Source organism: Artemia franciscana, chromosome 3 (genome assembly GCF_032884065.1).
Source record: "Artemia franciscana chromosome 3, ASM3288406v1, whole genome shotgun sequence".
Classification (NCBI taxonomy): Eukaryota; Metazoa; Arthropoda; class Branchiopoda; order Anostraca; family Artemiidae; genus Artemia; species Artemia franciscana.
Window position 1 is genome coordinate 46,052,514 of NC_088865.1, and position 247,828 is coordinate 46,300,341.

At 35.8% G+C, this 247,828-nt stretch overlaps 2 long non-coding RNA genes across 11 annotated transcripts; one reads left to right on the top strand and one right to left on the bottom strand.

The window, feature by feature from the left end:
• Nucleotides 1–117,016: 117,016 nt before the first annotated feature.
• Nucleotides 117,017–218,788, bottom strand: LOC136025326 (uncharacterized). Of its 10 annotated transcripts, none has more exons than XR_010617057.1 (6): nucleotides 218,454–218,564; nucleotides 202,368–202,577; nucleotides 191,686–191,887; nucleotides 179,530–179,687; nucleotides 160,027–160,241; nucleotides 152,855–153,737 (listed from the first exon to the last, which is right to left on the bottom strand). It is a non-coding gene; the product is annotated as an uncharacterized LOC136025326 (long non-coding RNA). The 10 variants fall into 10 exon arrangements; XR_010617065.1 differs by lacking the exons at nucleotides 179,530–179,687; nucleotides 218,454–218,564 and adding exons at nucleotides 208,526–210,521; nucleotides 217,351–217,831; XR_010617059.1 differs by lacking the exons at nucleotides 152,855–153,737; nucleotides 179,530–179,687 and adding an exon at nucleotides 117,017–117,033.
• Nucleotides 218,789–238,777: 19,989 nt separating this feature from the next.
• LOC136024653 (uncharacterized) lies at nucleotides 238,778–243,547 on the top strand. The gene is made up of 2 exons (XR_010616877.1): nucleotides 238,778–239,070; nucleotides 242,721–243,547. It is a non-coding gene; the product is annotated as an uncharacterized LOC136024653 (long non-coding RNA).
• Nucleotides 243,548–247,828: the final 4,281 nt, after the last annotated feature.

Consider the following 247,828-nt stretch of genomic DNA (forward strand, 5'->3'; position numbering starts at 1 on the left):
GTCCCTGTGTCCTGGTCATCATTTATATTCCCTGTGTACCGGTCGTCATTTGTGTCCCGGTATCCCATTCTGTGATTTCTCTTTGAGTGTCCTGGTCGTCATTTATATTCCCTCTGTCCCGGTGTCCCAGTCGTCATTTGTGTCCCGGTGTCCCGGTCTGTAATTTCTCTTTGAGTGTCCCAGTCGTCATTTATATTCCCTGTGTCCCGGTCGTCATTTGTGTCCTGGTCTGTAGTGTCATCTTATAATGACGTCATATACAAAGCCTTATCTATATATATAAAAATAAGTTGTCTGTGTGTGTGTGAGTCTGTCGGGTAACGTCATGTTTATGTGTCGACTGACGTCATGTTTTTGACTGACGAAATTACAGACCGGGACATCGGGACACAAATGACGACTGGGACACCGGCACATAGGGAATATAAATGACGACCGGGACACTCAAAGAGAAAGCGACCGGTACACAAGGAATGTTAGATTAGCAATCACCATCAACAAAGCACCGGGACACAAATGACGACCGGGACACAGGGAGTATAAATGACGACCAGGACATATGTAAAAAAAAACTAAAAAAACTAAAAAATGTAAAAACTACAAAAAAACTAAAAATAAAAAAAAGAAAAACTAATAAAAAAACTGAAAAAGCTAAAAAAATAAAAAAACCTAAAAAGAAAAAAAAGAAAAAAAGGAAAAAAAATGAAAAATAAAGGAGAAAAACAAAACTAAAAAAAAAAATAAAAATGAAAAAAACTAAAAAGAAAAAAGAAAAAAACTAAAAAACTAAAAAGTAAAAACCAAAAAAAACTAAAAAGAAAAAAAGGAGAAAAACACAAAAATTTATTTCATCATATAATATTTCAAAAACGAATGTATATACAGACCGGGACACCGGGATACAAATGACGACCGGGACACAGGGAATATAAATGACGACCGGGACACAGGGACACAACTACAACGGGGACGCCGGGGGGCACAGGGGGATATATAAATGACGACGGGGACACTTGGAATGTTCGATTAGAAATCACCATCAACAAAGCTCAAGGGCAATCATTAGAATCATGAGGTATAACTAAAAAAACTAAAAAAAGGTGAAAAACTAAAACCTAAAAAAAAGACCAATTCAAAAACGAATGTATATACAGACTGGGACACCAGGACACAAATGAAGACCGGGAAACCGGGACACAAGGAATATAAATGACGCCCGGGGCCCTCAAAGAGAAATCACAGACTGGGACACCGGGACACAAATGACGACCGGGAAACATGGAACATAAATGACGACCGGGACACAGGGACACAACTACAACAGGGACGCTGGGGGGCACAGGGGGATATATAAATGACGACGGCGACACATGGAATCGATTAGCAATCACCATCAACAAAGCTCAAGGGCAATCATTAGAATCTTGAGGTATAGATCTGAATACGAATTGTTTTCCCATGGACCATTATATGTTGCATGTTCAAGAGTCGGTAAACCTGGCAATCTTTTTATATGCACAGACAATGGGACAGCAAAGAATCTTGTATATTCGCAAGTTTTACGCTCAAAGGCAATCATTAGAATTATGAGGGATAGAATGAATACGGATTGTTTTCCCACGGACCATTATATGTTGCATGTTCAAGAGTCGGTAAACCTGACAATCTATTTATATGCACAGACAATGGGACAGCAAAGAATGTTGTATATTCGCAAGTTTTACATAGTTAAAAACACACACACACACATATATATATATATATATATATATATATATATATATATATATATATATATATATATATATATATATATATATATATATATATATATATATATATATATATATATATATATATATATATATATATATATATATATATATATATATATACTAGCTGTTTGGGTGGCGCTTCGCGCCACCCCAACACCTAGTTGGTGGGGCGCTTCGCGCCCCCCCCCAAGCCCCCCCGCGCGCGTAAGTCTTTACGCGCCATATTAGTTACGCGCCATATTAGTTACGCGCCATTGTAGTTGTGTCCCTGTGTCCCACCTGTGAATATAGATAGATTTATATATGTGTTTCAAACTACGTAAAAATTGCGAATATACAACATTCTTGGCTTTCCCATTGTCTGTCCATATACAAAGCCGTATGTACTAATAATGACCTCATATGCAAACGCTCTTTTTACAAACAAACAAACATGCATACACACAACTCGTTTTTATATAGATAGATAGATAGATAGATACAATACAAATTAACTACGTAAAACTTGTGAATATACAACAGTCTTCGCTGTCCCATTGTCTGTGCGTATAAATAGATTGTCAGGTTTACCGACCCTCAAAGATGCAACATACAATTGTACATTGGTAAAGCAATCTGTATTAAGATCTATACTGCATTTTTCTAGTGATTGCCCTTGAGCTTTGTTGATGGTGGTTGCAAATGCTAATCGAATTGGGAATTGCAATCTTTTAAATTGAAAAAGCAGATCCGTTGGAATCATGGGAATGCGAGGAATAAGAACAGCCTCACCCTCATAAGGCCCTGTCAAGATTGTGGCATCTATTAGGTTTTCCATTGTTTGTTTTTTTACGGCAAGTCGCGTGCCATTGCAAAGCTTTGGTGGGTTGATATTTCTTAAAAGTATTATTGGTACGCCTATTTTTAGTTGTAGCAGGTGTGGTGGACACCCTGAAGGATCTATGGAATTTAAAAATTGAGATGGATAATTAACCGCTTCATTTGGTTCCGAAATACAAATTAACTGCGTAAAACTTGCGAATATACAACATTCTTCGCTGTCCAATTCTCGCTGCATATAAATAGATTGTCAGGTTTACCGACCCTCGAACTTGCAACGTACAATTGTCCATGGGAAAAACAATCAGTATTAAGATCAATACCACATTTTTCTAATGATTGACCTTGAGCTTTGTTAATGGTGATTATAAATGCTAATCGAATCGGGAATTGCAATCTTTTAAATTGAAAAGGCAGATCTGTTGGAATCATGGGAATGCGATGAATAAGAACAGCCTCACCCTCAAAAGGCCCTGTCAGGATTGTGGCCTCTATTAGGTTTTCCATTGTTTTTTTTACAGCAAGTCGAGTGCCATTGCAAAGCTTCGGTGGGTTTATATTTCTCAAAAGTATTATTGGTACGCCTATTTTTAGTTGTAGCACGTGTGGTGGAAACCCTGAAAGATCTATGGAATTTAAAAATTCAAATGGATAATTAACCGCTTCATTTGGTTCCAAAACTGTGTCGACTGACTTGTAAAGGACTGCCTGGTCTTGAATCTTGGTCAAAACAATATTGTTGATTTCGTGGACGTCTATATTTTTGGGTGCGAGAATAACTCTTTCACTTAGCCATTTATTATTTTTATAATTTTTTAGAATACTCGGAAATACTTTTTCAATCAATTCATTTTTGGACGTCACTAAATTACAGAAATCAGCAGGTAGTTGTATACGTCCTGAAATTGAGTCTACTGGGTGCTTTCCGTTTCCCATTTCCAGCAATTGATCTGAAAATGTTTGACCAGAGTCATCGTTTTGCAATCGGACACGCATATTTGTAGTTAATTTTAATGTTTTTACGTGTGCCCATAAATTAGAATTTTTCAGGCAAGCATTCATTTCGTCTGCAGGAGTTGATCTAGGTATTATAGGTAATGTTTGCCTGAAATCTCCCGCAAGCAATATTAAGGTGCTGCCAAAGGGTTTCGACTTCCCTCGCAAATCTTTCAAGCATTGATCCAGAGCCTCGAGCGATTTTTGTGTGCCATTGTGCACTCATCCCAAATAATAAGTTTGCATTGCTGCAATACTTTACCCATCCCAGATGATTTGGAAATATTGCACGTGGGAGTTTTTGTAGAATGCAAGTTCAGAGGCAATTTCAAAGCGGAATGACCAGTTCTTCCACCAGGCATCAATGTTGCGGCTATTCCGGACGACGCAATTGCCAACGCTATATCATTTTTAGATCGAATTGATGCCAGAATCAGTTTTATCACAAACGTTTTACCAGTACCTCCTGGCGCATCCAAAAAGAAAATTTCTCCAACGTTGTTATCGACACAATGCATTATCGTATCATAAATGTCTTTTTGTTCCGACGTTAACTTGGAAATGTTATTTTGTACATACGACAATAGATCACTCGTACTGTAACTTTGTTCACGATCCAATTCTACACATGTTGAAACAGCAGCGATACGGTTAGGTGAAGGCATTCCCAAATCCTGAAGAGGTTTGTTTGCCATACTTACGCACAAATCTTCTATAGCAACTAAAGTGTAGTTATAAATTTCTGATGTAAAATCAAAAGTCATGTCTGACGTTTCTAACTGTTTTCGATGAAGTATATCTTCGGACATTTTTGAGTTATATTTTTCCCATAACTCTGTAGGAGCTGATGGAGAGCAAGTTGTTAAAATGATGCCAAACAATGCACGAATTTGACTTGGGGTTGACGTTTCGCACGCGTCATTGATGCAGTTATCCCAGTGTTGGTCATTCTCCAATAAATTCAGAGCTTGGCATGCACTACGGTAAGTGTCATGTGTAGTACCAATTACAGTCCTCAAATACTCAAAGGATGTCGGACCGGGTACATTCACCAAAAGCAGGCGTAGAAAGAAGCATTCATGTTGATTGGGGTGAACGGTGTAGAGTCTTCCTATCGTGGTATCTTTGAAGATGGTAGGTTGGCCGTCGACTGATTTACCCTGTTTTCGACATTCAAATACTTTATTTTTAGTATTCCACGTGTAATACGAAGGCACTTCAGTATACGGCAGTTTTTTTGCAAAAGAATCATTTTTGCAAAGCGAAAAAAAAGCTGTTAATGTTGTATCCGGTGGATTCAGGACTCTTTGTTGCACGTTGGTTTCCGTGAAATAAACACGTTGACCATTCTGTAAATGTAGCGCTAAGTGAACAACAGCTGGACTACGTTCATGTATCGGAAATGAAAGAATTCGCCAAACAGCTTCATTACTGCTTATGTATCTTCCAGCCTGATATTCTACGATTTCATCGAAATCTTTGATTTCGGACTGCAAGCCAAAAACTGCCATGTCACTGCCTTTGTTGACGTATTTACATATGTATTTGATTGCCTTTACGGAGTTACAGTATTCAACGTTTATGTGTGCATTAAATGTTTTTGATAATAATGGGGAATATGGAACAACCCACTGGTTATCTACTTCGATGGTGGTACCGTTACGCTTCTTTATTATTGCTGTTTTACCGCCATCTTCAGTAGATCTTCTTCTATATTGTGGGTAACCATCATTGCCAGTAATTGTTTTGGGTACTAAAAGTCGAGGATATTGCTTTGTGCACCTTCCTTTGGCCATGCATGGTGAATTTTCGTTCAGTGCACCGCAAGGTCCATGTATCATATTTTTTACAATAATATCATGTAACCCCTTATCGACATTTTTATCAGGTATTTCAGCGGAAATCACATCATCAATTTCGTTTGAAGTAATTTTTTTATGTAGCCAGATTAGTATATGTGCGTGTGGCAAACCTCGTTTTTGCCATTCCACTGAGTACATCCAGCATCGCACTGACCCAAACACTTCATGTTTTACAAGGTAGTTTATCAGTGATTTCAACTTTTGCCGGAAGACACGTGCCGTAATGTCATGCCTATGAACCGCCGATTGTCCTTGAAGTAAAAGCTGCAGTATCTCGTCCCAAGATTGATTACATGTAAATGTAATAAATAAATCTGGACGACCATAGAGACGAACATACGCAATAGCATCTTGAGCATATTCATGCATATGACGGGGACTGCCAGCATATGACGAAGGTAAAATTGTTAATCTTCCAACGTTTGTGGTATTACCGTCATTTATAACTGCATCTCGCAAATGAATGTATTGTTCAGAGAGGAGCTTGGTCTGATACAGGCGGATATATAGCAAACGTTCTGATTCAATTTTAGCATACATATCCACGACAAATTGGTGAAACAATTCACGGCATTTTAAAATATAATTTTCTTCATCCTGCCGAATCATTAGTCTATAGGAATAATAATGCATTGCACTGCATTTCTTATTCATTTCTTTGTTAGTGGCTGGATTCATCAATTTAATATTAAAGTGATAGCCGTCGGCTCCATCCCAAAAAATGATAGGATATTGTAGGGCATCGTAGCATCGATGAGTTTCAGCAATTCTTAACAACTGAGCGTTTCGCTTATGTAGAATAATATCTCGAGATAAAAACTGATCACCGACCATAACGATTGCCACTTCGTCGATAGTCAGAGCATTGTATCTACGCACATGTTGGCCAGGAGGCGTTTTGTCAGCGGAAATAACAATTTTATGAGTATCAGTAGGCATCAAATCGATGGCTGTTTTTAACAGACGCACTGAATTATTATTTTCGTGGAAAAGATGTTGCAATTGGGAAACGATTGTCCTTTCAACGTTGGGAGAAATTTCGCAACGTGCATTCAATTCAGAATTTCTATCACTGATGAAGTACAATTGTAAAAATTTATGATTCTCGCCTGAGAATGGTAGAAGGGACCCTGCTTTATGATAAATTTGCCCTTTTACTTTGAAAGTAGACATAAATTGATCTGGATTTTCGATTTGGGCTCCAAACGACGTCATTTGGAAACATGAGTTGTATTGTCTGATTTTGACAAAAAACGCTTAGATTCTGACATAGTTCCAGTAAGGAAAGTCTTCAATGGCTCTGGTGGTGCAGCCAATAGAGGAAGTTTAACTTTTCCTGAGGCGCAACACATTCCCATTGTTTCACCATTGAATTTCAAGGCCTTGCAATAGGGACAAATTTTAGACATTGTCCCGATTTGAACACATCTACTCAAGCTAAAATCATCGACTGGGTTGTACCTGAATGCCAGGCGATAACTTTCAGATTGCTCTGATTCCTCGGCACGCTTTCTTTTCTTACTTTCTCTATCAGCAGCAAGCCTGATTTCTTGTTGTTCTTGTAATTCCTCGGCACGCTTTCTTTTCTTACTTTCTCTATCAGCAACAAGCCTGATTTCTTGCTGTTCTTGTGATTCCTCGGCACGCTTTCTTTTCTTACTTTCTCTATCAGCAGCAAGCCTGATTTCTTGCTGTTCTTGTAATTCCTCGGCACGCCTTCTTTTTTCACATTCTCTTTTAGCAGCAAGTCTGCTTCTGCGTTGCTCTGGTAGTTCCTCGGCATGCTTTCTGTTCTTTCTTTCTCTATCAGCCTCAAGCCTGTTTCCCTGCTGGTCTTTTGATTCCTCGGCACGCCTTCTTTTTTCACTTTCTCCTTTAGCAGCAAGTCTGCTTCTGCGTTGCTCTGGTAGTTCCTCGGCATGCTTTCTGTTCTTTCTTTCTCTATCAGCCTCAAGCCTGTTTCCCTGCTGGTCTTTTGATTCCTCGGCACGCCTTCTTTTTTCACTTTCTCTTTTAGCAGCAAGTCTGCTTTCGCGTTGCTCTGGTAGTTCCTCGGCACGCTTTCTTTTCTGACTTTCTCTATCAGCAGCAAGTTTTTTGGCATAGACTCTTTGAGTATCTTCATCAGTCATTGTAAACTTAAACATTAATAGATTTCTACGCGAACATATGTCTTATATAACTTGAATGACGTCACCTTCAAAGCAAAAATGACGGCAACTAATTTCATGACGTCAGCCGAAACATGATGTCACTTGATCCACAGATCCACAGACCCACAGACAGACAGACAACTTATTTTTATATATATAGATATATATATATATATATATATATATATCAATATTCATAGGTGGGACATAGGGTCACAACTACAACGACTCGTAACTAATATGGCGCGTAACGACTTACGCGCGTGGAGGGGCTTGGGGGGGGGGCGAAGCGCCACCCCAACAGCTAGTATACTTATAATGACGTCAAATGCAAATCTACAAACAAACAAATATGCATATATACAACTTTCGAATTACTTTAATCTAATGTCAAAATATATTGAAATATTTGTGGAATTCCAAGTTTTTTCTTTTTTTAGTTTTTTAGTTTTTTATTTTTTTTATATTTTTTACGTTTTTTCTTTTTAGGTTTTTTTTATTTTTTTATTTTTCTTTATTTTTTAGTTTTTTTTAGTTTTTTCTTTTTTGTTTTTTTTTTAGTTTTTTACCATTTTTCTTTTTTCAGTTTTCTTTTTCTTCTTTATTTTTCAGCGTCACTATGAAATACATATCGCCGAACCTTTGTTTTTTTATTTAAAATCTGGTAGGCAATGATGACCTTATCCAAGTCAAAATCCAAAACCCAATCATCATCGCTATCATTTTCAGTTTTGATACGTTTTGACTCTCGCTGTCCAGGTGGATTTTCATCTAACTGCGCGTTTTTGCGTTCTTTAGCCGCAAGCCTTTTGGCATTAACCCTTTGAGCAGATTCCTCGGTTGTTTCTTCTGCCATTGTAGGATTTATACTAAAATTTCTCTTTTAATTAACTATCCGAGTAGCTTCCTCGGCTGTTTCTTCTGTCATTTTAAGATATATACTAAAAATTCCTCTTTATGTGCTAAGCTTGCTAAAGCTAAAGCTCAACAATTTATAATAAACCTCAATATTTTAAGTATCTAATTTAGGGTTTTCCAATTACTTAAATCTATTGTCAAAATATTTTGAAATATTTATGCAATTCCCAGTTTTTACATTTTAGTTTGTTTTCTTTTTCTTCTTTATTTTTCAGACGTCATATGTCTGGCGTAACAGACATAGTGTAACAGACATAACACACAAACAACTTATTTTTATATATATACTAGCTGTTGGGGTGGCGCTTCGCGCCACCCCAACACCTAGTTGGTGGGGCGCTTCGCGCCCCCCCAAGCCCCCCCGCGCGCGTAAGTCGTTACGCGCCATATTAGTTACGCGCCATTGTAGTTGTGTCCCTGTGTCCCACCTGTGAATATAGATAGATTTATATATGTGTTTCAAACTACGTAAAAATTGCGAATATACAACATTCTTGGTTTTCCCACTACTGGGAGCTTTTCGTTTCCAATTGCCAGCAATTGATCTGAAAATGTTTGACCAGAGTCATCGTTACACAGACAGACAATATATAGAAAATATATATATAAAATATAAATATATATATATTTTATTTTTAGTTTTTTTGTAGTTTTTACCTTTTTTAGTTTTTTTCTTCTTTTGTATTAATGCTAAAGCCAAGGTTCAAACCTGGAGCCTCTCGGACCTAGAACCTGAAACATAACGCTTTACCAACTCAGCTACTTCGGCTTGAATACATTCGTTTTGAGCAGCTTCCTCAGGTGTTGCCATTGTAGGTTCTTCAGTCATTTTAAAATTAGAAATTTCTCTTTCAACGGTCTTTTTATAATTAAAAATTTGTGTTTGAACGATATTCTTAAATACCTGTGTCCTGGTCGTCATTTATATTCCCTGTGTCCCGGTCGTCATTTGTGTCCCGGTATCCCAGTCTGTAATTTCTCTTTGAGTGTCCCGGTCTGTAATTTCTCTTTGAGTGTTTTTTCTTTTTAGTATTTTTTAGTTTTTTACATTTTTTCTTTTTTCAGTTTTCTTTTTCTTTTTTATTTTTCAGCGTGTCCTGGTCGTCATTTATATTCCCTGTGTCCCTGTCGTCATGTTTTTTACATTTTTTCTTTTTTCAGTTTTCTTTTTCTTTTTTCTTTTTCAGCTTCACTATGAAATACATATCGCCGAACCTTTGTTTTTTTTTAACTAAAATCTGGTAGGCATTGATGACCTTATCCAAGTCAAGATCCCAAACCCAATCATCATCGCTATCATTTTCAGTTTTGATATGTTTTGACTTTCGCTGTCCAGGTGGATCTTCATCTAACTGCGCGGTTTTTCCTTTTTTTCTTTTTAGTTTTTAATTGGTTTTTACCTTTTTTTTTAGCTTTTTTAATTTTTTTTTCGTTTTTTCTTCTTCCTTTTTTTTTAGTTTTTATCTTTTTTATTTTTTTTATTTTTATTCTTAATTTTATTAGTTTTCTTTTTCTCTTCTATTTTTCAGTTTTTTCCTTTTTTTTAAGTTTTTTTTAGTTTTTAGTTTTTTTAGTTTTTTAGTTTTTTAGTTTTTTTAGTTTTTTAGCATTTTTATTTTTTTTATTAGTTTTTCGTTTTTTTGTAGTTTTTGACGTCATGACGTCAACCTGATCCACAGATCCACAGATCCACAGACAGACAGACAACTTATTTTTATATATATAGATAGATAGAAGATATATTCCCTGTGTCCCGGTCGTCATTTGTGTCCCGGTATCCCAGTCTGTAATTTCTCTTTGAGTGTCCCGGTCTGTAATTTCTCTTTGAGTGTTTTTTCTTTTTAGTATTTTTTAGTTTTTTACATTTTTTCTTTTTTCAGTTTTCTTTTTCTTTTTTTAGTTTTTATCTTTTTTATTATTTTTTATTTTTATTCTTAATTTTATTAGTTTTCTTTTTCTCTTCTATTTTTCAGTTTTTTCCTTTTTTTTAAGTTTTTTTTTTTAGTTTTTTTAGTTTTTTAGTTTTTTAGTTTTTTTAGTTTTTTAGCTTTTTTATTATTTTTTATTTTTTATTTATTTTATTGACGTCAACCTGATCCACATATCCACAGATCCACAGACAACTTATTTTTATATATATATATATATATATATATATATATATATATATATATATATATATATATATATATATATATATATATATATATATATATATATATATATATATATATATATATATATATATATATATATATATATATATATATATATATATATATATATATATATATATATATATATATATATATATATATATATATATATATATATATATATATATATATATATATATATATATATATATATATATATATATATATATATATATATATATATATATATATAAATAAGTTGTATGCGTGTTATGTCTGTCTGTCTGTCTGTCCGCATATGACGTCTGAATTATTTCATCATATACCAATTCAAAAACGAATTTATTCAAGCCCGAAGTAGCTGAGTTGTATCGCGTTATGTTCCAGGTTCTAGGTCCGAGAGGTTGCTGGTTCGAACCTTGGCTAGGTAAAAACTACAAAAAAAACTAAAAAGAAAAAACTAAAAAAAACCTAAGAAAACTAAAAACTAATAAAAAAACTAAAAAAGCTAAAAAACTAGAAAAACTGAAAGGGAAAAAAATAAAAAAGGAAAAAATAAAGGAGAAAAACATAAAAATAAGTTGTTTGTGTGTTATGTCTGTCTGTCCGCATATGACGTCTGAATTATGAATTATTTCATCATATACCAATTCAAAAACGAATGTATTCAAGCTCGAAGTAGCTGAGTTGGTAGCGCAGTATGTGCCAGGTTCTAGATCCGAGAGGTTGCAGGTTCGAACCTTGGCTAGGTAAAAACTACAAAAAAATCTAAAAAGAAAAAACTAAAAACTAAAAAAAAACTATAAAAAATATAAACACTACAAAAAAAACTAAAAGGAAAAAAAAACTAAAAACTAATAAAAAACTAAAAAAGCTAAAAAATTAAAAAAAATAAAAAGAAAAAAAAAGAAAAAAAGGAAAAAACTGAAAAATAAAGGAGAAAAACAAAACTAAAAAAAAAAAAAAATAAAATAAAAAAACTAAAAAGGTAAAAACTACAAAAAAACTAACAAGAAAAAAGAAAAAAAAACTAAAAAAAAACAAAAAAAAGGTAAAAACCAAAACAAAACTAAACAGAAAAAAAGGGGAAAAACACAAAAATTTATTTGATCACTAGCTGTTGTGGTGGCGCTTCGCGCCACCCCAACACCTAGTTGGTGGGGGTGCTTCGCGTAAGTCGTTACGCGCCATATTAGTTACGCGCCATTGTAGTTGTGTCCCTATGTCCCACCTGTGAATATATTGGAAAACAATCCGTATTCAGATCTATACCTCATGATTCTATTGATTGCCCTTGAGCTTTGTTGATGGTGATTGCTAATCGACCATTTCCTTTTTTGCCGTCGTCATTTATATATCCCCCTGTGCCCCCCGGAGCCCCCGATGTAGATGTGTCCCAGTGTCCAGGTCGTCATTTATATTCCCTGTGTCCCCGTCGTCATTTGTGTCCCGGTGTCCCAGTCTGTGATTTCTGTTTGAGTTTCCCGGGCGTCATTTATTTTCGTCAGGATATTGTAGGGCATCGTAGCATCGATGAGTTTAAGCAATTCTTGTCAACTGATTGTTTCGCATATAAAGAATATTATCTCGAGGTAAGAACTGATCATCGACCACAACGATTGCCACTTTGTTGATAGTTGCGTATCAGGAGGCATCAATTCGATTGCTGTTTTTAAGCAGAAGCACTAAATTATTATTTTTGTGGAAAAGATGATATATAGAAATATATATATATATATATTTTCTTTTTAGTTTTTTTTGTAGTTTTTACCTTTTTTAGTTTTTTTCTTCTTTTGTATTAATGCTAAAGCCAAGGTTCAAACCTGGAGCCTCTCGGACCTAGAACCTGAAACATAATGCTTTACCAACTCAGCTACTTCGGTGTGAATACATTCGTTTTGAGCAGCTTCCTCGGGGGTTGCCATTGTAGGTTCATCAGTCATTTTACAATTAGAAATTTCTCTTTCAACGGTCTTCTTACAATTAAAAATTTGTCTTTGAACGATATTCTTAAATACCTGTGTCCTGGTCGTCATTTATATTGCCTGTGTCCCGGTCGTCATTTGTGTCCCGGTATCCCAGTCTGTAATTTCTCCTTGAGTGTCCCGGTCGTTATTTATATTCCCTCTGTCCCGGTCGTCATTTGTGTCCCGGTCTGTAATTTCTCTTTGAGTGTTTTTTCTTTTTAGTATTTTTTAGTTATTTACATTTTTCATTTTTCAGTTTTCTTTTTCTTCTTTATTTTTCAGCTTCACTATGAAATACATATCGCCGAACCTTTGTTTTTTTTAACTAAAATCTGGTAGGCATTGATGACCTTATCCAAGTCAAGATCCCAAACCCAATCATCATCGCTATCATTTTCAGTTTTGATATGTTTTGACTCTCGCTGTCCAGGTGGATCTTCATCTAACTGCGCGGTTTTGCGTTCTTTAGCCTCAAGCCTGTTGCGTTCTTTAGCCTCAAGCCTGTTTTCTTGCTGTTCTTTTGATTCCTCGGCACGCTTTCTTTTCTGACTTTCTCTATCAGAAGCAAGTTTTTTGGCATAGACTCTTTGAGCATCTTCATCGGCTTTTGCCATTGTAAGTTCATCAGTCATTTTAAACTTAAACATTAATAGATTTCTACGTGAACATATATGTCTTAAATATCTTTAATGACGTCACCGTCATATCAAAAATGACGACAACTAACTTCATGACGCCAGTCGACACAGAAACATGACGTCACCTGATCAACAGACAGACAACTTATTTTTATATATATAGATTGATATAATTCTAAAATTGTCAGGTAATTTTCTATTTTGAAATAAAAACTAAAAATTATTGGTCAGACAACATAAATATTTTTGATATTTACATTATAGCTTTAGTGGTTCTGGACTGAAAACTAAATATGCTAATCAAATTGGGAACTGCAATCTTTTAGGTTGAAAAGGCAGATCCATTGGAATCATGAGAATGCGTGGAATAAGAAAAGCCTCACCCTCAAAAGGCCCTGTCAAGATTGTTGCCTCTATTACGTTATAACAGACATAACACGTCATTTGTGTCCCGGTGTCCCGGTCTGTAGTTTCGTTAGTCGACAAAGATGACGTCAGACGACAAACAACTTCATGACGACATACAGCTCAATCCTTATAATGACGTCAGTCGACAAACATGACGTCAGTCGACACACAAACATGACTTCAGTCGACAGACAGACAAACAACTTATTTTTATATATATAGATGTACCAACTCAAAAACGAATGTATATACAGACCGGGGCACCGGGACTCAAATGGCGACCGGGACACAGGGACACAACTACAACGGGGACGCCGGGGGGCACAGGGGGATATATACATGACGACAGGGACACAGGGAATGTTCGATTAGCAATCACCATCAACAAAGCTCAAGGGCAATCATTAGAATCATGAGGTATAGATCTGAATATGAATTGTTTTTACCATGGACAATTATATGTTGCTTGTTCAAGAGTCGGTAAACCTGACAATCTATTTATATGCACAGACAATGGGACAGCGAAGAATGTTGTATATTCGTAAATTTTACGTAGTTAAAAACATATATATATATCTATCCATATTCACAGGTGGGACACAGGGACAAAACTACAATGGCGCGTAACTAATATGGCGCGTAACGACTTACGCGTGCGGGGGGGCTTGGGGGGGGCGAGAAGCGCCCTCACAAACTAGGTGTTGGGGTGGCGCGAAGCGCCACCCCAACAGCTAGTTGTTAATATAAATTAACGCACTAGGGGAACTATAGGAGTCTTGCCAGTGGAGAGCAATTAACATTCTAACCTATATTTTACACTAAATATTTACATGAAAGAATAGAAAAAAAGAGAGAGAAATTATTATTAAAGATTAACAGAAAAATAACAGTAGTTTAAAAAGAATAAAAGCAAAAGAAAAAATAAATTAACATAGAAAACATAGATATAGACACGTTTAAACTTTATCTCTTAATTTATGTATGCGAAAAACTCATCATAAAAATAATTTGATGAGAAGGTGTTCTACGACCCTAATTACCTCGTTTTTTTCATCATTTTCGCTTGGCATGGCCTGTGTACACGGATCTTAACTGACGCGTTAAGTAAGATAAAAAAACCTAAATTGTAAAAAGAGCAAAACTCTGTGATTTTACATGCCTTTTGCGTAAGGGTTCATTTCCGACACGTATTATTTGTTCTATTTTTTATTTAATTAACAATTGTATCAATAATAATTAATTTAAAAAATTTAATTAATAAATTTAATTAATTAATTAATTAATTAAATTAAATTAATTAAATTAATAATTTGATTAATAATCATATAAATAATCAATATATATAAAAATAAGTTGTCTGTGGATATGTGGATCGTGGATCAGGTGACGTCATGTTTCGGCTGACGTCATGAAATTAGTTGCCATCATTTTTGCTTTGAAGGTGACGTCATTCAAGTTATATAAGACATATGTTCGCGTAGAATTCTATTAATGTTTAAGTTTACAATGACTGATGAAGATGCTCAAAGAGTCTATGCCAAAAAACTTGCTGCTGATAGAGAAAGTCAGAAAAGAAAGCGTGCCGAGGAACTACCAGAGCAACGCGAAAGCAGACTTGCTGCTAAAAGAGAAAGTGAAAAAAGAAAGCGTGCCGAGGAAAAAAGAAGGCGTGCCGAGGAATCAAAAGACCAGCAGGGAAACAGGCTTGAGGCTGATAGAGAAAGAAAGAACAGAAAGCATGCCGAGGAACTACCAGAGCAACGCAGAAGCAGACTTGCTGCTAAAAGAGAAAGTGAAAAAAGAAGGCCTGCCGAGGAATCAAAAGACCAGCAGGGAAACAGGCTTGCTGCTGATAGAGAAAGAAAGAACAGAAAGCATGCCGAGGAACTACCAGAGCAACGCAGAAGCAGACTTGCTGCTAAAAGAGAAAGTGAAAAAAGAAGGCGTGCCGAGGAATCAAAAGACCAGCAGGGAAACAGGCTTGCTGCTGATAGAGAAAGTAAGAAAAGAAAGCTTGCCGAGGAATCAGAGCAATCTGAAAGTTATCGCCTGGCATTCAGGTACAACCCAGTCGATGATTATAGCTTGAGTAGATGTGTTCAAATCGGGACAATGTCTAAAATTTGTCCCTATTGAAAGGCTTTGAAATTCAATGGTGAAACAATGGGAATGTGTTGCGCCTCAGGAAAAGTTAAACTTCCTCTATTGTCTGCACCACCAGAGCCATTGAAGACTTTCCTTACTGGAACTACGTCAGAATCTAGGCGTTTTTTGTCAAAAATCAGACAATACAACTCATGTTTCCAAATGACGTCGTTTGGAGCCCAAATCGAAAATCCAGATCAATTTATGTCTACTTTCAAAGTAAAAGGGCAAATTTATCATAAAGCAGGGTCCCTTCTACCATTCTCAGGCGAGAATCATAAATATTTACAATTTCAAGGGCAATCACTAGAAAAATGCGGTATAGATCTTAATACAGATTGCTTTACCAATGTACAATTGTATGTTGCATCTTTGAGGGTCGGTAAACCTGACAATCTATTTATACGCACAGACAATGGGACAGCGAAGACTGTTGTATATTCACAAGTTTTACGTAGTTAATTTGTATTGTATCTATCTATCTATATATCTATATAAAAACGAGTTGTGTGTATGCATGTTTGTTTGTTTGTAAAAAGAGCGTTTGCATATGACGTCATTATTAGTACATACGGCTTTGTATATGGACAGACAATGGGAAAGCCAAGAATGTTGTATATTCGCAATTTTTACGTAGTTTGAAACACATATATAAATCTATCTATATTCACAGGTGGGACACAGGGACACAACTACAATGGCGCGTAACTAATATGGCGCGTAACTAATATGGCGCGTAACGACTTACGCGCGCGGGGGGGCTTGGGGGGGGGGGGGGCGCGAAGCGCCCCACCAACTAGGTGTTGGGGTGGCGGTACAACCCAGTCGATGATTATAGCTTGAGTAGATGTGTTCAAATCGGGACAATGTCTAGAATTTGTCCCTATTGCAAGGCCTTGAAATTCAATGGTGAAACAATGGGAATGTGTTGCGCCTCAGGAAAAGTTAAACTTCCTCTATTGGCTGCACCACCAGAGCCATTGAAGACTTTCCTTACTGGAACTACGTCAGAATCTAAGCGTTTTTTGTCAAAAATCAGACAATACAACTCATGTTTCCAAATGACGTCGTTTGGAGCCCAAATCGAAAATCCAGATCAATTTATGTCTACTTTCAAAGTAAAAGGGCAAATATATCATAAAGCAGGGTCCCTTCTACCATTCTCAGGCGAAAATCATAAATTTTTACAATTTCAAGGGCAATCACTAGAAAAATGCGGTATAGATCTTAATACAGATTGCTTTACCAATGTACAATTGTATGTTGCATCTTTGAGGGTCGGTAAACCTGACAATCTATTTATACGCACAGACAATGGGACAGCGAAGACTGTTGTATATTCACAAGTTTTACGTAGTTAATTTGTATTGTATCTATCTATCTATCTATCTATATAAAAACGAGTTGTGTGTATGCATGTTTGTTTGTTTGTAAAAAGAGCGTTTGCATATGACGTCATTATTAGTACATACGGCTTTGTATATGGACAGACAATGGGAAAGCCAAGAATGTTGTATATTCGCAATTTTTACGTAGTTTGAAACACATATATAAATCTATCTATATTCACAGGTGGGACACAGGGACACAACTACAATGGCGCGTAACTAATATGGCGCGTAACTAATATGGCGCGTAACGACTTACGCGCACGGGGGGGCTTGGGGGGGCGCGAAGCGCCCCACCAACTAGGTGTTGGGGTGGCGCGAAGCGCCACCCCAACAGCTAGTAATTGATAAAAATAAATAATGATTTCCTTTATGCTTCTCCCTCTCTTGCTTCGAAAAATTTTCCTAGTTTATAACCTTGCTGACTTGGCCCTTAGATGTTGTAACCAGGACGCCCACTACTTTTCAGGATTATATTTGTTAGAGCTAAGAGTAGTGGTTTATGCCAGTGTTTAAATGCTGAGTGATTAATGGTAGTGTAAAGTATTTTCCCTTAAATATAGTAACTGAGAAAACAAACGCAATCCAAACCAATTGTTCTAGAAATGGGAGTATTTAGTGATGCGAAAGCTAAAATGATGGTTAGTAACATTAAAAATGGCATTGTACCTCATATAGCAAAAAAATTCTAAAACTAAATTGGATGAAGCTGGAAGGGGATAGTCAAAGGACTGGCTAACGGTAAAGAAACTGCACTTACTTGTTCCGTTGAAGCTATAATTGGGTTAGAAAACACATTCCAGAAAACGGCCTCGTTACAGTTGGGAGTTGTTAAGGATCCGCGGTATCTATAAAACTTTCCAAGGTCCATGGGTAGTAGGTCGTTTAACCGAAAACCCAAATTTGCTCTAGATGTATTTGTTTCAGCAATTCTGACTTCAGAAAGCATGTCAACAATTGGGCCAAGATTGTGATTGTCATCTTCTGACTCCTACAAAATTTGTTTATTTACTCTTAAAGAAATTTTCTTTATCAAGGCTAAAAGTAAAGGAAAAAAGTCAAAGCTACCAGTTATTTTTCCTATTTAGTTCTTAATTTTTTTTCAGAAATACACCTTTACACGTCATGTTTTCGACTGACGAAATTACAGACCGGGACATCGGGACACAAATGACGACCGGGACACCGGCACATAGGGAATATAAATGATGACCAGGACACTCAAAGAGAAAGCCACCGGGACACAAGGAATGTTCGATTAGCAATCACCATCAACAAAGCACCGGGACACAAATGACGACCGGGACACAGGGAGTATAAATGACGACCAGGACATAAGTAAAAAAAAAACTAAAAAAACTAAAAAAAAGGTAAAAACTACAAAAAAACTAAAAAGAAAAAAAAACTAAAACTAATAAAAAACTAAAAAAGCTAAAAAACTAAAAAAAAGAAAACAAAAATAAAAAAGGAAAAAAAAGAAAATTAAAGGAGAAAAACAAAACTAAAAAAAATAAAAATAAAAAAAACTAAAAAGACAAAAGAAAAAAACTAAAAAAACTATAAAAAAAAGTAAAAACCAAAAAAACTAAAAAGAAAAAAAGGGGAAAAATACAAAAATTTATTTCATCACATACCATTTCAAAGACCGGGACACCGGGATACAAATGACGACCGGGACACAGGGAATATAAATGACGACCGGGACACAGGGACACAACTACAACGGGGACGCCGGGAGGCACAGGGGGATATATAAATGACGACAGGGACACAGGGAATGTTCGATTAGCAATCACCATCAACAAAGCTCAAGGGCAATCATTAGAATCATGAGGTATAACGAAAAAAACTAAAAAAAGGTAAAAAACTAAAAAATAAAAAAAGGACCAATTCAAAAACGAATGTATATACAGACCGGGACATCGGGACACAAATGACGACCGGGACACCGGGACACAAGGAATATAAATGACGCCCGGGACACTCAAAGAGAAATCACAGACTGGGACACCGGGACACAGGGAATATAAATGACGATCGGGACACAGGGACACATCTACAACGGGACGCCGGGGGGCACAGGGGGATATATAAATGACGACGGCGACACAGGGAATGGTCGATTAGCAATCACCATCAACAAAGCTTAAGGGCAATCATTAGAATCATGAGGTATAGATCTGAATACGGATTGTTTTCCCATGGACCATTATATGTTGCATGTTCCAGAGTCGGTAAACCTGACAATATATTTATATGCACAGACAATGGGACAGCAAAGAATGTCGTATATTCGCAAGTTTTACGTAGTTAAAAACATATATATATATATATATATATATATATATATATATATATATATATATATATATATATATATATATATATATATATATATATAAGTCATGGGTTTGAGAAAATAACTTAGAGCCTTTTTTATTTCTTAAAAAAAATTGACGCCATATTTGAGCATATTTCAAAAGCTTATGTTACATCATTTTCCCTTAATAAATGATCGCCTTATGCAATCCTAATAAGAGTTTACGTTAGATTTGCCTCTCAGTCAATCGGACTATCTGTCTTGGCTTCTTATACAATTAGCCATGGCTTGATGCCCAAAACTACTTGATTTTAATTAAAAATCAATAGACTTGGTAGAGGTCTTCTATGACTATCTACCTTAGTTCTTCTGCCCTAGGAATGACGCATGAACGGATGTTAGATAGACTCATCTATTAACAAACGAACTGACATCATTTTCATGCAATCCTGATAAGCGCTTATGCCAGATTTGCCTCTCACTTAATCGGACTATCTGTCTTGGCTTTATCTACAATTAGCCGTTGCTTGATGCCAACAACTACTTGATTTTAAATCCAATTAATTCGTGATTTTAATCCAAAGGTGCCGAAAATTGGTACTTTGGAATTTTCTGTCGTAAAAAAACGATCTGGATAAGTCATGGGTTTAAGAAAATTCGCTTAGAGCTTTTTTTAATTTTTTTTTTCCAGAAAGTTTGACGTCATGTTTGAGCATATTTCAAGAGTTTATGTTACATTATTTTCCTTTAAAAAGTGACGGTATCGTTTTTAATACCTAAGACACATGCAAAATTACAAAAGATGACAAACTGCTTTGCGGAAAACTACAATCAAATAAAGGACATGTTGTTTTAGCGTCTGTAAAAGGCAAAACAAAATCTGCTGTTAGAAGACAAAGCAAGGTCATAATGGAATAAAGGAACATAATAGTTTAGTGCATGTGAGTCCGAGTGGGATAAGCAGGAAGATAGGTCTGGTCTCCCGCCAAAATAACTTAATTCAATTGAAATGGCTGATTTATCTCCCTAGAATAAAGAAGTGTTATTTTGCATCTGAAAAGATACACAGGAGGGAAAAATGAATTCACACCTAATTTCTTAACCATATTGGAACGGGATGAAGTAAATTTGGTGAGAGTGGAGGATAAACAGGAAAGAGGAACAGAATTCATGCCAGAAAAGAGCAAAACTAATATATTTTTTCCTCCGGAAAGTTTGCATTGTTGTATATCTGTGACACATGAAAAATAACAAAAGATGATAAGGGACTCCAGATGGTTAAAGAAAAAGGTATGGAATAAGAAACAAAAAAATCCCATTGAAATGCAAATGAAAATGTTGCACAACGAAATCTGTGGTAAGAAGACAAAGCAAAATTACAATGGCATAAAGGAACCTGTTAGTTTACCATGTGTGCATCTGGGAAGGGTGAACAGGAAGGAGAAGTTAATTCTTAGTATATCTGACCCGCACAAAATAACACAAGAAGACCTATGACACTAAACAGCTATAGACAAAATCATGGTACAAGAAAAAGAAAAATCACATTGAATTGCAAACTAAAATGTAACTTAAAAGTAAAAAATAACTAAATAATTATACTATTGCATAATTAAGATATTTCAAAAATTAGAATGGAACAAGGAGCGTGTTGTTGTAGAATCTATAAAGAATTAACATGAAATAGGAATTGGATTGACGTTAGAATTTCAATAGCGTAATTTAGCTATTTTAAATGGCAGAGACATTGGAATATTCTTGGTTTTTATTGACTTATATAACAACGCATTTAAATTGGAAACATAACAACTGGCGACAATCTCAGAAAGATGTTTTATTAGGTACCTAGGACGTCATGCCTAATTATAGGCTATTTCAAGTAAAAACCCAACAGCTAAAGCAAAAGGCATAGACAAATTTCTTTGGTAATGATGCATGAAAATGAAGTGCAATAAGATCTGCGACTAGAAAACAAGTGAAAACAAGCATGAAAACGAATCCCGAATGGAACCAACGGACAAAAAAAAAATTGTTAAGAAGACAAGCGAATCATTTTATTACATAGAATCGTAAAAGAGTTAAGCGGTCAGAGGATCAGGTGAAATAAAAACCTATAATGCTTCAAACTCAAAACGACCAGAAATTACTATTAAAGAAAAAAAAAATATGAAATCCAAAATGAGTAGAAATTAAATAAACAATTATAACAAACAAACATAAAGCAGGTAACTTAAATGAATATACTAATATTAATGAATATCTGAAACTTAAGAAGAGTAAAACTAGGGTGTTGGGTTTTTATTTGCTATTATTGTTGTTTTTATTTCAGTTCGTTTTGGGTTTGATTTATGCTGTAATAGTAGCTTCTGGTCGTTTTGAGTTTGAATTATTATAGGTATTTATTTCTGCTGATCTAAGTTTAGTATGGTCTTTAATTTTGTTTGAAAAACTTCTCTTTTGGAAAGATTTTTAATTAATAAAAATAAAACGTTAGATCCTTATGGCTCTCTACTGTAGACAACGCTACAATGTTGCCTCTGATACACAGAGACTACAGAGTTTTGAACACAGAGACTATTTCTTGTTGCCAAAATTTAAAAGTAATACAGACATAAGACCTTAAGGAGAGGCAAGAGGCACGGAAAATAACTAGAGGGGCTTGGGGGTACATAAATAGGCCTAAATAAGAAGGAAAGATACTAAAAACTTTCTTAGGCCCGATCGGTCTAAGCTAGGCTAGTACAGGCTAGGAGTATTGTGGGGCTAGAATTAGAGGCTGGTGAGATGAACACAGTTTGAAAAAGACTAGATTGGCTTGGATGTATATTAGATAAACTTAAATAAGCATTGAAGACACTAAAAACGTTGTTAAGCGTTGGTGGGTCTTAGATTAGATTAGGAATTTTTCTGAGGGTGATATTAGGGGCCGATGAGATGATCACACTTCGAAAAAGACTTGAGAGATTTGGAGGTACGTTAGATAGGACTAAAGAAGGAGGGAAGATACTAAAACATAAGGAAACATCGATCAGTCTTGGAATAGCTTAGATCCTTCTTTGTGTGCCGAAATAGGGCCGATGGGATGATTGCGGTTGGAAAAAGACTAGAGAGCCTTAAAAATACGTTGAATAGGCTTAAATAAGGATGGAATATACTAAAGCGTCGGAAAATGTCGATGGTCTTCGAATAGTTTCTTTGAGGCCTAAATCAGGTGTTGGTGAGATGAAAATACGAGGAGCTCTATTAGATAGGCCTAAATTAGGAGGGACGAAAGAAGTGAAGTGTTCTAGTTTAACTCGTTCGAACTTACGCATTTAGTGTTGCAATAAACTTAAGCATATAATTGTCCCACACTCTGATATCTAGGCATCACAACCTTTTTGTGTCACACATATACACTTAATTTAAGGATTTGAGACATCCAAGACATCATCCTCCTTCAAAACAACCCTTTAAAATTTAACTCTATTTCAATCCGATGTAAACTTAAAGTTCATTTTGCCAAATTTAAGCATCAAAACCCTTTTTATGTCAAAAAGAAGTCTTTTTTAAGAGCTTGTGACATCTAAGACTTTGAAATATGACTATTTATTTTCTCTTCGTTTAAGGTTTTGTTTTTTTTAATAGTTATATGCGACCACATTAACGTTGAATTAATATCGGAAATTGTTTTTGCTGTTATGACTCATTAGATATTTAAGGAGCGAACTGATGTTTAAACTTTGTTTCTAGCTCGTATGTCTAGAATATTCTGATATTAGCATGGATTGTTCCTCTTTGACCTGAAGCGACCCCATCAAAACTTTTCTTGTATTAACGGTTCTACGATTATTTAAACAGGTTGTATGAGCTATTAGTTCGAGATTTTGAATAGAACCTGCCTGTTAACCAGTTTTAATTTTTTTCACCACAACTTGCATTATGACGGTACGAACTTTCTCACAATGCTTTTCTTTAATTCTCCCAATCCCTCATTTTGCTATTTCCAAACAAGTTTTTCTGTATTCTTCTCTGTAACATGCTTTATTCAAATTTGTAATCACTCCTACACCAAGCCATATTATTTGAGTTCAGGTTCAGATCATTTTTAATCATAAAAAAAAATTACAAAAGGTCCAGAGCCCGGCTGAGAAGACAAATTCGTAATGCACGGGATGAAAAAAACATCTTAAAATAAATACAACATCCGTACTTCACACGCCGATCATACAAGCGTAATTAAACATATTCTCCCGTCATTGCCCGGTCAACAACACCACACCTTGACACCTCGAGCGAAATAATCATAAAAAAAATAAATAATAATAATAATAAAGAAATAAAAGATACCAAGAACCCTGGAGAATTCCCAAGTCCAGTATCATCAAAAACAAAATAAAATAGGAACAAACTTAACATCCCAAAGGCAATCTGCATTAACCAACAGCAACTCACTTATCACAAACAAAATACAATATCTATATATATATGAATAAGTTGTAAGTTTATTTGTTTGTACCCAAATGACGTCATTACAAGTATATAAGGTTTTGTATATGACGTCATTATAAGTATATAAGGGGGCGATTCAAAGAGAAATTTTAGTATAAATCCTAAAATGGCAGAAGAAACAGCCGAGGAAGCTGCTCAAAGAGTTAATGCCAAAAGGCTTGCGGATAATAAAGAAAGTAAGAAAAGAAAGCGTGCCAAGGAATCACAAGAACAGCGTGAAAACAGGCTTCCGTCTCATAGAGAAATTACCAAAAGAAAGCGTGCTGAGGAATCACAAGAACAACGTGAAAACAGGCTTGAGGCTCAAAGAGATAATGCCAAAAGAAAGCGTGCCGAGGAATCACAAGAGCAACCTGAAAATTATTGCCTGGCATTCAGGTACAGCCCAATCGATGATTATAGCTGGAGTAGATGTGTTCAAATCGGGACTATGTCTAAAATTTTTCCCTATTGCAAGGCTTTGATTTTCAATGGTGAAACAATGGGAATGTGTTGCGCCTCAGGAAAAGTTAAACTTCCTCAACTGGCTGCACCACCAGAGCCATTGAAGACTTTATGACGTTACAGACGGGGACACCGGGACACAAATGACGACCGGGACACAGGGAAAATAAATGACGACCGGGACACAGGGACACAACTACCACGGGGACGCCAGGGCGGAGCACAGGGGGAATATATAAATGACGACGGGGACACAGGGAATATTCGATTAGCAATCACCGTCAACAAAGCTCAAGGGCAATCATTAGAAAAATGCGGTATAGACCTGAATAAGGATTGTTTTTCCCATGGACAGTTATATGTTGCATGTTCAAGAGTCGGTAAGCCTGACAATCTATTTATATGCACAGACAATGGGACAGCGAAGAGTGTTGTATATTCGCAAGTTTTACGTAGTTAAAAACATGTATATATCTATCTGTATTCACAGGTGGGACACAGGGGCACAACTACAATGGCGCGTAACTAATATAGCACGTAACAAATTACGCGCGTGGATATGCACAGACAATGGGACAGCGAAGAATGTTGTATTCTCAAGTTTTACGTAGTTAAAAATATGTATATATCTATCTATATTCACAGGTGGGACACAGGGACACAACTACAATGGTGCGTAACTAATATGACGCGTAACGAATTACGCGTGCGGGCTTGGGGGCACGAAGCGTCCCCACCAACTAGGTGTCAACAGCTAGTATCAACATAAAGTTAAGTTTTCGTTTGGCTGTTTGAATTGATTTTGAAATATCCAATTTAGACATATAAATATTCTTCCAAATTACCGAGTTGAAGCAAAAATTTTGATTTTTCATTTATTATTCTTGACTGATACAATTTATAAAAAATTTCTAGTTAGATGTCCGTGCTCAAACTCTTAAGTGGGAAAAGATTCGAGGAATGAAAAAACGAGGGAAGCAAACCACAATCATACTTCAGTTTGAAGAGGATAGATTCAAAAGTCACAAAATGTCTTAAAGGAAGAATATTAAGGAAACAATACAGAGAATCTGTTGACGACTTCACTGGATATAATTTAGGGGAAGGCAAGTAACTCTTAAGGACCCGCAAACCTTTGTTCTGTTGTCTCTGAAGTGGCGCAATATGAGAACTAAATGTGTTAAGGTAAACAAATGATGAAAACTTTAAATGAGAAGGAATAAGAGCCTGATAAAGTGATTTCATTCCTTCAAAGGGAAGGGATGACCTGAGTCTTCGCTTTATCCCTATATTCCTCTTCAATTTCATCAGCACATTAGATATATGAGGCTTCCATGATAGATTAGGGTCAAGGAGGATTCTGAGGTGTCGCATAGATGCTGCTCGTAAAATCTTTATTTTAAAATCACTTGATTCAATTAGTTAAAGCTAAGGAACTGCAGCGTTACATAGCGGGAAGACCACGAATTTTTTTACCAGTGTTAAGAGCTAGGTAATTTGACTCAAGCCACCATAGAATATCGTTGAAAGCTTCTTCCAATGCAATTTTCAAACAGCTCACATCTTTCCCTGCTACAGTACACGCAGTGTCATCCGCTAATTGAAAATTTAAACCAAATATTCTCATTGAATTGTGCAGGTTGTTCACATAAATTAAGAATAGTAGGGGACCAAGTATTGACCCTTGCGGGACACCAGCGGTATTAGATTAACGAATCATTTCAGATGAAACATCGCCTCCATCAACGTACTGAGAATGGTCCTTAATACAAGATGCTATTGGGGATTTTGCTTGCCCTCTTATACCGTAATGATCCAACTTATGCATTAAATTATCATAAAATATTGAATAAAACTCTTTATTAATATCAAGAACTCCTATAACACGATACTACCGAAAAGGCTTCATTTCATTAATTTCCAACGCCACTTTTTCTTCGTTTCACTCCTATACCTACTTCATTCACATTTTTGAAGACTCTAAATGCAAATCATACTATCTTCATACATCCCTATACCAACATACAACCCGAATGCCTAAATTTTATTAATTTCCTACAAGTTTTTCTTTACTTTTGTGCTTAACCTACTTTATCCGTATTTACTTAACTCTATACCAAACCATTCTATTTACGTACAAACTCACACCAAACCAAACTACTCAAAAGCCTTCCTTTTTCTTTATTTTCCCTTCTAATCCCACATTACTCAGATTTGCAAACACCTCCGCAGTAAACCCAACTAGTCAAAAACCTTCCTTTTAACTGATTTTTATTGCATATTTCAATCCTAATCCTGTTTCATTCAGCTGATTTCTTCAGCCTTAGTTCAAATAACGATTATTTACCTTTTACTATTCAAAAGTCTTCATTTTTGTTATTATAAAAATACTTTTTCAGTATTTCACTCATAAATACTCAATACATTAACCAGTAAAAACATTGGCTATCGAAAACACAGAAAAGAGAAAATTAATTAAAAAACTTTCCAGAAAAGATGTTAGTTGAAGAAAAGTAAAGAGCCATATTAAAAATAGGACCAGCAGAAATAAGTTCCTACGACAATACAGTTCAAAGGCTAACTAATAAACTATAATCGTATGTTTTTATATATATATATATATATATATATATATATATATATATATATATATATATATATATATATATATATATAATCAATCAAAATCTCTGGTATTAAAAACGAACTGAAATAACTAAAAAATAAACTTTGAATCAAAAGATTTTTTTCAAAGAAAAGTAAAGAGCCATATTGAACCAAGGACCAGCAGAAACTAATTCCTATTATAGTTAGAACTCAAAACAATAAGAAATTACTATTAAAAAACAAAACCCAAAACGAACAGAAATTAAAGTTAACAATCATCACAAACATAAAGATAACAGCTTCAAAAATAAAAGAATATATGAGTTTTAAATAGTAAAAATATTTTATTATTTTCACCCAAATACACTTCATATAGAAGAGTTGGTCGGATTTAGTTCAAAAGGGACTCATACGATTGGAAACCGGAAGTTCTAGTGCACTTTTTAAGAATCAGAAGGGATCAGAGAGACAGTAGCCTCCACTCCTAAGCCCTCTTTTCCCCAAGAGCATCCGATCAAAATTTTGAGATACCCATTATATTCAAAATAGTCCGAAAGTCGAATAACTATACCTCTGGGTGGACAAAACCCCCCACAGCCCTCAGAGCAAGGGTTGTCAGTAATGCAAGATGTCCTTTCTTAAAATATAAGGTTTTTGGAAGGTATGGTAGTATATGATATGGAGAAGGCTCATCTGATAAGAATCGAAAATTATAGCTCCCTTTTTAAAAGTCAAGTGCAATCGCACGTCTGCCAGCCCCCACGCCCTCTGTTTCCCAAAATGCTTCCGATAAAAATTTTGATAGCGTTTTTTTTTTAAATTTCCAAATGTCACATAACTCTGACTCCAGGTTTGATAACTCTCTTCCCCCTTACCTACAGGCCAAAGTCTATATTTGATACTAGTTGCCCATCTTTATCAAGGTCTGGTCGTGTTAACTTTTGAGGGGGTTCATTCAATTGGAAATTAAAACTCCTATCACTTTTTTTAAGAGCTGAAACTGATCAAAGGGCAAACAGACTCCTCCCCCTTTTCCCCAAAGCCTTCTGGTCAAAATTTTTAGATAACAATTTTGTTCAAAATAGTCCATAGAACAAATAAATATGCTTCCGTGGCTGAATCCTCGTCCCCAGCCCCTGGGACAAGGGCTATGAGTTTTGCAAGTGTGTTAATTTATATTTGGATACACCGATTTATGGAGCGATTTTCACTTATGTGGCAACGGCTGTAAGTTACGGAAGTCGCTTATTGTTACTTTGTTTACCTTCACACTTTGATGCTTTCTTTATTTTGATATTTTTTTTTACATTGATATTGTTAATTTAATGCAAGTTTTGGTACTTTGATGAAACCTTGATATGGAAAAATAAATTTGATTTCGAAATAGGGAATTTTGAAAAACTTGAAGCTTTGACAATCAAAAACAAAAGGAAACTAATTTAAAAAAAAAAATTCCGAAAAAGAAGTTTTTCAAAGAAAAGTAAAGGCAATATCAACCTTAAGAATATAAAATATAAAAACCTATAATTATTCAAACTCAAAGCGAACAGAAATTACTATTAACGGATCAATGAAACCCAAAAAGAGTAGAAATTAAATAAACAATTATAGCAAACAACATTTATGTTACGCAACAGGTAATATAATTGAACATACTAATATGTATGAATAGCTCAAAACGAACAAAAATCCTTCACTATTAAAGAACAAAATGATACCCACAACGAAAAGAAATTAAATAGAGAACCAAGGCAAACAAACATACAACAAGCACAGATTCAAATGATTAAATAGATCTGAAAACGAGTAAAAGTTAATTGAATATGAAAATCATGATCAAAACTAACAAAAATCACTACAAAACAAGAGCTAGGCAGCTGCCCCTTTCCCTAAGTGAGAAGTATTAAAGCCTCATTGACGCTTTACTAAAACCTACATGTGTTTTGAAAAGTCTTGGAAAGAACAAATAGAATTAAACTGAATTTTTGATATATAATGATATTAATTGCTGAAAGCTCATTAGACGAAGATTTAAAAATACAAATACAAAATACAAGTGCAAGACACCCCGTGTGATGGATTACAAATATAAAATCGGCAATATGATCTGTCTGTCCCATAGGAAATTGGTATATCGTAGACAATATTCAGTCTGGGAGATTTTGGAAATAGAACTGAAATGTACAGCAACAGGCGGTGGTCTGTCACTTTTTCCTTTAGAAACCATAACTTTCGCTCTCTTAGGGTTTACCAATTACTAAATACAATAGAAAAGAAATGTTGCAAGTCGTGAGCTGTGTCTCTATTAGGTGTTGCGAGGTACCGAGTATATTCCCTATAAGAAGTTCCAAGCCACCCAATATATCATAGGTACTGCTAAAGCACTGCCTAAGTAAAGACCGATGTGGGCACAATGAATTATTTATTCATTATTAATATTTTTTAGTTTAAACCAGGGCACTTTGTATCGAAAGACTGTCGTAGAAACTTCAAAAAGGGCTCATTTGATTGGAAATTGAAGGGGCTAGTATACGTTTTAATAGTCAAAAGTGATCGGAGGGCAAATAACCCCCCTCCCACGCCCATCATTTCCCCAAACACATCCAGTTAAAACTCTGAAATATATATTTGGTTCAACGTAGTTGAAAGGTCTAAAAATTATGTATTTGAGGATGGCAACCCCCCACAGCCCCCAGGACAAGCATTCTAAGTTGTGCCTTTGGGGTATGTAAAGTATATATAGACAGGGTTACTGCATAAAATTTTGAGAGGATCCATTGGATTGGTAATCAGAAGTTTTGGTGCCCCTTTTCAGATTCAGAGTAATCAGAGGATGGATACCCCCCGGCCACACCTCGTATTTTCCCAAAATATATATGATAGAAATTTTGAGATGGTCATTTTTTGTCTAAGAAACTTCAAAAAGAGCTCATTCAGTTGCTAATTGAAAGGGCTAGTGTCCTTTTCAATAGCCAAAAGTGATTGGAAGACAACTAGCTCCCCTCTCACGCCCACCATTTCCCTAAACACATCCAATCAAAGTTTTTAGATGGCCATTTTGTTCAACGTGATTTAAAGGTCTGGAAAATATGTCTGGGAGTACTTAGTATATAGAAAGGTTAATCAGAGGGTTACAAGATTGCTAATCAGGTTTTAGTGCCATTTTAAGATTCGGATTGGTCTGGAGGGTGGATACCCCCCAAACACACACCTCATATTTTCCCAAAATGCATCTGATCAAATTTTGATATGGCTATTTTTTGTTTTAATGACTTTGAAAAGAGCTCGTTCCATTGGAAATTGAAAGGACTAGTGTCCTTTTAATTGCCAAAATTAATTGGAGGGCAACTAACCCCAGACCACATCCAATATTTCCCCAAACACATCCAATCAAAACTTTGAAATAGCCATTTTGTTTAACGTTGTTGGAAGGTCTGAAAATTATGTATTTGAAGAAAAAACCCCTTCCCCCATAGCCCTCAGGGCATGGGATGTAATTAATATCTAGAGGGCATATAAGGTACTTACAGAAAGGGTGATTGTATATATTTCAAAGAGGGCTCATTTAATTTGTAATCAGAACTTCTAATGCATTCTGTAAGACACAGAGTGAACAGAATGTGATTACAACCCCCCTCCCCCAACATAACGTATTTTCCTGAAACGTATCTGATAGGAATTTTGAGATGACCGTTAGTTGTCTTAGAAACTTCGAAAATAGATCATTTGATTGGAAACTGAAAGAGTCAGTACCATTTATAACAGTCAAAAGTGCTTGGAGGGAATATAACCCCCCTCCCATGTCCACTATTTCCCCAAAAACATCTAATCAAAATTTTGATATAGCTATTTTGTTCAACGTAATTGAAAGGTCCGTAAATTATGTCTTTGAGGATGACAACCCCCCACAGCCCTCAGGCCAAGGGATTGAAGCTATGCCCTGGGGGCACAGAAGGTAGGCTAAATACAGCAAGGGTGATAGTATAAATTTTAGAGGGGCTTATGGGATTGAAAATCAAACATTCCATTCTATATACCGGACAATGTCAAAATCGTCTCGACACTCCTCTACAAGAAACAAAGGAATCAAGCGGGGTGAGATGAGAAGGAGGATTTCTATCAGAACGTCGGAAGCGTAGGCGTTTCTATAGCTCTGGACAACTCCTGAGTCTGGTCTTAGTTTTACGGCTATACTTCTACTACTACTACTACTAACATCTTACTGTATCAGCAAGCTCCCTGATTCCAACACAGCTGCGCACACTTTTCCTTCGCCCCAATCTATTTAAAGTTTCACTCTTTAACTACTCTCAGGAAGCCTTAATTTCCTTTAACTGCTTCCTTATAACCTTTCCCAACACACTCAAGGGTAGTCTTTTTTTCGTTTGGCCCCGAATCGATGGCCAAACATTACAATCGGTGGCAATTTAACATTCTTCGTTCTTAAAAAAAGCGATTTACCTATTTTAGGTTTTTTTTCACTGTAGCCTTAGCATGTAGAATCGAATCGCGTTTGTACATTTTACTTTTATTTATATTCGTTGAGTCAAATGAATTCCTTAGATTATCCTTAGACAATATGTATGCAAAACTATCTGGTGCGCTTTTTCCTGTCAGAATTCAGCGGCCGTTTTTCATCTTGAATTGGATATGGATAAAGTGTTTGCTTCGCAGCTAAACGCATAGCTGTTTGCTATTCGGACTACCATCTCTTATCTTTATAATTTTTTTAATGTTTATTTCATCTGTTACTCTCAAGTCCCCTGCTTCTTTTGTTATTACAGTAAAGAAATAGTTTCAAGACATTTAAGCCATCAAAAATGTTTAAGTATGAATGTTAGCCCAGACAAGAATTACTGCGTACGTGCCCTATAAATTTTACAGTAAAAAAGTAGTTTCAAGACAATAAGCCATCAAAAATTTTTAACTATGAATGTTAGCCCAGACAAGAATTACTACGTACGTGCCCTATAAAATATTATATGATTATTTGTCCTTATTAGCCGACTTTTAGACTTGATTTCGTATTTTCTTACACAAAGACAACTGTATAGACAATTACGATTTTTATTACAATGCGTCCATATGAGCCCATATGACCAAGCGACTTGTGCTTTTCCCTAACTTCAATGGCCTGTCTAGGATTTCGTTTGGGGAGGGGGTACCAGAAAACTTTAAAAACACATCCAAAGTTTGTTTTTATGCTTTTTTTGTTGCGTTTTGATGAGTTGGGCAATTTTTTTTGTTGGAGGGAAGGCTTGAAAAGCCTTAACCGTAACAGGTCTTGTCTAAGCTACAGCAGAAATCTATTTTCCCTTTTAAAAATATATAAGAATGAAGAGACGAAGAGATAGTATATGTTTGAATCATGGTGAAAATTAAGCTTTATGAGTCTATTTCTCCTTAGGGACCTCTTCAAGAACACTCAGAGTTTCCCCAGGTGGTGATATGGGAACGCCTTAAAGACATGTAGGGTACTTCCATAGGAAGCATAGACCAAGGGGGAACCTTGTCCCTTAGGGTCCATAATAGAAACTGGGACACCCTCGTCCGGGCCCATAAATACAGGTGGAGGAGAAAGAAGCCACCTAAAATGTACGCTCAACAGGGCCCACTGGCGTGTCAACACGTCTCATGAGTTATAAATCTTCTCAAAATAATGGTTTAAATTACATGTTGACACAGAACACCATTGTGGGAGGATTCTCCATAGGTGAACAGCTCCAACAGGGTGTAACATCCAGATATATGAACAACCAGCGGCCACTGAAATGGGCTGCCTCAACCCTTTTTGGGTACCTGAAAGACTGGTGACCTTGCAGTCAACTCTATTCCCACTTGCGGAGTGGTGCCACTCCAGCAAACTATAGCCTGGTTAACGACACATCATTCGTACGGGGTTCTTACTAACGGATAATTCTTCTGGTCCTGGTCTGTTTTGACTGGCGTTTTTGGGCTGAAACCCTATCCCTAACTAATGTCTCTGCTATGGGTTTCCTCCCCATAGTAGCCTAATATTTTTATGCTTGAATACATCATGAGTCGGAGGTAATAGGCTTGGGACTGTTTGTACAGGATTTCGACTCTTGTTAATAGAAGAGTATCCCTAAGTGCTGAAAACCATGTTGTGATCACAAACCTTCATTCAAAAAAACTTTCACAAACCTGTGAACAAGACCTTCATTCATGCTGGAGTTCCCAAGGACTTCTTACTATCCAGTTCTAAGCCAGCTTACGCACTTCGGTGTAAACTTGAGGAGATATGTTGATCCCCTTCCTGCAATGGCATTCAGGATCACTGCTTATCATAAGGTCAAAATAATTTCAATGATTTAAAGAACATAAAAATGGGGAACTTGGAATGTTACGACGTTAAAAATGGACTATCCTATCGACATTTTGACTGACAAATTCAGACGGTTTGATCTGGACTTATTAGGAATTTCAGAAACTAATATCCCACGGGTAAGGAAGGCTTAGGGTGGAAAGGTATTGATAATAGAATACTAATTGATCATCTTATGACTAAAAGGTTCAGTGTGTCAGTTATTGTAGTATATATCACTGTTGAACCGACTTACGGAGATACTAGTGACTCAGATTAATTTGACCTACAGTTACAGGAACAAATAGACAGGGTCCCAGGTAGAAATACGGTGTTTTTACAAGTTTGGTGCAGGAAAGGAAAACAGTAATGGCTACAGACTTTTGCAATTTTGTAGGTATAACAATCTAGTTATAACCAATACGATGTTTGTTCATAAAATGGCCCATAAGTTGACATGATGTTCATGTTATGGTAAGACAGCAAACCTTATTGATTATTTTATAACAAACCAAAGACTGGCAGTATCAATACAAGATACTAGGGTATATAGGAGTGCTTTTATTGATGTTAAAAGTAAAGATCACCATCTAATAGTGCCTAGTATTAATTTAAAGCTGAAATTTCGAAATGGTAACTAACTTCCAGGAAGTTATGATGTTGGTAAACGAAAGGATGAGGATTTGAGAGAAACATTCTAGGAACAATTGGATATTAAACTTGAGAGTTTAAAATTTGACTATTTGGAAGATGGTTGGAATTATATCAGAAAAACAATTTGTGAAGTTGCTGATAGTGTCTTAGGGAAGAAAGCCAAGATTTTAGCAAGGGACATTAGTGAAAAAGCTTTATGTTTAATAGAAAGGAGAAGCGGTTTTTATGAGAGGGGCTAGTTGCCCTCGGATCTATTTTGAATCTTAAAAAAAGAAGCCAGAACTTTAAATTTCCAATCAAATGAGTCCTCTCTGAAGTTTATGTGAGCATCCCTTCCACAAGAGCCATATATGCCCCAGATAATAGCTTACAATACCTGCCCCCAGGCCCTGGAGGGGGGGGGGTTGGCCCCGGAGTTTTTGTTATATGATCTTTGTTCTATTAAAAAAATTGGCTATCTCAAGGTTTTTATTGTATGGGTTTGGGGAAAAAATGGCTTGAATGGCGGGGATCTAGCTGCCCCAGGATCTCTTTTGACTCTTAAAAATGAACTAGAACTTTCAATTTCCAATCAAATTATCCATCTCCGAAGTTTATACTTGTATCCCTTTCATAAAAACCCCATATGCCTCCAGGGCATAGTTTACAGCGTTTGCACCCGGGCAAACATTTTTATCGGATGCAATTGGGGAAAAACGACGAGGAGGGGGGGAGCTAATTGCCCTCTGATCACTTTCAACTATTAAAAATTGCACTGGAACTTCCGATTTCCAATCAAATGAGTCCCCTCTGAAGTTTATTAAACGACCCCTTCCATATGAAGTGCCTCTGGAACAAAAATTATAATAAAACCTTGGGACCAAATGGCCTATACTATATATATCTATATATATATATATATATATATATATATATATATATATATATATATATATATATATATATATATATATATATATATATATAAATATGACTTTTTCTAGTAGTAGTTGTGCTTTTAGGAACGTTTACATTAGATAACCAACTTTTTAAGGCAGATCTCGGGGGAAGAACCAAAACAGCTCCACTAAAGCAGTTCTGACAGAAACGTAGACAAAAATTGGTTTCCGGTTGACAAAATTTCTAATAGCCTTATGGCAGAGTGTCTAGCGGAAAACGAGTATCTTGGGAAACCATGCAATTAAGCTACACTGTTTTTATCCAAAAGTCGAATACGAAAAGTACAGATTGTAAATCATTCAGCCATCAGCTATTCCTCAGACGAATCGTCTTCTTCACCCGCTTCTTCATCTTCATCAGTCTCAAGAAGGACCTCTTTCACACCTTTTGAAGTTTTCAAACTTTCGTATTCATAATGGAATGGCTGTAGGATCACCTTCTTCTTGCAAAGGGCCACAGGGTCTTTCTTTTTCACTTCCGAAACAGGGATTTCCTTAACTTAAGCTGCCTTTAGAACTTGCTTCTTACGGCCAAATTCAGCTTGGCTTTCATCTATTTCCGTGAAGCCAGTGTGAAACTTTACAACTGACGACTTTCTTATGAACTTTACCGACCTAAGTTTACTCCACGGAGTTTTACGTTTGTTTTTGTCCCGCATGGCAGATGGGATGATTGTGTCTTGAGCTGTCTTCCAGTCTACAAGGTCTTTGAACGTCAGTACCTCGACAATATAGGGAGCTGAATTTTTCCTTGCAGTTTGGAGCAAAGTCACCCATTGACTTTGTGCATACACTTTGATTCCTCTTAAATTGTTTTCAATCGCAGATTTCATGCTGTCTACAGTCATTAGCGAATGACCCGAAAGAAGGAAATTCAGCTCAATTATCTGTATGCTTTTACACTGCTGAAGAGTTGAAAAGAGCATCGCAATCATTTGGCAGTTTCTGTTTTGACTACCACAGCAGTCACAGGACAAGCTTACTGTCTTAACAGTACCTCTACTATCAACTTTTCTAATTCGCCTCGAAAGACAAGTTGCTATTTTGTTTGCCCTTAGTTTCCGTTCTTCTGCTCCCAGAAGAATCAATATCCATTCTTAGTCACATTCTCGTAAACTTTAAAATTGTAGCAAGCATATTTTCAAGAGAATCCAGTAAATATTCCTTCTCCGTGTGGTGTCCTAAGTGCCTTTTCTAGATCAAAGCACGCGTCAACGTGAGATTGGTCAGCTTAAGCACGCTGGTGGGTGGCTTCCGTATAGTGTCTCGTTGCCTTCTTCTCTATTATTTGGTTCGTGTAAACCAACTTTTCACTTTATATCATATTCTGGGCAGACCGCCCCATTTCATAGAGCACGCTCTTATCCTTCCTCAGTTTTTAGAAGCTGAAGTCAAGCTCGTTGAGGATGTTTATAAAGGTTCTACGCAAAAGGATCTCCTTTTTAATTTTTCTGCAATGTTCGGTGTACAGCCTGAACAGTGACGACTTATTTTTGAAGTTTTGAGGTAGATACTTCTTGGTTGTAGAAGAACTGCAGTAATGAGATTCCACAGCAGGTAAGTCTTTTATCCACTTTCTTGCATGCTTATAGACATCCCTGGGTATCTTATTGGGAGGGTCTGATTTCTTATTCTTTCTTTGAGAAAATCCCAGATCATTGTTCTTAGCTGCATTTCTGACAAACTCCCTAATATCAAGGGTTGCACAAAAGAATTTCAGACAAAATTTCTTCTTGTTTCCATTGTCATGGGGCATAAAGTGCCTAACAGTGTTCTTTCTTCTTGTTTCTGCTTTTAGAGTCTGCTCTGAAACGGGCTCACAATGAGAGTGGGCACACAACCGCTTTTTCTGTCTGATTGTATTGCCAAGCTCCCAATAGGACACAAAGATCTTATATCTTTGTTCATCTGAAAAAGTTTTGCAAAACTTACACCTTAATTTGTCTGGAGGACAAGTATTTGGCCTCTTTTCTCTTGCATTAGTTTTTTCTCTACCTTTTGTCGGCTCTCTTTCATATTCTTTTCCTAAAGCTCTGGAGATTTTCCTTTCCTTGCTTTTATTTGCAAGTTGTTTTTTTTTAAGTGGAAGACCTCCCTCACTTCCTGAAGCAGATTCAGACACTTGGTCTGGAAGAGGAGCTTCTTCCTCGTCTAAGGTTGCCTCTCTTGATTCTTATGGTCCAGTTGTATATACTTCCTTACTTTCTAAGTCAAACGCTTCATTGCTGTTACCTTTACCACTGGAAGGACTAGCTTCAGGCATTTCTAAAACTGGTTGCTGAGATACGTCCTTCGAAATGGACTGAACAGCCTTTGGTCTTGGTTCAGAGTCCTTTGGTACCACTTGAGGCGGCTCAGCTTCGTCTTCAGTACTGGGAATATATTTGGATTCTGAAGAATTGTATCTTAAATCGTCGAAGCTGCCGTGAGTCCCCATCAGAGTCTTCAGCTTCGCCTCGGTCAAACGTTCTTTCTTCTTGACGTCATGGCCACTGAAGAAAAAAGATGACTTACAATCAAATAAAATTAATCCAAACACAAGTGTAACATACTCCGCAACCACTTTTGTCACTAAGGGATTCAAATCTCTTTGAGCACGAGCTCTGTGAGAGACGAAATGCCCCATTTCTAGCAGAAAATATAATACAAGTCTATACTAATTAATTCTAGACCGACTTGTCAAATTTAAAACGGTTATAGTATAACTCTTTTTCCTAATCAACATGCTTGCCTAAAAATGTGTTAATTAACGTTAGCAATTCAGTAGAAACAATAACTATATTGCATGTGATTGTTTTATTGTTCTTTCACTACTAACGACTCTTTTCTTCTTGAGTCAACTTATGCCGTGTAGAGGAAACTGCGAGATACGTGGTTTCCACTTGACAGCCCCCCATGTTAATCCGAGATACGTGGTTTCCAGCTTTGTTGTATCTCCCGAACTATGAGTCGGAGGCAACCGAGATACACAGTGTTCGACGCAGAATCGCAGAATCTTTCGGCGAGTAGAACTGTGTCAAAAAATGGAAATCAAAAATTTGACCAGATACATGGTTTCCGCTTGACACTGACTATATACATATATATATATATATATATATATATATATATATATATATATACTAGCTGTTGGGTCCGACCCACCCCAACACCTAGTTGGTGGGACGCTTCGCGCCCCCCAAGCCCCCCCACGCGCGTAAGTCGTTACGCGCCATATTAGTTACGCGCCATTGTAGTTGTGTCCCTGTGTCCCACCTGTGAATATAGATAGATTTATATATGTGTTTCAAACTACGTAAAAGTTGCGAATATACAACATTCTTGGCTTTCCCACTGTCTGTCCATATACAAAGCCGTATGTACTAATAATGACGTCATATGCAAACGCTCTTTTTACAAACAAACAAACATCCATACACACAACTCGTTTTTATATAGATGGATAGATAGATAGATACAATACAAATTAACTACGTAAAACTTGTGAATATACAACAGTCTTCGCTCTCCCATTGTCTCTGCGTATAAATAGATTGTCAGGTTTACCGACCCTCAAAGATGCGACATACAATTGTACATCGGTAAAGCAATCTGTATTAAGATCTATACCGCATTTTTCTAGTGATTGCCCTTGAGCTTTGTTGATGGTGGTTGCAAATGCTAATCGAATTGGGAATTGCAATCTTTTAAATTGAAAAAGCAGATCCGTTGGAATCATGGGAATGCGAGGAATAAGAACAGCCTCACCCTCATAAGGCCCTGTCAAGATTGTGGCCTCTATTAGGTTTTCCATTGTTTTTTTTTTACGGCAAGTCGCGTGCCATTGCAAAGCTTTGGTGGGTTGATATTTCTTAAAAGTATTATTGGTACGCCTATTTTTAGTTGTAGCACGTGTGGTGGAAACCCTGAAGGATCTATGGAATTTAAAAATTCAGATGGATAATTAACCGCTTCATTTGGTTCCAAAATACAAATTAACTGCGTAAAACTTGCGAATATGCAACATTCTTCGCTGTCCAATTGTCGCTGCATATAAATAGATTGTCAGGTTTACCGACCCTCGAACATGCAACGTACAATTGTCCATGGGAAAAAGAATCAGTATTAAGATCAATACCACATTTTTCTAATGATTGACCTTGAGCTCTGTTAATGGTGATTGCAAATGCTAATCGAATTCGGAATTGCAATCTTTTAAATTGAAAAGGCAGATCCGTTGGAATCATGGGAATGTGAGGAATAAGAACAGCCTCACCCTCAAAAGGCCCTGTCAAGATTGTGGCCTCTATTAGGTTTTCTATTGTTTTTTTTTACGGCAAGTCGAGTGCCATTGCAAAGCTTTGGTGGGTTTATATTTCTTAAAAGTATTATTGGTACGCCTATTTTTAGTTGTAGCATGTGTGTGTCTTTCATTCGTCTTCGTGGTGTGAAGACCATTTTGTCTAAAAAGGATAAAACTAATTGGACTGGTTTAACTGGATTTTATTGTCGCATTGCAAAGTGAAATAACTAACCGGTTTTGGATCACCCGGAGATTTACTGTTTACCTGTGCTTGATTACATGCTGAATTAAATCAATAAGAAAGTGGCTTTATTGCAATCATTATGGCAGTATCACAAAAGAACTTTGATGAAGCAGTGAAGATTTTAACGGAAAAACTTGATGCCGTAATCCGTTCTCAAAGAGACATCAACAAGTCCATTCAGTCCCTTACAGGGGAAATAGCTACGCTAAAAAAGGATGCCTCCGATCGAGATATAAAAATTGGCCAACTGGAAAAGGAGTTGGAGGATCAAAAATTAAGGTGTGATCAACTGGAGAATCAGGTACTGGAAAGTGATGTCAAGGACCGCAAATTAAATTTGTTAATTCATGGCATGCCTACTGAGCGGCCGTCTCAAACAGTTGAAGAAAATGTGAAATTTTTTTTATCTGATACAATGGAGATAAGCGACCCCATTCAGATTACGAAGTGCTACCGTATGCTTGGTGGTTCCGTTAACGTTACTAATCGAAGGCCTCGTCCGGCACCTATATTTATCTCGGTTGTAAACGAACAGAACATTCAGAGGATTCTCAACTCAGTTCGTAAATTGAAGGGGAGCGGCATTCGTGTTTGCACGGATCTTCCCCCCAAGCTAAACGCTATTCGAAATGAACTTCTTGCAAAAGCAAAGGATTTGCGTGAATCAAATTCCGCAAAGTTTACGCGTGTTAAACAGAAGGGCTCGAAGCTTTGGCTTGAATCCAAATCCACGGCCTCGTCACCCTGGGAAAGAGTGATGGACTAGTTATTGCTGTCCCTTTGTGATTATTATTAGTATTGTGATAGACATTTTGATTGATTTTCTTGCCACTTCTGTCACAGTGTTGTGTACATGTTGGGTTCTACAACCTCGTTTTTTGCGTATGATCTTTTTTTTAGTTTTCTAGTGTTAGTAGTTTGTTCTCTGCCACTTTTTTACCCGATTTGCCTGATTAGTGGTGCGGTGCCATTTCCATTTTTCCGTCGTGACTGCCTGGGACATAAGGTAAAGATGAAATTTTTATATAGCACGTGAGTAGTGGGGGGTCTGGGGGAGGATTGGGGAGCCGCCTCGATGATCAGCTTGATCTAAAAAAAATTTATTATGATTTTTCCCCTTTTGCTAAAGGTGTTTATGATGATCATTTAGCTAGCCTTCCTGCTACTGATTTTTTATTTGAAGGGCATTTAGGAACACCTGTATTTGATGGGAACTTAAGATCAGCACTTTTTAACTGCAGAGGTTTAGCTAGTAGCCACGAGTTTGTTTCGCAGTTACTTTGTAACCACAGGGTAAGTATCTTAGGCCTATGTGAAACGTTTTTAAGTAATGAAAATGCAGAATTCATGAACTGTGATGGGTTTAAATTTATATCTAATAATAGGGAAAATAGACAGGGTGGCGGAGTTGGACTTTTTGTTCGGGATGATATTCAATTTGTTGTGAAGAAGCAACTATCTAAGCATGACCAAGAGATGACCTTTGAGAGCATTTGCATTGAGTGTGTGATTGATAATAGGAAAGTTCTTGTTTGTGTTGTTTATCGATCACCATCAGCTTCGTTACAAGAGTTTTTGCGAATTTATGAATGCTTCATTGAAGATGTGACTAATTTGAATTCTGAGCAAGTTCTGGTAATGGGTGATTTTAATATTAATTTATTGTTAGCTCAAACAAATAGACCGGGAATTTCTAATCATTTGCATGAAAAATCGCTCGAGTTTCTGTGCATGAACCTATCAAAATCACTTTTACCATCATGCAGGTCTGCGACCCGGGTTACGGAAGATACGGCTACTCTCATTGATAATATTTTTTCTACTATCCCCGTTACTCTTTCGCATATTATATTTACAGATGTTTCTAATCATTGTGTGGTAGTTGCGGATGTTGGAATTAATCACAGACCAAAATTTTTGGAATTTAAACAAACTCGAAAAATTGATAAAGAAGGAATGGATAAATTGAGGAACCTTTTGTATTTAAATGAATGGACTGCAATTCTAGAATGTGAATGCCCTGAGATTTCTACGGCTCTGTTTTTAAAATATTTCTGTGAGTGCTTGGATGAAGCATGTCCAATGAGACGCATTAAAATAAAAAAATATACACTCCCTAAAAAACCATGGATCTCACGAGGGCTTCTACACTCTATTTCAATAAAAAATAAGCTATTTAAAATATCTATGTCATTCCCATCTACTAAAAATAAAGAAGAGTTTAAAAAGTATAAAAATGTCCTGACACAGTTAATTCGGAGAGCAAAAGCTAGATATTTTGAAAAATCATTTGTAGAAGCTCGTGGGGATCAAAAACATACTTGGAGACTTATTAACTCTCTGTTGGGAAGGTCTCAAAAATCTTCATTTCCGAATGAAATGTTACGTGGTGATGGTACTTTTTCTTCCGATAAGCAGGAAATAGTGAACTTGCTCAATGCTCATTTTGTAAGCATCGGTGAAAAAACAGCTAATGCATCTCATCTTTCTCCAAATAATAATAACAATGATTTATTTAAAGATCACATGCCCCCTCCCTCTGATAAAAGCATGTTCCTTTCCCCGGTTACTGAAATTGAACTAAAACAGATCATATCTAAAATGAAGAGCGGTTCATCTGAAGCCCTTGATGGATCTTCTACTAATTTGGTCAAAGAAATATTCCCAGTTATATCACCGGTTTTTGTAACTGGTGTCTATCCTTCAACATTTAAATCAGCAAGAATTGTGGCCCTACATAAAGGTGATGACCCGAGGCTTCCTGCTAATTATCGTCCTATATTGATACTCTCTGCTTTTTCGAAGGTTGTAGAGCGAGCACTGTATAACAGAATTTATTCTTTTTTTGAGAAATTTGATTACATTTCTAAACTTCAGTTTGGATTTAGAAAAGAGCATTTCAGTGATCATCCTATGGCTATTATTGTCCAACATATTAATGATTGTCTTGACCGTGGAGAATCGCCTGCAACTATATTTTTAGACATACAGAAAGCTTTTGATTCCATTTCTCATGAAATTCTTTTGTATAAGCTTTCGAATGCTGGTATTCGTGGTAAATGCCTTAGGTTACTTGAATCGTATCTTCATGGGAGGCAGCAGATACTTATATATAATCATGTTATATCTGATTCTTTACAGTAGTCAGATAAGGTTGGTGTTCCCCAGGGATCCGTATTAGGACCTCTGCTTTTCCTAGTTTACATTAATGATTTGTGCTCAGCTAATGGAGTTTTTTCTATAGACACTCAGTTTGCTGACAACACTGCAGCAACCGTTTCTGGTAAATCTCGTGAAGAGATGTGATTGTGTTATTGTTCTTTCACTGCTAACGACTCTTTTCTTCTTGAGTCAACTTATGCCGTGTAGAGGAAACTGCGAGATACGTGGTTTCCACTTGACAGCCCCCCATGTTAATCCGAGATACGTGGTTTCCAGCTTTGTTGTATCTCCCGAACTATGAGTCGGAGGCAACCGAGATACACAGTGTTCGACGCAGAATCGCAGAATCTTTCGGCGAGTAGAACTGTGTCAAAAAATGGAAATCAAAAATTTGACCAGATACATGGTTTCCGCTTGACACTGACTATATACATATATATATATATATATATATATATATATATATATATACTAGCTGTTGGGTCCGACCCACCCCAACACCTAGTTGGTGGGGCGCTTCGCGCCCCCCAAGCCCCCCCACGCGCGTAAGTCGTTACGCGCCATATTAGTTACGCGCCATTGTAGTTGTGTCCCTGTGTCCCACCTGTGAATATAGATAGATTTATATATGTGTTTCAAACTACGTAAAAGTTGCGAATATACAACATTCTTGGCTTTCCCACTGTCTGTCCATATACAAAGCCGTATGTACTAATAACGACGTCATATGCAAACGCTCTTTTTACAAACAAACAAACATCCATACACACAACTCGTTTTTATATAGATGGATAGATAGATAGATACAAGGCAGATCCGTTGGAATCATGGGAATGCGAGGAATAAGAACAGCCTCACCCTCATAAGGCCCTGTCAAGATTGTGGCCTCTATTAGGTTTTCCATTGTTTTTTTTTTACGGCAAGTCGCGTGCCATTGCAAAGCTTTGGTGGGTTGATATTTCTTAAAAGTATTATTGGTACGCCTATTTTTAATTGTAGCACGTGTGGTGGAAACCCTGAAGGATCTATGGAATTTAAAAATTCAGATGGATAATTAACCGCTTCATTTGGTTCCAAAACTGTGTCGACTGACTTGTAAAGAACTGCCTGGTCTCGAATCTTGTTCAAAACAATATTGTTGATTTTGTGGACGTCTATATTTTTGGGTGCGAGAATCGCTCTTTCACTTAGCCATTTATTATTTTTATAATTTTTTAGAATATTCGGAAATACTTTTTCAATCAATTCATTTTTGGACGTCACTAAATTACAGAAATCAGCAGGTAGTTGTATACGTCCTGAAATTGAGTCTACTGTTTGACCAGAGTCATCGTTTTGCAATCGGACACGCATATTTGTAGTTAATTTTAATATTTTTACGTGCGCCTATAAATTAAAATTTTTGAGGCAAGCATTCATTTCGTCTGCAGGAGTTAAACTACGTAAAAATTGCGAATATACAACATTCTTGGCTTTCCCATTGTCTCTGCATATACAAAGCCGTATGTACTAATAATGACATCATATGCAAACGCTCTTTTTACAAACAAACAAACATGCATACATACAACTCGTTTTTATATAGATAGATAGATAGATAGATAGATAAAATACAAATTAACTGCTTAAACTTGCGAATATACAACATTCTTCGCTGTCCAATTGTCGCTGCATATAAATAGATTGTCAGGTTTACCGACCCTCGAACATGCAACGTACAATTGTCAATGGGAAAAACAATCAGTATTAAGATCTATACCACATTTTTCTAATGATTGACCTTGAGCTTTGTTAATGGTGATTGCAAATGCTAATCGAATTGGGAATTGCAATCTTTTAAATTGAAAAGGCAGATCCGTTGGAATCTTGGGAATGCGAGGAATAAGAACAGCCTCACCCTCAAAAGGCCCTGTCAAGATTGTGGCCTCTATTAGGTTTTCCATTGTTTTTTTTTACGGCAGGTCGAGTGCCCTATCAAAGCTTTGGTGGGTTTATATTTCTTAAAAGTATTATTGGTAGGCCTATTTTTAGTTGTAACACGTGTGGTGGAAACCCTGAGAATAATATCTCGAGGTAAAAACTGATCACCGACCATAACGATGGCCACTTCGTCGATAGTTGGAGCATTGTATCTACGCACATGTTGGCCAGGAGGCGTTTTATCAGCGGAAATAACAATTTTATGCGTATAAGTAGGCATCAAATCGATGGCTGTTTTGAACAGACGCACTAAATTATTATTTTCGTGGAAAAGATGTTGTAATTGGGAAACGATTGTCCTTTCAATGTTGGGAGAAATTTCGCAACGTGCATTCAATTCAGTATTTCTATCACTGATGAAGTACAATTGTAAAAATTTATGATTCTCGCCTGAGAATGGTAGAAGAGACCCAGCTCTATGATAAATTTGCCCTTTTACTTTGAAAGTAGACATAAATTGATCTGGATTTTCAATTTGGGCTCCAAACGACGTCATTTGGAAACATGAGTTGTATTTTCTGATTCATTTATATTCCTTATGTCCCGGTGTCCCGGTCGTCATTTATATCCCCCTGTTTTATATCCCGCTTATTTTTCAGTTTTTTCCTTTTTTTAGTTTTTTTTTACTTTTTTAGTTCTTTTAGTTTTTACGTTTTTTAGTTTTTTTAGTTTTTTAGATGAATTTTTTTTTTTAGTTTTTTACCTTTTTTTCTTTTTAGTTTTTATTGGTTTTTACCTTTTTTTAGCTTTTTATCTTTTTTATTTATTTTTATTTTTATTTTTAATTTTATTAGTATTCTTTTTCTCTTCTATTTTTCATTTTTCCTTTTTTTTAGTTTTTTTTTAGTTTTTAGTTTTTTAAGTTTTTTCCGTTTTTTAGTTTCTTTAGTTTTTTTAGTTTTTCGGCTTTTTTATTTTTTTATTAGTTTTTAGTTTTTTTGTAGTTTTTGCCTTTTTTTTAGTTTTTTCAGTTTTTTTTTTTAGTTTTTTACCTTTTTTAGCCTAACCAGGATTTGAACCTGGGACCTTCATTCTCCGTTCTGACACCCTCTCTCACCGAGTGACTACTCCAGCATGTTCATTTTGGTGTTTTAAATGGTATATTATTAACCAAATTAATGTGTTTTACAATATACTAAGCATCGTCATAACAAAAATGACGGCAATTAATTTCATGACGTCAGCCGAAACATGACGTCACCTGATCCAAAGATCAACAGACCCACAGACAGACAGACAACTTATTTTTATATATATAGATATATATATATATATATATATATATATATATATATATATATATATATATATATATATATATATATATATATATATATATATATATATATATATATATATATATATATATATATATATATATATATATATATATATATATATATATAAAACTTTTATCAAGAAATCTTTCCTCTTATCTAGTAAAAGGTTCTTAAAAATAGACATTTATAATAAAAAAGCTATATGGACAAATTGCTTTAATACTACAGTTAACTTGAGATGTTACAGCTTGGATATGATTTTTGAGTTGGATTGGAATTTGTTTTATACAATACTTATATAAGATTTGGGGGTGATTTGTACAAGCAAATTGTGGGAATTCCCATGGGGGGGAATGCCAGCCCATTTATAGCTGACTTGTTTTTAAGTCAACTAGAATATAAATATATGATGGATAAGAATAATCCAATTAATTTAAAACATGCTTTGGCAAATAATAAAATATATTTAGATGATATTTTGGTCTTAAATTGTAAGGATTTCATTGATATTTCTAAAAATATATATCCCTTAGAGCTTATTCTTGAGCCTAGTCATGGCGCTGGTCATGAAGATCATTTCTTAGATTTAAATATTAATATTTGTGATAATAATAAATTAAGTTTTAAAATGTATTATAAAACGGATGATTTTGATTTTGATGTGATTAGTTTCCCATTCCCTGAAAGTAATATACACTCAAATATCACATATTCAGCGTTTTTCTCACAGTTACTTCGTTATTCAAGGATTTGTAGTAATTATATTGATTTTAAAAATAGATGTAAAATCTTAAGCCAAAAATTGATATCAAGAGGTTTTTCTGCAAATAAATTAACTTGGCAATTTAAAAAATTTAGTTTTCATTATAACGAACTTTTAAATAAATATCAAAAGAATTATCTAGAAATACTTAAAGAAATTTTCAACTAATTTCGGAGGTTCGAGAAATGTTGTCGCAGCGCCATTTATTTTGAATTGTGTTTCTAATTGAGCGGATTTTCTTAAAAATTAAGCCACATGGTAAAGATGAATTCTATAATTGTTTAGTTCATTCAGGTTTTTTGCAATGTGTTAATATTTGTGATTTGGTAAAATTTATAATATTTAGTTTACCTATTGTTGCTAAAGGGAGGGATATATTAACAGTATAAGCTTGTTTTGGTTTTACTTGGTTGTTTTACATTTGCTGTTTTTTTTCTTTCATAGGCATATATTTTGGGGTGATACCTGACGCGGGGATGCCATGGATATTCTGTAGTAGCCACAACACTGTGCTGGGTAGAGAATTTAGAGTGGCAAAACCCTATATAGGCCAGTGTATTCTCCTGATGAGCCCTTATGTTGGGTGTTGCCTCTGAATTATTTTTCTATATTATTTTTTCTATTGTTTGGTAAATGACGACTTATACTTATTGACGACATGACTGCCTGTTAATGGATTATTCTTTATGGTTGATTGTGTGTGGCTATGCTGTTTGACCTATGTGATTGTATGGATGAGTAGGGTTAAGGCCTCATTCAAGTGCTGGTCTATATTAATCACTAATTTAGGAAAACAGTCTTCCTTTTCTCCTTCTGTCTCTCTTTTTTTCTTTTTTTTTGTGTTTGTGCTGTTGCATTGGTGATTTCTCTTTTCATGATATATATATATATATATATATATATATATATATATATATATATATATATATATATATATATATATATATGTATGTATATACATATATATATATATATATATATATATATATATATATATATATAGCCGAAGCCCTATAGGCAAGTGTATTCTCCTGATGAGCCCCTGCGTTGGGTTGTTGCCTCTGAATTATTTGTCTTTATTGTTTTTATTGTTAGATAAATGACGACTTATACTTATTGACGACATGACTGCCTGTCTATGGATTATTCTTTATGGTTTATTGTGTATGGCTATGCTGTTTGACCTATGTGGTTGTATGGATGAGTAGGGTTAAGGCCTCATTCAACTGCTGGTCCATATTAACCACTAATTTAGGAAAACAGTTTCCCCTTTCTCCTTCTATCTCCTTTTTTTTGGTTCGGTTATATTGATGATTTCTCCTTTTATTATATGTATATATATATATATATATATATATATATATATATATATATATATATATATATAAATAAGTTGTCTGTCTGTGTGTCTGTCTGTGGATCAGTTGACGTCATGTTTCTGTGTTGACTGACGTCATGAAATTAGTTGTCGCCATTTTTGCTTTGACGGTGACGTCATTCAAGATATTTAAGACATATGTTCATGTAGAAATCTATTAATTTTTAAGTTTACAATGACTGATGAACTTACCATGGCAAAAGCCGATGAAGATGCTCAAAGAGTCTATGCCAAAAAACTTGCTGCTGATAGAGAAAGTCAGAAAAGAAAGCGTGCCGAGGAACTACCAGAGCAACGCGAAAGCAGACTTGCTGCTAAAAGAGAAAGTGAAAAAAGAAGGCGTGCCGAGGAATCAAAAGAACAGCAAGGAAACAGGCTTGAGGCTGATAGAGAAAGAAAGAACAGAAAGCGTGCCGAGGAATCAAAAGAACAGCAAGGAAACAGACTTGAGGCTGATAGAGAAAGAAAGAACAGAAAGCGTGCCGAGGAACTACCAGAGCAACGCGGAAGCAGACTCTCTGCTAAAAGAGAATATAAAAAAGAAGGCGTGCCGAGGAATTACAAGAACAGCAAGAAATCAGGCTTGCTGCTGATAGAGAAAGTAAGAAAAGAAAGCGTGCCGAGGAATCACAAGAACAGCAAGAAATCAGGCTTGCTGCTGATAGAGAAAGTAAGAAAAGAAAGCGTGCCGAGGAAACAGAGCAACCTGAAAGTTATCGCCTGGCATTCAGGTACAACCCAGACGATGATTATAGCTTGAGTAGATGTGTTCAAATCGGGACAATGTCTAAAATTTGTCCCTATTGCAATGCCTTGAAATTCAATGGTGAAACAATGGGAATGTGTTGCGCCTCAGGAAAAGTTAAACTTCCTCTATTGGCTGCACCACCAGAGCCATTGAAGACTTTCCTTACTGGAACTACGTCAGAATCTAAGCGTTTTTTGTCAAAAATCAGAAAATACAACTCATGTTTCCAAATGACGTCGTTTGGAGCCCAATTCGAAAATCCTGATCAATTTATGGCTACTTTCAAAGTAAAAGGGCAAATTTATCATAGAGCAGGGTCCCTTCTACCATTCTCAGGCGAGAATAATAAATTTTTACAATTGTACTTCATCAGTGATAGAAATTCTGAATTGAATGCACGTTGCGAAATTTCTCCCAACGTTGAAAGGACAATCGTTTCCCAATTGCAAAATCGTTTCCACGAAAATAATAATTTAGTGCGTCTGTTCAAAACAGCCATCGATTTGATGCCTACTGATACGCATAAAATTGTTATTTCCGCTGACAAAACGCCTCCTGGCCAACATGTGCGTAGATACAATGCTCCAACTATCGACGAAGTGGCAATCGTTATGGTCGGTGATCAGTTTTTACCTCGAGATATTATTCTTCATAAGCGAAACGCTCAGTTGTTAAGAATTGCTGAAACTCATCGATGCTACGATGCCCTACAATATCCTATCATTTTTTGAGATGGAGCCGACGACTATCACTTTAATATTAAATTGATGAATCCAGCCACTAACAAAGAAATGAATAAGAAATGCAGTGCAATGCATTATTATTCCTATAGACTAATGATGCGGCAGGATGAAGAAAATTATATTTTAAAATGCCGTGAATTGTTTCACCAATTCGTCGTTGATATGTATGCTAAAATTGAATCAGAACGTTTGCTATATATCCACCTGAATCAGACCAAGCTCCGCTCTGAACAATACATTCATTTGCGAGATGCAGTTATAAATGACGGTAATACCACAAACGTTGGAAGATTAACAATTTTACCTTCGTCATATGCTGGCAGTCCCCGTCATATGCATGAATATGCTCAAGATGCTATTGCGTATGTTCGTCTCTATGGTCGTCCAGATTTATTTATTACATTTACATGTAATCAATCTTGGGACGTGATACTGCAGCTTTTACTTCAAGGACAATCGGCGGTTCATAGGCATGACATTACGGCCCGTGTCTTCCGGCAAAAGTTGAAATCACTGATAAACTACATTGTAAAACTTGAAGTGTTTGGGTCAGTGCGATGCTGGATGTACTCAGTGGAATGGCAAAAACAAGGTTTGCCACACGCACATATACTAATCTGGCTACATAAAAAAATTACTTCGAACGAAATTGATGATGTGATTTCCGCTGAAATATATGATAAAAATGTCGATAAGGGGTTACATAATATTATTGTAAAAAATATGATACATGGACCTTGCGGTGCACTGAACGAAAATTCACCATGCATGGCCAAAGGAAGGTGCACAAAGCAATATCCTCGACTTTTGGTATCAAACACAATTACTGGCAATGATGGTTACCCACAATATAGAAGAAGATCTACTGAAGATGGCGGTAAAACAGCAATAATAAAGAAGCGTAACGGTACCACCATCGAAGTAGATAACCAGTGGGTTGTTCCATATTCCCCATTATTATCAAAAACATTTAATTCACACATAAACGTTGAATACTGTAACTCCGTAAAGGCAATCAAATACATATGTAAATACGTCAACAAAGGCAGTGACATGGCAGTTTTTGGCTTGCAGCCCGAAATCAAAGATTTCGATGAAATCGTACAATATCAGGCTGGAAGATACATAAGCAGTAATGAAGCTGTTTGGCGAATTCTTTCATTTCCGATACATGAACGTAGTCCAGCTGTTGTTCACTTAGCGGTACATTTAAAGAATGGTCAACGTGTTTATTTCACGGAAACCAACGTGCAACAAAGAGTCCTGAATCCACCGGATACAACATTAACAGCTTTTTTTTTCGCTTTGCAAAAATGATTCTTTTGCAAAAAAACTGCTGTATACTGAAGTGCCTTCGTATTACACGTGGAATACTAAAAATAAAGTATTTGAACGTCGAAAACAGGATAAGTCAGTCGACGGCCAACCTACCATCTTCAAAGATACCACGATAGGAAGACTCTACACCGTTCACCCCAATCAACATGAATGCTTCTTTCTACGCCTGCTTTTGGTGAATGTACCCGGTCCGACATCCTTTGAGTATTTGAGGACTGTAAATGGTACTATACATGACACTTACCGTAGTGCATGCCAAGCTCTGAATTCATTGGAGAATGACCAACACTGGGATAACTGCATCAATGACGCGTGCGAAACGTCAACCCCAAGTCAAATTCGTGCATTGCTTGGCATCATTTTAACAACTTGCTCTCCATCAGCTCCAACAGAGTTAAGGGAAAAATATAAGTCAAAAATGTCCGAAGATATACTCCATCGAAAACAGTTAGAGACGTCAGATATGACTTTCGATTTTACATCAGAAATTTATAACTACACTTTAGTTGTTATAGAAGAATTGTGCGTACGTTTGGCAAACAAACCTCTTCAGGATTTGGGAATGCCTTCACCTAACCGTATCGCTGCTGTTTCGACATGCGTAGAATTGGATCATGAACAAATTTACAGTACGAGTGATCTATTGTCGTATGTACAAAATAACATTTCCAAGTTAACGTCGGAACAAAAAGACATTTATGATACGATAACGCATTGTGTCGATAACAACGTTGGAGAAATTTTCTTTTTGGATGCGCCAGGAGGTACTGGTAAAACGTTTGTGATAAAACTGATTCTGGCATCTATTCGATCAAAAAATGATATAGTGTTGGCAATTGCGTCGTCCGGAATAGCCACAACATTGCTGCCTGGTGGAAGAACTGCTCATTCCGCTTTGAAATTGCCTCAGAACTTGCATTCTACAGAAACTCCCACGTGCAATATTTCCAAATCATCTGGGATGGGTAAAGTATTGCAGCAATGCAAACTTATTATTTGGGATGAGTGCACAATGGCACACAAAAAATCGCTCGAGGCTCTGGATCAATGCTTGAAAGATTTGCGAGGGAAGTCGAAACCCTTTGGCAGCACATTAATATTGCTTGCGGGAGATTTCAGGCAAACATTACCTATAATACCTAGATCAACTCCTGCAGACGAAATGAATGCTTGCCTGAAAAATTCTAATTTATGGGCACACATAAAAACATTAAAATTAACTACAAATATGCGTGTCCGATTGCAAAACGATGACTCTGGTCAAACATTTTTAGATCAATTGCTGGCAATGGGAAACGGAAAGTTCCCAGTAGACTCAATTTCAGGATGTATACAACTACCTGCTGATTTCTGTAATTTAGTGACGTCCAAAAATGAATTGATTGAAAAAGTATTTCCGAATATTCTAAAAAATTATAAAAATAATAAATGGCTAAGTGAAAGAGCGATTCTCGCACCCAAAAATATAGACATCCACGAAATCAACAATATTGTTTTGACCAAGATTCGAGACCAGGCAGTCCTTTACAAGTCAGTCGACACAGTTTTGGAACCAAATGAAGCGGTTAATTATCCATCTGAATTTTTAAATTCCATAGATCTTTTAGGGTTTCCACCACACGTGCTACAACTAAGAATAGGCGTACTAATAATACTTTTAAGAAATATAAACCCACCAAAGCTTTGCAATGGCACTCGACTTGCCGTAAAAAAAACAATGGAAAACCTAATAGAGGCCACAATCTTGACAGGGCCTTTTGAGGGTGAGGCTGTTCTTATTCCTCGCATTCCCATGATTCCAACTGATCTGCCTTTTCATTTTAAAAGATTGCAATTCCCAATTCGATTAGCATTTACAATCACCATTAACAAAGCTCCAGGTCAATCATTAGAAAAATGTTGTATAGATCTTAATACTGATTGTTTTTCCCATGGACAACGAGGGTCGGGTCGAGGGTCGGTAAACCTGACAATCTATTTATATGCAGCGACAATTGGACAGCGAAGAATGTTGTATATTCGCAAGTTTTACGCAGTTAATTTGTATTTTGGAACCAAATGAAGCGGTCAATTATCCATCTGAATTTTTAAATTCCATAGATCCTTCAGGGTTTCCACCACACGTGCTACAACTAAAAATAGGCGTACCAATAATACTTTTAAGAAAAATCAACCCACCAAAGCTTTGCAATGGCACGCGACTTGCCTTAAAAAAAAAACAATGGAAAACCTAATAGAGGCCACAATCTTGACAGGGCCTTATGAGGGTGAGGCTGTTCTTATTCCTCGCATTGCCATGATTCCAACGGATCTGCTTTTTCAATTTAAAAGGTTGCAATTCCCAATTCGATTAGCATTTGCAACCACCATCAACAAAGCTCAAGGGCAATCACAAGAAAAATGCGGTATAGATCTTAATACAGATTGCTTTACCAATGTACAATTGTATGTTGCATCTTTGAGGGTCGGTAAACCTGACAATCTATTTATACGCACAGACAATGGGACAGCGAAGACTGTTGTATATTCACAAGTTTTACGTAGTTAATTTGTATTGTATCTATCTATCTATCTATCTATATAAAAACGAGTTTTGTGTATGCATGCTTGTTTGTTTGTAAAAAGAGCGTTTGCATATGACGTCATTATTAGTACATACAGCTTTGTATATGGACAGACAATGGGAAAGCCAAGAATGTTGTATATTCGCAATTTTTACGTAGTTTGAAACACATATATAAATCTATCTATATTCAAAGGTTGGACACAGGGACACAACTACAATGGCACGTAACTAATATGGCGAGTAACGACTTGCGCGCGCGGGGGGGCTTGGGGGGTCGCGAAGCACCCCACCAACTAGGTGTTGGGTTGGCGCGAAGCGCCACCCCAACAGCTAGTATATATATATAAATAAGTTGTCTGTGGGTTATGTCTGTCGAGTGACGTCATGTCATCATGTCGTCATGTCGTCATGAAATTAGTTGTCGTCTTGTTTGTTATGACAATGACGTCATTAAAGATATTTAAGAAAATCGTTCAAAGACAAATTTTTAATTGTAAGAAGATCGTGGACGGAAAAATGTTTAATTGTAAAATGACTGAAAAACATACAATGGCAACAGCCGAGGAAGCTGCTCAAAGAGTCTATGCCAACAAATGGCATCGTTTGGTGCCCAAATCGAAAATCCAGATCAATATATGCCTACTTTCAAAGTAAAATGGCAAATTTATCATAGAGCAGGGTCCCTTCTACCATTCTCAGGCGAGAATCATAAATTTTTACAATTGTACTTCATCAGTGATAGAAATTCTGAACTGAATGCACGTTGCGAAAATTCTCCCGACGTTGAAAGGACAAACGTTTCCCAATTGCAAAACCTTTTACACGAAAATAATAATTTAGTGTGTCTGTTCAAACAGGCATCGATTTGATGCCTACTGATACGCATAAAATTGTTATTTCCGCTGACAAAACGCGTCCTGGCCAACATGTGCGTAGATACAATGCTCCCACTATCGACGAAGTGGCAATCGTTATGGTCGGTGATCAGTTTTTACCTCGAGATATTATTCTTCATAAGCGAAACGCTCAGTTGGTAAGAATTGCTGAAATTCATCGATGCTACGATGCCCTACAATATCCTATCATTTTTTGTGATGGAGCCGACGGCTATCACTTTAATATTAAATTGATATATCCAGCCACTAACAAAGAAATGAATAAGAAATGCAGTGCAATGCATTATTATTCCTGTAGACTAATGATTCGGCAGGATGAAGATAATTTTATTTTTAAATGCCGTCCATTGTTTCACCAATACGTCTTGATATGCATGCAAAAATTGAATCAGAACGTTTGCTATTTATCCGTCTGAATCCGACAAAGCTCCGCTCTGAACAATACATTCATTTGCGAGATGCAGTTGTAAATAACGGTAATACCACAAACGTTGGAATATTAACGATTTTACCTTCGTCAAATGCTGGCAGTCCCCGTCATATGCATGAATATGCTCAAGATGCTATTGCATATGTTCGTCTCTATGGTCGTCAAGATTTATTTATTACATTTACATGTAATCAATCTTGGGACGAGATACATAAGCTTTTACTTCAAAGACAATCGGCGGTTCATAGACATGAAATTACGGCCCGTGTCTTCCGGCAAAAGTTGAAATCACTGATAAACTACATAGTAAAGCTTGAAGTGTTTGGGTCAGTGCGATGCTGGATGTACTCAGTGGAATGGCAAAAACGAGGATTGCCACACGCACATATACTAATCTGGCTACATTATAAAATTACTTATAACGAAATTGATGATGTGATTCCCGCTGAAATACCTGATGAAAATGTCGATAAGGCGTTATATGATATTGTTTTAAAAAATATGATACATGGACCTTGCGGTGCACTGAACGAAAATTCACCATGCATGGCAAAAGGAAGTTGCACAAAGCAATATCCTTGACTTTTAGTACGCAACACAATTACTGGCAATGATGGTTACACACAATATAGAAGAAGATCTATTGACGATGGCGGTAAAACAGCAATAATAAAGAAGCGTAACGGTACCACCATCGAAGTAGATAACCAGTGGGTTGTTCCATATTCCCCATTATTATCAAAAACATTTAATGCACACATAAACTTTGAATACTGTAACTCCGTAAAGGCAATCAAATACAAATGTAAATACGTCAACAAAGGCAGTGACATGGCAGTTTTTGGCTTGCAGTCCGAAATCAAAGATATCGACGAAATCGTACAATATCAGGCTGGAAGATACATAAGCAGTAATGAAGCTGTTTGGTGAATTCTTTCATTCCCGATACATGAACGTAGTCCAGCTGTTGTTCACTTAGAGGTCCATTTACAGAATGGTCAACGTGTTTATTTTTCGGAATCCAACGTGCAACAAAGAGCCCTCAATCCACCAGATACAAAGCTAACTGCTTTTTTTTGCTATGTAAAAATGATTCTTTTGCAAAAAAACTGCTGTATACTGAAGTGCCTTCGTATTACACTTGGAATACTAAAAATAAAGTATTAGAACGTCGAAAACAGGGTAAGTCAGTCGAAGGCCAACCTACCGTCTTCAAAGATATCATGATAGGAAGACTCTACACCGTTCACCCCAATCAACCTGAATGCTTCTTTCTACGCCTTCTTTTGGTGAATGTACCCGGTCCGAAGTCCTTTGAGTTTTTGAGAACTGTAAACGGTATTATAAATGACACTTACCGTAGTGCATGCCAAGCTCTGAATTTATTGGAGAATGACCAACACTGGGATAACTGCATCAATGACGCGTGCGAAACGTCAACTCCAAGTCAAATTCGTGCATTGTTTGGAATCATACTAACAACTTGCACTCCTTCAGCTCCTACAGAGTTATGGGAAAAATATAAATTGAAAATTTCCGAAGATATACTCCTTCGAAAAAGGTTGGAGACGTCAGATATGATTTTTGATTTTACATCAGTAATTTATAACTACACTTTAGTTATTATAGAAGATTTGTGCGTATGTATGGCAAACAAACCTCTTCAGGATTTGGGAATGCATTCACCTAACCGTACCGCTGCTGTTTCGACATGTGTAGAATTGGATCGTGAACAAAGTTACAGTACGAATGATCTATTGTCGTATGTACAAAATAACATTTCCAAGTTAACGTCGGAACAAAAAGACATTTATGATACGATAATGCATCGTGTCGATAACAATGTTGGAGAAATTTTCTTTTCGGATGCGCCAGGAGGTACTGGTAAAACGTTTGTGATAAAACTGATTCTGGCATGAATTCGATCAAAAAATGATATAGCGCTGCCAATTGCGTCGTCCGGAATAGCTGTAACGTTGCTGCCTGGTGGAAGAACTGCTCATTCCGCTTTGAAATTGCCTCTGAATTTGCATTCTACAGAAACTCCCACGTGCAATATTTCCAAATCATCTGGGATGGGTAAAGTATTGCAGCAATGCAAACTTATTATTTGAGACGAGTGCACAATAGCACAAAAAAAATCACTTGAGGCTCTGGATCAATGTTTGAGAGATTTGTGAGAGAATTCGAAACCCTTTGGCAGCACATTAATATTTCTTGCGGGAGATTTCAGGCAAACATTACCTATAATACATAGATCAACCCCTGCAGACGAAATGAATACTTGCCTGAAAAATTCTAATTTATGGGTACACGTAAAAACACTAAAATTAACTACAAATATGCGTGTCCGATTGCAAAACGATGATTCTGGTTAAACATTTTCAGATAAATTGCTGGCAATTGGAAATGAAAAGCTCCCAGTAGACTCAATTTCAGGACGTATACAACTACCTGCTGAATTCGGTAATTTAGTGACGTCCAAAATGAATTGATTGAAAAAGTATTTCCGACTATTTTAAAAAATTATAAAAATTATAAATGGCTAAGTGAAAGAGCGATTCTTGCACCCAAAAATAAAGACGTCCACGAAATCACCAAGATTCGAGACCAGGCAGTCCTTTACAAGTCCGTCGACACAGTTTTGGAACCAAATGAGGCGGTTAATTATCCATCTGAATTTTGAAATTCAGTGGATCTTTCAGGGTTTCCACCAAACGTACTACAACTAAATATAGGTGTACCAATAATATTGTTACGTGACATAAATCCACCAAAGCTTTGCAATGGCACGCGACTTGCCGTAAAAAAAAAAAACAATGGAAAACGTAATAGAGGCCACAATCTTGACAGGGCCTTATGAAGGTGAGGCTGTTCTTATTCCTCGCATTCCCATAACTCCAACGGATCTGCCTTTTCAATTTAAAAGATTGCCATTCCAATTCGATTAGCATTTGCAATCACCATCAACAAAGCTCAAGGTCAATCATTAGAAAAATGTTGTATAGATCTTAACACTGATTGTTTTCCCCATGGACAAATGTACGTTGCATGTTCGAGAGTCGGTAAACCTGACAATCTATTTATATGCAGTGACAATTGGACAGCGAAGAATGTTGTATATTCGCAAGTTTTACGCAGTTAATTTGTATTGTATCTATCTATCTATCTATCTATATAAAAATGAGTTGTGTGTTTGTATGTTTGTTTGTTTGTAAAAAGAGTGTTTGTATATGACGTCATTATAAGTACATAAGGCTTTGTATATGCACAGACAATGGGAAAGCCAAGAATGTTGTATATTCGCAAGTTTTACGTAGTTCAAAACACACATATAAATCTATCTGTATTCATAGGTGGTATATAGGGACACAACTAAAATGGCGAGTAGCTAATATGGCGCGTAACGACTTACGCGCGCGGGGGGGGGGGGGCTGCTTGGGGGGTTGGTGCGAAGCGCCCCCACCAACTAGGTGCTGGCTCTGCGCGAAGCGCCACCCCAATAGTTAGTATATATATATAACTATATATATATATATATATATATATATATATATATATATATATATATATATAGATATACATATAAAAATAAGTTGTTTGTTCACTGACGTCATGTTTGTCGACTGTCGACTGACGTCATGTTTGTCGAGTCGACTGACGTCATGTTTGTCGACTGATGTCTTTATAAGGATTAAGCATTATACCGTCATGAAGTTGTTTGTCGACTGACGTCATATTTGTCGACTGACGAAATTACAGACCGGGACACCGGGACACAATTGACGACCGGGACACCGGGACACAAGGAATATAAATGACGAACGGGACACAAAGAGAAATTACAGACTCATAACGACCGGAACACAGGGACATAACTACAAAGGGAACGCCGGGGGGCACTCAAAGAGAAATTACAGACCGGGACACCGGGACACTAATGACGACCGGGACAGGGGAAACAGGGAATATAAATAGACACAGGGAATATAAATGACGACCGGGACACTCAAAGAGAAATTACAGACCGGGACACCGGGACACAAATGACGACCGGGACACCGGGACACAGGGAATATAAATAACAACCGGGACACTCAAAAAGAAATTACAGACTGGGACACCGGGACACAAATGACTACCGGGACACATGGAATATAAATGACGACCGGGACACAGGAACACAACTACAACGGGGACGCCTGGATGCACAGGGGAGATATATTAATGACGACGGGGACACAGGGAATGTTCGATTAGCAATCACCATCAACAAAGCTCAAGGGCAATCATTAGAATAATGAGGTATAGATCTGAATACTGACTGGTTTTTCCATGGACAATTATATATTGCATGTTCAAGAGTCGGTAAACCTGACAATCTATTTATATATATATATATATATATATATATATATATATATATATATATATATATATATATATATATCTGTCTATGTTCACAGGTGTGACACAGGGACACAACTACCACGGTAATTAACTAAAATGGCACATAATGACTTACGCGCGGGGGTGGGGCTTGGGGAGGAGGCGCGAAGCGCCCCCACCAACTAGGTGTTGGGGTGGCAGCAAACAAACAAATAAACAATCATCCGTGATCTGTCTTCTGGCAAAAATTGTAAAAATTCCACATTTTTGTAGAAAAGAGCTTAAAACTTCTACAGTTGTGTTCTCTGATATGCTGAAACTGATGGTGTGATTTTCGTTAAGATTCTTCGTTCTTAGTGGGTGTTTCCCCCTATTTTCTAAAATAAGGCAAATTTTTCTCAGGCTCGTGACTTTGATTGGTAAGACTAAACTTGATGAATCTTATATATTTGAAATCAGCAATAAAATTCAATTCAATTTTTGGTGCCAGAAACCTTGAAGACAATGGTAGTGAAGAAGAAGACAATTTTTTTGAATAGCTTGGCCATTTTCCAATGAATCTCTGTGTTACTGTGATTTTAATTGCCTTGAGTAAATGATCTCTGAATCACATTTTTAATGAGTATCTTGATTCCTTTTCTGAAATTAGTGTCTTGTTTCAGCTAAAGGAAGCTCTTTTCTGTTCAAAGAAAAACTTTAGCAAAGGGCTTATCCATATATGGTATACCAGACAAATACTTTAAAGTGATTAGTGCTATGTACAAGAATATTACTGCTGTTGTTAAGGTAGGAAATGAGGTTTTCAGATGGTTTTAAATTCAGTCATGAAGTAAGAAGTGGGGTTGTGCTCTATCCCGTTTTATGTGGATCATTTTGATGGACTTTGTCTTAAGGAGCAGAGGAAATACAGTGGGATTCCACCGAATCAAACGAAAAGGAACAAAATTCCTCTACTTAAATTATGCTGATGATTTAAGTGTCCTAAATAAAAGGGTGAGCCAAAAAATGAACTTTTGGAGGTTTTGCAAATTCAGGATACTAGAATAGGTTTGAAAATTGATGTTATGAAGACTAAGTCACTACAGTTAGGAATAAGTGAATGTGAAAAAGTGACATTTGGCGATGAAAAGATTGATTAGTTGGGCAGCTAAAGTTACCTTGGTAGTATTATTAGTAAAGACCGTAGGAGCAGTGAAGACGGCTAAGGCACTTTCTGCAGATGAAGGATGACAGATTGCCAAAGATAGTGCTTTTTGGCCAACCGTCTAAGGCAAAATTGAAAGCATGTCGTCCTCGTCTGGAGTGGAAGGATATCATAAGCAAATATTCAAAGGAAATAGGAACTTCCTTGGAGGTCGTAAAGAGGCAGGCTTTGAATAGATTGGGATGGACGAGGATTGTGCGTAGCTGTATCGGCCTCTGGTGCCTTAGTACTACGGGTAGCTATTTGTAGTAGTGGTAGTAGTAGGGGAAGCTCTTTGACAAAATATTTTTTTGTTGTTGCAGAATATGCGTTTCAACTTCCCCTCCTCCTTCTTATTCTTACTCAATTTCATAAGCTGAGGTTTCAGGCAAACTGGACTTTAACTGGACCCAATCTTGGTTCTTACCAATGCGCGAGGCTGGAATTTTTTTTTTCAGGTATCTCGTAATTGAGATTGGTCTCAGTAATAGATATAATAGATGGTATAAAGTTATATATCATAGTTCTCTTGCTAGTGTTCACCGACTAAATAAAAATAAATCTCAATAGTCAGAATCGTGGTTTTAGTATATAACTCACTAAGAACATGGATTGAAAGGCACTGAGCATTCTTGTGTGTCAACAAGTCGCCCTTGGCGTCAAATGCCACTAGATCAGATTTCCATTAATTTTATATTTATAAATCTTACCGAAAAAAAAAATCCTTAAGTGGTGGAATGTTTCCTTTACCCCAAAGTAAAATGGAGCAAATGGAAAATGGAAACAAAGTAAAATGAAGCAAATGCTCTAAAATGGAGCAAATGGTGTATGCTAATGGGCTTCATGGAGACATTCTATTGAATTGCAGAGAGGTCATAGGTTTTCTTTGCTGTATTCTTAATCAAAATCACGAAAAGATTCTTAGTCACATCCTCATCTAAGTTTTAGAATCCTTGGTAATCAGAACAAGATCAAACAGTTAAGATGTGTTATGATAGATGTCTGCAGCATGGTACTCAAAAGCAGAATGAATTTTGCTATTCGTAAAGCCCATAACTACGTTCTGAGACCATTCTGGCTATACATGACGTATGGAACCAAGAAAAGAAATAATAAATGAAAAGAAAAAAATCAAATAGGTGAAAAAAACAAGGATTTTGTCAACCAGTAGCAAAATATGAAGACAAAATTCAAGCAAATATTCTGACAAGAGCCTCCGCCAAATCGTCCTCAGTGCTCAAAAAAAGGAAGAGAAAAGAAACAAAAAACAACAACAAAATCTAACCTTCTGGAAGGAGCTCTGCAAGAGGAGAAAATTAACTGAATAAAAAAGAAAAATAACCAGAGATCAATCAAAGAGAATTTACCAATTAGACTGAATAAGTATCCTTTGCATTTCAACAGATTTTATCTGTCTATAATTGCGGTTTTCATTAGATATGCGGACAGGCTGTCTTAAAATAGACTGGGCGAAAATATTAATAGAGTCTTTAATATTGAGTTTTTATAAATTGGGCTTAAGGAAACATCTCCCGTGTCTCTATTTATAGACAAATTTTTATTTTACTGTTTTTTTTTTACTGGTTGTTTTTTTTTACTCAGTGTCTTTTCTCCTCTTGCAGAGTTCACTTCAGAAGGTTAGATTTTTCTGTTGTTATTTTGTTGTTTTTTCTCTTTCTTTTTTGTTGTGCACTGTGACGCAGGTCCTTGTCAAAATATTTGCTCGAGTTTCGTCTTCATATTTTGCTACTGGCTGACAACATCTTCGTTTTTTCACCTATTTAATTTTTTCTTTTCACTTATTACTTCCTTTCTTGGTTTCATACGTCGTGAAACCCTTAGACTTCAATCATAAACTGCAACTACAAAGTAGAAATCTTTGTTTTTCTTTCGATTTACAGTAAGATTCTTCTCACATTTTTATCAGTCTATAACACTGTTCACACAAAATAGTAACAAAAAAACTTGGTGTTAGGAAAGTAGCAAATCAGGTTGAAAAATAATGAAGCAAACCTGAAAATGATACCTTTCATTATCGATGGCATGCTCTGATCCTTGTGATACATTTGATCCCCAGTGAAAATGGGCCTGTTCAAAGTTGAAAGTTGCCTCTAAAGACTCATCAAATACATAAGGGACTCTTTCCACCTCCATGGAGACAACGACTGGAAGATATGAGGGCGCACCTTTAGTACTTTCTAAAACCAAAGTTTGAATCTAAAAGCAGGGACTTAATCAGCAAAACAAAAGGACTGTAAAGTAATTTACACCTTTCCTAAAATTTCATTTTCTTTTTGTGGCTTATCCCTCCAACCCTTATTCTCCCCAACTCTGTTTCTGTTTCACTCTCTCTCTCTCTATTCGTCACTTAATTTCTTTCTTTTTAAAGTACGAATGAAAAATTCTAAGGACTAAAGCCCATTACTTGTTTTTTATAGTTTGAACTGAGTCGCCACCGTTATTTCCCGTGAGGAAGGAAAAACCTTTATATAGCTAAATAAAAGATTGTAAAATATTGCACCTAGGTGAAATGTGTTTATCTGGTATTTGGAAAAAAATCGTTAAAATAAGTGTTAGAACGAAAATTGTGGCACTAATAGCCACACCATTAATGGTTATTAAATTCAACTCTGCAACTTGAGTGCTCTAAGAGTTAGAGAATATTTGATAGATTTTGAAAAGGAACTGTCTAAGAATAGACTTAGGTGCTCATTTGACTGACTGTTTACCACAAAAGTAGCTATAAAGGAATTGTGGCTTGATCTTGCTCTCAAGGCCGTCATGAAAAGAAAGATAAAAGGATAATCCACCATCTTCCACCGAGCTATGCTTCTTGGCAATCTAGGCAGGATCAAACAATAAGCAGTATATCTGAAAATGAAATGGTATTTTAAGTAGCAAAAGGAACATTGCTGTTCACTTTATCCTTCTCATGAAAAGAATATCTAATAATCTATAAGGTGTCATTAAAAGGTCAAGAAAGTCAATAAATCATGCTTTGTCCGTTTAAAAATCATTATATTAAGGCAAGTTCCTGCTTTATCACTATAAGCGTAGGTAGAGCCAAATTAGGCTAATTTGAAAGAAACAGAGAAGTGGAATTCATATTTTGTAACCAAAATGTGCAAACAATTTTTGCAAAGATAGTTTCAAACCTAGTTTTCAAAATCATGGGAAGCAAATTAGATTTTTATCAGACAAATAGATAAGAAATATGCTGATTTAGCACGCAAAACTGCAAATTTACTACTTTTGTCAAATGTCGATTGTAAATGTCACTTTCCAAATTCATTCACAATAATTCAAGACCATATCGGCGAGGAAATTTTAAGAAGATGAAAAAAACAAAAAACAAACAAGAGATGCACCTGTATGTCCATTATTAGCCACTGTGACTCTTTTCCATACTGCGTCCCCGTTTACCACAAAGATAGGATCGTATCTTGCTGCCACTACTGAAGAAGTGACAATATTGATTGGTGATTGTTCCGATCCACCACACATGGGGTCTATTTTATCCCAGTTATCAGGACCTGAAAAACGCAATGCTCCAATTAAACCTAATTTATAATTTTCACAATACACACCCACACACACACACACACAAACACAAAAATATATATAATATATATATATATATATATATATATATATATATATATATATATATATATATATATATATATATATATATATATATATATATATATATATATATATATATATATATATATATATATATATATATATATATATACTAGCTGATGGGGTGGCGCTTCGCTCAACCCCAACACCTAGTTGGTGGGGGTGCTTCGCGCCATCCCCCAAGCCCCCCCGCACACATAAGTCGTTACGTGCCATCTTAGTTACGCGCCATTGTAGTTGTGTCCCTGTGTACCACCTTTTGAATATGTGTTTTATGTTTTGAACTACGCAAAACTTGCGAATATAAAACATTCTTGGCTTTCCCATTGTCTGTGCATATACAAAGCCTTATGTACTTATAATGACGTCATATGCAAACGCTCTTTTTACAAACAAACAAACATACATACACAAAACTCGTTTTATATAGATAGATACAATACAAATTAACTACGTAAAACTTGCGAATATAAAACATTCTTCGCTGTCCAATTGTCGCTGCATATAAATAGATTGTCAGGTTTACCGACCCTCGAACATGCAACGTACAATTGTCCATGGGAAAAACAATCAGTATTAAGATCTATACAACATTTTTCTAATGATTGACCTTGAGCTTTGTTGATGGTGATTGCAAATGCTAATGGAATTGGGAATTGCAATCTTTTAAATTGAAAAGGCAGATCCGTTGGAATCATGGGAATGCGAGGAATAAGAACAGCCTCACCCTCAAAAGGCCCTGTCAAGATTGTGGCCTCTATTACGTTTTCCATTGTTTTTTTTTACGGCAAGTCACGTGCCATTGCAAAGCTTTGGTGGGTTGATATTTCTTAACAGTATTATTGGTACGCCTATTTTTAGTTGTAGTACGTGTGGTGGAAACCCTGAAAGATCCACTGAATTTAAAAATTCAGATGGATAATTAAGCGCCTCATTTGGTTCCAAAACTGTGTCGACTGACTTGTAAAGGACTGCCTGGTCTCTGATCTTGGTCAAAACGATATTGTTGATTTCGTGGACGTCTATATTTTTTGGGGCAAGAATCGCTCTTTCACCTAGCCATTTATTATTTTTATAATTGTTTAGAATATTTGGAAATACTTTTTCAATCAATTCATTTTTGGACGTCACTAAATTACAGAATTCAGCAGGTAGTTGTATACGTCCTGAAATTGAGTCTACCGGGAGCTTTCCGTTTGTAATTGCCAGCAATTGATCTGAAAATGTTTGACCAGAGTCATCGTTTTGTAATCGGACACACATATTTGTAGTTAATTTTAATGTTTTTACGTGTGCCCATAAATTAAAATTTTTCAGGCAAGCATTCATTTCGTCTGCGGGGTTGATCTAGGTATTATAGGTAATGTTTGCCTGAAATCTCCCGCAAGCAATATTAATGTACTGCCAAAGGGTTTCGAATTCCCTCGCAAATGTTTCAAACATTGATCCAGAGCCTCGAGCGATTTTTTGTGTGCCATTGTGCACTCGTCCTAAATAATAAGTTTGCATTGCTGCAATACTTCACCCATCCCAGATGATTTGGAAATATTGCACGAGGGAGTTTCTGTAGAATGCAAATTCAGAGGCAATTTCAAAGAGGAATGAGCAGATATTCCACCAGGCAGCAACGTTGCCGCTATTCCGGATGACGCAATTGCCAAGGCTATACCATTTTTTGATCGAATTGATGCCAGAATCAGTTTTATCACAAACGTTTTACCAGTACATCCTGGCGCATCCAAAAAGAAAATTTCTCCAACGTTGTTATAGACACAATGCATTATCGTATCATAAATGTCTTTTTGTCCCGACGTTAACTTGGAAATGTTATTTTGTACATACGACAATAGATCACTCGTACTGTAACTTTTCACGATCCAAGTCTACACATGTCGAAACAGCAGCGGTACGATTAGGTGAAGGCATTCCCAAATCCTGAAGAGGTTTGTTTGCCATACATACGCACAAATCTTCTATAATAACTAAATTGTAGTTATAAATTTCTGATGTAAAATCAAAAGTCATATCTGACGTCTCTAACCGTTTTCGATGGAGTATATCTTCGGACATTTTTGATTTATATTTTTCCCATAACTCTGTAGGAGCTGATGGACAGCAAGTTGTTAGTATGATGCAAACAATGCACTAATTTGACTTGGAGTTGACGTTTCGCACTTGTCATTGATGCAGTTATCCCAGTGTTGGTCATTCTCCAATACATTCAGAGCTTGGCATGTACTACGGTAAGTGTCATGTATAGTACCGTTTACAGTTCTCAAATACTCAAAGGACGTCGGACCTGGTACATTCACCAAAAGCAGGCGTAGAAAGAAGCATTCATGTTGATTGGGATGAACGGTGTAGAGTCTTCCTTTCGTGGTATCTTTGAAGATGATAGGTTGGCCGTCGACTGACTTACCCTATTTTCGACTTTCAAATACTTTATTTTTTTTATTCCACGTGTAATACGAAGGCACTTCAGTATACAGCAGTTTTTTTGCAAAAGAATCATTTTTGCATAGCAAAAGCAGTTAACTTTTTATCGGGTGGATACAGGGCTGTTTGTTGCACGTTGGATTCCGAAAAATAAACACGTTGGCAATTCTGTAAATGTACCGCTCAGTGAACAACAACTGGACTACGTTCATGTATCGGAAATGAAAGAATTCGCCAAACAGCTTCATTACTGCTTATGTATCTTCCAGCCTGATATTGTACAACTTCATCGATATCTTTGATTTCGGAATGCAAGCCAAAAACTGCCATGTCAATGCCTTTGTTGAAGTATTTACATATGTATTTGATTGCTCTTACGGAGTTACAGTATTCAACGTTTTTGTTTGCATTATATGTTTTTGATAATAATGGGGAATATGGAACAACCCACTGGTTATCTACTTCGATGGTGGTAGGTTACGCTTCCTTATTATTGCTGTTTTACCGCCATCTTCAGTAGATCTTCTTCTATATTGTGGGTAACCATCATTGCCAGTAATTGTGTTGGGTACTAAAAGTCGAGGATATTGCTTTGTGCACCTTCCTTTGGCCATATATGGTGAATGTTCGTTCAGTGCACCGCAAGGTCCATGTATCATATTTTTTACAACAATGTCATATAACCCCTTATCGACATTTTCATCAGGTATTTCAGCGGAAACCACATCATCAATATCATTAAAAATAATTTGATAATGTAGCCAGATTAGTATATGTGCGTGTGGCAAACCTCGTTTTTGCCTTTCCACTGAGTACATCCAGCATCACACTGACCCAAACACTTCAAGTTTTACTATGTAGTTTATCAGTGATTTCAACTTTTTTCGGAAGACACGGGCCGTAATGTCATGTCTATTAACTGCCAATTGTCCTTGAAATAAAAGCTGCTGTATCTCGTCCCAAGATTGATTACATGTAAATGTAATAAATAAATCTGGACGACCATAGAGACGAACATACGCAATAGCATCTTGAGCATATTCATACATATGACGGGGACTGCCAGCATTTGACGAAGGTAAAATCGTTAATCTTCCAACGTTCGTGGTATTACCGTCATTTACAACTGCATCTCGCAAATGAATGTGTTGTTCAGAGCGAAGCTTTTTCTGATTCAGACGGATAAATGGCAAGCGTTCTGATTCAATTTTTGCACACATATCAACGATGTATTGGTGAAACAATTGACGGCATTTTAAAATATAATTGTCTTCATCCTGCCAAATCATTAGTCTATAGGAATAATAATCCATTGCACTGCATTTCTTATTCATTTCTTTGTTAGTGGCAGGATTTATCAATTTAATATTAAAGTGATAGCCATCGGCTCCATCCCAAAAATTGATAGGATATTGTAAGGCATGGTAGCATCGATGAGTTACAGCAATTCTTACCAACTGAGCGTTTCGCTTATGAAGAATAATATCTCGCGGTAAAAGCTGATCACCGACCATAACAATTTCCACTTCGTCGATAATTGGAGCATTGTATCTACGCACATGTTGGGCAGGAGGCGTTTTGTCAGCGGAAATAACAATTTTATGCGTATTAGTAGGCATCAAATCGATGGCTGTTTTGAACAGACGCACAAAATTATTATTTTCGTGGAAAAGACGTTTCAATTGGGAAACGATTGTCCTTTCAACGTCAGGAGAAATTTCGCAACGTGCATTCAATTCAGAATTTCTATCACTGATGAAGTACAATTGTAAAAATTTATGATTCTCGCCTGAGAATTGGTAGAAGGGACCCTGCTCTATGATAAATTTGCCCTTTTACTTATTTTCGATTTGGGCACCAAACGACGTCATTTGGAAACATGAGTTATATTTTCTGATTTTTGATAAAAAAAAAACGCTTAGATTCTGACGTAGTTCCAGTAAGCAAAGTCTTCAATGGCTCTGGGGGTGCAGCCAGTTGAGGAAGTTTAACTTTTCCCGAGGTGCAACATATTCCCATTGATTCACCATTAAATTTCAAGGCCTTGCAGTGGGGACAAATTTTAGACATAGTCTTGATTTGAACACATCCACCATAATCATCGACTGGGCTTTACCTGAATGCCATGCGATAATTTTCACGTTGATCTTGTGATTCCTCGGTACGCTTTCTTTTGGCATTATCTTTTGAAGCCGCAAGCCTGTTTTTACGTTGCTCTTGTGATTCCTCGGCACGCCTTCTTTTTTCACTTTCTCTTTTAGCAGCAAGTCTGGTTTCGCGTTGCTCTGGTAGTTCCTCGACACGCCTTCGTTGAAGGAAATTGCACATTCCTAATCTGGAATTATCTGTTGAAGCCGCAAGCCTGTTTTTATGTTGCTCTTGTGATTGCTCGGCACGCTTTCTGTTCTTACTTTCTCTATCAGCCGCAAGCCTGTTTTCTTGCTGTTCTTGTGATTCCTCGGAACGCTTTCTTTTCTTACTTTCTCTATCAGCAGCAAGTTTTTTGGCATAGACTCTTTGAGAAGCTTCCTCGGCTGCTGCCATTGTAGGTTCTTCAGTCATTTTACAATTAAACATTTTTACGTCCACGATCCTCTTACAATTAAAAATTTGTCTTTGAACGAATTTCTTAAATACATTTAATGACTTTATCGTCATAACAAACATGACGACAAGACGAAATGATGACATGATGTCACTCGACAGACATAATACACATACAACTTATTTTTATATATCGCGCCACCCCAACACCTAGTTGGTGGGGGCGCTTCACCCCCCCCCCCCCCCAAGCCCCCCTGCGCCTGTAAGTTGTTAAGCACCGTATTAGTTACGCGCCATTTTAGTTGTGTCCCTGTGTCCCACCTGTGAATATATATATATATATATATATATATATATATATATATATATATATATATATATATATATATATATATATATATATATATATATACATATATATATATATGTATATATATATATATATATATATATATATATATATATATATATATATATATATATATATATATATATATATATATATATATATATATATATATATATATATATATATATATATATATATATATATATATATATATATATATATATATATATATATATATATATATATATATATATATATATATATATATATATATATATATATATATATATATATATATATATATATATATATATATATATATATATATATATATATATATATATATATATATATATATATATATATATATATATATATATATATATATATATATATATATATATATATATATATATATATATATATATATATATATATACTAGCTGTTGGGGTGGCGCTTCGCGCCACCCCAACACCTAGTTGGTGGGGGCGCTTCGCGCCCCCCCCAAGCCCCCCCGCGCGCGTAAGTCGTTACGCGCCATATTAGTTACGCGCCATTGTAGTTGTGTCCCTATGTCCCACCTGTGAATATAGATAGATATATATATATATATATATATATATATATATATATATATATATATGTTTTTAACTACGTAAAACTTGCGAATATACAACATTCTTTGCTGTCCCATTGTCTGTGCATATAAATAGATTGTCAGGTTTACCGACTCTTGAACATGCAACATATAATGGTCCATGGGAAAACAATCCGTATTCAGATCTATACCTCATGATTCTAATGATTGCCCTTGAGCTTTGTTGATGGTGATTGCTAATCGACCATTCCCTGAGTCGCCATCGTCATTTATATATCCCCCTGTGCACCCCGGCGTCCCCTTTGTAGTTATGTCCCTGTGTCCCGGTCGTCATCTATATTCCCTGTGTCCCGGTCGTCATTTGTGTCCCGGTGTTCCAGTCTGTGATTTCTCTTTGAGTGTCCCGGGCGTCATTTATATTCCTTGTGTCCCGGTGTCCCGGTCGTCATTTATATCCCCCTGTGCCCCCCGGCGTCCCCATTGTAGTTGTGTCCCTGTGTCCCGGTCGTCATTTATATTCCCTGTGTCCCGGTCGTCATTTGTATCCCGGTGTCCCGGTCTGTATATACATTCGTTTTTTAGTTTTGTTTTTCTCCTTTATTTTTTTCCTTTTTTTCTTTTTTTTCTTTTTTAGTTTATTTAGATTTTTAGATTTTTTAGTTTTTTTATTAGTTTTTAGTTTTTTTGTAGTTTTTACCATTTTTTTAGTTTTTTTAGTTTTTTTTTTACTTATGTCCTGGTCGTCATTTATACTCCCTGTGTCCCGGTTGTCATTTGTGTCTCGGTGCTTTGTTGATTGCTAATTTATATTATATTTATATTTATATTTTTTATATTTATTAATATTTTTTTAGTTTTCTTTTCTCTTATTTTTCAGTTTTTTCCTTTTTTTTAGTTTTTTCTTTTTTAGTTTTTAGTTTTTTTTTGTTTTTTACCTTTTTTTAGTTTTTTTAGTTTTTTTAGTTTTTTAGCTTTTTTAGTTTTTTTATTAGTTTTTAGTTTTTTTTTAGTTTTTGCCTTTTTTTAGTTTTTTCAGTTTTTTTTAGTTTTTAGTTTTTTACCTTTTTTTAGTTTTTTTTAATTTTTTAGCTTTTTTAGTTTTTTTTCTTTTTAGTTTTCTTTGTAGTTTTTACCTTTTTTAGTTTTTTTCTTCTTTTGTATTAGTGTGAAATAATTCAGACGTCATATGCGGACAAACACGACGTCACTCGACAGACAGACAGACAGACATAACCCACAAACAACTTATTTTTATATATATTTATTCATATTTTTTTAGTTTTCTTTTTCTCTTTTATTTTTCAGTTTTTTCCTTTTTTTTAGTTTTTTTCTTTTTTAGTTTTAAGTTTTTTTTAGTTTTTTACCTTTTTTTAGTTTTTTTAGTTTTTTAGCTTTTTTAGTTTTTTTATTAGTTTTTATTTTTTTTGTAGTTTTTGCCTTTTTTTATTTTTTTCAGTTTTTTTTAGTTATTAGATTTTTACCTTTTTTTAGTTTTTTTTAGTTTTTTAGCTTTTTTAGTTTTTTTTTCTTTTTAGTTTTTTTTGTAGTTTTTACCTTTTTTAGTTTTTTTCTTCTTTTGTATTAGTGTGAAATAATTCAGACGTCATATGCGAACAAACATGACGTCACCTGATCCATCCACAGATCCACACACAGACAACTTATTTTTATATATATAGATATATATATATATATATATATATATATATATATATATTTAACTACGTAAAACTTGCGAATATACAACATTATTCGATGTCCTATTGTCTGTGCATATAAATAGATTGTCAGGTTTACCGACTCTTGAACATGCAACATATAGTTGTCCATGGGAAAAGCAATCCGTCTTCAGATCTATACCTCATAATTCTAATGATTGCCCTTGAGCTTTGTTGATGGTGATTTCTAATCGAACATTCCCTGTGTCGCCGTCGTCATTTATATATCCCCCTGTGCCCCCCGGCGTCCCCATTGTAGTTGTGTCCCTGTGTCCCGGTCGTCATTTATATTCCCTGTGTCCCGGTCGTCATTTGTGCCCGGTGTCCCAGTCTGTAATCTCTCTTTGAGGGTCCCGGTCGTCAGTTATATTCCCTGCGTCCCGGTGTCCCGGTCGTCATTTGTGTCCCGGTTTCCCGGTATATACATTCGTTTTTGAATTGGTCTTTTTTTAGTTTTTAGTTTTTTACCTTTTTTAGTTTTTTTAGTTATACCTCATGATTCTAATGATTGCCCTTGAGCTTTGTTGGTGGTGATTGCTAATCGAACATTCCATGTGTCCCCGTCGTCATTTACATATCCCCCTGCGCCCCCCGGCGTCCCTGTTGTAGTTGTGTCCCTGTGTCCCGGTCGTCATTTATATTCCCTGTGTCTCGGTCGTCATTTGTGTTCCGATGTCCCGGTCTGTCTATACATTCCTTTTTGAATTGGTATATGATGAAGTAAATTTTTGTGTTTTTCCCCTTTTCTTTTTAGTTTTTTTTCATGATTCTAATCATTAGAGTCATGAGGTATAACTAAAAAAACTAGAAAAAGGTAAAAAACTAAAAACAAAAAAAAAGACCAATTCAAAAACGAATGTATATACAGACCAGGACACCGGGACACAACTGACGACCGGGACACCGGGACACAAAGAATATAAATGACGCCCGGGACACTCAAAGAGAAATCACAGACTTGGAGACCGGGACACAAATGACGACCGGGACACTGGGAATATAAATGACGACCGAGACACAGGGACACAACTACAATGGGGACAACGGGGGGCACAGGGGGATATATAAATGACGACGGCGACACAGAGAATGGTCGATTAGCAATCACCATCAACAAAGCTCAAGGGCAATCATTAGAATCATGAGGTATAGATCTGAATATGGATTGTTTTCCCATGGACCATTATATGTTGCATGTTCAGGAGTCGGTAAACCTGACAATCTATTTATATGCACAGACAATGGGACAGCAAAGAATGTTGTATATTCGCAAGTTTTACGTAGTTAAAAACATATATATATATATACTAGCTGTTGGGGTGGCGCTTTGCGCCACCCCAACACCTATTTGGTGGGGCGCTTCGCGCCCCCCAAGCCCCCCCGCGCGCGTAAGTCGTTACGCGCCATATTAGTTACGCGCCATTGTAGTTGTGTCCCTGTGTCCCACCTGTGAATATAGATAGATTTATATATGTGTTTCAAACTACGTAAAAATTGCGAATATACAACATTCTTGGCTTTCCCATTGTCTGTCCATATACAAAGCCGTATGTACTAATAATGACGTAATATGCAAACGCTCTTTTTACAAACAAACAAACATGCATTCACACAACTCGTTTTTATATAGATAGATAGATAGATAGATACAATACAAATTAACTACGTAAAACTTGTGAATATACAACAGTCTTCGCTGTCCCATTGTCTGTGTTGCAATCTTTTAAATTGAAAAGGCAGATCCGTTGGAATCATGGGAATGCGAGGAATAAGAACAGCCTCACCCTCATAAGGCCCTGTCAAGATTGTGGCCTCTATTAGGTTTTCCATTGTTTTTTTTTACGGCAAGTCGCGTGCCATTGCAAAGCTTTGGTGGGTTGATATTTCTTAAAAGTATTATTGGTACGCGTCACTAAATTACAGAAATCAGCAGGTAGTTGTATACGTCCTGAAATTTTGTCTACTGGGAGCTTTCCGTTTCCCATTGCCAGCAATTGATCTGAAAATGTTTGACCAGAGTCATCGTTTTGCAATCGGACACGCATATTTGTAGTTAATTTTAATGTTTTTACGTGTGCCCATAGACTCTTTGAGCATCTTCATCAGTCATTGTAAACTTAAACATTAATAGATTTCTACGCGAACATATGTCTTATATAACTTGAATGACGTCACCTTCAAAGCAAAAATGACGGCAACTAATTTCATGACGTCAGCCGAAACATGACGTCACCTGATCCACAGATCCACAGACAGACAGACAACTTATTTATATATATATAATATATATATATATATATATATATATATATATATATATATATATATATATATATATATATATATATATATATATATATATATATATATATATATATATATATATATATATATATATATATATATATATATATATATATATACTACCTAGTTGGTGGGGCGCTTTCCGCACCCCCAAGCCCCCCCGCGCGCGTAAGTCGTTACGCGCCATATTAGTTACGCGCCATTGTAGTTGTGTCACTGTGTCCCACCTGTGAATAGAGATAGATATAAATATATGTTTTTAACTACGTAAAACATGCGAATATACAACATTCTTCGCTGTCCCATTGTCTGTGGATATAAATAGATTGTCAGGTTTACTGACTCTTGAACATGCAACATATAATTGTCCATGGGAAAAAGAATGATGTGTCCCTGTGTCCCGGTCGTCATTTATATTCCCTGTGTCTCGGTTGTCATTTGTATCCCGATGTCCCAGTTTGTAATTTCTCTTTGAGTGTCCCGGTCTTCATTTATATTCCCTGTGTCCCGGTGTCCCGGTCGTCATTTGTGGCCCGGTGTCCCGGTCTGTAATTTCTATTCGAACAATCCCTGTGTCCCGGTCGTCATTTATATATCCCGCCTGTGCCCCCGGCGTCCCCGTTGTAGTTGTGTCCCTGTGTCCCGGTCGTCATTTATATTCCCTGTGTCCCGGTCGTGATTTGTGTCCGGGTGTCCCAGTCTGTAATTTCTCTTTGAGGTTCCCGGTCGTCACTTATATTCCCTCTGTCTCGGTCTAATGACGTCACCGTCAAAGCAAAAATGACGACAACTAATTTCATGACGTCAGCCGACACAGAAACATGACGTCACCTGATCCACAGACAGACAGACAGACAACTTATTTTTATATATATAGAAGAAGATATATATATATCCATATTCACAGGTGGGACATAGGGACACAACTACAATGGCGCGTAACTAATATGGTGCGTAACGACTTACGTGCGTGGGTGGGCTTGGGGGGGCGCGAAGCGCCCCTACCAACTAGGTGTTGGGGTGGCGCCAGGGGGATATATAAATGACGACGGGGACACAGAGAATTTTCGATTAACAATCACCATCAACAAAGCTCAAGGGCAATCATTAGAATCATGAGGTATAACTAAAAAAAACTGAAAAGAAATAAAAACTAAAAAAAAGACCAATTCAATAAATGACGACCAGGACATAAGTAAAAAAAAACTAAAAAAACTAAAAAAAGGTAAAAACTACAAGAAAACTAAAAAGAAAAAAAAACTAATAAAAAAACTAAAAAAGCTAAAAAACTAAAAAACTAAAAAAGAAAAAAAATAAATAAAGAAAAAAAATGTAAAATAAAGGAGAAAAACAAAACTAAAAAAAAATAAAAATAAAAAAAAACTAAAAAGAACAAAAGGGTAAAAATAAAAAAATTTATTTCATCATATACCATTTCAAAAACGAATGTATATACAGACCGGGACACCGGGATACAAATGACGACCGGGACACAGGGAATATAAATGACGATCGGGACACAGGGACACAACTACAACGGGGACACCGGGGGGGCACAGGGGGATATATAAATGACGACGGGGACACAGGGAATGTTCGATTAGCAATCACCATCAACAAAGCTAAAGGGCAATCATTAGAATCATGAGGTATAACTGAAAAAACTAAAAAAAAGATAAAAAACTAAAAACTAAAAAAAAGACCAATTCAAAAACGAATGTATATACAGACCGGGACACCGGGACACAAATGACGACCGGGACACCGGGCAGGCTTGCGGCTGATAGAGAAAGGAAGAAAAGAAAGCGTGCCGAGGAATCACAAGAGCAACCTGAAAATTATCGCCTGGCATTCAGGTACAGCCCTGTCGATGATTATAGCTTGAGTAGATGTGTTCAAATCGGGACTATGTCTAAAATTTGTCCCTATTGCAAGGCCTTGAAATTCAATGGTGAAACAATGGGAATATGTTGCGCCTCAGGAAATGTTAAACTTCCTCTATTGGCTGCACCACCAGAGTCTTGAAGACTTTGCCTACTGGAACTACGTCAGAATCTAAGCGTTTTTTTTATCACAGACCAGAAAATATAACTCATATTTCCAAATGACGTCGTTTGGTGCCCAAATCGAAAATCCAGATTAATTTATGCCTACTTTCAAAGTAAAAGGGCAAATTTATCATAGAACAGGGTCCCTTCTACCATTCTCAGGCGAGAATCATAGATTTTTACAATTGTGCTTCATCAATGATAGAAATTCTGAATTGAATGCACGTTGCGAAATTTCTCCCGAAATTGAAAGGACAATCGTTTCCCAATTGCAATATATTTTTCACGAAAATAATAATTTAGTGCATCTGTTCAAAACAGCCATTGATTTGCTGCCTACTGATACGCATAAAATTGTTATTTCCGCTGACAAAACGCCTCCTTGCCAACATTTGCGTAGATACAATGCTCCAATTATCGACGAAGTGGCAATCGTTATGATCGGTGATCATTTTTTACCTCGAGATATTATTCTTCATAAGCGAAACGCTCAGTTAGTAAGAATTGCTGAAACTCATCGATGCTACGATGCCCTACAATATCCTATCGTTTTTTGGGGTAGAGCCGACGGCTATCACTTTAATATTAAATTGATAATTCCAGCCACTAACAAAGAAATGAATCCGGCAGGATGAAAACAATTATATTTTAAAACGCCGTCAATTGTTTCACCAATACGTCGTTGATATGTATGCAAAAATTGAATCAGAACGTTTGCTATTTATCCGTCTGAATCAGACCAAGCTCCAGTCTGAACAATTTATTCATCTCCAAGATGCAGTTGTAAATGACTGTTATACCACAAACGTTGGAAGCTTAACGATTTTACCTTCGTCATATGCTGGCAGTCCCCGTCATATGCATGAATTTGCTCAAGATGCTATTGCGTATGTTCGTCTCTATGGTCGTCCAGATTTATTTATTTCATTTACATGTAATCAATCTTGGGACGAGATACAGCAGCTTTTTCTTCAAGGACAATCGGCGGTTCATAGACGCCCGTGTCTTCCGACAAAAGTTGAAATCACTGATAAACTACATAGTAAAACTTGAAGTGTTTGGGTCAGTTCGATGCTTGATGTACTCAGTGGCATGGCAAAAACGAGGATTGCCACACGCACATATACTAATCTGGCTACATTATAAGATTACTTCTAACGAAATTGATTATGTGATTTCTGCTGAAATACCTGATGAAAATGTCGATAAGGGGCTATATGATATTGTTGTAAAAAATATGATACATGGACCTTGCGGTGCACGGAACGAAAATTCACCATGCTTGGCCAAAGGAAGGTGCAAAAAGCAGTATCCTCGACTTTTAGTTCCCAACACAATTACTGGCAATGATGGTTACCCACAATATAGAAGAAGATCTACTGAAGATGGTGGTAAAACAGCAATAATAAAGAAGCGTAACGGTACCACCATCGAAGTATATAATCATTGGGTTGTTCCATATTCCCCATTATTATCAAAAACATTTAATGCACACATAAACGTTGAATACCATAATTCCGTAAAGGCAATCAAATACATATGTAAATACGGCAACAAAGGCAGTGACGTGGCAGTTTTTGGCTTGCAGTCCGAAATCAAAGATATCGACGAAATCGTACAATATCAGGCTGGAAGAAACATAAGCAGTAATGAAGCTGTTTGGCGAATTCTTTCATTTCTGATACATGAACGTAGTCCGGCTGTTGTTCACTTAGCGGTATATTTACAGAATGGTCAACGTGTTTTTTTTTCGGAATCCAACTTGCAACAAAGAGCCCTGACTCCACCGGATACAAAGTTAACAGCTTTTTTTTCGCTATGTAAAAATGATTCTTTTGCGAAAAAAGGGAAAATATAAATCGAAAATGTCCAATGATATACTCTATCGAAAACGGTTAGAGGCGTCAGATAAGACTTCTGATTATACATCTGAAATTTATAACTACACTTTAGTTATTATAGAAGATTTGTGCGTATGTATGGCAAACAAACCTCTTCAGGATTTGGGAATGCCTTCCCCTAATCGTACCGCTGCTGTTTCGATATGCGTAGAATTGGATCGTGAACAAAGTTACAGTACGATTGATCTATTGTTGTTTGTACAAAATAACATTTCCAAGTTAACGTTGGAACAAAAAGACATTTATGATACGATAATGCATTGTGTCGATAACAACGTTGGAGAAATTTTCTTTTTGGATGCGCCAGGAGGTACTGGTAAAACGTTTGTGATAAAACTGGTTCTGGCATCAATTCGATCAAAAAATGATAGAGCGTTGGCAATTGCGTCGTCCGGAATAGCCGCAACGTTGCTGCCTGGTGGAAGAACTGCTCATTCCGCTTTGAAATTGCCTCTGAATTTGCATTCTACAGAAACTCCCACGTGCAATATTTTCAAATCATCTGGGATGGGTATAGTATTGCAGCAATGCAAACTTATTATTTGGAACGAGTGCACAATGGCACACAAAAAATCGCTCGAGGGTCTTGATCAATGTTTGAAAGATTTGCGAGGGAATTCGAAACCCTTTGACAGCACATTAATATTGCTTGCGGGAGATTTCAGGCAAACATTACCTATAATACCTAGATCAACCCCTGCACACGAAATGAATGCTTGCCTGAAAAATTCTAATTTATTGGCACACGTAAAAACATTAAAATTAACTACAAATATGCGTCTCCGATTGCAAAACGATGACTCTGGTCAAACATTATCAGATCAATTGCTGGCAATTACAAACGGAAAGCTCCCAGTAGACTCAATTTCAGGACGTATACAACTACCTGCTGAATTCTGTAATTTAGTGACGTCCAAAAATGAATTGATTGAAAAAGTATTTCCGAATATTCTAAACAATTATAAAAATAATAAATGGCTAAGTGACAGAGCGATTCTTGCACCCAAAAATATAGACGTCCACGAAATCAACAATATTGTTTTGACCAATATTCGAGACCAGGCAGGCCTTTAAAAGTCAGTCGAAACAGTTTTGGAACCAAATGAGGCGGTTAGTGACGTCATGTCATCATGTCATGTCGTCATGAAGTTAGTTGTCGTCATGTTTGTTATGACGATGACGTCATTAAAGGTATCTAAGACATTCGTTCACGGGAAAATGTTTAATTGTAAAAAAGGTATTTAAGACATTCGTTCACGAAAAAATGTTTAATTGTAAAATGACTGAAGAACCTACAATGGCAACAACCGAGGAAGCTGCTCAAAGAGTCTATGCCAAAAACTTGCTGTTGATAGAAAAAGTAAGAAAAGAAAGCGTGCCGAGGAATCACAAGAACAGCAAGAAAACAGGCTTGCGGCTGATAGAGAAAGTAAGAACAGAAAGCGTGCCGAGGAACTACCAGAGCAACGCGAAACCAGACTTGCTACTAAAAGAGAAAGTGAATAAGGAAGGCGTGCCTATGAATCACAAGAACAGCCATAAAACAGGCTTGCGGCTGATAGAGAAAGTAAGAAAAGAAAGCGTGCCGAGGAATCACAAGAGCAACCTGAAAATTATCGCCTGGCATTCAGGTACAGCCCAGTCGATGATTATAGCTTGAGTAGATGCGTTCAAATCGGGACTATGTCTAAAATTTGTCCCTATTGCAAGGCCTTGAAATTCAATGGTGAAACAATGGGAATGTGTTGCGCCTCAGGAAAAGTTAAACTCCCTCTATTGGCTGCACCACCAGAGCCATTGAAGACTTTGCTTACTGGAACTACGTCAGAAACTAAGCGTTTTTTATCAGAGATCAGAAAATATAACTCATGTTTCCAAATGACTTCGTTTGGTGCCCAAATCGAAAATCCAGATCAATTTATGCCTACTTTCAAAGTAAAAGGGCAAATTTATCATAGAGCAGGGTCCCTTCTACCATTCTCAGGCGAGAATCATAGATTTTTACAATTGTACTTAATCAGTGATAGAAATTCAGAATTGAATGCACGTTGCGAAATTTCTCCCGACGTAGAAAGGACAATCGTTTCCCAATTGCAACATCTTTTCCACGAAAATAATAATTTAGTGCGTCTGTTCAAAACAGCCATCGATTTGATACCTACTGATACGCATAAAATTGTTATTTCCGCTAACAAAACGCCTCCTGGCCAACATGTGCGTAGATACAATGCACCAACTATCGACAAAGTGGCAATCGTTATGGTCGGTGATAAGTTTTTACCTCGAGATATTATTCTTCATAAGCGAAACGCTTAGTTGGTAAAAATTGCTGAAACTCATCGATGCTACGATGCCCTACAGGATCCTATCATTTTTGGGATGAAGCCGACGGCTATCACTTTAATATTAAATTGATAAATCCAGCCATTAACAAACAAATGAATAAGAAATAAAGTGCAATGCATTATTATTTCTATAGACTAATGATTCGGCAGGATGAAGACAATTATATTTTAAAATGCCGTCAATTGTTTCACCAATACGTCGTTGATATGTATGCAAAAATTGAATCAGAACGTTTGTTATTTATCCGTCTGAATCAGACCAAGCTCCAGTCTGAAAAATACATTCATTTGCGAGATTCAGTTGTAAATGACAGTAATACCACAAACGTTGGAAGATTAACGATTTTACCTTCGTCATATGCTGGCAGTCCCCGTCATATGCATGAATATGCTCAAGATGCTATTGCGTATGTTCGTCTCTATGGTCGTCCAGATTTATTTATTACATTTACATGTAATCAATGTTGGGACGAGATACTGCAGCTTTTACTTCAAGGACAATCGGCGGTTCATAGACATGACATTACGGCCCGTGTCTTCCGGCAAAAGTTGAAATCACTGATAAACTACATAGTAAAACTTGAAGTGTTTGGGTCAGTGCGATGCTGGATGTACTCAGTGGAGTGGCAAAAACGAGTATTGCCACACGCACATATGCTAATCTGACTACATTATAAAATTACTTCGAACGAAATTGATGATGTGATTTCCGCTGAAATTCCTGATGAAAATGTCGATAAGGGGTTATATGATATTGTTGTAAGAAATATGGTACAAGGACCTTGCGGTGCACTGAACGAAAATTCACCATGCATGGCCAAAGGAAGGTGCAAAAATCAATATCCTTGACTTTTAGTACCCAACACAATTACTGGCAATGATGATTACCCATAATATAGAAGAAGATCTACTTAAGATGGCGGTAAAACAGCAATAATAAAGAAGCGTAACGGTACCACCATCGAAGTAGATAACCAGTGGGTTGTTCCATATTCCCCATTATTATCAAAAACATTTAATGCACACATAAACGTTGAATACTGTAACTCCGTAAAGGCAATCAAATACATATGTAAATACGTCAACAAAGGCAGTGACATAGCAGTTTTAGGCTTGCAGTCCGAAATCAAAGATAACCACGAAATCGTACAATATCAGGCTGGAAGATACATAAGCAGTAATGAAGCTGTTTGGTGAATTCTTTCATTTCCGATACATGAACGTAGTCCAGCTGTTGTTCACTTAGCGGTACATTTACAGAATGGTCAACGTGTTTATTTTTCGGAATCCAACGTGCAACAAAGAGCCCTGAATCCACCGGATACAAAGTTAACTGCTTTCTTTTCGCTATGCAAAAATGATTCTTTTGCAAAAAAACTGCTGTATACTGAAGTGCCTTCGTATTACACGTGGAATACTAAAAATAAAGTATTTGAACGTCGAAAACAGGGTAAGTCAGTCGACGGCCAACCTACCATCTTCAAAGATACCACGATAGGAAGACTCTACACCGTTCACCCCAATCAACATGAATGCTTCTTTCTACGCCTGCTTTTGGTGAATGTACCCGGTCCGACGTCCTTTGAGCATTTGAGAAATGTAAACGGTACTATACATGAAACTTACCGTATTGCATGCCAAGCTCTGAATTTATTGGAGAATGACCAACACTGGGATAACAGCATCAATGACGTGTGCGAAACGTCAACTCCAAGTCAAATTCGTGCATTGTTTGGAATCATTCTAACAACTTGCTCTCCTTCAGCACCTACAGAGTTATTGGAAAATATAAATCGAAAATGTCCGAAGATATACTCCATCGAAAACAGTTAGAGACGTCAAATATGACTTTTGATTTTACATCAGAAATTTATAACTACACTTTAGTTATTATAGAAGATTTGTGCGTATGTATGGCAAACAAATCTCTTCAGGATTTGGGAATGCCTTCACCTAATCGTACCGCTGCTGTTTCGACATGTGTAGAATCGGATCGTGAACAAAGTTACAGTACGAGTGATCTATTGTCGTATGTACAAAATAATATTTCCAAGTTAACGTCGGAACAAAAAGACATTTATGATACGATAATGCATTGTGTCGATAACAACGCTGGAGAAATTTTCTTTTTGGATGCGCCAGGAGGTACTGGTAAAACGTTTGAGATAAAACTGATTCTGGCATCAATTCGATCAATAAATGATATAGCGTTGGCAATTGAGTCATCCGGAATAGCCACAACGTTGCTTCCTGGTTGAAGAACTGCTTATTCCGCTTTGAAATTGCCTCTGAATTTGCATTCTACAGAAACTCCCACGTGCAATATTTCCAAATCATCTGGGATGGGTAAAGTATTGCAGCAATGCCAACTTATTATTTGGGACGAGTACACAATGGCACACAAAAAATCGCTCGAGGCTCTGGATCAATGTTTGAAAGATTTGCGAGGGAATTCGAAACCCTACGGCAGCACATTAATATTGCTTGCGGGAGATTTCAGGCAAACATTACCTATAATACCTAGATCAACCTCTGCAGACGAAATGAATGCTTGCCTGAAAAATTCTAATTTAAGGGCACACGTAAAAAGATTAAAATTAACTACAAATATGCGTGTCCGATTGCAAAACGATGAATCTGGTCAAACATTTTCAGATCAATTGCTGGCAATTGGAAACGGAAAGCTCCCAGTAGACTCAATTTCAGGACGTATACAACTACCTGCTGAATTCTGTAATTTAGTGACGTCCAAAAATGAATTGTTTGAAAAAGTATTTCCGAATATTCTAAACAATTATAGAAATAATAAATGGCTAAGTGAAAGAGCGATTCTTGCACCCAGAAATATAGACGTCCAAGAAATCAACAATACTGTTTTGACCAAGATTCGAGACCAGGCAGTTCTTTACAAGTCCGTCGACAAAATTTTGGAACCAAATGAGGCGGTTAACTATCCCTCTGAATTTTTAAATTCCGTGGATCTTTCAGGGTTTCCACCACACGTGCTACAACTAAAAATAGGCGTACCAATAATACTGTTAAGAAATATCAACCCACCAAAGCTTTGCAATGGCACACGACCTGCCGTAAAAAAAAAAAAAAACAATGGAAAACGTAATAGAGGCCACAATCTTGACAGGGTCTTTTGAGGGTGATGCTGTTCTTATTCCACGCATTTCCATGATTCCAACGGATCTGCCTTTTCAATTTAAAAGATTGCAATTCCCAATTCGATTAGCATTTGCAATCAGCATCAACAAAGTTCAAGGTCAATCATTAGAAAAATGTGGTATTGATCTTAATACTGATTGTTTTTCCCATGGACAATTGTACGTTGTATGTTCGAGGGTCGGTAAACCTGACAATCTATTTATATGCAGTGACAATTGGACAGCGAAGAATGTTGTATATACACAGTTAATTTGTATTGTATCTATCTATCTATATAAAAACTAGTTGTGTGTATGCATGTTTGTTTGTTTTTAAAAAGAGCGTTTGCATTTGACGTCATTATAAGTACATAAGGCTTTGTATATGCACAGACAATGGGAAAGCCAAGAATGTTGTATATTCGCAAGTTTTACGTAGTTCAAAACCCATATATAAATCTATCTATATTCATGGGTGGGACACAGGGACACAACTACAATGGCGCGTAACTAATATGGCGCGTAACGACTTAAGCAAACGGGGGGGGAGGGCTTGGGGGGCGTGAGGTGCCCCAACCAACTAGCTGTTGGGGTGGCACGAAGCACCATCCTTAAGCTATATATATACATATATATATATATATATATATATATATATATATATATATATATATATATATATATATATATATATATATATATATATATATATATATATATATATATATATATATATATATATAATATATATATATAGCAATCACCATCAACAAAGCTCAAGGGCAATCATTAGAATCATGAGGTATAGATCTGAATACGGATTGTTTTCCCATTGACCATTATATGTTGCATGTTCAAGAGTCGGTAAACCTGACAATCTATTTATATGCACAGACAATGGGACAGCAAAGAATGTTGTATATTCGCAAGTTTTACGTAGTTAAAAACATATATATATATATATATATATATATATATATATATATATATATATATATATATATATATATATATATATATATATATATATATATATATATATATATATATATATATATATTTATATATATATATATATATATATATATATATATATATATATATATATATATATATATATATCTATATTCACAGGTGGGACATAGGGACACAACCACAATGGCGCGTAACGACTTACACGCGCGGGGGGCTTGGGGGGGGGGGCGCGAAGCGCCCCCACCAACTAGGTGTTGGGGTGGCACGAAGCGCCACCCCAACAGCTGGTATATATATATCTATATATATAAAAATAAGTTGTCTGTGGATCTGTGGATCGTGGATCAGGTGATGTCATGTTTGTCCGCATATGACGTCTGAATTATTTCACACTAATACAAAAGAAGAAAAAAACTAAAAAAGGTAAAAACTACAAAAAAAACTAAAAAGAAAAAAAAACTAAAAAAGCTAAAAAACTAAAAAAAACTAAAAAAAGGTAAAAATCTAATAACTAAAAAAAAACTGAAAAAAATTAAAAAAGGCAAAAACTACAAAAAAAATAAAAACTAATAAAAAAACTAGAAAAGCTAAAAAACTAAAAAAACTAAAAAAAACTAAACAAAGGTAAAAAACTAAAAAAAACTAAAAACTAAAAAAGAAAAAAACTAAAAAAAAGGAAAAAACTGAAAAATAAAAGAGAAAAAGAAAACTAAAAAAATATGAATAAATATATATAAAAATAAGTTGTTTGTGGGTTATGTCTGTCTGTCTGTCTGTCGAGTGACGTCGTGTTTGTCCGCATATGACGTCTGAATTATTTCACACTAATACAAAAGAAGAAAAAAAACTAAAAAAGGTAAAAACTACAAAAAAAACTAAAAAGAAAAAAAACTAAAAAAGCTAAAAAACTAAAAAAAAACTAAAAAAAGGTAAAAAACTAAAAACTAAAAAAAACTGAAAAAACTAAAAAAAGGCAAAAACTAAAAAAAAACTAAAAACTAATAAAAAAACTAAAAAAGCTAAAAAACTAAAAAAACTAAAAAAACTAAAAAAAGGTAAAAAACAAAAAAAAAATAAAAACTAAAAAAGAAAAAACTAAAAAAAAAGGAAAAAACTGAAAAATAAGAGAAAAAGAAAACTAAAAAAATATTAATAAATATAAAAAATATAAATATAAATATAATATAAATTAGCAATCAACAAAGCACCGAGACACAAATGGCGACCGGGACACAGGGAGTATAAATGACGACCAGGACATAAGTAAAAAAAAAAAACTAAAAAAACTAAAAAAATGATAAAAACTACAAAAAAACTAAAAACTAATAAAAAAACTAAAAAATCTAAAAATCTAAATAAACTAAAAAGGAAAAAAAGAAAAAGGAAAAAAATAAAGGAGAAAAACAAAACTAAAAAACGAATGTATATACAGACCGAAACACCGGGATACAAATGACGACCGGGACACAGGGAATATAAATGACGACCGGGACACAGGGACACAACTACAATGGGGACGCCGGGGGGCACAGGGGGATATAAATGACGACCGGGACACCGGGACAAAAGGAATATAAATGACGCCCGGGACACTCAAAGAGAAATCACAGACTGGAACACCGGGACACAAATGACGACCGGGACACAGGGAATATAAATGACGACCGGGACACAGGGATATAACTACAAAGGGGACGCCGGGGTGCACAGGGGGATATATAAATGACGATGGCGACTCAGGGAATGGTCGATTAGCAATCACCATCAACAAAGCTCAAGGGCAATCATTAGAATCATGAGGTATAGATCTGAATACGGATTGTTTTCCCATGGACCATTATATGTTGCATGTTCAAGAGTCGGTAAACCTGACAATCTATTTATATGCACAGACAATAGGACAGCAAAGAATGTTGTATATTCGCAAGTTTTACGTAGTTAAAAACATATATATATACATATATATATATATATATATATATATATATATATATATATATATATATATATATATATATATATATATATATCTATATTCACAGGTGGGACATAGGGACACAACTACAATGGCGCGTAACTAATATGGCGCGTAACGACTTACGCGCGCGGGGGGGCTTGGGGGGGCGCGAAGCGCCCCAACCAACTAGGTGTTGGGGTGGCGCGAAGCGCCACCCCAACAGCTAGTATATATATAAAAATAAGTTGTCTGTGTGTGTGTGAGTGACGTCATGTTTGTGTGTCGACTGACGTCATGTTTGTCGACTGACGTCATTATAAGGATTGAGATGTATGCGTCATGAAGTTGTTTGTCGACTGGCGTCATGTTTGTCAACTGATGAAATTACATACCGGGACACAAATGACGACCGGGACACAGGGAATATAAATGACGACCGGGAACCTCAAAGAGAAATTACAGACTGGGACACCCGGAAACAAATCACGACCGGGACACAGGGAATATAAATGACGATCGGGACACAGGAACACAACTACAACGGGGACGCCGGGGGCACAGGCGAGATATATAAATGACGACCGGGACACAGGGATTGTTCGAATAGAAATTACAGACCGGGACACAAATGACGACCGGGACACAGGGAATATAAATGACGACCGGGACACAGGAACACAACTACAACGGGGACGCCGGGGGAACAGGCGGGATATATAAATGACGACCGGGACACAGCGATTGTTCGAATAGAAATTACAGACCGGGACACAAATGACGACCGGGACACAGGGAATATAAATGACGACCGGGACACAGGGACACATCATTATAATGATGAGGTATAGATCTGAATACGGATTGTTTTTCCCATGGACAATTATATGTTGCATGTTCAAGAGTCAGTAAACCTGACAATCTATTTATATGACACAGGGACACAACTAAAATGGCGCGTAACTAATATGGCGCGTAACGACTTACGCGCGCGGGGGGACTTGGGGGGGCACGAAGCGCCCCACCAACTAGGTGTTGGGGTGGCGCGAAGCGCCACCCCAACAGCTAGTATATATATATATATATATATATATATATATATATATATATATATATATATATATATATATAATAAGTTTTATGTATGCATGTTTGTTTGTTTGTGAAAAGAGGGTTTGCATATAACGTCATTCTAAGAATATAGGGCTTTGTATATGACGTCATTATAAGATGACGTTACAGACCGGGACAAAGGAACACAAATGACGACCGGGACACCGGGACACAGGGAATATAAATGACGACCAGGAAACTCAAAGAGAAATTACAGACCGGGACACCGGGACAGAAGTGACGACCGAGACACAGGGAATATAAATAACGACCGGGATACTCTAAGAAAAATTACAGTCCAGGATACCGGGACACAAATGACGACTGGGACACAGGGGATATAAATGACGACCGGGACACAGGGACACATATACAATGGGGAAGCCGAGGGGGCACAGGGGGGATATATGAATGAGGACGGTGACACAGGGAATATACGATTAGCAATCACCATCAACAAAGCTCATGGGTAATAATTAGTAAAATGCGGTATAGATCTGAATACGGATTGTTTTCCCATGGACAATTATATCTTGCCTGTTCAAGAGTCGGTAAACCTGACAGTCTAATCATATGCACAGACAATGGGACAGCGAAAAATGTTGTATATTCGCAAGTTTTACGTAGTTAAAAACAGATATATATGTCTATTTATATTCACAGGTGGGACACAGGGACACAACTGCAATTGGAGGAGCTTGGAGGGCGCAAAGCGCCCCCATAAACTAGGTGTTGGTGTGGCGCAAAGCGCCAAACTAACATCTAGTTCAATTTAAATGTTTTGTGGCTCAAAGAGAAAGTACCACTAATCCTACAATGGCACCAAAAAGAGCAAACCAGGGGGAAAACCAGAGAAACACAAAACAAGGCTTGCAGCTCAAAGAGAAAGGGCAAGATTAGCAATGTCCAATTTACTTCAACAAATGCGCGTCGAGGAACTACCAGAGCAACGCAAAACCAGACTTGCAGTTGAAAGAAAAAGTAAAAAAAAGGCGTGTCGACGATTCGCCGGAGCAATGCGAAACCAGGCTTGCAGTTGACAGATATAGTAAAAGAAGAAGGTATGTTGAGGAGCCACCAGAGCAACGTGAAACCAGGCTTGCAGTTGACAGAGATAGTAAAAAAGAAGGCGTGTCGAGGAATCACCAGAGCACCGCGAAACCAGACTTACTGCTGAAAGAGAAAGTAAAAAAAGAAGACGTGTTGATTTATTACAAAAGTAATGTTTGTATAATTGCCCGGCATTCAAGTACCGCCCTTCTGATGATTATAGCTTGAATCAAGAGGTTCAAATAAAAAACGAAAAAAGGAAAAAAACTAAAAACTAAACTAAAAACCAAAGAAAAAACTAAAAATGAAAAATAAACTAAAAAAGAAAAAACTAAAAAAATAAAAACTATATAAAAAACTATCATAAAAAAGAATAAAACTAAAAAAGGAAAATCTAAAAAAAAATTAAAAATAAAAAAAAAATGAAAAAAGGAAAAAACTAAAAATAAAAAAAGAAAAACTAAAATAAATAGAGAAGAACAAAAACTAAAGAAAAATAAAAATAAAAACGAACCCTGTGTCCCTGTCGTTATTTGTGTCCCGGTCGTTATTTGTGTCCCTGTGTCCCAGTCTGTAATTTCTCTTTGAGTGTCCCGGTCGTCATTTATATTCCTTGTTTCCCGGTCGTCATTTGTGTCCCGGTGTTCCGGTCTGTAATTTCGTCAGTCGACAAACATGACCTCAGCGTTGGTGGGGGCACTTCGCACCCCCCCCCAAGCCCCCCACGTGCGTAAGTCGTTACGCGCCATATCAGTTACGCACCATTGTAGTTGTGTCACTGTGTCCAACCTGTGAATATATATATATATATATATATATATATATATATATATATATATATATATATATATATATATATACATATATATATATATATACATATATATATATATATATATATATATATATATATATATATATATATATATATATATATATATATATATATATATATATCAACTACGTAAAACTTGCGAATATACAACATTCTTTGCTGTCCCATTGTCTGTGCATATAAATAGATTGTCAGGTTTACCGACTCTTGAACATACAATATGTAATTGTCCATGGGAAAACAATCCGTATTCAGATCTATACCGCATTTTTCTAATGATTGTCCTTGAGCTTTGTTGATGGTGATTGCTAATGGAATATTCTCTGTGTCCCCGTCGTCATTTATATATCCCCCCTTTGCCCTTCCGGTGTCTCTGTTGTAGTTGTGTCCCTGTGTCCCGGTCGTCATTTGTGTCCCGGTGTCCCTGTCTGTAACGTCATAAAGTCTTCAATGGCTCTGGTGGTGCAGCCAGTTTAGGAAGTTTAACTTTTCCTGAGGCGCAACACATTCCCATTGTTTTTCCATTAAATTTCAAGGCCTTGCAACAGGGGCAAATTTTAGACATAGTCCCGATTTGAACACATCTACTCAAGTTATAATCATCGACTGGGCTGTACGTGAATGCCAGGCGATAATTTTGACGTTGCTCTTGTGATTCCTCGGCACGCTTTCTTTTGGCATTATCTCTTTGAGCCGTAATCCTGTTTTCACGTATTTCTTGTGATTCCTCAGCACGCTTTCTTTTGGCATTATCTCTTTGAGCCGCGAGCCTGTTTTCACGTTGTTCTTGTGATTCCTTGGCATACTTTCGCGTTGAAGAGATAATTCTTGAAAATCATCATCTAGAATCAAACATTTTTCCATAGTAAATAGATTCCGTATATTTTTTCGTTTCTAAAATCCAACTATTTTTAATCTTGATGCTCACACTCTCTATTATAAACTAAAAAAGAATGAAGATCTTGCTTGCTAGTATAATATCCAAAAACAAATTAACAAAACCACTCCTTTTTATATATTAATTAGATCATTGTTTTCAATATATTTTGCTAATGCATTTAATCCTTTTTGTAATATTTGTATATGCATTATATTCACTTTTGCTGCAAAACGTTACTATTCTTCCATCTTGATTTTGCTCAATGACATAACATATCCTGCAAACATTTCGTCCCATTCTGAAGTTATCGGACATCCCCTTTTAGTTTTTACTGCTACTTTCGACACTCTAGGTTTGATTTTGCGATTGCTAGGCCCTTCAAGTTCCAATAGAGTAAAAGCATCCATTACTAAAGATTATGTCAAGAACAATATCCTCATTGTTGCTCTTTCAATAATAAGGTAAGATAGTCGTAGCCTCTAGCAATTCACGTGTCGTTGACCTTTAAAGCCTGTTTTTGCCGGTTTATGAAGGTCCCACGAAACCAAAACAGGTAAAAGATTACATAATCATCATATGTAAATATTCGACAAAGAATAATTTTTTTTAACAACTGGGGCTTTCCCACGGACCTAAACTCTAACAGGTTCTGTTACGTAACAATCAAAGCAATATCGAAGAAAACATTTTAAAAATTAAACAAACAATCCCCTATTACATAATTAACACCTACACATAGAAAAACTTTACCTATTGCGTAAAAAACACCTGCATCTTGAAGAACCTTCAAAAAAAGTGACGGGGTTTAGATTCGAAGGTGGTACTGTGTCTTGGAGTCCAAAGAGCCGTCACTACTCACAGATTGTAAACAGAAAATGTATTCAGTTGCATTGAAACAATAAAAACAATTTTTCTAATTTTGAACTTCAGTAATTCGTTTATTCTATATACAACTCCTAGTCCTCAAATAGGATAAACTATCTGTTTCTCTGGTTAATAATTGGTTTCAATAACTTTGTGCAAGTTTCTATAATTTCGCTGACTAAAAGATGAACATAAAGCTTGATTCACGCTTTAATACTGTTTCCTTATACATTGCAATAATTTTTACCCTTACAAATTTACCCCCAGCCTCTTTAATATGACCAGGTATATTGTGGCTTTGAAGGGCTTCTGGATTTTTAAAAATACCGTCTTCTGTATTTTCATTGAAAAAAAATATTGCTCTTGATTTTAAAAATGTACTTTAAAATCTATCTTCATTTACAAAATTGACATAAAACCTAGCCCTCTCTCCACTTAGAGTTTTGCAAATCGTTATCCCCAGTTTACTGTACTTCCACTAGCTTCGTGTCGTTTTAAGTAAAAAATAGTTATTAATGTTAATTCTCACCTTTTTTTTGTTTTTGTTTTACCAACCATAACTGCATGTAAAAGCAAAACCAAAAAATTGATTTCTTAAAAGTGATACTGCTTGAAACATTATGCCTAAGCAAATACTTGGGATAGCCGGCATTTTGATAAAAATATTTTGCATTGCTTTGCTTGACACTTCCACACAAAATGGAAAAATTGTAACCTAAAAATATACTTCTCCGTATTTCAAACCACCTCCCATCTTGCTCTTTCTATGCTACAGAAAAACTTCGCAAATTATGCTGTTTCTCGGATTACAGTTGTACTGCATAACGATATAGGAGTTCAGTAGCAAAAAAAAATTGATTATACACACAAAAAAACAAGACAAAACACAAAAATAATAAGTAAGCTAAAACAAGAAATGCAAAATAATGCAACCCGAGGTGTTTGTTCCTGCTCTAGCAGCAAATTATCTAAACATCTATAACTTTACCATGCCTTTTAAACCAATTTTAGAAAAAAAAGTTTGATTCAAGCTCACAAGTCCTAGAGAGAATGAACAAAAAGCTTCTATATACACTTACCGTTTTCTCCTTCATAATCCCATAGTAAACTGCGGTCATAACCAAAGATACCTGAAAGTGAATTATACATTTGAGATTATTGAGCCACAAGTAAGTTCTTATAATCTTTTTCGAATGTGGGGAAAAGAGCCATGAAATTTAGCTTGAAAGAAAGGCCGGTGAATTTTTGTTAGTCTTTTACGGTAAGTATGCGTAAATACGTTTCATTTTGTTCAGTTTTAGAGGTAAATGAATAGCAGGACCGTCGGTTATTTCTTTTGTGCCAGTTATTTTTAATATTCTTGACGACAACAGACTTATTTTTTCTTTTTAGTTTTTTTAATTTTTACCTTTTAAAGTTTTTTTTTTATTTTTCTTCCTCTTTTTTAGTTTCCTTTTTCTTCTTTATTTTTTCGTTTCTTCTCCTTTCTTGGTTTTTCTTTTTTTTAGTTTTATCTTTTTTAGTTTTTTCTTATTGTTTTTTTCTTTTTTTAGTTTCTTAATTTTTTAGTTTTCTTTTTTTTAGTTTTTTATTTTTATTTTTTTATTTTTTTTCTTTTTTAGTTATTTTGTCGTTTTTAGTTTTTTCTTCTGTATATTTTTTTTTTAGCTTTTTCAGTTTTTTTTTTTTTTGCTTTTTTTCTTTTTAGTTTTTTCTTATTTTTTACCTTTTTTTAGCTTTTTTATAACGGTAATAACGTGTAACGGTAAAGATTTTCATATACATATATAAAAAACTGGCTGTTGGGGAGGCGCTTCGCGCCAAACCAACACCTAGTTAGTGGGGGCACTTCGCGCCCCCCAAGCCCCCCGCGCGCGTAAGTCGTTACGTGCCATTGTAGTTGTGTCCCTATGTCACACCCGTGAATATACATAAATATATATATATATATATATATATATATATATATATATATATATATATATATATATATATATATATATATATATATATATATATATATATATATATATATATATATATATATATATATATATATATATATATATATATATATATATATATATATATATATATATATATATATATATATATATATATATATATATATATATATGTTTTTAAATACTTAAAACTTGCGAATATACAACATTCTTCGCTATCCCATTGTCTGTCCATATAAATAGATTGTCAGGTTTACCGACTCTTGAACATGCAATATATAATTGTCCATGGGAAAATAACCCGTATTTAGATCTATACAGCATTTTTCTAACGATTGCCCTTGAGCTTTGTTGATGGTAATTGCTAAGCGAACATTCCCTGTGTCCCCGTCGTCATTTATATATCCCCCTGTGCCCCTGGCGTCCCGGTTGTAGTTTTATCCCTGTGTCCTGGTCCTCATTTATATTCCCTGTATCCCGCCCGTCATTTGTGTCCCAGTCGTCATTTGTGTCCCGGTGTCCCGGTCTGTAATTTCTCTTTGAGTGTCCCGGTTGTCATTTATATTCCCTGTGTCCCGGTCGTAATTTGTGACCCGGTGTCCCGGTCTGCAGTGTCATCTTATAAAGACGTCACATACAAAGCCTTATATACTTATAATGACGTCATATGCAAACCCACAAACAAACAAAAATGCAAATATACAACTTATTTTTATGTATATAGATATAGTTTCTTTTTTAGTTTTTCTTTTCTTAGTCTTTTTCTTTTTTAGTTTTTCTTTTTTTTAGTTTCTTTTTTTTGTTTGTTTTCTTTTTTAGTTTTTTCTTTTTTTTAGTTTTTTTCTTTTTTAGTTTTTTCTTTTTGTTTTTTCTTTTTTTCTTTTTTTCTTTTTTAGTTTTTCTTTTTTCAGTTTTGTAGCTGTTTTAGCTTTTTTCTTTTTAGTTTTTTACCTGTTTTATTTAATTTTATTTTTTTAGTTTTTTACCTTTTATTCTTTTTTATTTTTCATGTTCTTCTTTATTTTTCAGATGTCATATGCATACCCTCAAACATACAAAAAAACAAACATGCTTTAATTTTTTCTTTTTTAGTTTTTTCAATGTTTTTAGTTTTGTAGCTTTTTTAGTTTTTTTAGCTTTTTTCTTTTTAGTTTTTTACCTTTTTTATTTTTTTTATTTTTTTAGTTTTAGTTTTTAGAACCCTAAAACATACAAAAAACAAAAATGCTTTAATTTTTTTCTTTTTTAGTTTTTTCTATTTTTTAATTTTGCAGCTTTTTCAGTTTTTTTTTAGCTTTTTTTCTTTTTTTTACCTTTTTAATTTTTTTTCAGTTTTTTCTTTTTACGTTTTTCTTTTTTTAGTTTTTTCTTTTTTTAATTTTTTTTTGTTTTTAGTTTTCTTCTTTTTTTTAGTTTTTTATTTTTTTTTTTATTTTTTTAGCTTTTCCAGTTTTTTTAGTTTTTTTCTTTTTAGTTTTTTTAGTTTTTTACCTTTTTTTCTTTTTTTAGTTTTCTTTTTCTTCTTTATTTTTCAGACGTCATATGCGTCATATGACAAACAAACACACATAGTCTGGTTACGCGTTGCTCTGGCGATTCCTCGACACACCTTTTTTACTTTCTCTGTCAACTGCAAGTCTGGTTTCGCGTTGCTCTGGTAGTTCCTTGACACGCCTTCGTTGACGTAATTTGCACATTCCTAATCTGGCCCTTTCTCTTTGAACCGCAAGCCTGGTTTTGCTTTTTGGTAACATTCCAACTTTTTCAATGTTTTTCAATTAGTCAATGTTCATTCTAACATTAACACTTGGAAAAATCTGTTTTAAGGTTTTCGAATTACTTTAATCTATTGTCAAAATATATCGAAATATTTGTGCAATTCCCAGTATTTTACATTTTAAACAATTTAATAAAATTGAAAGAGCCTCAATTTTTTTGAATAATTATTATTCAAAGGTTTTTTCATTTTTTTATTTTGTATCTATTTTAGTTTTTTTTTGTTTTTTTTTTTTTCTTTCTTTTTCTTTAGTTTTACCTTTTTTATTTTGTTATTCTTTTTTTTATTTTTTTTTATTTGTTTTTTGTTTTTTAGGTTTTTTTTTAGTTTTTTCTCTTTATTTTTTTCTTTTTTTAATTTTTTTCTTTTTTGTTTTTGTTTTTTTTTAGATTTTCTTTATATTTTTTTTTTTTTTGCTTTTTAGGTTTTTTCTTAATTAATTTTTTTTTCTATTTTTTTTCTTTTTTAGTTTTCTCTTTTCTTTTAGTTTTTTAGCTTTTTTGTTTATATATATATATATATATATATATATATATATATATATATATATATATATATATATATATATATATATATATATATATATATATATATATATATATATATATATATATATATATATATATATATATTTATATATATATATATATATATATATATATATATATATATACTAGCTGTTGGGGTGGCGCTTCGCGCCACCAAAACACCTAGTTGGTGGGGCGCTTCGCGCCCCCCAAGCCCCCCGCGCGCGTTAGTCGTTACGCGCCATATTAGTTACGCGCCATTGTAGTTGTGTCCCTGTGTCCCACCTGTGAATAGAGATAGATAAAAATATATGTTTTTAACTACGTAAAAGATGCTAATATACAACATTCTTCGGTGTCCCATTGTCTGTGCATATAAATAGATTGTCAGGTTTACTGACTCTTGAACATGCAACATATAAATGTCCATGGGAAAAACAATCCGTATTCAGATCTATACCTCATTATTCTAATGATATATTCCTGTGTCCCGGTGTCCCGGTCTGTAATTTCTATTCGAACAATCCCCGTGTCCCGGTCGTCATTTATATATCCCACCTGTGCCCCCGGCGTCCCCGTTGTAGTTGTGTCCCTGTGTCCCGGTCGTCATTTATATTCCCTGTGTCCCGGTCGTGATTTGTGTCCGGGTGTCCCATTCTGTAATTTCTCTTTGAGGTTCCCGGTCGCCATTTATAATCCCTCTGTCTCGGTCGTCATTTGTGTCCCAGTCCGTAATTTCTCTTTGAGTGTTTTTTATTTTTAGTTTTTTTAGTTTTTTACCTTTTTTCTTTTTTCAGTTTTCTTTTTCTTCTTTATTTTTCAGCGTCACTATGAAGTACATATCGCCGAACCTTTGTTTTTTTAACTTAAATCTGGTAGGCATTGATGACATTATCCAAGTCAAAATCCAAAACCCAACCATCATCGCTATCATTTTTAGTTTTGATATGTTTTGACTCTCGCTGTCCAGTTGGATTTTCATCTAACTGCGCGGTTTTGCGTTCTTTAGCCGCAAGCCTGTTTTCTTGCTGTTCTTGTGACTCCTCAGCGCGCTTTCTTTTCTTACTTTCTCTATCAGTCGCAAGCCTGTTTTCTTGCTGTTCTTGTGATTCCTCGGCACGCTATGCGAATATACAACATTCTTCGCTGTCCCATTGTCTGTGCATATAAATAGATTGTCAGGTTTACTGACTCTTGAACATGCAACATATAATTGTCCATGGGAAAAACAATCCGTATTCAGATCTATACCTCATTATTCTAATGATGTGTCCCTGTGTCCCGGTCGTCATTTATATTCCCTGTGTCCCGGTCATCATTTGTGTCCCGGTGCCCCAGTTTGTAATTTCTCTTTGAGTCTCCCGGTCGTCATTTATATTCCCTGTGTCCCGGTGTTCCGGTCGTCATTTGTGTCCCTGTGTCCCGGTCTGTAATTTCTATTCGAACAATCCCTGTGTCCCGGTCGTCATTTAAATATCCCGCCTGTGCCCCCGGCGTCCCCGTTGTAGTTGTGTCCCTGTGTCCCAGTCGTCATTTATATTCCCTGTTCCCGGTCGTGATTTGTGTCTGGGTGTCCCAGTCTGTAATTTCTCTTTGAGGTTCCCGGTCGTCATTTATATTCCCTCTGTCTCGGTCGTCATTTGTGTCCCGGTCTGTAATTTCTCTTTGAGTGTTTTTTCTTTTTAGTTTTTTTTAGTTTTTTACCTTTTTTCTTTTTTCAGTTTTCTTTTTCTTCTTTATTTTTTCAGCGTCACTATGAAGTACATATCGCCGAAAACCTTTGTTTTTTTAACTTGAATCTGGTAGGCATTGATGACCTTATCCAAGTCAAAATCCCAAACCCAATCATCATCGCTATCATTTTCAGTTTTGATATGTTTTGACTCTCGCTGTCCAGGTGGATTTTCACCTAACTGCGCGGTTTTGCGTTCTTTAGCCGCAAGCCTGTTTTCTTGCTGTTCTTGTGATTCCTCGGCACGCTTTCTTTTCTTACTTTCTCTATCAGCCGCAAGCCTGTTTTCTTGCTGTTCTTGTGATTCCTCGGCACGCTTTCTTTTCTCTCTATCAGCAGCAAGTTTTTTGGCATAGACTCTTTGAGCAGCTTCCTCAGCTGTTGCCATTGTAGGTTCTTCAGTCATTTTACAATTAAACATTTTTCCGTGAACGAATGTCTTAAAAACTTTTAATGACGTCATCGTCATAACAAACATGACGACAACTAACTTCATGATGTCAGTCGACACACAAACATGACGTCGCTCGACACACACACACACACACACACACACAGACAACTTACATCTATATATATATATATATATATATATATATATATATATATATATATATATATATATATATATGTTTTATCTTCTTTTTGAATTTTTCTTTTTTAGTTTTTTCTTTTTTTTTAGTTTTTTACCTTTTTTAGTTTTTTTAGTTTTTTTTCTTAATTTTTTTAATTTTTTTTAGGTTTTTTTTTTTAGGTATTTTCTTTTTTTTCCTTTTTAAGTTTTTAGTTTATTTCTTTTCTCAAGTTTTTTTGTTTTTAGTTTTTTTAGTTTTTTACCTGTTTTCTTTTTTCAGTTTTCTTTTTCTTGTTTATTTTTCAGACGTCATATGCAAACCCTCAACATAAAAATACATACAACTTATTTTTATATATATACTAGCTGTTGGGGTGGCACTTCGCGGCACCCCAACACCTATGTTTTTAACTACGGAAAACTTGCGAATATACAACATTCTTCGCTTTCCCATTGTATGTGCATATAAATAGATTGTCAGGTTTACCGACTCTTGAACATGCAACATATAATGGTCCATGGGAAAACAATCCGTATTCAGATCTATACCTCATGATTCTAATGATTGCCCTTGAGCTTTGTTGATGGTGATTGCTAATCGACCATTCCCTGTGTCGCCGTCGTCATTTATATATCCCCCTTTGCCCCCCGGCGTCCCCGTTGTAGTTGTGCCCCTGTGTCCCGGTCGTCATTTATATTCCCTGTGTCCCGGTCGTCATTTGTGTCCCGGTGTCCCAGTCTGTGATTTCTCCTTGAGCGTCCCGGGCGTTGTTTATATTCATTGTGTCCCGGTGTCCCGGTCGTCATTTGTGTCCCGGTGTCCCGGCCTGTATACACAGTCGTTTTTGAATTGGTCTTTTTTTCAGTTGTTAGTTTTTTACCTTTTTTTTAGTTTTTTAGTTATACCTCATGATTCTAATGATTGCCCTTGAGCTTTGTTGATGGTGATTGCTAATCGAACATTCCCTGTGTCCCCGTCGTCATTTATATATCCCCCTGTGCCCCCCGGCACAGGGGGATATATAATATTGTAGTTGTGTTCCATATATAATGATTGTAGTTGTGTTCCTGTGTCTCGGTCGTCATTTATATTCCCTGTGTCCCGGTTGTCATTTATATCCCGGTGTCCCGGTCTGTATATACATTCGTTTTTGAAATGGTATATGATGAAATAAATTTTGTATTTTTCCCCTTTTATTCTTTTTAGTTTTTTTGGTTTTTACTTTTGTTTTAGTTCTTTTAGTTTTTTTCTCTTTTTTTAGTTTTTTTTTATTTTTATTTTTTTTAGTTTTGTTTTTCTCCTTTATTTTTCATTTTTTCCTTTTTTTATTTTTTTTTCTTTTTTAGTTTTTTTAGTTTTTTAGCTTTTTTAGTTTTTTTATTAGTTTTTAGTTTTTTCTTTTTAGTTTTTTTGTAGTTTTTACCTTTTTTTTAGTTTTTTTTACTTATGTCCTGGTCGTCATTTATACTCCCTGTGCCCCGGTCGTCATTTGTGTCCCGGTGCTTTGTTGATGGTGATTGCTAATCGAACATTCCTTGTGTCCCGGTCGTTTTCTCTTTGAGTGTCCCGGTCGTCATTTATATTCCCTATGTGCCGGTGTCCCGGTCGCCATTCGTGTCCCGATGTCCCGGTCTGTAATTTCGTCAGTCGAAAACATGACGTCAGTCAACACACAAACATGACGTCACCCGACAAACCCACACACACACAGACAACTTATATATATATATATATATATATATATATATATATATATATATATATATATATATATATATAGACGACTCTTGAACATGCAACATATAATGGTCCATGGGAAAACAATCCGTATTCAGATCTATACCTCATGATTCTAATGATTGCCCTTGAGCTTTGTTGATGGTGATTGCTAATCGAACATTCCCTGTGTCCCCGTCGTCATTTATATATCCCCCTGTGCCCCCCGGCGTCCCCGTTGTAGTTGTGTCCTTGTGTCCCGGTCGTCATTTATATTCCCTGTGTCCCGGTCGTCATTTGTATCCCGGTGTCCCGGTCTGTATATACATTCGTTTTTGAAATGGTATATGATGAAATAAATTTTGTATTTTTCCCCTTTTTTTCTTTTTAGTTTTTTTTATTTTTTTTAGTTTTGTTTTTCTCCTTAATTTTCATTTTTTTCCTTTTTTTTTCTTTTTAGCTTTTTCAGTTTTTTTATTAGTTTTTTTTTTTTTTTCTTTTTAGTTTTTTTGTAATTTTTACCTTTTTTTTAGTTTTTTTACTTATGTCCTGGTCGTCATTTATACTCCCTGTGTCCCGGTCGTCATTCGTGTCCCGGTGCTTTGTTGATGGTGATTGCTAATCGAACATTCCTTGTGTCCCGGTCGCTTTCTCTTTGAGTGTCCCGGTCGTCATTTATATTCCCTATGTGCCGGTGTCCCGGTCGTCATTTGTGTCCCGATGTCCCAGTCTGTAATTTCGTCAGTCGAAAACATGACGTCAGTCAACACATAAACATGACGTCACCCGACAGACCCACACACACACAGAAAACTTATTTTTATATATATAGATATAGTGTAACAGACATACAACTTATTTTATATTTTTATATATACTTATTCATACAACTTATTTTATATATATATATATATATATATATATATATATATATATATAGATTGTACTAGGAAATTTTTTTCTTTCTTTTTTGTATGCTTTCTTTTTTCACTCGTTTTTTTAAGTCCACTTCATCACCGCATCAGTGGGTCAGAAATAAATTATTATTCGCCATATTGTGTTTTTCGTAAGCTATTGGGAACCTATGGTTATAGAACTTATTTTTATATAGATATATTAGCTGTTGGGGTGGCCTTTCGCGCCAAACTAAAACCTAGTTGGTGGGGGCATTTCGCGCCCCCCTCAAGCCCCCCCCCCCCGCGTGCGTAAGTCGTTACGCGCCATATTAGTTACGCGCCATTGTAGTTGTGTCCCTGTGTCCCACCTTTGAATATAGATAGATCTATACATATATAAATAAGTTGTTTGTCTGTGTGTCTGTCGAATGACGTCATGTTTGTGTGTCGACTGACGTCAAGTTTGTCGACTGACGTCATTATGAGGATTGAGCATTATTCCGTCATGAAGTTGTTTGTCGACTGACGTCATGTTTGTCGACTGACGAAATTACAGATCGGGACAACGGGACACAAATGATGACCGGGACACCGGGACACAGAGGATATAAATGACGACCGGGAAATTCAAAGAAAATTACAGACTGGGAGACCAGAACACAAATAACGACCGGGACACAGGGAATAGAAATAACGACCGGGACGCAGGGACACAACTAAAACTTGTACGCCAAGGGGCACAGGGGGTATATATAAATGACGACCGGGACACAGGGAATGTTCAAGGGCAATCATTAGAATAATGAGGTATAGGTCTGAATACGGATTTTTTTTCCATGGACAATTATATGTTGCATGTTCAAGGGTCGGTAAACCTGACAATCTATTTATATGCACAGACAATGGGACAGCGAAGAATGTTGTATATTCGCAAGATATCATGAAAAGAGAAATCACCAATGCAACAGCACCAACACAAAAAAAAAGAGAGACAGAAGGAGAAAAGGAAGACTGTTTTCCTAAATTAGTGATTAATATAGACCAGCACTTGAATGGGGCCTTAACCCTACTGATCCATACAATCACATAGGTCAAACAGCATAGCCATACATAATCAACCATAAACAATAATCCATGGACAGGCAGTCATGTCGTCAATAAGTATAAGTCGTCATTTACCAAACAATAGAAAAAATAATATAGACAAATAATTCAGAGGCAACAACCCAACACAAGGGATCATCAGGAGAATACACTGGCCTATATAGGGTTTCGCCACTTACATAGTACATAATTTAGGAAAACATATACATAAGTATATAAGGCTTTGTATATGACGTCATTATAAGATGACACTACAGACCGGGACACTCAAAGAGAAATTAGAGACCGGGACACCAGGACACTGGGAATATAAATGGACACAGGCAATATAAATGACGACCGGGACATTCAAAGAGAAATTACAGGCCGGGACACCGGGACACAAATAACGAGCGGGACACCGGGACACAAGGAATATAAATGATGACCGGGACGCTGAAAGAGAAATTACAGATTGGGAAACCGAGACACAAATGACGACCGGGACACAGGAAATATAAATGACGACCGGGACACAGGGACACAACTACAACGGGGACACCGGGGGGCACAGGGGGGATATATAAATGACGACGGGGACACAGGGAATATTCGATTAGCAATCACCATCAACAAAGCTCAAGGGCAATCATTAGAATAATGAGGTATAGATATGAATACGGATTGTTTTTCCCATGGACAATTATATGTTGCATGTTCAAGAGTCGGTAAACCTGACAATCTATTTATATGCACAGACAATGGGACAGCGAAGAATGTTGTATATTCGCAAATTTTACGTAATTAAAAACATATAAATATCTATCTATATTCACAGGTGGGACAGAGGGACACAACTACAATGGCGCGTAACTAATATGGCGCGTAACGACTTACGCTGAGGCTTGGGGGGCGCGAATCGCCCCCACCAACTAGGTGTGTGGGTGGCGCGAAGCGCCACCCCAACAGCTAGTATATATATATTTTTAACTACGTAAAACTTGCGAATATACGGAAAACAGGTTTGCGGCAGAGAAAGTAAGTACATATATATATATAATCTACTAGCTGTTGGGGTGGCGCTTCGCGCCACCCCAACACCTAGTTGGTGGGGGAGCTTCACGCCCCCCCCTCCAGGCCCCCCCACGTGCGTAAGTCGTTACGTGCCATTGTAGTTGTGTCCCTGTGTGCCACCTATGAATATAGATAGATTTATATATGTGTTTTGAACTACGTAGAACTTGCGAATATACAACATTCTCGGCTTTTCCGTTGTCTTTGCATATACAAAGCCTCATGTACTTAGCCTCATGTACAAAGCCATATACAAAGCCTCATGTACAAAGCCATAATGACGTCATATGCAAACGCTCTTTTTAAAAACAAACAAATATGCATACACACAACTCGTTTTTGTATAGATAGATAGATAGATAGATACAATACAAATTAACTGCGTAAAACTTGCGAATATACACATTCTTCGCTGTCCAATTGTCGCTGCATATAAATAGACTGTCAGGTTTACCGACCCTCGAACATGCAACGTACAATTGTCCATGGGAAAAACAATCAGTATTAAGATCTATACCACATTTTTCTAATGATTGCCCTTGAGCTTTGTTGATGGTGATTGCAAATGCTAAACGAATTGGGAATTGCAATCTTTTAAATTGAAAAGGGAGATCCGTCGGAATCATGGGAATGCGAGGAATAAGAACAGCCTCACCCTCAAAAGGCCCTTTTTAGATTGTGGCCTCTATTACATTTTCCGTTGTTTTTTTTACGGCGAGTCGCGTGCCATTGCAAAGCTTTGGTGGGTTGATATTTCTTAACAGTATTATTGGTACGCCTATTTTTAGTTGTAGCAGGTGTGGTGGAAACCCTGAAAGATCCACGGAATTTAAAAATTCAGATGAATAATTAACCACTTCATTTGGTTCCAAAACTGTGTCGACTGACTTGTAAAGGACTGCCTGGTCTCGAATCTTGGTCAAAACAATATTGTTGATTTCGTGGACATCTATATTTTTGGGTTCAAGAATCGCTCTTTCACTTAGCCATTTATTATTTTTATAATTGTTTAGAATATTCTGAAATACTTTTTCAATCAATTCATTTTTGGACGTCACTAAATTACAGAATTAAGCAGGTAGTTGAATACGTCCTGAAATTGAGTCTACTCGGAGCTTTCCGTTTCCAATTTCCAGAAATTGATCTGAAAATATTTGACCAGAGTCATCGTTTTGCAATCGGACACGCATATTTGTAGTTAATTTTAATGTTTTTACGTGTGCCCATAAATTAGAATTGTTCAGGGAAACATTCATTTCGTCTGCAAACATTGATCCAGTTATTCAAAAATTGATCCAGAGCCTCGAGCGATTTTTTTTGTGTCATTGTGCACTCGTCCCAAATAATAAGGTTGCATGGACTGCATTTCTTATTCATTTCTTTGTTAGTGGCTGGATTTATCAATTTAATATTAAAGTGATAGCCGTCAGCTCCATCCCAAAAAATGATAGGATATTGTAGGGCATCGTAGCATCGATGAGTTTCAGCAATTCTTACCAACTGAGCATTTCGTTTATGAAGAATTATGTCTCGAGGTAAAAACTGATCACCGACCATAACGACTGCCACTTCGTCGATAGTTGGAGCATTGTATCTACGCACATGTTGGCCAGGAGGCGTTTTGTTAGCGGAAATAAAAAATTTATGCGTATCAGTAGGCATGAAATCGATGGCTGTTGAACAGACGCACTAAATTATTATTTTCGTTGAAAAGATGTTGCAATTGGAAAACGATTGTCCTTTCAACGTCGGGAGAAATTTCACAACTTGCATTCAATTCAGAATTTCTATCACTGAAGAGGTACAATTGTAAAAATCTATGATTCTCGCCTTAGAATGGTAGTAGGGACCCTGCTCTATGATAAATTTGCCCTTTTACTTTGAAAGTAGGCATAGATTGGTGTGGATTTTCGATTTGGGCACCAAACAACGTCATTTGGAAACATGAGTTATTTTTTCTTATCTGTGATAAAAAAAAACGCTTAGATTCTGACGTAGTTCCAGTAAGCAAAGTCTTCAATGGCTCTGGTGGTGCAGCCAGTAGAGGAAGTTTAACTTTTCCTGATGCGCAACACATTCCCATTGTTTCACCATTAAATTTCAAGGCCTTGCAATAGGGACAAATTTTAGACATAGTCCCGATTTGAACAGATCTACTCAAGCTATAATCATAGACTGGGCTGTAACTGAATACTAGGCGAAAATTTTCAGGTTGCTCTTGTGATTTCTCTGTGGGCACGCTTTCTTTTGGTGATTTCTCTTTGAGACGCAAGCCTAATTTCACGCTGTTGTTGTGATTCCTCGGCACGCTTTCTTTTCATACTTGCTCTATCAGCCGCAAGCCTGTTTTCTTGCTGTTCTTGTGATTCCTCGGCAAGCCTTCTTTTTTCACTTTCTCTTTCAGCAGCAAGTCTGGTTTCGCGTTGTTCTGGTAGTTCCTCGGTACGCTTTCTGTTCTTACTTTCTCTATCAGCCGCAAGCCTGTTTACTTGCTGTTTTTGTGATTCCTCGGCACGCTTTCTTTTCTTACTTTCTCTATCAGCAGCAAGTTTTTTGGCATGGACTCCTTGAGCAGCTTCCTCGGCTGTTGCCATTGTAGGTTCTTCAGTCATTTTATAATTAAACATTTTTTTGTGAACGAATGTCTTAAATACCTTTAATGACGTCATCGTCGTAACAAACATGACGACAACTGACTTCATGACGAAATGACATGATGCCATGACGTCACTCGACAGACACACAGACAACTTTTTTATATATATATATAGATACGTCAGTTGACAAACATGACGTCAGTCGACACACAAACATGACGTCAGTAGACAGACACACAGACAAACAACTTATTTTTATATATATAGATTTTACGTCGCAGGACCCCGGCACTTGGTAAGCGACAGGATTATATATGTCGATTCTCATTGTCGCTTGTGTTCTCACCGGAGACAATCTGAGCCTTTTCTTGATGTCATGACAGGTTTGATACAGCCATTTTTATTTTAGTTTTCAGTTTAGAATTGCTTACGTTATTACGTAAATTGCAAAAATATTCAAAAATCCAAAAATTATGATATCTAAGGTTTAGAAATAAATTAAAGTGTTTGTTATGATGTAAAACACCTATCTTTTTCCGAAAAATAGAACATAAAAATAATTTGAAAAGTTAATTCTTGCCGATATGGTAACATATTTGACTGATGTCGTTGCCTCAGTCCTTGTGGTTGGTCTTTTACTAATCCAACTAAGATCAAACAACTCCGCAGGAAAATGTTTAGAGTTAGCATAACTCACAACAGTTGAAAATTAAAAGTCGATTCTACAGCAAAAACAATTTGTTTTCAAGTACTTGACGTTACATCGTGGTTATGTCCCTATGTCCCATTTGTGAATATAGATATACTAGCTGTTGGGGTGGCGCTTCGCGCCGTCCCAACACCTAGTTGGTGGGGCGCTTCGCACCCCCCCCAAGCCCCCCCGCGCGCGTAAGTCGTTACGCGCCATATTAGTTACGCGCCATTGTAGTTGTGTCCCTGTGTCCCACCTGTGAATATAGATAGATTTATATATGTGTTTCAAACTACGTAAAAATTGCGAATATACAACATTCTTGGCTGTCCCATTGTCTGTGCGTATAAATAGATTGTCAGGTTTACCGACCCTCAAAGATGCAACATACAATTGTACATTGGTAAAGCAATCTGTATTAAGATCTATACCGCATTTTTCTAGTGATTGCCCTTGAGCTTTGTTGATGGTGGTTGCAAATGCTAATCGAATTGGGAATTGCAATCTTTTAAATTGAAAAAGCAGATCCGTTGGAATCATGGGAATGCGAGGAATAAGAACAGCCTCACCCTCATAAGGCCCTGTCAAGATTGTGGCCTCTATTAGGTTTTCGATTGTTTTTTTTTACGGCAAGTCGCGTGCCATTGCAAAGCTTTGGTGGGTTGATATTTCTTAAAAGTATTATTGGTACGACTATTTTTAGTTGTAGCACGCGTGGTGGAAACCCTGAAGGATCTATGGAATTTAAAAATTCAGATGGATAATTAACCGCGTCATTTGGTTCTGAAATACAAATTAACTGCGTAAAACTTGCGAATATACAACATTCTTCGCTGTCCAATTCTCGCTGCATATAAATAGATTGTCAGGTTTACCGACCCTCGAACATGCAACGTACAATTGTCCATGGGAAAAACAATCAGTATTAAGATCAATACCACATTTTTCTAATGATTGACCTTGAGCTTTGTTAATGGTGATTGCAAATGCTAATCGAATTGGGAATTGCAATCTTTTAAATTGAAAAGGCAGATCTGTTGGAATCATGGGAATGCGAGGAATAAGAACAGCCTCACCCTCAAAAGGCCCTGTCAGGATTGTGGCCTCTATTAGGTTTTCCATTGTTTTTTTACGGCAAGTCGAGTGCCATTGCAAAGCTTTGGTGGGTTTATATTTCTTAAAAGTATTATTGGTACGCCTATTTTTAGTTCTAGCACGTGTGGTGGAAACCTTGAAAGATCTATGGAATTTAAAAATTCAGATGGATAATTAACCGCTTCATTTGGTTCCAAAACTGTATCGACTGACTTGTAAAGGACTGCCTGGTCTTGAATCTCGGTCAAAACAATATTGTTGATTTCGTGGACGTCTATATTTTTGGGTGCGAGAATCGCTCTTTCACTTAGCCATTTATTATTCTTATAATTTTTTAGAATATTCGGAAATACTTTTTCAATCAATTCATTTTTGGACGTCACTAAATTACAGAAATCAGCAGGTAATTGTATACGTCCCGAAAATGAGTCTACTGGGAGCTTTCCGTTTCCCATTGCCAGCAATTGATCTGAAAATGTTTGACCAGAGTCATCGTTTTGCAATCGGACACGCATATTTGTAGTTAATTTTAATGTTTTTACGTGTGCCCATAAATTAGAATTTTTCAGGCAAGCATTCATTTCGTCTGCAGGAGTTGATCTAGGTATTATAGGTAATGTTTGCCTGAAATCTCCCGCAAGCAATATTAAGGTGCTGCCAAAGGGTTTCAACTTCCCTCGCAAATCTTTCAAGCATTGATCCAGAGCCTCGAGCGATTTTTTGTGTGCCATTGTGCACTCATCCCAAATAATAAGTTTGCATTGCTGCAATACTTTACCCATCCCAGATGATTTGGAAATATTGCACGTGGGAGTTTCTGTAGAATGCAAGTTCAGAGGCAATTTCAAAGCGGAATGAGCAGTTCTTCCACCAGGCAGCAATGTTGCGGCTAGTCCGGACGACGCAATTGCCAACGCTATATCATTTTTTGATCGAATTGATGCCAGAATCAGTTTTATCACAAACGTTTTACCAGTACCTCCTGGCGCATCCAAAAAGAAAATTTCTCCAACGTTGTTATCGACACAATGCATTATCGTATCATAAATGTCATTTGTTCCGACGTTAACTTGGAAATGTTATTTTGTACATACGACAATAGATCCCTCGTACTGTAACTTTCTTCACGATCCAATTCTACACATGTCGAAACAGCAGTGATACGGTTAGGTGAAGGCATTCCCAAATCCTGAAGAGGTTTGTTTGCCATACTTACGCACAAATCTTCTATAACAACTAAAGTGTAGTTATAAATTTCTGATGTAAAATCAAAAGTCATATCTGACGTCTCTAGCTGTTTTCGATGAAGTATATCTTCGGATATTTTTGACTTATATTTTTCCCATATCTCTGTAGGAGCTGATGGAGAGCAAGTTGTTAAAATGATGCCAAACAATGCACGAATTTGACTTGGGGTTGACGTTTCGCACGCGTCATTGATGCAGTTATCCCAGTGTTGGTCATTTTCCAATAAATTCAGAGCTTGGCATGCACTACGGTAAGTGTCATGTATAGTACCATTTACAGTCCTCAAATACTCGAAGGATGTCGGACCGGGTACATTCACCAAAAGCAGGCGTAGAAAGAAGCATTCATGTTGATTGGGGTGAACGGTGTAGAGTCTTCCTATCGTGGTATCTTTGAAGATGGTAGGTTGGCCGTCGACTGACTTACCCTGTTTTCGACGTTCAAATGCTTTATTTTTAGTATTCCACGTGTAATACGAAGGCACTTCAGTATACAGCAGTTTTTTTGCAAAAGAATCATTTTTGCAAAGCGAAAAAAAAGCTGTTAATGTTGTATCCGGTGGATTCAGGACTCTTTGTTGCACGTTGGTTTCCGTGAAATAAACACGTTGACCATTCTGTAAATGTACCGCTAAGTGAACAACAGCTGGACTACGTTCATGTATCGGAAATGAAAGAATTCGCCAAACAGCTTCATTACTGCTTATGTATCTTCCAGCCTGATATTCTACGATTTCATCGAAATCTTTGATTTCGGACTGCAAGCCAAAAACTGCCATGTCACTGCCTTTGTTGACGTATTTACATATGTATTTGATTGCCTTTAGGGAGTTACAGTATTCAACGTTTATGTGTGAATTAAATGTTTTTGATAATAATGGGGAATATGGAACAACCCACTGGTTATCTACTTCGATGGTGGTACCGTTACGCTTCTTTATTATTGCTGTTTTACCGCCATCTTCAGTAGATCTTCTTATATATTGTGGGTAACAATCATTGCCAGTAATTGTTTTGGGTACTAAAAGTCGAGGATATTGCTATGTGCACCTTCCTTTGGCCATGCATGGTGAATTTTCGTTCAGTGCACCGCAAGGTCCATGTATCATATTTTTTACAATAATATCATAACCCCTTATCGACATTTTTATCAGGTATTTCAGCGGAAATCACATCATCAATTTCGTTTGAAGTAATTTTTTTATGTAGCCAGATTAGTATATGTGCGTGTGGTAAACCTCGTTTTTGCCATTCCACTGAGTACATCCAGCATCGCACTGACCCAAACACTTCATGTTTTACAAGGTAGTTTATCAGTGATTTCAACTTTTGCCGGAAGACACGTGCCGTAATGTCATGCCTATGAACCGCCGATTGTCCTTGAAGTAAAAGCTGCAGTATCTCGTCCCAAGATTGATTATATGTAAATGTAATAAATAAATCTGGACGACCATAGAGACGAACATACGCAATAGCATCTTGAGCATATTCATGCATATGACGGGGACTGCCAGCATATGACGAAGGTAAAATTGTTAATCTTCCAACGTTTGTGGTATTACCGTCATTTATAACTGCATCTCGCAAATGAATGTATTGTTCAGAGCGGAGCTTGGTCTGATTCAGGCGGATATATAGCAAACGTTCTGATTCATTTTTAGCATACATATCAACGACAAATTGGTGAAACAATTCACGGCATTTTAAAATATAATTTTCTTCATCCTGCCGAATCATTAGTCTATAGGAATAATAATGCATTGCACTGCATTTCTTATTCATTTCTTTGTTAGTGGCTGGATTCATCAATTTAATATTAAAGTGATAGCCGTCGGCTCCATCCCAAAAAATGATAGGATATTGTAGGGCATCGTAGCATCGATGAGTTTCAGCAATTCTTAACAACTGAGCGTTTCGCTTATGAAGAATAATATCTCGAGGTAAAAACTGATCACCGACCATAACGATTGCCACTTCGTCGATAGTCGGAGCATTGTATCTACGCACATGTTGGCCAGGAGGCGTTTTGTCAGCGGAAATATCAATTTTATGAGTATCAGTAGGCGTCAAATCGATGGCTGTTTTGAACAGACGCACTAAATTATTATTTTCGTGGAAAATATGTTGCAATTGGGAAACGATTGTCCTTTCAACGTTGGGAGAAATTTTGCAACGTGCATTCAATTCAGAATTTCTATCACTGATGAAGTACAATTGTATAAATTTATGATTCTCGCCTGAGAATGGTAGAAGGAACCCTGCTTTATGATAAATTTGCCCTTTTACTTTGAAAGTAGACATAAATTGATCTGGATTTTCAATTTGGGCTCCAAACGACGTCATTTGGAAACATGAGTTGTATTTTCTGATTTTTGACAAAAAACGCTTAGATTCTGACGTAGTTCCACTAAGGAAAGTCTTCAATGGCTCTGGTGGTGCAGCCAATAGAGGAAGTTTAACTTTTTCTAAGGCGCAACACATTCCCATTGTTTCACCATTGAATTTCAAGGCCTTGCAATAGGGACAAATTTTAGACATTGTCCCGATTTGAACACATCTACTCAAGCTATAATCATCGACTGGGTTGTACCTGAATGCCAGGCGATAACTTTCAGGTTGCTCTGATTCCTCGGCACGCTCTCTTTTCTTACTTTCTCTATCAGCAGCAAGCCTGATTTCTTGCTGTTCTTGTGATTCCTCGGCACGCTTTCTTTTCTTACTTTCTCTATCAGCAGCAAGCCTGATTTGTTGCTGTTCTTGTAATTCCTCGGCACGCCTTCTTTTTTATATTCTCTTTTAGCAGCAAGTCTGCTTCCGCGTTGCTCTGGTAGTTCCTCGGCATGCTTTCTGTTCTTTCTTTCTCTATCAGCCTCAAGCCTGTTTCCCTGCTGGTCTTTTGATTCCTCGGCACGCCTTCTTTTTTCACTTTCTCTTTTAGCAGCAAGTCTGCTTTCGCGTTGCTCTGGTAGTTCCTCGGCACGCTTTCTTTTCTGACTTTCTCAATCAGCAGCAAGTTTTTTGGCATAGACTCTTTGAGCATCTTCATCAGTCATTGTAAACTTAAACATTAATAGATTTTTACGCGAACATATGTCTTATATAACTTGAATGACGTCACCTTCAAAGCAAAAATGACGGCAACTAATTTCATGACGTCAGCAGAAACATGACGTCACCTGATCCACAGATCCACAGACTGACAGACAACTTATTTTTATATATATAGATAGATATATATATATATATATATATATATATATATATATATATATATATATATATATATATATATATATATATATATATATATATATATATATATATATATATATATATATATATATGTTTTTAACTACGTAAAACTTGCGAATATACAGCATTCTTCGCTGTCCCATTGTCTGTGTGTATAAATAGATTGTCAGGTTTACCGACTCTTGAACATGCAACATATAATTGTCCATGGGAAAAACAATCCTTATTCAGATCTATACCTCATTATTCTAAGAATTGCCCTTGAGCTTCGTTGATGGTGATTGCTAATCGAACATTCCTTGTGTCCCCGTCGTCATTTATATATCCCTCTGTACCCCCCAGCGTCCCCGTTGTAGTTGTGTCCCTGTGTCTCGGTCGTCATTTATATTCCCTTTGTCCCGGTCGTCATTTGTGTCCCGGTGTCCCAGTCTGTAATTTCTCTTTGAGTGCCCCGGTCGTCATTTGTATTTTCTATGTCCTGGGAGTTATTTGTGTCCCGGTGTCCCGGTCTGTAATTTCTCTTTCAATGTCCCGGTCGTCATTTATATTCCCTGTGTCCCGGTCGTCATTTGTGTCCCGGTCTGTAGTGTTATCTTATAATGACGTCATATACAAAGCATTATATACTTATTCGAACATTCCCTGTGTCCTTGTCATTTGTATATCACCCCTGTGCCTCCCGGCGTCCCCGTTGTAGTTGTGTCAATGTGTCCCGGTCGTCATTTATATTCCCTGTGTTCCGGTCGTCATTTGTGTCCCGGTGTCCCGGTCTGTAATTTCTTCAGTCGACAAACATGACGTCGGTCGACAAACAGCTTCATGACGACATACAGGTCAATCCTTATAATGACCTCAGTCGAAAAACATAACGTCAGTCGACACACAAACATGACGTCATTCAACAGACACACAAACAAACAACTTATTTATATATATTTAGATAAGACTTATAAATTTTATTTTATGGGGTCTTACCCCATTTTATAATCCTGGTTGTTGATAGTTTAGGTGGTAATAAAGAATCATTGTTTATATTCTCATCGCTATCAGTTTGAATTGTGACACGTTTTGACTCTCGCTGTCACTTAGCTTCTAACACCATTTTCTTTATTCTTGATTTTGGAGTTTCATTATTACAGAAAATTTGCAAATGTTCTTTTCATTAGCTTCCCTCCTTTAATTTATTTGTAGTTTCAATAAAAAAAGAATTAGAGATTATGTATTAATGCTTTTGGTTTTAATTTGTATGAAAATCTGAATAAAAGAAGCCCTAATATTTATTCATGCGAGTTTTATTTGATCTGAACATTAAACACTGTAAAAATTTTGCTTAAGCTGAATGTACTGAACTGGAAATGAGATGCAAATTACGAAACACTATGAGCAAGGTTTTGTTTTCTTACCTGACATGACATCCAGTAAAATAAGAATTATGATGACTGCATATTTGTTCATTTTCAAGTGGGTAGGAGATTCTAAAAAAGCAAAAGTTTTGTTTTCTTTTATTCTTAAGAAAATATATTCCGAAAAAGGTTAAAACAAAATGTGACTATTGATTTATCAAGGTTTTTATTTACCTAACTATGTAAAAATCATATAGGAAAAATACCTAACAAATGCAAGTAGTGCACTTCAAGCATTTTCTTCCTCTTTATCAAACCATATTAATCTTCTTAAGCGAAAAGTCTTATAAATGTAGGAAATGAAATAAAGTTTATTTCGCAGTTCGTATTTACCCAGTCATATACGAGTGTATACTGGAAATTAGCCTTATAAATCCAAGTTACACAAGGTTTCGCCCCTGTTCTAATTTACTCGCACTTACGATATGCCTTAAACGAGAAAAGCTTTATAGTTGGGTATTATGCAGAAAAGTATTTTTCGCAGTTCTCATTTATTCAGACACATGATTATCCATAGAGTGGATAACACCAAAAATGTACCATATGTGACAAAAGCCCTATACCGGTTTTGATTAAAGTAAACACCAGAGTATATATAAAGGAGAAGAACAGTTCTAGTGCAAAACATGTGACAAAAACTTTTTAACTAAATCCAATTTGATTAAACTTCAAAAAATACATTCAGTAAAAACCTTATAAATACAAAATATACGATAAACTGTTTCGTATCAGCTCTAACGCTTCCAGGCGTATGAAGCTTCTTTGAGGTGGAAACCCCTATGATTTGAACTATACAGAAAAACTATTTCTCTTGATTCATGTTTATCCACCCGTATGATAACTCGTAAAAATAAAAGCCGCAGAAATTTGCAATAAAGAGTTTTTTTTCATATGTAATTTTTCCAGGCATAATAAAGTTTATACATGAGGCAAAATGCCCGAGGTTAGCCAAAAGAAGATACTATAGGCCTATACTTTAACAGAAAATGAATACTTGTACTGTATGTTGCAAGAGTTTAGTAGTATTATTTTTTGCACAGTATAATTGAAAAATATTTGTTTTGTAAACTTTTTTCATGTTTCTAGAATATAGTTAGCTTATCACACCGACTTACCAGAGGAAAGTGTACGCTTCAAAATTTTTCATTTAAAAGGAAACTAACCAGTTTGCTGTAGTTATATTTTACCATTTTTGCAATTAATGTATTTTTCACCGAAGAAAAGCTACTTCATATGATACCAAATCAAAACATTAATTAAAATCATTACGGGTTGACTAAAGCAAAAAAAAGATCTTTAGAGAAACTCAATATACAAAAATTCAGCCTCCTCAACTCTATATGGTCTACTCAACAAAGAAAAACTCAGCAAAAAGCATCCGAACAGACAACCAGGCTAGGGCTATACAAAAACCGCCCATCCAGCCTATTGGCCAAGCTCATAGTAATTACTGCGTCGAATCTGAGAGCTATCTGAACTCAAAGACTACCCATACAAACGGAGCCTAAGTTATAGAGCCAACCGTGAGCCAGTACGTGAGCAATGAGATCTGTTGTTAGGACACGTGCGACGGCGAGCATAACAAAAATTCAAAAAAAGATCAACAATGAAATCTACAGAAAGAAACACTTTTTTTATCTAAGAGATCATAAAAAAATATTCAAGAGGATGAATGAATAAAAACAGCTAAAGCAAAAGGTATGAAGAAAGGCCTTAGAAAATTAGGAACGAAAATGAAGCAGAGTGAGTTCGGTTGCTATTAGATATGCGAAAAAAAACATTAAAATAAGTCACAAATGAAAATGATAAACCACGAAATCTATTGTTAAAAGACAAGCGACGGCAATGATTACATCGAATCGCAAACGAAATCTGCGTTTAGAAGAGAAGCAATAGTGAGACTGCTGCTACTATCTAGGCACGCTCCTCCTCTATCCCAATATATTCAAATCTCCCCTCTTTACATCCTCCTTTATCTTAGACTCTTAGTTCTTACGGACTCTATTTATCTGACAATGGGAGAGTATCTAAATACCCTTTTAATAGTTTTCAGAATTTTTATTGATATTATTTTTGTTATATTGGGCATAAATCGCTTTTCTACAGGCCAAAATGGTCAAGAAAAATAGCACTAAATCTTAAATCTTCATTGAAATAGTCCTTGTTTGAACAATCTGTAACTATGGACTTTTGATTTTCAAATGCGTGTCCATAATCAAACTTTAGTTAAAACACTTTTCAAAAAAGATAATAAGAGCAGGTATAGTAATTATAGAGGTATTAGCTTGGTTTTTGTAGGCAGCAAATTACTTAGTTTGAGGATACTTTTTAGACTTAGTGATGCCGTAGATAAAGCTATAAGAGAACAATGGTTTGAATTTAGAATTGGTTGAAGATGGGCTGACCAAATTTTCACCCTTAAATTAATAGTTAAGAAGTTTCCTAATCATCAGATCCCTTTAGCTCTCAGTTTTGTAGATTATGACAACGTTTAATTCAGCCAATAGAATAGCTTTGGCAAAGGTCATATCCTTGTTTGGTATACCAGATAAGCATATGAAACATTAGTTCTTGTACATTGCAAATAATCACTTTAATGATTAAAGTGATTAGTACAATAAACAAGAATATCATTGCTGTCGTTAAAGTAAGAAATAAGGTTAGAAGCAGACTTCGTATTGAACCAGGAGTTAAGCAGAATTGCGTTTCATCACCACTCGTATGGATTATTTTGACGAACTTTGCCTTAAGGGACGTGACAAAGGCTGTGGGAGAGTATAAGATAGTACGGGAAATTGAAATTGCCCTAGACTTAGATTATATTGATGATTTAAATGTCTTAGATGAAAATTTAGCAAAATAAATGACTTTCTCGAAGCTTTGAGAACTCAAGGTAGATAGATAGGTAGATGAAATGGACTAAATCTGGAATATGGATCCTGAAGGGGTAGCAGATACTATCTTATTGTGCAAAAATGTTGGTATTAAATCCAGGGTAATTTAATTTGCTTATCTACACAGAGGTAGAAGGAGGGGGTAGTGAACTTCTTAAAATTGATATGTATCCCGACACAAAACACTCATTAAAAAGATAAAAATATATGATAAGAACTTAATAAGCGAATTTTTGGTATTCCATCCGCCCTACCCCTCTCCTCTAAAAATGACCACCAGCAGTGGAGTATTTACAGAGGTTAACATAGTCACCGGAGGATTTTTGTCAGAGTGAAATTGTAGCGCAATAAAAGGGCTGGTAGTATGCCTAGATATTATGCGGGAAACTGCCAAATTAAATACATTAAATTTTATTTTGAATGAAAGTAGCAAGCGACTTGGAAACAGGCAGCTATTTTCAGTTAATTATTCCGAGTCATTAGCTTAGCTGTAATTGCTAGAAGAGTTGCACCAGTTCTCAGAAATATGTAGGGCAAGAATTTTGTTCCTTATGAAGATGCAAAAATAAGTAATTTTTAAAATTAAGAAGAGCGATTTTATTTCTTGTCAATTTTTACAACAAGATAATAATTGGAAGGTATTTGTCGCAGTCTATGGGGCAATTATTCCGTATGCCCCGTCAACTGGCACCGTTGCGGTAAAGTAAACTTCATTATAATATATTTTAAAACTTAAAGGTGTGTCGGACCAAGTGTTAAATATATAGTAAAGAAGACTTGGAATATTGTGTATATTGCTTTAGACTAAATTCTATATGTTTTTAACTTACAATTCTGACAGAATGCTTACTAAATATTTATTAAGACTGACTGAGAAGTCCTATCAGTTCGCAATATTATAAAATAAAAGGCTCTTTTAAGCCTTATCAAAATAAACAGAAATGTCAAGCCTTTATCGTATTCATATATATCAAACCGTGTCAGGCTTTATCGTGTTCATACCGGAGTGTTAATTTGATATCAATCATATTAATAGCAAACCGTTTATTATTTTGAATGGCAATTAAAGAGCGACCCTTGCTAACAAAAACTGAAACTCTAACCCAGTGATACCCAATGTTGTCCAGGTATACCCCCCGAGGGTCCACGGGAGACTTGAAGAGGGTGTAACGTTGTTGTGATACAAAAGTAAGTAAGTAAGTTTATTGTAACCCAAAATGATATAAAAATAAATACGGAGTAAGAAAACGAACAAAATTAATATAATCCACAAGAAATTAAGAAGGAAAACACAACACGAATAACATAACGATATCCACTTCATCACTGATCTGGAAAAAAAGTGAGAGGATCACTGGTACATATCTTCTTTGCAGTATTGGTCCTCAGATCCTTAGCGATGTTACCAAGCAGCACTAGAGGGTCAATAAGGCCAGAATGAAAAACAATCTTGTGATTTCTGTACCATCTTAGTAAATATAGGGAGAATTTACAATATTGAAAATAGGCTCTCCTTAGCTGAATACGGTCTTTATTCCGCAATAGAGGCTGAAAACCGGAAAGAAAATGAATTGTAAGAGAAAAATTACTATGGTAAAGTTTACATAAGCCTCGGCGGCTGTACCTTCCTCTATTAGGCGAGATTTTACCATAGGAGATGCAAATACACTACACAGCACTAGCAACCAGAGACTAGCATGTTGCCGAAAGTGTATTAGAAAAAGTAAATCCCAAGCCATTTCAACTTTGAGAGACACATGAGTAACCTTGTACTCACATGTAATGGAGGAGTAGGGTTAGAAACATCAAAACGCAAAAACTCGCCTTTTGAAAAATTTACAGAGAATCCAATCATACTCAAAGCATTGATCAAAAGATTAGTGAGGCCTGACCTGGTATGACTGACTAGCAGTACGTTATCAGCCTTGGCAATGTGACTAACAAAAGCATTTTCTAAAAACACAATAAGAGACAGCATTCTCAAACAGTCTGCAACCACATTTTTAGAAATATATGGAGACAGCACACCCCCTTGCCAGACTCTCTTCTTTACTGAGATAGGCTCAGATATATCGGACATTGATTTTTACCAAACCAGCAAATTGAAATACCAATATCAAATAAGTTTTACGAGGGAATATTGAATCCTGCACTAACTAAGCAGTGAAGCGCTTGCGAATGTACAACGTTGTCATAAGCGCCCGAAATATCAACCGAGCAAAAATAAAGTGTCCTTTTTTGCATTTTTGCCGAGACTAGCAACTGACCATTTATATCATAGGCTTGAAAACAACCAAAACCAGCTCTGAACCCAACTTGGTAATCAGAAAAATCACTTTTGGTCAAAATTTCATCACTTTTGGCCATACTGGAACATTCTGCCCATGAAGCAGGACACTTTAATTGGTCGACTACTGGAACACTGATCTTTTTATTTTTTCCTTTTTCAAAAACTGATGTTACGATTCCCGAAAGAAAACAATCTGGAACAAAACGCTGGGCTAAATATATCAAGAATACGAGGTGAATGTGTGTTAACAATAACGAACACTTAATGGCGAAGTGATTGCAACATTGACCATCCATATCGGGAGCACTTGATTTCCTAACCCTCTTTAAAGCCCGATCGATGTCACCACCAGATACTGACAATATGTGGGCTTGCTGAAGAGCTTGAGGAATAGTATTCTGCTATAAGGAAGAAGAAAAATGGTCTGGGTAGAACGATTAAATGTAGGAAAAAAACATGAGTAAAATAAGCAACAATATCACTGATTTGTTAATCGAAACGGTAACAGGCACACACTTGCTGCTATTAATTAAATTGGCCAAAGACTTCCGATCCGAGAGGTCATTCAGAGCATTCAGGCAGGCTTGACACAAAGATGATCTAAAGTGACGTTCCTAATTTTCATTAATTTAAAACACTTCTTCAGACTTGGGCCGATAACAAGCAATCCAAAGGCGAAACAAACACTTCGCCCAATTTTTAGATTTTTTCACTTCTGGGCACACATCAAACAACACATTTCTGATGCCAAATCTAAAATGTTCAACATAAATTGAAGCTGAAGTAGCTGATTTCTGACAATACACGAGCTGGAAATAGTAACAATTTAAGTCAATCCTAGCTCTCGGTGACCTTACTGAGGTTTGTAAAAGGTGAAACGGCACTTTCAGGCTTGACAACAACGAGCAAAGAACATACAAATAAACTTTAGAATTTATTTGTTTCCAATTTGGCTTGTCAAACTATCTAGTACCATTACGGTTACGAATGTAGGTACATTGTCTTTATTGATTAACTGATACCCACTAGGCAAAGCATCAAAAAACAGATCACTTCTTTCAGATTGGGACAGAAAATTGGTATTAATATCACCAGCCACAATCCATTTAATCCCTGATTAGTCACCTTTAGCAGAAATATCCAGAGTCACTGTCAAGAACCCAACAAGGAAGATAGGGAAGAAATATTCTTACGATTGCATGTCATATAGACATTGATGAGTACCATATTATTACACTTTATTGCCAGTAAATTGTTATCAGAAGAAATAAACTCTGGCTTCTGAGCGAGGTGAGCTCAAGTTGTAAGGCTCCCAGAGGGTCGACCGCGTGTATTTAGCTTCACGTACAAATGTCTGGTGGGTTTTAATATGATAAAACTATATTATAATAAAGAAGCTCCTCAATATGAAGATTTTAATTAAATTAAGAAGAATTAAGTAAAAGAAAGCGAAAACTATTGGCATTAGCAATCATTTCTTATCCTTGTTCAGATTTTTTTTTAACACTGGGCATCTGAAATTATAGAAACTATGATTCTCCTCGCAGTTGGCGCAATCTGGGCTTTCAGCGCAAGGATTATCACGTATTTTACCATGTCCAGCGCCGCACCGTGAACACTTTTGATTAGTCGATGGAAGTGGGCATTCACCAGCAATTTGGTTGAGCGATTGACAATGGTGACATCTAGTAAGTAATTTCTTGAAAGGTTTGGTTTTAAAAAGCTCGTATCCCAAACACATACCACCGTCTATAGCTTTATTTAAAAATAGCTTTTTTAGTTGCATCAATAAATAGTGGTTCACAATTTGTAAATGGTGGTTCACAAAAACTAATCTGGCTTAGATAGTGAAGAACTATAATATTGGCTTGAGTTCAGCTATGTACGTGGAAATTTTTTAAGAAGCTTAGCAACTGTTACTCGTCAATACGGTAATTCACCGTGGCAACCACCAACAACACCAACTGGAGAAAAATTTGGGGTGACAGATTGCAATAGCAGCTTCAATTTGTGATGATCGTAATCAAGAAAATACGAAGCTATTTATTGAGTGCGCATTTATTTGCAAAAGTGTCTGATGAAAATGATGAAGGCTTCCAACCATTGCTCTTACATACTGAAGAACGGTGGTGGTCGAATGGTGCATGTTTTTAATCAATTTTTGAATCAGTTTTAGAGTTTCTAGAAAGTAAAGATCCAGGTATAAAAAAGAAAACCTGATCAATTTGAAAAATATATCACTTATTCGACAGATTTGTTACAAAAATCTATTAAAATTTACTTACAATTACAAACGGAGAGCCTAAAGTAAAAAAAAAAACAAAAAAAACAAAGGGAACAAGTTCAGCTTTTCTCGGAGAATAGAAATTTATGAAGGAAAGCACAAGTGAGCACTAATTTTCCCGGTTTTAAGACTTATCACAGGTAGAATGCCTTAATGGGGATATTCAAACATATTTTCAACATTTCATTTCCTTGCATGATGACTTTGAAATCAGATTTGAAGATATTCCGACAATGGAAATATCACCACGGATCATAAATTCACTTGAATAAATGTAAATGGGGAATATGATACCAAAAGAGGACTTACATTGAATTCGTCTTAGCATTTATGGTGACAATCCTCGATTGAAGAAATTTCTCGTTGAAAATACTCTTTCTTACCTATACAATATAAATTTCAGTGCCCTAAGAGTGAAATATTTAAAAAATGTTTTTGAATTTGTTTATCATTAAATATATACAAAACTCCGTGTTCTTTGATTTCTTCATCCACGTATAGGTAATCATCAGGAACGATAAGTGGCAGCAGATTATCATGACTCAACTTGTATTCATCCTAGCATGCAAAGTCACGGTCACATTTTCTACCATATAATGTAACTTTATTTTTATTATATCTGTTCGTAAAGTCAATAATACTATTTTGATTCATATTATCGATTTTATGTGTTTCCATTTGCTTATTTGAAGCAATGTTGACCACAGCATTCTGATATGAAGAATCACTTTCTGTAACAGCCAAATAAAAATCTGTAGATTTATAATCATATTAGCCGGTATCTTCAGAGTGATTTTGTAAAAACCAGAATCTCTTATTATTCCAGCAATTGAATCGTAGACCTGGTTTTTTCCTACCAAAACAATTTAAAACCACGACAATACCGATCTTAAGAATAACCTGAAATCATGCTTAGGGTGTTTGCAATCATACCAGGGTAAGTATTTTGCCACTGATCAGATTTATCATATTGACAATAATAGCATAGGAAACATCTATTTTGAAAGTCAGAAATATCTTCAAGGCAGGAATTATAGTTTTTAATTTGCACTGCGTATCTTTTGTGCAATTTACATGAATTGTATAATCTACAATTTTCATTATAGTCATCAATAGCTATACAGTTCTCACAGGATGACCAACTGATCAATGTTTACAAACATAATGGACATGTGTAAACATTTTTTCATTGTTGATTGTCTCACTGCTAAAAAGAAACTGACTCGCGATCAGTAAAATGAATGTCTTCTAGGAGGAGGAGTAATCGAGTAACGTCAAAAAACTTATTCGACTTATTTGTTGTTGCAATGCCAAATAGCATTCTCAAACGAATTTCCAGGTAGTGCTCAAAAGTAAATCTTTAATATAACTCTAGAAAATTATTATTTAGAATCAAAATTTTTTTCAAAGTCACTAGATTCTGTTTGATTTTCTGTTTCTCAAATCCAACCATTTTAAATCTTGACACTTTCACTACCGATTATAGACTAACAAGGATTCTTTCTCGCTTGTAACAAACTTACTCCTTTTTATGGATAGATTCAGATTATTGTCTTCAATATATTGCTCTATTGCGCTTAATCTGTATTGTAATCTTTCTATATGAATTGTATCCACTTTTGCTCCAAAGTATAACTGTTCTTCCGACTTGAATTTGACAAATGATACTACATATCGGGCAAGCATCTCGTCCCATTCTATGGTTAGCCGACAGCCCCTTGTAACTTCTACTGCTACTTTAGGCATTCTAGGTTTTATTTTGCCACTGCTAGTGCTTTTAATATGCTATAGAGTAAAAGCATTCATTTATAAAGAATATTATCCTCGATGTTGACACACTGAACTCTTTTTCAGTAGGGAGGAAATCAAACAACTCACGAATCGTTGACCTTCAAAACTAGTTTTTGCCGGATTATAAAGGACCACCGGAAACAAAACAATTTACGTAAGATTGTATCATTTTCACATATAAATATTTTACCACGATCATTTTTTTATAATTAGGGCTTCCCCGCTTAAGTAGCGGACTCTAATAAGTCCTATTACATAATAAGACAACCCGAAGAAGCAGCCCCTTATAATGTAACAAACACCTGTCTCTGTAGTCATCCGGGGATACTGGCCGCTTGTATAAACGACAAGGGGGATACTTGCCGCTCAGAGTGCATAGCCGCTCGGAATGGTTGGGTAGTGTCCGTTAAAAACTATTGAGGACATATTACTAAGACCTTAATACTACCGCTACTAGCACTATTATTATGAATAATACTACTATTATTACTAATACTACTACTGTGACTACTATTGCAACTATGCCTGAAAATATGAAGTTGAAATTTTCAGGGAATTTCAAGGGGTGAAGGTGATCTAAATCACAGCACTCCATTTGTATCAGATTGTCAAAAGGGCGTATCAGCAATGTCTTAGGAACAGTTTGGTGTGTGAAGCTAAAACTTACAGGGCTTGTCGCGGGGGATGTTGAACTAACCCAAAGACAATAGTTGTATCCTATTGCAATTGGTTCTAGACTTACTAGTAGTACCGCTACGGCTACTGCTACCGTTATTACTACTGCTACTGCTACTACCACCATCACAGTTAAAGCTACCTCTATTAATTCTACTGCAACTACCACTGCTTGTACTATTACTGCTTGCACTGCTACTACAGGTGCTTAAGCTAAGCTTATTGAGCTACTTAAGCTAAGCTTATTAAACTATTAGTGCTTGTACTGCTACTACTGCTACTTAAGCTAAGCTTATTAAGGCGAAAAATTTGGGAAAATGAAAATAAAATTTTCAATGTGTATTGAAGGGGATGTTGGAGGAACGAAGCTGCTATGTGCATACTGCTATGAATGCTACTGCTGCTACTACAGTTGTTGCTACTACGCAAGCTAAGGGTATTAATGTGAAGCTTTGAAGGAATATATAGGCGGATGTTGAATTAAATTAAATAAAAAAACTAGTTTTTTTAACTGAAAGTAAGGAGCGACATTAAAACTTAAAACGAACAGAAGTTACTCCGTATATGAAATGGGTTTTCCCCTCCGCAATCCCTCGCTCTTTAAGCTAAAGTTTATAATTGTTTTAAAAATTAGAATTGTGGCAAAGAGTCAAACTTTAGCGTAAAGAGCGAGGAATTGCGGAGGGGAAAACCCATTTCATATACGGAGTAATTCCTGTTCGTTTTAAGTTTTAATGTCGCTCCTTACTTTCAGTTAAAAAAACTAGTATTTTTTAATTTAATTTCTGCACGTTTTTGAATTAATGCATGTTTGATTTTGGCTCTCCGCACATAAATTATTAAAATGAAATTTGCATATTATTTTTTTTTTTGGCTAAATGGCTTTCTCTTAATTTTGATCAGACGATTTTGAGAAATAAGGGGTGGTGAAGGAGGCGTAGTTGCCCTCCAATTTTTCGGTTACTTAAAAAGGTAACTAGAACTTTTAATTTTTAACGAACGTTTTTATTAGTAAAAAATATACGTAACTTAAGAATTAACTTACGTAACAAACTTTTATATTCTTATATTTTTATTATGTATATGAGGGGGTGTGTCCCCTCGTTAATACCTCGCTCTTTATACTAAATCTTAAGTTTTTTCCCAATTCTTTAAGAATGACCCCTGAATCAGAAAAGCCGTAGATTAAGTAGTTGAAATTACTAAAAATACTTTAGCATAAAGAGCGATGTATTTATTTCCTCCAAAATACATTGCTCTTTATGTTAAAGTATTTTTAGAACCCCTAATATGCTTAATTATCTCTGTTCGTTTTAAGTTTCAATGCTACTCCTTACTTTCAATTGAAAAAACTTTTTCATGTTTAGTTTTTCATTGTTTTTTTTTTTTTAGTAATGCTAGAAAATCCTGCACCCTTTTCATTGGGTTTCTCTTCCCCCATGACATAAAAAGCATCCTATGCAAATTGACTATGCGGAACAAAATGGCTATCTCAAAATTTTGATCCATTGAATTTGGGGGAAAAATGAGCGTGGGAGGGGGTCTAGGTGCCCTCTAATTTTTATAGTCACTTAAAAAAGGCACTAGAACTTTTCATTTCCATCAGAATGAGCCCTCTTACGACATTCTAGGAGCACTTGGTCGATACGATGACCCCTGGGAAAAAGAAAAAAAAAAAAAGAAATAAACACGCACCCCTGATCCGTCTTCTGGTAAAAAACACGAAATTACACATTTTTGTAGATAGGAGCTTGAAATTTTTGCTATAGGGTTATCTGGTACGCTGAATGCTATGGTGTGAGTTTTGTTAAGATTCTATGACTTTTAGGAATTGTTTCCCCCTATTTTCAAAAATAAGGTAAATTTTCTCAGGCTCGTACTTTTGATGACAGAGACTAAATTTGATGAAACTTATATATATAAAATCAGCATGAAAATTCGATTCTTTTGATGTATCTTTTAGCATCAATATTCCGATTTTTAGAGTTTCGTTTACTATTGAGCTGGATCACTCCTTACTACAGTTCGTTATCACGAACTGTTTAATGAGAACGAACTCTTGAGTATGTAGATTTTCAAAAAGGAGACACAGTAATATTTCAAGAACCGCTTACATTATTAAGTTATACCTTTAAGGGTAAGTTGTCACGGATTGTGAACTAGCCAGAATGCACCATGCGCATACTATTAGTACTATCAGTACAGTTGCTGTAACTAATATTGCTACAGGTATTAAGGTGAAACTTTTGGAGAATGTTTATTGAAAGTTTCAACGGAAAAACTATATATACATGCAGGCATTCAATAGGGCATATAAGAAAGGCAGTGCCACTATAATAGCTAGCAACATTATTGAAAGTTTTAAACAAGCTACTTTGACAAGAAATTAAAACTTGTAATGCCCTTTGTAAGAGTCAAAAGTAATTTAAGGATAAGCAACCCTCCTCCTAAGCCCATTCATTTCCAAAACACATCCAATCATAATTTTGAAACAGCCATTTTTTAAGCATATTTGAATGGTCCAGTAACTATGTTTCTAGGAATATTTGATATATCAGCCCTCCATACTTATGCCACTTGCCCAGCACGCTTTAAAATTAAATCTTGCTTAGAACTAAATCTAAAAGTACTGCGTGTATGGTTACCGATAAGATACCTCACCAATATGTTGAGAACGACTGGGGGTATTAAATTGAAATTTTTAGAGCTACTACTATTACTACTGCTGTTCTTACAATATAATAAACCATAAGAGTGCTAGAGAGCAAGAATTTATTTCTGTTATTTGTCAGTTATTTGTAGATTTTTTTTTCAAAATCTAGAGAAGAACAATGTTTTCTTTAAATGCCAAAAAAAGTTATTTTTCAAGGCAGAAGGGGGGGGGACAAAAAGGTTTGCAGTCCTGGTTAGAGTGAGAACGTAGCTCCTCTAACTCTCCTCTTTCTTGACGTTTTTTTAAGTAATAACGTTGGTATTTTGCATCTTATTTTAACTTGAGTGGTGCAAAAATTTTCAGTATATACGATTGCAGGTTCAACTGCACGATATCTGCCTTTGCCAGGAAACATCTTGAGCTACCTCGAACTTATGAACAAGGATGTTGGACGGGGAAGCACAGGGAGGGGGGCAGAGTTAGAGGAAACGCAGCAACAAAATCCCACCAAATTTCAATGATTAATTTGACCCCGATAAAGGCAAAAACCAATGGAACGAAAATTCTGGTATTATTCTTGGATTAATCGGTTGATAAATTAATCTTTCACCCCACAAATAGTAGTAAACGCCGCTTGATCCGGTTTGATCTTTTTTACTGCTTAAAAAGGGTCATAGTGCTTTCAATATCCCTTCTTGGGAGCCTTCTCTTGGAATTTTAGGACCATTGACTGTATACGACAAACCCTGAGAAAAAAAACGTACTCTTATCTTTGGTCAACCTTCTATGTTAAGAAATTGAAAATTTCCCAGTTTTGTAAACAGAGACTTGAAACAACGAAAGAAAGGTCATCTGATATGGTGAATTTGATAGGTGGCATATAGCTTTCGGAAAGATCATTTGCCCTTTTGAGGCGTTTTCCCCGTTTTGAGAAATCAGGCAAATTTTCCCAGGCTTGTAACTCTTGGTGGTCCTGCCAAAACGTATGAGATTTTATATATTTGATATTATGAACAAAAACAATTCTGTTGATGTATATATTGTTGTCAAAGCTTCTTTATTTTAGAGATTAGTTTGCTAACAACACGAGTCATTCCTTACTTACAATTAACTAAACAACACAAGTTTTTTCAACTGAAAGTAAAAAACAACATTAAAACTTAAAACGAACAGAAACTTATTACATATATGGGGGATTTTTCTTATGCGTAATAATTTTTGTTCATTTTTAGTTTTAAGGTAGCTCCTTACTTTCAGTCGAAAAAATCTCGTTTTGTTAGTTACTTTCTGATTGTCTCTTGAATAATGCTGGGAAACCCGGCACCCTCTTCATAGAAAATTCCTTCCCCCATGAAAACTTCCTTCATGGAAAAATCCTCCCCCGGGTTCCACTTCAAAAAAATCCCCCTGAAAACGTCTGTATACTTTACAATAACTAATACTGTATAAAAACAATGGGCAAAGTTCATAACTTGCAGCCCTTCCTCCAGGGACTGTGACATAATCAAAGACATAGTTAGTAGATTTTTCGACTATGCTGAACAAAACGGCTGTCTCAAAATTTTAATCGGGTGAGCTTGGGGAAAAAATGACCGTAGGTGGAAGCCTAGTTTCCCTCCAGTCTTTTGGTCACTTAAAAAGGGCACTAGAACTTTTAATATCCCTTCAAATAAGCTCTCATGATATTCTAGGACCATTGGGTCGATACGATCACCCTTGGGGGAAAAAAATTAAAACCTTAAAAAAAATACTTTTTTCCTTCAAAAATACAAATTGTACAATTTTGTAGATTAGAGCTTGAAACATTTACAGCAGGGTTCTCTGATACGCTAAATGAGATGGTTTGATTCTCATTGAGATCCTATGACTTTTAAAGGGTTGTTTCCTCTTTTTTCGAATATAAGGGAAATTTGTTTAGACTCGTAACTTTTGATGGGTAAAACTAAATTCAATGAAACTTATATATTTGAAATCAGTACAAATATCCAATTCTTTTGATGTATCTATTGGTATAAAAACTCTGTTTTAAGAGTTTCGGTTATTATTGAGCCGTGTCACTCCTTACTTAAAGTTCGTTACCACGAACTGTTTGATTCGTTACGACAAACTGTTTAATGAAAATTTTTCACGTCTACGATTTTCTTGGATGAGAGTAATTTACAAGACAGGAATAAATCATTTATTACTAATTACTGATTCAGGTAGCAGTTGTTCTTTTGCAGATGTTTTCAGGGTATTAAAAATAGAGTTTGAAGGACTTGAATGAAAAAAAAAACAAATCAGCAGCAAAATATCATGTGAAGCTATGCAGCAGGGTCCTCTATTCCCCGTCTAGAGTTTCAAAATTTTTACAACTTCATCTTAGTTTTTCTAAATTCTTGCATATTTCACCTGCTTGTTTTTTTTTTTTTTTTTTTTTTTTTTTTGCTTCCAGTTCTAAGTTGCAAATTCAGGTTTTCCCGTTTCAAATAGGCTATATTGCTGAAAAAAAACACTCTTTCAATGGGGGGGGGGGTTATGAGTCAGTGTTTAACAAAATTAACTATTATGACGCCTTTTTGCTGACTCGTAATGTTGTTTACTTCTTTCTCAGAAACCAATTTTATCAAGGAAGACTGCGTTAGTAATCACACAGAAAAAGTTAGCTATTATTTTTGCAACTTTTTACGTGAAATTATACATACGAGTAAACAATTATTTCGCGCGTGTTCAGTAAAGCTGGAGGATGAGGTCTTAAGTAATATACAAGACTGATTTAATTTGTTTAGTAGTAGGCACTCTCCGCCTTAGCTCTGTTTTTCGTAGTTTCATTCATGAAAATTTTTCCAAACCACAGTTTTTCAAAGAAAATTTAAGAGACACATTAAGACCTAAGATAGGAAAAAAAGTCATATATTATCAAACCATACGTGGTAACGAAATATAAATAAGGAGCGACCCGACTCACTAGTAATCGAAACTATAAAACACAGAATTTTGATACAATAGAAACTTTTTAGGCTGATTTCAAATATATAAGCTTCTCTAAGTTTAGTCTTACCCATCAAAGGTTACGACCCTGATGTTGAGAGGGTAGGAAACTGATAAAGAACTTTGGTCGCTTATCCACCAAAGCAGTTTTGCACTACGAGTTCCTATGGAACATAATCTATGTGCGATTATGTAGCAAGCTAAATCAAAAGACACTATGTGTTCTCTGGTCATCAAAGTGGCATATTTGCGATTGGTTGGGAGGGCCTTAGTGTATTAAGCTAAAACCCTCTGGTAAAGTTGAGGGGGAAGCAATTAGATGTTGAGATAAGACTTAAGGGAGAGGGCAAAGACAAATCAAAAGACCCTATTCGTATGTACCCAGGCTATTGAAATAGGGTAGCCGCATTGTCTGAGAAACGACTTGGTAAACATAATTGTACAATTTGATCGCTGTTACGAGGTCAAGGGAACCTCAAATTTTGGCCTTGAGCAGGGGTTGGAGGTAAATCTGAAGACCCCATGCGTCTTTCAGATTGTCATTATAGCGTATCTGCAATAGATCAGGAACTGTATGGTGTATACAGCTGAAGGTTTCAAGTAGTTTAGGGAGAGTAGGTAGACATCAGACGACTTCAATGTTTTTGTTCAGGAAAATAACTGAAAATGTAACGTCTGAAATACACCAAAACGTTCAGATACTTTGGGGAAAGGGGTAAGTGGAATTCAAATTTCATGTTAGAAGTTGAAGAGTGGCAAAAATGTTATGTCTCCGTTCCAGCTAATGGTTTATCAAGAGATACGGCAAACCAAAAGACATTTTTTGGTGCTAGGAAATCAACTTAGTGTATCTACAATATCTTGGTAGTATCCATGGGGATTAAATTGAAACTTTCAGGAAATGTTGGAAGGCCAAATGAACTACTGAATTGAAGACGGGGGAAGGAAAGGGGAGTAAGTACCGAAACATATTTGCACTGTAAACCCCTGTGGAGCTTATAATACATTAACAGTTAAGTATCAAGGTGAATCTTAATACACTGTGTAATGCCAGTTAATCAAAACGGATATCATGAAAACTAGAAAACTAGTTAAATTATCAATTTGAAGTTTTAGGGGATGCTGGGGGTCGATTATCTCAGAATTCAGGCTCGGTAGGGGGGGCAGAAGTAGGCTAAATTGGAACACAAAAATATATCTAAATTATCAAAATTGCATATCAGCAACATCTTGGGAGCGACTTTTGAGGATAGAGATTAAATATACCCGAGCTTCATATGCGCTTTACTGAAATCAAAATATATCTTAAACAGTCTCTCTCCTATAACTACAACAAAGAAAATTGCCGAGGCTTCCAAGAATTACTATCGTTATAAATTAGACGATCATTCTGCTCTTCATTCCTTCTTTCCAGGAACTAAAATAAATAAATAAGAGTTCTACCATATGAAATCAAAAATGACCATGAAGCTTATAACAAGCTGAAACTATCCTGAATATGAGGGATTTGCCGCCTCTTTAACCCCTTGGTTTTTAGGCAACAGTTCTATAGGACTTAAAAATACTTCTTACAACAATTTCAACGGCTTTTGTGTTTTAGCATTCATTTTTAAAGAATTTTTTTAAGTCATTTTTTCAATTAAAAAATTAGTCAGTTCTTCTTAATCTTTATTTTTTTATTTATTCTTACAAAGAATGCAACAAAAGAAACAAAATAAGATCCAATTAGTTTCTGGTTCAATTTCTCTTGCATTAAATGATTTTCTCTGGTATTTCTGATTTTCACTTGCACCTCCCCTGGTTTTCTCTAAAATTTTTGTGGCATTTCTCTGGTCTTAAAGTCAATTCTTTAGTCGTTTTTAAAGGACAGAAAGTCAAACTTTAGCTCAAAGAATGGGGACTGAAAAGAATGACATCCCTTCATATGCGACATAATTTTTGTTTCTCTTAAGTTTTAATGAGGGGGCCTCGCCCTTTTCAGTCCCCAGTCTTTGAGTTAACGTTTGACTTTGTGTTCTTTCTGTGAAGCCTCAACAATTTTCAATGTTGCAATTATAGGAGAGAAACTGTTTAATATACATTTTGATTTGAGTAAAGCGCACATGAAGCTCAGGCATATAGAGGGCTTAAGAGGTGGATGATTTTCTCCTTTTTAAGGTTATTTCTATTCTCGAATTATGTTGAGGTAATTTTTGTTCAGAATTTGAGAAAAAAGTACCAGCCCTTTTTGGAACATCCAATACTCAGGCGAAAAATGTTTCAGCATTCTTATCCCTTTCTTAAATAAAATCCTGAAAATCCTCTTTCACAACCCTCTCCAGACACTCCCAGAATGTTTTAACTCCATACCCCCTGTAGTCCCCGATATCTTGTAGATACACTTTTTAAGTTCTGATATCTTAAATTCTCCTTAAATTCTCCAGTCTTTGAGTTAACGTTTGACTTTGTGTTCTTTCTGTGAAGCCTCAACAATTTTCAATGTTGCAATTATAGGAGAGAAACTGTTTAATATACATTTTGATTTGAGTAAAGCGCACATGAAGCTCAGGCATATAGAGGGCTTAAGAGGTGGATGATTTTCTCCTTTTTAAGGTTATTTCTATTCTCGAATTATGTTGAGGTAATTTTTGTTCAGAATTTGAGAAAAAAGTACCAGCCCTTTTTGGAACATCCAATACTCAGGCGAAAAATGTTTCAGCATTCTTTTCCCTTTCTTAAATAAAATCCTGAAAATCCTCTTTCACAACCCTCTCCAGACACTCCCAGAATGTTTTAACTCCATACCCCCTGTAGTCCCCGATATCTTGTAGATACACTTTTTGATAGCCTGGGTGTATATACTGTCTTTTGGTTCACTCCACCACTTCACCGTGAACAATTTTGAAACACCAGTGGGGCTAATAGTGCCAAAATCTTAAGTAGATTCAAGGCAAAAATATTTTGACACTCTCATTTTCTTTTTCCAATAACAAAATATTAAGTCCCTTTGCCGTTTCTCCTCCCAACGCTCTGAAATTTTAATATATATTCTCAAGAGTTTCGATTTACTTCTGCGCCTCTCCAAAGTCAGAATTCTAAGGTAATCGGTCCCCAACATCCCCTGTAAGTGGTTTTCTAGTTTTCATGCTATATTTTTTGATCAACTGGCATCACATTGTGTCTTATGATTTATCTTGCCACTTAACCGTGAATGTATCATACGTTCCATAGAGGGTTTATATTATTATCGAAGTTTTAGTTTTCAGTGGAAAGGACTACTCTTTACTTATAGCTTGTTATAACGAGCTTTCATATGCACCAGTCTTTTAAACGTGAACGAAAGCTACTACTCCCTCCTTTAACCCTGTTTTAAACCCCCAAAACTGAACCTCCCCTTACCCCATCCTTCCCAAAGCAGTACTTAAATTTTCAACACCTTGCTCAAATCCTTTTTGAAATATTGCAGATAGTCTGCTTTGATGACCTGGATACACGAAATGTGTGTTTTGATTTACCTCTGCCCATCCGTGAGTCAAAATCAGAGATCTACTCCTATCCTTCCCGCTGTCGCTTCACCACTTCCTGAAAGTTTTGACTCCCATTCTATTTCCTGGATATTGCAGATAATTTGAAAACTCAGATATACTTGACCAAGTATCTTTTGGTCTACTGAGGTACGCGAGTTGTTTCTAGAGTATACCATTAAGAAACTGTGAGAATTTCGGCTTAGCGATCGATTCCTAAGAGTTTCTTTCTGATGGGGCAACCCAGACCAAACATAGCCTTCTGCTCTTTTAGAATCTCATTGAAGAACGAGTGATTCAAATTAGACTTCTCAACCTTTACATTTTTTTTTTCTTACAAAATCGCTATCTAAAACATAGATCCGATTTAAAAAGGAAACAAGGTGGGGCTAGATAGGAGAAAATGTGTGGGATGGGACTGATTGCCTTATATCACTTTCATGCCTAAAAAGAGCATTAAACTTTCAATTATAATTGAATGAGCTCCCTCTCAACTTTAAATGACCGCCCCTTCAATGCGAAAGGACAGAGACAAAATTTTTGGGCCTTTTCTGGCACTTTATGAGGTCCCATTTTCGGGAGTAAATCATGTTTTTACCTCAACATTGGCTTTTCATTTGCCAAAAAACATAAGAACATAAGTTTCAAACTGACCGTAAAACATATTGGCCTGTTCAGGCCCTGCTTTAAGATGGGAGGGTCCCTCTCCTCAAAAAATTGTTTATGCACATGTTGTTTCTATTTTCCCAAGTGCTTATGGCTGTCAGTTTTAAACTTGTCAGAGAGAGGATTTTTTTTTGTCCATTTCCAAGCCCTATTACACCCTGTCCTCCTCTATCTTCGAAAATTGTGAATCTCTTGACCGAGAGAACAATCCCTGAAAGTTTTGAGCCAATCGCCTATCAAAATCAAATCAGCCTCCCTTTTTTTTAAAACCTAGGCTCAAACAATTGGCAAGCTCCATCATTTACGGCCCTTGTCCTAGGGACTGTGGGGGTCATGCCATTTCCGTAGGCATATTTTATTTTACCACTCAACTATTCTAAAAAGATGGCTTAAAAATGTGATCGGATTTCTCTTGGAATACTATGAGGCTAGGTAGCGCAAAAGGCACAGGTAGGGGTCCGTTTGCCCTCCCAATACACTTGGCTTCTACTCTGATACTTTGTGCTCTTTTTAAGTGCAAATAAGAATTCGAGGGAACTCAGTCACCCTTTGTGCCTCTCGAAACCTCTTGCGACCCACAGTACGTAAGAAAAGTCAAAAATACCCTTTTCACCACACAGATCAAAAGTTCTAAAAACATACCACCTGGCAATATAATCTTTGCGGCCAAAGATTTGACTGCAAAAATCTTTGCAGTCAAAGATATTTTCAAGTAAAGTCGGTGCACGTACATGCATTTATCTTGCAAAGAGAACAATCATAATATCGGAATGATGCAACAATTTTTAATCTGCAGAATAGAAAGGGAAGGATAAAAAAACAAAATTAATGAGGAGCATATCCAAATACAATTATTTAAAAATAAAATAAAATGGTATCTTAACTCCCTTTTCCCTATTTGTGCACGTACTTTTCTGATACAATTGACCTAGTGTGGTTGCGCAAATCCTCGTTATTTAAATTTGTTCTGTTGGAACTGACACTTACAACAAAGGAAGATAAGGACGACACGCTTTGAGAAAAAAAAACAATAATCAATCTTGGATTTCCACGTACAATCGATAAGAAATACTCATAATCAAAAACAGACTAAAGACATCTTCTAAAAACTCCGCCTAAGACTGATCTATAAAATAGTTCAAATACTTTGATCCCAACGATTTTACAAAAAAAAGATGCAATAATATTTTGAAAACTCATAACTTTTGTGTATTCTTCACTTGTCAATCTGCTGTTGATTTGAAGTCCTGATCAACTTAGTATACTTTTCTCAGTAATGTGATAGGATTTATTCAATATGAAAAGGTGAGCGCAACCAGGTTTTGTTTTGTAAAGGTTTCCACTCCTTTTCTTCAATTTTAAATAACAGATATGAGAGGATGGATGGAGATATGATACAATATGAAGTAGATATGAGAAAGAGACACGGAGATAGATAAGACCTAAGAGGAGTGGTTATATCTTCTAGTTCCTTGTTTTCTTCTCATGGCGAGTGCTAAATTTCGCCTGATAAAGTGTTACATCGTTGAATTCAAGTGCAGCAAAATCCTGTAAAACAGCAATTTTGTAGAGCAAAATTTCGTGAAAATATCGAAAGGGTATTTACATAGACACCCCCTTCCCAGTCTTAGAGGTCATACTAGCGTATGGTAGGTCATAAAACGATTTGTCATAAGGCATACCTGCTATGCACAATAAATTAGCCGTTATTATAGACCTTTTATGAAATAAGTAATTTTTAACACATATTTTAAAATAACAAGTTTTTCAAAGGAAAGTATAGAGCCATATTAAAGCCAAAAATGAGCAGAACTTGCATTTGCATTTACTATCAATGAAAAGCTGAAACCCAAAACGAACAGAAATTCAAGTAAATAATTGCATCAAACAAAAACATAAGATATTCTACTATAGGTAAATAAATGAAAGCCTGGAATAAGGAGAATTTAAGATATCAGAACTTAAAAAGTGTATCTACAAGATATCGGGGACTACAGGGGGTATGGAGTTAAAACATTCTGGGAGTGTCTGGAGAGGGTTGTGAAAGAAGATTTTCAGGATTTTATTTAAGAAAGGGATAAGAATGCTGAAACATTTTTCGCCTGAGTATTGGATGTTCCAAAAAGGGCTGGTACTTTTTTCTCAAATTCTGAACAAAAATTACCTCAACATAATTCGAGAATAGAAATAACCTTAAAAAGGAGAAAATCATCCACCTCTTAAGCCCTCTATATGCCTGAGCTTCATGTGCGCTTTACTCAAATCAAAATGTATATTAAACAGTTTCTCTCCTATAATTGCAACATTGAAAATTGTTGAGGCTTCACAGAAAGAACACAAAGTCAAACGTTAACTCAAAGACTGGGGACTGAAAAGGGCGAGGCCCCCTCATTAAAACTTAAGAGAAACAAAAATTATGTCGCATATGAAGGGATGTCATTCTTTTCAGTCCCCATTCTTTGAGCTAAAGTTTGACTTTCTGTCCTTTAAAAACGACTAAAGAATTGACTTTAAGACCAGAGAAATGCCACAAAAATTTTAGAGAAAACCAGGGGAGGTGCAAGTGAAAATCAGAAATACCAGAGAAAATCATTTAATGCAAGAGAAATTGAACCAGAAACTAATTGGATCTTATTTTGTTTCTTTTGTTGCATTCTTTGTAAGAATAAATAAAAAAATAAAGATTAAGAAGAACTGACTAATTTTTTAATTGAAAAAATGACTTAAAAACATTCTTTAAAAATGAATGCTAAAACACAAAAGCCGTTGAAATTGTTGTAAGAAGTATTTTTAAGTCCTATAGAACTGTTGCCTAAAAACCAAGGGGTTAAAGAGGCGGCAAATCCCTCATATTCAGGATAGTTTCAGCTTGTTATAAGCTTCATGGTCATTTTTGATTTCATATGGTAGAACTCTTATTTATTTATTTTAGTTCCTGGAAAGAAGGAATGAAAAGCAGAATGATCGTCTAATTTATAACGATAGTAATTCTTGGAAGCCTCAGCAATTTTCTTTGTTGTAGTTATAGGAGAGAGACTGTTTAAGATATATTTTGATTTCAGCAAAGCGCATATGAAGCTCGGGTATATTTAATCTCTATCCTCAAAAGTCGCTCCCAAGATGTTGCTGATATGCAATTTTGATAATTTAGATATATTTTTTTGTTCCGGTTTAGCCTACTTCTGCCCCCCCCCCTACCGAGCCTGAATTCTGAGATAATCGACCCCCAGCATCCCCTAAAACTTCAAATTGATAATTTAACTAGTTTTCTAGTTTTCATGATATCCGTTTTGATTAACTTGCATTACACAGTGTATTAAGATTCACCTTGATACTTAACTGTTAATGTATTATAAGCTCCACAGGGGTTTACAGTGCAAATATGTTTCGGTACTTACTCCCCTTTCCTTCCCACGTCTTCAATTCAGTAGTTCATTTGGCTTTCCAACATTTCCTGAAAGTTTCAATTTAATCACCATGGATACTACCAAGATATTGTAGATACACTAAGTTGATTTCCTAGCACCAAAAAATGTCTTTTGGTTTGCCGTATCTCTTGATAAACCATTAGCTGGAACGGAGACATAACATTTTTGCCACTCTTCAACTTCTAACATGAAATTTGAATTCCACTTACCCCTTTCCCCAAAGTATCTGAACGTTTTGGTGTATTTCAGACGTTCCATTTTCAGTTATTTTTCTGAACAAAAACATTGAAGTCGTCTGATATCTACCTACTCTCCCTAAACTACTTGAAACCTTCATCTGTATACACCATACAGTTCCTGATCTATTGCAGATACGCTATAATGACAATCTGAAATACGCATGGGGTCTTCAGATTTACCTCCAACCCCTGCTCGAGGCCAAAATTTGAGGTTCTCTTGACCTCGTAACAGCGATCAAAATGTTCAATTATGTCTACCAAGTCGTTTCTCAGACAATGCGTCTACCCTATTTCAATAGCCTGGGTACATACGAATAGGGTCTTTTGATTTGTCTTTGTCCTCTTCCTTAAGTCTTAACTCAACATCTAATTGCTTCCCCCCCCCAACATTACCTGAGGGTCTTAGCTTAATGCACTAAGGTCCTCCCAACCAATCGCAAATATGCCACTTTGATGACCAGAGAACACATAGTGTCTTTTGATTTAGCTTGCTACTTAATCGCACATAGATTATGTTCCATAGGAACTCGTAGTGCAAAACTGCTTTGGTGGATAAGCGACCAAAATTCTTTATCAATTTCCTACCCCCTCAACATAAAAACTTAAACTCCCTTTCCCCCTTTTTCCCACAGCAGTACCTGAAATTTTCAACACCTTGCTCAATCCCTTTTTGAAATATTGCAGATATTCTACTTTGATGACCTGGATGCACAAAGTGTGTGTTTTGATTTACCTTTGCCCTTCCGCATGTTCAAATCAGAGATCTACTTCTATCCCTCCCACCGTCCCTCCATCAATTCCTGACAGTTTTGAATCCCAGGCTATTCCCGTGATATTGAAGATAATTTGAAAACTCAGACGTACATAATATGTTTTGGTTTACTCAGGTACGTGAGTCATTCCTGGAGTATACCATTATGAAACTGTGAGAATTTCGGCTTCACAAACGATTCCTAAGAGTTTCTAGTTGATGGGACAACCCAGACCAAGCATAGCCTCCTGTTCTGCTAGAATCTTACTGAAGAACGAGTAATTGAAATTAGACCAAAAATGAGTAAAAGTAAAGTCAAATATTCTTCCAAGCGTAAAATAACTACAAATCATCATCAACAAATAAATGAAACCCAAAACAAACAGATACTGTTTTACCATTCCAAAACTGTTTTTTTTTCAGGAATTTTTTTTATAACTTAATATATATTTTTATAACGATTTTTGTAACTTAAAGACATTCTTCCTGGGGCTCTAGGGGGGGTCATGTTATACCCAAGGACATAGTCAATGGGCCTTTCAACTATGATGGGCTAAATGGCTATCTCAGAATTTTAATCGGTCGATTTTGGGGAAAAGGGTGTTGAGGACTGGGCCTAGTTGCCCTCCAATCTTTTTGGTTACTTAAAAAAGACACTAAAACGTTTGATTTCCGTTTGAATTTGCCCTCTCAAGATTTTCTAGGATCACGTGGTCGATACGATCACCTCTGGAAAAAAAAATAAATAAACACTTTGTTTCTAGCCTACACGTTGTCTCTTTCTTCTGGCAATAAGAAAAAACTCCATATTTTTGCAGATGGGAGCTTGAAACCTCTAAAGTAGGGTTCTCTGATAAGCTGAATCAGATGGCATGATTTGCATCACACAGAAAAAAAGGAGCTAGTATTTTTGATTTTTTTTTTATATTAAAGTGTGACTTTCATTAAAATTCTATGACTTTTAGGGGGGTGTTTCCATCTTCTTTCAAAAAATATGGCAAATTTTCTCAGGGTCGTAACCTTTGATGGGTAAGACTAAACTTAGAGAAGCTTATATATTTGAAATCAGCCTAAAAAGTTTCTATTGCATCAAAATTCTGTGTTTTATAGTTTCAATTACTAGTGAGTCGGGTCGCTCCTTATTTATATTTCGTTACCACGTATGGTTTGATAATATATGACTTTTTTTCCTATCTTAGGTCTTAATGTGTCTCTTAAATTTTCTTTGAAAAACTGTGGTTTGGAAAAATTTTCATGAATGAAACTACGAAAAACAGAGCTAAGGCGGAGAGTGCCTACTACTAAATAAATTCAATCAGTCTTGTATATTACTTAAAACCTCATCCTCCAGCTTTACTGAACACGCGCGAAATAATTGTTTACTCGTATGTATAATTTCACGTAAAAAGTTGCAAAAATAATAGCTACCTTTTTCTGTGTGATTACTAACGCAGTCTTCCTTGATAAAATTGGTTTCTGAGAAAGAAGTAAACAACATTACGAGTCAGCAAAAAGGCGTCATAATAGTTAATTTTGTTAAACTCTGACTCATAACCCCCCCCCCCATTGAAAGTGTTTTTTTTTTCAGCAATATAGCCTATTTGCAATGGGAAAAAACTGAATTTGCAACTTAGAACTGGAAGCAAAAAAAAACAAAAAACAAGCAGGTGAAATATGCAAGAATTTAGAAAAACTAAGATGAAGTTGTAAAAATTTGGAACTTTAGACGGGGAATAGAGGACCCTGCTGCATAGCTTCACATTATATTTTGCTGCTGATTTTTTTTTTTTTTTTCATTCAAGTCCTTCAAACTCTATTTTTAATACCCTGAAAAGATCTGCAAAAGCACAATTGCTACCTGAAACAGTAATTAGTAATAAATGATTTATTCCGGTCTTGTAAATTACTCTCATCCAAGAAAATCGTAGACGTAAAAAATTTTCATTAAACAGTTTGTCGTAACGAATCAAACAGTTCGTGGTAACGAACTTTAAGTAAGGAGCGACCCGGCTCAATAATAACCGAAACTCTTAAAACAGAGTTTTTATACCAATAGATACATCAAAAGAATTGGATATTTGTACTGATTTCAAATATATAAGTTTCATCGAATTTAGTTTTACCCATCAAAAGTTACGAGTCTAAACAAATTTCCCTTATATTCGAAAAAAGAGGAAACAACCCTTTAAAAGTCATAGGATCTCAATGAAAATCAAACCATCTCATTTAGCGTATCAGAGAACCCTGCTGTAAATGTTTCAAGCTCCAATCTACAAAACTGTACAATTCGTATTTTTGAAAGAAAAAAGTATTTTTTTTAAGGTTTGTATTTTTTCCCCCAAGGGTGATCGTATCGACCCAATGCTCCTAGAATATCATGAGAGCTTATTTGAAGGGATATTAAAAATTCTAGTTCCCTTTTTAAGTGACCAAAAGACTGGAGGGAAACTAGGCTTCCACCTACGGTCATTTTTTCCCCAAGCTCAACCGATCAAAATTTTGAGACAGCCGTTTTGTTCAGCATAGTCGAAAAATCTACTAACTATGTCTTTGATTATGTCACAGTCCCTGGAGGAAGGGCTGCAAGTTATGAACTTTGCCCATTGTTTTTATACAGTATTAGTTATTGCAAAGTATACAGACGTTTTCAGGGGGATTTTTTTGAAGTGGGGGCCTGGGGGAGAATTTTTTCATGAAGGAAGTTTTCATGGGGGAAGGAATTTTCTATGAAGAGGGTGCCGGATTTCCCAGTATTATTCAAGAGACAATCAGAAAGTAACTAACAAAACAAGATTTTTTCGACTGAAAGTAAGGAGCTACCTTAAAACTAAAAATGAACAAAAATTATTACGCATAAGAAAAATCCCCCATATATGTAATAAGTTTCTGTTCGTTTTAAGTTTTAATGTTGTTTTTTACTTTCAGTTGAAAAAACTTGTGTTGTTTAGTTAATTGTAAGTAAGGAATGACTCGTGTTGTTAGCAAACTAATCTCTAAAATAAAGGAGCTTTGACAACAATATATACATCAACAGAATTGTTTTTGTTCATAATATCAAATATATAAAATCTCATACGTTTTGGCAGGACCACCAAGAGTTACAAGCCTGGGAAGATTTGCCTGATTTCTCAAAACGGGGAAAACGCCTCAAAAAGGGCAAATGATCTTTCCGAAAGCTATATGCCACCTATCAAATTCACCATATTAGATGACCTTTCTTTCGTGGTTTCAAGTCTCTGTTTACAAAACTGGGAAATTTTCAATTTCTTAACATAGAAGGTTGACCAAAGATAAGAGTACGTTTTTTTTCTCAGGGTTTGTCGTATACAGTCAATGGTCCTAAAATTCCAAGAGAAGGCTCCCAAGAAGGGATATTGAAAGCACTATGACCCTTTTTAAGCAGTAAAAAAGATCAAACCGGATCAAGCGGCGTTTACTACTATTTGTGGGGTGAAAGATTAATTTATCAACCGATTAATCCAAGAATAATACCAGAATTTTCGTTCCATTGGTTTTTGGCTTTATCGGGGTCAAATTAATCATTGAAATTTGGTGGGATTTTGTTGCTGCGTTTCCTCTAACTCTGCCCCCCCCCCTGTGCTTCCCCGTCCAACATCCTTGTTCATAAGTTCGAGGTAGCTCAAGATGTTTCCTGGCAAAGGCAGATATCGTGCAGTTGAACCTGCAATCGTATATACTGAAAATTCTTGCACCACTCAAGTTAAAATAAGATGCAAAATACCAACGTTTTTACTTAAAAAAAAAAACGTCAAGAAAGAGGAGAGTTAGAGGAGCTACGTTCTCACTCTAACCAGGACTGCAAACCTTTTTGTCCCCCCCCCCTTCTTCCTTGAAAAATAACTTTTTTTTGGCATTTAAAGAAAACATTGTTCTTCTCTAGATTTTGAAAAAAAATCTACAAATAACTGACAAATAACAGAAATAAATTCTTGCTCTCTAGCACTCTTAGGGTTTATTATATTGTAAGAGCAGAAGTAGTAATAGTAGTAGCTCTAAAAGTTTCAATTTAATACCCCCAGTCGTTCTCAACATATTGGTGAGGTATCTTATCGGTAACCATACACGCAGTACTTTTAGATTTAGTTCTAAGCAAGATTTAGTTTTAAAGCATGCTGGGCAAGTGGCATAAGTATGGAGGGCTGATATATCAAATATTCATAGAAACATAGTTACTGGACCATTCAACTATGCTGAAAAAATGGCTGTTTCAAAATTATGATTGGATGTGTTTTGGAAATGAATGGGCTTAGGAGGAGGGTTGCTTATCCTTAAATTACTTTTGACTCTTACAAAGGGCATTACAAGTTTTAATTTCTTGTCAAAGTAGCTTGTTTAAAACTTTCAATAATGTTGCTAGCTATTATAGTGGCACTCCCTATGATATTTCTTATATGCCCTATTGAATGCCTGCATGTATATATAGTTTTTCTGTTTAATTGAAACTTTCAATAAACATTCTCCAAAAGTTTCACCTTAATACCTGTAGCAATATTAGTTACAGCAACTGTACTGATGGTACTAATAGTATGCGCATGGTGCATCCTGGCTAGTTCACAATCCGTGACAACTTACCCTTAAAGGTATAACTTAATAATGTAAGCGGTTCTTGAAATATTACTGTGTCTCCTTTTTGAAAATCTACATACTCAAGAGTTCGTTCTCATCAAACAGTTCGTGGTAACGAACTGTAGTAAGGAGCGACCCAGCTCAATAGTAAACGAAACTCTAAAAATCGGAATATTGATGCTAAAAGATACATCAAAAGAATCGAATTTTCATGCTGATTTTAAATATATAAGTTTCATCAAATTTAGTCTCTGTCATCAAAAGTACGAGCCTGAGAAAATTTACCTTATTTTTGAAAATAGGGGGAAACAATTCCTAAAAGTCATAAAATCTTAACGAAAATCACACCATCGCATTTGGCGTATCAAAAAACCTTACAGCAAAAATTTCAAGCTCCCATCTACAAAAATGTGGGATTTCGTATTTTTTGCCAAAAGACTAATCACGGGTGCGTGTTTATTTGTTTGTTTTTTCTTTCTTTTTCCCAGGGGTCATCGCATCGACCAAGTGCTCCTAGAATGTCGTAAGAGGGCCATTCTAATGGAAATGAAAAGTTCTAGTGCCTTTTTAAAGTGACTATAAAAATTAGAGGGCACCTAGACCCCCTCCCACGCTCATTTTTTCCCCAAATTCAATGGATCAAAATTTTGAGATAGCCATTTTGTTCCGCATAGTCGAAAACCATAATAACCTTGTCTTTAGGGATGACTTACTCCCCCACAGTCCCTGGTGGAGGGGTTGCAAGTTACAAACTTTGACCAGTGTTTACATACAGTAATGGTTATTGGGAAGTGTATAGACGTTTTCAGGGGGATTCTTTTGGTTTGGGAGTTGGGTTGAGGAAAGGGGGCTATGTGGGGGGATCTTTCCTCGGAGGAATATGTCATGGGGGAAGAGAAACCCAATGAAAAGGGTGCAGGATTTTCTAGCATTACTATAAAAAAAAAACAATGAAAAACTAAACATGAAAAAGTTTTTTCAATTGAAAGTAAGGAGTAGCATTGAAACTTAAAACGAACAGAGATAATTAAGCATATTAGGGGTTCTAAAAATACTTTAACATAAAGAGCAATGTATTTCGGAGGAAATAAACACATCGCTCTTTATGCTAAAGTATTTTTAGTAATTTCAACTACTTAATCTACGGCTTTTCTGATTCAGGGGTCATTCTTAAGGAATTGGGAAAAAACTTAAGATTTAGTATAAAGAGCGAGGTATTAACGAGGGGACACACCCCCTCATATACATAATAAAAATATAAGAATATAAAAGTTTGTTACGTAAGTTAATTCTTAAGTTACGTATATTTTTTACTAATAAAAACGTTCGTTAAAAATTAAAAGTTCTAGTTACCTTTTTAAGTAACCGAAAAATTGGAGGGCAACTACGCCTCCTTCCCCACCCCTTATTTCTAAAAATCGTCTGATCAAAATTAAGAGAAAGCCATTTAGCCAAAAAAAAAATAATACGCAAATTTCATTTTAATAATTTATGTGCGGAGAGCCAAAATCAAACATGCATTAATTCAAAAACGTTCAGAAATTAAATTAAAAAATACTAGTTTTTTTAACTGAAAGTAAGGAGCGACATTAAAACTTAAAACGAACAGGAATTACTCCGTATATGAAATGGGTTTTCCCCTCCGCAATCCCTCGCTCTTTACGCTAAAGTTTGACTCTTTGCCACAATTCTAATTTTTAAAACAATTATAAACTTTAGCGTAAAGAGCGAGGAATTGCGGAGGGGAAAACTCATTGCATATACGGAGTAACTTCTGTTCGTTTTAAGTTTTAATGTCGCTCCTTACTTTCAGTTAAGAAAACAATTTTTTATTTATTTAATTTAATTCAACATCCGCCTAAATATTCCTTCAAAGCTTCCCATTAATACCCTTAGCTTGCGTAGTAGCAACAACTGTAGTAGCAGCAGTAGCATTCATAGCAGTATGCACATAGCAGCTTCGGTTCCTCCAACATTCCTTCAATACACGCTGAAAATTTCATTTTCATTTTCCCAAAATTTTCGCCTTAATAAGCTTAGATTAGGTAGCAGTAGTAGCAGCACAAGCGGTAATAGTTTAATAAGCTTAGCTTAAGTAGCTCAATAAGCTTAGCTTAAGCACCTGTAGTAGCAGTGCAAGCAGTAATAGTACAAGCAGTGGTAGTTGCAGTAGAATTAATAGAGGTAGCTTTAACTGTGATGGTGGTAGTAGCAGTAGCAGTAGTAATAACGGTAGCAGTAGCCGTAGCGGTACTACTAGTAAGTCTAGAACCAATTGCAATAGGATACAACTATTGTCTTTGGGTTAGTTCAACATCCCCCGCGACAAGCCCTGTAAGTTTTAGCTTCACACACCAAACTGTTCCTAAGACATTGCTGATACGCCCTTTTGACAATCTGATACAAATGGAGTGCTGTGATTTAGATCACCTTCACCCCTTGAAATTCCCTGAAAATTTCAACTTCATATTTTCAGGCATAGTTGCAATAGTAGTCACAGTAGTAGTATTAGTAATAATAGTAGTATTGTTCATAATAATAGTGCTAGTAGCGGTAGTATTAAGGTCTTAGTAATATGCCCTCAATAGTTTTTAACGGACAGTACCCCACCATTCCCAACGGCTATGCACTCTAACCGGCAAGTATCCCCCTTGTCGTCTATACAAGCGGCCAGTATCCCCGGATGACTACAGAGACAGGTGTTTGTTACATTATAAGGGGCTGCTTCTTCGGGTTGTCTTATTATGTAATAGGACTTATTAGAGTCCGCTACTTAAGCGGGGAAGCCCTAATTATAAAAAAATGATCGTGGTAAAATATTTACATGTGAAAATGATACAATCTTACGTAAATTGTTTTGTTTCCGGTGGTTCTTTATAATCCGGCGAAAACTAGTTTTGAAGGTCAACGATTCGTGAGTTGTTTGATTTCCTCCCTACTGAAAAAGAGTTCAGTGTGTCAACATCGAGGATAATATTCTTTATAAATGAATGCTTTTACTCTATAGCATATTAAAAGCACTAGCAGTGGCAAAATAAAACCTAGAATGCCTAAAGTAGCAGTAGAAGTTACAAGGGGCTGTCGGCTAACCATAGAATGGGACGAGAGGTTTGCCCGATATGTAATATCATTTGTCAAATTCAAGTCGGAAGAACAGTAATACTTTGCAGCAAAAATTGGATACAATTCATATAGAAAGATTACAATACGGATTAAGCGCAATTGAGAAATATATTGAAGACAATAATCTGAATCTATCCATAAAAAGGAGTAAGTTTGTTACAAGCGAGAAAGAATCCTTGTTAGTCTATAATCGGTAGTGAAAGTGTCAAGATTTAAAATGGTTGGATTTGAGAAAAAGAAAATCAAACAAAATCTAGTGACTTTGAAAAAAGTATTGATTCAAGATGATAATTTTCTAGAGTTATATTAAAGATTTACTTTTGAGCACTACCTAGAAATTCGTTTGAGACTGCTATTTGGCATGGCAACAACAAATAAGTCGAATAAGTTTTTTGACGTTACTCGATTACTCCTCCTCCTAGAAGACATTCATTTTACTGATCGCGAGTCAGTTTCTTTTTAGCAGTGAGACAATCAACAATGAAAAAATTTTTACACATGTCCATTATGTTTGTAAACATTGATCAGCTGGTCATCCTGTGAGAACTGTATAGCTATTGATGACTATAATGAAAATTGTAGATTATGCAATTCGTGTAAATTGCACAAAAGATATGCAGTGCAAATTAAAAACTATAATTCCTGCCTTGAAGATATTTCTGACTTTCAAAATAGATGTTTCCTATGCTATAATTATCACTTTGATAAATCTGATCAGTGGCAAAATACCTACCCTGGTATGATTGCAAACACCCTAAGCATGATTTCAGGTTATTCTTAAGATCGGTATTGTCGTGGTTTTAAATTGTTTTGGTAGGAAAAAACCAGGTCTACGATTCAATTGCTGGAATAATAAGAGATTCTGGCTTTTACAAAATCGCTCTGAAGATACCGGCTAAAATGATTATAAATCTACAGATTTTTATTTGGCTGTTACAGAAAGTGATTCTTCATATGAGAATGCTGTGGTCAACATTGCTTCAAATAAGCAAATGGAAACACATAAAATCGATAATATGAATCAAAATAGTATTATTGACTTTATGAACAGATATAATAAAAATAAAGTTACATTATATGGTAGAAAATGTGACCGTGACTTTGCATGCTAGGATGAATACAAGTTGAGTCATGATAATCTGCTGCCACTTATCGTTCCTGATGATTACCTATACGTGGATGAAGAAATCAAAGAATACGGAGTTTTGTATATATTTAATGATAAACAAATTCAAAAACATTTTTTAAATATTTCACTCTTAGGGCACTGAAATTTATATTGTATAGGTAAGAAAGAGTATTTTCAACGAGAAATTTCTTCAATCGAGGATTGTCACCATAAATGCTAAGACGAATTCAATTTAAGTATATCCACGACATCGAAAAATAAAATATAACAGTGCATGAAGTCCAAAGTTTTTGGTTGATAAATCCTGTATTCGCTTCCCATTTTGAATAATAGATTTACCACTTCGTTCAACAAAGTTTTTAATATGAGGCGTGTAGAATGCATATTGTAAGCCAAGAGGATCGAAAAATTTAATATTCGTCGTAGTTTGAAAGATGCATAGCCAAAACATCGTCTTTACAATCAATAGGTGAATATTCAAATTGATAAAGGTATTGATGATAACGATTTGAATATGGTCGAGGAGATCCAAGGATATAAAATAGGATTTGTTTTTGGACATGTAGGGAACCAAACTCTATACATTGATTATTTGATTTGTGTTCATAGTGCCAAGTCTAATGGAACACTGCCATCAGGGGTACTTTCCCAATAGGTTTCGAATTGATTTAGCAATATTAATGCTATACTCTCCTCTAACAGTTCGACAAAGGTACACTCTAGGCGTAATGTGCCCGTTCGGACAATAATCATATCTTGAGAACCATGCAAAGCTAATACAATGATACCATGAATTGAGGCAGATATTTCTTCGGTTATACCATTTTCAAATAGTTGTGAATCTTGATCTAGAGATTGCATTGTCAATTCATATAGGATCCTGTAGGATTTATCAAAGGATAAACTGTAGAGCGGAATTCCATTTACTTTACATGCAAGAGATGAAAGTACACTTTTTACGAGTGCCAAAGCAAGTATTGAAGGAAGCTTGTCATTGATAAATGGCAAATCGGTGTAGTTACGTGTACCCGTAGCAATATGTTGTTGATTCGTGATTGTATGTGGAACGAGCAGTTTAATATTATTTCCAATAGCTCTTAATTTCTCAATTACCAAAGCAACAGAATTCATAACTTGTTGTTTTCGTACATGAAGTATTTCAGAGATGAGAAAGACTATTGAATCAGGTGCCCTGCAAAGTACTTTTCGTAAAATAGAATTGGACAGGGCGAATTGTTTAACTACCTCGTGACTAATTTTCCCAACCAAGAGTAAATCTTTAGTTGTCACATCTTTAAGTATATTGCTTATGTCAGTGACTGTTTTCTATTCATATTCAATAGCCAAAACTCTCAATAGCTTATAGGACATTGGAGTCATAAACGTGGATTGTATATAGCTTGCATAGTTTGAAAGATTATTGATCGTGTTCACCAATTTTACCATTTATGTAAACATTGATTTGTCTCAACAAATTGTGTAGTACATAATTTTCATAAGTTGTAAATCTATATATATGGAAGTCAAATCTATGAAATAAAATTCACTGGAATCAATTTGAAAATGTACATTTTCGGAGACCAGTTGTTGCAGATAAAATTGTTCATAGTAACCATGTTTTACGCTAACATCAATATTTTCTGCATTGAAAAGATTCAAACATGAGGTGACTGAAGGATGAGAATCTTTATGTGGTAGACATGCTAATTCTAGGAAAAGGAATCCTTTTTCCATCTAACAATTTTTACTCATGGTTTCTTATTATTCTTTGACGAGAGTTATGTCTTTCGCTTCTGACCTGGCTTGAGAATGATGAGGTGTTTCTTACCCTTCTCAAACCTTTTCCGCTTTGTCGTGGTTGCAATCGCTCGTCGAGAGATCGAAGACCGGACCTGAGATTTTGAGAAACGCTTTCTTTAAAATCGTTCTCAGAGTCCCAAAAGTTTATGCAAAGGATGCAAACAGAAATATACAATTGTCTGATGAGAAGCCGGGTGGATAGTCTGCGACAATAACACGAACCACCTCACTGATGGTACCAGCGCTTCTACCATTGATTATATTTTGCTTAAAACTAAGAACATCTCTCATATTGTCATTGATTGAGAATATTCTTCCCATTGTCAATGGAGGAACTAATGAAGATCTTGCCCTGTTCCATTTAATATTTAAAGTGGAATACGTAATTTTTACGAGCAGAGTTTCTTCTATTTATAACACGACACAAATCATAGATACTATCATAATCAGAGTCAAGATTTGCCACCAAATTCTCGTTGGAGCAATCAAAGGGTGTAACTTTTATATTATGTGTGCAACCTTTTCCCATGATAATGGTATTTTTAAGAATATCATGAACAAGAGTAACTTCACACCTCCCCTTGAATTTAATATTGGGTTATAGTTTTGTCCAAAAATCACTGGTTATACTCAAATCATCATAGAGGGTGTCAGAGACATTGGGCATGAATCTCGCATAGAAATCAGTAGGAATTGCGATTTTCTTCAGTGGCAATCCAAGAGTCAAAGTCAGAGATGTATCCTAGCCAGCGAACAAGCAACAGTCACTTACCATTTTGAGTTTGACTTTTTAATATCTTTTCAATTTGATACGTTCAATTGTTTTCAACTTTTTGTAATTCTTACTGTTATAAAACACCAATAATCTCTTCATTTTTCATATTAAGTACACGATTCGTTAAAGGTTAAGTGTCTAAGATTTTTGACACTTTAAAACGTTCAGTGGACCAGAAGTAATTCTATTTTTCAAAAATATTACCGGCTCAATTGATTTGAACTGTATCACCAACATTAAATTACCTAATTTTCTCCTGCCTTCCTTCATTAGAATATTGTTTAAGTAAATTATCAAGTGTATTGTTGATTTTATGAACTTCAAGAGGAGTAAGATTAGAGAAGGATTGATGAGGTTGTTGATTATAAATCATCAGGATTTTATCTAAATCTTAAATAAAAGCAGCAGTATTTTTCAGTACTTTATCTCGAGAATAGGAGTCCAATTGTTCTTAATAAACGTTTCGCCAATGCCACCTTTGTCGGACTGTGACTATTAATGGAGTATTGTAGCATATTTCAGTAGAACCTTTTTTATATGAGATTAACAAATTCAGTACCCCGAGTTGTTGGAATTTTTCTATATGAATCTTGTTCAAACGTTCAACGGCACTAGCAATTTCATCACCTCAATTTGAACCTAATGGGACGGCATATGCATAGCGACTAAGAGCACTGATTGCTAATAAGATTTACATGTACGGGTTATTGTGACATCTTTAATATCTTCTAGAGCCAAAAGATCTGCCTGTAATATATGCAATGGGAAAAAGGCTTCAGTTTTCCGATAATGATTACCGCGAACTCTATAATTTCGATGAAGAGCGTAGCTGGGATCATTATGTAAATACTCTGCTGCAAACTTCTTTTCCATTCCAGCAACTCAAGCAAGTGTAGTGATGGAACTTAAACTTCCCGCTTCACCAATATTTTCATAAGCACGTTCCAAAACTCGAGCCATTTTAACGTAAACGCGGTATGAAGCGTCCGCTACCCTTTTACATACTAATTGGTGATGCACTGATATCAATACACCTTCGTTTTGATACCCCTTAAATCATCACCTGCAATTGGTATGCTATTATTTTCCGAAACTGATTTAAAAATATCTTTTAATGTTTCTCCATATTCCCTTAATTTTTTTAAAAATATGTTGATTCCTAATAAAACTTTTTGGAAAGTTTGACAACTTTAAAAATGTATACAAAAGACTATCAAATGATTCAAGTCTTTTAGGATTTGCAATCAAATCTGATATCAAATTAATTAAATTTTAAATATTACCATGGATTATAGCTTCACTCGTTTTGTCATCAATTTGTACATATTCATTTTCAGCAAAACATGCCAAGAGTCTTTTACGTTGCTCACCGTAGGATTAAGGCTTTAAGTCTACAGCACTTGATAAAACTTTAAAAAATTTTCTTCTGTCTTGATGCTACTGTCTTGGCCTGTCTTGGTATCAGAACTTGATGGTTGATCGATGAAATTTACTTTAACTGGTCTTCTATGGTAGGGTTAATGCTTGTCGCCTCGTCAAAGGGCATTTTGAATCAAAATTAGTTTTTCATCATCGGCAATTATCTCATTGTTAATAAATATATCAATATTATCTCCAAAGTGTTCTTTTGGTGAAAGAGCGAGTTCCATTGCTGTCAATTTTTAGGTTTTAGCCATACAGAATACTGTTTACAAGTCCTGCGACTATCGGCAGTAACAATGAAAAGAAACTACCACCCGCTTGAAGAATAAGGTTTCCTTTTAAAAATCCGTTCCTTTGTTTGCAAGCTAGGGCACGTACAAGTGAACGATATTGCTTTGTCCGTCGTCTAACTACTTCTGGCAGTTGAAAATTGCTTTCAGCTGAATGAAAACAAAGCTCTGATTGGAGATTAATGAATTCATTGCCAATGCCGTGTTTGAGTATAGCCTTCCTAAGCCGTGGTTTTGAATTACCTATGACGGGAAATAAATGTCTGTTTTCATGTAGGTTCTTCAGTGTCATGGTGGAAACTAATGACCTTTTTTACTATTCACGGGTAGATATGCAGTAATTTATTGTCAAAATATCCGTGACCACACCTAACTCTTCGGGTGTGCTTTGATTGAGATGCAATAGAATGTAACCACAGATTTTACTTGTAGCTTCATTGTATGCCGAGAGTAAAAACTTCGGTTCACTGGAATATATGTGTTTGTTTAAAGCTATAAGAGAGCTTAAAACACGAACAACCCTGCAGATGATATAATAAGTATAATTCAAAGTAAGTGTTCTCATACATTTACTCTGATAAAAGAGATTATGGAAAACAATGGTTAAAGAAATTTGTCATGATGAGATCGGACCCTAAATAACTGTAATGTCTTTTGGAACCATTCTTCAATGGATTCACTAAATTCTCAATAATTAACCATGAGTTTGTGTCAACAATATTAAACATGTCATTTCCCCATATGATTTTTATGTCTGGTGCACTAGTCTTTATTTTATCATAGGACTCTACCAAAACACTACAGCAATTGTAGATACTTTTTAGGTTTTCTAAAGACATTTTATCACAATTTTAAATTATTTTCGTTAAAGGTGTTGTTTCTCAGGACTATGAAGGTCCGCAAAGGAATGATCTGAATGGAGTTTTAAATTGATACATATTACTCTTCTCTCTGTCAAAATACAACTGACCTAACCTAACCCCAATCTGTTCGATAAATAGTAAAAGATAAAAACAAAATACATGGTTTCTTTAATGTATAAATGAATAAACTGTAAATTTACATAATTACTTGAATGCATTTTCATAGACATTTTAAAAACACTTGGACATTTAAAACAACGGATATACTGTCGGGTGGGGCAGCCAGAAGACGTGGCGGCCACTGCAGTTGCCAGAAGACGCAGCACCCACTGTGGGCCGGGTCGAGCCGGTGAAGCATCAAAAATATAGTATAATATAAACAATTATTAATATAAGCACTTTTTAAGCAGCGATTCCGCTTTGTACTAATGTTTACGAAAAGGTAAATATAGAGGATGAGAATTTAATTGAAAAGACTGAAGAAATACTTTTTAAAAATTTTAATAATAAAATAAATGACAATGATAAAAAGTTCCCTTTCCTATATTGGACTGTAAAATTTCATAAGAATCCCCCTAAAACACGGTTTATTGCTGGACCAGCTAAATGTCCAACCCGCATTGCTGCTACTGACCTCTCTTTAATTTTAAAGGAAATTGTAAATAAACTTAAAACCTATTGTTCTGGTATTAAAAAATTATCAAAAAATCTTTCCTCTTATCTAGTAAAAGGTTCTTAAAAATAGACATTTATAATAAAAAAGCTATATGGACAAATTGCTTTAATACTACAGTTAACTTGAGATGTTACAGCTTGGATATGATTTTTGAGTTATTAGAATTTGTTTTATACAATACTTATATAAGATTTGGGTGTGATTTATACAAGCAAATTGTGGGAGTTCCCATGGGGGGGGGGGGGAATGCCAGCCCATTTATAGCTGACTTGTTTTTAAGTCAACTAGAATATAAATATATGATGGATAAGAATAATCCAATTAATTTAAAACATGTTTTGTCAAATAATAAAAGATATTTAGATGATATTTTGGTCTTAAATTGTAAGGATTTCATTGATATTTCTAAAAATATATATCCATCAGAGCTTATTCTTGAGCCTAGTTATGGCGCTGGTCATGAAGATCATTTCTTAGATTTAAATATTAATATTTGTGATAATAATAAATTAAGTTTTAAAATGTATAATAAAACGGATGATTTTGATTTTGAAGTGATTAGTTTCCCATTCCCTGAAAGTAATATACACTCAAATATCACATATTCAGCGTTTTTCTCACAGTTACTTCGTTATGCAAGGATAAATATCAAAAGAATTATCTAGAAATACTTAAAAAAATTTTCAACTAATTTCGGAGCTTCGAGAAATGTTGTCGCAGCGCCATTTATTTTGAATTGTGTTTCTAATTGAGCGGATTTTCTTAAAAATTAGCAACATGGTAAAGATGAATTCTATAATTGTTTAGTTTATTCAGGTTTTTTGTAATGTGTTAATATTTGTGATTTGGTAAAATTTATAATATTTAGTTTACCTATTGTTGCTAAAGGGAGGGATATATTAACAGGATAAGCTTGTTTTGGTTTTAATTGGTTGTTTTACATTTGCTGTTTTTTTTTTCTTTCATAGGCATGTATTTTGGGAGTGATACCTGACGCGGGGATGCCATGGATATTCTGTGGTAGCCACAACACTGTGCTGGGTAGAGAATTTAGAGTGGCAAAAACCCTTTATAGGCCAGTGTATTCTAATGATGAGCCCTTATGTTGGGTATTGCCTCTGAATTATTTGTCTATATTGTTTTTTTTATTGTTTGGTAAATGACGACTTATACTTATTGACGACATGACTGCCTGTCCATGGATTATTCTTTATAATATAAAGCTGTTATATAAGCTTTATAATATAAATATATAATATAATATAAAAGCTTATATATAATAAGCTTTATAATATAAGCTTTATAAAGCTTTATAATATAAAGCTGTTTGACCTATGTGATTGTATGGATGAGTAGGGTTAAGGCCTCATTCAAGTGCTGGTCTATATTAATCACTAATTTAGGAAAACAGTCTTCCTTTTCTCCTTCTGTCTCTTTTTTTTGTGTGTGTTTGTGCTGTTGCATTGGTGATTTCTCTTTTCATGATAGATATATAAACAAATATAAAACACGTAAAAACACTACTTATAAAAAGACTAGAAAAACTCACTGCCAAGCTTGAGACTGAGAAAATATAGTATAATAAAAACACTTTTTAAACAACGATTTTGCTTTGTACAATAGATATACAAATAAATATAAAACATGTAAAAACACTACTTATAAAATGACTAGAAAAACTCACTGTCGAGCTTGAAACTGAGAATTTCCCTCCCGACAATTATTGGCCTTTCTTCCAACTGAGACACCGTATGTACTCAATACAGATACATCTTGATCTAAGATAAGATAATTACTATAGGTAGTACTCTCATACCGTCCGTGCGCACAAAGACTTTATCCAAAATGGCCGACATGGCATTTCTTCAAAATTGAACTGTAAAGTTTTTTAATTTTAAGGAGCGAGTGGCCATGACACTCGCTCTTTTAACTAAATTATTCTCTAGACAGTTCCTATATTGTGTATCCTATACTAATGTCGAAATTTTCCTTTACATAGTGTGAAGGAACCTAGTGTGAAGGAGTTATTTATATCCTCACTGTGTGTTTGCATACAGTACAACTTCAGACCAGCAAGCACACCAGTGGATATCAAGTTGCTCCCTGTCTTGAGACCTGGCGTTTCACTAGCTCCGGAAAAATGGACTCGTCCCAGTTGGTGTAGTCCATTCAAGAGCTAATATGCTTTCCATTAATGATATCGTCTAAAAGAATTCAGTTTTAAATTTTAACAATAAAGAATCCGTATCCTCATGATAAACTTGAATTTTGCCCCTCCCCCAGAGATTGGAGCTTACACACATTGTAATAAAATTGCAACAGGTATTTTTTTGAAATTTCTAATATGACACTGCCAGCGGAAATGATTTTTTTAAAATTATATTTCTTTATTCTTTGTAAAACAACCAGATTGGAGTCTATGATCGCGAACAATGTGAAATTCAAATCTGCAATAATTTCGGCACATTCTTTTGGGTCGGTTAAAACATCACAATGACTACGGCGTAAACTGTCGCATATTTTACCAAAGGCTGAATTAAGAATAAGCTTAGACATTTTTTAACCTTCGTTTTTGCCACGGATCCTTTACTCACAAAGGTATCAATAAACTTCTTCATATACGGGAAGTAACCGAACTGGATGGCTCTATGAATCTTAGTGAACATGAACCGATGGCCAGCATTCACTGCATCCACCGCATGTACAACAGCACTCTGTTTTGGGTGAAGGTCGTCATTAAGCTTTTTTTCGAAGGTGTTCGGTGCATACCCCATCCTCTACCAAAGAAATATTACGTAGACTCAATGAATCACTTGGCACCAGCCTATTTATGTACGGTAAAACAAAATCCTTTACCGAGTCATAAAGTTACACTGATGGTCCACCATCAATTTCGAAAAACCATTCTTGTGGTCCATTCGTTTCAAAAGTGGCAATTTCGGGGAAATTAAGAGCAAAAGTATTGTCTAGCCATTTGTTCCCACACGGCAAAGAGTAGTGAGAAATTGCAAACGGATAAAGGGAGTTCATATCCAGAAAAACCACATTCAACTTATCACCGGTACGTTGACCAGTCGGGTCGGTTTCCAGGATACCATCCCCGTGAATAACACCCCCTCCCCTCATTGATCTCTCTACAAATAATTGCTGATCCCTGTCAGTGATCATACCTATTTCTTTTCTACTGATTCTAAGAATTAAATCCATTACCTGGTGAGGAGTTGAAAAATAATACCCCAAATCTAACCCAAATTTCTCGCAAATGTTGTCCACGGTTTTACAGACAATATCCAGCAACGTCAATACATCACCTGACAGGCACATTGTACAATAATTTTCTCAATTTTCACACCCTCCCTTGGCCCAAGTTTTGTAGCAAATTAATCGACGGCAGTCGTGCTTTGACGATCGTTAAGTGAGTCATAAAACACTTCGATGGGCGGCAATTTTTTATCACGTAGCCTAGAGGTGGACTTGTATTACTCATAAGGGTATATGCCCTTACACGTTAATAAACCATACGTTTCATTTTTTGGAAAGCGCTGTTTAAGGAGGGAGGGACTAATTGAAGTTATCGCTTTTCTGTACTTGAATCATTTGACTTAGATATTTAGGGGAAAAGTATAGGAGTCTAAAAATTGGGTTTTATTCAGGTGTGTATTATTATTTTCCATTTTTTCCCATTTGAATTCTAAGAGCAGCAAATTCTCAGATGATTTGGGAATGATGTTATATGAAAAAGACCCATCTACCCATGTGCAATCTACAACTTCACCTTTCTGTAAACGTTCCAACGCTGGTAATATGAATTTTAAAGCATAGTTGGAATTGTGCATGTAAATCGGTAAAAAATACTCTTATCTTACCTTTAAATTACAAGAATTATATGCCAACCCTCGAAAGTTACTCCCAACGATAAAATAAGATTGCTTAAATTATCGGTCACGGATTGACATTTCCAAACTACCTTCGATAAAGTTCCGCTTACACACCAACACATATCTTTATTTTTAATTGCCTACTCGTCCTCTGGTGATAGAGCCATTAGATAATTTACCTTGCACAGCCGTAAAATTGACTTATTGGCTGTTTTAATAAGTGCAACCATGGCTGCACCTAAAAAATCTTCCCTGCAAAACGTCTCAAATACCTCAACGAATTGCATGGTCCCGACCCGAGTCTCTTTGAGCACACCCATAAGAGAGTGCAATGGCTTCATGTTCTTTAACACTATGCGAGTTTGTTCGATCGTGCAACTCTATGAGTTTACCTTCGATCTAAAGCCCCCTTTTCGGTCTGCAAGAGTGAGTTCTGAAAATTCTTGAACCGCAAGATGGTCTTGTCCCTGGAAACCGTCTCCATTGATTGGTTTCCATGATGCTTACAGTGCTCCGAGTGTCAGTTTTAATTCTATATGGAATCTTGAAAGACACATTAGACAATAATAACAGGTCCCCTTGTTTCCTTTACCCTCACTTAAAACCCGACTAATGTTGGAAATAGAGAAACAGGGGACTTAGGGTCTTTCACAGGTTCGTAAAGAAGCCATACTCAGTATTTTACCGGTTCAATGATGGAACCCTCACTAAATATAAAACTCCCTTTTTTATTTGAACTTCACAGTCTTCATTCTCTGCATCGTACTGTAACAGTGCAACACCAATCTTTAAATGTTCGTTAGCCCGCTCAAAAATATTTATCCCCTTAAGTGTTACAGGGTATAGCCCCTAGTTGGTGTTCATTGGTGCTTCTCCTTCCCAGAAAAAATCAGTCTGCATATCATGGATCCAAGCTGGGACATCATTAGCGGTCTGGATAAAAAGTGACAATTTTTATTCTTTGAAGCACTTACAGTTTTAGGCTACAAAAAGAATTCATATCCAGCTGAAAAAGAATATTAATCTAAGGATTAAAGTCCTCAAACCCCTCTCTTAGAGGCATGGCCACCTTTCAACAGTAAAACGCTGCTAAAATACACTTCATATAGTTAGATTTTCATGAAAAAAAAAACAAGGAAATAATTTCAAGCTCATTATACCCTTAGAAAGAAGGATTGGTGAAACAAAATATCCCTAGGTGAATCTTGACACATCTTATTTTCATGGCAAAATGGACTTGTTACCCAATTACATTATAATAATATACTTTACATTATAATAATATAAAACTTAATCAAACAGTTCGTGGTAACGAACTGTAGTAAGGAGCGACCCGGCTCAATAGTAACCAAAACTCTAAAAAATGGAATTTTGATACCAATACCTACATCAAAAGAATCGCATTTTAATGCTAATTTTAAATATATACGTTTCATCAAGTTTAGTCTTACCAATCAAACGTTACGAGCCTGAGAAAATTTGCGTTATTTTAGAAAATAGGGGGAAACGCCCCCTAGAAGTCATAGAATCGAAAATCACACCATCAGATTCAGCGTATCAGAGAACCCTACTGCAGAAGTTTCAAGCTCCTATCTACAAAAATTTGGGATTTTGTATTTTTTGCCAAAAGGATGATCACGGATGCGTGTTTATTTGTTTTTTTGTTTTTTTTCCCCAGGGGTGATCGTATCGACCCATTTGTCCTAGAATGTTGCAAGAGGGCTCATTCTAACGGAAATGAAAAGTTCTAGTGCCCTTTTTAAGTGACAAAAAAATTGGAGGGGATCTAGGACCCCTCCCACGCTAATTATTTTACCAAAGTCAACGGATCAAAATTCTGAGATAGCCATTTTATTCAGCGTAGTCGAAAAACCTTATAACTATGTCTTTGGGGACGATTTACTCCCCCAAAGTCCCCGTGGGAGGGCCAACAAGTTACAAACTTTGACCAGTGCTTACATATAGTAATGGTTATTGGGAAGTGTACAGGCGCTTTCAGGAGGATTTTTTTTGGTTGGGGGGGGGGGGGGTGAGAAGAGGGGGATATACTGGGGGAACTTTCCATCAATAATTTGTCATGGGGGAAGAAAATCTTCATGAAGGGAGCGCAGGATTTACTAGCATTATTTAAAAAAAAACAATGGAAAAATAAATATGAAAAAGTTCTTTCAGCTGGAAGTAAGGAGCAGCATTAAAACTTAAAACAAACAGAAATTATTACCCATTTGAGGGGCTCATCTCCTCCTAATACCTCGCGCTTTACGCTAAAGTATTTTTAGTAATTTCAACTATTTATTCTACGGCTTTTGTGATTCTGGGGTCATTCTTAATGAACTGGGACAAAATTTAAGCTTTAGTGTAAAGAGCGAGAATCTGACAAGGGGGCGAAGCCCCTCATGTATGTAATAAAAATATGAGAATACAAAAGTTCTTTACGTAAGCTAATTTATAAGTTGCGTAAATCTTTTACTAATAAAAATATTCGTAAAAAATTAAAAATTCTACTTGCCTTTTTAATTAACCAAAACATCAGAGGGCAACTAGGCTTCCTCCCCCGCTCTTTTTTTCTCAAAATCATTCGATCAAAATTATGAGAAAGCCATTTAGCCAAAAAAAAAATCCAAATTTTGTTTTAATTATTCCTCTGCGGAGAGCCAAAATCAAAACATGCATTGATTCAAAAACGTTCAGAAATTAAATAAAAAAAACAAGTTTTTTTAACTGAAAGTAAGGAGCAACATTAAAACTTAAAAAGAACAGAAATTACTTCGTATATGAAAGGGGCTGCTTCCTCATCAACGCCCCGCTCTTTACGCTAAAGTTTTTTACTGTTTTCAAACAGTTCGTGGTAACGAACTGTAGTAAGGAGCGACCCGGCTCAATAGTAACCAAAACTCTAAAAAATGAAATTTTGATACCAATACCTACATCAAAAGAATCGCATTTTAACGCTGACTTTAAATATATAAGTTTCATCAAGTTTAGTCTTACCCATCAAAAGTTACGAGCCTGAGAAAATTTGCGTTATTTTAGAAAATAGGGGGAAACGCCCCCTAGAAGTCATAGAATCTTGACGAAAATCACACCATCAGATTCAGCATATCAGAGAACCCTACTATAGAAGTTTCAAGCTCCTATCTACAAAAATGTGGAAGTTTGTATTTTTTGCCAGAAGGCAGATCACGGATGCGTGTTTATTTGTTTTTTTGTTTTTTTCCCCAGGGGTGATCGTATCGACCCAGTTGTCCTAGAATGTTGCAAGAGGGCTCATTCTAACGGAAATGAAAAGTTCTAGTGCCCTTTTTAAGTGACCAAAAAAATTGGAGGGCACCTAGGCCCCCTCCCACGCTAATTATTTTCTCAAAGTCAACGGATAAAAATTCTGAGATAGCCATTTTATTCAGCGTAGTCGAAAAACCTTATAACTAAGTCTTTGGTAACGACTTACTCCCCCACAATCCCCGTAGGAGGGGCAACAAGTTACAAACTTTGACCAGTGCTTACATATAGTAATGGTTATTGGGAAGTGTACGTGCGTTTTCAGGAGGATTTTTTTGGTTGGGGGAGGGGTTGAGAAGAGGGGGATGTGCTGGGGGAACTTTCCATCGATAATTTGTCATGGGGGAAGAAAATCTCCATGAAGGGAGCGCAGGATTTACTAGCATTATTTAAAAAAAACAATGAAAAAATAAATATGAAAAAGTTCTTTCAGCTGGAAGTAAGGAGCAGCATTAAAACTTAAAACAAACAGAAATTATTACCCATTTGAGGGGATCACCTCCTCCTAATACCTCGCTCTTTACGCTGAAGTATTTTTAGTAATTTCAACTATTTATTCTACGGCTTTTGTGATTCTTTGGTCATTCTTAATGAACTGGGACAAAATTTAAGCTTTAGTGTAAAGAGCGAGGATCTGACAAGGGGGCGAACCCCCTCATATATGTAATAAAAATATGAGAACACAAAAGTTCTTTACGTAAGCTAATTTATAAGTTACGTAAATCTTTTACTAATAAAAATATTCGTAAGAAATTAAAAATTCTAGTTGTCTTTTTAATTAACCAAAAAATCGGAGGGCAACTAGGCTTCCTCCCCTGCTCTTTTTTTCTCAAAATCATTCGATCAAAATTATGAGAAAGCCATTTAGCCAAAAAAAAAAAAATGCAAATTTTGTTTTAATTATTCCTCTGCGGAGAGCCAAAATCAAAACATACATTGATTCAAAAACGTTCAAAAATTAAATAAAAAAAAACAAGTTTTTTTAACTGAAAGTAAGGAGCGACATTAAAACTTAAAACGACCAGAAATTACTTTGTATATGAAAGAGGCTGCTTCCTCATCAACGCCCAGCTCCTTACGCTAAAGTTTTTTTACTGTTTTAAAAATAAGAATTGAGAGAAAGAGTCAAACTTTAGCGTAAAGAGCGAGGTGTTGATGAGGAAGTAGCCTCTTTCATATACGAAGTAATTTCTGGTCGTTTAAGTTTTAATGTCGCTCCTTACTTTCAGTTAAAAAAACTTGTTTTTTTTTATTTAATATACATTAGGTTGAAAACCGACAAGCTTTTATCACCAATAAATACATTTGATGAAAGAACATCAATAATTTTACTCACTATTTGACTGCCAGCTTCGTCAAGATTGAAGAGTGCATTCTCCTCACGCTGGAGGGCTGAAGGAGGCACATTCTTCCTGTTTTGTTGCGTTACCACGGAAAGGCCGGCGATTTCACAATACCTGTTAGTCGCTGGTCTCAAGGGTCCGCAGTAGGAGCCACATCTTCGTTTGCCTTTGCCTTCTTTGCTGGTTGGGGGCATTGGTCCGAATTTTCCTTAAATAGAAATTAAACTTTAGTTTTCCACGATGAAAAAATAAATCTTATTTTCGACATATCCCACGTTAAATTCACTTCGAATAGATCACACCCTTTGCCATCCATACCCCTTTTTAACTTTGTTAGAAACCTTCCGTCAAATCTATATCTGCTCTCAAGCTTAAATTGTCAACTTTCTAAGTAGTTTTCACGTCCCCGACGAGGATAAAAGAAACTATTTTCAATGAATGATATATAGTCAGGGCGCCAGATTCTATATCTCGCTTATTTCGATTAGTACCCATGCCGGAAGGTACAAAAATGTTAAGAGTGGATCCCATGGTAGTCAACCATGCTGAAAACGAATATCGTAGGGCGCATGTTTGCCATTGGGGCGTTTCTGAGATATAGGCCAAAAACACCAAATTTAGCCTATAATAGAGTTCGATGATTCTAATTTTTTTAAAGATAAGATTGGTCAAATCCAGTGTACTCCTATATCAATAGAAAGAAGAGACTCGGGGCTACACGAATATGATTTTTGTTTGTAAAAAAAATAAAAATAGTACACTTTTTATTGCAGTTTTAAAAAAAGTCAGATTTTTGTGAACAAATTTCTAACAGAAAAGCTGAAAACTCGAATTTTTTTCAAGATAAAGCATTTGTTTATATAAAAAAAGAAAGCCCATTTAATTCCGAACACATTGAGCTAAGAAAAAAAGTTTAAATTATTATATCTGGGGGGTCTGCAAGTGTACCCGATAATATTAATTTTGTTTAGTAGCCTGCTACCTAGCGGGAAGTTGATTGATAAGCTAAGCAAAAGAAATTGATAAGCAGAAGTTGAAAAAGAAAAGTGAGTCAGTTAGGAAGGAGAAAAAAAACAATTACTTCAGGTTGATTCAACGTGTGATTCTGACGCAAATACTGATTTGCTGATGGATGATAATGAAGAATATGACACAAATTTGGAAGATCAAAAAACAATTTTTAAAGAAATAGAATTTTTAAAAGCACTTTTGGTGTTGTAAAGTTGGCTGGAAAAATGAGTGTAATTTTTTTGTTTTTGCAGAAGTAAGAGACTTAATGAAAGTAATTTACAAAATTAAATATCACAAGAAACTAGGTGATACTGACTAATTTAGATTTATAAGGACTGATAAAAAGGCATGTTACATTGATCAATCAGATTTAGTATTGGAACTTCCAGTTCTAGTGAAAATGCTTGTCAAATGGAACATCTGTGATTTGAAATTGATGTGTCAATATTTAATCTAATATCTTGCTTTTCCTTCATGAAGCACCAAACAACCATGCAACAGTCGAAAAATCTCTGCGAACGTTCACGGCGATAAGTAAAGCTGTCGGATGTGACGATATGGTGGTCACGCAAGATCTCTTCATTTATAAGCTAGCAGAGGGAGTGAAAAGTAAATACCCCACATCTGTAGAGATGGGAGGCTTCCACCTCCTGCTCAACTAACTGAAGGCATTTGGTAAGATACTGGACAGCTCCGGACTCAAAGAGACTATAGTGCAGGCAAAGCTGCTGCTACCTGGTACATGCGAAAAGGTATTTCAAGGGAAAGGCTACTACCAAGATATCAATGCCTACTGCATACTGTACGAGGCCTTGCTAGCCCTCTACTGGGAGTCCTTGGAAGAGTATCCGAAGCACAAGAAGACTTATCCCGTCTGGACTAGCTGGGTAGTGCCATTGAGTCATTCAGGACTTCATTGGCAAACGGTGCTAACGCGCAAACTGCACTTCAGGAAACAAGCGATACATTAATCACTTTGGCTCCCAAAGTGAATGCCTTCGGAACCCTTCGAAATGCGTCAACCACGTTTGCTTTCTGGCGGTAGTTCTTGGAAATATTTGAAATAGCGATGCAATTCAATCATGCTGAACGAGACTGTGACTGGGAGTCTCATTTGACAGCAACTGTTCGGATGTTGCCATACTTGGTGGTGGCTGACCATCCTCAGTATACAAGATGTCTCATACAGTACCTATATGACATGCGAAGTTTACCACCAACCTTTCCTGATGTACACAGAAGGCTCATGAAAGGATACTTCCCAGTGAAGAGAACGCACACCAGGTTTACTGCCACCTGTTTCGATCAGATACTGGAATGTACAGTGAACAAGGATGCAAAGACGACGGCCGGAATAATAGGAGAACAAATGGATGAGAGGCAGACTGAAGCTTGGATAAGTAGTCAACGTATCCACAGAGACATTGAAATATCACGAAGACAATCAGTCGACGACGACGCGATTACAAATTTCACGGAGATATTGTTCGAGACATTTTAACTACATGTGGCAGTCCGTTCATCAGAGTGGACTTCGACCTAGTGAATATTGTGACGTCAGAAGTTATGGACGATGAGAGGATTGTTTCTGATATTACTTGCGTAGCCACAAAAGGAAAAGAGGTGGTTGAGGACTTTTTGTGCAGCAAGAAAGACGATGTGAAAAAGGTTGTACTCCGAACTTTCCCTTCAGAGAGAAAAACTCAGAAAGTGAATGGTGTCCCTAAAACCGATCTCCTGAGCTCTGAAGTAACAGCCTTGAAGAGAATCATTACTGCTCAGTTGAGCTACGGCGAAGAAAAGGAGAAAGCCGTTGCAAAGATCCTCACAAAAGAGATTCTTCCTTTCCCTCCATTCATTTTTGAACATCTTCCGCAGCAATCAACCAAGCATTCCGCCACAAACATCCTCTGGCTGAAAAATGAGGGTGGGGAACAAAGCTGTGCTGTTGAACTGGATAAGATAAAAAGGAGGACTTTCAGCTTGGCCGGTCACTTTGAAATCCAAAGAAACAGCATCAGCTACAGTACACATCATTGACCTAATGTCCAAGATAAGGTCATATCGGCCTGCCAGGTTTGAAACAGTCAAAACCTTCGCGGAAAGATTGCTTCTATCATTGCTGAATTATCTTCCGGTGGGTATTCCTGAAGTTCACATTGTCGCTCATCGGTACAATGGGCTTTTTGGGAAGCTAACGGACACCGGAGAGTTGATCTCCTTGAAATCAGCATGCAGACTCCGACAAGGGAAAGGGGAAAACCTCCAGATTTCCACTCTTAGCACAATTGAAGAATGGGATGCCGTACTTGCAAGCTCAGCGTCTAAAAGCCGGCTCCTCAAAATTTTGCATGAAACCTGGGAGCAAATGAGTGATCAGCTTCCAAACGCACTCAGCCTTTTTCTCTCAGGTGGGTTCAAGGAGAGATTCAAAGTGTCTCTGGTCAAGCGTGGCTGCTGTCCAACTTTACCAGAACACTGTTACTACGAGGAATGCTCGTCCTCCAGCCACGAAGAGGCTGACCAACGCCTTATGACACATGCCAAGTACACTAGCCGTTACGCTTGTAGCATCGTAGCATCGTTGTGCATGCCAACGACACAGACGTGGCAGTAGCCTGTGTTCATATTTTGAAGAGCTTCAAGCTGAGGGACTGAGTGAACTTTTCTTGAAGTTTTCGACTTACATTATCCCTGTACACGAGCTGGCGGATGGAGTCCACTTGTCCAAAGAGGAGCAGATTATGTTACCGTTCGTGCACTGTCAATCAGGGTGTGAGACAACGAACTTTTTCATCGGCGTCGGGAAAGCTTCTTTCTTAAACACCGCGGTGTCTCCAACTTTTGCCTCAAAAATAGTGTCTGTGACGGAGCAGATCAAGGATGCAGAAGGGAAGCTTTCAGTCGACGCGTTTAGAGAATTTTACGACCTATCAAAATTCCTGGTCTTTGTAAACAATACGGTAAACAGGCCGGATTCAATTCACTGGCCAGTGTAAGGGCTTACATTCGGTGCCAAAAACAAGATGTGAAAAGACTTCCATCTTCTGACGACACCTTCAAGCCATGCATACGAATAGCCATATTCGCTTCATGGATAATCTTGTCGTCAGTACAGGCTCAGCCGAGCATTTCAGATCCACTTGTCCTTGGATGGAAGACAGCTGAAGGGGGAGTAGATGCGGTCGTCTCAAACTGTAAAGAAGCATCCAGCCTGGAATCTTACTGCAGATGCAAAAGTGGAAGATGCAGGAAAGACTGTAGCTGCTCAAAAATGAAAGGATGCTGTAGCTTATACTCCTGCCGCTGAACGAGGAGGGCATGCAGGGAGTCTGACCTTGCCCCCATCTGAATTCTCGGAAGAAGAAAATGAGGAATATTTGTGAAAATTTTATTTGATACCTTTTACTTTTAATTACAACAGGTCCCTAATCAGTTACTATTACCCAATTTTACGGGCATGCCGAGTAAGACAACTCCAATGCGCCGACTGAATCCATCTGTGAAGCAGAATTCTTTCATGTAGTAAATAGCTCAGTCGTATTACTGGCAAATCAGGTCCCAAAAAGGTAATTACAGACGCCTTAGTACACCAGAAAACATATTCGTCCATTCTAAAAAAAAAAAAAAAAAAAAAAAAAAAAAAAAAAAAAAAAAAAAAAAAAAAAAAAAAAAAAAAAAAAAAAAAAAAAAACACTTTTTAGTCAACATTTTTTTAAACCTATTTTTATTTTTAAGTAAAAGTTAAAAATTTTAAACAGTTAGGAAGTTTGAAGTATTCCTACCCTTTGAAGAAAAAAAATATGTCCCTTTTCACGATACAGCTAGTGATCATTTCAATGACACTAAAAAAAAATCACAAACCTTTTAAAAATAAAAATAGTTTATATGTTTTTAGCTCAAATTGTAGGAATTGAATGCACTTTCTTTTCGAATATAAAAAAAAATTGTTGCCTTAAAGAAATTTCGAGTTTTTAGCCTTTCTTTGAGATATTTGTTGAAATTTACAGCACTTATTTTGAAACTGCAGTAAATAGAGAAAAAAATAGTGTTTTTTTTTTCAATTTAAATATCACATTCTTGTAGATCTAGATCTCTTCTTTCGATTGATATGACATTACGCCAGATTCCTCAACCCAATAAGTCGCAAAAAAATCCTGAATCGTCACACTTAGTTATAGGCGAAATTTGGCGTTTTTGGCCTATATCTCAGAAACGCCCCAACGGCGAACTCGCGCCCTACGATATTTGTTTTCAGCATGGTCGACTACCCTAGGATCCGTCCTCAGCATTTTTGTACCTTCCGGCATGGGTGGGTGCACGATACAGAATCTGGCGCTCTGACTAATAGATAAAATGTCTAAAAAATTTGCCGTTATTCCGCTGCTTGGGAACTTTAATGCTTTAATTTCAGGCCAAGAATTCGAAATCCAGATCATAGTGCAGCAAATAATTGAGAATACAGGGCTTCCTTTAAACCCGAGTACCCAGATTCACAGTCATTTCCTCAAAGCGCGATCAAATAGGATTGGTATATGCTTCAAAATTGCTTCCTAGGTAAAGTCTGTATGCCCGGCTCTGAAAGTTTTATTTTCAAAAGATAACTCCTCTCCAAGATAGCAAAAGGCAGTTAAACTATATTTATTTACTTTTTTGGGGGGGGGTAGGGTAATCTGTCTATAAGAAGCAACTTTTCATGAGAAATACGTATAATAAATAGGGTACTCTATAGGAAAAAGCCATACAATCAGTAAACTTTTAGTCTTCGGTCTACAGATACATCTGACCTACTTCAGGGGGGGGGGCTCACATTATAGTTAAAACGACACACTTCCTATTCCCTACCATGGAACCCCCCACTAAAAAATGTAATTGATGTAAATATTATTTCTTAATTTTAGTGAAAATAATAAGCTTTTTCCGTTAAAATGTCGCTCCTTTTTCCATATTTACTTTTGAGTTGGAATTGACCGTACAAAGCAGATGTTACAAGCGACCCTTTTTAGTAATTAACTATTGTGTAATAACTTGCGTTTATCCCTCTCACCGACTAGATGTTGAGCGGTTAAATTGGGCAAGTATTTAGAATAAACACATTTTCAATCAAATAAAAATATGCGTTTTCTTGCACAAATAATATTTTTATATTCTGTCAAGCCCAATGTTTATCCTTCAATATATGACATATTTACATATCTATTTTTGTGCTTGAAAGGCGTCAATTTTCCAAGCAGTGCAAATGTTAGAAGCGACCCTTTTCTTTAGCAATTAATCAGCAAATACTAATTTATTCGTACCCCTCATCGAATAGATTTTAACCGTTTGAAATGGAACTAGTCAGAATTTAAGTCACCGCTTTAAGAAAAAAATCAAGGATTTAAAGTAGAAAATGACTCGCCAATTTGATCAGGAAAAAACTTTATTTGTGATCTGGTTGCCCTGGTTAAGTGCTAATAGCGGGTTTAATTTACCAGTTGGTAAGAATACACCCTTTCGCACAATTAGCGTAACATCGACCATTCGCTAGAAGCTAAGACTTTTTTGTGACTGGTGGCGAAACTAAGGCTTTAACCCAGGCATCTTTTTACAAAATTTTTAATCTTCTGCTAGAATAGCAAGAGGTACATTGAAAATGCGGAGGAGAAAAGCATATATTTTAACGTGATGACCGAGATATATTTTTCTTCAATGGGGGCTTTTTTATGGGGGAGTGGGATGGAGTTTTAGTTGTTTATCCATTATAGAGTCATGGTAGGTTAAATTTAACTATAATACTGATCATTTTTGGTGGTGGGGGGTACATATAGAGAGACTCTCCAGCATCTAAGCAGAAATCTAATTTTTCTTCAACTTTCTGGAAGCATCCATTTTTTTTTTAAATGAAGTGATATTCTCAAAATCTAATACAAGACTGATGAGGAAGTTCCTTCAATACCCGTTTTCTACCCCACCCCTGGAAATAATAAAGAATTCCCCGTTCCTGGTAGAAGGATAGGAATCCAATGTTCCTAGAAAAGTAATAGCGGATCACGTGATGCTTCTGTTTCCTGAAAATAGAGGGACACCCTTTGTTTGTCATGCTACTAGAATAACAAAACTTTTTTCCTAGAAAATCAATAGACGTCAAGACTCTACAGCGGTTCTGGTCCTAGAAATGGCGGAAAATTCTTGGTTTGAAGACTGCGGAGGGCTATGTATGTGTGTGTTTGTGTGTGAAGCACGAGCATATTGAACTAAATATTTTTTTATTTTACAACCGGGACTTCCCCGCCTGACTAGCAGACAAAAAAGTCCTATTGTATAATATCCATATAAATCCTGAAGTAAACAACCCCCTATTATGTAACAAATACTTGTCTGTGTAGTCATACGGGGGTTTTGACCGCTTGTACAGACGGCAGGGGGGGTACTGACCATTCAGAACACATGGCTTCTAAGAATGGTAGGGGTACTGTCTGTTTAAAACTATTGAAGGGATACAACTAGTATTGCCCTTTTGGTCAGTTAAACATCTCTCTCATCATGTCCTGGAAGTTTCAACTTAATACAATTAGCCTTTGCTATGACAATACTGATATGACCTTTTAAAAACCTGAATATTAATATAATTCCTGAAATTTTCATCGTAATCCTAGTAAGTCTTGCAAGTAGTTGCAAATAAAAATAGGAGTTGAAGTAATAGTAGCGGTAAGTGTATTAGTTGTAGTGGAGGGTAATATCACTAAATGCACATTTTGCCTTTGTGTCAAATGATCTTCTCCTTTAAGCATTCTCTGAAGGTTCTGACTTAATGCCCAAATCCATTCTTGAAATACGCTCTTTTGACAATGTGCATGCACTTGATGTCTTTTGACTTAGTTCGATTTCACTCTCAATATTTTGTTCATAGATCTTGTTGAGAAGCTGAAAAATCAAAGTATAACAGAAAAAACTATCTTGTCTAGTTTTGATGCAGTTTCCATGTACACTCCATGCGATGTCCTTAAATGTGAACAGTCCTTACAAAAAAAAAATTATAAGAAAATTCTGCTTGGTCAGATTATAAAATCTTAGAAATTGAGACAATAATTACGCTTGTACGTCTTTGCAACAAGTTTTTTGTTGTATTTTATGTTAGAAAACTTTTTCCTTCAGATCAAGGGCCGACCCATCGGCACTGTTTTATCTCCTTTTTTGGCAAATTTTTACAAGGATTTCATAGAACAATCTGCTTTAAATAGTTTCCCCTTAAAACACTCTCTCTGTTTTCGCTTCGATGATGATATTCTTGCTGTTTGGGAACATGGTTAGGACTCTCTAAAAGATTTTTTGGCACATTTGAACTCTTTTGGTTCGAATCTTCAATTCACAATAAAACTTGAAGATTCAGAAAAGCTCTCTTTCTTGGATGTTAGACCAAACTTGATGAAACTTATATATTTTAAATCAGCATAAAACTGCGTTTCTTTTGATGTAACTATTGATATTAAAATTCCATACAGGGCGACTTTCATTCGCACTTTTCTAAAATAAGCTGAAAATTTTTAAGCGTAATGAATTTTTTTTTGTAAATTACATTTACAAAGAAACGAAGATTTCAAAATGACTTCGTTAATCAGTTAACGAAACGTTGTAAAGCAATCGGTATAAATAGAGAATCTTGTAGCTAAAGCAAATTTAAGAAATTAAATATAAGACTGAACAATTCAATAGAGCTACTGCTATTCAGAGAGTAGTCCAATTAAAATCTGTTTTCGAATATTCTTGTATTTCTATTACTTCATATTCTAATATACTGCATTATTCCTATCTTTTCCAATGTTTTGGGTGATTAGTGATGTTGAACATGCTCTATTAAAAAAAAAATAAATTTTATTGAAAAAGAAAAAAGAAAGATTATTGGTGAAAAGATGATAATTGATTCATGTACGGTTATTTGAAATACAAAGAAAATTTGACTGATCTTATCACTAGTTCAAGTTCTTTATTATTCTTTAACTATACATATTCGAACCATTCAGATAACATCCCCGGCAGGGAGACTGGCTCGAAAGCCGGGCGACGCTACAAAAAGTAAAAACAAACAAACCCAGAAGAAACGGATGTCATCACACTTCTCACTCTATCTCACACCAAAAAATATTTATTAAAATTATTCTCAATATTTATCCGATAGCTGAAGGGCCGAGAGCTACTCACAAATTAATTTTTACTAATTAGCACAGCTTTGTTTTAGTTTTTAATGTTAATAGCGATAGACTCTGATCAAAAAAATATTCACATGTGTTCCAATAATTTGTTATAACATTTTTAGGCAAAAATCTAGACCGTTCGGAGACAATGAAAGGCACAGGAAAGACAATGAAAGGCACTGGAAAAAATTATTTAAAACAATCTGGTTGCATAACCTTTAGATTACGGACACGGAAAAGTACACATTGAAAAGCTAAGATTTGTCTAGCCGGAATGATACTAAAATAACTGTAAAGACTCTTAGTTGGAGATTTACCAGGAAGAGAAACTGGGGAATAAAATAACATCTTAAGGATTCTCATTGCTTCATTTTGTAAATTCAAAATAGGAGAAATATGAGACTGAAACGTACTCAAATAAATAATAGAACAATAATTAACAAACGAATGAACAAGAGAAAAATAGATTGATTTTAAAGCATAAAAAGGAAGGAAAAATTTAAGACAATGCATTACAGCTACGTTCCTTCCTAACTTAAGCCTTAGGCTACTGATATGAGCTTTCCAGCTTAAATTCTGATCAACAATGACTCCAAGATACCGAGTTGTTTGCACTCCATTTATTTTTATTACTCAACCTCCAAATGTGACTTCAACCTCTGGTGACGCTGGTACTGCAGTAGAAGTTCTTGAAAAAACCATAAAAAGAGTCTTTGAAGTGTTGACAACTAATTTGTTACAATGGAAAGAGTGAAGCATCTTTCTCAGTGATAATTCGAGATTTGATTTTAGAGATTGATGATCTATGTCGCAGGTAGAGTTGACTGTATCATCAGCAAACAGTAAACTGAGATCCATATCAGTCCTATGGCAGGTCGGGCTTAGAGGGAGATCGTTTACATTGATAAGAAATAACAGTGGTCCAAGTATGGGCCCCTGAGGAACCCCCACAGCATTAGATAGGTTTTCCTCATCTCAAATGTAGCCATTTGCATCCAATATTTGTTTTCTGTCCTTGAGGTAATATTCAATTAGGAGACTCGCTTGTCCTCTAACACCGCAATTATGTAGCTTAGATAGTAGAATTTTATGAGAAATTAGTGTCGAAAGCTTTTTTTATGTCAACAAATATTGTTGCAGGTAGCAGACCTTTATCCACAGCATCATTCAAAAAATGGGTTAGCATTAATATTGATGTTCTGTAGAGTATAAAGACCTGAACCCAAATTGAAATGGGTTGAAAAAATTTGTTTTCTTCAAAAACCTGTTCAACCTGTTATATATACACATTTCAATAACTTTGCTAAAAGCGGACAAAATGGAAATAGGTCGATAATTGGATGGATCTTGCTTGTTTCCTCCTTTATGTAGGGGAAAAACTCGAGCAGTTTTCATCACTTCAGGGAAAGATCCGTGTCAATGGTTTGTTTTAATAGATAAGTAGATGAGCAATCCGTTTTTTCAGATTCTTGATTTTTACCAGATTCTTGAGTTCCACTTCAGTCACAGAAGAGAGAAATATGGAAGAATCGACAGGATGTGGTAGAAAGTCGCAAAATCCAGATTCCACATCCAAGAAGTCATTCAAATTACTGTTTACGGTGGTCTCTCCAATCCTAGCAAAGTACTGGTTCATTTTCTCGGCTACCTTTTGCTTACCATTCACTGTTGATCCATCCGATACATTCATTGATTCGGGAAGCCCTTGACTTTTGCTTTTGTTAAGACAATCGTTAATTATTGTGCAGGTCTTTTTTAGAGATCCTTCAGCTCCGAGAAACAGTTTCTCAAAATGAATCTTCTTCGCCCATCTTATCAGTCTTGTAAGATGGTTTTTAAAAGATTTGAATGTACTTTCATTATTTGATGTGGAAGAATTAATGTATTCAGCGTAAAGTCGATTTTTTCCTCAATACTCTTAAGCAAGCCTCTTGTTATCCATGGCTTTACAGGCACCTGGTACTTTTTACACCTTTTCTTCACAAGATGGCACGTTTCATTTAAAGCATTCTGAAATGTTTCTGTAAACGACATTGATACAAATTCAACGTCATCTGACTCCAAGCATTGCGACCAATCAGTACAAAGTAAATTGGCATTTAATAGCTTAACCGAACCTTGACCCATCCTTCTAGATTTTTTAATTTGACCCTTTTCACCGGAATACCGGAGAAACTCGCTCATAAGAATAAAATGATCAGACACATCCGTAAGTATTACATCACATGACCCAACAGGGAAATTTACAAGTTGATTATCAATAATAGATGCATTTTGATTTGTAACCCGAGTTGGAATCCAGAAGGATGGAACAAAGCCAGCAGCCAATGATGTAGTAAGGAAGTCTGTAGCCAGAGTACTCGAAGGCGCAGAAGTACTTGAGTCATGACTTACTGAAGAAGTGTCAATGTTAAAGTCTCCCATGAGAATGATTTTTCTTTTCTTGGAACTGACCATCATAGCAAATTCTTCAAATATATCCAAATATTTCTTGGTGCTAGAATTAGGAGGGCGGTAGAACATGCATAAAAGAACCTCTCAGATGCTATGGTGACTTCGATAACCAGAAATACGAACAGTATTTCCTCATATAGAGTCAAAATCTTCAATTTCTTCAAAATGCAAAGAAGTATGGATGCAGAATACAAGTCCTCCTTTCTGATTACTCATTTTTTTTTTCTGAAGAATTTGGTATCCTTGAATATTTGCCACATTCAGGGTATTTGCATTCAATAAAGTCTCACAAAGCCCCATAACTCCTATCCCATTACCAGGAAGGAACGTAGATAAAAAAAAATCTAGGCTAGAAAGCACCCCACAACAATTCCAACTCGCAAGTCTAAAAAGGCCACTATTAACAGGAATAATTTCTTCAGGTAAAAGATACTTGTTATAGGGTAAATTATCAACAAGAGGGTCTTGGGCTAGATCATCACCTATATTTATTGAATTTAATATTTTACTCAACTCAGTAGAGTATCTCTCAAACCGTTTCAGTCTATCAGACATATCAACAAAATTACATAGCAAAATAATTTGCTTTTAAATTACTTGCCAAATAGTATCCAAAAGCTTGAGACATAGTGAAAAGCACGAAACATACCGGACCCTCTGGTGATGGACATAAATTCGAAAAGATCAAAGGCTCAATACCAAATAATGGTGCTGTAAAAGGAGAAGCAGCAGAACAAGAACCTTGTATTTTTTAAGATAGATAAAAAAGAAAACAGAAAAAGAAAGTACACTGAAACAAAACGAGAAACAGCGGAATAGGGCACATGGAAAACAAAATAACAATGCGCGAAGACAAACAATAAACTTTACTCGTCCAATGCAATTAACTGAAGATACTAAAACAAAGGAACACTAATTAAACACGAGACCAAGAAGATGCAGTAAAAACTTTTGTTTCAAGCCTAACATCAGTCCACTTTTGGCACACTCTGGAAGATACGATTTCACCTTTTGAGTTCATTTCTTTCGCCACCCCAAGCAATTCACTTCTTCGGGAATTCAATACGGGTGGCAGATCCGTACATATAACAATACCCACATATAACAATACCACTTGATTTGAGTTTGCCAACTTTTGACATAATCAACTGCAGTTCTCTCTCACAACCGGCCGAGATTAAAACAGGCTTCGTTTGCTGTCTAGACTTGTTACCGCGTTGACGCGAATCAGTAACATTTGACGACCGAGGAGTGATGCGATAGCATTTCATCAGGTTGATAGGTTCTGTGACTTCAAATTTGTTTCTAATAAAGTTTGAGACTGAAACTTCCATCTTTTCTGAAACTTTTTCTTCAGGAAGCCCGTGAATGAGTAGATTAATCTTTCTTTCTTTTACTTCAAAGGCTAGCAGCCGCTTTTCCAACGAGGTCATTTGGTCATCTAAGGCTAACTCAAGCTCAGAAATTTTATGGTCTTGCAACACAGCCTCATCCTTTAGAATTTTATTTTCTGCCGAAATTGACTCTAGATTTGTAGAAACTTGAGCTTGTGCCGTCAGAATTTTGTCCAACTTCTCATTGATCAGCTTCTTGAAGCTCAAAGGACGACTGAGTGACTACTGACATTGTAAAATTTCAGCTATAATCCGCAAAAAATGAGCAGTATTAGTCTTCCATTATTCTCTTCCGTACACGAAATAACAAGCACTTTTCTTGAATATGGGCAGGCCCACGATAGAATTGGTAATCACCCTTGGAAAGGTGGCCCAGTGGAACATGAATTGCGGGACACGGTACACCTTTATAATTATATTCCAATGCCACTGAATTAAAGCCAAAGTTTGTTCAAATAACTCGTAAGAAATTGACGATTTTCACAAATGGAAATAAATATTGTGTGGTCACCAGTGTTGACGCTTGCGACGGGGGAACTGCCTCTCTCCTGCTTGCAAATTAGGGTTACATTAATGTCTTATTATATTGCTTTACGTCTACACTCTTTGAATGCTCAAAGATAATAATAGAGTGGCACTCTATAGCTATGACCTTCGAAAGTGTCTCATCATTAGTGTAGCATGCCGCTGTTTGCATAGCCAGTGATTGACATCTCTCATGTTTGGGGAAACATGATATAATTCCATTTTTAATGTAATTATCTATTTTTAAAAATAGATAATTCCACTATCAATTTTTTTGCCGTATGTTATTCATGTTGGCACATGTTGCATGTTTATTTAATGTTAGATTTTCTGACCGTTGAAATTGACAGAAATTAATTTAAAAAATCTAAATTTTTTTATGAAAGAAAAAGAAAAAAGCTAAAGGTTAAAGTAAACAAGAATGACTGCTTCACAGCTGATACAAAATATATCTATAGAAAGAATTAAAATAAATCTATTCATGTTATTTCCCTATATTTATATATTTTCAAAAATCTTAATCTCATCCCGGTTTCTGGACTTTTCAAACATTTCATGTCAATTCTAGTGGCTAGTGGCAATGAAAAGTTCTAGTGGCCTTTTCAAGTGACCAAAAAAATTGGAGGGCAACTAGGTTACTTACTGCATACTGCTTCACAGCTGATCCAACATATATCTAAAGAAAGATTTAAAATAAATCTACCCATGGTATTTCCCTATATTTCTATATTTCCAAAAATCTTAATCTCATCCCGGTTTTCTGACCGTTGAAATTGACAGAGATTAATTTTTAAAATCTACATTTTTCAAACAGTTCGTGGTGACGAACTATAGTAAGGAGCTAGCCGGCTCAATAGTAACCAAAACTTAAAAAAAACAAAACAATTTATACATCCAATGAATCAGATTTTTACGCTGATTTTAGTCTTAACCATCAAAAGTTGCGAAACTGAGAATCTTAATGAAAATCACACCATCAGATTCAGCATATCAGAGAGACCTATTGTAGAATTTTCAGACTCCTATCTACAAAAATTTGGAATCTTGTATTTTTTGCCAGAAGAAAAATCACGGATGCATGTATATTCGCTTATATGTTATTTGTTTTGTTTTGCTTTTCCCACGGGCAATTGTATTGATCCAGTGGTCCTAGACTGTCGTGAAAGGGCTCATTCTAAAAGAAATTAAAAGTTCCGGTGCCTTTTTTTAAGTGACCAAAAAAATTTGGAGGGCAACTAGGCCCCCTCCCAAGCTCATTTTTTCCCAAAGTCATCGTATCAAAATTTCAAGATGGCCATTTTATTCAGCCTAGCCAAAGAATCTAATAACGATGCCTTTTAGGACGACTTAATACCCCACAGTCCCTAGGGAAAGGGCTGCAAATTATGAACTTTGCCCATCGTTTACATATAGTATTGGTTATTGGAAGTATACAGACGTTTTCGGGGGTAATTTTTTCTGGTGGTGGGGAGGGGTTTACGTGAGAGGATCTTTACATGAAGGACTTTATCATGGAGGAAGAGAATTTCCATGAAGGGGGCGCTAGATTCTCCTGCATTATTTTAAAAAAATGAGAAATTAAATGGAAATTAAGTGTTTTCAACTGAAAGTAGGAAGTAACCTTACAATTTAAAACGAAGAGAAATTATTATATATATGAGGGGTTCGTCCCCTCCCTCAATACCACGTTATTTATGCTAGAGTATTTATAATGATTTTAAAATACCCTTTATTCTAATTAAACGACCTTTGTGATTCAGGGGTCATTCTTAAAGAATTCGAACAAAATTCGAACTTTAGCGTAGAGAGCGAAGTATTGACGAGGGGGCGAACCCCCTCATATCCGTAATAAAAAATATACAAATATAGGAGTTTATTGCGTGAGTTAATTTTTAAGCTACGTATATTTATTACTAATAAAAGACGTTTTTAAAATAAAATTAAAAGTTCTAGTGGACTTTTTAAGTAACCAAAAAGATTAGAGGGCAATTAGGCCCCCTCCCCTGCCCCCTTTTTTCTCAAAATCGTGGAGTCAAAATTTTGAAAAAGCCATTTATCCAAAAAAAATAAGAGTAATATGCAAATTTTGTTTTAATTATTCATTTACGGTGAGTCAAAATTAAAACCTGTATTAATTTTAAAACATTCAGAAATTAAATAGAAAAAATGTTTTTGCAACTGAAAGTAAGCAGCAACATGAAAACTTAGAACGAACAGAAATATTTACGTATATGAGGGGATTCGACCCCTCCTCAATACCTTGCTCTTTACGCTAAAATAGTTTTAATAATTTCAACTATTTATTCTACGGCCTTTGTGATTCAGGGGTCATTCTTAAAGAATTGGGACAAAATTCAAGCTTTAGTGTAGAGAGGAAGATATTGACGAGCGGACGAACCCCCTCATATACGGAATAAAAATATGAAAATATAGAAGTTCGTTACGTAAGTTAATTCGTATTGCTTACCGTTTGACGTATTAATAAATAATAAATAAAAAAGTTCGTAAAAACATTAAAAAGTACTAGTTGCATTTTTTTTGTAACCAAAAATTGGAGGGCGACTAGGCCCTCTCCCCTGCCCCCAATTAATTAAAGTCTAATTTTTTGGCTTTTTTAGCGAAAAAAGTAATTTTAATATGCAATTTTGGTTTTAAATTATTCATGCACGGTGAACCAAAATTAAAACCTGCATTAAGTTAAAAAATATCCAGAAATTATATAGAAAAAAAAGTTTTTTTCAACTGAAAATATGGAGCAACATAGGCATAGGAAAATAGGCAATATACAAATATAGGAGTTTATTGCGTGAGTTAATTTGTAAGTTACCTATATTTATTACTAATAAAAAACGTTTTTAAAATAAAATTAAAGTTCTAGTGGACTTTTTAAGTAGCCAAAAAGATTGGAGGGCAATTAGGCCCCCTCCCCTGCCCCCTTATTTTCTCAAAATCGTCGAGTCAAAATTTTGAAAAAGCCATTTATCCAAAAAAAGTAAAATTAATATGCAAATTTTGTTTTAATTATTCGTGTACGGTGAGTCAAAATTAAAACCTGCATTAATTTAAAACATTCAGAAATTAAATAGAAAAAATGTTTTTTCAACTGAAAATAGGGAGCAACATTAAAACTTAGAACGAACAGAAAATTTTAAGTATATGAGGGGATTCGACCCCTCCATAATACCTCGCTTTTTACGCTAAAGTATTTTTAATAATTTCAACTATTTATTCTATGGCCTTTGTGATCCAGAGGTCATTCTTAAAGAATTGGGACAAAATTCAAGCTTTGGTGTAAAGAGCGAGGTATTGACGAGTGGGCGAACCCCCTCATATAGATAATAAAATATACATATAAAGAGACTAGTTACGTAAGTTAATTCGTAAGTTACGTACATTTAATACTTATTTATTACATTGACTCAATATGCACCAAAAATTAAAAGGAGAGATTGAACAAAATATTCGTTTTTATTTTCTTAGACAGAAAATACAGCTTGGAAAATCTTAGGTTAGCTTATTACAAGTATATGTAGAAGTCCTAATACTAATCGAAAACATTAAAAAGCTTTTTTTAAGTGAACAAAACTTACTCGATTATTTTTTTTTACAGACAAATTACGATAACCATTTCTTTGCATTTACCTGGAGTAGTTTTACCAGGTCTTGTTGCAGGATCAAGAATTGTAGCAGTAACGCTAACTATAGCCAATTACCATAAAGATGTCGTTGCTAACGGTTACTAAAGTCATAAAAATGTCGTTTCTGTCATGCCTACATTCTTACACTTGCAAAATAATCAGCAAAAATCAGTTGGTAAAATGTTCTCAAATTCCCGTATATATAGAAGTCATAAAGCTATCTGTTACTGAGAATTTTTGCCCCAACCACCATAGAGCCTTCATTTAAGCCAATTCGACTTTGTTTTTATCCTAGGTGAAACCAAATCTCCACCGCTATATGGGCCTATTGGATTAATAAGGCCTTGGGCAGTTATACACAATGAATTATTTTTGTCGTACATCTGGGTTTCTAAATTTCATCCCTCCTCCGCCATCCATTCCTCCATTTCGATGAAGAGAAAAACAGTCCCAAAAGGGTGAGTGATCTCGATGTAAATTACATTATTAAATTCAGCATGTCAGGAAATTCAATTGTGGAGTTTGAAGCTCCTCCGCGCCAAACATTGGAATTTTGCATTTTTTTTTTTTTTTTTTTTTTTTTTTTTTTTTTTTTTTTTTTTTTTTTTTTTTTTTTTTTTTTTTTTTTTGACAAGAGAGATCACGGATGCATGATTTTTTGATGCTTTTCATTGTCTGTTTTTTTTTTTCTTTAGGGGTAATCGTAAAGAACCAATGGTCTTAAAGACTAGGTAAAAGGCTCATTCAAACGATAATTCGAAGTTCTAGTGCTCTCTTCAAGAAGCGAAAAGATTTAACCACAACAAAGAGGCGTTTTTTCGTCATTTTTTGGCACAAGCCAACAACTTTTTACTCAATAGGTGCCAAAAAGCCGTGGGGTGAAAGTTCTGAGATATTCAATCAATTTAAATTATCAAAAACTACAAACAGAGCATTTCAGTTTAAGAGGCAGTAATGCCGTGCGGTGGCGCCTCCGTTCTTAAACTGCACCAAGTCTTAACAAAAGGAACGGCTCAAACTGGAAGTTACATTAAAGTTTATTTAACAAACTTAATTCATTTTTGGCTTGATAAAATAATGCACAATGATGTATAATTGCACTTCAGTCATTTTGGAAGTGGGTTTCTTAGTTAGGAAGGAAAGAGTAGTTAAACTAGAAGAGTGAGATTTTATATCTGAAGTTTCTAACTCTCCACAAACCTTCAGGTATATATAGAAAGGTTGTAGTCTTTTTTCTTTCTTTTGGGGGGGGGGGGGTAGTTACAGATCTTAATATCCTTGATTCCCAGGAATTTTTTAGACTGTGAGTGTAATATGGATGCGGGAGGTGATAATTTTCCTCTTATCGTAGACCATATTTTCTGTTTAACACAAAATATATCATTCGGTTGCTTACTGGGAGAGAAGATGAAGAAGTTGGGGGGAAGGGGGGTATGAGCGACATCCTGATGTTTTCCAGGGTGGGGTTGTCCAAGAATTCACCTTGAGCGTCGATGAAAACATGACTCTATCGTTACTTTTGTTATTCCAAACAACCCCTCCTAATTTATATGTGGAAGGGTTATTTTTTAAGGGAAGATTATCATTCTCGAAGCATAGTTATGCGAATGCCGAACTTCAATTTGGTTAAAAAAGGGAATTGTAGTCTCCTTCACAGTTAAAACAGCCTTTGACCAAACAAACAACTCGCAGTAGCAAACTATGAGTAAAAAAGCAAGTATTATGACAATAAGTGCAACGAAAACAAAAATTATTATTCAAGCTCTTTCTAAATGCACCTAATGAGTTGATTTTGAATTTATTCACCATTAATATTTGAACATAAGAACTATCGAGTTAAACTCCCCAAAAAGGTGTGGATATACATGAATATGGGACGAAGAGTTCAGTAGGCTTACTCACACATTCAATGATGAGTTTAGTAAGAATATCACTTGGACAAGATGCCTTCCGAGGAACAAGGCAATAGATCTTCGTTTCAACTGCACCGATATCGATAATAGGTATTTTATATACTGCAGGCAGGTAGGGCATGACGCTGAAGGGGCGATTGAAAGGGTCAGCACTTTAGAGGCTACCAGCTTTAACGTATACAACCACAGGTTTCTGCTGTTGGCCCAAAATTTCCTGCCCTATTCTATGGAATAATAATCTTTTTTTACGAATATGTTCCCAAAAACCCAGAAAACAGCAAACAACTTCTTTGCGAATGGGTTTTTTCAAAAGTTCAGAAAAAATTAAACTGGTCATTTAGGCTTTAACCTAAATGACTCATTCAATTTAATCAATAAGTAAGAACTCACCTTATCATAAATGTCCAGAACATTCCAAGCTTCTCGCACATTCAGAAGCTAATCATTGACAACCGTAGCTAGGTCTTCACGCAAGGAATTGACGAGTTTCACTTCAAAAGAAAATTTCATGCTGCGTGATGATAAAATGTCTTCTTGCGAGTGATTTTCTTGAAGAGGGTAAGAGTTTCAATAAAGATGAATCCCACAAATCACTCACTTTAACTGGTAGTTACCCAAAGAAGGCATGTACTGCAGATTTCTTTCAAAAACGTTTCCCACAATTTCGCTAAAGGCTCCATATATAAGCGCAGGTACGATGAGTATGGGGAGGAGGTAATAAGGATGAATACTACTAACTACTCGATGTAGGTAGTAGCTGCTTAACTGCCTCGTTGTGCATAATTTTGTCCCACAGTCTTACTTAAGAATAATAATTTGTTGTAAACCTGCTAATAAATTAAGACAAAAGCAGAGCTGATATACAAAACGTCTGAAAACACGAAAAAAGATTATATTACAACAGGATTTATTATCAGTAAAACATCAGGAACAAATGTCTCCGCATGTCTATGGACATAATTCTATACGTTTCTATTGATAGTTTTTCTATTTCAGGGCCAAACAAAACGACATTGTTCTTATCTAAAACAAATGTGTTTTCTAGATAATATGGAACACCACTAAAAGTTTGAGGCACTGGCAAAGGCCTGAATGAATTCGAAGCTTGTCGGTGTTTGTAAGCCAATGTCATAGTAGAGATATGTAGTAGCTAGTCAGAAATTCACCTGCTGAGGCCAAACGAGCTAAAAATAAATTTGTTAAATTAAGCTTAAAGGTTACCAGCTTCGCGCGACTCAAACCTAGACCAAAAGGAACTTGATCAACCACAAGAAGTCTTGAGCATCTCAATTCACCTCCGAAGGTGATAGCAAGATATACGGTTTTCAATCCAGGAAAAACCTTCCTTCCATCGGTCTTAACGAATGAATAGTGGGGAAAATAAAAGTAGGTTAAAATTTTAAGCGACAAAGACGGTTCAAAAACAAGGTACTTGGTCAAATGAAGTGGTAATAGGTCATAATAAAGTATTAAAGGAAATTGAAACCAAACGGGAAAGAGTAAAGAGCGAAGCTTTCATGAGAAGTGTTGTCCTCGGGCGGCTTGGTACTGCGATGAAGAGCTAGTGGTAGAAGTAGTAGTAGTATTTTATTTTACAGACACTGTATTTTCGTGGTGGACCCACAATAGAAATCAGTCTGTTTTAAAACTCATTATTTCGAATCAGCTTTCCTCCTGTCTTCCCACTCGGGTATATAAACATATTTCACAGTTATATCAAACACAGCTTATCTGTAAGAAGTTGAACGTTACCGTTGGATTGCACCTGTAGCACCAAACCAGTACGAGCAAATAAAAGCACAAGTTCGGTGTTACGGGTTCGACCAAACAGATAAATAATTCAATACTAACAAGTAGCATTTTTTAAATATTTAATAATTCAGTTGACAACAACACAAAAGAAGCGATACTCTTCAACCAAAAGAGCATATAGAAATAAGATATGGGAAAGTGATTTTTAGAGAGAGGGTCACTCTCTGGAGAGAGGCGTAGCTGGAGTTTATTCGATCACACGCAAAAGACAGATTCCAATGTAAACATTTGGCCAGGCAGCTTCCCGGTACAGATATGGGCTGTACAGTCTATGTTTCGTCTTAAGCGATAGGGTGACAAAAGCCCTAGTCTCCAAGCTCCTTAATAGCAGCATATCATCTACACCAAAATATATGTTAAGCTGAAATAGACGTCTTCTAGTGCTCTCCACTCTTGTTTGCTACTACTAGCAACTCATCCTAGCACTAAGCAACGGGTTGAGAAATACTCCTTCTCAAACTGATCCTATTACAAGTTTAGCTCTTTACACCCTTGGTAGAATTCCCATGTGCTTTGGATTTTTCCTCATCGTCTCTTAGTATCCCATTCAAAGATGCCCTACTGTTTGTTTAGTTTCAAATGTATTGTAAGAAAAGACATTTTTTGCAAATAATCGCCCTTCATTCGTAAACTGTCGCCTAAACCATCACCACGATTCTGTCATTATAGACATAGACCACTGAGCAGAAATAATTGTTATTTATTGAAAACCCGTCTTGGTACTAAAAGAAAATGAAGGAGAAAAAACAAAGAGAAATGCCAAGAGAAAAAACAAACAAAACAAAAGGAAAATAGCACTATACAACTTTTACAAGGTAACAATAGTTCAAGAAGTTGGCTCTAAACATGTCTTAAAATCTTGCGGCTGTGTTTCTCCGTAAGTTTAGCAACAATTGTAGTAGGATCTGGTATGTGAGGACTGTTGATTAGTTTTGAATTGCGTGTCCAAATTGAATATCTCAGTAGGTATTTTGCGAAACGGAAAAGTGGAGCAGATATTCAATTTATCAACATCTATAAGAATCTTCCAGAAAGGTGCAATGTAGAGGATGTGGGGGAGAGCAACAGTGTTGTACGGCGTTGTGAGATAAGCGCAATTGAAACGAAGCTTAACAGAGACTATGTAAGCATAGGCAGCTGATATGCGGCGTTAGATAACTTCTGTCGGGAGATGACGAGTGTGAGAAATAGTATTTCCAATAGGAATACCAAGATAAGCTATCTCGTCAGACGGGCAGACCTTTGAATTCCAAAATACAACTTCATGCGGAAGTGGGCCTTTCCAGTTAAAAAGCACGAAGTCGGACTTTGCAGCGTTAAATTCAAGACCAGATTTTAAATTTTCTGCTTGCAGTTATCGGAAAGTTTCAGAAAGTTCGTCCAAAGTTCGGCTAATGTTAAAAATGTCATCAGAATTAGTGACTAAGGAGATATTGAAGGCAGAGAGGACGCAAGACATCTTACACTGGTCCTGAGCTTCGAGGGTATAATTATTGGAATAACCAAAGTGAAGCAATTGCACCTTGCCTGGCTCCTCCCTTAAATGGTATAGTTCTATCCAGTAGTCTTGCCATTTCATTTTGCTTAAGAGGGATTTTAAGACGAACTCGTAGCTTAGCATACATATCCTTTTGATATCTAATTAAAGCAGGATTTAATTCTCTGTCAACAGCCCTTAAAAGAATAAGGAGATGGATCAGGAAGTCAACCGCATGGCGAATATCATGACTTGCCAAGAAGCATCAAGCAGAGCATTATCAACAACTGTATGGGCGTCTACACATACAATCCCATGTTGAACGCCAAACTGAAGTGGAGGCGTGTAACATTTTACTTGAAGCTCTTTTGTAAACAGTAGTTCATAAAGCTTGCATAAACTGGTCAAAAGACTTACGGGCCTGAGAGATAAGCATTGATTGGACGCTTTTCATTTTTTTGGAATATAAGGAAGATTCCCCACGCAAAATGTTGACGAAGCCATGCCTTAAGTAGAAATCATCTGCAGCAGTACCGGGATATGTTTTAAAAGCACGGGACCACCATTTTTAATATGTAGGGCGTGAGTTCCACCAGTTCCTCTAGACATCTTTGGCTCAAGGCGCATAATAGCATCAGCCACAGACGTTACAGATATTGTAGAATCAGATTCAGAGAACGCACACAAAAATTGGTCAAGCTCTTCAGAATATTTGTGCTCAAGTTGGGGTCTGGTGGGAAAATTTGGCGTCATAGAAAGAAAACCACTCAGAAAGAGGAACATCAGCAGCGACCACACAGTTCTGGGATTTTCTTGCGGTAGTTTTGAAGTTCATTGGCAAACTTTTTCTTTGTTGCAATGCGGATGGAATTAACACGACCGGATCGTGGTCGATCGCATTCAATCCAAAGATGTAGCCAAAACTTTGCTGAATCACAAGATTGGGAGAGACTTTGATTTTCACGCCACTTGAGAACTGGCCCTAGATGGCGACTCTTCAATAGAACAGCAAAAGATTCTGCATATTGTAAAGCGTGACATATCTCTTCACAATAAATATCAAGGAGAATGCGCCTTTCCTAAGCGGGCAGCTGTGAGTGCTTCATTAGCAGGGCAAACGGTACCTTGATTTTAAAAAGTATTTTAGAAACACTATCCCAATACAGTTCTGGGTTGATTAATGCCCAATTACGTATCTACGATGGATTCGGTGTTTTTGGGTAACTAATGGGTATCTGAGAAGTTTGATTTGGTGAGAAAGAAAACGATACAGGCAGGTGATCAGATATTAAATAATCACAAAGAACCTTCGGTTGAGAGACATCTAACAAGGGAGAGTCTATGTAGGATGTGGACGAGAATTGTGAATGTATGTGAAATCTTGGTCTTTATCAACAACAAACAGATAATTATCGAATAGTTCACCAATCAGAGAAGTGGGCGGATGGAGCAGTTGGGTTACAGTCAAAATCTCCAACAATTAGGCCTACAGAATTACTAGAAATAATGCTTTAAATGCTTGAATATAACTTTTCAGAGTCAAGAACAAAAAACGTTCAGACGCATCATTATGGTAATCACTTGGCAAAGAAACATTATAGATGAATGTATTATCAATTTTAACAGCAAGAGAATAATCACAGGATTCTACAAGCAGCGATCTTAATATGGAATTCACGTCAGTCACAAGACCGCCCAACGGTCTACCATCAACTTTATTTTGTTCTGCAGGAGATACACAGCAAGTCAATTTATCTCTAGTATCCAAAAGACTAAGGCTTAACTGACTTAAAATATGCTCTAGTAAGCAAATCGCACCATGTTTTGACACGAGCTCATCAAGAACTGCAGACCTTTGAACAAGCCCACCTTCAATGTTTAGAGTTAAACAACTGATATTGACATCAAGACTGACTGTTGGCACTTCGACTATGTAGATTAAGCTGAATCTTGGTTGGACGGCTATTGGGACATTTCACGCTGTAACACGTTTGGCCACCAGCCTTACCTAACACACTGAACATATTAGCTATGAATATATTTCAATGGTTAGATACATGATTGGTAGAGATACATCAACCACAAATAGCACCTAATGGGCAATTCATTGCTATTTGATCTACCTCACCACACTTAACGCATCGACGGGGAAGGAAGAGAAACTCCTGAACAGGTAGACTGTCATAACCAATACGCACTGATCTTTTTAGGAAAAAGTCAAGCTCACTACAAGTCTCAAAGTACACTCAAAAGGTGTGGGAAGCACCACACTCGCTTATCTTTGTGTTTTGGTGGATTAGTTTCTAAAAGTCAGAAAAGTCTAAGGATTGGGGAACTTACTTAACGACAGCTGCGAAAACTTGCTTTTTCATAGAAGCACTTATAGATGGCTGAGCGGCATTCATACTCACAGCTATTTTACTAGCCGCTGATTTAGAGCGCATAACAATTTTCCGCTTAAGATCTGTAATTTCCTTAGAAGCCTCTTTGCATATGCTGTTAATAAACTGTTTACGATCATGAGGATCCCTGATATCCTGTCGACAATTTTTTAGTACTACAGCATACGATAGCTCTACACTTTGCGAATTGTACGTAGAAGAGGTTGATGCTTTGTTAACTTTTTCAGCATTTGAACAGTTCACATTAAAGAGCCCGCGAGTCGTGACGTCAATAAATCCATCTATTTTTCGGCAAATCTTGTTTACTTTTCAGCTCAATTTATTTCCAAAACGGGCAGCAGACAAGCCGAATATTCGTTTAGTCATCAAAACATATATATATATATATATATATATATATATATATATATATATATATATATATATATATATATATATATATATATATATATATATATATATATATATATATATATATATATATATATATATATATATATATATATGTTTTCCTAAATTAGTGATTAATATAGACCAGCACTTGAATGAGGCCTTAACCCTACTCATCCATACAATCACATATCATGAAAAGAGAAATCACCAATGCAACAACACAAACACAAAAAAAAAAAAAAAAAAAAAAAAAAGAGAGACAGAAGGAGAAAAGGAAGACTGTTTTCCTAAATTAGTGATTAATATAGACCAGCAATTGAATGAGGCCTTAACCCTACTCATCCATACAATCACATAGGTCAAACAGCATAGTCATACACAATCAACCATAAAGAATAATCCATGGATAGGCAGTCATGTCGTCAATATATATATATATATATATATATATATATATATATATATATATATATATATATATATATATATATATATATATATATATATATATATATATCTATAGTCAACACTTATGAAATAATTTAAAATAATTCTAATCATCCACTTAAAATCAGTACACAATAACTGACTAGTCAAAATATAATAAAATATAACTAACGAACTAAAGCAGCGAACAAGCCAAATATTCGTTTTAGTTGTCAAAACACAAATACATGTACAATTCATAGTCAATACTTATTAGATAATTTGAAATAAATCCAATAGTCCACTTAAAAACAGTACACAATAACTGACTAGTCGAAATATAATATAACTGACGAACTAAAGCTGTAGCTATTCTTGCTTACTAGCAGTGACATTAAAAAACTTTACAAATGAGGGAACAGAGCTTATCAAATATCTGTTTTGAGACATACTGATTAGCTGTATACGAGGTACAGCTTCTGTCATTGCTCTTACAGGTCTTTCTCGATGTGGTTTGAAATCAGGGAGCAGTATGGATCGATGGAATTTGCTGTTCAACACCCCTGTACCAAAAGCAAGCGAGAATTTTTGTCGACGGCTAGCAAGGGAATCCAGGCTAAACTGTTCAAGGAGGGCACAGTATGGGACTTTGGGCGCTTCTGAGATTACAGACAATGCCTGAAATTGAACTCTCTCAACCGCGTCCGACTGTTCCTGCGTTAGGCCGTAATGTCAAACGGGGGAACAGTATTCAAGGCAAGACCGTATATAAGAGGTATAAACTCGCAAAAGGTGATCTGAAAGAATTCCGCGTCGAGACAGCAGCTTCAGGGAGCTAATACTTTTGGAGCTAGTGTAGCAGATACAGCATCGCCGATAACGGGAGTTTCACAAGGATTGAGAATGACAAAGTGCGGTACATTTTTGTTCTCTTTGGCGGCTGATACGAGGAGCTTAAACATGTCAATAACATTTTCGTCGTCTTATGTATAAAAATTATATTTTGTATATTATTCTAAACGTATTGTTTTACCTTAAGAGGCTCAGACTAATACCCAAGATTATCACATGAAAAATTGTCTGGAAAAGATTCAGTATATCTTCCTTAGCCTCTTAAAGAACTCACGTTTCAAAACCATATTCAACAACCGTGTGTACTCAGGCATTTTGCATCATAACATTAGTACTAAGACTTTGCTTCTTATCCTTCAAGAATGTTTTTAACTACGAAGAACACGATGCGCCCTGGCTAATTTTTATTCTATAATCTTCAATGCACCCACTTTTCTTACGTATCTTCAGTAAATAGCATCACAATTTAATCCCCTAAGTCAAGCAACGTCGTCTTCGCAACAACCATATTAAAATCAACGCTCAAACCCTAAATTCCAAAAATTTTAATGATTTAGTTTCCTAATTCTTATTATAGAAATTCGTAACCCTTGAAAAAAATGGTTCCCAAGTGGACTATACTACAAGGCTCGTACTCAAAGGAAGGGGGACTTCAAATCTTCACATGGTATCTTAAAACTTCAAAAATAGATCTTTGTTGAATTATCAAGGCTCAGAGTCCCACACTTGTTAACAGCGTAGGAATACTGACAATTAGACATATAAACATAAAAAATTACGACACACCATTCACAACTTGATAGAGGGCTAAGTTTTTAATTTCCCAAGAGGACTTCTCACAATTAGTGAGAAGAAGAGAGATGGGCAAAACATTTTGAGAATGTACTAAACAGAAATAGAGCTACAGGAAAAGATATAGAGAAAAATGAAAAAGTTTGTGACACTTCGAATGTGAAGGAATATTTATTTTGTGAGGAGGAATTAGTGTCAGTACTACAAGTATTTAAAAATAATAAGACCCCAAGTGGTAATAATGTGCTAAATGAGTTTTTATGGCACTTGGTATTAACCAAGTGACATATAGCAATCGCCAAATCTGTCGGTCTGTCTGTCTGTCTGTCTTTCCGTCCCGGTTATGCTACTTTAGGCACTTCCAGGTAAGCTAGGACGATCAAATTTGGCAGGCGTATCAGGGACGGGACCAGCTTAAATTAGAAATAGTCGTTTTCCCAATTTGACCATCTGGGGGGGAGTGGGGGGGCCTGTTAATTCGGAAAAATAGAAAAATGAAGTATTTTTAACTTATGAATGGGTGAAGGGATCTTAATGAAATTTGATGTTTGAAATGATAGTGTGTCTCAGAGCTCTTATTTTAAATCCCGACCGGATCTGATGACACTGGGGGAGTTGGAGGGGGGAAACCAAAAATCTTGGAAAACACTTAGAGTGGAGGGATCGGGATGAAACTTGATGGGAAAAATAAGCACAAGTCCCAGATACATGATTGACATAATCGGAACGGATCCATTCTCTTTGGGGTAGATGGGGGGGGGGGGGGTAATTCTAAAAAGATTGGAAAAAATGAGGTATTTTTAACTTACGAACGGGTGATCGGATCTCGATGAAATTTGATGTTTAGAAGGATATCGTGTCTTAGAGCTCTTATTTAAAATCCCGATCGCTTCTGGTGACATTGGAGGGGGAGTTGGGAGGAGGAAACCTAAAACTTGGAAAACACTTAGAGTAGAAGGATCGGGATGAAACTTGGTGGTAAAAATAAACACAAGTGCTAGATACATGATTGACATAAACGGAACGGATCCGCTCTCTTTGGGATAGTTGGGGGGGTTATTTCTGAAAAATTAGGAAAAATTAGGTATTTTTAACTTACGAATAGGCGATCGGATCTCAATGAAATTTAATATTTAGAAGGATATCGTGGCTCAGAGCTCTTATTTTAAACCCGACCAGATCTGGTGACATTGGGGGGGGGGGGGGGGAATTGGGAGGGGAAAACCTAAAACTTGAAAAACACTTAGAGAGGAGGGATCGGGATGAAACTTGGTGGAAAAAATAATCACGAGTCCTAGATACATGATTGACATAACCGGAACGGATCCGCTATCTTTGGGGTAGTTGGGGGAGGGGTTAAATCTGAAAAATTAGGAAAAATGAGGTATTTTTAACTTACGAACGGGTTATCGGATCTCAATGAAATTTGATATTTAGAAGGATATCTTGTCTCAAAGCTCTTATTTTAAATCCTGACTGGATCTGGTGACGTTGGGGGAAGTTTGGGGTGGGGAAACCTAAAATAATGGAAGACGCTTAGATTGGAGGGATCGGGATGAAACTAGGTGGGAAAAATAAGCAGAAGTCTTACATACGTGATTTACATAATTGGAACGGCTCCAATCTATTGGGGGGGGGGGGGTTAACTCTGAAAAATAAGAAAAAATGACGTATTTTTAACTTATGAAAGAGTGATCGGATCTTCATGAAACTCCATATTTAGAAGGAACTCGTAACTCAGATCTCTTATTTTAAATCTCAACAGGATCAAGCGTAATTGGGGGGGGGGGGCAGTTGGGGGGGCCGGAAATCTTAGAAAATACTTAAAGCGGTGAGATAAGGATGAAACTGGATGGGAAGAATAAAAACCTGTCTAAGATACGTGACTGACATAACCGGACCGGATCTGCTCTCTTTGGTGGAATTGGAGGGGGGGGGGGGGTAATTTTGAAAATTGGGGTATTTGTAACTTACGAAAGGGTGACCAGATCTTAATGAAATTTGATATTTAGAAGGATCTTGTGTTTTAAAGTTCTTATTTTATATTCCGACCAGATCCTGTGACGTTGGGGGGAGTTGGAGGGGGAAACCGGAATTCTTGGAAAACGTGAAAATTGGGGTATTTTTATCTTACGAATAGATGATCGGATCTTAATGAAATTTGATTTTTAGAAAGAACTCATGTCTCATAGCTCTTATTTCAAATCCCAACCAGATCGTTTGACATTGGGGGGAGTTGGAGGGGGAAACCTTGGAAAAACACTTGGAGTGTAGGAATCGGGATGAAGCTTGGTAGATAGAATAAACAAATGTCCTTGATACGTGATTGACAGAATCCTACTGGATTCGCTCTCTTTGGGGGAGTTGGGGGGAGGGTTCAGTGATTTGGCAAGTTTGGTGCTTCTGGACGTGCTAGGACGATGAAAATTGGTAGGCGTGTCAGGGAGCTGCACAATTTGACTTGATAAAGTCGTTTTCCCAGATTCGACCATCTGGGGGCTAAGGGGAGAGGAAAAATTAGAAAAAATTAGGTACTTATAACTTACGAGTGGGTGATCGGATCTGAATGAATTTTGATATTTAGAAGGACATCATGACTCAGAGCTCTCATTTTAAATCCTGACCGGCATTAAGCCTCTTATTTTCCTTTTTAAATCAATCTATTGATTCATAGAATTTTGTGTATGATCTCTTGGCTCTTAGCTCTTCTCGCCTCGTCACAAGTGCCATATGAGCTCTTAGCTCTTGTTTAATATGGTGGTTGTAAGGTTGGAGATAAGTTACTGAATATTATAAATATGATTTTTGAAAAAAAGGAGAAGGACTTAGCAATTTATGAGAACTTTAATTAATCCCTCCTTAAGAAAGGTAATAACAGTGAGAGTAGTAATTATAGAGGCATTAGCCTGGTTTTTGTGGGCTGCAAGTTACTTAATGTGATGATACTTTTTAGACTTTGAGATCCTTTACATAAAGTTTTAAGAAATGAACAGTGTGGTTTTAGAAAGGGTAAAGGATGCTTCAACCAAATTTTTACTCTTAAATTAACAATTGAAAAGTGCCTGAGTCATCAGATGCATCTTTAGTCCTTAGCTTTTATGAACAATGAGCAAGTGTTTGACTCAGCTGATTGAAGAGCTTTGGCGAAGATCCTATCCTTGTATGGTGTACCGGGTATATACAATAAATTAATACGAGAATAACATTACTGCGGTTAAGGTAGGAAATAAGGTTAGTAATTGGTTTCGTATTAATTCAGGAGTTAAGAAGGATTAAGTTCTATAGTCACTTATATGGATCATCTTGATGTAGTTTGTCCTAAAGAGCCCAGGAAAGGCAATGGGAGAGAGAATCACAAAGAATTAAATGGGGAAGAATAACTCTCCTACATTTAGATTATGTTGATGTTTGAAGCATCTTAGATGAAGATGTTATCAAAACGAATGAACTTTTGGAAGTTTTGCGAGTTCACGGTGCAAGAACAGGTTAAGAGAACATTAATGTCAAGAAGATTAAGTCACCAAGACTAGGAATAAGTGAAGGTGAAGAGGTGATGTTTGGTAATTAGAAGATCGATGAAGTACACAGCTTCACATACCTAGGTAGTATTATCAGTAAAGACGTTGGATGCAGTAAAGATGTTCAAAGTGGGAAAGCAAAGGCTCAGGCTGTTTTTTCACAGTTGAAAAAAGTTTGGAGGAATAGCAAGATAAGTCATAGTTGGTTAGAATTTAACACAGCCATTTTTATTTATTTTTAACTGAGAGAATGCTAGTGGATTGTTTGGGTTTCGAAAACTTTAAAAATCCAATTTATAAGAATGAATATTAAGACCAGTTGAATGAACGTTGCAGGTTGGGCGATGAAACACCAGAACCCTTGCAGTTTTGTGTTTAACATACAGGATAGGGATATTATCCGTTTTAATTATGACACAGATAATTTGAGAACTATGAAATGTTGTTTTATCCGAACAGGGCTGATTTTTAACATTATTTATAATGAATAAATTTCTAAGAATTAATTGCTACATTTTATAATTTACAAAATATACACCACCTGAGAATTGCACGGCAAATTACTTTTATGTTTCCCTCATTATGGGAAACATAAACATTATGGAAACATTATGTTTCCTCATTATGATACAGATAGAGGGAAACGAACAACGTTTCCCTCTAGCCTACAATAATTCCTATAGGTTTCAAAGTTTCAAAGAAAAATCTTCTACGAATCGACAGTAAAATTCACAATAGATAGAAATTATTTTCGAAATTCTGGTGCTTTCTAGTCCTTTATTAGGAAATAAAGTGGCGGCTCTAGGCTATACTGTTGAGCAGGTCCAGAAGAATCGGTGCGGTAATTACTTAGCTGGTAATAATTTTTGCTTACAACTGGCAATTTTTCTTCGTCCTTTTCTTCAAATTGATTATTTTTATTTGTCACAGATGGCACCCAAATCAGCAAAATCAACAAATCCTAAAGTAATATACAGGTACTCTGTATTGGTCTCTAAAATATGGATGCTGACTGGTGTCTGACTCAATACGATTTTGATTGAAGCGATTTTGACTATGGCTCTTTTGAATTCCATCTAAAAGAGAATAACAACAATTCATTCTACTTGTGCTGGACATACATCCCTTCAAAGACTAAGCTTCTATAGATTCAAAAAAAAAGTTTGGGAATGGAAAAACGAACTTTCCTCTTTGATCTAAAGCAGAAGCTAACCAAATATTCATCCACAAGAAGGTTTTTTTATCAGGTAACCAGAAATCTATCTCCCAAAGAAAAACTGACCAGTCTAGGACCAAATACTAAGGCCCAGCACTCGGAATATAAATCTGTAGTTTACATTTGCTCATAGAAAATATGAGTAGAACGAAAAATCACCCCTGTTTTTTTTAAGCTCAAGATTTATTGATCCACGAATTTTTACCAAAACTTAAATCTAGAGTATAAACAAGCGATTATTTTCACTTCTGTTATAGGTACCCATGAACAAAAACTTTAAATGGGGTATAAATTTCATTCCGACGGAAAAGTTTGATTGGTAAGCCCAAATTTCATGATTTCCCGAAGATTCCCCACCCCCATCGTCTTTTGCGAAAGCAACATTTCGTATTAATTGATAATTATGTTGAAAGAGAAGCGACATTTAAATAACTTGAGGTGAACCAATTATCTCTACTGTGGGCTTAGATTATTTTTGCCTCATATATCAGCCATTAATATTTGACTTTAAAAGCGTCATCCCAAATAAGACCAAACGAAAAAGAGGCGTATAAACAGTAGCGACATCTACACCGAAACGGATTATTATTGGTGTGCATCGCATTCCAAACAATTACAGTTTTACGTTCTATTTTTACAAACTATTATTTTAAACATATTAATATCTTACAAAATACACTATAACATATTATTTATTAATTGTTCGGCCAAGATGGTTTTAAAATAAAACGAAAATTGTCTAGTTAAATATCTATGAAATAAATATTTATACTTTCGATAGGAAAGCTTATAGAATTTTAAGCAAAGAATTTCTGAAGAGCAGCATACTATTTGAACAATAAGCAATTTTATTAACTAGTGAACGGCATACACATCAATAAGTTGCTTTTTTGCATATGCTTTAAAATTTAATGAACAGAAACGACGCTAAGATTTTTACAGCTTTGTGTTGGATTCCAGCTCTATTCTTATTTACGTATATATCGATCCTGATTGCTACTTAGCCCAAAGAGTATTTGAATTTTAATTAGGTACTTTAAAATGCAGGAGAGGCTAAAGAAACAAAAATTTTGTCCCCGGCAGGCCTGGCGCCTTAAAGTCAACTAACTTGACCTACCAGGATTCTCCCAAGCATTCCCAGGCCTACTGTGGGCAGACTGGATTTTCGCTTCAAATATTTCATGAAAATAAACAATTATGATAAGATATCCTTACACAGAAAATGTACAATTTTTTCGAAATTTTCTACTTTTTTAAATGAAATCACCAGACGCTACACTATGATTGGTATTAGCAGTTTTAATCCACCTCTTCCCAAATTAAATCGCCAAATATCCAACTCTTACTAGTTTTCCATTTTCTTTGATCTAGCACTTGAACAGTGAAAAGATAAAATAAGTTTTTCACCCTTCCAACTAAACCCATTGCCTATTTTACTCAACTCTCGTTCAATTCAACCCTGTTAAATTTAATTCTCATTTAACTTAACCCCGGTGCAACTCAGTCCTCATTCAGCTCGGCCCCATGCAATTCACCTTTCATTTAACTCATACCCCATGCCAGTCAACCTCCGTTGAACTCAAACCCATTTAACCAAACTCGCAACTTGACCCCCATTCCGCTTAGTTACTATCAATTCAACTCATTCAACAAGTTAGGTTGAACGGGGTCGAGCTACATGAGGCTTAAACTTGTTGGGGGCTCAGTTGCATAGGGGTTGAGCTGAACGGGGGAGGACTTGAACGGGGTTGGATTAAACGTTGGTTCAAACGTAAACCCTGTTTACGTGTTTGGAAAACTAATGTCCTCAAAAAAAGATTCTGTCAAATCTTATTCAAATATATAAAATAAATAAAAAAAATTGAGGCCAAATTCTAACTAGTTTTAGCAACTTATTTCATCCTGAAATAGGGTGAACAAAAAAAAGGGCGTGACTTGGATTTAACAGCAAAATATGACTGCAAGATTTGCGGAATCTATCTTCTATTGTTTTTCTATCTATATCATCTTATCAGCGTAGAAAAATAAAAGGGAAAAACTATGCGTGACTAGCAACATATCATAATCAGCAAATATCTTTAACTAAAATAAAATACAGATGGTATCAATAATAGTGAATTAAAATAGATCGCACCAAAAGGCCTGTTTTTAGGAATTATTCCCAGCATAATCCTCACGTCGCATTTTTATTTAATCAACTTTTTTCTTAATTTCCACAAAAAGAAGCTGTTCAAAGAAACACATAAAGCTAATTTAAGCCTAAAGCGATCGAAAACAGACTCAATGAGTAATTTAAGCGTAAAACGAACATAAATCACTGTCAGTAAGTAAGTGAAACCCACAACAATCCGAAATTACAATAAATTGTCAAGTTAACTTAAAAAAACAGAAACTAAAGTAAATAGAAGCAGGGCTTGCGTGTCATATCTATGCCTCGTAAATACTAGCATCTAGCCCCTCTCCCATGCCCCTTTTTTCCCCAAGACCGTCCGACCAAAATTTTCAGATAGCCATTTTGTTCAGTATAGATGAAAAGTCCCAAGACTGCATTTGGAAATAACATGAACCCCCCTCCCCCATCCCATGGGGATAGGTCTTTAAGTTACAAAAACTTTCCAATTGTTTAAGTATAATATTTTTTCTTGGGAAGTATGCTGACATTTTTCAGGGGGAGGATTTTGGGATTGGGGTTGGTTTCCATGGGGATAATTTTCCGTTGGAGGGAAATTTGCAGGGGTGAACTTTCAAGGAGAAACTTAAAAAAAGGGGGAATTGACAGAATTCCTAGACGAAATTCTTTTTATTTGTCTTACTTTATCTTTGCCTGCTCAATTTTGCATGTGAAGATGTTCCGGGGGAATTGTCCAGGGAAAATTTTCAGCGTGCCTGTATTTCCAGGAAATAATTTCCAATGAAGGGGGAATTTCCGGAGTAACGGAGAAACGACCAGAACTTATAATCTTTTTGGAATAAAAGTATGATAAGGAGAATTTTTCAGGCTGTACCTTCTGCCAGAAAATTTACAGAGGGAGGGGAGAATTTTCAGCGAGGATGGAATTGTCCAGAAGGGATTCTACGGGGGGGAGTATATTTAAAATGGGAGGAACTTTCTACGGAGGAGTTTTCCATGAGGGAATGGAATTTTTACATGTTTTTCAGATCGTTTTTTAAAAACGATCAGAAATTAACCAAAAAACAAATAAATTTTTTCAACTGAAAGTGAGGAGCAAAATTAAAAATCATAACGGACAGAAATTATTCCGTATATGAATGAGTTGCCCCCTCGTCAATACCTCACTCTTTATTCTAGAGTTTGACTGTTTATCCCAGTTTTTCAAGATCATCCGTTTCATTAAAATAGGGAAGCTTTTTTAAAAGCACAAAAAACTATAGCATGAGGAGCAAGGTATTGAGGAGGGTGGAACCCCTTTATACACGGAATAATTTCTGTTCGTTTTAAGTTTTAATGTTGTTCCTAACTTTCAGTTGAAAAAACTTGTTTTTTTAAACATATATTGATATTCGCTCCTGAAAGTCTCAGCAATTTTGTATATTAATAGTATAAAAGAGAAAACCTATAGGCCTAATTTTATCTCATTTTGTTTACTGTATTTTGTCTTCAGTAAAGTGTAGGTGATGTTCTGGTCTCTATAAAGTTTGGGGCCATTGGTCCTTTTCTTGTTTGCTGTATTTTCTCTTCGTTTGAAGTTTAACTAGGTTACTACTACTACTACTAATAATAATAACTCACTGCAGCACCAAGCCGCCTGAGGCCAAAACAACTACGCACGCTCCTCCTCCACCCTAATCTATTTAAAGCCTCCCTCTTTATACCCTCCCAGGAAGTTCCCATTTCCTTTAAATCTTTAAATATGACATCATCCCAACCCAGACAAGGACGACCTGCTTTCCACGTAGCCCAAGACGGCTGGCCAAAAAGGACAATCTTTGGTAATCTGTCATCCTTCATCCGTAGAACGTGGCCTAGCCATCTCAACCTTTCTTTCATTATAGCCCTAGAAAGTGGGATTGAATCACATTTTTCGTACAACCTACTGTTTGAAATACGGTCAGTCAGCGGGTACCCAGAACAATCCGTAGGCAATTTCTCTGGAAAACATCAAGTAAATTTTCATCTGCTTTTCGGAGCGTCCATGCTTCAGAGCCATATTTGACCACTGTCATCACTGTAGCTTCCAATATTCTAATCTTGGTTTGCAGACTTATCTTTCTATTCTTCCAAACTTTTTTTAACTGTGAAAAAACACCCTGAGTCTTAGCTATTCTACTTTTAACATCTTCACTGCTCCCACCATCTTTACTAATAATACTACCAAGGTAACTGAAGCTCCCAACCTGGTCAATCTTTTCGTTACCTAATGTCACCTGTTCATCTTCACTTATTTCTAGCCTTAGTGACTTAGTCTTCTTAACATTAATTTTCAAGCCTATTTTAGCACCCTGAACTCGCAAAACCTCTGAATATTCATTCATTTTGCTCACACTTTCATCTAATATGCTTAAATCACCAGCATAATCTAAATCCAGGAGCGTTTTTCCTTCCCATTTGATTCTGCGGTCTCCAATTGCCTTTCCTGTACTCCTTAAGACGAAGTCCATTAGAACGATCCATATAAAGGGGGATAGAACACAACCCTGCTTAACTCCTGATTTAATACAAAACCAGTTGCTAACCTCATTTCCTACCTTAATCGCAGCAGTTTTATTCTCGTACATAGCACAAATCACTTTAATGTATTTTTCTGGTATACCATATAACGATAAGACCTTTGTTAACGCTCTTCTATCAACGGAATCAAAAGCTTCCTCATAATCGATAAAACTGAGGACCACAGGGGTTTGACAACGAAGGGACTTCTCAATTATTAACCTAGGAGTGAAAACTTGGACGCATCCTCTACCTTTTCTAAAACCGCATTGTTCTTCCCTTAAAACTTTGTCTACAGCACCTCTCAGTCTAAAAAGTATCATATTACTCAGTAGTTTGCTACCTACAGAGACCAGACTAATGCCTCAATAATTACGACACTCACTCTCGTCACTTTTCTTATACAGTGGTTTAATTAAGGTTTTCCTAAAATCATTGGGTACTTCCCCCTTTTCAAAAATCATGTTCATAATCTTCAGTAGCTTATTCCTAACCTCAGAGCCGCCACATTTAAGAAACTCATTAATCATACTAGCAGCACCTGGAGCCTTATTATTTTTTAATCCTTTTAGTACTGTCGCTAATTCTTCCTCACTAAACAAATCTTCCTTCACATCCAAGGTATCACAAACTTTTTCATTTTCATCTATATCTTTTCCTGCAACTGTATCTCTGTTTAGCACATTCTCAAAATGTTCCACCCATCTGGCAATTTCTGTTTGTTTCGTATTTCTCTTATTAATTGACAGACACTTATGTTCGTTTTACGTTTGAATTACTCTTTGACTCTATTTCCGATCGCCCTAAGTTTATTGTAGCAGTTACTTCTTTTTTTTAAACTAATTTTGTGGTAAGTTCTTTTTTAGTAATTTCTGTTCATTTTTAGTTGCATCGTTTATTTTACTTGATAGCAAAATAAAAATTCGTAATTTTTGTTCTGTTTTTCTTCCTAAAAAAAATAAGATTTTACCTTTCCTTTTCATGAGGATAAAAACAACCAATTCCCAACAATTTGGGAACTTACAATCAAAGGTAATTTCATTAAAAAGCAAGGACAATGACTTTAAACATTGTTAGCAAAGGATTTAATTAATTCTATCAGAATGTGTACTGGACAATTGCTTCACTTTTTTTTTAGATTGGTCTCTAAGTCCAATGACAAAATAATGGGTAAGTTCAGAGATGTTAAATAATATAGGGTTCCTAGAAAGGTCAATTGATCTTTCCTTTTATGGGGAGAGAGTGCTAAAGCCCGAAAAGACACATTATTTGGGTCCAAATTTTAAAATATTCAATAGGAAGTCCCTCAAATGAAAATAAAGGAGAGGGAGGAGGGCTTATTCCCTTACCTCCCTTCCATTTAAGGGATGCCGTATACCTCAATAAGGGAGGGAAGGGATGATAGCTAATCTTTTTTGAGGAATGGCAATTTTTAGATGAATTATTTTTTTCTTATATGGAAGTACTGTGACAAGCATCTGAACACAGACATACAACCATTTGACAGTAGTGGCAACCATCCTCCTACTTAGTAACATCCTTTTATTGTGAAATGGAAAGCTAATATGATAGAATCAACCCATAAAGAATCAAGATCAAGATATAGAATAGAATCAAGCATAAAGTGTAGAATGTTGAGGCGAGAAGCAGCTCTTATCTTATTTAAGATGACACAAAATTAGTTTTAAATTATTTTAATTAGGGATCTTTTTATTTAGTAGAAATATTTTTATTTATGACGATCCACAAGCTGTGAGAAATAATATGAGCCTTTACACTAATAATTCAAAGTTTATTGGGCCCGCAGGAAGACCTTCCATACAGGAAGACCTAGATTCGCTTTCACTTTGGGCCAGCACGTAGAAGTTTGAATTTAATATTTAAAAGTGCAAGATGGTGCATTTCGGGAGAAAGAAAGTAAGTTGGCAGTACCATATGAGTGGAGGGCATGGCGTCAGATAATTGATAGACTCTTCAGTAGCTGAGAGAGATGTTAGAATTGTCAAACAGTTCGTGGTAAAGAACTGTAATCAAATATTTTGTGGTAACGGACAGGAGGAAAGGAGCGACCCGGCTCAATAGTAACCGAAACTACAAAAAAAGAAATTTGATACCAATAGACACATCAAAAGAATCAAATTCTTATGCTGATTTTAAATATATAAATTTCATCAAGTTTAGTCTTACTTATCAAATAATACGAGCCTGAGAACACTTGCCTTATTTTCAAAAAAGGGTGAAAACACCCCCTAAAAATCATACAATCTTAATGAATATCTTTTTTTTGAAAGAATTTTTTTCCAAGGGTGATCGTATCGACTCAATGGTAATAGAAAATCGCGACAGAGCTCATTCGAACGGAAATTAAAAGTTCTAGGGCACTTTTTAAGTGACCAAAAAATTGGGAGGGCAACTAGGCCCCCTCCCAGGCTCATTTTACCCAAAGCCACCGGATCAAAATTTTGAGATAGCCATTTTTTTCAGCATAGTCGAAACATTTAATAAACATGTCTTTGAGGACGACTTGATCCCCCATAGTCCCGGGGGAAGGGCTGCAAGTTATAAACTTTGCCCATTATTTAAATATAGTATTTGTTATTGGTAAGTATACAGTCGTCTTCAGGGGGGATTTTTTCTGGTGGGGGCGGGGGGATTGGATTACGTGGCAGGATCTTCCATGGATGAATTTTTGATGGAAGAAAACAATTTCTGTGAAGGGGGCGCTGGATATCCCAGCATTATTTAAAAGACGATCAGATATTAAATTAAAAAAAAAAAAGTTTTTTTCAACTAAAAGTAAGGAGTAATATTAAAACTTAAAACGAAAAGAAATTATTACGTATATGAGGGGATTCGTCCCCTCGTCAATACCTCGCTGTTTACGCTAAAGTATTTTTAGTAATTTCAAAAGATCTATTTATTCTAATTAAACGGCCTTTGTGACTCAGGTGTTATTTTTAATGAATTGGAAAAAAAAATCGAACTTTGGCGTACAGAGCGAGGTATTGACGAGGGGGCAAAACCCCTCATATTACGTATATGAGGAAGTCCGTTCCCTCGTCAATGCCTTGTTCTTTACGCTAAAGTTCGAATTTCGTTAAATTATGGCCGATATAAGCAAGTTCCTGTTATTTTCCGGCCAATCTTAGCGTTTGTTGTACCTCAAGCAGCTTCATGACTCTGATTTCTACTGATAATAAACCAAAGATATTGTAAGTGTTCGGCTTGTGGTGGTTATTCAATAAAAAAAAGTTTTTTTCCAACTGAAAGTAAGGAATAATATTACAACTTAAAACGAACATAAATTATTATGTATATGCTTGAAAGATCTTTCTTTCATTCATTTCAGTCATTTGAGAATTTCTGAACTTGTGATTCTCATTTTCATAAAAATAGTTTCGGCCTCTTTGGCCGTTTTGTTACTATGCCTTACAAAATTAATTTCGCAAATATCGCAAATTAAAGTTACGTGGGAGAATCTTTCCATGGAGAGATTTCTCGTAGTGAAGGGGAATTTTCTATGGAGGGGGAGCTGGATTTCCCGACAGTACTTAAAAAATGATCAGCAATTAAATAAAAAACAAGTTTTTTCAATTGAAAGTAAAAAGCAACATTAAAACTTAAAACGAACAGAACATATTACGTATAGGAGAAGGTTGCCTCTCCTCAGTAGCTCGCTCTTAGGCTAAAGTTTCTTTTTTAACTTTTAAAAGAGGCTATTATTCTAATTAAATAGCCTTTGTGATTCAGAAGTCATTCTTAAACAACTGAAACAAAAATCAAACTTAGGTTATTATAAGGTTGTTATTAATTTAAAAAAGTAAAATTAATAAGCAAATTTTGTTTTAATTATTCATGTATGTCGAGCCAAATTCAAAATCTGCATTAATTCAATAACCTTTAGAAACTACATAAAAAAAAACTTTTTTTTTTAACTGAAAGTAAGGAGCAATAATAAAACTTGAAACGAATAAAACTTTATTCCGTATATGAAAGGGGCTGTCCCATCCTCAACACCCTGCTCTTTACGCTAAGGTTTATAATTGTTTTAGAAAGTAGAGTTGTGAGAAAAAGTCAAACGTTAGCGTAAAGAGCAGGGGCGTTGAGGAGGGGATAGCTCCTTTCATATACGGAATAATTTTTTTCGTCCTAAGTTTTAATTTCGCTCCTTACTTTCAGATTTTTTTTTTTTATTTAATCATTGAGAAAGAATTTAAAAGTCCACAAACACGCACAAACAGCAGTAGCAAAAGCATCTCAGACCCTTGGCATGATCAAGCGTACAGTACACGGCAGATAATTCGAAATTATAACCAAGCTATAAAAGGGTCTTGTGTGACCACTACTAGAAGTTGGGATGTGTGTTGCAACGCCCTTGAACAAGGGTGATTAGCAGAAAGGAGAATCTGTCCGAATAGGGGTAACAAAACTATTGATGGATGCAAGGATCTTGACAACCCATCTCGACTGAATAAACTACAGCTCCCAATGCCCCTGTAGACATCAAAGAGGTGACGTCATAATGACATATAAGATTTTAATGCTGACACTTCCTGTCATAAGCCCTTTCAATTTGATTAATCTTCAGAACGAGGGGACATAGGAATAAGTTGTGCCGAAAGACACCAGAAACCAGAGTATGCAACTATTACTTCTCTAATAGAGTGATTGCCCACTGGAACAATCTTCCTGATATTGCTGTCACCCATCCCTCCATTGATACCTTTAAGATTGCCATAGACAAGAGTTAGTTCATTAAACCAAGGACGACAGAGTGGGATAGAGTTGATTCTATGGCTCCCCGTCATTACTGACAGGCGACTTTACAGGATTTTTCCCTATTTTCCAAGACAATGCGATATAAGGTAATTTAGAGTCAACTTTATTGGATTTACAGTTTTTATCATAACGATCATTACTCTGGGAGGTTAAAAGATACAATGATATATAATCAAATAGGTTACAATATTTGAAATCGATCTCAACCGATCAAAGTTCTATCTCAGATCGATCTACAAACATCAGCACAAGGCACCAAAATCTAAAACACAAATTTTATTTTCTAACATTTCCTTATTGTACCAAAGAATTTTCATTAAAACATTACAACAAGTTACACAATTCTATAAGGGGAAACTTAATTAATTTAAGCCTAATCATTACTCAAATTTAATTTGGCTGATTAAATTTAGCAAACCTTATTAATTCAAAAAAAACTTAATTATTGCTCACTGCACAAAGTGCTTAAGTGTAATTTTGGTGAGATAACTAACCGCAGGAGAACACACTGTTTTAATAAAAATCTTTCATTTAAAATACATTTTTTTCAATCAAATTTTATTTTACAAAATAAATAACATAACATTTAAAAAACGATTTAATATGTTATCGTATTCAGTAATGACGTAATATCTAAATTCATATATATAGAATACATATTTAAATGCTTTCCATGTTTTTCAAATACATATTTAAAAACAATAGTGGTAGAGTATTCTAAATACCTATTAGTACTTTTTCCCATATTTGAACTAAAAAACACTTCTATACACAGCATTAAATCCGACCTTACAATAGAATAACAAATAGAATTTGTTATAGCATTTTTTATTTAAACCGAAAGGTTTTTCACATATTCTACTAGTTAAGATATCGAATAAGTTTGACTTACAATTAAGCAAGATGGCAGAAATTTCAGTTCCAAGTTCTTGATAAAAAATATTTCAAAATTAAGATGGTTCAGCATCCATGTTTCTCTTGAACTTGAAGGCAGTTATGCTGGCATAAGAACTACAGATACAGGTTTTGTAAGATTTGCTATACATGAAACAGTTTGTGGTGACCAACTGTAAGTAAGGAATAACTCCGTCCAGCAGCAGCTCTAAAATAGGAAGTTCAATAACATTTAATACAAACAAGAAATTTCCTTTCATGTTGAAATACAGAAAATTCATTAAGTCTAATTGAACCCATCAAAAATAATTTTCAAATTAGGTGTTTACTAGTTTTTTATGCACCAGCTGCACACTGTAATGACCAAATTTGGATACTTTGCTAGTAAAACAATCTAAATTATATGGTACACTAAGTCCTTGCTGTTTTTACACATTCTGTTTATGAATCACCTATAAAACAAAAACGACAAAGTTTAAACTTAATTTTTAAGTAACTTAGATCAGCAGACAAGCAGAACAATGTACGAAAATACATCACAGTATCTATCTTATCAAGACATACATTTCGTGAAAGTTACTTCATCTATTTTGAGTTTATATCATAAGAGGAGAGTTCTCTCTGCTGTCAAGAGAGACACCTGCTTCAAAAGCCTTATTATATCCTTATAGATTATCCTTCTACATAGGAGACCCTCCTCCATACAGAGGAAGCTCCAGAAGTAGAATACTACTTAAACTGATGCAGTAACTACTACTATATGATATTCCACCAAAATCCTGCAAATAATAATCTGATTACAATGACTCGTCTTTAAAATCATAGACACCATACTAAAGTTTCGCCTTTTCTTTAATTTTAATTTTTTTTTTTTTTTCTTGTAAAATTCATATAATCTTGTTGGAAAACTTTGAATCAATCAAAATTAATTCTAAAATATTTGTCTTTGAGTTTATTGCTACTTAATTGGAGGTGGCCGGCATTTATCACCGGAAAATACCCTCCGCTGAAAATACATCCTCCCTCGTAGGAAATACCCCTCAGAAAATACCTCAACGAAATCTCCCCAGCGGCTTGTTGGTTTCCGATAACTTTTTACTTATAAAAAAGGAATAAAACAAGGACAAAAGGACTAGAACTCACAATGTCTAATCAAATGAGCATCGTGCCAAGTTTCTACTACAATGAAGTGGAGGTTTTTTTTGTGGAAGTGGCTGGTTCGCTTTTTCTTTATGCAACAATTTCAAAAGTGTTTCACAAATACGTCATCTCAATTATTTCATCTGCTCCTGCCCAGTCCCTTTTTGAGTTGGAAGAACCCTTTTTACATGCAAAACAGATCAACTTAAGGACGATAGACTCGCAAAATAATCTATATTGAAAAAAAAAATTTGCATTATAAATGAAACAGACTGTCACAATTTTTAAATTCATCTTTCTTGGTTTGCATAATGTTTCTATGAGTATTGTGTGTCCCAAATTAAATTAATACGATTACATTAGAAGCGAAATAATAATGAGATTATGCCAATCGTTAAGTTTAACAGCTATTATAACAATTATATTTAGACTATCATTAAGATAAAAATATATTAACCTACACTTACATTTGCCCTCAAAAATTTCTTGCCCTCCCCATAAGAATTTTAAAAAAGTCTTTCTTATTATTTTCATTGAAAATGACTTTTTTTTGTATTTTCATTGAGAAAACAGAAAATACAGCAAAATTCTTTTCCCTTAATTTTGATCAAATTCTCATCACCTCCTCGCTTAATTTCTGTGAATCGATCTCAGGGTTCAATACTCAAAAACGACAAAGAGAAAAAAAAACTCAATGAAAAACACCAAACGAGATTGCGGCCATTAGAGAGAAAAGATGAAAAACTACAACGACGCGGATATTTCGCCTCAATGTAAACGAGGCGTCTTCAGCACAAAAGAAACAAAGATAAAAAACTGAATAAACTAAAAACAAATAAAAACACCACCAATATTAATAAAATACTTGTTATCGTCACGGCTGTCCAGTTCAGCTTAAGATCTTTCGTTTGTTCAATGCTAACTACCACAATGACCAATTAAATTGGCAAGATCATTCTTCGCCAATCCAAGGCCTTTTTCTCTGACTCGGATTTTTGGCTTCTATTATTTGGCTTTTCCACTTTATTCATATTTCAATTCATATATTATTTATATCCATTTAATTATCAGTCATATATCCATTCAGTCATATATCCATTTAATTTTACGTATCAAGCAATCATTGTTAAACTGGGAACAAATTAAATTACGTAGTAAAGCAATCCTATTTACATTTTAAATCTTAATCTGTGTTGTATTGTAAAATAAATGAACTTATTTCTTTACAATATGATGCAAAAAATGGGCTTTTCCCATGATTCTCATTTGACAGTTTTATTTAAACATGCCCTTACATTTTTGGTTACAATGGGCTAGAGTTTGTTCTTTACAAGATTGTAGCTATTTCTGAAACCATGATACAACAGATATAAAAGACACAAATGATTTTGTTTGTTTTTTTGTCATTTGTTTCTTCGTTTTGTTTTTTTTCACTTGCAAATAAACGTGACATCAAAACTATCAAATACGAAGGGGTTTCAGCCCCATCCCAATGCAGGCAAAACTTTATAAAATACTTTTTTTGTCTCAGTGTCTCAAGAATAAAAGAGTAGGCCACAAGATTAAGACTTCAGCTGAAAGACCAGATGTCAGGGCTGTTGAAGAGGGCAGCATTTCTCCTCATATTTAGGATAAAACTGAATTAAATAATTTCAAAGGCCAGCAGAAAGTGGATTTGCAAGGTGATTTTATTCAATCAAACAGTTCGTGGTAACGAACTGTAGTAAGGAGCGACCCGGCTCAATAGTAACCAAAACTCTAAAAAATTTTATTTTGATATCAATAGCTACATCAAAAGAATCGCATTTTAATGCTGATTTTAAATATATAAGTTTCATTAAGTTTAGTCTTACCCATCAAAAGTTCCAGGCCTGAGAAAATTTGCCTTATTTAAGAAAATAGGGGAAAACAACCCCTAAAAGTCGTAGGATCTTAACGAAAATGACACCATCAGATTCAGCGTATCAGAGAACCCTACAGTAGAAGTTTCAAGCTCCTATCTACAAAAATGTGGAATTTTGTATTTTTTGCCAGAAGACAAATCACGGGTGCGTGTTGGTTTTTTTTTTCTTTTTCCCAGGGGACATCGTATCGACCAAGTGGTCCTAGAATGTCGCAAGAGGGCTCATTCTAACGGAAATGAAAAGTTCTAGTGCCCTTTTTATGTGACCAAAAAAATTGGAGCGCATCTAGGCCCCCTCCAACGCTCATTTTCTTCCCAAGGTCAACGGATCAAAATTTTGAGATAGCCATTTTGTTCAGCATAGTCGAAAACCATAATAACTATGTCTTTAGGGATGACTTACTCCCCCACAATCCCTGGGGGAGGGGCTGCAAGTTACAAATTTTGACCAGTGTTTACATATAGTAATGGTTATTGGGAAGTGTACAGACGTTTTCAGGGGGATTTTATTTTGTTTGGAGGTGGGGCTGAGGAGAGGGGGCTATGTTGGAGGATCTTTCCTTGGAGGAATCTGTCATGGGGGAAGAAAAATTCAATGAAAAGGGCGCAGGATTTTCTAGCATTACTATAAGAAAACAGTGAAAAATAAACATGAAAACTTTTTTCAAATGAAAGGAAGGAGTAGCATTGAAACTTAAAACGAACAGATATTATTACGAATATGAGGGGTTCTAATAATACTTTAGCATAAAGAGCGAGGCATTTAGGAGGAAATAAATACCTCGCTCTTTATGCTAAAGTATTTTTAGTAATTTCAACTATTTATTCTACGGCCTTTCTGATTCAGGGGTCATTCTTAAAGAATTGGGACAAAACTTACGATTTAGTGTAAAGAGCGAGGTATTAACGAGGGTACAAATCCCCTCGTATACATAATAAAAATGTAAGGTTATGAAAGTTTGTTACGTAAGTTAATTCTTAAGTTACGTATATTATTTACTAATAAAAACGTTCGTTAAAAATTAAAAGTTCTAGTTGGCTTTTTAAGTAACCAAAAACTTAGAGGGCAACTAGGCCTCCTTCTCCACCCCTTATTTCTCAAAATCGTCTGATCAAAACTAAGAGAAAGCCATTTAGCCAAAAAAGAATTAATATACAAATTTCATTTTAATAATTTATGTGCAGAGAGCCAAAACCAAACATGCATTAATTCAAGAACGTTCAGAAATTAAATAACAAAAACTAATTTTTTTAGCTGAAAGTAAGGAGCGACATTAAAACTTAAAACGAACAGAAATTACTCCTTATATGAAATGGGTTGTCCCCTCCGCAATCCCTCGCTCTTTACGCTAAAGTTTGACTCTTTGCCACAATTCTACTTTTTAAAACAATTAAAAGCTTTAGCGTAAAGAGCGAGGAATTGCGGAGGGGAAAACCCATTTCATATACGGAGTAATTTCTGTTCGTTTTAAGTTTTAATGTCGCTCCTTACTTTCAGCTAAAAAAATTCGTTTTTTTTTTATTTAATGATAATAAAGAGTGGTATATAAAAATTTAAAGTAAACAGTGATTACTTTAAATTTGAGGGGAGCATCTTTGCATACTTAGCCTTCATTGACCATATTTAAGCAAAAAGGTTATTTTTATCTTAGTGTTTCTAAAAATTTACTTAGAACGAATGAACTTAGTTCGATTCACTTGACTAAAAAACGTTTTTGGTAAAGGCTGGGAAAGCTCCAATTGCCAAATGGATGGCATAGTAAAATGCTTTCATTCTAAGCTTGCCGATCTTTACCAAAAATAGTTGAAAGGAGGGTGGTTAGGGGGTGTGGTAGGCCTCTTGAGAATAATACAATTTCCAGGCACTTTAAGTTAGAAACTGTTCATTACTTTCATTTGAAAAAAAGATTTTGTTATTTAATAGTCTAAGCAGAATTCTTTGCATTCACGTCTGCTTTTGTCTCTGCCAACTTCTAAGTCTCTAGATCTCTAGGCCTACAATTTTCCTAGCTTAGCCAGATACACAGTTATAAATAATTCTTATCACTACTACTGTATTTTTTCACTGAAAAAATCTATAAAAACCTAACAAATGTGGATATTGGTAGACCTATCTGGCAGCCCAGTTTAAATTGGCAAGGTTTATCAAAGCCCAAGTTAAACTAAAAGCACTGACAGGAAGCCTACTTGTACCTTGAGATTTTAAACTAACTTCTGAACAGTGGGTGGGTTCTAGCTATTCTTGACAGGAATCTGCTAGACCTTTTCTTGATTTTTTAGATAAACATTCATTGTATCAAGCAGTTAATTTCCCCTAGGCACAAGGACAGTAAGAGTTCATTGGTGCTTGATGTTAGTAGACGACCAAGAAGCAAAACTAGAAGTGATCCCCATGCATCCAATTGGTGCAAGTGATCATATTGCCATAAAATTCTCAGTTAGACTCCAGCCAGGACTATCAGCATTTAGTACACATGTGTACAGAAATTATCATCTGATGAAGCAAGATTTGGCAAAGTAGGACTGGTCCTTAATTAATGAAAGTGGTGTTGATGAATCCTCGAACAGAAGGGAAGGACAGCTCAAAGCTCAAGACTCTTCATAAGGAAAGGGTTAAAGAGAGCAACAAATAAAAAGAAAAAGTTCTTGAGGTTAGACAAGCAGAATGTACAACATAAGGAATGTTAGAAAAAAGGCATAAAGTCAAGTCTGGGGTCTATCAAGGAAGCTATTTGATTAATATGAGGGGGCTGTTGTAAGAGCAATCCAGTAAAATACAGCATGCTTTTGGAATTAAACCTTGGCTTATAAAACTGGCTAACATTCTGTCACACAAGCTGAAGAGAATAACTAATTGATAGGTGACTCAAAGGAATCTGCTAATGCTCTAAATAAGCAGTCTACATTTGCTTTAAAGCCAGCTGATGATGCCCTCCTCCCAGACCCCCACGCCCTTCATATGATATTGTCCTATATCCCCCATTGCATTCAGTGGGGTGAACTTAGAGATTTGTCTGAAAAAGATGAACCAAATTATGTTGGTGGTTTTTGATGGTTTACCCCATAGGGTTCATAAAGATCTGCATGCTGAAAAATCAAGGCCACATACTCACCTTTTTTACATCCACCAATGAAAAATCCCCCCAAGATTGCTGATCAACCTACATAACTCAATACATAAGGGTTGCAGAAAGAAACACACAAAGAAATTAGAAGCAAATCAGTATTTCTTCTGCAGTTGCAAAGCTACTAAAAAGGATTGTTAACACAGCAATCCTGAAATACTTGACAATCCCTAAACTATTTTCATTCTGACTTTAGAGCTGATTGATTAGTTGAAACAAAATAACTCTATTTGTATGCATGTGTCAACCACCTTCTACACCAGGGTTTCCAGTTGACATTATACAACTGGACTTGGCGAAAGTTTTTGCCAAGGTCAACCCTAAAAAAAGCCACATAATTATCAAGCCAAAGGAGTGAATGAGGATGTAATTGAGTAGGTGATGCAGATTTTAAAGAAATCAAAAACAGATTATTAAAATATTTGATAAGGAAGAAAAGATATTCTTCTCTGAGTTGGCTGAAGTTGGAAGCAGAGTGCCCTAATGCCTGGTCTAAGGACCTACCCAATTCAATTGATGTGCCTAGAATAATTAATAATAAAGTAAGTCTATATGCAGGTAACTTGAAACTTGTTGGTCGAGCAGATACCACATATAAACAAATCGATAGGCTGGTGTCAAGTGTCTGATAGTCATCCCAATCATGAGATGACTTTCAACAAACATGGGGCATTTCTAGACATTCATTACTTAATGCTGGTAATAACATATTGAGATAATATTAACGTTTAATTTAGATAATATACAAGTTAAATGTAACATTTAATTTATTTTATGGAAAATTGGGCCAAATCACAGCCAAATACAACAGCTTTGATTGTTTGTTCAGTTCCTCCTTGCTGAAACCAGCATAGGAAACTTCATGATAATGTCTTGAAAGTCAGTTTCTGCACAATCTCGACATCCAGAGAAGATGAACTTCCCACCAGAATTAAGCAAGTAAATTAATTCTACTACTCTGCCACTTACAGCAGAGTTTCGCTTCTTTCTCACCATAAATTTTACAAATACAAAATTTCCACAGGAAAACTATTCATCAGTCTCAAGCTCACTCATACTTCTGCCTATCTATGTCCAAAAATGTTATCATTAGTTTTGTCAGCAAAGAATGAAACCTTCAACTTTTTCTTTTTCTTAGCAAGCCTTAACTCAGTCTCTGCTTCTACTGCTCTTTTTACTAGCATTTCTTTCAGAATTCTACTTTTGCCTTTCCTGCAGTTTTGTGTGGATCTACTTGCATTTTTGCCTTTGGATATGGTCTGATCATTTTAGAAGTCAGGGTGTTGGTGTTAACTGTTTTTAATCCATCAAGACAGGAGATGAAGCTCCAACTGAACCAGGGTAAGGATTATCCATATTGGAATGATCTGGGACATTCTGTTAAACTGGATCTGGACAGTTTGTCATTTCATCTGGCAGAAAATTGGCTTCTGTGAAAACATTCAGATTTAAAGGCCAAAAGCCTGCTTTTTTGAAACCATCTGTGATCTTTTTGAGGATTCAGCTTTTCCAGAATGTGATGCTTGCATAATTTTGCTATTTCATGTATTGAAGTTCTTTGACCAGGCTGTTACTTTATCTAATTGTCAAACAACTCTCTGATGGCAGGTTTCAATGGTGCATACACTGAAGCATCAAGGTACTGGAGACATTGGAAAGAAAGGCTAGGGGGTGGATGTCATTATCTTGGCACAAGAAAACTACACATACTGAGATATGGATTTTGTGATTGTCAAACAAGAGCAAAATATGATCTGTTTTGCTGAGTTTGACCTCTTTTCGAAAGTGTTCCATCAGTTTTTGTCAGAACCCAAGGAAACTTTGTATCTTATTTGCATAATTTACGCCACATTCCACAATTGCATAGCTGATTAACACTAGGTTGAAATCAGCGTCCAAGCGTGAAATCAGCGGCATTCCAATGTTCTCCCCTGAGAATTGTTTGTACCTTTAGTGATTAACCACAAAAAGCAGGTTTTTTCAACTGAAAGTAAGGATCAACATTAAAACTTGAACGAACATAAATTATTACAATATTGGGAGTATACCGCCTCCAAAATACCTCGCTCTTCATGCTAACGTTATTTAGAATGTTCAAAAACTATCTTATTCTAATTTAACGAACCTTGTGTTTCACTTTCTGGTTTAGCATAAAGAGTGAAGTATATAAGAGGAGGTATCCCCCACATCCCATCACTGAAAATCCCCCAAGAGAAAATTCGCTTCTCAAAAAATTTCTGTTAACTTCCCAATAACAAATACTATGTTTAAGCAATAGGCAATAGGCTATTCTTTTTTGAATTAAATAAAAAAATAAGTTGTTGAACTGAAAGTAAGGAACAACATTAAAAATTAAAATGAACAGAAATTATTCTGCATCCCTCCTCAACTCCTCACTCTTTACACTAAAGTTTGACTCTATGTCACAACTTTAGCATAATATTAATAACAAAATTTAGAATAAAGAGTGAGGCGTCGAGGAGGGGACAACCCCTTTTCATATACAGAAACTGGAAGTGAGCCACAACATAGCAAGTATATTTCTGTTCGTTTAAAGTTTTAATGTTGCTCCTTATTTTCAGTTAAGAAAACTTGTTTTCTATATTTAATTTCTAAACGTTTTTTAACTAATGCAGGTTCAATTTGGCTCACCACGCGTGAAAAATTAAAATAAAATTAGCAAATTAATTTTAAAAGATTTATTCCTTATATGAAGGGTTGCCTCCTCCTCATTACCTTACTTTTTATGCTAAAGCTGTTAACACTTTTAAAAAAGTTTACTATTATAATTAACAAGGCCTGTTTTTCAGTAAACGCTCTTAAAAAATTGGGACAAACAGTTTCACTTTAGTGAAAAGAGCAACACATTAAGGAGGGGGACACCTTTCCTATATGGAGGAGGCAACCCTCCCCCATATGGAAATCTCCTTTGGTGAAAGTTCGTCCAACATAAATTAAACCTTCCCCCATCAAATTCCTTCCAGATAGTTACATCCTTGCGGAGAATCCCCCTCCCAGCAAAATTGCTTGTGGGTGATTCAGATTGTAAAATTCTCCTTAACATTTTTTCATTTAAATGAGACTTTAATCGGTTTCTCAATCACTCCTGAAATATCCAAGGAAATTCTTTCTCAGAAATCAAAACATGCAGGAAATAGCCCCCAGATAATTCCGCCAGAACATCTCCACATGAAAAATTGGCAGAAACTGTAATTGTTCTGAGCCGGCATTGATGTTTTCAATAATTTTGTACTTTTTTATTAAAATATTTTTAATTTTCAATGCTAGTACTACTAGTACTAACTACTCATCACGACACCAAATCACGTTTGGTGATTTGGGCATTAGAAGGGGGAGGGAGAGGCGTAAAGTATGATGGGTCTGCATGCAAAATGTGTTAAGTACAATTTTTCTGCATACTATGTGGTAAGAATGGTAGCCCAATTTATATATTTCCCACCTATTCTGTCACTTGTCTTTGTTTTGTCTTTCTCTAAGCTGAAATAAACTAATGAATACACTGGTTTGTTCTCGAGTTTTACACAGCGTAAACTTGAGTGAGTGGCACATAATGTACATGTACCGAAATTCCTTCCCCCACAGAAAAAAAACTCAAATAAAATTCTCAAATTTGGAAAGCCTTATTTTCCGCAAGGGAGGGGGGGGGGGGTATTTTCCGCAGGGGGGGGGGGGGGTAAACGCCTAGAGCCATGAGGAGGATACCGCCTCCAAAATACCTTGCTCATCATGCTAAGGTTATTTATAATTTTCAAAAAGCTGCTTGTAAAGGATTGGAATACAAAGTTGCTATTAAAATATTTGTAATATTCAATACAGTAACACTTTTATCAAATTAATAAGTTAATGATATTTTAAGAGAAAAACACATTTTTTAACTAAAAGTAAGAACCCGCAATAAAACTTTAAAAAAAAAAAATTCCATATCTGAGGGGGCTTTTCCCTTCTAAGTCCCTCTTTCTTTATGCTGAATTTTGGCTTTTTTTTCCTCAATCCTTTAGAAGGACTTCACAAACATAGAGCCACTAAATTAGAATAAAAGCTTTGTTGAAGCAATAGAGCCTTTAAATTAAACAGCAAGGGATTTAGAGGGGTGCAGCCACACTCATATATGGACTAATTTTTTGTCTTTTTCATTGTTTATCTGTACTTTCAGTTAAAAAAACTTATTTTTCTGAATTTTAATTTCTGATTGTTAGTCAGATCGTGCCTGATAATCTGGCTTCCTCAGGGTCGTTTCAGGTACCATCCCCTGTCCCCACTCTGCACCCACCAACACTCGTTTCATAACTAATGATTGGAAATTAAAAAAAAACTCATTATTCTTATTAAATAGCCATTCTGTTTCAAGAGTTGCTCTTAAAGAATGAGGACAGAAAGTGAATATGCATATACTATATACTAAACTATACTAAAGTATATGTAATAATTTCTGTCCATTAATTATTCTCAAATAATACTGGGAAAGACAGCTCTTCTCCATGAAAAATTCCTTCCCCACAGAAAAATTACACCATGGAAAGCTCTTTTCCCATAAAAATACCCCCCTCCAGGAGAACTTTCCCAATACAATTCCACTCTAGCTGAAAATTCCACCCAAAAACTTTCTTGCGGACAACCTCAGGTGAAAAATATTTTCTGCACATTTTCATTTCTGACTGTTTTTAAAATTGTGCCAGTAATTCCCTCCATGAAAAGTTTTCTGACAAAAAAAAAAAACAGCAAAAGTGTATTTTCCGGCAAAGGTTTTTTTTTGGGGGGGTACAAAAGAAACTTTAAAAATGCATCAAAAATGTGAAATTGATATCTACTCCCTTATGATTTCTGGGTATATTTCTGGTCCATGCAGTTATTTTGAAAGTAAAGAATAACATCAAATCCCAAAATGAGCAGAATTTATTCCATGCAGGAGGCGAATTGCCCCTTCTTTGTCTGCATTTCCACCTCAAGGTCAAAAAACTTTGGAGTATGCTCATTAGATCAGAAATTGAGAGTTCTAGTCATTTTGTTTAAAGTCCAAAGGGATTCGAGACCAACCAGCTGCATGGGGTAATATTTTCGGGGGGGAGGGTATTTCCTGCAGGGTGTATTTTCTTGGGGGGGGGTTAAACGCTGGTCGCCAAAAAAGGACATGGAAAGATAAAGAAGACCTGTAATATCTTTCAATATGTCAAACAAGGCATGCTCAATGCCAATTCAAACCAGAAGAGAACAGAAAGGCCTAAAAATTAGAACAAAGGAATCGCAACTAATCAAGTCAAGAAGAGAAGGGGAAAATCATAATTGCTAATCAATACAGCTAAAAGTAACTAAAATCCAACCTGCATTATGCTGGACTCTTACTACTTGGATGGGTTTGGAGTAGCTTAAATACATTTCTATCTATTCCTGCACTGTTTTTGTTGTTCTATTCTTCCAGTTTTGTATTGCTTTCATTTTTATTCTTTTGTTGTACTAACATAAATGAATAAATCAATCTTAAAACAAGTTCAGCTAAAATTGAATATGCAAATCAAGCTTAAAACAAACAAAAATATTTTAATATTGTAGCATAAATGAAACCCAAAATGAACAGAAACTAAATAAACAACCATAGCAAACAAACATACAAAATGTATTAGCATAAATGAATAAATATACCTTAAAACGAATAAAGCTTTAATAAAGTATGTAACTCAAGATTGAAACAAACAAAAATCAATTCAAAGAAGAGTATGGGTAATGCCCCCTTCCCTAACTGTAAAAGTCTATGACCTACTGCATCATTTGTGCTTTACTGAAAATGGCACTCTATTACAAACTCTTTCTTATGTATTTATTACAACATTGAAAATAAAAAAATGAAATTAAATTAAAATCAAATTTTGAACTGTTTGGCTTTTCAGCAGTTGATATTATTATATATCAAATATTTAGTTTAACCTTATTTCTTTCCAAGACTGTCACAACAAATTTAGTTTCACTGCAAACAAGAACTTAGCTACTGCCTTCTTTCCTAACTTCACAAATCTAAAGCTTATAGCATCATTGGTGCTTCACTGAAAGTGAATTATATTACAAATATTCTCTTTTCCAGTAACTACAGGATTGAAATGAAAATACATATTACTCTATTCTACTTTTACTTATTCAATTGTATTTATTATAAAAATAATTTTCCTTTTTCGATTTTATTTATACAACTGAAATTAAATCTTTAGTCTCCTTATAGTATATTAAATCATATATGCATATTAAATAAATTCAATATCTTGTGGCAATTAAATGTTTCTCCTTTTAATATTAAATATTATATACAGATGCCTACTAGTACAGAAACTTTAGCCTACTATGTCACTGCATGTGTTGGTGGTTAGCAGACAACAAGCTGAACACATCAATGAAATCAGGTTCCAATCTGGGTTCTTAGCCTGTTGATAAAATATGTTCTGACTAGAACTACCATAGAACAGAGGAAATTTTCCTAGATTATCCATCCACTGCGATGGGCTGAGCCAATGAATCCTGGAATTCCACCTTGACACATCTTCTCTGGAGCTTTGACTCTTGCAAAAACAAAGAATGTTGGAATCATCTGACCAGTTGAAGATAAAAAGCATAACATTGTGGTGTTTTCCTCTCTTTCTGTAAACATGGTCTGTCCCACCTGTTTTACTTCCTTTTTAGTAATCACCTTTGGGGCCAGCTCAATTGTGGGTACTCCTGTTTCATCACAATTCCAAATTTGAAGAGGAGGAAAATGATAATTGCAACACTACTACAGAACATTTCAAAGCAGGGAAATAATTAGAACAGTATTAAGGCCAGTAGCATGATCCCAGCTTGTATTTTAGGTTTTCTGATGGACAAACTGGCATTCCACTTGATGAACCCTTTTATTATATCCACTTTTTCTCTCTCATTCAGTTCCTATCTCAATGGGAAATTGATCTTTAGTGTTATTGCCAATTGGTAGGCTAACTTTCTTGCTCTACAGGGAGTCAGCCCAAGTAAGCTTAGTGATCTCCTGAACTCTGTCATTGCCATTATTACTACCACTACCACCGCTGTGCTTGAAATCTTGCATTTTTGTTTTGTATTGCTTTGTAGCATCCACAAGGGTACTCTTCTTCAAAGGAAGTCCTTTTGCAGTTGCTCAAAAATACATATTTCTGTTTAAAAATTGAATAAAAGCACATCTGACTAATTATGGATCAGGAGGACTATTCCCTTTTCAAATATAGTTGCAGAACCATCCGTAAAAGAAAATTATCACCATCAGTATCTGAAGAAAACAGAATGGAAATTGTATAGGTCACATCACTTTATACTTTGAGCCATAGAATGGAAGGAAGCCTGCAGGTTCTCTAAAATGAAACTGGAATACTTTGTGATTTCAGCTTCCAGCTACATATGATTCTATTTCCAGGTTAGGAAAAAGTCTTCCATCAGTATGGGGAAATACCAGACACCAAAAATAGCATCTGGAGTAGCCCCAAATACAGTGCCACAGTTGCCCCTTATTGATGCCATTTTGAGTTTTTATTTTTGTAGATAACTGCCTGAAATTTACTGAAGGAAATTGTCATACATATAGAAGGGATATACCTTGTTGACTCCTGCTAACTAACAGCCCAAGAGCTACAATAACTTAGAAAATATTCAACAAAGACAAAAAATGCCAGGATTCCCAGTGAGTAAACAGAAAAGTTTTACCTCTTTTCTCTCTATTATCAAAAATCTAAAACTGCAGCAAATGTGTGTTACATGAAGGTCATCAATAGGAATTTTTGAATGGATTAGCTCAACAACTTTAGACAATATATGGAGGCAGCCCTGTGAAATTTTGTCACTCTCTCCTCTACCCAGGGCAATATGGAGTGTTGTGATCAATCCTGCAAAGACATGTCCAGCAGCAGCACAGAAGCAGACCTTGGTGTACTGGTTGATAATGAGTTGGATTCTCTTCTTTATGCACAAGCAGCTGCTACTAAGGCCAATTAGATTGGGGTCCTTAAAAGAACATTCACTAACAGGTCCCCAGCTATCATGCTAACTCTACAAGAGTCTAGGCTAGTTTAAAAAACAGTCTGGAATGTGTGTGGAGACACATTCCAGCTCTTGAATGAGTTCAGCCAAGAGTAACAAAATACCTCAAAGGCCTTTGATGATGTCCCTTACTCATCATGTCTTCAGAAGCTCTATATACTGTCTCTCACTTATCCCTACAAGTGGTGTGATGTGATTAAAGCTTATAAGATGCTACATACTACTAATACCATCTATGGCCCATTTCAGCCAGAAGACTCAAAAAGAGCTCAAGGCCATTTTCATAAAGTTTTTTAAGAAACTAAATAAAACTAGACCTTCAATATTCCATTCCAAAACATAATATAGCCTTTAGAGCTATCCCTAAGGGTTTTCCTAAGCTAACCCTCTTATAATATAGTGAAAACTAGCTAAACTGAAACTTTACCAATTGGAGGGCATAGACAAGACAGTTACCTCAATAATTATGCCTATATTATTTGGGAAGATAGTGAAATCTTCTTTGGGCTTAACAAATGTAAAGTAGCCTAGCATCATTGTATATGGACAATAGGTCAGGCTAAATTCACCAGTAGAATTATAGTTAATTGACTTCTTGCTATCTCAGAAAGGGTTTAGTTTAGGAAAACTTAGTTTTCAGGGATGAAACTACAGACTAAAGTATGTCCTGGGAAGGTATTTTGAAGCAATTACCTCCAATCCTTCCCCCTCTACAGGGCCCTGACCTTTGATGACCTTTTAAAATATGTGAGTTGTAAAAGTGAAACCTTTTAAAATTGGTCTTCAGCTTAATTGAAGTACAACAAAATTGTTTTCAGCTTCATAACTTTGCTCAATTCCATATTATAAGGTTTTTAAGATATGCAAATACATTTCCTAAATTTTGAAAAAAAAAACATTGATATGGCTCAAAATTCTACTCAAATAACAGGAATTGCATTTTCAGAACTAAAGGCAGAGAAAAAGCAACTAGTAACCAAAAATTAAGGTAAAATGTTGTTTTGTCAAAATTTCAATAGGTATAGACCTGTCATGTAGGCAAATTTCAGGGCCCTCTAGAGAGAGAAGGAGTGGGGGTGGGCACTTTAAAATGCCTTTCCAGGACATACTTTAGCCTGTAGACACATCCCTGAGAGTTTCATTTTCCTAACCTAAACTGTTTTGGAGATAGCAAAGTCAATTAAATAGAATTTTACCAATTCACCTACACGACAGGTCTATACCTATTGAAATTTTGAAAAAACAACATTTTACCTTAATTTTCAGTTATCAGTTGCCTTTTCTCTGCCTTTAGTTATGAAAATGCGATTCCTGTTGTTTGAGTAGAATTCTGAGCCATATCAATGTTGTTGTTTTTTTTAAATTTAGGAAATGTATTTGCATACCTTTGAAACCTTATAAATTGGGATTGAGCAAAGTCGTGAAACTGAAAACAATTTTGTTAAGCAGAAGATGTATTTTGCAAGGTTTCACTCTTATAACACACATATTTTTAAAGGTCATCAAAGGTCAGGGCCCTCTAGAGTGAGAAAGAGTGGAGGTGGGTACTTCAAAATACGTCCCCGGGACATACTTTAGCCCTTAGACTCATCCCTGAAAGTTTCATTTTCCTAACCTAACCCCTTACTGAGGTAGCCAAAAGTCAATCAACTAGAATTTTACCAGCTAGACTACTACTTGTCTGTTCAAGGTTAAGCTGTCTGCTTGATAGCCTACCCATTATTGGACTCAGAAAGACTGATCATTTCATCAATTAACTGGATGTTTTTCTAGTCATTATTCTGAGATAGACCAATGGGTAATCTTTAACGTTAAAAAAAAAAATATATCCCATATATGACCCCACAGTCAATGCTCTTTTCAGTAGTACTCTTTAATAGTAGATTCAAGCCTCCCTAAATAGGCCACATCCAACCCTTCATATTCTTAGCTTTTTCCAGTTCCAGCTCTTGGTTTAGCATAGTTGCTAAGAGACAAAAATAAGCCAAATGACGACTGTAAACACTTTACTTGGCTTCTTTCAGTGCAGCAATCACTGAAAACAAAAAAATAATAATAAATAACGCTACCGACTAGAGATTGTACGAGTGCTGAGCCAGTCCACCATAAAAGTATTCAAGAATTAGCACAAAGTGCTCGGTTAAAGTTGTAATTAAGTACCAGAACCAAGTACTATCCTTTCTACTGTATAAATTTAAAAAAAAAAGTTTTTCCACAAAATAAGTTATTCAAAGAAAAATTCAACAAAAACCAATAGAAATTACAATAAATTAATGAGCCAAACTCAAAATGAGCAAAAATTAATAGGTATAGGTCTCAAAACCCTTTTGCCTTCCCAAGGCCAGAACATAATTACGACTTTACTGAAATAAATTACAAATGAATGGGTATTGTCAATTTAATATACATATGCTGATATTTATTTCTTAAAATATAAATATTATTTGCTTTATTAAAGTTATAAAAGCATTAACATTAAAAAAAATTCAGTAAAGTGCAAATTATGTTCTGGCTATGGGAAGGCAAAAAAAATTCTGAGCACTACTCATGTTAATTTCAGCTCGTTTTGAGTTTGACTCGGTTATTTATTTTAATTTCTGTTGTTTGTGATAGTTTTACGCTTGGTAGATTGTTTGATTTTATTTTTACTAATTTTTGTTTTAATGACGTTCCTTACCTTTCTTTGAAAAACTTATTTTTGTGGAAAAGTTTTTTTTATTTAATTTCTGTTCGCTCCATATTGATATAGTATTTTCATAGAAAAAGAGAATAATAATTTAAATATTGTCTGTTTCTTTTCTAAGAATTTAGAGTTTGATCTACTATTTCTATGCCGGAGAAAATTTTCAACAATTTTTAACAGCATGCACCATTTTAAAATCTATGCACAGATAGTAGCGTTCAATAAAGCTTTATACGTTCTCTAGTTGACCTGAAAAAAAAAACTTATTAGTATTCGCAAATAAAACTATTTCAGCTCTTTGATAGCTTGAATACACTTACGCTCTTTCGATTTAGTTAAGTCTTAAGAGCGGAAGTAGTAATTGAAGTAGCCCCAAAAGTTTGAACATAATACCCTGAGTCATTTTTGGCATACTGCTGAGAGATCTTAGTGGCAATTAGCATACACGCAGTTCTTTTTTATTTAATCTTAAGGTAACATATAGTTTTTAAACATAATGCGCAAATTGGGTAACTGTGGAGAATCGGCCTTGGCAATATTCTTAGAGATGCAGTTACAACACCGTTCAGCTAAGCTGAAAAAATGACTATTTTAAATTTTAATTGAAAGTGTTAGGAAAATTATGAGCTAAAGAGAGGGGCTGCTTTCCTTCCATTCACTTTTGACTCTTAAAAAGGGTGCTAGAACTTTGAATTTCCAATCGAATTAGCTCCTTTGAAATATCGATTATATTATTTGCTATGATGGAGCAGCGCTGATTATGATATTGCTTTTCTGCCCTTTTAATGCTTGCATGCGTATAGCTTTTTAGTTTAATTGAAGCTTCCCCTAAACGATTCAACTTAATGCCCTTAATATCATTAGTTACAGTAACCCTAGAAATAAAATCAAAAGTATACACAAAGTGTCTTCTGGCCAGTTCAAAATCTGTCACAACTTAATCCGAAAGATCTAACTTAATATATAAGTTTTCATTGTTGATTGCTTTGTCACCCTTTTGACAATCTATATGATCATAGTTCATTTCAACAAAGTTCAGCATCCGTCTAAATATTCCTTGGAAGCCTCACCTCAATACTCTTAGCTTGTGCAGTAGCAATAGTTTTAGTATCAGTAGTTATATAAGTAGAAGTATGCACAGGACACTTTATTTTCGAAATCCCCTTAAACATATGGTAAAATTTTTTCAACTTAATATCATCAACCGGTCCTGTAGCATTGTTGATAAGTCATCTTGACAACATATGTGGGTATTATGTATTTAAATTTATGTACATAGAGTTACAATATTATCCAAAATTTTTGCCTTAACACCCTTAAGTTTATTAGTAGTAGTAGTAGCGCCAGTAGTTATAATTGTAGCAGTAGGAGTAGCGTTAATAGTAGCAGTCTTGGCAATAGCAGCAGCAGTAGTAGTAGCAGTAATAATAATAGCAGCAGTAGAAGTAGTTGTAGGAGTAGAAGCAGTAGTGTTATGGTGCAAGTATCGTCTTTTGGTTTGTTAAGCATGCCCCACAACAAGTGTTGGAAGTTTTAATTTCACACACAAAACCGTTCCTATAATATTGCTGATAGGCATTTTTAACAACCTGGATGCGGATGGCAGGATGCCATCCGTAAAATAGTAATTTTTAAAAATATTCTCTAAGAATGTCATCTTTATACCCTAAGATATAGCTGTAATAACAGTCATAACAGTAGTAGAACTGCTCAAGTTAATACAATTAGCCATTGCTATGATATTGTCGATTTGATTTTTTGATAACTTGTATGTTCATATACTCCTTGTAGTTCAATAGAGGTAATAGAATGTGCATGCCCTTTGGTCAGTTGAACATCGCTTTTATGATGCCCCGGAAGTTTCACCTTGACACGTTAAGCCGTTCCAAAAAATTTGTTGATTTGCGCTTTTGACACCCTTTTTACCTTAATACTTTAAGCATCACAGGTTTCTGCAAGTGAAGTAGTTGGAGTAGTTTAGTAGCAGTAGTAAGATTAGGAAGCGTTGCACTGGTATAACAGTTAGTAGTAACGTACATACATTACCCTTTTGTCAATTGATCTCCCCCTTTAGGTATTCTCCGAAAACTTCAACTTAATACCCAAATTAATTGTTGATATACGCCCTTTTGACAATCTACCTGTGCATAGTATGTTTTGAATAAGTTCAAACTCTCCCTCAGTATTCTGTCAAACTGAGCCGTTTGAAAAATATTTCTTATGCGCCCGTATCAGTAATATGTATACACATAGTATGTTTTGATTTAGTTCATCTTTCCCCTCAACGTTTCCTTAGATATTTTTTTCAATATCCTCAGCCATAGCAGTAATTGCTACAAAAGTAGCAGTTTTAGTGACAGTAGTGGTAGTAGTAGTAGTGCTTGTGGTAGCAATAGAAACAGCAGTAGTTGTAGTAGTAGTAGCGTGCAAATATTGCCTTTTTGGTCAATTGATCATCTCCCTTATCATTTGCTGAAAATTCCAAATTAATATACTCAATCATTCCTGAGTTAGACCCTTTTGACAACCCATATACACAACATGTCATGATTTTGTTCAAGACTCCCCTCAACATTCTCTGAAAGGCTCATCTTAATGTCTTCATATTTTGGAAAAATTAGAAGTCAAAGCTGCCTACCTCTCCTCAATAACATATACTATATGTAAACAATGAACGAATTGCATAGCTTGCAGCCCTTGCCCTGAGGTGTTGGGGAGACATTCCCAAACACATAATTATAGAACTATTTAACACTACTGAAAAAAATTCACGTCTCAAAACTTTGCTTGTATGTTTGCAATGGAAAATTATATGCGTGGGGGGGGGGGTGGTTTCTATCAAATTACTCTGACTCTTAAATTTAAAATCAAAAGAGACCCATCTCCTTACATGCCCCTAGGGCATAACTTAAGCCCTCGCCCCAGTGATCTGTTGGGTTATACCACCCTGAAGGCATTATTATATGTTCTTTGGACTATTTAAAAAAAAAACTGGCATCGTAAAATTTCAATCAGATACATTTCTTGAGTAGAAGGGTAGTTGGGGGGGGGTGACCTCCATCACTATTGACTCCTAAAAGGGAACTAGAACTTAAAATTTCAACAAAATGAGCCACCTCTAAAGTTTAAATAGCCATCCCTTCCATAAGAGCCTTAAATACCCCAGGAATATAATTTATACCCATTCCTCCATTGCTCTTGGGATTTGTGTCAACTTCAAAAGGGTTGTTATGTAATATTTAGACAGTTTTAAATAAAATGACAATCTCAGAATTTATATTAGATGAATTTTGTAACAATATGGCGTTTGTATGGGTGGGGGTGTTGGGGATGGTGGTAGCTGCTGTACAATCACTTTGATTCTTAAAAAGGGCACTAGAGTTTCTGATTGCAAATCCAATGAGACCCAATCCAATTTTATATGACCACGTTTTCATTAAAAACTCTTAAATGCTCCCCAAGATATAGCTTACAACACTTTCCCTGAAGGCTGGGGGTGGGGTTGTCATCCTTAAAGACATAATTTCTGGACCTTTCAAATACGTCGACCAAAATTGCTATTTCAAGATTTTGATTGGAAGGGTTTAAGTAAATTATGGGCGTCGGGAGGGAGAGACATTTTTCCTCCGATCAGTTTTGATTAATAAAAAGGGCACTAATCCTCTCAATTTCCAATCGATTGAGCCCTGTTTGAAGTTTCTACGATAACGCTTTCTCTACAAACCTTATAAGCCCCCAGGGCGTAACTTACAACCTTTACCCTGAGGGCTGTGTGTGTGTGTGTCGGGGGGTGGTTGTCATGTTCAAAGACATAATTTCTTGACCTTTCAACTTCGTTGCCTAAACAGCTGTATCACAATTTTGGTCGAAAGTGTTTGGGGAATTGTTGGGTGTGGGAGGTGGGTTAGCTGCCCTCCAATCACTTTCGACTATTATAGAGGGCACTAGCCCTTTCAATTTTCAATCGAATGAGCCTTTTTTGAAACAACAACTCTTTCGATACAAAGTGCCCTGGTCTAAGACAAAAAAAATAAAAAATACATTGTGCCAACAATATTCTTTACTTAGGCTGCGCTATTGTGCTGCCTAAGATACAGAAAATCTAACATTCAGTGTTTGACTTTTGGGCATTTACACTTTGAAAAATCTGTATTTGAGGCTAAAAGTCCGCATTAAAATTACGAATCCATTTAGGTTACAATTTTTCAATTCATCTGATCTAACATTTGCTCTACGAAATAGACTTTCTTGTCTAAGTAGCCTACCGAATAATCTGAATAGTTTTATTTCTTTTTATAAGGGTTAGCGTCAAGGTTCCATCACTTCGCTTTCTCTTTTTAACAACGGTGTCTTAGAAGATCAATCAGAATGTATAACCTCAAGCATACAGTTAGCAACAAATGTGACACTTGTCCATTATATAAGTGATATCCTCATTCATAACAGGTCAATACAGCGTATTGAAGAAAACTTCAGTATACTTGAGAGTGAATATACTAAATTGGAGCTGGAACTTAGCTCTGAAAAATTTGAGGTTCTTCTATTTAATTGAGGTAAATCGGGCTTAACCACGTCAGTCCAGCTGGGACGTTGTATAGGAAAGCCAGTAGAAAAACTCGTGTATCATGGTCTGTCAATTGGGCCTTACCCAAAGCAAACCCAATTGGCACTGATATCCTATCTTGAAATAAAAATTTGTGCGTCTTATGCTTCAGTTGCCCGAAGTAAAAAACGGGTCAACCGAATAATCCTCGCTATGCTGTATAATTCAACAATACTACAACACTTACCATACACAACAACATTTTGGAAGATTTTCTCACAAACATAAAAGCGTAGACTTCGTTCAGTATATTTCAAATTGGCAAAATATTTACTAAATTTACTCCGGTAAACCAGAAATTCAGCATTAATCAGCAAATATAAAATAGCTGACCCAGCAATACCTCTATCAAAACGAATTTTGTGTCATAACGGAAAAATCGGTTTTCATCCATGGCATTCCCTTCTGACAGAGTGATGTTTAAAGTTGTATGTATGTACCAGTTGTTCCGTGTTTTACAGATATTCTTTATTATTTGTAGTGGTAAACGTTATGATGTCTTTTTTACTTGTTTTCATTTTTATCGCTTAATCTATTTTGTACTCCGTCTCAGTATACGTTTTGTCTTGACTGCCGGGTAAAAACCAAATAAATGAAGACGCTAAAGAAGTTTAGTGCTATGTGTTAGATTAATATTCCGGCGACTGAGGTAGGGAATGAGCTTAGCAGCTGATTTTGTATCGAATCAGGCGTTAAGAAGATATGTTTTAGCCCCATTTATATGGATTATCATAAGGGAGTTTTTCTTAAGGAGGACAACAAAGGCTATGGGAAAAAATTAATTCTAGTGAGAAAGAAAAACTCTCCTAGACTAAGATCATGCTAATGATTTGAGTGTCCTAGATAAAATTTTTAGCAAAGTTAATAATATTTTAAAGGTTTTTGAGAATTCAAAGTGGAAGAATAGGTTTGAAAATTAATTTTAAGAAGGCAAAGTCGGTTGGATTGGAAATTAATGAAACTGAAAAGGTGACGATGGGCTACGAGACGATTCATCAAGTGGATACCGGGTCTGTCGAAAACGGGTACAGCCACTTTATGGCATGTTAGAAACAGGTTTCTTGTGGCCATGGCAATTTCAAACAAAAGGGAAAATTTGTCGAATACAGGCGCGTTAAGACCTGACGTCACAAAACTCGTTTTTGTTTCATAAGGTAAAAATAAGGTGATGACATGCTGATTCTAAACCAAAAATAACCCTGTAGAAAAGTGACACCTTTAGCCACTACGTCAAAAAGTGGTATTTGTTCCATAAGCTAATATAAGACCAATGGTAAAAGTGTATTTTCCCCGAAAATTTATGCGTCGGCTGGGATTCACTGGTACAGTAAGTACTTTGAACAAAAGATGGATATTTTATTTTAAAATATATTTATTTTATTTATGCATAAATTATATTTTTGGAAGGACATTGCATAAGACATGTAGTTAAACTTTTTAGATGGTTTTCGTTCAAATAGGAAATTTAGATTTTTGCTTGTTTCATGTCTAGTGGGATTCTTAATAAAACGGATTTAAATGACCATATTTATTGGAAAGGGGTATTCTATCCTTTCTGGAACTATTGTTTTATCCTCATATCCTTTCACTCCATTGGATCAACTCTATTTCTACCTATCCTTTTTTCTCATACCTGTCTAGTATTCGTTGGCATTGAAAAATTAAAAGAAGCATTTAATCAGTAAAGACTTTATTTTAAACAAGATACTATTTTATATAATACACGGTTTATTCTTCGTCCACTCTCAAATAAAGTATTTTATTTTCTTATCTTGGACAGACTATACTTCCTAGTTACCTTTGGTTCTTGGATTCGTTGTAGCTGCCAACATTTTGTAGCCTTAAAGAAAGTGAAAGATTTATAGCCTTATAGCCCCTACACTAACGCTAACGGATGTTTAACACAGAAATAATTATAAGATATCAAGGGTCATACTTCGGCTAAAAAATTAATGTTTATGTGAAATTCAACACTATTCAGTAGTTTTTGAGAAAAAAGATAAAATATGGAAAAAATAAACGAAGCAAAAGATGTAACCAAGTATAGGAGATCTGGTTTATGAAATGACATATAAAATAACTGAAAAATTCAGCCTGAAAAATTCTCCTTAGTATGCTTTCATTTGAAAAAGACTAATTTCCAATCATATCCTCTATCACTTTGGAAGTCCTCTCTCTCCGTAAGTTTTTTTCCTAGAAATCCAAATATATTGAAAATAGCCCCAGGATAATTCTTCCGGACCATATTCACTACAAAACTGACTTGGCAAAGAGAAAGCATGACAATTAAAAAGAATTTCGAACAGTAATTTCAAATTGAACCAGGTACAATTTCCCATAGAAAATCCCTCGCCCCCCGACAGTGTCTGTATACTTCCCAATAACAAATACTAAACGTCGAGATTGGAGAAATTTCTAGGCGTCTCCACGTGGCTTGCGGGGGGTAGTTTTACTCCCCACAGTAGTTATAATGCGTATCTAAAAATTTTGATCAGGTAAATTGGGAACAAAAGGAACTAGTAAAATATTTTACTATTTCAAATCGCATTTTATGTTGATACACAATCGATTTGTCAGAAAAGGCCCTAAATATAATACACATTTAAGATACAAACTGTATGTTCTTCCCAACAAAGGTTCTTGGGTATATACTACTACTATAATTTCTTAGACCACACTGCTTTACCATATACGAAAAAAAAATAATTGAAGAAAAACGGGTTTAATTTCTTATAAATCAGTGACAACAAAATAAAATAAAAACTACACTTTAGCTAACCAAAAAATTAAAATACTCTGAATATTTCGGCCCCACGTCCGGGAGCCTTTCTCAACGGAAAAAAAACAACAAAAAAGGAGAAAATTACAACAATTTAAGACTATTTTTAAGACATTATAAAAATGCCACGACAACTAAACCAAACATAAAAAAATATAAACAATCAAATATATAAGAAACAAAAACTCACATTTTAAAACAAACACTCCCGTAACTGACTAACTTTAGAAAAACTGAAGTAATTGTTTATATTGGCACTTTCCTTTGCCACAATCGATGTATAAATGGGAATATTTTAAAACAAACACTCCCGCAACTGACTGTAACTTTAGAAAAACTGAAGTAATTGTTTATATTGGCACTTTCCTCTGCCACAATCAATGTATAAATGGGAATATTTTAAAACAAACACTCCCGCAACTGACTGTAACTTTAGAAAAACTGAATTAATTGTTTATATTGGCACTTTCCTCTGCCACAATCAATGGATAAAAGTTGGTTTATGTTTGGTTTAGTTGTCGTGGCATTTTTATAATGTCTTAAAAATAGTCTTAAATTGTTATAATTTTCTCCTTTTTTGTTTTTTTTCCGTTGAGAAAGGCTCCCGGACGTGGGGCCGAAATATTCAGAGTATTTTATTTTTTGGTTAGCTAAAGTGTAGTTTTTATTTTATTTTGTTGTCACTGCTTTATATGAAATTAAACCCGTTTTTCTTCAATTATTTTTTTTTTCGTATATACTATTACTACTACTAATAACTCACTTCAGCACCAAACCGCCTGAGGCCAACACAGCTACGCACGCTCCTTTTCCAATCTAATCTATTTAAAGCCTCCCTCTTTACACCCTCCCAGGAAGTTCCCATTTCCTTTAAATCTTTATTTATGACATCCTCCCAACCCAGACAAGGACGATCTGCTTTCCGTGTAGCCCCAGACGGTTGGCCAAAAAGGACATGCAACCGCTTAGGGATATGCAACCGTGTTTTAGCTGTTTCTTCGAGTGATTAAATAAAAAAAACAAGTTTTTTTTAACTGAAAGTTAGGAGCGACATTAAAACTTAAAACGCACAGAAATCACTTCGTATATGAAAGAGGTTGCTTCCTCATCAGCGCCTCGTTCTTTACGCTAAAGTTTGACTCTTTCTCTCAATTCTTCTTTTTAAAACAGTAAACAACTTTAGCGTAAAGAGCGGGGCGTTGATGAGGAAGCAGCCTCTTTCATATACGAAGTAATTTCTGTGCGGTTTAAGTTTTAATGTCACTCCTTACTTTCAGTTAAAAAAACTTGTTTTTTTTTATTTAATTTCTGAACATTTTTGAATCAATGCATGTTTTGATTTTGGCTCTCCGCAGAGGAATAATCAAAACGAAATTTGCCTTTTTTTGGCTAAATGGCTTTCTCATAATTTTGATCGAATGACTTTGAGAAAAAAGGAGCGGGGGACGAAGCCTAGTTGCCCTCCGATTTTTTGGTTAATTAAAAAGGCAACTAGAACTTTTAATTTTTTACGAATCTTTTTATTGGTAAAAGATTTACGTAACTTATAAATTAGCTTACGTAAAGAACTTTTATATTTTCATGTTTTTATTACATATATGAGGGGATTCGCCCCATCGTCAGTACCTCACTCTTTACACTAAAGCTTAAATTTTATCCCAATTCATTAGGAATGACCCCTGAATCACAAAAGCCGTAGAATAAATAGTTGAAACTACTAAAAATACTTTAGCGTAAAGAGCGAGGTATTAGAAGGAGGTGAGCCCCTCATATGGGTAATAATTTCTGTTTGTTTAAAGTTTTATTGCTGTTCCTTACTTCCAGCTGAAAAATCTTTTTCACATTTATTTTTTAATTGTTTTTTTTTAAATAATGCAAAAAAAGTCCTGCTCTCCCTTCATGGAAATTTTATTCCCCCATGACAAATTCTCGATGTAAAGTTCCCCCAGAATATCCCCCTCTTCTCAACCCCTCCCCCCAACCAAAAAAATCCTCCTGAAAACGCCTGTATACTTCCCAATAACCATTACTATATGTAAGCACAGGTCAAAGTTTGTAACTTGTTGCCCCTCCCACGGGGACTGTGGGGGAGTAAGTCGTTCCCAAAGACATAGTTATAAGGTTTGTCGACTACGTTGAATAAAATGGCTATCTCAGAATATTGATCCATTGACTTTGGGAAAATAATTAGCGTGGGAGGGGGCCTAGGTGCCCTCCAATTTTTTCGGTCACTTAAAAAGGGCACTAGAACTTTTCATTTTCGTTAGAATGAGCCCTCTTGCAACATTCTAGGACAACTGGGTTGATACAATCACCCCTGGGAAAAAAAAACAACAAAAAAACAAATAAACACGCATCCGTGATTTGCCTTCTGGCAAAAAATGCAAAATTCCACATTTTTGTAGATAGGAGCTCAAAACTTCTATAGTAGGGTTCTCTGATACGCTGAATCTGATGGTGTGATTTTCGTTAAGATTCTATGACTTTTAGGGGGTGTTTCCCCCTATTTTCTAAAATATCGCAATTTTCTCAGGCTCGTAACTTTTGATAGGTAAGATTAAGCTTGATGAAGCTTATATATTTAAAACCAGCATTAAAATGCGATTCTTTTGATGTAGCTATTGGTATCAAAATTCCATTTTTTAGAGTTTTGGTTACTATTGAGCCGGGTCGCTCCTTACTACAGTTCGTTACCACGAACTGTTTGATCAGGACAGTAATTTTTGTTTTAGGATATCAAGATGGAGCTTATTACAGCAGAATCTTAAGATAAAGTCATTTTAAATAATCTAACTTTAGCGGAAATAGCAAAGTATCAAGAAGGGGGGCAGCCCCTTCGTATGCAAAATAAATGCTATTCATTTAAATTTGAATGATCTTTACTTTCTGTTAAAAAATCATATTCTTTTATTCTGATCCTTTTTCAAATAACGCCATTAAAATTTGGTTCACCCTTCATTAAATATTCCCTTCTCCCCTCTCACAGGAACTTTATGCGTAGAAATTTCTCCCATGAAAACTAATTCCCGTAAAACCCCCTCCAGACAGTAAAAAACCCACCCCCTTAAATTTTCTTGTGGTCGATTCAGCCAGAAAAATTCTTACCCTGAATATTTCTTTCGGAATGGTGAACTAGGTTTTATTTTTTTTTTTTTGGGGGGGGGGGGATTTGCAGAGATGACGGACTTTTATGGGGTCAAATTCACGGGGAAGTATTTTACATGGTGGAACTTCCTTGGGGTAATTACCATGAATGGGGTGGTGTGTGTCCCGGTATGATTAAAAAAACAATCAGAAATTAAATTCTAAGAAAAAGTATTTTTTTCAACTGAAAGCAAGGAGCAACACTAAAACCTCAAAAAGTATTCCACATGTGGGCTGCCTCCTCCTCGCTACCTTGCTCTTTACGCAAAGTGATATCTTCTTTCAAAATTCTTAATGAGGGACTCCTGAAACACAACGACCATTTAATTACAATAACTAATTTTTCTGAAGTGGTTAAAACTTGAGCATGAAAAGAGGTGTATTGAGGAGGAGGCAGCATGTATGCGGAAAATATCTGTTCGCTTAAGGTGTTAATATTTCTCCTTACTCTCAGTTGACAAAAATTGTAACTTTTTAAATTTGATTATCATAAAGATTGATAACTTACAACTTCTTGAAAATATATATCTAAACTTCTTTCGAAATACCAAGGGTATAATTAAATTTCCCAATGATTAGTGAACGACATGGGAAAGTATGCTAAATATTCCCGATTTTCAGCGCAAGCTTATTCAAATTTTCAATTAACAACTGCTTTTTAACCCACCCTCTAAACTAAAAAGAAAGTATCATTTGCAAGTAGTCTTTATTGAGACATAACCTGTTTTGATATTTTAATGAAAAGATACAGACAGTAAGAACAACCCCTCAGCCGAATTTTCAGAAATTAGTGCTGCTGTCCATTGATTTTCATTGCGAAGGATATTTATTAAAACCTGGTAAATGGGATAATGTTCAGTCACCTGCAAATAATTATCTAGGCCTGTGAAAGTTTGACATATAAAAAATTAGACTTCAAAATTCCACTTAAACATCAGAGATTTGCCTCTCATATGCTATCTTCTATTCGAAGTGCCTGCTCCATAAATTGTAATTAGCAGACCAATATATTCGATGGATGCGTCTTTTTATCCATGCCAAAAGCCACAAGAAGACAAACCAAGAAGAGACAATCAAGGCTACCACTTCATTCTCCACAAGATACTGCTTCTTTTAACTTAATTTATAAGATACACAAGAAAAATTCATTCCAACCATTTAGAATAGCTTCTGTTCATAGAAGAGAAAGATTTGCATTGTCGACATTATAAAGATCTTGTACTTTAGTATTTAAACAAGAAATTACTGACAAAATCGTACCTAAATGGTAATGTTTTCACTCTGCAAGTAATCTAAGTTGGTAAATGAACAAAGCCGATTACTATAAAGGAATACGGCTTCTAACTGTCTCCTCTGTAAGGCAAAATGTAAGCATATACGACGAAGCTGGTAATAAGCTTGACGCAAACGCTATTAGTAAGTATTTTGGTAGTATTTAAAGAAGCAACCCACCGATTTCTAGTTTTACCCCCTTGCCTGTTCCATCAAAAATACCTGTGATTTTCCCCAACAAAGTTGCAAAAGTTCTTGAGAGACTTGACTCCAATAAGGAAAATTACCCTGGAGACGTTCTAGCAGCCCTGTATAAAAAAAACGTAGCCTTTCTAGCTGAACATCTGACTGCCTTTTTAAGCCAGTGTCTGTTGAGTGGTACCTTTCCGAGCGATTTAAAAAAGAGTAGTCGTATCACCAAAACCTAAAGTTTCAAATCCAAAAGGGGTGAATGACCTACGACCTATATCTTTTACCCCTATTGTATCTAACGTTTTCGAGCATTTTCTAAAGAAATGGTTACTAGAAGATTTCTGTGATAAAATAGATCCCTGTCAATGTGGGTTTGTCAAAGAATCTAGCACAGTACTTTATCGCATCAAAATTGTGGAAGAAGACCTACACCACCTAAAAAAATATAACTGCATTCGCAGAAATATTGCAAGCTGACTTATAAAAGACTTTCGACAAATCAAGTCGTCCGGATATTCTTGAATCAATGACAAATTGTACCGCTTTTTGGTTCGGATAGTTCATAGGTTTCTTAAAAGGACGGCTAGAGTGTGTTATCGAGGATCGGGTACAATCGGATTTTCTTGAGCTTTCTGTGGAATGCCCCAAGGTACCAAAGTGGGACCTGTTTTATTTTGAATGCTGTATAACAAAATTGCTACTTTTTACAAAATCAGAGCCAAGTTTGTATATGATTTACTATTGGTGATACTTCAGAAGCTAGGATCCATAATTAGTACGGATGGCGAAATTCACCGTTTGGATGCTGATTGCGAAAGAAAAGCGGCTTTCAATTAATAGGAAAAAGTCAGCACTTATGAGAGTCTCGTTTTTCAATAAAGAAAATCCTATTCAAAGTGATTTAAATGTGCCATTGTAAAAAATATGACAATTATAAGACTTTTTACTCGGTATAAAACAAGGCACCAGAACAAACTGGAGCCTTGTAAGCCAGCGGTTACCGACAGATACAGACTGTCTTTTCGACAATATTTTGTGTCCCATTTAACTCATTTATTTGAAACTAGGCACGGCACGCGACAGGCTTCTATATACGGTTTCTCACTGTCCCTTGTTTTCCATTGCAGTTTTTTTGAAAAATTACCTCTATCGTGAACATATTGCCTTTTTGTCAGATGATTATAAATATAGATCACTCATTGTTTATTACTACAACTTCTACTGCTACTACTACTACTATTACTTCAATTACTAAATCTTTTGCACCTGCTTGTACAGACAATAAGTTAACAGTGCTGCTGTTACTAGTACTTCCGCTATTGCTATTAATATTACCAGTAGTAATACAAATAGTACAGCTATGACTACTGCTGCAATTATGCCTAAGGCTATGAAGGTGAACTTTCAAAGAAATTTTTGTATGGAGGGGGGAGGAGAACTTAATCACAACAAGCTGTTTGTATTCAGGTTGTCAAAAGGACATATCAGCAATATTTTAAGAACAGCTTTGTGTGTGAAGCTGAAACTAACAAGAATTGTTGTAAGGGATGTTAAACTAACCAAAAGAAAATATATGTACCCTATTGCTACTCCTTCTACACATACTACTACTATTGCTACTATTATTACTACTTCTAATACTACTAACCACCACAAAGGCTAAGGCTGCTACTATTAATTCTACTGCTACTACTACTACTGCCGCTACTAAATCTAAGGGCTTTAAGATAAAAATTTTGAGAAATATTGGAACTGTATGGAATTGTGTGAAACCACATTGAAACACACTATGCCCACACAGGTTGTTAACAGGACGTATCAGAAATGCTTTATAAAAGGTTCGTGGTATTAAGCAGGATAAAAGCAGGTCGTCCGTCGGTGGGGCGGGAGGATGCTGTGAAGAAACTAGATCGAAGAACATTGACAGATTAGTAGCACCTCCTTCACAGATAAATCATTTTTCCAACTCATTCATCCCTTTCTTTGTATTAAATAAAAAAAATAATTGTTTTAGCTGAAAGTAAGGAGCGACATTAAAACTTAAAACGAACAGAAATTACTCCATATATGAAATGGGTTGTCCCCTCCACAATCCCTCGCTCTTTACGCTAAATCTTTTAATTGTTTTAAAAAATAGAATTGTTGCAAAGAGTCAAACTTTAACGTAAAGAGCGAGGGATTGCTCTCTAAAACTTCTACAGAAGAGTTCTCTGATACGCTGAATCTGATGGTGTCATTTCTGTTAAGATCCTACGACTTTTAGGGGGTGTTACCCCTATTTTCCTTAATAAGGCAAATTTTCTCAGGCTCGTAACTTTTGATGGGTATAACTAAACTTGATGAAACTTATATATTTAAAATCAGCATTAAAATGCGATTCTTTTGATGTAGCTATTGATATCAAAATTCAATTTTTTAAAGTTTTGGTTACTATTGAGCCGGGTCGCCATTTAGTTTTATGACTACGAGAGACTGTGCAAATAAAACCGATTGTAACCGATTCTATTCTATTCTAAGAAAGATTTAAGGGAAATCGGAACTTTCTGGGAGGATGTAAAGAGAGAGAGTCTGAATAGATTGGGATGGAGGAAGAGCTTACATAGCTATATTGGTGCGGCGGTGAGTTGCTAGTATTAGTGTTGTAATTAGTTTCCGTTTTTTGTGTCAATTTTTGTTTGAAAAAAATACGAAAAACCAAGTTGTCAAGTTAGTCACAAATAAAGCATTTATACCCGTCTGTCAGTCGATTCTAGTTTTCAAAAATATGAATTCCATATTCGATTTTTTTTCGTTTCGTTTTGTTTTTGATAGGGGAATAAACAAAAACAAATCCCAATTTAAACGGAATACCCCGTTTGTCACCCAACTTATATAAAACTTATTCAGTTCTAGCATATTTAGTCAAACCATTGTTCGATTAGATTAACTGTGAAAATAATTACGGAATTTCGGCAGTATAGAATGCCGCGACCTTAACAATTTTAAACAAATTCAAGCTAAAAAGAATATTTAAATTACTAATAAGTGTTGCCTTTATTTATTATCCCTTTTCTTATGTTTATTCTACTTATTATGTTTTCAATATGGAATTTGTGCACGTATATGCGAAGCTTCTGTTGACCGTTTTATATTATATTCTAAATTGTTTGTTTGCCAAATTTGTTGCCTTCATCCTGGAGCTCTAGGAATTATATTACCCCAGGGGGTGGGTTTTTTTCTGGCGTTTTTTTTTCATGGCACTTGGTATTAACCAAGTGACATATTTTTTTTATATTAAAATAGCTAATCTAAGACTTTATCACAACTCTAAACGGGTCTAGAGACGTGCCTGGTTGTATAAACTGCTTGGAACGGCCGCTAGGCTACTTCTTGCTAAGGACACAGAATTAAAAAATCGACACTTGCGCTAGGCAGACCATTAGTCAGCACACAAAAAAGTTGAGTTTTAAGGGCGTCCCACCAGCGTTGAAAAAAGGCTCGCTTTGAGTTTCACGCACGATATTAAATGCCTTTAATTATCATAAATTTCTCTATACAATTTGAAATTGTGATATCTCTGTTTACCTTCCTTAAATTACAAGATATGGAAATAATATGTAATTAATATTTACGCGAGAAATTTTTTCTACGTACTGACCAATTATTTTGCAATGAAAGGTTCAAATGATACAATATTTCGTGAAAATGTTCAATTATGATAAACATTCGTAATAATTAAGGGATTACGAAACTTGGAAAACTGCTATCTACAAAGGTCATATCTTCTGTTTAATAACACAGGAGTCTGTATCTCTGTTGAATAAGTTGGAATTTATCTTTTGTCTTCTGAAATCTTCATATAAATTCATTAAATTCTTCGTAATATTATGCAAAATTTAAGTGCTTTATTGTCTTAGCAAATAAGATCTATATTGCTGATAAGAATTTTTATTTGTTTCTATGTGTCTATGATTCTTTTTTCTTTCTTTTTAACCGGATTATGGGACATCGTCAAGTTACACTCCTAGATCTTTAATCATATTTGTAATAAAAGAAAAGTCAACCTTCTCAGCCACTTAACATAGAATCCAACGTTATATGGTTAGGGTTAAAATTAGCCTAATTACTAGTCCTCTCCATGCTTTTTTCCCGGGAACTCCGTAGTCCCTGTGGCATCATATTAAATTTTTAGAAATCTCCTTCGCTCAAAATATCTGTAAGGGATGAAATTTTGCCTCTATGGGGACCTAATCCATAAAGCCCGAAAGAAAATGGCTCCAAGTTCTGTATTTGGTGTGCTCTTTGAAGATATGTATTAGTAAAAAAAAGTAAGCATTAAAACAGGAGTCTCATAATTTATGTAAGAACTGAGGTATAAATTAGGCCTGAAATCCTTAAAATTTCCAACGCCTGTTGTGCTCCCCGTTCCCCGATCATATTACACCAAATTTTGAGATAAATATTTTGCCCAGGAATAGTCAAAATGCAAAAGCATGTGCCTTTTGATGTAACGTGGTCCCCACAGCCCTGAACTAAGGCCCTAAGAATAGTAAGCAATTATCAATATCCTTGGACACACAAGACAAAAAGGTCACTTTCTGCAACATTGCATTGAATGCCATAGGGAACGGAAAATCTCCACAAATTACATGGAGTACTAAAGTGATACTCTCATGAGATTAAATAGAAAGCTAAGATATAGGAACAGGCTTGCCGCCCGGTGAAAAAATCACTAGGTTCCTAGTAATTTCTTAGTGATTTTCTTGAATAATCTAGTGATGTAAGTCCTGATTTGCTGATTTTTCTGTTTCGGCAATATAAAAAATCACTAGAAATAACAATAAATCACTAGGGGTGGCAACCTTGTATAGGAACCTTTAAGATACGAGCACATGAATTATAAAAGCATAACCCGGACAGATTCTGTGTATTTAGTTCTCAAGCTATCTGTGTTATTAAGCCACCTGTCAGTTGCAGTGAAACACATAACCTCAGCAAATAATTTTACCTAGACCTTATTTTTGCAGAGACAAACAGATGTTATAAATATGTGGGATCCCCTTATATAAGATTTACACAAAATTTTATTTTTTAAGCTTATTTTATGCTTAAATAAGTGTAAATATTTTTCTTCCCAATCGCCAATAAAAGTCTTCCTTTTTTTCTTTTAGTATAAAGAAATGTATGAGCTTATTATGAACGTATGAATTTACATTTGTTCGTACGCGCCAACCTTATATCCGAATGAGACGTTGAAATCAACTTGTTTGTTTAAGGCCGTGGTGTCCATTCATAAAGATTTAGGATAGGGGTTTAAAATCCGTTTCTCAAAATTTAGGCTTCCGAAAATGTGTTTTTGATTTGGTAAATAAAAATGCTAAAAAAGATCTTTAACAGTGGAATACCACAAAAGGGCCCCCTTCACCGTCCTTCTCCCAAATTGACATAACTGACTACAAGCCAGGCTCCAAAGGGCGGGACCACTCTTAGGTTCCCCCTATGAGGCTTAGTTTAGAAGGTTGAATTGCATCATGAATTGCAGATTTTATTGCCTCTTTTAAAGGGCCGAATGATTTGAGGGCAACCAACCACTTTTCAGACCTATTTTGGTCCCTGGGAACCCCACAACTCCTTTTGGCCTGGACCAAGTTTTTATCCAGCCGTTTTACTCAAGATTATTAAAATATATTCCTCCAAATGGATCATTTCTTACAAAGACCAAAAGCCTAGAACCCAAAATTATGCCAATTGCCCATTCCTCAGAGATGTGTTTTAGTTGTAAAGTTAAGGAGGGTCCACATTGTCAAACTAGAATATTTTAATGAAGCCAAATATATATAGTTTGAAGTACCGTTTTTTCCTTGAACCCTAATGCTCCCACACCATAGGTGCCACACAATATTCTCCTATTCGAAATTTAGAGACAACTATTTTGCTCAGAATAGTAAAAAAAAAGTTACTATCCAATAAAAATGTGTCCAGAAATGACATGAACGATGTATCCCTGATGGTAACGATAATATATAACAAAACAACCCATTTATCAAACTAAGTTTAAGTACAAAAGACTGACACATTGCATCTTATTCGAACTAGAATTTTAAAAGAATTTTCGATCTGAGATTGTCATCACACTCCCTCCGGTTTCCAGTCAATGTGACAAACATAAAGGAGTCAAGACAATAAAATTTAGATTTTTTGTTATGCAAGGGCTTGGAATGGACAAAATAATATTTTAATTCAAAAAATCAATATCACAAGACCCGAAGGTTTGAATTCTAACCCAGAATCCAATATATCACAAAAAACAAAAACTGGAAACTTGCAAAGAATGCCAAACCAAGAACAAAAAAAATGGACCAACGCAAGTGAACAAACACAAAAAAAATAAAAAAAGAGAAAATACACAAAAAAGGTTAAAAAGGACACTAAAAATAGGAGGGGGGGGGGGAATGAAAAGTGAATAAATGCAAAAACCTGGCAGTACCACCAACCAATAAAAAAGAATGAACTAGTGGGGTATTTTTTTTGTAATTAAAGGGGGAACGAATTTTCATATCTGAAGGTAAAGTAGCCAATGGGAGATAAAATAGGAATTGGTTCAGAAGCAGCTGGAGATCGCCGTAGCCTGAATGGGAAGTGACGTTTGGAGAAAATGCTCTCCGTGCGAGGGTTTTTTATTGCATTTTTTTTAAAAACGGAGGCACAACGTAACACTTCTGTGCTAAAGGTTTTCCAATTAGCTTTTCTTAAAAGTAGAGACTATGAAACATTGTCTTCTTTAAAAATTATTCTCAAGGCTCTTTTTTGAATAGAATTATTTTTTTTCTGATTCTTTCTGGGAGATACCAGGGTGCCAAACTGGACAAGCATATTCAAGGGTCGGTTGGGCAAATGAAATATAAGCCTTAAGAAATGGGATGGGGGACACTAAATTTATTAGGAGCCTAAGGAGGGAGATAGACGCACTAGCTCTATGGATAATATGTTCAACATGGATATTCCACTTTAAATTAGAAAAACACATGACAAGTAATTTAAGGGTGGACACAGAAATTTCAGGAGGTAAAGGATTAATAAAACGAGGCAAAGATTCAAGGAGACATATCAGTATTTTCATGGACTTAGAGGTGTTTACTGTCATTCTAAATCCGGGATATCACATCCAATATCATTAAGGGTGCTCATACATAGGGATGCTTATTAAATTTCTGAAGAAAGCCTAAACAACCACTAAGCCATCGACAAATTTTCATCTGTCAGGAAATTTCTTATCGAGGATGTTAATCATAACTGAAAAGAGAGGGGGGTCTAAGAGGGTGCATTGGTGCATTCTATTTTGGACATGGTGAGTGTCAGAATAATGTTAGCGGTATTTGATCGCCTGCAATTTATTTGACAAGAAGGGGGACACCAATTTCACCAGGAAAGAATAAATATTGAATCCAGCGACAAGTTTTTCAACTAGTATATTGTAGTTAAATAGGTCAAATACTTTTTAAAGGTCAACAGAAATTAAATTTAGCCAAGAAGTAGGCTTTTTGAGGATATTCCCAATGTGGTCGATAAGAGTAACAAGTTAGTGGAATATACAAGTGGATTTGAGGTTCCTGAGTCACCTTAGGTCAGTAAGAGGCTACTGGCCCTAAGCTAATCAGCAAGGAATCCTTAATTTCTTAGTTTTCTGATTCCTCTTTCTATCTCAGATGAGAAAACAGACAAAAAAGGAAAGAAAAGATTGCCTGCTTGTAATTAATAAGACAGCAATGTAAGAGTCTGGACAATGGAAACAAGGAATCTGTTAAGATTATTGGCAATAACGTCAGGGAACTCAGGTAGGTTAAAGTTAAGATGCTCTAGCTTCACAGATGCACAGCTTTTTAACTTCGGTGTACCAGTTTTTGGGTTTATTAGTAAACAGTTTTTCAACCATGCTTTGTAGTAGGATCGAGCTGACTAACGAATTTCTCTTTGTATTGTTTTCTTAGTTTATTACCTTCAACCAGTTTACCATTTTTGAAAGTTTTCAATTTGCTTCTAATTACTTTTTCATGGGTTAATCAATGAAAGGTTTGCTATTGGAGACCTTTTAAATCTTTTTTCTGGGAAACAGATTAGATATTCATCAATTAGCTTTTTCTAGAAAGTAGCATTTTTTTTCTCGAGATTTTGTAAATTATAAACATAGAACTCACTTTCAGTACTCAGTCAAATTCAAAAAGAAAGAAGGCCGGAATTTTGAAGAGAGAGGTAAGATCCATAAGTAATTAAGGAAGAATGCTTATGATTTGAAGATGGGGAGAAGATGAGGGAAAGACAATAGCTCCCACCCAATGAGGGTAAAATCCCAGTTGTGAGGCTTTATCCCTCCCATCGGAATAGAACTTGTTAAAAGTAAATTGGCAATTTTCGCACCATTTTTATGAATTTCCTGAAGCAATGCTAAGAATCGGCAAATCAACAATAGGTTTCAAAATATATTTGTTAAGATTTGACAGAAACGTATTTAAAAGATGGAAATTACTGACGAAAATTTATTAAAAGTTGAAATATTGAAATAAAATTCTTTACACGAAAATAATAAAAAATACATCGTATTTTGTTGATATACAAATCCCGGGTCAAAAAGCTTTTGTTTTAATGATATATAGATAAACTTATTGATCCAAAACGAAAACCATACCAGCAATTTGACAGTGCTACCATCAACGGACATTAAAAAGAAAACTGTGTTTGTGATTTAGCGGTGTTTATTATTTAATTCAATCAGTTTGGGAATTAGGAAGAAAAGCAAAGGTAAACCTGGGCTATCCAAGACAAAGGGCAACCGTTGACATGTCTTTTGCTCCTTAATCATCATCAACAAAGCTCTATGAAAATTTACATAGTAGTACCTTTTAGAGATATATTACAGAAGTTCATTCAAAGAGTCAATAATGGTACCGTTTCTGAAAAATTTGGATGAAGGGATTTTTGAGAGGAAGTCTTATGATTTTTCGAACTTTTTCTTATAAGTTGTATAGCTACTAACCAGCAGGTCACACTTTGCAGCTTCAATGTAGTTATTCTTTGAGCAATTTTTTTGGAAGGAACACTGCCATACTTCCTGATGTATTTAAAATACAATTTCAATCCTTTATCGTGACAATGAGGCTATTTTGGACGCCTGTGAACCCTTTTAACTGGTCAGGTGGGGTAAAAAACTACCCCACGAATTTTTTTGCTATTTCTCAATAAGCCCTAAGGCGACGCCATCGTGGTTACGTGTAATCTTCAAACAACCCAAGGAGAACATTTGGTGAGTAAGTCGACCTACAGCCTCCATCCAGAAAGAAGGTTAGGGGGTCTGAGGTATTTCTTTATCCCACCCGACGGCTTACATAACAAAAAAAAAACTGAAACCTGTCAGGGTTAAATATTTTGAAAAACGGTTGTTAGAGATTCTGAACGGTTAACATTCGATAGGGAGACTATAGTTGTACTACTTCCATCATTCATCTATACAAAGACTGAAGGTCTTTCAAACTTTTTAGTAGTAAATTTAGCTTTTCTGCTGCTCCAAAATTATTTCTTGCTAAGAAATTGAACATTTTTAACCTTCTTTGCTTTTCTCTTTCCTTTCTTACTTTTCTGGGAGATCTTTGAAGAAGACTTCCTTACTTTTCTTTTTCCTTACTTTTTTAGGAAGTATTACATTTCTAGAAGGTTTCGATTAGAGAATGCAGCAAGAACTTCACCCTGTCTTAGTATTTTACAACCGATGAAATTGTCGTTCTCTTCAAGGGTCGATATTTGTTCAAAATGTACAACCCTTCGAACCCAGCCAAGTACGGACTGAAAATACTGTGTCTGACTGATGCCCGTACCTTGTCCACTGCCTTCATATACTGTGGCAAAACAACTGAGAAGGTAGACACACTGTCAATGTCTATTCCTACCCGTACCGCTTTGACTCTGGCTGGGCTGGTCTTGAACACAAGCAGAAACATAACCGCGGACAACTGGTACTCCTTGATTGAGCTGGCTGACGAGCTGAACAGACAGAGTACTACCTACGTTGGAACTCCAGAAGAACAAGAAATTCAGAAAGAACAAGAATGAGCTTCCCGCAGCGTTTCTAGCGGAAAGGGATCGTGAGCCTGGTTCATCAATCTGCGGCTTTGCTCAGAAGAACAAAATTGTATCATATGTACCTAAGAAGAGCAAAGCAATAGCTTCGATCTCTTCAATGCACAACACAAATACGATAGTTACAAACCCAGGCAAGGTGGAGATAGTCGAGTTTTACAACGGAACTAAACCTGGCGTTGACAATTTAGGTCAAAAATGTGCTAACTACACTACCAGCCGTCGCTGTCAACGCTGGCCACTTGCAATATTCCTTGAAATGCCTAATATTGCAGGCGTAAACGCAGGAGTACTTTTCAACACAGCATGAAGACAAGAAAAGGTGATCCAGCACAGACAAATCCTCACAGAATTAGGACTATTCCTTATTAAGCCTTATTTGATGTTTACAGTATCCGTCAGCTCCCTTCATCGAGAATTTCGGAAGATAGTGTTTAATATTGTTCATATCGAGTCTACAGGTAGTTCATACGCTGAAAGTTCACATTCTGATTACAAAAATAAGTGCTGTAGTCTTTGTCACTGTTCAGAGGACTGGAAGACGACTAGGGTCGACATTATCTGCAAAAAAGGTTCCTGCAAGAACTACCTCAATGAAGTTTGCCCAGAATGTATCTAGGTGATTCATTTTTAAGTTAAATATTTTGTACTTAATTGTAGTTACCTACAACTAAATTACAATCTCCTATCTGAAATAGTTTTTATTTATAAGCGTTTTTAGTTTAGGGGTAAATATTTACCCCACCCGACCAGTTACGTAACGAAAAAACACCCGACCAGTTAAGCGTTAAGGGGCAATTTCGGACAATTTTTGAGTTGTCCAGAATAACACTATTGTACTTGAAAACTGGCATTTTCCTTATTGAACTTTATTGACTATTCTGTTTTGCCTGATATTCGTATAGCTATATATGTAATTATGCATGGATCACCAGAACATTGCATACATTTCCTAAATATACGTTCTATTCATATTAAACCCCTCTTCAGGTATTACAAACTAAGTTATAAGTGTCAGGGGCATAATTTGCTGTGTGGCAGGGTGGGCAACTGCCCTCCCAGACCTCGGTTTGCCCCTCAGATTTTATTTCTTAATATGTCATGCCATGGATAGTTTATGTTTAACAATTATTACTTTAAAATTATTATTTTCAAATTCTTACCAATTACTTCGATGATTTACAAGTTCTAGCCACGTACGTACTTCAAAAGCTTTGGCTTGTCTTGAAGATCTTTTTTTTCATAACAGGTAGCATGAAATTCAATTTCATCTCTCTGTTTGAATATTTTTATATGTTAATTTTATGTGTTAAATAAAAATCTTCAGTAGAAATTTACGACTATGTCTTCATTCCAGGTACCAAGACATTATAAACAAAACAAGCAGTTTGGCCCCACTATAGAATGTATGGAAAAGGCAGCCAAAGTTGTGACCATCGATATCATTTCTATGAGAAAAGTAGGAATGTAGGTAATAAAAATTCTAATTTAAATGACTATTTCAAAGGTTAAGAGAGTAATAGCCATTTGAGACAAATATTCCCCTGCTCAACCGCCAAGCAGTAGTCCCCAAAGGATGGTTACCACTTTGTTATTGGCAAGACAAATAAAAAAAGTTTCATTCAGTGCAATTGCTTAGTCCTGAGTTGGAAAGAATATTAGTGTAATTATTTTGTGCTCTCTAAAGTGAACGTATAGCATTTTCACTCCACCCAAAACTCTAGAACAAGTGTCTAGTGGCTGGATGAACAGTGATATATTTTGACACACACTGGAACACTTCGCCAAGAAAACCAAACCATAAAAAGGAAATTCAACTGTTTCACTCCTGGACAACCACGATAGCCAGCTAGACTTGGGGGTTCGATTGATCTGTGTAAGAGGTTTGCTATCACAATGCTTATATTCCCAGCCCGTTGGTCCCATAATGTGCAACCCTTGGACTGTGGTGGCTTTGAACGTTATAAGTGGGAAGTAAAAGGAAAAATTGACGATTGGATTTATATACGTCTGGGAAAATGGATCTATACTTACAAAGCATTAGCAGAAGCAGATCTAAGGGCGTCCCCCCTAGATTTTCCAGTGCCATCGCTTTATAATTTTTTCTTTACTTTTTCTTATAGATCAATTTGTCAATTATTCGTAGCAGATTTGAACAACTAACAATAAATAAACGAAATTTCCGATGAGCGTACAGACCAAGCTTCAACCCGTTCAGTATCTTTTGGTAAAATTAGCATACAAATCTCTCATTGCCTTGTTCAAGGAATGATTAGCAACTTCATCACCTTTCTTTGAGCACAATGGAACAGCATATGCATAGCGACTAAAAACACTGATTAAAGTAAAATATGTTTGTATGGACTACTATGACGCCTTTTAATCTCGTCCTGAGTAAAATATTCTGCTTGTAATACATGCAATGGAAAAAAGACTTTAATCTTTCGATAATGACTATCGCGAACTCTATGATTTCAATGAAGAGTGAAGATGGGTTCACTCTGTTAATAATCTGTCGCTACCTTCTTTTCGACTCCACCGGCTCGAGCAAGTATAATGGAGGAACCTAAACTTCCCGCTTCACCAATATTTTCTTAAACTTGTTTCAAAAATTGAACCAATTCAAATGTAAACGCGATGTGAAGCGTCCCCTACCCTTTTGCTAACTAATAGGTGATGTGCTGATATTAAGACGTCTTTGTTTAATACCCTTTAAATCATTATCACCAACTGGCGCAAAAGTAAGTTCCAAAAATGGTTTAAAAACATCTTTTGATATTTACCCGTGTTCCCTTAATCGATTTAAAATATATTTATCCCCAATAATACTTTTTGGAAAGTTTGATGACTTTAAAAATCTTTACAAATGACTATCAAATGATTCAAGTTTTTTAAGATTTACAATAAAATCTGATACCAAATCAATTAAATTGTAGGTTTTGCCATTGATTATTAATTCATTCTTTTTGTCTTCAGTTTGTGCATGTTCATTTTCTGTGAGATAGTTCCAAAGTTTTTTTGGCCCTGTGGTAGTACTCTCACACTGTCCGCGTAAACAGTGATTTTGTCCGATATGGCTGACATGGTATTTTTTCAACTCTAACTGTATAGTTTCTAAATTTTAAAGAACGAATGGCCATGACATTCGCTCTTGGAACTAAATTATTCTCTGTATAATTTCTTTTAACATTCGTATCGAAATTTTCCTTTATATTGTGTGTAGGCACCCCTTTCAACACATTTTTGATATCCTTATTATGCGTTTACAAATATTTTACTTTCGGACCTCAAAGCACACCGTGGCATATCAAGTCGTTTTCCATCTTGGATTGTGAAAATAACAGCTTATCAAACTATTTGGGACCTGGCACTTCACTATCTCCGAAGAAAATGGACACGTCCCAATTGGTGCAGTCCATTTGAGAGCTAATGTGCTCAACATTTTCCAAATCATCTAATAAATTTGTACTGTTAACTTTTAACAATATTGAATTGATGTCGCTATAATAAACTTGAACTTGTCCCTAACCCGGCCATTGAAACTTCGACATCTTGTAAAAAGGTCCAACATGAGTGTTGGCACAGGCAGCAACAATGTTTTTATTCAATACTATAATTCTTTTTTCTATTCAAAAGGACCATATTGGAGTCTACGATCGTGAACATGTGAAATTTGGATTGGCAATGATTTGGGCAAATTCTTTTAGAATGGTTACAATTTCACGGCGGCTCCTATGGTGCACACGCTCGCATATCTTACCAAAGGCGGAATTTAAAATGAGTTTAAATATTTATTTTTCAACCTTCGTTTTTGCCTTAGATCGCTTACTAATAAAGCTGTTAATAAACGCCTTCATACTTGGCTTTTGATCGAATTGGAGGACGCTTTGAATCTTTATGACCTTCAAATCGTTGTCCAGCATCCACCGCAAAAGAACGTGATGTACAACAATATTCTTTTCCGGGTGAGGTTGGCAATAAGATTTGTTTGGAGGGGTCCAGAGCATACTCCCATCCTCTACCAAACAAATATTATAGAAACTTTGAGATTCCCAAGGCACTGGTCTGCTTATACACAGGAAAACAAAATCCTTTACTGAGTTACGAATTTTCAATGGTATTTCACCCTCAATTTCGAAAAACCATCCTTGTTGTTCATTAATTCTGTTCATTCTGTTCATCCTTGTTCTCAACGGTGGCGATTTCGGGGAAACTTGGATGACGAGGATTTTCCAGCCTGTCGTACTTCCCACGCGGCAAAAAGTAGTAAGACATTGCCTACGAATAAAGAGAGTTCATATCCACAAAAACCACTTTCGAATTCTCACCGGTACGTTGTCCAGACTGATTTTTTTCCTGAATACGATCACCATGAAAAACGTTCCCTCCCCGAATAGACCTCTCTACAAATAAGTGCAGATCCACATCGGTGATCAGACCTATCTTTCTTTATTGATTTTAAGAATTAAATCCATCATATGAGGAGTTGAAAAATAATATCCTAAACTCAACAAAAATCCCTCGTCAACTTTATCCATTTTTAAACACGATATCCAACAGCTTTTATATACAAATTGCCAGGTAGCCAACATTTTACAATGATCCTCCCAGTTTTTACACCCTCCCTTGGGCCAGACTTCTTAAAAAATTTATAGTCAGTAGTGGTGCATTTACACTCATGAAGTAAATCATAAAACACTTCGATGGGTGGCAGTTTTTCCTTACGTAGCCCCAAGGCGGTGTTTTAGTACTCGTAGGGGTATATGCCCTTACTCGTCAGTAAATAATATATCTGGAAAGTGCTGTTTATGGGGGGGGGGGCTATTAAAATCGTCCCTTAGCTGTATTTTGATTAATTTCCTTAAAGATTGGGAGAAAAAACCTTGAGATTCTAAAAAACGCATTTTGTTAAAGTACTTATTATTACTTTAAACCCTTTTCCATTTGAGTTCTAAGAGCAGCAGCTCCTCTCATGATTTGGATATGATAATGTACGGAAAAGACCCATCTACCCATGCACCATCTACAGCTTCACCTTTCTACAAACGTGTCAACGCTGATAATATGAATTTCCAATCGTAGTTGGAATTGTACATGTTAACCAGTAGAAAATACTCTTGCTTAACATTTAAATAACTAGATTTATGTGCCAGTTTACGAAAACTACTTCGTGGCCTGTCTACTACTCAAAAATGTCTTTCCCCTTGGTGCATGAAATTAGGTGATATAGAATATGTTTACTCAAGAAGGAAGGATGGGGTACATAGACAGGGAGTAAGGCTCATGACTAATAAGAAAACTACTAAGTCTTGCTTAGGCTGCAAAGGTATTAAAAAGAAAAAGACTGAATCCTTAAAATACGGTGTGAGTTTGCATGAAATACCAATATGAATCAAATAGATTTTCTACATTTTAAAACAAGACGATTGCAGGTACCCAGGGTGTGACAAGTTGGTTACAAGTACCTGGAATAGTAATAGATTTGTTACAGGTACCTTTGGTATGGAAGCTGGAACCTTCAGTGGTTAAATATCTGTCTTTATGTGTTAACTAAATCAAATTGTTAACAGTAGAAAGATAATCGACAATGAGAATCCATATATAGAAGCCTACACGTGCTGAGTTTCGGGGGGAGGGGGCTTCAATCCCCACCCCCTTAACTCACCCACCATGACACTAAAATATGGTTTTTGAGAAATGTATTTTTCTTAACCCTTAACATAGCTTTATCGAAAGATTAAGGCAAAATAGATAAGAGAAGCAGGTTTATTGCAAGCATAACATAAAAAAATGTTGTAAAATTTAATAATACGGAGATTTTATGGAACCTGAAACATAAAAAGTTTTTAATGTTAATAGTTCATAGGTAAAACCCTAGTCTTGAATTGTAAAAATAAGGTAAAATTAGTCAAATAAGGCAATCCCTAGGAAATACAGGGGTAAATTGGGGTCTTAGAGTTGCCCTGTAGCCACAATACCACTTGAGAATTCCTTTTTAAGCATCACTTACAGCTTTTAATGATATTTTTAACTATTCTGATTTTCCTGCACTTAAAAAGGTAATACCCCTTTATCCAAAATTCCATCCATTTAATTAACTCTCTAGTTTATCCCTTTAGTAATCTTTTGCTTAGGATAATATCTCAGCAACTGATAGTTCGACCTGACTTTCGACAACGATTTTTTTTAAATAAAAAAATATACCATTATTTGGGAGTAAAATCATATAAGCAATTTTTATTTAAACCAAAGAAATGTTACCCTAACAACCTAAGCGTTACCTACAATTTGACGAGAAATCATATGGTTTGAGGAAGAATAACAGCTTAGTTCTTTTATGATAAGAAGCATATAAACAACAATATGGTGACCTGGTTTGCCTGTTTTAAGAAACCTACCCAGGCCACTCAGCTTATCCCCATATTCCAATAGGGAACATCCTACGGATATGTAGGGTACCAAGGT